The sequence below is a fragment of the Muntiacus reevesi genome, chromosome 10 (genome assembly GCF_963930625.1).
Source record: "Muntiacus reevesi chromosome 10, mMunRee1.1, whole genome shotgun sequence".
Classification (NCBI taxonomy): domain Eukaryota; kingdom Metazoa; phylum Chordata; class Mammalia; order Artiodactyla; family Cervidae; genus Muntiacus; species Muntiacus reevesi.
This window is the reverse complement of record NC_089258.1, coordinates 17372018-17660375: the sequence shown is the minus strand read 5'-3', so window position 1 is coordinate 17660375 and position 288358 is coordinate 17372018. Positions and strand designations below refer to the sequence as shown.

Genomic DNA, 288358 nt, shown 5'->3' with positions numbered 1-288358 from the left:
TATCTGGGAATATCCTTATTTCTAGAGATGGAATCCTTGGTTGACATTTTTTTCCTTTCATCTCTTTGAATATGTCATCCCACAGCTTCCCTCTGCTGTTTCTGATTGGAAGTCAGTGATTATATTGTGGTCCCCTCATACATGTAGAACAGCATTTTTCTTACTAATTTCAAGATTTTTGCTTGGTCACACTTTGACCAAGATGTATCTTAGAGTGGATCTATTTGATTTCATTTTATGAGAGATAAACAAAGAAATAGAGGAAAATAATAAAATGGGAAAGACTAGAGATCTCTTCAAGAAAATTAGAGATACCAAGGGAACACTTCATGCAAAGATGAGCTTAATAAAGGACAGAAATGGTATGGACCTAACAGAAGCAGAAGATATTAAGAAGAGGCAGCAAGAATACACAGAACTATACAAAAAAGATCTTCATGACCCAGATAATCACAATGTTATGATCACTCACCAAGCCAGGCATCCTGGAATGTGAAGTCAAATGGGCCTTGCTGTTGCTGCTACTGCTGCTGCTGCTAAGCGCTTCAGTTGTGTCCAACTCTGTGCGACCCCATAGATGACAGCCCACCAGGCTCCCCCGTCCCTGGGATTCTCCAGGCAAGAACACTGGAGTGGGTTGCCATTTCCTTCTCCAATGCATGAAAGTGAAAAGTGAAAGTGAAGTCTCTCAGTTGTGTCCAACTCTTCTCAACCCTATGGACTGCAGCGTACCAGGCTCCTCCATCCATGGGATTTTCCAGGCAAGAGTACTGGAGTGGATTGCCATTGCCTTCTCCATACTGGTGTGTGAGATGAATGAAATTGTGTGGTAGTTTGAACATTCTTTGGTATTGCCTTTCTTAGGGATTGGAATGAAAACTGACCTTTTCCAGTCCTGTGGTCACTGCTGAGTTTTCCAAATTTGCTGGCATATCGAGTGCAGCATTTTCAAAGCATCTTTTTTTAGGATTTGAAATAACTGGAAATCCATCACCTCCACTAGCTTTGTTTGTAATGATGCTTTCTAAGGCCCACTTCGGAGAAGGTCTTGTAGGTCTTCATAGAACCATTCAACTTCAGCTTCTTCAGCATTACTGGTCGGGGCATAGACTTGTGTTACTCTGATGGTTTGCCTTGGAAATGAACAGAGATCATTCTATCATTTTTGAGATTGCATCCAAGTACTGCATTTCAGACTCTTTTATTTACTATGATGGCTACTCCATTTCTTCTAAAGGATTCTTGTGCACAAAAGTATATATAATGGTCATCTGAGTTAAATTCACCCATTCCAGTCCATTTTAGTTTGCTGATTCCTAAAATGTCAACGTTCACTCTTGCCATCTCTTGTTTGACCACTTCCAATTTGCCTTGATTCATGGACCTAACATTCCAGGTTCCTATGCAATATTGCTATTTACAGCACTGGACTTTGCTTCTATCACCAGTCATATCCACAGCCGGGTGTTGTTTTTGCTTTAGCTCTGTCCCTTCATTCTTTCTGGAGTTATTTCTCCACTGATCTCCAGTAGCATATTGGGTACCTACCCACATGGGGAGTTCATCTTTCAGTGTCCTATATTTTTGCCTTTTCATACTGTTTCACAGTATGAAAAGGTAGTATGGAGTCCCAAAGAGTCAGACAAATGACTGATTGACTAACACATTCACTTCATTTTTTCACCTGAGCACCTTAGAAAAGATGTGCCCTATAGAAACAAATTACACAATTTTTAATATTTCTATTGTTATTGAAAACTGAAAATATATTATGTCCTTACTGTAAGGGTTAATAACACAGATTCTGAACTTAATGTACTGGAATAATGCATGCATGTGTGCCAAGTTGCCTCAGTTGTGTCAAACTCTTTGTGACCCTATGGACTGAAGCCAGCCAGGCTCTTCTGTCCACAGTATCCTCCAGGCAAAAATATACTGTAGTGGGTTACCATTCCCTTCTTCAGGAGATCTTCCCGACCCAGGGATCAAACCCACATCTCCTGTGTCTCCTGCATTGCAATCAGATTCTTTACCCCTGAGACACTGGGGAAGCCCCACTTAAAACATTTCTTCAAATCTGATCTCCAAAACTTTGTTAGGCTCAATTATGATGCTTTTAAAAAAATTAATATTTATTCATTTTTAATTGATTGATGATTGGTTTACAATATTGGTTTGATTTGTCATACAACAGCATGAATTAGCAATAGGTGTACATATGTCCCCTACTTCTTGAATCTCCCTCCCACCTCCCGCCCATTCCCACCCCTCTAGGTTATTATAGAGCCCCAGTTTGAATTCCTTGAGTCATATAGCAAATTCCCACTGGCTATCTATTTACCTGCTCTTTTGTTGAGTGTAATTTAGGTGGAATTTTTTGAAATGAGGCTGCATCTCACATATACTTACATGTGACACCTGATATGAAGTGCTTTTACGTGAAAAAAATATGTTCTAGAGCAGGCTTTCCTGCATGTTAATATTCAAAGAAGCAAACTTTGTTCAACATTTTAACAAATTCTTATGGAATTTAAAAGGAAATAATTGCTTTTGAACAAAACACACATAAAAGAGTTTTGAGAAGACACAAGACAAACACAAAATATGTCCTGAGAAGAAATAACAGTGAGACTAGTGTTGGCACTGGGCCACATTCCTGGAAAGCAATTTGGTTCCAGCTCCTAGAATTGATGTGAACCTAAGTATATTAAAAGCATCTCTCAATTAGGACACAAAATGCAATATTAGTATATATTTACCTGGCAGACTAGTTAGAAGCATCCGACATATATATTCAGAAAACTGTGTTTGTGTGTATGTGTGTATACAAACACGTTGTTGTTGTTGTTGAAGTCACCAAATCATGTATCATTCCTTTGCAACCTCATGGACAGTAGCCCACCAGGCTCCTCTGTCCTAGAGATTCTGCAGGCAAGGATTCTGGAGTAGCTTACAATTTCCTTCCACAGGGGATCTTCCTGATCCAGGGATCAAATCCAGGTCTCATGCATTGACAGACAGGTTTCTTTACCCCTAAGTCACCTGGAAAGCCCCTATACAAATATGAGGATATTTCCCCATCTATTCCCCACTTTTGTATCTGTATGTTGTGGGCACACTTTGTTATTATTGTTAAATATACAGCAAAAAAAAAAAGGTAGCTTGCAGAAACTGTCATTATTTTAAACCTCAGTCAAAACTTTACACTTGACAAATCAGGAGAATGAGCTGAAGAATATTTAAGAGTAATAAACAGTTAATTTCCTAATTCATTAATTTCATCATGTATTTAAACATAGCACAAGTTGTGTTTCAAAATACCATTTCCTGTTATAATTTGTAAGAAAAGAAAATATAAATTCAGCTAAAGAATATTCTTTTGAAAGCAGAATCTCTGAAATCCAGCTGTAAGTATATCTCTAAGTCGATATATTTTTTTAAAGGTGTAATTGAGTTATTACTGGTAAATTAATAAGAAAAGAACTACAGATGATGTGGGCCTTACATACCTTCTTGAAATGTTTTGTAGAGGCTTATAATCATTCACCCTACAGAATGAGGTAGTTCTATCTTTGCTCATAGTGACATGATCAGTCTCAGGGTTTACCCTCCTGGAGATCTTGGTGGACCAGAGAGGCCTGAAAGTCTAACTCCAAGCCCTCCAACTGTCCAAAGAAACTGCCGGTATGAGGCCAACTGCTGCTCCTTGGGCATGGAAGGGTCCTGCCCCAGGATTCCAAGGATGGTACTGGCCTCAGTGGCAGTTAAGTGAGAAGACTTTACTGTGCAGGCTTGGTGGGCATCCATGTGTAATGGCCCAGCCTGTGGGAAAGGAGAAAATCCTATGGGAGACACCCAGAAGGGCATTCTGCTGAGGACATTGTGGGTGGATCATTCAACATAGCCTTTAAGATATTTGTTTTTAATGAGGGGATAATGGCTTTACCATGCTATGGGCGTTTCTGCTGTATAGCCATGAGAGTCACTCATCATAACTATAATATTTCTGCTATACAATTATGTATATATATGTATAATGTATATATATGATATAAAGCATATACGTTATGTATTCCCACCCTCTTGAGCCTCCCTCCTACCTCCTACACTCCATCCCTCCAGCTCCTCACCAAGCACCAGGCCAGGCTTCCTGTGATATATAGCAGCTTCCCATTAGCTATCTATTCTACACATGGGAGTATATATATGTCAATACTACTTTCTAAATTCAGCCCAACCTCTCCTTCCCCTGCGGTGTCCACAAGCCTGTTCTCTACGTCCACATCTCTGTTCCTTACCTGCAAAAAGATTAATCAGTACCATTTTTCTATATTCCATATGTATGCATTGTCCATATATAGGCATTAATATAGAAACGTGTTTTTCTCTTTTCTGACTTACTTCAGTCTACATTCATTCACCTCACTACAATGGACTCAATATCATTCCTTTTTATAGATGAATAATGTTCCACTGTATATATGTACCCCAACATCTTTATCCATTCATCTGTCAATGGATGTCTAAGTTACTTCCACATCTTGGCTACTGTAAATAGTGCTGCAGTGAGCATCGGGGCACATGCATCTTTTTGAATTGTGGTTTTCTCAAGGTATATGCCCAGTAATGGGATTACTGGGTCATACGGTAGTTTTTTCCTAGTTTTTTAAGGCATCTCCATACTGCTGTGCTTAGGGGCTGTATCAATTTACATTCCCACCAACAGTGCAGTGCAAGCGGGTTCCCTTGCCTCCACATTTTCTGTAACCATTCTGACTGGTGTGAGGTGATACCTCATTGTAGTTTTGATTTGTATTTCTCTAATAGTGAGTGATGCTGAGTATTTTTTCATGAGTTTATTGGCCATCTGTTTGTCTTCTTTGGAGAAATGTCTGTTTAGGTCTTCTCCCTGTTGGCAGATTGGGTTGTTAGTTCTTTCTGATATTGAGCTGCATGAGTTGTTTATATATTTTGGAGATTAATCCTTTGTCAATTGTTTTCTTTGCAATTATTTTCTCCCATTCTGACAGGTGTCTTTTAATCTTGTTTATAGTTTCCTTTGTTGTGCAAGTGCTTTTAAATTTAATTAGGTCCTATTTGTTTATTTTTGTTTTTATTTCCAATACTCTATGAGGTAGGTCAGAGAGGATCTTGCTATTATGTAGTCAAAGACTGTTCTGCATATGTTTTCCTCTAAGAGTTTTACAATTTCTGGCCTTACATTTAAGTCTTTAAGCCATTTTGAGTTTGTTTTTGTGTATGGTGCTAGAAATTGTTCTAATTTCAAAGAGTCCTTCATCCATAGTTCTCCAGGCATTCTATCTACTAGATCAAGTCCCTTGAATCTACTTCTCACTTCCTCTATATAACCATAAGGGATTTGATTTAGGTCATGTCTGAGTGACCTAGTGCTTTTCTCTATTTTGTTCATTTGAATTTTAAATTTTGCAATAAGGAGCTCATGATTGGAGTCACAGTCAGGTTCTGGTCTTGTTTTTGCTGACTGTATGAGCTTCTCCATCTTTGACTGCAAAGAATATCATCTATCTGATTTTGGTATCGACCATCTGGTGACGTCCATGTGTAGAGTCTTCTCTTGTGTTGTGGGAAGAGGGGTCTCTTGGCAAGACCCAGTGCATTCTCTTGGCAAAACTCTATTAGCTTTTGCCCTGCTTCATTTTGTTATCCAAGCCCAAACTTGCCTTTTACTCCAGGTATCTCTTGACTTCCTACTTTTGCATTCCAGCCCCCTATGATGAAAAGAACATCTCTTTTTGGTATTAGTTCTAGAAGGTCTTGTAGGTCTTCATAGAATGGTTCAACTTTAGCTTCTTTGGCATCAGTGGTTGAGGCATAGATTTGGATTACTGTGATGGTGACTGGTTTGTTCTGGAAAGGAACCAATATCATTCTGTCATTTTTGAGATTGTACCCAAGTACCACATTTTGGACTCTTGTTGGCTGTGAGGGCTACTTCATTTCTTTTAAGGGATTCTTGCCCATGGTAGCAGGTACATCTGAATTAAACTCACCCATTCTCGTCCATTTTAGTTCACTGATTCCTAAGATATCGATATTCACTCTTGCCATCTCCTGTTTGGCCACTTCCAATTTACCTTGACTCAAGGACCTAACATTCCAGGTTCCTGTGCAGTGTTTCTTTACAGCCTCGGACTTTACTCTCACCACCAGACACATCCACAACTGGGTGTTGTTTCCACTTTGGCTCAGGCTTTTCATTCCTTCTGGAGCTATTTTCCTGCTTTTCTCCAGTAGCATATTGAACACTACCGACCTAGGGGGTTCATCTTTCACTGTAATATCATTTTGTCTTTTCATACTGTTCATGGGATTCTCAGGGCAAGAATGCTAAAGTGGTTTGCCATTCCCTTCTCCAGTGGACCACATTTTGTCAGAACTCTCCACCATGACCCGTCTGTCTTGGGTGGCCCTACAGGGCATGGCTCAACATTTCATTGAGTTATACAAGGCCGAGATCCATATGATATTGGTATGTATAGCAAAAAATATTTTCTTTCTTAATGTCTTTGAAATTTTGCCGAATTTCCTGAAACTCCTGCATTTACTGCTAATTTCTTGCTATATTTTTTCTCCATGATATTTGCCATTATTCAAGTCTATATACTTATAAGCTCTGCTCAACTGTGGTGCATCTTCACTTACAATCAAGCGTTATTCCTCAGTAACATCTATAAGCTTCCGATTGCTTCCATTTCAAAATGTGTTTTCTACTATTTTCTAGGGAAGAAAAATTTTATATCCTACACTGCTAAATTTTACATGCTTTTGAAGTCTAATTTAAGAAATGTAATTTAAATTACCTGAGCTTATTTTTAGATTATTACTCATAAAATTTTCCTGAATCCTCTATAACTGATTTAACATATTTCTACATAGTCATATATACCTTCTACAACATTTATAAGACAAGCAGTTCAAAGAATTTTTGACAATTCTGATCATATATCTACTTATTGAACATACCTTTCAAATCTGTTTATGACTAATAGTCTCCTTTTCATGTGGTCTACATGGTATAACTCAGAGCTTAAAATAGCCAAATTGAAATGAAGTATATGAAATACACACATATTATTTTGTTTGTAGAAACTGAAAGCATAGATTTAATTAATTTTATTAATTACATAATTAATAATTAAATAATTTGTTATTAACTATTTAAAATAATAATTTTCAGCTGTGAGAATTTTAGTTTTACTGTGTCTTTTCTAACAAGTATAATTCCTTTGCCTTACCCAAGAAATAATTTAATTCTTATAATTTTAATGATAGGGCTAACTTGCCTATATATTTTTATCTCTTTGATTCTGATCCCAGATTCTGTTTACCTTCAGGTTCACACACCAACAATAAGGAGAAAGGAATATCATGGTAGAATCCTCTTTCCAAACTAAGATACTTGAGATGGTGCAAATTTAGCAAGTCCTTGAAAAATTACAGTAAGGTGCTTTTGGTCTCTAATTCACCCCTTCCTTCCTCCCTCCCTCCATCCTTTCCTTCCTCCCTGCCTTCCCTCCTTGCCTTGCTTGCGCTTTCCTACCTTCCTTCCACCCCCACTTCTTCTGTCTCTCCCTCCTCCCCTCCCTTTCCATCCCTCCTTCTTTCTTTCATTGTCTCCTAGAGACTTCTGGCTAAAGAAAGCAGATTCAAAAGTGCATACATTTTTTTCTTTCTAATGAAATTCATTAAACCAACTAAAGAGGGAAAAAGAGTGCACAAATAAGTCAACATAATTTTGCAAGAGAGAAGAGCCTGAGTGTAGGGTTAAGAGGGCTGAAAAATCTATCAGTTATTTAGAAAGGATTTGCCAAAAAGTCACAAGATAATTAATATTTTGGGAACCTAGGATGATTCAGGGATTAGGGACACCAGATTATGAAACTGACCAACTTCCAAGAGCCAGAGACAGTTTTGAAGCTTCTGGATCACCTAGATCTTGATGCTCCCTGCTGTGAGTATGGCAGAAATTGTATATATGTGTGAACCCTACCAAAACACTTCCTGTGGGAGTTTGTTACAAAGTAAAAGTATATGAGACTGAACACAGCATTGTAACCTATCAAGGGGAGTTGCAGAATTAAGCGTAGACTGACTACTTTTTCTTTTTTCTTTCTTGCCCATTTGGTAAAAAAAAAAAAAAAAAAAAAATTTACCTTTTGGAGTATTAAGAAGTCATCAGTTCAGTTGGTAAAGAATACGCTTGCAATGCAGGAGACCCTGGTTTGATTCCTAGGTCAGGAAGATCCGCTGGAGAAAGGACAGGTTACCTATTGATGTACTCTTGGGCTTCCCTGGTGGCTCAACTGGTAAAGAATCTGCCGCAATGCAGGAGACCTGGGTTCGATCCTTGGGTTAGAAATATCCTCTGGAGCAGGGAAAGGCTACCCACTCCAGTATTCTGGCCTGGAGAATTCCCTAGACTCTATAGTCCGTGGGGCCACAAAGAGTCAGACACAACTGAGTCACTTTCATTTCCACGTTTTTCTTGCCTGGTTCATTATAATCAGTGTGAGAATCATTTTAGACATAATCAACTTCAAAACCAAACTTTCTGAATATTATGGAGACAGCCATTTATCTGTAGATTAAAATCACATGTTTTTCTGAAAAATGTCAAAAGCAAAGAAATTATTATTTTCTCCATTATCTTACTTTTTGGTATTCCTTCTGTTGAGATACACACACACACACACACACACACACATATATCTCCTTCATATGGTAAGACGTTTATAAGATCTTCTGTAAGTGAATATTTTAAGAAAAAAAAACTACAGGTGACCATAAAGTGTGGCAATAGTGACAATGTTTTTAAAATAGAATCCTCTTAATTGCTTCATCTAGGATAAAGGGCAAGTTTATGCTATGGAAACTGGATCCACAAGTCACTTGAAGCAACATATGACAGATGCAGGTGCAATGACTGATGAGGATGCTGCCTTATTGCACACTGTTCATTACAACTGTGCAATTTATTGAACTATGCATTGCTAGTGAGGGACAATGCATTCATACCCCAAAGCAATAAACTATTTATTATGGATGTTTGTTTATGTTTTGTTTTCAGTTTGTTCAACTTAAATTCAAAGAACTGAATAATAATCAAATTGAAAAGGAAATAGCGCACTTTGCAAACCATTTCCTGTATGGAATTTTTCCTAATTTGTCCCATTTTGTTAACATCATGAAACTCACCTGCATAACTTTCACTGCAAAAAAATACCACCCTGTAGAATACTACAGGACATCCATGACCACATTCCATCACACTGTGATTCAATGAAATTATAAGGAAGTAAAGTTGAAAATTAATTATAAATTTGTAAATCATGGAAAATACAAGAAGGGATTTTTGTTGTTGCTGAAATAGTTAGGCCCAAAAGGGGCCTAAATGATGGGATGATACTGTCATCCTGATAGATGATCTAACTCAACAATGATAAATGTGCAACAGCTATGATCAATGTAAATTTTAGCAAGGCAAGGAATACTAGTTGTTTATGAGCAGTGAGAAACATGTATTATCAGTAAAGGGTTCCCTTTGGAAAGGGCTGGATATACAATGTGAGGATTTTGATGACTTGGATATTTTGTGTACATTAATGCACACTTTGATTATTATGTACATTTACTTCCAATCTGATATGAAGAAGTTCCTTCAGGTAATTTTATTAGGTCATGTGTATATATCAAGCATAGGTGAAAAGATATCTTCTATAAAATTCCACACTATTTGAAGCAAAGTGCTATTTTTTAGCCCTGTAATGAACATAAAGTAGAGCCTGCCTGCATCTTGGAAACTGTACGTTTTAAAAGAATTATTTTAAAAATGAAAATTCCTATATAGTTCATTCATTTAAACTATGCTATCTGAACATTTGGACCTTATTATATCTTGGAAATATGCATAATACTATTTGAGGGCATTACTACAATTTAAGGGAAAAAAGTGTATTTTTGCCAGAGGACAAAAAAGGAGTTTTGCTAGATATCTGATTCATTTGAAAAATCTTCGTGATATTTTTAGCCTGTTTCACTTGAAAATAAAATAGAACCCACAAAGTTGACACAAACTGTGTCCAAAATAATGTGTTAGTTGCACAGTCCCCTGGCAAATGAGTGAGACACCACACGCCTTATTATTGCTGCTTTATTTTATTCCTAGAACCCATTTACTGCTGTTTTTCACTTTGTTTCCAAAGTAAAGAAATTTGCATCTTGAAATCAGATCTTATCCCCAAAGAAATTTTTAAAAATATGATATGGCACCATCTGAGTGGAATATGAATAAAATAAGCCAATAAGATATTTGCCTCTCATTGCAGGTTTGGCAGCATTTTACTCGTGTTTAAAATTTGTGATTCCCTAATCCCTGGGGCAGAGCTCAAGCTACTGAAGATCTGTGGAGGAAAGACTTTTGCAGGCCTGCAGGTGGTGAACGCTGTGATTCTCCTGTTCAGGTACGATGGTTACAAAGAGACAAGAGCGTGATCCTTTCTCCAAGCAGAGAACCCCATCTGGGGCAATGCTGACAATGGCTGGATGTCTTAGAGCTCTGGGGGGTGGGTCAGGGCAGCGTCACTGGTCCTTGCCCCGTGCTGCTGGTTTGTTAAGCGACATCAGACCCTCCTTGAAGGACCTGTCGGTGGGGGGATACTCAGATCCTGAGTACACTTGTGAGGTGCATGTTCGGGAGGGCTCAGAGAGAGGTTTCTGTGGGATGCTCTGAGAGGTCTCTGGGTGGGATTTCTCAGAGTGGGTGTGTGGGAGGTCCCCATGTGGGGTCAGTGTGGGTCTCTGCGTGGGGACACAGTGGGGGACACCCCACTGCTGACCTTTCTCCCCATGAAGGCAGGCGAAGGGCTCGGGGACTTGCTCCTTCTTGTTTCTTGTTGTTCTCTCGGTGTTTGTGGGGAGAGAGCAAATTGGCCAAGATTGCATGTTCAGGCTCTCTCGCCCCACATTTTGTAAATAATGACTATATAACAGCTGAGATCATTTATAGCACTGCGCATGCCCATCACCAGACACTCGCTTGGTCATGGACTGCTTTATGCAGTACGTCTGTAGAAGCTTCACCTGGAAAAGCCTGGAAGGGTTGTTGTGTTAAGTTATGCTACGGCTGCTGCATCAGCCAGGAGAGAATAAATGTGTCTGCAGTTCCTACAGTTCCTCGAGTCTTCTTCCGGCATCTCAGCTCACGCCTTGCCTACCCGGGGTTCAATGAACAGTACAGACAGTGTGAACAGCAAGACAATTGGCGTCCGGAACAGGACCAGCAGTGCAGTGTCCTTCTGTTTCACTGCTCTGGGCAGGTGCCTAGCGGGCCCAGAACCCCCACCCCAGCACTCACCTCTCGATGCCCCTCAGAGGACCTGGCAGCATCCAGGCTCAAGGTTGCTGCTCTGGGCCCCCCTCTCCTGAGCTCTGGCGGCCACTCTGTAACCTAGGTCCCAGCCATTCCCTCTGGCCCCAGCTGAGCTCCCACTGCTGCTCCCACCCTGGAGGATGAGACCCAGAGTCAGGACCTGGATCAAGGCAGAAGCCACAGTATAAGCAGGCCTGTGTCCACTCTCACACCCCACCCAGGTCCTCGTCCCACCTGTGGGGGTTCTGACAGGCACGGGGCAGGACAATTCCTGCTGCCTCCTGGATCAGGGGAGCCCCCTGGAGCAGGACTCTCCACCGTGGGAGTGACTGACATGGAGCCCTGAATTGCTCTAGGCAATTGCTCCTGTCTCCCGGGCTTTCTCCTGCGAAAAGGCCTGGGGAGGAAAGCTGACGGCACCCTTGTTCCTCACAGGTCACTTCCCACCCGCTGGGGGACACATCCAGTCTGCGAGTCCCTTCTCCATCTGGGCTCTGCGGTGAGCAAGGCTGAGGGCAGGCGAGACTTGCTACAACTCTAGCACAGTCCCTGGGCCTGTTGAGGCCCACCTGTTCCCTGGGAGCCGCCTTGGGCCACATGCGTAGGGTAGAGGTCACGGACCGCGAGTCTGTCCTGAGCTCCCAGTCCTGTGAAAGCTGATTATTTGCACTGTGGATAAGTGAAGCTTCCCTGCTCAGAGGCTTCACTGCCTCTGGGAGCCTGGCCCTCTGCGGAGGAGCTCCAGGTGGCCTCACACAGTCTGGGCTCTGGGAGCTGGAGTAGAGGGGAGACTCTGGGGCGGGGCTGCCAGGAGCCACCGGGCCCCTAATTTCTTTCCTCTGGGCCTGTAGTTGGTGGTGGGATGCCAGGGGCTCCTTGGTCACTGCACCATCTATGGACACCTCTGCCACCTGCCTCCTTCCCCTGCATCCCACCCTAGGGGCACTGCATCCCACCCTCAGACAGTGAGGTGACTGCACACAATCCTGCCCCTGCTCTTACCCCAGGGGAGGTGGGCGCTATGAGCAGGGCTATCCTCTCCTCTGGGGCAGAGGTGGACCGGCCCTCGGGGGCCTCCATGCTCCACACTGCACACCCTCAGAGCTGGGAGTGTGTGGTCCTCATCCTCACCTCTGCTCCAGAGCACGAGAAAGACAAAGGGAAGATGATGCTTCTGGCCGATCTCAATCCCAGCTCCTTCTAGGAGGGAAGGGGCTTCTAGGGCAGTGTCATGTAATCCCACCTTGACATGGGAAAGAGGTTTCTCCCTCCTCTGGACTCAGGCCAGCACTACCCCCAAGCTCCCCTCCTTATTCCAACATGTGAACCTGTCTCTTGATACTTTCTGAGCCTGAGGGGAATTTCAGCCTCTGCAGAGCCCTCCCCACAGCCGTACAAGTTCAAGGTAGACAGAGAGATGGAGAGGACTGAGCCGGATCCTTAGAAGGAGGAGGTCTTTAGGTTTAGTTCACCTTGGCATGTCCCGAATGCTGTTGCTTGTTTCTGTAATGCTGGTTTTATGGAAACTGCAGGTGCAGTGAGGGAATGGGGTGAGGATGAGTATCCTACTGAGGTCCACCTCCCTCCATGGCCCTGTTCCATCTGAAAGTCAAAGCAGGCACTTGGGAAGAGTGGACCCTGATCCCTTCCCTTCCCCCTAGCAGGGCACAGAGAGGCCATCACCTTTCATGAGAAAAAAGTTTCACTTTGGGAAACAATAAAATCTGTGGTACGAAGAAGTCATTATCACAGAGAGGATGTGCTAAACTTGAGAAAAAATTTTTTCTCTCTGCTAGACATGCATTTTTTCTTATAGAAAAGTTTTCCCACCAGGAAAGCTGTGACAATTGTGTTTTGACTAACCAGAAGAGGTTTATTTCTGAAAGAGACAGTGCCTTGGACAGTGGAGGGAATAGCCTGGAACACCTGTCACTCTCGATCCATGCTGCTAGCCTCTGCCTGGGTTGGGGGAGGGGTGTCTGGCTCCCTGGGACTGGTCCACTGACTCTTTGTGGGACAGCTGTGGCCCATGGGGGTAGTTTGGTGATGGTGGGCTGTATCTACCATCACTCTCCTTTGCTCTTAGTTGGAGAGAAACCTATGGGAGCCGTAATGTGGACCTAATGGGTCCTAGAGTTCTCCTTTGTACCAGCTTAACTCTGAGGTATGAGGTCCACAGTGAAGCACCACCTTCTCCTCTAGGCTCCATCCAACAGCTGTCACGAAAGCCTGAGCCTCAGAAGTTCTGGTATCATAAGTAATCTGCTTTTGACTTGTCCCTGGCTTTGGGCAGTGGCTGTTGCAGACTTGCCTTTTTGCAGTGTCTCTTCCAATCCCTTGCCTTTATGGAGAAAAATCTACTGCAGATGTTGTTTAATCTTTTTTCTCATCCAATACCCCAGTAGACTTCACTCTGCCAAACATTTTTCATGCTGTCCTAGTTTGAAACTCCTGTGATTCTCTCTCCCACCAGTGGGGACAACTTCTTGCTCTGGCTCTGATGTTGGGGCTGCTGCTTCAGGGCCTCCAGCTGCCCCTTCTTTTTCCCTCCACTGGAACAACTGGTCATACGGTATCTGGGAATTGGACATGTCTCCCCTGGACAGGACAGAGATTCCTGCAAATACCAAGTGTTTGTAGCAACTGACATATCTGAGTGATAGTCTTTGAGGAGTATGTTAGTGGCCCAGTCTTGAAGGAGCACTCCCCTGGTCCAGCCTTTTCTTCTGGTCTTTGAACCCTTGAAACTCAAGCTTACAAAACACTTGAAACTCAAGCTTACAAAACTCAGCCTGTAGATTGTCTGTATTTGAGGAAACAGACTTTTAAAAAAATTTATTTATTTTAATTGGAGGCTAATTACAATATTGTAGTGGGTTTTGCCAAACATCGACCTGGGCGCACGTGTGTTCCTCATCCAGAACCCCCCTCCCACCTCCCTCCCCATCCCATCCCCCAGGGCCATCCCAGTGCACCAGCCCTGAACACCCTGTTTCATGCATTGAACCTGGACCAGTGATTCGCTTCACATATGATAATATACTCGTTTCAAGGCTACCCTCTCAAATCATCCCAGCCTTGCTGTCTCCCACAGAATCCAAAAGACTGTTCTTTACATCTGTGTCTCTTTTGCTGTCTCGCATGTAGGGTCATCATTACCATCTTTCTAAATTCCATATATATGCATTAGTATACTGTATTGGTGTTTTTCTTTCTGACTTACTTCACTCTGTATAATAGGCTCCAGTTTCATCCACCTCATTAGAACTGATTCAAATGCATTCTTTTTAATGGCTGAGTAATGTTCCATGGTGTATATGTACCACAGCTTCCTTATCCATTCATCTGCTGATGGGCATCTCGGTTGCTTCCGTGTCCTGGCTATTGTAAACAGTGTTGTGATGAACATTGGGGTGCACATGTCTCTTTCAATTCTGAGGAACAGACTTTGTATTGGAGGAGAGGCTTTTATTGCAGCTTAGAGACTGTGATCTCCTCAAATCCATATTAATACTTTAGGATTTTATTAGCACACTAGGTTCAAAAGTACCTTTCCAACCAGGGTCCTCCTCCATGGCCTCTTGTTCCCTGGAAGATTGGGACCATGTGTCAAAAGTCCACTACTATCGCACTAGAGCAAGAGTCTAGAGAGGCCCACCCTGGCCTCCTCCTGTGGCTCAATGATGGGCTTGGACTGGCTGCCTCTGTTAGCTCCCATGACAGACTGTGCCAGATTCTGCCCGTGAAGTTATGTTTGTGGGCCTGAGGTGGCTTTCTTCTTGACCAGTCAGAGGGACCTCTGAAGGCCTGTGGAGCTCGCCAGGTGAGGGCCCTCCCACAGCCCACAGTGGCCAGGGAGGGGACTCTCCATTGGGGAGACTGCCTCTGTTGTTATCACTTTCTATCCTGGGTGGGGCCGAGGAGGTTCTCCTAAGACCTTGGTTCACTAGGCTTTTGAGTGGAACCCAGATTCATAGGTTGCTTTCAAGTTAGATCAAGCTAAGTATGAACTTGAGGATATTGAGGGGTAAGCCACATACCTGTGCCTCACCCAAAACATTATTATATGTGCCTCCAGATCCTGCTGAATATAAGGACTGAGGACCAGAGACTCATGGGAGGTATTCATGGAGGCCTCACTCTCCTGAGAAGAATCTGGATTTTCTGGATTTTCTGTTCACTGAGGAGACTTTGTCCAGGAAAGTCTGAGACAAGGTTGTCATCTAGTCTCAAACAATGTACAGCCACAGGGTCTGGACACTCAGGGATCTGCTCTGCCTTCCTTTCCATAAGGACTCCCAAATCTTATTCTGGATGCTTCCTGCCTGGGCCCAACTCTCTTTTTGACTCGAGTCTCACTCTTGGAACCTTCGCTGTGGTGCTGGCTGAGGTCATGTGCAGATCTTTTAGGATCCTCCCCAAATTCTGAGTATATCCTGGTGAAGGTCCTTCCTTGGTGGGATCTTTGCTGGGCACTTGGACTGTGCATCCTGGCTGCTTTTGCCTGGACCCGGAGAGGTCCTTGAGGACCACTTCTTGCCCTATACCTGACAAGGTCTTGGGAATTGATCCTGAGGCTGTATCCAACCCAGTGCTTGCATTCTGCAGGGAACACCACTCTGTTGCTGCATGAACCTTTTGGAAAGGTGGTGCTCCAGTTTCTCCCAAACCTCAAGGTTGATCAAATCCCCAAGAAAGATGGAGACAGAATTGTGGGCCTGGGAAGACCTGTTCTCCTGGGGAAGGTTGGGAGTGACCTGGCTAAACACCTGCTGAGATCTTTTAACCAAAGAGGGTAAAGTTCTTCCACACTCTAGCTGCTTTTACAAAAAGTGACATTTCAGGATTTGAATTGCATTTGGATGAATGATTGTGCCTTAGTTTGGACTCTAGGGCAAGATACTTCACAATACCTAATCTGGCTGAGAAGAGATGGTCAGATTGGAAAATAGGGTTAGACATGGTCAGAGGTCTCTAACTGAACCCAAAGTGGTGGTTGACATTGGGGCATGGTTTCAGTCAAGAATTGAAGTTGAGCATGGGTCACAGGGTGGGTCAAGAGCTGGGGAAATGACAGCTGTGAAGTTACTTTAGCTTGAATTTGGAATGGTTCAGCATCAGAGAGTTCATTGAATAAGATAGGGTGTAGCTCTAGAGGAGACCCAAGTACTGTGACAGTCGCCACCAGAGACCCACTATACAGAAAGAGATCCCAGAAGAGCTGGCTGCCTGTCTTCTGTAGATGATCCCCCAAAATGTCAGGATACAGGGGCTTCTCAGGACCAAGCAGTTGTTCTGGTTTGCCTTTTATGCTCCAGAAGTGTTGGAGACCTAACGTGTCCTGCTTGTCACCAAGTGACTTGATCCTTTTCCCTAATGAAGTCAGATGAAGCCTGCCTCCACCTTCTTTTCTTTCTTCTTCCAAATCTTCAGTTCGACTCTCTTGGTGATCAGTGCCTCCAACAGCTTCTGGACATCCAGGTTGAGAAAAGAGAGGTTCCCAGCCTCTACCTGTCTGTCTGTGGGATCTCCCCAAAATGAGACCTCTGATGGGTGGCGGGGAAGGTGTCCTTGCAGGGACTCAAGTGTATCAAGGTAGAGAAACTTCAGGCTTTGGCAGTCCCCTGCCACCAAGTCAGGGCTGAAACGGTACAGCTTTAAGAACAAAGCCTGAAAAGACTGGTCTCCAAGGGGAGAGGGGTACGAGCTGCGTGAGATGGTGCTCAGTGGGGGTGTTAGGGAGTCATCCCTAGTGAGACACATCATAGAGCCTGGTGGGGATGGGGGCAGAAGAGTCTGCTATAGCTACAGGGCAGCCCCTGGGTCAGGAGGGCATGGCAGGGGAGGGGAAAGAGCAGGTGGCCGGAGTAAAAGTCTGTCCAGGGGAAGGAAAAGCCCAGGTGCTGAGAGTGAGTCAGGGAGGAATCTAAGTGAACGGAAACTGAGGTTGCTGATCTTGGAGAAACTGTGGAGGCCTGAGACGGAGGCTGCTCAGTCAGCAGAGGGGGGGACACGGTGGGAGCAGCCTCTTGCCTGCATGGCTAGTGGGCTCCAGCGGGGGCTTCCTTGCACGCCTCGCCAGGGGGTTCTTGAGAGGAGAGCTGATGAATGGTGTCCTTGTCAGTAATCTTCCCCAGGTGTCTGCAGGAGACAAGAGGCACAAGCTGCAGCCAGCAGTCCCTGGGGCCAGGAGGGCTGGGCAGGCCAAGCCAGGGTGGGCACCTGCAGCCCACAGCACTCCCTGGCCCCCATGCAACTTCACAATGCTCCTTCTGTCCTCACCCCAGGGCTTTAGACATTCCCCACTCCCCAGGACTCCCCCTCCCAACTCAGCCCCAGGCTGCCTGCATCCCTGGGATAACACCAGAGGTTCTGGGAGGAAGAGAAACCCAGGAGAGGTGGGGAAGGTTCTTTACCTTTGCAGATGGGAAGCCAAGTCCCGGACCTCTTCCAGTTCTTTCAGGCAATCTCTGCAAGCTGGAAATTAGCAGACTGGGTCATGGTGGTGAAGATAGGGGCCTAGGGGTCTTATAGGAGGTTGAGTACACTGTCTCTTTAAGGGGACGCCCCTGGGAGATTGGAGCCCAAGCACCAGCACCCAAGGCCACATAATGCCTGATAATGATGGTGAAGCTCAGGAAAGGGTTTATCATTTACAAAGTGCTTCCACATCCTTTAATCCCTTTCTGCCTTTACAGTGCCTGTGGGGAAGAATGCGAAGGAGTCACTTCACAGAGGAATCTGAATGAAGTTAAACCTTGCATTCAGGCTCAGAACTAGAGGTCCCATCTCCCAACCCAGGGGCTACTGATTCAGAGCAGCCCACACACCCCTGCTGGGCCACACCCTTTTCCAAGCCCCTCAGGACTTCATTCTGCCTGGGAATCTGGGAAGTATTTGCATTCTGCTCTCTTCGCAGGAGCTTCCCTGGGGCTTCTGTTTACTGAGGGACGGGTAGTACCGCTGACCTCCTTGGAAACCACGGAGCTGGGTCCTCGGGGCCCTGAGAGACACAGGGCTAAACGTCAGAACCTACCTTTCAAAGCTCTGTCTGTCTTCCTACCCCTGCATCTCTCGCTCAGCTGCATTTGATGCTGGGGGACAGAAAAAACAAGGACCTTGAACCCAATTCTCATTCTCCCCTCTCTAGACAAGCATCAGCTACTCAGGGTCCATACATCATACTTTCTACATTTAACTAACAGAGCCCTGTGGTTTTTCTTTCTTTTTACTCATTTTTTTTAAGGGGACACAAATATTTTGTTTTCCTTCTTGTAGAACGTAAAGTAGGATTTTCAATGTGAGGTTCACCCTGGATTTCTTTTCTCACTGTTCCACTGCTCACGAAACACATACATTCTCAGACCCGTGGGTGAATCCGATCTCCCTTCCCAAGCAGATCTCTGCTTCCCAATCCAGAGCCCCACCCCAGACCCTGCCCTGAGGCTCTCAGCGCTTCAGCACTGCCCTCATTCAGCCCCCGTCCAAGACCCCTGTGACTGGCGACCCGGTGCTCAGAGTCCTGTACTGTAGTTGAGATGAGCTAAGTATCCAGTCCTCACCCCCTGGTCACTGTATTTGGGACTTTTCCTGAAAGCCTCTTCCACACTTGGACACCTGGTCTGAAATATTTGGACAGAAATCCTAGTGCTCACTGTGTCTCCTGCCCAATCTAATTTGTCCCTAGAGGGGTGAGGTTTTATTCTTCCTTGAGAATAGATGTTCTATTCTTTCCCATCTCAAGAGTCTCCCCAGCTGATTCAGGAAACTGGAAATAATAGAAAAAGAGAGAGAAGCATGTGTTTGTTGATCATGGCCAAGGGTTCCTTACCTTCTTGGTGTTTCTGTGTTTCCTAAGAGGTGGTAAAGCTGGTTTGTTCTGGAGATAGGGATGGAACAGGAAAAAGAGCCCCAGTCCAAGCAGAATAACAAAGATGGTTTCAGTCACCCCGGCAGTGGAACTGGAGTCCAGCCAAGTGCCAAAAGTGCTTTTAAGAGAGCAGAGAAGATTCTCCATCATCTGAATCACACTGCTGTTCTCAGGCAACTAAGCACGGGGTGTATCCTGGGGGACTGAAGTCCTAGGTCCCCATCATAGAGTGGTTCTCTGGTCACAAAGGGCTCCTGAGCGTGGGGAGGGGCTACAGGGGAGAGGGCAGTAAACAGCCCCTCCAGCCATCCGACTCTGTAGCCCTACTCACCTAACTTCTCATCCTGTTACAGACAGACGTTAGTCAGGTTTCCATTCTTTATACTTGGAACTCAGACAACACTTCTCAGTTCTTCTGAGATCTCTGCTTGAGCCCCATCAATACCTTTTCAAAATCTGGAGTTATCCTGGTAGTTTCGGTTAATTCCAGGAAGTTTTACTCTCAGGATGTCCTTGTGTGTAACTCCAAATTTTCCACATAGGATTTTGTGCCTTCCATCAACCTAGGCATAGAACTCAAATTTCTTTTATACTTCTTCAGCTATGAGAATTTTGAAAATATTTTAAAATTTTTAAACTTTCAGTTAATATTCTGATATAGGGACTAGTCAATAATGGGACTGGGACAACTAATTATCATAGTATCATGGTGGCAAAGGTAGATTCCTACATTATGGCAAGCAAAGATATAATTTCCTGTTGATTTAAGAATCTAAATACAAAAAGCAAAACTTTAATTTTTTTTTTTTTTTTGGCATTTGGAAACAGAAGGCTATATAGAAATGAACTTTTAAAAAAACAATGAGAAAGCTTAAGCAATAAAAATAGAGAAAAAATTACCAAAGCTTGATTTGTGATGTGAGATGTGATCTATCCTAGAAAATATTTCATGTGCACTTGAGAAAAATGTGTATTCTGATGATTTTAGATGGTGTGTCCTATAGATAGCAATTACAGCCATCTGGTCATTTAAGGCTTGTGATTTTTATTAATTTTCTGTCCGAATGAACTGTCCATTCGTGTGAGTGGGGTGTTAAAGTCCGCCACTATTCTTGTGTTCCTGTTGATTTCCCTTTTTACAGCTATTAGCATTTGCCTCATGTGTTGAGGTGTTCCTATGTTTCATGCATATATATTTATAATTTTCATATCTTCTTCTTGGATTGAACACTTGATCATGATGCAGTGTCCTTCCTTGTCTCTTATAAAAGTTTTTATGCTAAAATCTATTTTATCTAATATGAGTATTACTCCTCCCACTTTCTTTGGGTTTCCATTTGCATGAAATATCTTTTTCCAGCCCCTCACTTTCAGTCTGTATGTGTCCCTAGGCCCAAAATGGGTCTTTTCTAGACAGTATATGTAGGGGTCTTGTTTTTTGATTCATTCAGCATTCTGTGTCTTTTCATACATTTACATTTAAAGTAATTGTTGATACGTATGATTCAATTACCATTTAGTTTATTGTTTTGAGTTTGTTTCTGTAGATCTTCCCTTGAGTTTCCTGCCTAAAGAAGTTTCTTTAACATTTTCATTACAAAGTTGACGTAGTGGTGCTGAATTTTCTTCACATTTGCTTATCTCTTCACATTTGTAATGCTTTTGATTTCTCCATTGAATTTGAATGTGATTTTTGCTGGGTAGAGTTATCTTGTTTGTAGGTTTTTTTCCTTTCATCACTTCAAGTATATCCTGATACTCCCTTCTGACTACAGAGTTTCTGCTGAAAGATCAGCTGTTAATCTTATGGAGACCCCCTTGAACATCATGTGTGGCTTGTCCCTTGCTTCTTTTAATATTTTTTTCTTTGTGTTTAAGTTATTAGTTTGATTAATATGTGTCTTGGCATATATCTCCTTGGGTTTATCCAGGGAGATGTGCCTGTACCTCTCTAGGCTTCATGGACTTTGGTTACTATTTTCTTTTTGAGTTACGGAAGTTTTAACTGTAATTTTCTCAAATATTTGATCATATCCTTTCTTTTTTTCTTCTTCTTCTGGGACCACTATAATTCAAGAAGAGTTCCTCTTGATAGGTTACAATGCTGTGTTCAGTCTCAAACACTTTTACTTCATAACAAACTCCCACAGGAAGTGTTTCGGCAGTGATCCCACATATATAGAGGTACACTTTCTGCCATACTCACAGCAGGAAAACAGTAGGGAACATCAAGATCTGAATGATCCAGAATCTTCGTAACTGTTTCTGCCTCTTTGAAGTCAGTCAGATTCATGATCTGATGTCCCTCATCACCAAATCCTTCTAGGTTTCCAAAATATTAATTACAGTGTGACTTTTTGGCAAGTCTTTTCTAAGCACATGACATTTAGATTTCTCAGCCCTCCTGACCTCTTGCTCAGGCTTTTCCATCTTCAAAATTATGTTGACTTATTTGTCTACTCTCTTCTCTCTCTAATTGATTTAGTGAGTTTCATTAGGAAGCAAAAATGTATGATATGTTTAATCAGAAGTTTCCAAGGAAAAAAGAAGGAAGGCAGGAGAAGAAGGTGGGAGAGAGCAAGGGAGAGAGAGAGGGAGGAAAGAAGAGATGGGTTAGAGACCAAAACTAACTTATTGTCATTTACCAAGGAACTGCTAAGTTTATAACTAAACCAAGTACCTTAATTGGAAAGAAGATTCTACCATACTATTCCTTTCTCTTTATTTTTGGTGTGTGAACCTGAAAATGAGCAGAATCTTTGTGATTTGAATTGAAGAGATAAAAATAAATATAAGCCAGTTACCCATATCACTAAAATTATTAGAATTGTATTATTTCTTGAGTAAGGCAAAAGAATTATATTTGTTAAGCCAAAACATAATAAAACAGAATCCTCACAGTGCTGAAAATATATCTTCAGTAATTTAAATCTATACTTTCAGTTTCTACAAACAAACTATATATATATATATACACCTCATACACTTTATTTCAATTTGGCTATTTTAAGATCTGAGTCATAGCATGTAGATCACATTAAAAGGAGAATATTAATCATAAACATATTTGAAGCATATTTTCAATAAATAGATATATGATCAGAACCTTCAAAAGATTCTTTGAACTACTTGTCTCATAAATATTGTTGAAGGTATGTAAGCCTTTAAATATGTATAAATATAATTAAATCAATTCTAGAGAGTTCAACAAGATTTTGTTAATACTAATAATCTAAAAATAGGCTTAGACAACCTAGAGGAGGGTTGGTATGGGGTGTGGGGAGGGAGGGAAGTTCAAAAAGGAGGGGATATATATATATATATATATATACACATATACATATATATATATATGTATATATATGGCATAAACCAACACAATATTGTAAAGCAATTATCCTCAAATTAAAATGAATTAAAAACTAAAATTAAAAATAGGCTCAGGTAATTTAGATCACATTTCTTAAATTACACTTCAAAACCATATAAAATTTCACAGTCTTTATGATAAAAAAAAATTTCTTTCCTAGGAAATAGTAGAAAATATATTTTGAAATTGAAAGAACTGGATGCTTACAGAAATTACTGGGAAATAAAACTAGATTGTAAGTGAAGATGCTACACAGTTGAGCAGAACTTACAAATATATAGACTTGAAGGATGGCAAACACTGTGGAGAAAAAATGCAACTAGAAATTGATAGTAAATGCAAGAGATTCGGGACATTTGTCAAATTTCCAAAGACATTAAGAAAAAGTTACATCTTTACTATGCATTCCAATTAACAGACTTTTTCATGTAGATTTATAAAATCACCAAAGTGATTCATTTCTACATATGCATGTAACCATTCTTTTTCAGATTCTTTTCCCATATAGGTTATTTCAGAGTATTGAGAAGAGCTCTCTGTGCTATGTAGTAGGTCCTTGTTGATTATTTATTTTATATATGCTGCTGCTGCTGCTAAGTCGCTTCAGTCGTGTCTGACCCTGTGCGACCCCATAGACGGCAGCCCACCAGGCTCCCCTGTCCCTGGGATCCTCCAGGCAAGAACACTGGAGTGGGTTGCCGTCGCCTTCTCCAATGCATGAAAGTGAAAAGTGAAAGTGAAGTCACTAGTCGTGTCCGACTCTTCTCGACCCCATGGATTGTAGCCCACCAGGCCCCTCCGTCCATGGGATTTCCCAGGCGCCGTTGCTGTCTCCGGTTTTATATATAGTGCGTGTGTTTGTTAATCCCAAGCTCCTGGTTTATCCCACCTCACCATGTTTCCCCTTTGGTAACGCGCTAAGCTTGTTTCTAAAGTCCGTGAGTCTGTTTGACAAATGTATTTTAATGCCTTACTTAATACCAGACTTGATATTATGTTATGATTTATGTAAAACTCTCCTGTTACAGCATGACTCCTTAACGTTAATTAAAGCAATGAAAATAATGAAAGAACTGTCCCTGCCATATCATGTCTTCTCACGGTTTGTACCACAAGTTTTACTGACCATTTCGTCATTCACCTAACTGTGCTTTCTGCTCCTTCAAATCCTCGCTTCAGAATGGACCCCATCATTAAGCTCTTTGTTCAAGTGCAGGTCGACTTGTCCTCTTTCACTGATTTTCAGGAGCAGTTTTCTCATTTGAGTTTCAAATCTTTCTGTGTTATCAGTTTCACTCCCAAAGAAAGAGATCCCTTTACATACTCTAGATACACAATTACACATTTTATGATTTTTATAGTTATTTATATTACAAGGAGATCAAACCAGTCAATCCTAGAGGAAATCAACTGTAAATATTCATTGGAAGGACTGATGCTAAAGTTGAAGCTCCAATACTTTGGCCACCTGATGCAGAGTCAACTCATTGGAAAAGAGTCTGATGCTGGGAAAGATTGAAGGCAGGAGGAGAAGGGGACGACACAAGACGAGATGGGTGGATGGCATCACTGACTCAGTGGACACAAGTTTGAGCAAACTCTGAGAGAGAGTGAAGGACAGGGAAGCCTGGCGTGCTGCAGTCCATGGAGTCGCAAAGAGTTGGACACGACTGAGTGACTGACAACAACAAAGCGCTCAGAGTAGGAACCACACTTACCAAATGGAGAAACTCACAGCCAACAAAAGTCTCCTTGTACTGAGCTGGAGACTCAGGAGTTAATAAGGACCTGTTTTATGGGACCTTGGTCCAAAGGCCTATGCAAGCATCTTTTTCTTCATTAGTCACAATTTTCCACCACTGCCATCAACAACCAATGCATTTAAAGTGTCATATCTCACAAGAGCTAAAGGGCACTAGGAAAGCACATCATCCTTTTGCAGATTTATCCTCTCAATTCAGTTGCAAGGAATACCGAACACTTTTTCTCTGTATTATAGAAAGCTATGAACTTAATACGCATAGAACTTAAAGTGCATAGGGTTAATGCACACTGTGGAACGTGTAACATTGACAATGAGAAGCCTTTTCTCACAAAATTTGGAAATAATAGTCTTTTAAAATTTGAGTTTGCTGTTTTTCTTAGCATTGGATTTCTTTAGAGTTTAAAATTAAACTTAATTTTAATTAAACTTTAATTTGTAGGCTCATTTGAGCAGAGGGATCTTCGGCCTGTGAGCTCTGTGTGTGGTGAGTGATATGGTTTATGAAGTGTGTGTGTAGAGTCTATGAGGTGTGTGTCTGTACGTGTGCATGAGTGTGTACACAATGAGTCTGTATCTGTATGTGTGTGAGTGTGTATGGTGTGAGAGATTGTGTGTGTGTGTGTGTGTGTCTGTATGTATGTGTGTGCAGTGTACAGGTGTATTTATGGTTTTGTCCTTGTTTCCACCAGGCTCCTAGGCTTCTCAGCCCAGGATCAGGTTCTAGTGTGACTCAGAGCTCCTGCCCCCTGGGGATGCTGGGGACACCACAGCCCAGCATTGGCTTGGTTCAGATCCTGGTAAGGGGTCTGGTCTTTGAATCTCTGCCTCTCTTCGGTTGTTCCGTGGACGCTGCAGGCTCAGATGGCATCAGTAACCTTTCTTCTTATTCCAGGAGTGAAAAGGCCCACTTCAGGTTCTGGTTTCAAGAGCTGAACATTGTTTTATAAAACACATCCCCCTGTTCCCTGCAAGTATTGACCTCATTCCCAGAACCTGGCAGGCATTAGCTTCATGACTTCAGGCTCACTCACTGCTTTTCACCCCGTTCTTGTCCATGGTATTGTGGATTTTGCTTAAGAGCTTATGTATTTCTCTTTGCTTTTCTCTTATGCATTTTATCCATAAAATATTGGCATATTGGGAACAGAAGATTTGCATCTATGTGGTAATCTATTGAGGCACTTTTACTGGAATTTCCTCTAACCTCTCTAAAAATATATGATTACAGTTATAACCTTGCTTAAAAGATCTCAGACTCTGTTGCTTTGAATAGAAAGACTACACTTCATATAATGATATAAAAGGGCTGCTATAATTTTACATTTCAAGAAGCTCCTCTAAACTTTTTGTGTCTCTCATGTTTTGGGAAACTATTTAAGACAAATCTCCTGAGGATATATAACACATGGATAGACAGGAAAATATATAGAATAATTTCTGGTACCTAATGATCAGTCAATATGTTTGTGGCTATTGCTCTTTTCACAGCTAGCCAATGTCATATTCCATCATTTAATCCTTAAGACCTATTAGCAGTAAAACATTCTTTTCATTTTGTACTTGATGAAATTGAAATACTATTTGAAGAGTTCTTTGTGAAAATGAAAAATGTCTTTTATTTTTATTTTAAAAACCAAAGGAATTTTTGTTGTTGTTCGGTCACTAAGTTATGTCTGACTCTGCGATGCCATGGACTACAGCACACCAGGCTCCCCTTTGCGCCTCTATCTCTTGGCGTCTGCTCAATTCGTGTCCACTCAGTGACGCTAATTTTTTAACTTTATTATTTGCATTATTTCATTATTATTAATAGAGTATATTATAAGAAACAATATATAGCAATAGAGAGGAGAAAATAAAAAGAAAATAAAAAGTAATAACAATGCTTGTGGTAAATTTATTAAGTGAAACCATAAATGTTTTGTCCATAAATTGCATTGTAAACCTAATTTAAACTATTGCATAAAATAATATTTATACTCCTTAATGTACTTAACCATTTCTTATCTGGGTTATTAAGATTTTTATTAGTATGAGCAACACCCTAGTAAATTGTTTGTACATAACTCTTAAATCATAATTTTCATTGTGTCTTTGGGGATAAATTTCTGAAAGCAAAACTATTGATTGAAAAGTTATAACCACTTTAGGACTTAATTTAGTAAATCATCTACCAGTAGTGTACAAGAACACACGCTTACTGACTCTGTAACAATAACTATTTTACTGCTGCTGCTAAATCAGTTCAGTCGTGTCCGACTCTGTGCGACCCCATTAGACGGCAGCCCACCAGGCTCCTCTGTCCCTGGGATTCTCCAGGCAAGAACACTGGAGAGGGTTGCCATTTCCTTCTCCGAACAATTTTATAGATCCATATAAATTGGATATGTAAATATATTTGTAATGTGTACTTCTTTGGTTACAGTGACATTGGGCATTAAACATTGCTTCTGGGCTCCAAGGTCACTCTTCCACACCTGGCTTGGAAACACTGATTGAGGCTGTGACTCTGCAAACTCTTTCCCTTTGGCCACTTCTTTCCTTGTTAAGTCCTGTGACTAGTGGGCTTCAGAGTGAGGCTGTCAAGCAAGAGGAAATGGCATAAGACCCTCCTTGTTCATCTGTTTCCGTCTTTCCAGCTTCAGCTCTGCTCCCTGGTAGCAATAGTGGATTCTAACAGCAGCTAATGCTATCTTCTTTCCATTCACTCCCAGAATGATGCATTCCATTCAGTGGTATTGACACCAAGGAAGCAACGCCCTTTTCTCAGAGGTGTGATTCTCAATTCTTTAGGGTCCTCTTATAAGCTTTCGATTGTGAGAACACCAACCTCTTCCTTTGTTCCTCCTGCTCTCAGGGGAGTCGGTGATGCTATTTAACCATTCTCTCCTCTGCTGCTTCCTTCTCCTCCTGCCTTCAATTTTTCCCAGCATCAGGGTCTTTTCCAATGAGTCGGCACTTCACATCAGGTGGCCAAAGTATTGGAGCTTCGGCTTCAGCATCAGTCCTTCCAATGAATATTCAGGACTGACTTCCTTTAGAATTGACTAGCTTGATCTCCTTGTTGTCCAAGGGACTCTCAGGAGTCTTCTCCAGCATCACAAATCAAAAGAGAGGTATCAAGGGTGAAACAGATCACCAACCCAGGTTGGATGCATGAGATGGGTGCTCAGGGCTGGTGGGTGCACTGGGAAGACCCAAAGGGATGGGATGGAGAGGGAGGCGGGAGGGGGGATCGGGGTGGGGAACACATGTAAATCCATGGCTGATTCATGTCAATGTATGGCAAAAACCACTACAAAAAGAAAAAAAGCATCAATCCTTCGGTGCTCAGTATTCTTTATAGTCCAACTCTTATATCCATACACAACTACTGCAAAAACCATAGCTTTGATTATACAGACATTTGGTGGCAAAGTAATGTCTCTGCTTTTGAATACACAGTTTAGGTTTGTCATAGCTTTCATTTCAAGGACTAAGTGTCTTTTAATTTCATAACTGCAGTCACCATTCCACAGTGATTTTGGAGCCTAAGAAAATAAAACCTGATTCCACTTTTTCCCCCTCTATTTGCCTTTAAGTGATGGGACTGGATGCCATGATCTTTGTTTTTTGCATGTTGAGTTTTAAGCCAGCTTTTTCACTCTCCTCTTTCACCTTCATCAAGAGGCTGTTTAGTTCCTCTTCACTTTCTGCCATAAGGGTGGTGTCATCTGCATATCTGAGGTTATTGATATTTCTCCTGGCAATCTTGATTCCAGCTTGTGCTTCATCCAGCCTGGCCTTTCACATAATGTACTCTGCATACACGTTAAATAAGCAGAGTGACAACATACAGCCTTGACGTACTACTTTCCCTATTTTGAACCAGTCTGTTGTTCCATGTACGGTTCTAACTTGCTTCTTGACCTCACAGGTTTCTCAGGAGACAGGTAAGGTGGTCTGGTATTCCCATCTCTTTAGGAATTTTCCATGGTTTGTTGTGATCCACATAGTCAAAGGCTTTTGCATAGTCAATAAAGCAGAAATAGATGTTTTTCTAGAATTCCCTTGCTTTTTTGATGATCCAGTGGATGTTGGCAGTTTGATCTCTGGTTCGTCTGCCTTTTCTAAACCCAGCTTGAACACCTGGAAGCTTTCAGTTCATATACTGCTGTAGCCTAGTTTGAAAGATTTTGAGCTTACCCTTACTAGCTCTGAAATGAATGCAATTGAAATGTAGTTAAGACATTCTTTGGCATTGCCTCTCTTTGGGATTGGAATGAAAACTGACCTTTTCCAGTCCTGTGGCCATTGCTGAGTTTTCCAAATTTACTGACATATTGAGTGCAGCACTTTAAGAGCATCATCTTTTAGGATTTAAAATAGCTCAGCTAGAATTCCTTCACCTCTACTAGCTTTGTTTGTAGCAATGCTTCCTAAGGCCCACTTGACTTCACACTCCAGGATGTCTGACTCTAGATGAGTGATCACTCCATCATGGTTATCTGGGTCATGAAGAGCTTTCTTGTATAGATCTTTTGTGTATTCTTGCCACCTTTTCTTACTATCTTCTGCTTAGGTCCTTACCACTTCTGTTGTTTTTCACATCCATTCTTGTGTGATGTGTTCCCTTGATAACTCCAGTTTTCTTGAAGAGATTTCTGGTCTTTTCCATTCTATTTATTTCCTCTATTTCTTTGCATTGTTCACTTAAGAAGGCTTTCTTTTTTCTCCTGATATCTTCTTGAACTCCACATTCAGTTGGGTATATCTTTCACTTTTTCTCTTGCCTTTCACTTCTCTTCTTTCCTCAGCTACTTGTAAAGCCTCCTCAGACAACCACTCTGACTTCTTGTATTTCTTTTTCTTGGTAATGGTCTTGGTCACTGCGTCCTGTACAATGTCATGAACCTCTGTCCATAGTTCATCAGGCACTCTGTCTACCATGTCTAAACCCTGGAATCTATTTGTCACTTACACTGTATAATCATAAGGGATTCGATTTAGGTCATACCTGAATGGCCTAGGGGTTTTCCCTACTTTCTTCAGTTTAAGTCTGGATTTTGCAATAAGAAGTTGATGATCTCAACCACAGACAGCTCCAGGTTTTTTTTTTTCTGAGTGTATAGAGCTTCACCATCTTCAGCTGGCAAAGAATACAATCGACCTGATTTCGGTATTGGCCATCTGGTGATGTCCTTTTTTGCCAACCCAGTAAAACAGGAAATAATGAAGTCAGTTTTCATGCCAATCCCAAAGAGAGGCAATGCCAAAAAATGCTCAAACTACCACACAATTGCACTCATCTCACACACTAGTAAAGTAATGCTAAAAATTCTCCAAGCCAGGCTTCAACAATATGTGAACCATGAACTTCCAGATGTTCAAGCTGGTTTCAGAAAAGGCAGAGGGACCAGAGATCAAATTGCCAACATCTGTTGGATCATTGAAAAAGCAAGAGAGTTCCAATAAAACATCTACTTCTGCTTTATTGACTATGCCAAAGCCTTTGACTGTGTGGATCACAATATACTGGAAAATTCTTCAAGAGATGGGAATACCAGACCACCTGACCTGCCTCTTGAAAAATATGTATGCAGGTCAGGAAGTAACAGTTAGAACTGGACATGGAAAAAGATGCTGGTTCCAAATAGGAAAAGGAGTACGTCAAGGCTGTATATTGTCACCCTGTTTATTTAACTTATATTCAGAGTACGTCATGAGAATTGCTGGGCTGGGTGAAGCACAAGCTGAAATCAAGATTGCCAGGAGAAATATCAATAACCTCAGATATACAGATGACACCACCCTTATGGCAGAAAGCGAAGAACTAAAGAGCCTCTTGATGAAAGTGAGAGGAGAGTGAAAAAGTTGACTTAAAGCTCAACATTCAGAAAACTAAGATCATGACATCTGGTCCCTCACTTCATGGCAAATAGATGGGGAAACAGTGGAAACAGTGACAGACTTTTTTTGGAGGGGGACCTCCAAAATCACTGCAGATGGTGATTGCAGCTGTGAAATTAAAAGATGTTTGCTCCTTGGTAGAAAAGTTATGACCGACCTAGACAGCATATTAAAAAGCAGAGACATTTCTTTGCCAAAAAAGGTCCATCTAGTCAAGGTTATGGTTTTTCCAGTAGTCGTGTATGGATGTGAGAGTTGGACTACAAAGAAAGCTGAGCACCGAAGAATTGATGTTTTTGAATTGTGGTATTGGAGAAGACTCTTGAAAGTCCCTTGGACTGCAAGGAGATCCAACCAGTCCATGCTAAAGGAGATCAGTCCTAAATATTCTTTGAAAGAACTGATGTTGAAACTGAAACTCCAGTACTTTGGCCACCTGATGCAAAGAACCAACTCATTTGAAAAGCCCTGATGCTGGGAAAAATTGAAGGCGGGAGAAGGGACGACAGAGGATGAGGTGGTTTGATGGCATCACCGACTCAATGGACATGAGTCTGAGTAAACTCTGGGAATTGATGATGGACAGGGAGGCGTGGGTGCTGCAGTCCAGGCAGTCACAAAGAGTGGGACACGACTGAGTGACTGAATTGAACTGAATGAATGAAATAAGCACACACAGATAACCTAGTAACAGATTCATAGTGGACTAATTTATTTGGAGAAAATTATGAAAATCTGCAGGTCATCATTGTTATTAGTAGTTTATTCAATGGATTATAAAGCAATTGTCTTTTTCTATCTTAAACATTATGTTTGGTCCTGTCATAATTTTTTCATTCTGTTCAGTTCCCTTATTTCTTTATGTTATGAATAAATTTCTGAAAAAAGCAATACTAGAGGAGTTCAACATTTCTTTTCTTGAAACTGATGTATTAAAAGTCCAGGCAACCATAGAAATGTTCCTGAATTTTCAAATAGACACATCGGTGAACACAGACTACTTTGAATATAGAGGACATATGCAATTCAAACCTGCTCTAGCAGGAGGGACAGTCTCAACTTATGTAACGAATATAATCAATATCAAGCATCAAGCACAGCTACCAAGGGAACAAACATTATTTTAGATCAGGTTTCACCCTCTCTATTCCTGTCTTCCTTGGGTTGGTTTCATTTTTCTTCTGGGTTTCTTTTCTTTTTTTTTTTTTTTACAATGACTCTTTTAGGCTTCCCTGGTAGCTTAGAGGGTAAAGCATCTGCCTGCAATGTGAGAGACCTGGGTTCAATCCCTGGGTTGGGAAGATCTCCTGGAGAAGGAAATGGCAACCCACTCCAGTACTCTTGCCTGGAAAATCCCATGGACGGAGGAGCCTGGTAGGCTACAGTCCATGGGGTTGAAAAGAGTCGGACATGACTGAGTGACTTCACTTTCTTTTCACTTTAATGACTCTTTACTTATTTTCTTTGCATTAGTATTTCATAGTTCATATTCATTTTGTAGACAAGAACATGGGGAGCGCCATGACTGGGAACTAGCATCTCTTTCCTGAGTCCAGGTGAAAATTCCTGGAAGTGAATGTGGATTTGGACAACAGGATCCTAGCTCTGGGTGTTATGTGGAGTTTTCCATTAGAGTGAGGGAAGATGGCCTTCTTTTTTTCAGAGTGTATAAGCTTTCTGACTCTGCAGATGTCATAAGGTACCTGCAGCTACTTTCCTTTTCCAACCCGAGTCAGCTTCTTGCAGCAGCACCCATCTCTCTCCCACTATTCACAGTCAGAAAGTCTTGGAGGATCCTTATTTCCCCATCTTCCACTCACCACTCCACCCACTCACAGTGCATATACACCCCCTCCACCGAACAGCCCTCATGACGGTGCCCTAGCCTTGTATGCCATTCCAGGCACCTTGTGCTTGACGTCTCAGCGTCAGGGACATTCGTGATGGCTCACTCATTTTTAAAGCAGGAATATTTCAACTCCCACAGACCACGGAACCTAAATTCCCTGCAGAGCTCAGTCCTGCGCTCACCCTCCATCCACACCCTTGCCTGGTCCCCTGCTCTGTAAGCAGAAGGCACAACACACACGGGCCCTCCATAAATGTGAGTCAGAGGGACAGCTGGATGGGTGGGTGAGGAAGGGATGACCAAGGTTCTAGGCACTCCGGGACTCTGGGCAGCTCTTCCAAGCCTGATGGGCATTGACCTCTGCAGGACCACTCAGGAGACACCACCCCAGGGAGCTTCCCTGGGCTTGGCATCGTCCTTCTGGGCCTGGGGAACCAGTTTCCAAAGCTTTTCCAAATCTGCACGTCACCACAGAGTGGGTCGGTGAAGAAAAGCTCATTCTCGGGTCCTGTGTTTCCTGGGTACTTGCAGAGAACCTTTCTTCCTACAGCAACCCACTGGCAGAGCGAGAACAACCTTGTTTTAGGAGCCTTCCCACATAAGTATCCATGCTGGCCCCAGATGGTATCAGAGCAATGTTATCAATTGTCTCCACAGCCAGAGAAGGACAGCACCCATCATTCATTCCCTAGTCAGAGAAATGGCACCTAAGAACCTGATTTTCACTGACTACTTTAGTAACTGTTCTGAATTCCCACAGACATATCATAGATAGCACTTTTCTTAAAAATAAACACCACAAAACATGTGCATGATTTTGGGGGGTTATTTCTAATTTAAATGAACAAGAAAATAAATACTAACACAATGTACTCAGAGCAAGGATTTTTAAGTTTTGCATTACAACAGAACTGTAATTAACATGACAGAACTTTCAAAAGACATTTTGACGTGTAATTTTACCTTTCCTGACGGTCCAAGTTATCAATTTTGCAATTAGCAACTGTATAGACAAAATAAATAAGTAAATAAACTTCATTGCTACTCTTTTGATAGCTGAGAAAAAAATAATGTGGAAAAATTAAATGCCATCTTATGGCAAAAGAGGTCATTGTTTCCTGCTGTAACTACAACAGTAAGATTTATATATTTGTGTGTGTATACCTATATGTGTATTCTTTGATTTTGGATAGTACTTAAATCTTTTAATATAATTTTTATATACTGTACATATACTTTACTTGGAGCTTGAAACTAAAAATATTAGACATTAACAAAGAATGAATACTCCTATTTGGAAAATTTATTTTTATTTTATTTTGTGTCTTGAGTGTTTTGGTCATATTTACTGCTGTTGAGCTTTAACGTGAACATATTTCAAGGTGTTCCGTTCCACGGAATCCCAGTTTGATTTTCGGTTTTTAGTCTCATCAAAACCTAGACCAGGTCTGCATTGTGTAACACCGCCACCTGGTGGCTAAATACTTCATTACACAGTAATCCCAAATTAAATTCCTGTTAAAGATAATATCTTTCAAAAAATCATTGGGTCAGTTCCAATGAGGTGGATGAACCTAGAGCCTATTTTACAGAGTGAAGTAAGTCAGAAAGGGAAAGACAAATACCATATATTAACGCATATGTATGGAATATAGAAAAATGGTACCCATGATATTACTTGTAGGGCGGCAAAGAAGATACAGACGTAAAGAATAGATTTTTGGACTCAGTGGGAGAAGGAGGGGTGGGATGATTTGAAAGAATAGCATTGAAACAGTACCTTAGGATATGTAAAATAGATGGCCAGTGCGAGTTTGATGTATGATGCAGAGCGCCCAAAATCGATGCTCTGTGATAACCTTGAGGGATGCGGTGGGGAGGGGAGCGAGAAGCGGGTCCAGGATGGAAGGGACGCATGTACACCTGTGGCCGATTCATACTGATGTATGGGAAAAACCATCACAATATTGTAAGGTAACTATCCTCCAATTAAAGTAAATTAACACAATATTTTCAAAAATCATTAACAACCATTGAAACAATCAGATACATACAACCCGTAACCAAAGACTCAAGGACTGAGATATTTATATGTTCATCACACATCAAATACATTTTAATATTATACGATGTGTGAATCTTTACATTCCCAAACAATCTAAAACATTCCATTTCCTGAAGGTAAATTCTGACAGGCTTTTAAAGAACATTAAGTCACAAAGAAAAAAAAAAATCAAATACCTCTTAACCTTCCTGCCAGCTCTGCTGTCTGAAGACTCACGGGACGCTGTGTGTGTGGTGTGTTTTAACCTTTTTTTTTTTGTTTGTTTATAAAGTTATGCATGTTGATTTCAGAAAACTTAAAAATTGCAGAATTTTATTCTTCTGGTTCCAAATCCACCAGGAGCATTTCCTGTATTGACAGAGACAGGAAGTGATGATTTCAGGACACCCTGGACACTGGCGTTCCTCACTGTGGGTATCAAGGCCCTGGCTGGGCAGAGGAGACTGGAGATACTCCCTGCCTCAGTTCCACAACACCCTCCACACTACCCTCCACCTCCAGTCCTGCATCTGAGCCTGGCCTGTTCTCTTAAAAAATGAGGAGTGACAGTGACTTCCAAAGCACAAGGGAGAGGCTGCTCCAAGCTTAGCCTGTTGGCCCCAGACCAGGACACTGATCTACTTAGTGAGGAAAGGCACAGACCACTAGACCAGAGCTGGCAAGAAGCTGAAGTGGGATTCATTCACTCATTCAACAAATATTTGGTGAGTTCCTAGCAAACTGTGTCTAAGATACAGATGGATAAGACGGTTTGGGGTCTAGAGTTGTAATCGCTAAGGTGGCTCGATGATCATTAACCACAAGTATCAGAGGCAAAGTGAACACTAACATATAACAAACAAAAAGGAGAAGAAATATAAACTTCTGGTTTATCTTGCAAACTGATACTACTCAGTGATTTGCTTGCCAGGAAGCATAACAATTACCACACACACGTATACTTCCACCCATTCCAAATTTAATTTTGCTAAAAGCACTACCTAATGAGTATTTCATTCATGCCTGCTCAGGCTTTCTTTTGGGTGGGTTTCCCTCGCAGCTCAGTTGGTAAAGAATCCGCCTGCAATGCAGGAGACCCTGGCTCAATTCCTGGATCAGGAAGATCCGCCGGAGAAGGGACAGGTTACCCACTCCAATATTCTTGGGTTTCCCTTGTGGCTCAGCTGGTAAAGAATTTGTTTGCAATCCTGGAGACTTGGGTTCGATCCCTGGATTGGGAAGAGCCCCTGGAGAAGGGAAAGGCTACCCACTCCAGTATTCTGGCCTGGAGAATTCCATGGACTGGAATTCACATGGGGTGGCAAAGAGTCAGGCACTTTTTACTTTCACTGCTCAGGATTTACTGGGTCATATTCATGATGTAGTGTTGTCTTCTCCAAATTAAAAGAGAGCTACAGCTGCCACCCATGCTTTTCCTTAGAGTCCAGGAAATAAAACATTTGAGTAGCAGTCAAGAACATAATACCTAACTGTAGATTTTTTTAAATTTTTTTTAATTGAAGGATAATTACTTGACAGAATTTTATTGTTTCCTGTCAAACATCAACATGAATCAGCCATAGGTATACATACATATACATAGGTATACATAGGTATGCATACATATACATAGGTATACATACAACTGTAGCTCTTAGGAGTGAAAATATTGTTAATTTCCAAGATGATGTTACTAGACCCACAATGGTCACAGCCCCATGTACCTTAGCAAATGGCTGTCAGCACTCTTCGTACAGCTTACAATCTCAAAAAGCCATGTTGACAATTATTGCCTAGGCACCCTAACCTCTCCCTGAGACTAGCTCTTGGAGATGATGTCGCGAAGTCCCCAGCAAGTTCTCACTGACAATAGGAATGACTCCCACGTTTGGGGATTTCTGGGTCCAGCCACAGGGGGACTATGCAAACACATTCCCACCCTGACTAGCACCCGGATAACCACCTTTTAAACATGCAACCGAGCTAGAAAGTGAGCAAAGAGAGCCACCCAGGCCAGGTGGCAAAGACAAGTTAAAACATGACCACATACTCTGCTGACCATGCAAAGCTTCACTAAGCACAAAATTCCTTCCCACGGGGAGGCAGAAAAGCAAACAAGTGAGTAAAGCACACAGATGCTGTTGGTGAGTTCTACAAAGAAAAGAAGACAGGCAGGGGTGGATATGCAGTGAGGCCTAGAAGTCTAAGTAGACTGCTTGGCATAAGTGGCTGAAAACTGACATTTGAGCCAAAACACACGGAATAAGGAAAGTGTGCAGCGGGAATCTGTAGAGTGTGCTGGGAAGGTCACAGCAGGGATAAATGCTGGGGCGGGCTGGGGGTGGGGAGGGGGGTGGCGGGAGGGGGCTCCCAGAAGCAGGAAGTGGCTGCTGACAGCTGGCTAGGGAGAGAAGACTCTGGAGAGCTCTCAGCAGAACACATGACTTAGGTTTATCAGGCTCCTGGTGGCTGCCAATATTGGCAACCCCAATATAATATTGAATCTAATAATATTCAATATTGAATCCCCTGAGAAGGGATTCAGTTGCCTCTGATCACCCCATTGATAGGGAGGGATGCCTACCCTGAGTAAATGACAATACCGGACAGATGGAGTGGCCAAGCACAGCCCTATGGGGTCATCCCAGATACAAAAGCATTTCTGTGCTCTTGTTTTTTATTTGAGGGAAAAAAGTTTTTCTAGACCTTCTCTGAGTTCCAAAGGGCAGATGAGGGAATGCAGGAATAAAAAAGAAGTCGATGTACTGGTGTGAGAGTTGGATAACAAAGAAGGCTGATGAAAGAATTGATGCTTTCGAATTATAGTGCTGGAGAAGACTCTTGAGAAATTGATGCTAAAGCTGAAGCTCCAATACTTTGTCCACCTGATGCAAAGAGCTGACTCATCGGAAAAGACCCTGATGCTGGGAAAGACTGAAGGCAGGAGGAGAAGAGAGCCACAGGGGACGACAATTTCTTTTTGTAATTTTTTCTCCATGGTGTTAGCCATTCTTCAAGTCTATATACTTACATGCTTGCTCAACTGTGTAGCACCTTCATTTACAATCAAACTTTACTCCTCAGTAACATCTGTAAGCACCTAATTCTTTCCATTTCAAAATGTGTTTTCCACTATTTCTTAGGAAATATAGATTTTATATCATATAGAGTGCTAAATTTTATATGCTTGTGAAGTCTAATTTAAGAAATGTAATCTAAATTACCTGAGCCTATTTTTAGATTATTAGTATTCACAAAATCTTGCTGAACCGTCTAAAATTAATATATTTCTACATAATTATAGTCATACATCCCTTCTACTACATTTCTAGCACAAGTCAGAAAGAATCTTTTGAAGTTTCTGTTCATATATCTATTTACTGAAAATATCTTTCAAATTCATGTTTCATGTTCATGATTAATATTCTCCTTTTATGCAGTCTATATGCTATAGCTCAGATTTTAAAATAATCAAATTGAAGTAAAGTATATGAATTATACCTATATTTTGTTTGTAGAAACTGAAAGCATAGATTTAAATTCCCAAAAATACTTTTTCACCACTGTGAGAATTTAAGTTTTACTATGTTTTTATCTAACAAGTATAATTTTTTGGCCTTACTTAAGAAATAATTTGATTCTTGCAATTTTAGTAATATTGGTAACTTTATTTTTATCTTTTTGATTCAGATCACAGATTCTGCTCTCTTCAGTTTCACACACCAATAATAAGAAGAAAGGAATATCATTGCAGAATCCTCTTTCCAACTAAGGTACTTGATCTAGTTATAAACTTAGCAGACCCTTGAAAAATGACAATAGTTGGTTTTGGTCCCTCACCCACCCCTGCTTTCCTCCCTCCCTCACCTCTCTTCTCTCCTTCTTTCCCTGCTTCCTCAGTCCCTCCCTCTTTCCTTTCCTTCCTTCTCTCCTTCCTCCCTTCCTTCCTTTTTTCCTAGAGACTTCCGGTTTACATTGCAGTATCAAGAATGTGTAAACTTTGCATTTTAATGAAACTTGCTAAGCCAACTAAAAAGAGAAAGAGTAGACAGATAAGCCAACAACTTTTGGAAGATGCGAGAGCACGAGTTAGGAGGCCTGAAAAACTTGAATGTCGGGTGTTTAGAAAGGACTTACTAAAAAGTCACAACATGATTAATATTTTGGAAACCCAGAAGGATTCGGGGATTAAGGCTACTAGATTATGAATCTGACTGACCTCAAAGAGGCAGTGCTTTTGCTTCTGGATCATCCAGACTTTGATATTCTCTATTGTATCCATGGTGTGAGTATAGCAGAAAATGTACTTGTATGTATTTGGAAACACTGCCAAAACTACTTCCTGTGGGAGTTCATTATAAAATAAAAGTATGAAACTGAAAATAGCATTGCAGTCAATCAAGGGGAGCTCTTCAGGGTTAATATGATAGACTGGCTACTTTTATTTGTTTTGTTTCCTGCCAATTTGGGGAAACAAATTTACCCCTTGGAGTATTAAGAAGTCATCACATAATTGCCACCCTCCATGTTTTTTTTCCCCCTAGAATTCCTGGTTCATTATAATCAGTGTGAGAATTGTTTGAAACATCAACCAATGTAAATCCAGGGCTAATTCATGTCATTGTATGGCAAAAACCACTACAATACTGTAAAGTAATTAGCCTCCAACTAATAAAAATAAAGAAAAAAAATAAATAAAACCCAAACTTTTAAGAGTTTCTGAATATCATGGAGACAGCCTTTAATCTGTAGATTAGAAATCATGTTTTCATGTAAAGAATGTCAAAAACAAAAGACTTGCTATCTTCTCCATTATCTTATTTTTGGGCATCCCTTTCAGTTTGGTATATATAAATGGTAAAACATTTATAATATTTGCTGTAGGTGAATCTTGTTAAAAATAAAATATGGGTGACCATAAAGTCTGGCAATACTGACAATTTTTTTTAATTGATAGAATCCCCTTGAAGGTTTCATCCAGGATAAAGGTGCAAGTTTATGCCATGGAAGTCAGACACACAAATCATCTGAGGCAACATATGACAGATGTACATGCAATTATTGGTGGGAATGTTTCTTTACTGCACAACTGTTCATTGCAGTTTTGCACAGTTTATTGAACTGTGAATTACCAAGGGGGGAAAATCACATTCACCCATCATTGCAGTAAACTATTTAATGTGAACATTTGTCTGTTTTCAGTTTTAAGTTTATTCAACTGAAGTTTATTCAACTTCGGTTTTAAGTTTATTCAAATTCAAAGGACTGAATAATAGTCAGTCTAATAATGTTAAGACAGTCAACTTGAAAAGGAAATAATATACTTTGTAAGCATTTCCTGTATGGAATTTTTTCTAATCGGTCCCATTTTATTATGATCATGAAACTTAACTGTATAATTTTCACTACAAAAAAAATACCACCCAGTAGAATACTAAAGGACATCAACAACCACATTCCATCATGCTGTGATTCAATGAGATAGCAAGGAAGTAAAATAGAAAATTAGTTATAAATTTGTAAATCATAGAAAATACAAGGAGGGAATTTTTGTTGAAATAAATAGGCCAAAAGAGCCCCCATGTCAGCTCTGCTTCTCTTAGAGGAAGGACTGTGATATTGTGATATTGTCATCCTGATGGATAATCTGCCTGAACCAACAACTAATGCTCTTCAGCTATCGTTAAAGTAGATTTTAACGAGGCAAAGAAACCTAGTTGCTTATGGGCAATAAGAAATACTTATGTATTATCACTAACGTGCTCTCTTTGGAAAGGGCTGAATATACAAAGTAAGAATTTTGATGATTTATGTACACTTTGTTTACTATAATGCACACTTTGATTATTTATGTACATTTTCTTCAATTCAGAAGTGACGAAGTCCCTTCTGGCAATTTTATCAGGTCATGTGTATATATCAAGCATATGATTCCCAGATGGAGCACCGGTAAAGAATCTACTTGCCAATGCAGGAGATGCAGATTCAATCCCTGTGGAAGATCCCCTGGAGAAGGAAATGGCAACCCATTCCAGTATTCTTGCCTGGAAAATTCCATGGACAGAGGAGCCTGACAGTCTACAGAACATGTGGTTGCAAAGAGTCAGACATGACTGGGCACATACACACATACATCAAGCATAGACTAAATGATGCCTTTTATAAGATTCCACACAATTTAAAGGAAAACGTCCATTTTTAACCCTGTAGTGAATGTAAAATGGAGCCTGCTTCACTTTTGGAAACTGTACATTTTAAAAGAATTATTTTTAAAACTGAATCTTTCTAAATAGCTCATCAATTTAATCTATGTTACCTGGACATGAGGACCTTACCATATCTTGGAAATATGCCTAATTCCATTTGAGGGCATTACCACATTTTAAGAAAAAAAAAAAAAAGTATATTCTTGTCAGAGGGGAAAAAAAGAATATAGCTAGATACATGATTCATTTGAAAAATCTTCACATAATCTTTAGCCTGTTTAATTTAAAAATAAAACAAAACCCAAGCCTGACACAAGCTGTTATATATAAAATATTGAGTTAGTCACACGGCCCCCTTGGAGGTGAGTGAAACTCCACATGCTTTGTTGGTTTATGTTATTCCTAGAGCCCATTTGCTGCAAGTCTTTACCTTGTTTCCAAGTAAGGAAATCTGCCAAATTCAGTTCAGATATCCCAAGAAATAATATATATATACATACATATATATTGACCCTGTCTCCCTGGAAGTGACTAAGATACTTTCTCTCATTGGAGTTTGACAGCATTTTATTCACATTTAAAATCTGTGATTCACTAAGCAGTGGGACAGGCTTCTGTGGTGGCTCAGCGACTGCCAGTGCAGGAGACTTGGTTTCGTTCCCTGGATCAGGAATTTGGTTTCGTTCCCTGGATCAGGAAGATGCCCTGGAGAGGGAAGTGGAAACCCACTCCAGTATTCTTGCCTGGGAAATCCCATGGACAGAGGAGCCTGGCAGGTTATAGTACATGGGGTTGCAAAGAGTTGGGCATGACTTAGTGACTAGACAACAACAACAACAAGTCTTGGGGTAGACCTCTAGCTAATGAAGATCTGTGGCAAGACTTGCAGGTCTGTTGTAATTCTTCTATTCAGAGGCAATGGTTACAAAAGATCAAAAATGATGAGCGTTTCTCCAGGCAGAGAAGCCCATTTAGGGAAATGCTTACAATGCTCGGATGTCTTAGAGTTCGGGGAGCGGGTGTCAGGGAACAGTTGATGGTCCTTCTTCTCTGTGCTGTCAGCTTAAGTGACATCAGACCTATGAAGGACCTGTCAGGGGTGGATACTCAGGGCCTGAAGAACACTTGTGAGGTGTGTGTGGGAGGTCTCAGAGAGGTCTCTGTGGGATGATCGGAGAAGTCTCTGCGTGAGATTTCTCAGGGTGGGTGTGTGGGAGGTCCCCGTGTGGGGTCAGTGTGGGTACTCTTAGTGGGGGGGCCTCCGTGGGTTGCCTTTTTTCCCCTACAACAGCAGAAGGGTGAAGGGACATGCCCCTGCTTGGTTTTGCTCTTCTGTGATCCTTCTGGACAAGTGCCTTGGGGGTCCAGCTCCCCCAACCCCCCGCCCTCATGTCTTGGTGCCCATGAGAGGACCCAGCAGCAGCCAGATTAGGGTCCATGCTGGGGAAATCTGGACTGTCTCCTGAGCTCCAGAGTTGGGGGGAGCATTCTGTGGCCTGGGTCCCAGCCCCTCTTTCAGGCATTGGCTAAGTCCCCACTGCTGTGCTCTCCCTAAAGGATTGGATCCAGAGGCAGGACCTGGCTTTTGGGAGAAACCACAGCACAAGCAGGCCTGTTGCCAATGATCCCCACACCTTAGGTCCAGGTCCCACATGGTGGGGTCCTGACAGGCATAAGGGCAGGGCCATTCCTGCTGTCTCAAGGATCAGGGGCCTCTCCTGGAGCAGGTCTCTCCATCACAGGAATGACCGTGACACAGTCATGAATTGCTCTAAGGAATGGCTCCTGTCTCCCCACTTTCCAGTGTGGACAGGCCCAAGGAAGTAAGCTGATGGCATCCTTCTACCTACAGGTCACCTTCCAACCGATGGGTGACATATCCTGTCTGCTGACCTCTTCTTCCCCTTCTGAGCTCTGGGGTGAGCAAGGCTGATAGCAGGTGAGACTTCCTATGACCCTTGAATGGTCCCTGGGCCTGTTGAGTCCCATCTCTCCCCGGAAGCCTCCTTGGGCCACACGTGTAGGTAGAGGTCACAGACCAGAAGTCTGTCCCAAGCTTCTGGTCCTGTGAAAGCTGATTATTTATACTTGTGGAGAAGTGAAACTTCCCTTCTCGGAGGCTCTACTGTCTCTGGGAGCCTGGCCCTCTGTGGAGGAGCTCCAGATGTTCTCTGTCTGGGCTCTGGGAGCTAGAGTAGGGGGAGACTCAGGTGGGGACACCAGGAGCCACCAGGCTCCTAACTTCTTTCCTCTGGGCCTGTAGGCAGTGGTGGAATGCCAGGCCTCTTTGATCACTGCATGTGGGGAAATTAACAAGATGGCACCAATCAGATTCTCTCATCCCATGCTCTCATGCCCTCTTACCCCATGTTCTATAAACAATGACTGCGTGGTTATATAATGGCTGAGATCACTTACAGCACTGCGTATGCACATCATGAGGGACTTGCTTAGTCACGGGCTGCTTTGTGCAGTACACTTGTGTGAGCTTTACATGAGAGCGCTGGCTGCTACTCCACAGGGGCTAGACTGGAGTGACACCATGGTTATGTTATATGAGGGTTGTGTGCGGTGCACCCGGATGAGCTTCACCACGAGCCCTGGCTGCGGCTGTTTCGGCGCTCCATTGGAGTGGTATCATGGTTATGTTATATGCAGTTATGTTGTGGCAATGTTATGGTTATGTTATGGCTGCCACTACAGAGGCCAGGAGAGAGGCTGCGTTATGGCTGCCGTGTCAGCCAGGAGAGAACAAACGTGTCTGCAGCTCCTATGGCTCCTTGAGTCTTCTTCCAAACTCTTAGCTCAAGCTTTGCCTACCCTGGGTTCGGTGAACAGTGTGAACAGCAAAACAATCGGCACTGTGGGCAGGATCAGTGATACACTCCACATCTACGGGCATCTCTGCCACCAGCCTCCTTCCTCTCTATCCCACCCTAGGGGCGCAGTGTCCCACCCCCAGACGGTGAGGTGACTGCACACACAGTGACACTCCTTCCCTCCCCCCATGCGAGGTGGGTCCTGTGAGCAGGGCTGTCCTCTCCTCCAGGGCAGGGGTGGATAAAGCCTCAGGAGCGTGCATGCTCCCCACCACACACCCTTAGAGCTGGGAACGTATGATCTTTGTCCTCACCACTGCTACAGAGTAAAAGAAGGGCAGAAGTAGGGTGACACTCCTGGCCAATCTCAATCCCAGTTCCTTCCAGGAAAGAAGGGGGTTTCAGGGCAGTGTCATCTATCCCCCCCCCCATGACATGAGGAAGAGGTTTCTCATACCCCCAAACTCCTCTCTTATTCTGACATGTGAACTTATTTCTGACACTTTCTGGAGCTGAGGGGAATTTCGGCCTCTGCCAAGTCCTCCCCTACAGCTGCACAAGTTCAAGGTAGAGAACAAGAGGGAGAGAGGGCTGAGCTGGATCCTGAGAAGGGGGAGGTCTTTAAGTCTAGTTCCTACCAGGAAAGCTGTGACAAGTGTGTTCTGATTGATCAGAGGTTTATTTTTGAAAAAGACAGTGCCTTGGACAGTGGAGGCTATGGCTGGAAACACTTGTCATTTTTGATCTATGCTGGCAAGCTCTGCCTAGAGGGGGACCTGGCTCCCTGGGTAGGGCAGCCCATTTGGTGCCCCTGGCACTGGTCCACTCACTGTTTTTAGAACAGCTGTGGCCCATTGGGGTAGCTTGGTGATGGCAGGATGTATCTCCCACCACTCTCCTTTGCTCTTGGTAGGAGGAAAACCTATGATAGCAGTAACGTGGGCCTAATGGGGCCCAGAGTTCTCCTTGGCACCAATTTAACTCCGAGGCATGAGGCCTATAGTGAAATACCATTTTCTCCTTCAGGATCTTTCCAACAGCCGTCAAGAGAACCTGAGCCTCCGCAGTCCTGCTGTCCGTAATCAGTCTACTTTTGACTGGTTCCTGGGTCTGGCAGCTGCTGTAGTGGCTACTGTAGCCAGTAGTGGCTGCTACAGGCTGGCCTTGTTGCAGGTGCTCTTCTGATCTTTTGCTTTTATTGGGGAAAATCCACTGTAGCAGCTGCTTAATCCATTTTCTGAAGTGGCTTTCTATAGGAACCTGTCCCTTCTTCAAGGTAAACTGGTAGGACTTGCTTCTTAGTGATTCTACTGATTCCTTTTCCTGGCCAGAGTGGTTCATCCTGCGGGCCTGGTAGGCCCTCCGTTCTGCCAATCCTTTTTTACGCTGTCCTAGTTTGGACCTCCTGTAATTCCCTCTCCCATCAGTGGGGACGAACTTCTTGCTCTGGCACGTACGTTGGGGCTGCCACCTTAGGGCCTCCTGCTGCCCCTGGCTGCTCCCTCCGGTTGATGAAACATCATAGAGCATCTGGGAATTGGTCGTGCCTCCACTGGACAAGGTCTGGGAACAGGACAGGGATTCCTGAGAAGGCAAGTTGTTTGCGGCAATGAACGTATCTGAGCGACGGTTTTTGAGAAGCGTGCTAGTGGCCCCAGTTTCACAGTCTTGAAGGAGCACATCAGTGGCCTGGCCTTGAGCCTGTTTCTGCTTATCTGTGAAACCTTGGCACTCAAGCTTATGAAGCTGTGCCTCAAAGTGTAGATCTTCTAAACTTGAGGCAACAGACTTTGTATTCAATGAGAAGCATTTATTGGATTTTGGAGACTGTGATCTCCTCAAATCCATATTATTACTTTGCGATTTGATCAGCAAGCAAGATTCAAAAGTACTTTTCCAACCAGAGTCCTCTTCCATGGCCTCTTGTTCCATGGAAGATTGGGACCTTTCATCAAGTTCGACTACTGTCACACTAGAGTAGGAGTCTGGGAAAGCCCATCCCCCGGCTTTCTCCTGTGGCTCATTGCTGGCCATTGCTGGACTTGGACTGCTCCAAGGCTCTGGGTTGCCTTTGTCAGCCCCCATGATATGCTCATTGTGCCAGATTCTGCCCACAAAGTTGTACGTAGGGGTCTGAGAAGGAGGCTTGTCTCCCTGACTAGTCAGAGGGACCTCTGAGGGCTTAAGGGTGCCACCAGGTAGGGGTCCTCCCATGACTCCCTGGGTTTCCTCGCTGGCCCATGAGGGAGTGGGGAAGGCAGTCTCCATGGGGAAAGCTGCCTCGGTTGTTACCATTCTCTCTCCAGCTTGGGGCTGAGGAGGTTTTCCAAAGACCTCTGTAGACTGGGCTTTTGAGCGGTCCCCAGATTCACAAGTAGCTTTCAAGGTGGATCTTGGAAGGGGTATGCAGTGGGCCTTTCTCAACTTCAAGCAAAGTATGAACTTGAGGACCTTGAGGAGTAAGCCCCACATATGCTTCACCCGAAATTTTAGTATATATGTTTCCAAATCCTGTCTGACATAAGGACTGAGGACAAGAGACTCATGGAAGGTGTTCATGGAGGCTTCCCCTCCCTGAGAGGAATCTAGATTTTCTGTTTCTTGATAAGCATTTGACTCTCCGGAAAGATCTACAACACGGTTGGCAGTAAGTCTCAAACAATGGACACCCACAGAGATTGGACTCTCTTGAATCTGCTTAGTGTTCACGCCCATAAAGACTCCCAAACCTGGATGCTTCCTGTCTGGACTCAACTCTCTTTGTGACTCAGCCTTCACTCCTGGAACCTTCACTGTGGTGTTGGCTGAGATCATATATAGATCTTTCAGGATCTTCCCCACACTTTGTTCTATATCCTGGCAAAGGTCCTTTTCTGGTGGGATCCTTGCCGAGGATCTGGACCCCATCTTCTGTGTGTCCTGGCGGCTTTTGCCTAGAACTGCAGAGGGTATTGAGGGCCCCTTCTTAGCCTGTACCTGACAAAGCTTTGAGAATTCACCCTGAGGCCGCATCACTTTCTGAGAAGCTTGGATTCTGCAGGGCAGGTCACTCTGTTGCTGCACGAACCTTTTGGTAAGGTGGTGCTCCAGGTTCTCCCGAACCTCAGGGCTGATCAAATCCCCAAAAGGGGTGGCGACAGAGATGTGGGCCTCGGAAGGCCTGCTCTCCTGGGAACGGTTGGGGGTGACTTGACTAAAAACATGCTGATATCTTTTAACCAACGAGGGTAAAATTTTCCCACTTTTTAATTGCTTCATCAAAAAGTGATGTTCCAGGTTTTGAATTGCTTTTGGGACAGAAATTTGTCCCTTACTTTGGACTGTTGCATAAGATACTTCACCATACCTCTTCTGTGGTTTAGAAGAAGATGGTTGGATTGGAAGAGATGGTGAGATATGAGCAGACCTAGGTGATGGTTGACACTGGGGCATGATTGATGTCAAAGGCAGGCGTCGGGTCTGGGTCTCTATGCGAGCCCGAGGTGATGGCTGACATTGGGGTATGGTTGTAGACAAGGGTTGGGGCTGGGCCCGGGTCTGAACGTGAGCCCGAGTTCGTGCTTGACAATGGGGCATAGTTGGAGTCAAGGGCAGGGGTTGGGTCTGAGTCTCCAAGTAAACCCGAGGTTGTGGCTGATATTGGGGCAGGACTGAAATCAAGGGTAAGGGTTGCGCCTGGGTCTCCATGTGACCCTGAGGTGGTGGTTGAAACTGGGCCATGGTTGGAATCAAGAGTTTGGGTTGTGCCTGGGCCACAGTGGAGGTCAAGGGCTGGGCCACAGTGGAGGTCAAGGGCTGGGACAATGACAGCTGTGATGTTACTTTAGCCGGAATTTGGAGTGGTTTGGTCTTAGAGCATTCATTGAATAAGATAGGGTGTAACTCTAAAGGGGACCCAGGTACTGTGACAGTAGCCACCAGAGACTCACTGTGCAGAAAAGGGAGACCCCAGAAGAGATGGCTGCATGTCTTCTCTAGAGGGTCCCCCAAAGCGCCAGGATATGGGGCCTTCTCGGGACCAAGCAGTTGCTCTGGCTTGCCTTTTATGATCCAAAAGCCTGCCTCCACCTCCTTTCCTTTCTTCTTCCAGATCTTTAATTCTACTCTTTTTGTGATTAGTATCTCCAGCAGCTTCTGGGCATCCGGGTTCACAAAAGAGATGCTACCCGCCTCCACCTGTCTGTTTGTGAGGTCTCCCCAGAACGAGGCCTCTGCCGGATAACTGGAAAGGTGTTCTTGCTGGGACTCAAAGTGCGTCACAGTGGAGGAGCTCCAGGTGTTTTCAGCCCCCTGCCACCAAGACAGGCCTGAAAGGGGGCAGCTTGAATGGACTAGGTTTGAGATGGCTGGTCTCCAAGGGGAGGGTGGAGATGACCGGTGTGAGATGGTGCCCAATGGGAGTGCCATGGATTCACCCTGACTGAGATTCAGCATGGCCCCTGGTGGCTGTGGGACGGAGGAGGCTGTCGGAGGTGCAGGGCGGGCCACTGCATCAGGGGAGCCAGGCGGGGTAGGAGAAACAGCCAGTGGCTGGGGTGAAAGTCTGTCCAGGGGAAGGAAAGGCTCTGGTATTTGAGAGGCACTCAAGGAGGAATCCGAGTGAACAGAAAATAAGGCGGGAATTGAGTCTGAAGAACGGGTGGAGGCCTGAGGTAGAGGCTGCTCAGTCAGAGGAGCCGGGGACACGGTGGGAGCAGTCTCTTCCCTGTATGGCTGGTGGGCTCCAGCAGCTGCTGCTTTGCACACCTTCCCAAGGGGATCTTGAGAGGCGAGCTGATGAGAGTTGCCCTTTTCAGGGAACCTCCCCACGTGGCTGCAGGAGACAGGAGGCACAAGCTGCAGCCAGGAGCCCCTGGGGCCAGGAGGGCTGGGCAGGCCAGGCAAGTGTGGCACTTGCAGCCCACAGCCCTCCCTGGCCCCCTGCTGACTTCATAATGCTCCTGCTGACCCTCACACCAGGGTTTTTGCCATACCCCCACCCTAGGACTCCCCCTCCCAGCTCAGCCCCAGGCTGCCTGAGGCCCTGGGATCACACTATAGGATCTGAGAGGAATAAGAACCCAGGAGAGAAGGGGAAGAGTCTTTACGGTTGCAGAAGTGAAGTCAGGTCCCGGATCTCTTCCAATTCTTTCAGGCAATCTCTGCAAGCTGAAAATCAGAAGAGTGGGTCATGGTGGTGAAGGCAGTGGCCTAGGGGTCTTAAAGGAGGCTGAGTGCACTGTCCTTTAAAAGGACACTAGTGGGAGATTGGAGTCCAGGCAGCAGGGTCCAAGGCTGTCTAAGGGCCCCTGACAGTGGCGGTGAACCTCAGGAAAGGTTTTGTCGTTTACAAAGTGCTTCCATATCCATTGCCTCCTGCTGCCCTCACAACTCCTCCATGGGGGTCTCCCATGGCAGGGGTCACCTCAAAGATGAATCTAAGCAAAGTTAACATGTCCACACTTGGACCTGGAGGTCCCACCTCCCAATCCAGGTGCTATTGGTCGAACGCAGCCCACACCCCCCTGCTGGGCCACACCCATTTCCAGGACCCTCACAGCTTCATTCCACACATGGAATCTGGGAAGTATCTGTGTTCTGCTCTGCTCCTCAGGAGCCTCCGTGGGCATTCAGTTTCCTGAGGGGCGGGCCCAGCCACTGGACTCCTCAGAACCCATTGAGTTGGGCCCTCAGGGCCAGATAGGGTGGGGGCTAACACCCGGGGCACACAGGACTGAATGGCATAACCTACCTTTCAGAGTTTCATTTTTCTTGCGACTCTTCCTTCTTCTCCTCGGCTCAATTTGAGGCTGAGAGACAGAGAAAGCAAGGACCTGGGACCCCAATCTCATTCTCCCCTTTCTAGACAAGCATCGGACACTCAGTGTCCATACATAATATGACTTTATACATTTAACTAGCAGAGTTTGTGGGGGTTTTTTCTGTTTTTTCTTCCCTTTTACTCATTTTTAAAGGGAATAAAAATAATTTTTTTGAAGAACATAAAGAAGGATTTTCAATGTGAAATTCATCATGGTTCCTTTGTCACTGTTCCTCTACTCAAGTAACACACATTCTCAGACCCATTGGTGAATTTGAGCTCCATCAGGTAGCTCTCTGCTTCCCAAGTCCAGGAACCTACTCCAGCCCCCTCGCTGAGGCTCTCAGGGCCTCGGCACTGCCTTCAGCTCAGCCGTCGTCCGAGATAGCTGTTCACGGCTGATGAACTGATGCTCAGGAGTCTGAGGATTTCCACTTTTCTGAATCAGAGAGACCCCTGAGACCTTTTGGCTAGAAATCCTAGTGTTCACTGTATCCCCTTCCCAGCCTGGTTTGTCCCTGGAGGGATGATGTTGTATACTTTCTTGAGAATAGACATCATATTCTTCCCATCTCAGGGGTCTCTCTAATTGATTCAGAAAAGTGGAAATAATAACAGAAGAGAGAACCATGTGCTTGTGAAGCTGTGCCAAGGGTTCCTTACCTTTATGTCTCCATGTTTCCTGGGAGGTGGAAAGGATGGATTATTCTCGAGAAAGGGAAGGAACAGGAAAAAGAGCCCCAGTCCAAACAGAAAGGCAAGGATGGTATCAGTCAGCCAGTAAGTGGAACTGGAGTTCAGCCAAATATCAAAGGTGCTTTTCAGAGAGAAGCGAGAATTCTCCATCATCTGTATCACACTGCTGCCCTCAGGCAACTGAGCACAGGCTGTGCGCCTGAGGACTTAAATACTAGGCCCACATCACAGAGCTGTGGTCTGGTCACAAAGGGCTCCTGAAGGTGAGGAGGGAGTGACAGAGGAGGAGGCTGGACCCTGGTCTCTCCCCAAACATTGAGCCCTTCAGCTTTATTCATCTACCTTCTCTGAGCCTTCCCATCCTACCTTCTCATCCTGTTAGGCAGAGATTTTAGTTGAGTGTCAGGGCATCCCATCTGGAACTCAGGTAGTGTTCCCAGATATGTTTACTCTCAGGATACCCTTGCTTGTAACTCCAAATTTTCCACATGGTAATATTAGTGCTTTGCATCAACCCAGGCATAGAACTTAAATTTCTATCATACTTCTTTCAGTTCAGTTCAGTTCAGTTCAGTCGCTCCATCATGTCCAACTTTTTGCAGTCCCATGGACTGTAGCATGCCAGGCTTCCCTTTCCATCACCAACTTCCAGAGCTGGCTCAAACTCATGTCCATCGAGTTGGTTATGCCATCCAACCATCTCATCATCTGTCATCCCCTTCTCCTCCCGCCCTCAATCTTTCCCAGCATCAGGGTCTTTTCAAATGAGTCACTTCTTTGCATCAGGTGGCCAAAGTATTGGAGCTTCAGCTTCAGCATCAGTCCTTCCAATGAATATCCAGGACTGATTTCCTTTAGGATTGACTGGTTTGATCTCCCTGCAGTCCAAGGGACTCTCAAGAGTCTTCTCCAACACCACAGTTCAAAAGCATCAATTTTTCAGCACTTAGCTTTCTTTATATTTATAGTCCAACTCTCACATCCATACATGACTACTGGAAAAATCATAGCTTTGACTAGACAGACCTTTGTCAGTACTTTTTAATATGCTGTCTAGTTTGGTCATAGTTTTTCTTCCAAGGAGCAAGAGTTTTTTAATTTCATGGCTGCAGTCACATAAGGGTGGTATCATCTGCATATCTGAGGTTACTGATATTTCTCCCTGCAATCTTGATTCCAGCTTGTGCTTCATCCAGCTCAGCATTTCACATGATGTACTCTGTATATAAGTTAAATAAGCAGGGTGAAAATATACAGCCTTGACATACTCCTTTCCCAATTTGGAACCAGTCTGTTGTTCCATGTCTGGTTCTAACTAATGCTTCTTGACCTGCATACAGATTTCTTAGGAGGCAGGTCAGGTGGTCTGGTATTCCTATCTCTTGAAGAATTTTCCACAGTTTGTTGTGATACACACAGTCAAAGGTTTTAGAGTAGTCAATGAAGTCAATGTTCTTCTGAAATTCTCTTGTTTTTTCTAAGATCCAACAGATGTTGGTGATTTGATCTCTGGTTCCTTTACCTTTTCTAAACCCAGCTTGAACATCTGGAAGTTCACAGTTCACATATTGTTGAAGCCTGGTTTGGAGAATTTTGAGCATTACTTTGCTAGCAAGTGAGATGAGTGCAATTGTGCAGTAGTTTGAACATTCTTTGGCATTGCTTTTCCTTGGGATTGGAATGAAAACTGACCTTTTCCAGTCCTGTGGCCACTGCTGAGTTTTCCAAATTTGCTGGCATATTGAGTGCAGCACTTTCACAGCATCATCTTCTAGGATTTGAAATAGCTAAACTGGAATTCCATCATCTCCACTAACTTTGTTCATAGAGATGCTTCCTAAGGCCCACTTGACTTCGCATTCCAGGATGTCTGGCTCTAGGTGAGTGATCACACCATTGTGGTTATCTGGGTCATGAAGATCGTTTTTGTATAGTTCTTCTGTGTATTCGTGCCACCTCCTCTTAATGTCTTCTACTTCTGGTATCCATTTCTGGTATGCATCTAATCATACTTCTTCAACCATGTGAATTTTGAAAACATTAAAATTTTTTTTAAATTTCAGTTAATCTTCACTATATTCAGCCACAGGAACTTAAAAATTAAACAGAAAAAAATTACTTGAAATTTACAAAGCTATGAAGTATAAAACAAATTAAAATAGTTAAGGCTTTCAAAATTTTTTTTCATACACTTCCAACATCCTTACTTCTAAAATCAGTAAAGTCCACAAAAACTTTTGGGACATTCTCTACTGATATGCACATATCCTTTAACAAATCAAGCGATCATTTTCTTGTTTCTAATAATTTTCTTTACTTATTTATTCATTTTTGTCTGTGCTGAGTCTTTGTTCCTGCATGGGCTTGTCTCTAGTTGCAGCATACAGGGGCCACTCTAGTTGCATTGCACAGGCTTCTCATGGAGGTGGCTTCTCTTGTGGTAGAGCACAGACTCCAGGGCACTCAGGTTTCAGTTTGTGTGTGGGCTCACTAGTTGTAGATCCTGGAGTCTGGAGAACAGGGTTAATAGGTTGTGGCACATGGGCTTAGTTGATCCACGGTATGTGGAATCTTCCTGGAGCAGGGATTGAATCTGTATCCCATGCACTGGTAGGCAGGCTCTATACCAGAGCTATCAGAGAAGCCCAATCCAGCATTTTCAAATCTAGAATCAACCTTCTTTTTATTTCAGTTCAAAAAGTTTTCTTCACTAGTATTTATAAGTAGGACTGCTAGCTTCAAATTCTCCAGCTCTTTTTTTTTTTTAATCTGGGAATATCTTTATTTTTCTTTCTTTTTTTGAAGGGTAGATTTTCTAGACATGCAATCCCAGGTTGACAATATTTTTCTTTCAGCTCTTTGAATATGTCCTCACACAGCCTTGCCTCTACTCTTTCTGATTGTCAGTGTTTTACTGTGTTTCTCTTGTATATGGAGAACAGTTTTTCCCTTGCTCCAAGAGTTTACCTTGGTTTTTCCATACTTTGACCAGAATGTGTCTCAGATGTATCTTTTTGCTTTCCTCTTACTAGAGGTAAACATTGAGTCTGTAGATTAATGTTTTCCATCAGATTTGGTAAGACTTCAGTCAAGTCTACAAGTATGTTTTCTTCTTCCTCTTTCTCTCCCTGCTTTTTGAGATTGTTTCCATGTTTGCTAGTGTGCTCAGTGGGCCCCATAGCTCATTTTTCCTCAATCTTTTCTCTTTGTTTTTTACATTGATTTCTATTAATCCATCTTCAAATTTATGGATTCTTTATGCAACCATCTCAAATGCACTGTTGAACCCCTAGTCAATTTTCCATTTCAATTATTGTAGTTTTGAATTCCAGAATTTATATTTGTTTCCTTTTTTTATAATTTGTAGTTCCTCATTGAGTTTCTCTATTGGTTGACTTTATCATGTGCTCAGTCATGGCAACACCATGGATTGTAGCCCACTAGGTTCTTCTGTCCATGAGATTTCCCCAGCAAGAATACTGAAGTGGGATGCCATTTCCTACTACAAGGAATCTTTTTGACCCAGAGATCAAACCCACGTCTACTACATTGGTAGGTGGATTCTTTACCACTGAGCCACCAGGGAAGCCATAGTGGTGGCTACACATGTTATTAAATACACATGTAATAAAACACACACATATATTGTCCCAATATCAGTTTCCTAGCTTTGACTGTGTCTTATTGTTACATAAAATGCAACCAATTAGGAAAACTAGATGAAGATTACTTGGGGCCTTTCTGTTCTAATTTTGCAACTTACTGTCTATCTATAATTATTCCAAAACAAATCATTAAAAAATAATGTGCTTGAAAAAGAAAAAAAAATCTATATAGAAGTGTGGTTTTTTGTTTTTTTTTTTTTTTTGAGAGTGCGCAACCATTCAAGACAACTTCAACTTTGAGGCAGTCATTTTATCATTGGTAACATAATGTAACTGAAAGTGGGGCCCAGCTGCTTGCCATTCAAAAACCAATAAAGATGTAACATGAGTGTAAAGGAAAGTGTGCTCTATTTTGGATGCCAGCAACCAGGGCGGGGGTAGGGGGAGAGGGGTAGGAAAAGGTGGACTCCTGTCTGAAGGCTGGCACCCCCTCCCACAGACAACCTGTAGACAACAGCTTTCATAGACAGAGGCAGGGGGCTACAAGCAGAAACAGCACAGTCAGCTCTGACAGTCATCTTCAAATTTGCCAGGTGGTTGTCTGACCAGAGTCATCTTGATTGTTTTAAGTGCAGTTAGTCTTCAGTTACAGCATCAGTTTGTTCCCATCTCCTTCAGGCAAATTCTCGGAAATGTGACAACTTATGTAATGGCTACAGTCTGGTCATCATGTAGCTGACTTCTTCTACCTGGTAGTGGTTTCATTATTTAGAAGACAGCTCACAGGATATGGCTCAGAATACTATCTATGGCCCTTGAGAAGAAACTAAAGGTCCTTGACTCTGCTTACTGACTAAACTATAGTTATTTTGTCCTTTTTTTGTTTGTTTGGATTACTTTTCTTTGTTTCTGCATTTTCTCACTTCTCTGATTAAACTTATTATTTAAGCTCAAGTTTTGTTTTGTTTTGTTTTGTTTTACAGAAAAAAAATTGTAGGTGGAGGACATGAGGCCCTGCTCCAGTTCAATAATAACAGAAACAAAAAATTATATCAGGGGACTTCCACGGTGGTCCAGTGGTTAAGAATTTGCCTTGCAATGCAGGGACTTGGGATCAACCCCTGGTTGGGTATCTAAGATCCCAATGCGAGGAGCAATTAAACCTGTGCGCCACAACTATTGAGACCTCATACCACAGCTAGAGAGTCTGTGTACCACAGTGAAAGATCCTGCATGATGTAACAGGGATCTCGTGTGCCACAACTAAGACCCAATGAAGCCAAATAGATAAATAAATATTTTTAAATAATTATACCAGGAGACTACACCTTAATTTAATTTAAAGTATAAATTATACCTTAAGGTATAAATTTAAGGTATAAGGCAGAAATTCAATGTAATTTTTGAAGCACTGTATTAGAAATATTACTTTCTGCTAAATAATATTTGCTAACCATTGACAAGGTTAACCACAGGTAGATAAATTTAGTGATCAATGAATAATATTAAGATAGAAAGGCAGTCTCTTAAGATACCTGCTATCATTTTACATGGACTTTTTCATTAATTAGACAACTTTGTAGAGCTCTGATGTCAAGGTAAGTGAAAAGTTCAAAGCTGCTGAAACCTAATGAGGATTGCAAAAGGTCACACAATAAATTGTAGCAAACTGATTAAACAGTGTAAATAATTACAGAGCTGGTATAGAATTTAAAGACTTCACAGAGCACCAGGTTGAGCTCCCTCTGCCTACAGAGCAACTCCCATATTTACACATGGTAGTGTAAATATGTCAATGTTTCTCTCCCAGGATGTCCCACACTCTCCTCAGCCCACAGTGTCCAGAGTCTGTCCTCTGTGTCTCATCTCTATTCCAGCCCCTCAAATAGGTTCATCAGTACAATTTTTCTATGTTATATATTCCATATATATGTGCTAATATATGAAATTTGTTTTGCTCTTTTTGACTTACTTCACTCTGTATAACAGAAGCCAACATAATATTGTAAAGCAATCATCCTCCAATTAAAAATAAACATAAAATAAGAATTTAAAGACTTCTTAACAACATATTCTTTGAGAGACTCTGTGATGTTTCCAAACTTGCTCAGGACTGGGGACCAGGCCAAATCCAGACTATTTGGCCCCTGAAATGTGATCGTCCCTAGGAGCCATGCTTTCTTGCACACACTCCTCATAAGTTGTCTTCATAGCACTGTGCAGCTTTAGCCATATTTCAGGGCACAGAGAGCCTGGCTTGAACTGAGAGCATCTCTCCTACACATGCATTTGAGGGCAGGCAGGGCCCTGCTCATTTCTGAATAATCTGCCTTCAATGAGCCCTATTATAGTTAACAAGCTTCTCTGTAGCTTAAAATACTTCAGAAAGAAGAAAGAAAAATATTTTAGAAAGTACCTAACTAGAGCTATCCCAATCACATGTTTTTTACCATCAGTCTTTATGATTCCAGGCTTTTATAACCCAAATTATTCTGACACATTTTTAGGGAGAAAGGAAAAATTTTTTCCTACTTTAATCATACTACTTAAGTCATTGTAGTTTCATATTATTGAATGTATAAGACCAAAAACATTCACATTTTCATAATCACATTTGGGAAGATTTACTTTAAAAATGCCCTTTAAATGCAAGCTCACTATCAAAGTCTGAAGAATACCTTCTGCAGTAGGGATGTTAATGTGACTATTATTTCTGTGTAAAATCAAATATGATATTGAGCAAGTGGTAGGTATTCAATATGACCCCTCCAAGACCATGCATGGTGGTGATAAAGCCCCTGGGATAGGAGTGCTGGCCAGGTCCTTGGTCTCTGAGTGAGTTTTCTCACTCAGCGCCAGAAGAGGCCCTGACAGGGGTGAGGCTCAGGCCCAGGACCCTAGCAGTCTCACTGGGGCCTGAGCAGTCAGGGGGAAGCCACTTTCCAAGTTCCAATCTGATCCCCACAACTCCACCAGAGTCCTTCTCCCTCCCTGCTGACCCCCTTGCTGTGAGAAGGCCCCTCTGGGTGTGGGAGCCTCTCTTCCTCCCTGGCACCACTCAGGGCACTGATCCCATCTTGCCTCCACTTTTCTTCCCCCTCTTCCCAGCCCCACGTCCTACCTGGCTGTGCATTCCCTTAGGTGTTTGAGGTCCCCCACTCTAGTGCCTAATAGGTGCTCTGTGAGAATTGCTCCGATGCATTCATGTTGTTGTTGTGAGGAGACACAAACTCCACATCATCCTACTCTGCCATCTTCTATTTGGGGTGAAATGAGGCTGTTTTTTTCTTTAAAGATATAATTCATATTAAAACTTGCACTGACACAGTAAACTAAAAATAACTTGACTGAGATAAATCAACCATTTTACCTTGTTAAATGGCTTCAAGTACATTCACAGTGTTGTGCAATCCTTTTTTCTAGTTCAAAACCATTTTTATTACCTTAGAGGAAACCTGCTCATGGAGCCGTTACACTCTGTTCCTTCTTTCACCTAACATCTAGGTAATCACCAATCTGTTTTCTGTCTGTGCAGATACATCTATTTGGATATTTCATTTCTTGATAAATGTAATTACATGTATGTGACCATTTATGTCTGACTTCTTTCACAGTATAATTTTCAGTGTTCATGCATATTACAGTATAAATCAGTACCTCATTTCTTTTTTCTTCCTATCTTTAGTGAGGTATAAGACAAATAAAAATATATATTTAAGACACACAATATTGATGGTTTTTTTTCTTTCTTATTTACATATGTTCCCCATCCCGATCCCCCCACAACTTGATGTTTTGATGTACACATACATTTTAAAAATAATTGCCACAATCAAGCCAATTAATCTCATACAATCACCACTTCTTTATTTTTGGTGCAAACACTTAAGATCTACTGTCTTAGAAAGTTATAAGTATACAATACAGTATTATTTACTATATCATTGTACAATAGATTTTCAGAACCTATTCTTTTTTCCTGAAACTTTGTACTCCTTGATTAATACCTGCCCACATTGCCATCCACTATCTCCTGTCAACTATCATCCTGCACCCCACTTCTATGACTGTTTTGTATTCCATATTAAAGTGATATCATGCAGCATTTGTATTTGTCTTTCTGTATCTGGCTTATTTCACTTAATATAATCTCTGTCAGTTTCATCCATGCTGTCACAAATAGCAGGATTTTCTTCTTTTTAAAGCAGGGGTTCCCACCTCCAGGCCACAAACCAGACAGTCTGTGGCCTGTTAGGAACCAAGTTGCATAGCGGGAGGTGAGCAGCAGGTGAGTGAGAGAAACTTTATCAGTATTTATAGCTGCTCCTCACTGTTCACATTACTGCCTGAGCTCTGCCTCCTGTCAGACCAGTGGCGGCATTAGATTCCCATAGGAAAAAGAACCCTACTGTGAACTGTACATGTGAGGGATCTATGTTGCATGCTCCTTGTGAGAAGCCAATACCTGATGATCAGAGGCGGTGATGCTAGTGCTGGGGAGCAACTACAAACACAGACTATCATTAGCAGAGAGGTTTGACTGCACGAAGGCCATAATTAATTGCTTGCAGGCTCATGCCAAAACCCTATCAGGGAGCAGCAAGCGACAATTAAGCTGTGGCAAATAAGTTGATGTACTTCAGTTATACAGCTGCATCTGGTGGCAGGTTTAAGTCAGAATCTGACACATTTTAATTCATGTGGATCCCAGCCATTATTTTATTTACCACTTCTGTCCGTGCCTCTTTCTCACACTGCACACTTGTCTCAGTCCCAGTTTTTTTAAGCTCTGAAGCTAACCCTAGTCAAAATGAGAAAAAGACAAATTTTCTGAGGAGTTTCTTTGAAGGGGGAAGATTCAATGATGAGATGGCAGAAGAGAATAGAACTGCCAACAAAAAGAAAGCTACATTGAAAAGAAAATACCAAGAGTCCTACTTAAATTACAGGTTCATTGCAACAGGCAGTCCACATTCTTCAAGCCTGCTTTGTATAATATGTAGTGGCCGGCTATCCAAAGAAGTTATGAAATCCTCAAAATTGCTTTGCCACATGGAGACTGAGTACTCTGCATTAAAAGACAAGCCTTTGGAGGTTTTTCAAAGGAAAAAAAAATGTGAGCGTGAAGAACAGAAGCAATTATTGAAGGCCACCACTTCATCAAATGTGTCTGCATTGAGAGCAGCATTCTTAGTGGGTAAAGCTATGAGGCCCTTTACTATTGGTGAAGAGTTGATCATGCCTGCTGATAAGGACATTTGTCATAAACTTTGAGGAGAGGATGCAGTTCAAAACGTGGCACATATTCCTCTTCATCTAGCACCATGACTAGATGAATTGATGAAATAGCAGAGGATATTGAGGTACAGTTGTTAGAGAGGGTTAATGAGTCACTGTGGTATGCAACCCAGGTTAACAAGTCTACCGATGTTGACAGCTAGGCAAGAACACTTGTTCTTGTGCCATTTCTCAGGAGGATGTGCAGGAGGATATGTTATGTGCCCTTTAGTTGCAAATGAACACCACAGCTGCAGAACTATTCAAGTGTTTGATCGATTATGTATTAGGAAAACTGAATTGGTCATTTTGTGTCTGTATTTGCACAGACAGATGGAGTAGAAAATAGCAACCCACTCCAGTATTCTTGCCTGGGAATCCCATGGATAGAGAAGCCTGGCCAGCTATGGCCCATGGGATTGCAAAGATCTGGACACGACTGAGTGACTAAGCACTCATGCATGCAGGCACAGACAGAGTGGCTGCCATGACTGGATCACTTTCTGGTTTCACTACTCCAGTCAAAAATGTCACTTCTTAATGTGAGCCTACGCATTGTGTCATGCATAAAGAAATACTGTCTAGCTGAAAAATGTCACCTGAACTTAACAATGTTTTTCAGGATGTGATTAAAACTATCAACCATATTAAAATACATGCTCTTAACTCACATCACACACCTCTGTGAGGAGACGGACACAGAGCACACATGTCTTCTCTTAAACACAAATGTGAGATGGTTTTCTAAAGGTAAATCACTGACTAGAGTTTTTGAGTTATGAGAGCTTCTCCAAATAACTCTTTTAGAAAAATGGTCATCACTGGCAGCATATTTCACTGACACAGAATGGACCACAAAACTTGCTCACTTGTGTGACATATTCAACCTGCTCAATGAACTCAATTTGTCCCTTCAGGGGAGCATGACAACTTGTTCAAGTCAACAGATAAAGTGGCTGCATTCAAAGTTAAACAGCAGTTATGGGGGTGAAAAGTTTGGCTTTTGTTTTTGGGGTTTTTTTTAAACATGTTTCAAACACTAGCAGAGATTTTGAAAGATATTGAGCCAGGGGCTTCTTTCTCCCAAATGGTGCATGATCACCTATCTCAGCTTTCAAAAGGGTTTGAGCATTATTTCCCAACCACAAACGATCCCCAAACTGGGAAGGAATGGATCTGCAGCCCATTTGTGAATAAACTAGGTGAATTGACTTTGGCCAAGCTAGAAGAGGATTAGTTGCTTGAGATCACAAATGACAGTGGCCCTAAAAGTATGTCTAGGGCAGTTAAGGGCTCTGGCCAGCATGTGGGGATGAGAGGATCCCTGAGCCAGGCAGGTCTCTGCTTCTCTGGGGGCACAGCGTGGATGATGGCCTGTAGGGCCCCAGGTGTGCAGGTGGTGAGCTTAGGTGGCAGCAGCTTGTCGGAGCACCTGGACGCATTGGTGAAGGACGAGGTGGTGGTCTTCCTCAAGGGGATGCCAGAGCAGCCCCAGTGCCACTTCAGCAATGCCATGGTGCAGATCCCACAACCTACAATGTGCTAGATGACCCCCAGCTCCCACTAGGCATTAAACACTATTCCAAACGCCCCACCAGCCCACAAGTGTACCTCAACTCCAAGTTCATGGGGGTGGGGGTGACATTCTTCTGCAGATGCACCAGAACAGGGGACCTGGTGGAAGAACTGAAAAAGCTGAGGATCTGCTCTGCCCTCTTAGATGGAACAGAAGACCAGGACTCAAAGTGAGGGTGACTGAACCAGGAGCCACTGGTGTCAGAATCACACTGCCAGAGAAGCCTTACCAATTCTGGTTTTCACTCTTCAGATGACTCCTTGCACTGATACCTCCAGTGTATAAGCAACTGGGTGATTTTAGTGATTTACCATGAATGTAATTGTAACCACTGGACTGTCATAATCAATGTTGTATTATAAGATTGCTGTTAACAAAATTTCTTCTTATGTTGTTCTTTGCTCTTTGCCTGATTCAGGAATAAACCTATGAGCTTTTGAATCATCATCATTATTCAGGAGTCCTCTGCAAGTATATCAGTCTGCAGAGATAATTTATATCCCCTCCCCAATTTTTTGTAACTTGTTCTGTTAAGAAAAATAATGGACAAGGAAGACAATGAGATAACTGGGGTATTTTTTTAATAAACTGCCAACCCTGAGGGGGGGAAATTATGTTTGAGACAACTTCAAATCTCTATACATTTTGGATTAAAGTCAAGGCAGAATATACTGAGATTGCCACAAAAGCACTGAAAAGTCTGCTTCCATCTCCAACATCCTATCTTTGTGAAGCAGGACTTTCTGCAGTGACAGCGACCAAAACAAGATCATGGAGTAGACTGGACATAAGCAACACACTTTCAGGTGTCTCTGTCTCCCATCACCCCCAGACAGGACCATCTAGTTGCTGGAAAACAAGCTCAGGGTTCCCACTGATTCTACATTATGGTGGATTATATAATTATTTCATTATATATCATAATATAATAATAGAAATAAAGTACATAGTAAATGTAATGTGTTTAAATCATCCTGAAACCATCCCCCACTCAGCCTGTGAAAAAATTGTCTTCCACAAAATTGGTGCCAAAAAGATTGGGCACTGCTGTTTTAAGGTTGAATAATATTCCATCGTGTACAGGCATACCTTGGAGATATTGCAGGTGTGGTTCCAGACCACAAAAATAAAGTGAATATTGCAACAAAACACTCCACATGAATTTTTGGGTTTCCCAGTGCATATTAAAGATATGTTTATACAATATTGTAGTCTGTTAATATGCAATAGAATTAAGTCTGAAAAACCAATGCACATACAATAATTTTAAAGAAACAGCTCTTAGTTTCAGTAGTCTTTCCCTTTGTATTTTTAGATCTTTTTTTTTTTTTTTCATTTATAGCTGCCCTAATTTTTATTCCCTTCTTTCTGATAACATTCAACTTAATTCATTGTTTAGTTCCTTGGTGTTCTTAGTCGTTGTTGTTAGGTTGCTTACTTGAGAGCTTTCTTTTTTGTTAATGTATACTATTGTCATTATACACTTGCTTTCTAGAACTTCTCATAAGTTTTGGTATGTTGCATTTCATTTTTATTTGTCTCAAAATATCTTTCCAATTTCCTTTTGATTTTTCTTTTAACACTTTAGTCATTCAGGAACATGTTTTCTTAATCTCTATTTATTTGTGATGGGCTTCTCTAGTGGTTCAGCAGTAAAGAATCCACCTGTAATGTAGGAGGCATGGATTTGATTCCTGGGTCAGGAATATCCCCTGGAGAAGGAAATGGAAACCCACTCCAGTTATTATTGCCTGAGAAATCTCATGAACAGAGGACTCTGCCAGGCTACGGTTCACGGGATCACAAGAGTTGGATATGACTTAGCAACAAAACAACAAAAACATTTGTGATATGTCTGGTTTTCCTACTGTTATGGATTGTCATATCATTGTAGGTGGAAAAAGAAAGAGTAATTTCAATTGTATTAAATTTGTTAAGACTTGTTTTGTGACCTAACACATTGTCTATCATGGTTAGCATTCCATGTATGCTTGAGAAGAATGTGTATTCCAGGGGTATTGGATGAAATGTTCTGCATATGTCTGTTAGGTTCATCTGATCTGATGTGTAGTTTAAGTCCAATATTTCTTTATTGATTTTCTTTGGGGATGTTCTGTCCATTGTTGAAAGTTGGGTATTGAAGTCCCATGGTATTATATCGCTGCCTATTTCCTGCTTCAAGTCAGGAAATAATATTTGCTTTCTATATTTAGGGTACTCTGATGTTGGATGAATAAAAATTTATAATTCTATTAATATGTCCTCTTTGTAAATTTATTCTTTATCATTATGTAATGACCTTCTTTGTCTCTTGTTACAGTGTTTGACTTGAAGTCTATATAATTATAGCTATCGCTGCTTTCTTTTACTTTTCATTATAATATTGTATCTTTTTCCATTCCTTTACAGTGGTCATGTGTTGATGTGAGAGTTGGACTGTGAAGAAAGCTGAGCGCCAAAAAATTGATGCTTTTGAACTGTGGTGTTAGAGAAGACCCTTGAGAGTCCATTTGACTGCAGGGAGATCCAAACAGTCCGTCCTAAAGGAGATCAGTCCTGGGTGTTCATTGGAAGGACTGATGCTGAAGCTGAAACTCCAATACTTTGGCCACCTCATGCAAAGAGTTGACTCATTGGAAAAGACCCTGATTCTGGGAGGGATTGGGGGCAGGAGGAGAAGGGGACGACAGAGGATGAGATGGCTGGATGGCATCTCCAAATCGATGGACATGAGTTTGAGTAAACTCCCGGAGTTGGTGATGGACAGGGAGGCCTGGCGTGCTGCGATTCATGGGGTCGCAGAGTCGGACATGACTGAATGACTGAACTGACTGACTGACTGTCATTAAAGTTGAAGTGAGTCTCTTGTTATCATGGTACAGTTGGGTCTTGTTTTTTAATTCATAAAACAACTCTAAATTTTTAATGGAAGAATTTAATCCATTTGCATACAGAGGAATTACTGATAGGTAAGGGCTTATGCCATTATTTTAATTACTTATGGGTTTTTGTAGTTCTTTTACTCTTCTATTACTGTCTTCTTTTGTGACTTGATGATTTTGTTGTGGTATGCCTTGATTCTTGTCCCTGTCTTTTGGGTATCTACTAAAGGTTTTTGATTCTTTGCTATCATGAAGCTTACATACAACATCTTTTATTTATGACAGGCTAAGATGATAAGCTTAATTTTGAAAATTAATACATAAAAAAGATCTAAATTTTTACACTCTCTTCATTTTATGCTTTTGATGTCACAATTTACATCTTTTTATATTGTGTATTTATTAACAAAGTATTGCAGTTATAGTTGCTCTTGTATTTTAACCTTTCAAGTTATAAGAAATTTAACCTTCACCATCACAATGTCATTCTGAATTTAACTATTTATTTGCCCATGAGCTTTATACTTTCATATGCTTTCATATTCCTAACTTACAAGCTTTCATTTTGGAATAGAGAATTCCCTTTAACAACTTTCATATAAGCTCCTTCAGCTTTTGTTTATTTATGAAAATACTATGTCTCTCCAATTCTGAAGCACAAGTTTACTGGGTAGAGTATTCTTCAGAGTTTTTCTTTGTTTGTTTGTTTGTTTTTTAATCATCCCATTCCCAATGGCCTGCAACATTCCTGCTGAAAAATCTGCTAATAGGCTTAATGAGGATTCCCTTATATAAAGTCACTTTTCTCTTGTTGCTTTTAAGATTCTATCTTTAACTTTTGATAATTTCATTATAGTGTGTCTCTGGGTAGATCTCTTTGAATTAATCTTGTTTGAAGCTTTTTGGACTTCTTAATCTGGATATCTCTTTCTTTTTCCATATTAAGGAAGTTTTCAGGCACTATTTCTTTGAATATGCTTTCTGCCCTTTCTCTCTTTTTCTTTCTTGAAGACCTAGAATACCTACATTGGTTCACTAAGCGGTGACCCTTAAGTTATCTTTGCTTTCTTCCATTCTTTCTTTTCGCTCTTTTGATTGGATGATTTCCACTGCCTTGTCTGATTCTTTCTTCCACTTGACCTAGTCTACTTATGAACATCTCTGTTGAATTCTTCATTTATTGTGTTTTTCATGTCTATGATTTATGTTTGGTACTTTTAAAAAAACATTTTCTTTTTGTTGAAATTTGTACCTTATTCATGCATTATACTCCTGACCTCAATAAGCATCTTTATCACCATTATTTTGAACTCTCTTTTGGGTAAAACACTTACGCCTACTTCACTAAGGTGAGTTCCTAGAGATTTGTTATTTTGTTTGAAACATCCTCATTTCTTTACTTTTCTTGATTTTCTGTGTTGGTTTCTGTATAAAACAGCCACTTTTCCCAGTATTGACACATTGGCCTTGTATAGGAGATGAACCTCAGCCTGGCCTGAGCTCCTGATTGTCTCTCAAAGTTTTGTGATCAAATCCTGTCTTTTTCCTTAGTGGCTTCCCATAGTTGAGGGTGTGCCAATACTCATCTGTGTCCCCAAAGATGTGGGAAACATTCTCATGCCTGTTTAGGCTCCTGGATCCTTTAACTCCCCGATGCAGCTTAATTGGAAGCCCAATTATCAGGCAGGAACTGGGAAAATCAGGACATTATATATGCAGTCTATCCTCTATCAAGAAGAATCTAGGAATTAGGCATTTTTGCTTACTTACTTTTTGCTGAACCAGGGGAAATGGTTGCTGCAAGTACTTTTGTGTCCAAATAAAATAGCCTTTGTTTTTAAGAAGGAAATGGCAACCCACTCCAGTACTCTTGCCTGGAAAATTCCATGGACTGAGGAGCCTGGTAGGCTACAGTCCATGGGGTTGCAAAGAGTCGACACACGGCTGAGCAACTTCACTTTCACTTTCACTTTAGTTTTTGTTGAACCAGGGGAAATGGCTGCTGCAAGTGCTTTTGTGTCCAAATAAAATAGCCTTTGTTTTTAGTTGTCCCAGGGACTCATGAATGATGAGCCCTGTCAGCTCCCAGAGCTACATGATTTGGCATTTAGTCCCTTGGGTGGTAGTTGAAAACTGGGGTGTGAGATGTGTGGACCAGCTTTCAGGAGTGAAAATGAACACTTGGTCTTATTGTTGGAGCTGGGGGAGATAGCCCACCAGCTTTACCAGGCTTACGGGAGGATCCCAGTCAGCTCCTACATCCAGACTGAATAGAAGCCAGAACCACAGGCACCAGCTAGAAAAATATACAAATTCCTTCCAGGGACTGAGAGATGGGCAATTTTGTTTTCTCCCTCCATGCTGGGCCTGGGGGTATAAACTACAGGGAGTCTTCAAGCATCCTTTCAAAAACTATTTCTTTGCTACAGTACTGTAGGATTCATGAGTGTAGGCTCCACTGGCTTTCAGAGGTAGGTTATTTTGGAGTCTATCCCTCAGGTTGCAGTTTTAAAAGTCAGGATTGTAAACATGTAGAAAGTTCCTTCTAGGGACATGCAGGAGATTTGGTTTCATTGTTGGAGCAAGATGGAGGGAGAAGGCAGGGTAAGTACCCACTGGCTCTTTGGGGCTCTGGGGAGGATTCAGCTCAAATGCAATCTGCTCCCTCTGCCTTAAGCTTGAGGAAATAGCCACAGGGAGTGCTCAATCACCTAATAACAATTGTTTCTTTGCTATAACACTGTGGGACTTGTGAATGGAAGCCCTTTGGTTCTCAGAGCTAGATGATTTGAGGGCCCATCCCTCAGGTGACAGGCTTAAAATCTGGGGCATTAGAAATGTGCCCAAATACTTTACTGATCAGGAAGGGGCTGGGAGTTGATGGTTTCAGAAAGAGTATAAGGCATTATTCTGGGGTGGGGTTTATAGTAAGTGTCTCGCCCTTCACTGTACATTTTCATGTGGGTATTTTCTCAGTTGCCCAATGTGTAGGAGTCACTCAAGCAATTTCTAAACTTCTCTCAGAGGGAACTGATCTGTGTGTAGCTGTAAATTCAGTGCGTCCATGGAAGGAGGGAAATTCAGGAGTCTCTAGTGTCACAATCTTGAGGTACCTGTTGATATTTTCTCAGAACCAACTTTTGGTTTCATTGACTTTTATTATCGTTTTTCTGTTTTGTTTACATATGCTGTATTATTTATTATGTATTATTTATTATTTTTTCCCATCTGCTGGCCTTGGATTAAGTATTTTCTACTTTGTTAAGGCATACTGTTTTCCACAGTGGCTGCACTAACTTACATTCCCACCTACACTATAGGAGGGTTCCCTTTTCTCCACACCACCTCCAGAAGTTGCTATTTGTAGACATTTTAATAATGGTTATTCTGGGTGATGTGAGGTGGTATGTCATTGTAGTTTTAGTTAGAATTTCTCTAATAATTTGTAATGTTGAGCATCTTTTTATGTGTTTTTAGACCATCTGTATATCTTTGGAGAAATATCTCTTTAGATCTTTTGCCCATTTTGACAATACTGATTCTCTAACCCAAGAACATGGTATATCTCTCCGCCTATTTGTCATCTTTGATTTCTTTCATCAATATCTTATAGTTTTCTGAACACAGGTCTTTTGCCTCCTTAGGTAGGTTTATTCTGAGGCATTTTATTCTTTTTGATGCAATGGTAAATTAAATTGTTTCCTTAATTTCTTTTTCTGATTTTTCATTGTTAGTATATAGGATTGCAAGGGATATCTGTGTATAAATTTGTATCCTGCAACTTTACTAAATCCATTAATTAGCTCTAGTAATTTTCTGGTGGCATCTTTAGTGTTTTCTACATATAGTTCTGCATATATGTTCTGCAAACAGTGAGAGATTTACTTCTATTCTGGATGGCTTTTCCTTCTTTTCCATTTCTGATTGCTGTGGCTAGGACTTCCAAAATTAGATTGAATAATAGTCTTGTACTTTTTCTGCATCTATAGAGATGATCATATATTATTGTTTTTTTTCTGGTTTGTTAATATGGTGTATCACATTGGTTGATTCACATATATTAAAGTATCCTTACATCCTGGGATAAACCCCATTTGATCATGTTTTTTGTCTTTCACTTTGTTAATATGGTGTGCTGTAATGATTGATTTGCATATATTGAAGAATCCTTGCATCCCTGGGATAAAGCCCACTTGATCATGGTGTGTGATCCTTTTAATGTGTTGTTGGCTTCTGTTCACTAGTATTTTGCTGAGGATTTTTGCATCTATGATCATCATGGATGAAATTGATCTGTAATTTTGTGTGTGTGTGTGTGTGTGTGTGTGATATCTTTATCTGGTTTTGGAATCAGGGTGATATGGGCCTCGCAGACTGAGTTTTGGAGTGTTTGTCCCTCTGCAATTGTTTGGAATAGTGTGAGCAGGATAGGTGTTATCTCTTCTCTAAATGTTTGATAGAATTTGCCTGTGAAGCCATGTGGCCCTGGACTTTTGTTTGCTGGAAGAGTTTTGATCAGAGTTTCAATCTCAGTGCTTGTGATTGGTCTGTTCATGTTTTCCATTTCTTCCTGGTTCACTCTTGGAAGGTTGTACTTTCTGGGAATTTGTCCATTTCTTCCAGGTTGTCTATTTTATTGGCATATAGTTGCTTGTAGTAGTCTCTTATTATCCTTTGTATTTCTGCCTTTTCTGTTGTAATTTCTTTTTCATTTCTAATTTTATTGTCTTCTCCCTTTCAGCCTCGATGAGTCTGGCTAATGGTTTGTCAATATTGTTTATCATCTCAAAGAACTGTCTTTAGATTTATTGATCTTTGTTAATGTTTCCTTCGTTTCTTCATTTATTTCTGCTCTGATATTTATGATTTCTTTCCTGATACTAACTTTGGGGTTTTTTTCTCTTCTTTTTCTAGCTGCTTTAGGGTTTTGTTGTTGTTGTTGTTTTTCTAGTTGCTTTAGATATAAAGTTAGGTTGTCTATTTGACATTTTTCTCATTTCCTGAGGTAGGCTTTTATTGCTTAAACATCCCTCTTAGCACTGCTTTTACTGATCTCTCAGGTTTTGAGTTGTAATGTTTTCATTATCATTTGTTTCTCAGTATTTTTTTAATTTCCTCTTTGAATTCTTCAGTGACCACTTGATTATTTAGAAGTGTATTGTCTAGCCTCCATATGTTTGTGTTTTTTACAGTCTTCCCCCCCTCAATTATTGCTATCTAATCTTACATTGTTGTGATCAGAAAAAAATGCTTGATACAATTTCAATTTTCTTAAATTTACCAAGGCTTATTTTGTGACCCAAGATGTAATCTATCTTGCAGAATGTTCAATGTGTACTTGAGAAAAAAATGTATTCTGCAGTTTTTGGATGGAATATACTGAAAACACCAATTAGGTTCCCTGGATTGATGTGTCATTTAAGGCTTGTGTTTCCTTATTAATTTTCTGTCTGGATGATCTGTCCATTAGTGTGAGTAGGGTGGTAAAGTCCCCCACTATGATTATGTCACTGTCAGTTTCCCCTTTTAGCATTCCCCTGCTAGCACCTGAGGTGCTCCTGTGCATATATAACTGTTATATCTTCTTCTTGTACTGATCCCTTGATCACTATGTAGTGGCCTTCATTATCTTTTGTAATGACCTTTATTTTAAAGTCAGTTTTATCTGAGTATCGCTACCCTCTTTTTTGACTTACATTTGCATGGAATATCTTTTTCCAGTCCCTCACTTTCAGCCTGCATGGGTCCCTAGCTCTGAAATGGGTCTCTTGTAGACAGCATATATAGGAGTCTTGTTTTTCTATTCATTCATCCAGTCTGTGTCTTTTGGTTGGAACATTTAATCCATTTATGTTTAAGGTAATTCTCGATATGCATGATCCTATTAGCATTTATTTTATTGTTTTGTGTTTGTTTTTGTAGGTCTTTTCTATTATGTGTCCTGTCTAGAGAAGTTCCTCTAGCATTTGTTGTAAAGCTGGTTTTGTGGTGCTGAATTCTCTTTATTTTTGATTGTCTATAAAGCTTTTGCTTTCTACATCAAATCCAAACGAAATCCTTGCTGGGTAGTCTTGGCTGTAGGTATTTTCGTTTCTTCACTCTAAGTACATGCCTTTTGCCTTGAATAGTTTCTGCTGAAATATCAGCTATTAGCCTTATGGGCATTCCCTAATATGCTATTTGTTCTTTCCCTTGCTGATTTTTAACAATTTTGCATTTAATTTTTGTTAGTTTGATTAATATGTGTCTTGGCATGTGTCTCCTTGGGCAAACCCTTTATAGGACTCTCTGGGTTTCCTGAGCTTAAGCTGGCTGTTTCCTTTCTTATGTTAGACAAATTTTCAACTCTAATCTCCTAAAATATTTTCTCATACCCTTTTTCTCTCCTTCTGAGACCCCTATAATTTGAATATTGGTGTACTTAATGTTGTCCCAGAGGTCTCTGACACTGTCCTCATTTTTTTTTTTTTCATTCTTTTTTCTTTATTCTATTCTGTTTCAGTTATTTCCATCATTCTATCTTCCAGGTCACTTAACCATTCTTCTGGCACATTCTGCTATTGGTTCCCTCTAATGTATTTTTTTATTTCAGTCATTTTGTTGTTCATTGTTGATTGTCTGTTATTTCTTCTAGGTCCTTGCTAAACATATCTTGTACCTCTTCAACTCATAACTGTGTCTCCATTTTAATACCAAGACTTTGGATCATCTTTATTATCATTACTCTGAATTCTTTCTCAGGTAGACTGCCTATTTCCTCTTCATCTGTTTGGTCTGGTGGGCTTATACCTTGCTCCTTCATCTGTTGCATGTTTCTCCAGTACTTTGGCCACCTGATGTGAACAGCTGACTCATTAGAATAGACCCTGATGCTGGGAAAGATTGAAAGCAGGAGGAGAAGGGGACGACAGAAGATGAGATGGTTGGATGGCATCACCAACACAATGGATATGAGTTTGAGCAAGCTCCGGGAGTTGGTGATGGACAGGGAAGCCTGGTGTGCTACAGTCCACGGAGTCACAAAGAGTCAGAAACGACGGAGTGACTGAACTAAACTGAACAACAATGATCTCTTGCCTCTCTGGAAGGCCAAGCTTTTTCCTAGACTTCCTCAAATGTCCTATACTAGCCCCCTCAGACTGTCTTCAAGGTAGTCAACCCCAGCCTTCTCCCTGGAGTCTGACTGATGAAGCCTAAGCCTCAATGCCCAGCCCTCACTGGCCATGGTCAGTGTGCATAAAGCATCTCAGGATGGGAAGTGCCAGTGTAAGCATCTCAGGCTGGGAACCCCTAACTCTCCAGTATTTGGACATAGGGCTTATAAGGAGGTAATTAAGATTAAACAATGGCGAAGGATGAGGTGTTTATCCAACTGGGCTGGTGTCCTTATAAGAGTAAGAGATACCAGAGCTCACTTTCTCTCTCCAGCACATGTACAGAAGAAAGCCTGCATGATAACACAGCAAGAAGGCAGCCATCTGCAAGCCAAGGAGAGAGACTTAAATAGAAAACAACCCTGTCAACACTTTAATGAACTTGCAGCCTCCATAACTGAGAAAATAAATTTCTGTCACTTAGTCATTCCAGCCTTTGGTATTGTAATGTCAGTCTTAGCAAACAAATACAATTTTGATACTGAGGGTAATATCTGAAAATATGGAATAGCTTTGGAACTGGGTGATGGGAGGAAGATGGAAGAGGTTTGAGGCACTTGTTATAAAAAGTCTTTTGTCTAAAAGAGACAGTTGGTATGAATATGGACATTAAAAGTGGTTCTGGTGTAGTCTCAGAAATAAGGAACATATTACTGGAAATTGGAGGAAAGACAATCCTTGTTATAAAGTGGCAAAGAACCTGGCCTGTGTTTCAGTGTTTTGTGGAAAGTAGAAATTATGACATAAGCAACAAATTTTGAGCTAAGGAGATTTCTAAGCAAAGTGTTACACGTGCAACCTGGTTTCTCCCTCCTTACAGTAAAATGTGAGAGTAGAAAGATAAATTGAAGGAACTATTAAACAAAATTCTGAGAACTAGAATTTGGAGATTTGGAAAATTCTCAGCCTGTGGATATCTATGTTGCAGAAAATGAGAAGCATGTTCTGGAAATAATACTATGGTGTAGTTAGACATGGTTTAATAAAGAGTTAAGCTTGGAAGCAATCAACCTTCTCAGATGTAGAACTAAAGGTGGCATAGATGGGACAAAATGAAGGCAGGCTGTTAGACTTCTGGGATTCTACAAGACAGGAGAATAGAGCTAACTATCTGACTACATCATCCATCAAGAAGAGGAAAGAATGACCCCAAAGGTGAAACAGAGACGAGCAGGTCTGCCACTTCCAAAACAGGCCCAGAGAGTAAAAGCCTGGGGAGCCAGCATGGTTCTTCCATGGTTTCAGGGGGCCACATACACCTCTGCCACACCCGCCAGACCAGAGGGCTTCTAGTCCCCAGAACTATGATACAACCAGAGACCATTCTCATGCCTTAGAGACTAATAGAATTTGCCTTGTAACGTTTTAAACTTGCTTGGGACCAATCAATCCTTTCCACTTTCAGAATGGGAATGTGAACTCTCTGCCTGTCCCATCATTGTATTTTGAAAGCAAATAACTTGTCTGGTTCACAGGTTCACAGCTGGAAAGGATGAAATGCACTTCTAGTCTCATCCACACTCAACTTAGATGAAATCTGGGTGAGATTTTTAATATAGAGATGAACTTGAAATGGGCTAAGACTTTTGCTGCTGTTAATTTGGGGTGAATGTATTTTGTACTTGAAGAATGTGAATATAGGGAGTCCTGAGGACTGAGCTGTTAAGACTGAATTGTTCCCCCAAATTAACATATTGAAGTCATAACATAACACATAGTCATGACTTTATTTGATGACAGGGCCTTTAGAAGGTCATACGGTAAAGCCCTAACCCAGTATGGCTGGTGTCCTCAGAAAGAAGAGAGAGAGTTACCAGGAAAGTGCACACACAGGGGGAAAAAAATGACCATTTTAGGGCTCAGCAAGAATGCAATCATCTGCAAGCCAAGGGGAAAAACTTCAATAACAACCAAACTGCCTACACATTGATCTCAGACTTCTAGTCTCCAGGACTATGAGAAAATAAACTTCTGTTCTTTGAGCTACCAAGTCTGTGGTATTTTGTTATGGCAGCCCTGGCAAATTAAAACACATTGCCAGTGCAGGAAGTAAACCATAAATCAACTATCTTATGATCACTGAAAAAATGCAATTGCATTTTTTTTTCTCAACTGCATTTTAAGGGAAGTGGAATATTTCCTAGTGATTTCTGCCTCCTAGACACTCATGGGGAAGGAAAGGAAATATCAACAGAACAGCTCCTGTGGCAGGAGGTGATGGCCAGACTTGGTTTTACTATGCCTGTGGAGGTGAGACTTCTGGCTAAAGCCACGACCACACTCCCTACACACATACGGCTTCTCTCCTGAATGTGTCCGCTGATGTCTGATGAGGGCTGACTTGAAGCCAAAGCCACGTCCACACTCATCACACACACATGGCTTTTCTCCTGAGTGTGTCCTCTGGTCAGAGGTGAGTTGGATCTTCAGACCAAGTCTTTGCTCACATACTCCGTACACATCAGCTTCCTCCCCTGAATGTATCCTCTGGTGTCTGGTGAGAAGTGACTTGAAGCCAAAGGTACGTCCACACACTGGACACAGAAAAGGCTTCTCCCCTGTGTGCGTCCTCTGGTGTCTGATGAGGGTAACCTTCTGACCAAAGCCACGCCCACACTCAGAGCACACATAAGGCTTCTCACCTGTGTGCGTCCTCTGGTGGCCCATAAGGGAGACTTTCTGGCTAAAGCCACGCCCACACTCGGAGCACAGGTAAGGCTTCTCCCCTGTGTGTGTCCTCTGGTGTCTGATGAGGGTGACTTTCTGGCGAAAGCTGTGCCCACACTCAGCACAGACATAAGGCTTCTCGCCTGAGTGTGTGACCTGGTGACTGAGGAGCAGTGACTGCTGCCTGAAGCCACGCCCACACTCCAGGCACAAGAAGGGCCTCTCACCTGAATGCGAGCTACGGTGTTGAAGGAGTGATGCCTTCTGGCAAAAGCCTCTTCCGCACTCTGGACACACAAAGGGCTTCTCTTCCAAGTGTGTCCTCTGGTGCAGGATGAGGGCGATCTTCTGGCGGAAGCCTCTCCCACACTGCTGACATACAAAGGGTCTCTCCCCGGAGTGTATCCTCTTGTGGTTAGTTAAGGAGGATGTATACCTGAAGTGTCGCCCACACTCCCTGCACATGTAGGGCTTTTCCCCTGAGTGCTTCCTCTGGTGTATGGTGAGGGAGGACTTCCGGCCAAAGCCTCGCCCACACTCTCTGCAACTATACGGCTTCTCTCCCGTGTGAGTCCTCTGGTGTTTGACGACGTCTGACTTCTGGCAGAAGTTTCTGCCACATTCAGGGCACACATGATGCTTCTGGAGGCTAAAGAGGCTTGATTTTGTGCTAAATCCTAGTCTATAGTTTTCACATATGACTGCTCCAGATTCTGAGATGTTTGTCTCTGTCAATACTGCATCTGCCTCATCAGAGATCATCCCCTGATCTATTCTTCCACTGCTATTGCCTCCCTGGTCTACTGGCTGACCTTGAGATGAGCTGAAACATGCCCCTGAAGTCCCACTCAGCTGCAGCCTCCCAAACACAATGCCAGAGCCTTCTCTCTCTCCATCTTCTACTTTTTCTTTCAAGCAGCTTGGAGCTCCTAGTAGGAAGCGGCTTTCTGCAGATGAACCTGGGAAGATCTGAAGGGAGTGACCACAGAACACATATTGATGGAGGATCTGTGGACCGGAAAAAGTCACCGGGCAGGAGAGACAGGGCTGGAATTCTGTTCTTTGTTCTGCTGGAGAGAAAGTGTCAGTAAAAATCACCAAAGGTATCTTGTGGATGGTAACACTTGTCTAGCTCTCATTCCTCAGATGCTCCCACACAAAGACTTCCTTCAAAGACCTTCCTTCCAACCCATGGTGACATATTAATGCATACCTTTTACAACACATAAAATCCACATAATGAGCCAGCTTTAAGTATCAGCCCAGCTTAAGGAGTTTTAAGAAAGCATCACAGGCAGCTCTAGCCCTATAAATCACTGCCATCAGAGTTATACATGTGCCCCCAATACAATTATCCTACAAGCCACAGTCATTAATACCAGTGTAAACAATATCTACAAACATATGCTTTTACTGAGAGTTAAAATACATAACTTATTACAAATTTCTTTAGGGATTTTTCCTATAAGAAAAGATGGAGTCCAAAAAGGGAATCACTCTACAGTTAGACTATAAAGAAAGCTGAGCAGCAAAGAATTGATGTTCTTGAACTGTGGTGTTGGAGAAGACTCTTAAGAGTCTCTTGGACAGCAAGGAGATCCAACCAGTCCATCCTAAAGGAAATCAGTCCTGAATATTCACTGGAAGGACTGATGTTGAAGTTGAAACTCCAATACTTCGGCCACCTGATGCAAAGAACTGACTCATTTGAAAAGACCCTGATGCTGGGAAAGATTAAAGGTGGGAGGAGAAGGGAAATGACAGAGGATAAAATGATTGGATGGCATCACTGACTCAATGGACATGAGTTTGAGTAAACTTCGGGAGTTGGTGATGGACAGGGAGGCCTGGCGTGCTGCAGTCCATTGGGTCACAAAGAGTTGGACACGACTGAGCGACTGAACTGAACTACTTCATGGAGGCAGTATAGAGGACAGGTCAGAGATCCATGTGGGAAGTGAACCAGAAGGTGTTTCCTATCCTAAACAAGTATTTCCTAGAGGATTATGTGCTGGGACCTCTAATATGGTGTGTGGATTTGGCAGTGAAACACAGAGACATAGTCTAGGCCTACAACCCCTTAAAAGATTTTGGCTCCCAGTGACCCCAGTCAATATAAGACCTGCTCTTCTCAGTGCTTTGCTTGTTTTTAATGCAAATTATTGTAAATGGAAACTTTACACCTAAAATAACTTTTGCAGATATCAAATTTGGGTGCCTTGTTCTATCATCCTGCTTCTATCCACCTGAAGCTGATGAAAAATACCATGAACCTTAAATACACTTAGTACACCAGGCCTTTCCAGACATATATGTTTCTTTCTTCACCAATCAAAACTGAGATGTATTTTACGAACAATCAACAACATTGGTCAGCAAACTACAGCCAACCACGTGTTTTGTAAAGAAGTCTATTGGACACAGCCACATTCAATCTTTATGTTTTGTCTATAGCAGCTTTCACATACAAAAGCAAGGGTGAGTAGTTGCAACAAAAAACATAAAAACTCAAAGCCTAAAATATTTACTATCCGACCCTTTGACAGAAAGTTACTCATTCCGTCTTGTCTAAGATACCAGCTTTTTAATACTAACAACAATAGCTACCATGAAAGCCCTTCCTAACACTTAAAAGGTCCTACACTTCCTCCTCAGCAAACTATTCAGTAAACTTCATTGTGTGTGTGTGTGATGCTAAATCTAGAGGATCCTGTGAAATAGCCCTGACTAACCTGGAGAATCCCAGGGATGGCGGAGCCTGGTGGGCTGCCGTCTGTGGGGTTGCACAGAGTCAGACACAGCTGAAGAGACTTAGCAGCAGCAGCGATCACTCATAAGTGCTGACCCTACTGGACTGCCAGTGAGAGTGAATATCCTTTCAGTCTTTCTATACAGTTCTGGCCATCAGGGGTCCCACCACGGTTGGTCTTTAGCTCAGCCCACTGAACTGTGAGTGAGTTTATTTTGTTAAGCTAGGCTGTCCACATTTTCAAAACTCATGGCAGGCATGTACATTTCTGGCTAGCAGTTTCCAAGAAATAATTTCGTTGTAATTCTAAAGCTCTGACAGCTGAGCTTTCAGTATTGCATTATTGTCTCCTTGTCTATGATCTGTCCGCGATGGGAAGAGAAAAGCAGCCACTGCCTTCCCCTTGAGCTGTTTTGCTCCCAGCTGGGCATAAAGTCTAAGGCCAGTGGTAAACTACTCCATTACAGGTATGCTGTCCAGTGTCTTTTGTATTAAATACAGTTAACGCTGTCCTTATGGGAGCCTTAGTCTCTACTAAGGCTGTTCATTCATCAAAATTTTTGTGCCTATCTAGTAATGTGACAAATTTTAACTAAATGTGACAAATTTTAACTAAAAATGATTAAGAGTTACAATGTGGCTTTAAGCATCCAAGTTCCTCAATAAAAGAAGAAATAAAATTTTGCCAAGGTAATTCTTTTTAGATAATCATAAAAGTTTCCAAGATATAAAAGAAAAGATCAGTTTATAAACTCTTTTATAACCTACAGCTACTCTCACGCCAATTGATTTTTCAGACCAATAAGTATTTCAACAACTGTCCATGTTGGGATGTTCAACAAACATCCCAAAGGAAACAGAAAAAAAATCTATGCCTAGTGGCTTCTTAAAGAAATTTTTCCTTCTGCAGCTGTAACTGTAAGGAATAAAATTATACCAGTGAGTTAAACAGATGCCACAGGTACTGGATTACAATAGAAGAAAGAATGCTGTGCATTCACTGCTTTTTAACAATTAAAAGAATTTTAAGACTTGGTCCACATTTGAAAAAAGGGAATACTTTTGATAAGAATCTGAATTAATCCCTGGAAACTAGACAACTTTCATAATATGTCATCTCCATGATTTTAAGACAATATAAAAGAAATATTAAAATATGTCACAGTTAATTTTATGCATTAACTGCTCTGGTCACAGGTTGCCCAAACATTTAAACACTATTCTGGGCTTCTATGGGGTTGCACAGAGTCGGACACAATTGAAGCAACTTAGCAGCAGCAGCAGCAGCTGAGTGTTTCTGTAAGACTTTAACACTTAAATAGGAAGACTGAGTAAAGCAGTTGAAAGGCCTGAGTAGAACAAAAGACCGACCCTCTCACAAGAAAATGCTCAAAATCCTTCAAGTTAGGCTTCAGCAGTACATGAACCAAGAACTTCCAGATGTACAAGCTGGACTTAGAAAAGGCAGAGGAATCAGAGATCAAATTGCCAACATCTGTTGGATCATAGAAAGAGCAAGGGAATTCCAAAAAAATATCTACTCTGCTTCATTGACTACATTAAAGCCTCTGACTGTGTGGATCACAACGACCTGTGGAAATTCTTAAAAAGATGGGAATACCAGACCACCTTACCTGTCTCCTAAGAAACCTGTATGTAGGTCAAGAAGCAACAGTCAGAACCAGACATGGAACAACAGACTGGTTCAAAATTGAGAAAGCAGTGCGTCAAGACTATATATTGTCACCCTGCTTATTTAACTTACATGCAGAGGACATCATGCAAAATGCTGGACTGGATGACTCAACAAGATGTAATCAAGATTGCCAAAAGAAATATCAACAACCTCAGAAACGCAGATGATACCACTCTAATGGCAGAAAGTGAAGAGGCACTAAAGAGCCTCTTGATCAGGGTGAAAGAGGAGTAAAAAAGCTGGCTTAAAACTCAGCATTCAAAAAACTAAGATCATGGCACCTGGTCTCATTACTTCATGGAAAATAGGGCAAATGTGGAAACAGTAACATATTTTATTTTGGGGGCTCCAAAATCACTGCAGACAGTGACAAAATTAAATGACACTTGGAAATTGCTCCTTGGAAAAAAGCAATGACAAAGCTAGACAGCATATTAAAAACCAGAGACATCACTTTGCTGACATCAAAGCTATGGTTTTTCTAGTAGTGAGAGCTGGACCATAAAGAAGGCTGAGCACTGAAGAACTGATGCTTTTGAACTGTGGTGTTGGAGAAGACTCTTGAGAGTCCCTTGGACAGCAAGGAGATCAAACCAGTCAATCCTAAAGGAAATCAATCCTGAATATTCACTAGAAAGACTGATGCTGAAGCTGAAGCTCCAATACTTTGGCCACCTGATGCGAAGAGCCAATTCACTGGAAAAGACTCTGATGCTAGGAAAGACTGAAGGCAGGAGAAAGTGGTGACAGAGAATGAGATGGTTGGATGGCATCACTGACTCAATGGACATGAGTTTGAACAAACTCTGGGAGATAGTGAAGGACAGGGAAGCTTGGTGTGCTGCAGTCCATGGGGTCTCAAAGAGTAGGACATGACTGTGACTGAACAACAACTCCCAAATAAGAGGGAATTCTTCCAGGCTAACTGCCTTCCGGCTGGTACATGGGAAGGTGAGTGGTGGAGAGGAGACAGATGGAGTTGTTTTTGTTTTTCCTGCTATCACACTTGATCTGAAAGAGTAGTTCTTCCTAGGTGTTGAGACTGAGAGCCTGAGAGAACCATGGGCTCTCATATGTCTTCATTTTGCTAACTGCAGATCCTGGAACTTCTCAGCCTCCATAGTCACATGAGTCAATTCTTTATAATACATCATGTGTGTGTGTGTGTGTGTGCATGTGTTTGTATGTGTGTATACATACATCCAAATGGTTCTGTTACTCAATAACCCTAATACTGATTTTGATACCAAAAAGTGGGATGCTGCTATAACCAATACCTAGAATTTGTGGAAATGGCTTTGGAACTAGGTGACAGTTAGAGGCTGAAAGAGTTGAGGTACATACTAGAAAAAGCAAGAAGACACTGCTGGTAGAAATATGGATGACAAATGTGACTTTGCTGAGGACTTAAAAAGAAAGGAAGAGAGCTGGAAAGAAAGCTTCTATCAGAGGATATATAAACTGACTAATCTATAGTACAGAGTTTCTAATGCTGAGCTTTGCATATGTAGAATAAATTCCATTTGGGCATGGTGTGTAATTCTTTTAAAATATGGAATGTTTTTATCACTTGTGCAGGTTCGGGGATCCACCACCAACTTAATTACTTTAAAAATGTACTATATTCAGATTTTGTTCCATCCTGTATCCGTAGTATTTTTCAAAAATTCATTCATTTCATATAAAGTGTTAAACTTGTTAGTATAAACTTGTTCATAATATCCCCTTAGTATCCTTTTAAAGTATCAAGAATATGTAGTAACTTCCCCTTCACTCTTGAATTATTTATGTCTTTTTCTCTTGATTAGTCTATGCAGCAATATATAATTTAGTAGCAATATATTATTTTCTTTTTTTAAATTTACTTATTTTAACATTTATTTTTAAACTTCATTTTTTTGCAATATATCATTTTCTTTTCAGACATTCAACATTTTCTTGGCAAATTTTTCTGCTAATAAAGTGTTATATTTCACAGATTTTTGCTCTTATTTTCTTTATTCCATTTCTTGCACTCACTTTGCATTTACTTTGTTCCTTTTCTAGCTTCTTAAGTCACTGATCATAGACCTTTCCTAAAATAAGCACTTAAGGCTATAAATTTCCTTCTAAACTCTGTTTTAGCTGCATCTCACAAATGTTTATTTTGCTGAGATGAATTTGAAAAGATTTAGGTAGTGGCTTGTAAGAGTTGATATTGGTAAGATGTAATTTCTACCTCAAGTTATCTATAGATACAGTAAAATCTCAAAATAAACACTACCCAGGTTTTCTTTTTTTTTCTTTCTTTTGGCAAATGAAAAACTGATCCTAAAATTTAAGCGGAAATGCAGAGGACTATCCAAACCAACCCTGGAAAAAAAAATACAAAAGGAGAAGACTTACACTACCTGACTTCAAGATTTTCAGTGATCCTACAGTAGCACAGACAGTATGGTTTGGTTTAAGGATAGACATACTAATCAAAGGAACAGAACAGACAGAGTATAAAATAAACCTAATCTTAGCCAGTGATTAGATATTCAACAAAGCAATCCAATGAGAGAAATACAAGACTTTTCAACAAATGGGGCTAGAGCCACTGTGTATCCACATGGGAAAAAAAAAACAACAAGACCTTGATTCCTGCCTCACACCATATACAAAAGTTAATTCAAGATGAACTGTAGATCTAAGTATAAAAGCAGCTAAAACTAAACAGCATTTAAAAGAAAATATAGATGACAAAAAAATTTAAGAAGAGAAAAAGACTTCCTCGGTATTAAAATATGAAAGGTTATTGTTAAGAAAATGAACACAAAAGCTTCAGACTGAGAGGATATTTGCAAAATGTACAAATGACAATGGACTGGTATCGAGGGTTAATAAAGAATTCATAAAACTCAATAATGAAAAATAATGCGGGTGGTGGGAAGCGGTAAGGAGAGGTGGAATGTATGGAGAGAGTAACATGGAAACAAATACATTACCATATGTAAAATAGATAGCCAATGGGAATTTGTTGTGTGATTCAGGGAACTCAAAATGGAGCACTGTAACAACCTAGAGGGGTGAGATGGGGAGGGAGGGGAGAGGGAGGTTCAAGAGAGGGGACACAGGTGTATCAATGGCTGATTCATGTTGATGTTTGGCAGAAACCAACACAATATTGTACAACAATTATCCTTCAGTTAAAAATAAATAAATTTAATTATAAAAATCAATGCAGAAAAACTGGGAGAAATATTTGAATGTATACTTCACAAAGTATATGATATATATAAAAGATCAAAAAGCACACAGAAGGACTCAACATTATTAACCATAAGCAAAATGGAAACCCCCTATGAGATAACTCTACACATCCATCACCAAAGATAAAAGGAAAACTGTTGGAGAGGATGTGAAGTGACAAGAACTCTCACATGCTTATTGATCATAGAAATGAGATATTGTACAACCACTTTAGAAAAGGTCTGGTCATTTCTTATAGAGCTACATGTACAGTTACCCTATGACTCAGTGTACTAGACTAAATAGTATCCTACCAAAATGAATGTCAACTTGGAACATATGAATGTGGTCTTATTTTGAAAGAGTCTTCGCAGATGTTATCAAGTTAAGATGAGGTTATACTCCAATTAGACTGAGTTTTGATCCAATGACTGGTATCCTTACAAGGAGAGGGAGATCTGGATACACAGACACTTAGAAAGAAGAAGGCTGTATAACCACAGAGGCAGAGATTAGAGTGATGCAGCTATAAGACAAGGAACACTAAGGCTTGCCAGCAACCACCAGAAGTGAAGAGAGAGGCACAGAACAGACTCCCTTTCAGAACCTCCAGAAAGAACCAACCCCACCAACAGGTTGATTTTGAACTGTGAAAGAATAAGTTTCTTTTTTTAAGCTTCTCAGTTTGTGGTAATTTATTAAATCAACCCTAGGAAACTAATACATCTTAGGTATGTATCCAAAGAAAATGGAAAACAAAGGCTTGTTGAAACCAAGCAAAAAATTACCATAAGAATATTAACAGCAGCTTTTTCAAAACAGCTTAAAACTGGAAGCCATCAAGGTGACTCTCAAGGAAAATGAATAAACAGTCATATGTATATATTCATATGATGGTACATTATTTGATGTTAAAGAAAGAACAGACTACTGATGTATGCTACAGCATGGATGATGCTTAAAAAATATACTGAGTCAAAGAAGCCTTACACAAAAAAGAAAGTATTATATAATTCCCTTTATGCAAAATTGTACAGCAGGCAAAACCAATCTATGGTGAAATAGAATCAGAAAAACAGTGGTACCTCTGAGGGGTGAGAGCAGGGGTTTACTGGGATGGGCCACAAGGGAACTATCTGGATAACAGTAATCTGCATTTTGATAAAGTTTGTGTTATAGAGATATATGCATTGTTTGAGTTCACAGACTAGTATACTTAAAATGTTGCATTTCCAGTAAATAAATTCTACTTTAAAAGAAACAAACTCTAGTTAATGATATTCATGCTACCCATTATTCCTGGGGCCAATCAACTTTCATGGCGACCACCAAACTGAAATGAACTATCAGAAGTAGGCCCTTTTAAAACTGCAGTGTCCAAAGATGCTCAAGTGGGCATCCTGGGCTTGAGTCTGTAGGTCCCTGCCTGCCTACCACCAGTATGAACTAACCTAGGAAGAAACTATGTCTTTTCTCTCACCACTTGTTAGATTGTCTTTGCCAGAACCACTTGGTGATCAGATTAGATTAGATCTCAAGACACACTCACACCTGCCAACCAGTCAGAGAAAATAATTGTCTGAGGAGAATAAGTAGATGTTAAAAATATCTATTTCTGCTTTATTGACTATGTCAAAGCCTTTGACTGTGTGGTTCACAATAAACTGTGGAAAATTCTGAAAGAGATGGGAATACCAGACCACCTGACCTGCCTCTTGAGAAACCTATATGCAGGTCAGGAAGCAACCAACAGTTAGAACTGGACATGGATCAACAGACTGGTTCCAAATAGGAAAAGGAGTACATCATGGCTGTATATTGTCACCCTGCTTATTTAACTTATATGCAGAGTACATCATGAGAAACGCTGGGCTGGAGGAAGCACAAGTTGGAATCAAGATTGCCGGGAGAAATATCAATAACCTCAGATATGCAGATGACACCACCCTTATGGCAGAAAGTGAAGAACTAAGCCTCTTGATGAAAGTGAAAGAGGATAGTGAAAAAGTTGGCTTAAATCTCAATATTCAGAAAACTAAGATCATGGCATCTGGTCCCATCACTTCATGGCAAATAGATGGAGAAACAGTGGAAACAGTGTCAGACTTAATTTTGGGGGGTTCCATAATCACTGCAGATGGTGACTGTAGCCATGAAATTAAAAGATGATTACTCTTTGGAAGGAAAGTTATGACCAACCTAGATAGCATATTAAAAAGCAGAGACATTACTTTGCCAACAAATGTCTGTCTAGTCAAGGCTATGGTTTTTCCAATGGTCATGTATGGATGTGAGAGTTGGACTGATGAAGAAAGCTGAGCACCGAAGAATTGATGCTTTTGAACTGTGGTGTCGGAGAAGACTCTTGAGGGTCCCTTGGACTGCAAGGAGATCCAACCAGTCCATCCAAAAGGAGATCAGTCCTGGGTGTTCATTGGTAGGACTGATTTCGAAGCTGAAACTCCAATACTTTGGCCACTTCATGCAAAGAGTTGACTCACTGGAAAAGACCCTGATGCTGGGATGGATTGGGGGCAGGAGAAGGGGACGACAGAGGATGAGATGGTTGGATGGCACCACCAACTCAATGGACATGAGTTTGAGTAAATTCCGGGAGTTGGTGATGGACAGTGAGGCCTGGCATGCTGCGATTCATGGGGTCACAAAGAGTCGGACACGACTGAGCTACTGAACTGAACTGAAGGACATGCCAGGAAGACCTCACAAAATGACAGCCACCTATGAACAGGTCCTCATAAGCTCTTAATCTACCCATGGGGAGAATGCAAGTCTCTTTGCAAGAAGAGTAAAGCCTTGCTACAGTGAACTTACTCAGATACGCTGAGCTACTCAGCTCTCCTCAGAGAAGAACTGCTTGTACTAAACTTCTTACTCCCACAAACTAAGGAGATACTGCTAGATATCTGATAGAATGGCTAAAATAAAAAAAAAATATATATATATAGTGTTAACACCAAATCCTGACACAAATGCAGAAAAACTGGATCACTCAAAACACTGCTGATGGGAATATAAAATGGTATAGCCATTCTGGAAATTGAGTATGGCATTTTATTATAAAACTAAACCTATATTGACCATATAGGCTAGCAACTTGCACTCTGGGGCAATTATGCCAGAAACAAAAACCATACATTCACACAAAAACCTACACACAAATGTCCACAGCAACTTTATTCTTAATAGCCAAAAATATAAAGAACTCAAATGTTCTTGAATGGTTTAACAAACTATAGTATTGATACATTCCTACCATGGACTACTACTCAGCAATAAAAGGAATAAAATATTAGTACATACAACAATTTGTACGGATAGCAAAAGAAAAAAAAAAAAGCAACCTCCAAGGTAACACATGATTTGACTTCTTTATATAACATTCTTATAATGACAAAACTATAGAGACAGAGAACAGATCAGTGGTTGCCGGATGAAGAGAGGGAACACGTGAGGGTGTGGGATGAGACTATAAAAGAGTAGCAGAAGGGGGATTCTTGTGATAGAAGTGTCCTGTATCTTGGAATACAGTGGTAGTTACATGAATGTACATATATAAAATTTCAAAGAACTAAATAAATATACACATACACACAAAATGAAGGTACAACTGATGAAATTTGAATGTGAGTGTATTGTATTAACATAAATAAAAGGCTGATTTAACAACAAAAATGTATAATTTACTAAATTATAATAAAAGACTGAAAAAGAAAAACACAAATGATCATCTCTAAAGATGCCACAAAAAAATGACAAAATCTAACATCCATTCCCAGTAAAAATTCATCAACAAGGAATAGAAAGGAAGCTTGTCAAGCTGATGAAGAGTAACTATAAAACTTACACTTAGGAGGAAAGCATTCCCCATAAGATCAGGAGCAAGGAAAGAATGTCTACTTTCACCACCATTTAAATTCATTATTGCACTGATGTTCCTGCCTGTGTAATGAGGCAAGAAGAAGAAATTAAAGATACAAAGAATGGAAAGAAGTGAAGTATACTTACTTAAAAATAATTAGTCATTTATGTAGAAAATCATATAGAATCTACAAAACTACTAGGATGACAAGTTTTGCAAGTTTACCAGATACAAGATCAGTATAGATAAATTAATTTTATTTCTACATGCTATCAACAAACTGAAATTTTAAAGTACTTTAAAAAGCATGAAAAATATGAAACAGAGAGGGATAAATCTGATAAGATGCATAAGACCTTTGTATGAAAAACTATAAAACAATGCTGACAAATATTAAGTCCCATAAAAATAGAGGGACTGTGTTCATGTACTGGATGACAGAGTATACAATTTACATGTAAATTCTCCTCAAATTGATGTAGATTCAACTCAATCCTAATCAATATTCCAACAGGCATTTTGTTGAAAATTGTCAAGCTGATTCTAAAATCCATGTGGAAATGCAAAGAATCTAGCACAAGTAAAACAACTTCAAAAAAGAAAAAATGTTCGAGGATTTATACTAAGTTCCAGACTTCTTACAAAGCTGCAGTAATCAAGACTGTGGTACTGACATCAAGATGGATAAATAGAAGAGTGGAAAAAATGGAGTATATATTAGATATAGACCCATATACAATTAATTTACACAAAGGTGCACAGGAAATTCAAAGAAAAGGTTGTCTTTTCAATAAATAGTGCTAGAAAAATTGGATATTTGTATACAAAAGAAAAAAAAAAAAAAGAAAAGAAAAATTGTACTTAAATCCAGACCTGGTATCAAAGTAAAAAAATTTACTCAAAATAAGACTTAGATCTAAATGAAAAGTAAAAATTAGAAAACTTTTAAAAGGAAAAACATGAAACTCTTTTTGGCCTTCATTTTGGAAAGATTTCCTAAATAAATCACCAAAAGTGAAATTCATGAGAGAAAAATTGAAACTTGGACTTCACCAAAATTAAGAAATTCTCATTGAAAAACACTACTAAGAAGATAAAGAGCAAGCCACAAAGAAAATACTTATAAATCAAACAATGGACTTCTAGACAGACTATATGAAGAATTTGCAAAACTGAGTAAAAACATAAGAAACCAATTTTTCAAATTGGCCAAAGATTTGAGATGACATTTCACCAAAGAAGATATACAGACAGCAAATAAGCACTTGAAAAGACTATCAACATCACAAGTCATTAAGAAAATGTCAGGTAAAACCACATAAGATGCTACTATACCATTATAAAAATGTCTAAAATTAAAATCATAATACCAAGTGCTGACAAAATGTGAAGCATACGGAACTCACACACTGCTGGTGGGAATGTGAAATAGTCCAGCTACTTGGTGAGTTCCATTAAAAATTAAATATACCCTGTATCGTCCATCCCAGCCATTCCACTCTCAGGTGCTTATCCAAAAGAAATGAAAGCATATGCTTACACAAATACTTTTCATGAAAGTTCATATAGTCTTTATTTGTATTCATCAAAATTAGAGACTACTGAAATTTCATTAGCCCATGAATGGCTAAATAATTGTGATATCTATATTACTACTCAGAAATCAAAAGAAATGAACTGTTGACACACCCAACATTATGGATAAAATTCAAAATAATTATATTGGGTGAAAGAATTAACATGATTAATTTATATGAATTTTAAAAATGCAAACAAACCTATGACAGAAAGCAGTCAGTGGTTGTCTGGGTAAGGGAGGGAGTGGAGGACAGAGAGAGGAGGAGACAGAAATTATAGTGAAGCACAAGGAAACTCTGCAGTGATAGGTATGCTCAGAATTTGGATTATCGTGATGGTTTTATGACTGTGCAGATATCAAAACTTAATAAATTTTACCTTATACTTCCTAGCATAAGGTGTCAACTCTTATACCTCCTAGCATAAGGTATCATACCTTATACTATAATAATGTTTTTCTATTATACAATAATTATAGTTTAATAATAGTTCTTTTTTAAAAGAAAAAAGCATTGAGTTTGCTATAAAGTACAAGTACAGATATATGGTTGTATTTAGAAGCAAAAATAAATAACAAAAAATAAAATGCCAAGAATGTTGAAAATAAAAGAATGAAAAAAAAAGGCAGAAATTTATCCTTACCTCCCAACATTCACATAAAATTAATTCCACCTGGATTAAAGATCTAAATGTTTCCAGAATGTATACGGAATTTCTACAGTTCAATAACAGAAATAACCCAAATCAAAAGTAGGAACATACCCTGAACAAACAAGTCACAGAAAAGGAAACACCAGTGACCAAGTCAACACAGGAAAAGATGCTCACGCTCTCTGGAAAGCTAAATCCCTATGACATTTCACCACAAACCAAACAGATGGGTGAAAAATGTGAGGATATGGAACAAGAACTCATCACTGCTGTTGGGAGTGTAATATGGCATTGAACAGCTTCAGAACACATGTGGTATAACCTAATCAGGTTGAAGCTACCCACACCCATGAACCAGTTTCTGTGCTCCTAGGTATGCATCTTAAGAGAAACACTTGCATGTGTTTCCAAGGAAGAAATAAGAATATACAGCAACATTATTTCATAGACAGAAACTGAAAATAACTCAAATGTCCACAAGAAGAGAAATGGTAATTCAACTGCATTAAAATATTTATATAATGAAATCAATATATAACAAATGCTAAAAGTATAAACTAAACTTGCACATTTTAATATGAATCTCATATATAGCTAGTGAAGGAGGTATACAATATGGTACTGTGTGCAGAGATGTTTACAAACACGCAAAAGAACTCTCTATATGGTTAAAAGATCCACTGAAGAGATAAAAAGCCAAGGGCAGTCACAGGCATGCTAATGCTGAAGTCAGATTCTCAGAGGCGGGGCGAAGGAGCGGGACACAACCAGGAAAGGTATCACCAGGTATCACCTGGTCTTATATAATGGTATATTTCTTAGTCTGTAAGCTTCCCTGGTAGCTCAATCAGTAAAGAATCTGTCTGCAGTGCAGGAGACCCACGTTCAATCCCTGGGTCAGGAAGATTCTCTAGAGAAGGAAATGGCAACCCACTTTTTAGAGAAATAAAATAGAAGTAGTCTTGTCCAGGCTTCAGAGGCAAAAGAGCAGAGCGGGCCTCTGACCTTGCTTCTGACCTACCTGGACACTGCTCTGACTACTGCTGTGGATGTCAGCTACACCTGCTGTGAGTGTCAGTCACACCTGCTGTGAGTGTCAGAAGAGAAACACAATAGATATCGATAGGGAGCAGATCTTGGAGTTTATTAAGCTCCTGGAGGGGGCCTGGCCAAGTAAGCCCTGACCTTAACAACATTCCAAGTTTTACATGACAAAAGAAACAGCATAACATGAAACCAGAATTGCAATTTGCTCACAGATTGATGATGAGCATCCTGTTTGCAATCTGGGATTATAAGCGGGAACCCCAAACTGCAATCTTTGAAGTCTCGCCCACGGAGCAGACACGCTGCTGCCTGGGGCCTTTCCCCAACTGGAACTCCAGATGTGCTATGACATGGGACTTACCAGCACTGTTTAAGTCTGAATGTTGGTGAAAACCCAAATTGGTGATATATCCTCTGCTCTCTTTCACTTTTCTTTCAATGTTAGTATATTGAAAGTAAGCCAGATAATTCTCTAATAAATATTTTTATTATTTATTTGTATATAAGGAGTGGATTATTTTGTTGACAAATCCTTTAAACCTGAGACAAAAGTGAAAACTTTCAGCAAAACACCACTACAGTATTCTTGACTGGAAAATCCCATGGACAGAGGAGCCTGGTGGGCTACAGTCCATGGGGTCACAAGAGTTGGACATGACTTAGTGACTAAATCACCACCACCACTTGGGCTGCAGGGAAGGCAAACTGGCACTCACTGTGTAATTCTTCACATTCTGTTATAATCTTAAATAACACATCATAAAAGAAACAAAGTTATGGGAACTTATGCGGTAGAACTGTTACATGAAAACATTACCTGTTTAAAAAATAAAAACTGGACAGAATCTAGCAGGGATAGATGACTTAGTCTCAGAGGACAAGTGTTATGTGCAGGATCAGGTCAACTAACAAAAGTTCAAGATTAGGAAGATCCTAGAAGTGCTGGACAAGGGACACCAAGCGAGTGGATGTTGCTCTGTTGGGGAGGAAAGAGAGGGTGGCCAGGGAAGCCCTCTCTGGGCTGAGTAGGGTGGCATGGAAGGCAGGCCTGAGGAAGAGCTTCCTCCTCAGAAGCTTACAGATGCTCCTCTTTGCTTACCTGCTGAGCACCTCACTGCCCTGATCCTTGTCTGCCTGCTGTTTTCCACTTACCTGCACAAAGGTCCAGAAGACATTCACTCTCCTCTCTCCAGGGCTCGTCTCCTTGTTCCAGTTGTATGATGAGTTTTGGTTTAGGAAAGGCAATTCCTACTCACAGGGGAAAAAAATCAAAGTGACCTTTGGTTAGTGACTTAAGAGGCTATCACAGAACTCAGAGTCAGCCAGGGAATGCAATGACTCAGAAGCAGGTAGGAAAGTCAGGCAGGGGGCATGGATGGGGACAAAGATTCTCTGAATGCTGAGAAAAGATGACTAAGGGGAGGGAGGAATCCTGGATCTAAAGGCAGTATATGATTCTCCCCTGTGCTTGAATGAATACAAATACTCTGTCGTCTGAAGTAAGATCACTTTAGAGGAGGGCCTGGTCTTGGAAGGGGCCTCGAAATGCAGTGTCATATCACACAAATACACACACATGCACAACTTCACCATTTCCAACTCTACAGAATTCAGACACTCTCTGAGGTACAGAGAAAATACATGCTTCTTTCTGAGCCAAAAGCATGGTGGCTACTCCATTAAACATTAAGAGGCCTACAGGCAGAGTCTGAGACATGGGACAAGTCATCCTTACCCAGTGACACCATATGGCTGTAGTTCTCCAGCATTACATCCCGATACAGGGTCCTCTGAGCAGGACTCAGTAGCTTCCACTCCTTCTGGGTGAAGGCCACAGCCACATCCCTGAAGGCCATTAATGCCTAAAACACAAGCACATCCTTGCTCACCCAGAGACCACACAGGCCCGCTAGTCAACTTAACCTAAGTTACCAGCCAGGGCTGAGGCAGCAATAAGGCTGGCATGGGACATCAGGTGAGACCCATAGACCCTGCTTTCAACCAGAATCCTTTGCCATGTATTCAAGACTACTACACCTCTTCCCACATTGCTGGGGGTCTATTCAGGGGTTCTCTATTCTGTTCTATCAATCTCTACATCTATGATGCTGTGGAAACACTGTTTTGATTAATGCAGCTATACCACAGGTCTTGAAATCAGATAGATGGATTCTTCCTCCTTTAGTCTTCATTTTAAAAGATTATTTTAGCTATTCTAAGGCATATGCCTTTCCATAAAAAATTTTAGAATAATCTCACCTGTATCTACTAAAAAATGTTTCTGGAATTTGGACAAGATTTGCATTAAACCTGTATATCAATTTAGGAAGAACCAATATCTTTATCATGTCGATTCTTCAAACCTATGAACATGAGATGTCTCTCCATTTACCAAGATGTTCTTTGATTTCTTTCAACAGCTATTGTGGTTTTCTGTATACAAATCCATATGCTTTGTTAAAAAACTGATACCTAAAAATTCCTTTGTTTTTCTTTTTTAGTGATTTTAATGGTACTGTATTTTTAATTCAGTGACCAATGGTTCATGATACAAAACAATTGCCATGAAACAGTAATAAACTGCATGCTTATCCTGAATCTGGCAACCTGGTGGAACTCACTAGCTCTACTTTTTTTTCCTCCTGGATTCCTTAAGATTTCCTATGTAGACAATCAGAGGATTTGCACACAGGGGCAGATTTCTTTCCTTATAATCTATGTATTTTATTTCCTGTTCTTGCCTTACTGTAGAACTTCTAGCGTGATAATAAACAAGAGTGGTAAGAACAGACATCCTTGCCTTGTACTTGATATTAGGAGGAAACATAATGTCTCAAAGCATTAAAAATACTGTTCCACAAAGATACCACATCACACTCATTAGGATAGCTATTACCAAAAAAACAGGAAAAAACATTTTGGGAGGATGTGGAGAAACTGGAGTAGAAATTGGAGTAGGAAATGGCAACCCACTCCAGTAATTCTGCCTGGGAAATTACTTGGGCAGAGGAGCCTAGCAGGCTACAGTCCATGGGGTCACAAAGAGTCAGACATGACTGAGCACACACTCATGGAGAAACTGGAACCTCTATTTATTGTTGCGGGAAAAGTAAAAAGATGTGGTTTCTGTGGGAAAGAGTTTAGCAGTTCCTCAAAAAGTTAAATACACAAATTAAAAAAAAAGTTCAATTTATCATATGATCTAGCAATTTGAATCGTGTGTGTATACCCCCAAAGAATCAAAAGCAAGAATTCAACATACTCATACACCAATGTCCATAACAGCATTATTCAAAATAGCCCAAAGGCGGAAACAACCCTAACGTCCACCAACAGACAAACAGATAAGAAAATGTAGTACGTACATACACATAACTGTACGTAATTCAGCCTTAAACAGGAAAGAAACTCTGATACATGCTAAATCAAGAGATTAGCCTTGAAAACATTATGCTAAGTGAAATAAGCCAGTCACAAATGACAAACATTGTTTGATTCCACTTACAGCAGGTACCTGAAATAGGCAAATTCATGGAGACAAAGTAAAACAGAGGTTACCAGGAGCTGGGAGGGGGAGTGGGTTAGGAACGGATAGTTATTATATAATAGACAGTTTCAGTCTGGGAAGATGAAGAAGTGCTGGAAATGAATGGTGATGACTGCATAATGGTGTGAATAAACAATGCCACTAAACTGGACATTTTAAAATGGTGAAAATTTTATATTAAGTATATGATTATATTTAAAAAAAATAAGAATAATCCTACTTACAGATTTTTTGTAGATGTCCCTAATCAAGTAAAGGAGTTCCTGTTTCTATCATATGGTGGTTTTTACATTTCCCACAAATGTTTGTTGTATTCTGCCAAATGACTATAATGCATCAACTGATATAATCACACGCTTTTTCTTCTTTAGCCTGTTAATATGGGGGACTATACTGATTAAGTTACAGAGTCAGTCTTGTGTCCCTGGAATAAACCATGCTTGATAATGGTGTACAATTATTTTTACATATTGTTGGATTTAATCTGCATAATAATTTAAGGATTTTCATGTCTATATTCATGAGAGATGTTGACCTGTAGTTTTCATTTTTTCTATTATTCTTGTCCGATTTTATTACCAGCATAATATCTGCTCCACAAAATGAATGAGGAAGTGCCCTTCCTATTTTCTGAAAAAAAATCATGTAGCATTGGTGTTTAAGACTCCTTTAAAAATTTGGCAGATTCTGCAGTAAAATCACCTGAGCCTATACATTTCTTTTGTAAGAGTTTTTAAAATTATAAATTGGACTATCTTTGGATTTTTTTTTACTTCCATCATATTTTTTAATTGAGGTATAACTGATATATCACATTATATTAGTTTTAGGTGTACGACATGACTTGATATTTGTAGATATTGCAGAATGATCACCACAATAAGTCTAGTTAACATGCATCACCATACATAGTTACAAAACTCTATTTCTTGTGATGAGACCTTTTAAGATCTATTCTCTTAGCAACTTTCATATACACAATACAACATAACTAACTGTAGTCACCATGATGTACAGTACATTCCCATGACATTCCATATAACTGGAAGTTTATATCTTTTGACCCCCCTTACTCATTTCACCCACCCCCCACCTCCTGCTACCACCAACACCAGTCTGTTCTCTATATGTAACCTTTTCTTCTTTTCTAAAGATATATAAGTAACAGCATACAGTATTTGTCTTTCTCTGACTTATTTTCTTTTAGCACGATGCCTGCAAGATCCATCCATGTTGTTCCAAGTGACAAGATTTCTTATGGCCAAAAATAATATTTCATTGTATGTATGTACACATATACATATATTCATCAATGGATGAATGGATGTCTATTCATCCATTGATGGACATTTAGATTGCCAACAATTTAGGTTGTTTCTATGGTTTGGCTAATAATTATAACCCTGTTCAAATTATCTATTCCATATTGGTCAAGTTAAAGTACAATAGTTTAAGTTTTTCAAGGAAACCAGTCCCTTTTTATCTAAGTTGCCAAATGTATGGGTGGATATTCTGTTGATGGCTACAGAGTATGTAGTAATAACTCCTGTTTCACTCCTGATACTGGCAATTTGTGTCTACTCCTTTAGTTTTCTTTAAAAGTTTTGTCAATTTTATTATCTTCAAAGAATCAGCTCTTTATTTCACTGATTTTTCTCTATTTCCAATTTAATTGATTTCTGCCTTTATCACTATTATTTCCTTCCATTTGCTCCTCTGAGTTTATTTTGTTCTCATTTTTCTAGGTTCTTGAGGCAGAAGCCTAGATTCAGTTCAGTTCAGTTCAGTCACTCAGTCGTGTTCGACTCTTTGCGACCCCATGGACTGCAGCATGCCAGGCCTCCCTGTCCATCACCAACTGCTGTAGTTTACCCAAACCCATGTCCATTGAGTCGGTGATGCCATCCAACCATCTCATCCTGTGTCGTCCCCTTCTCCTCCTGCCCTCAATCTTTCCCAACATCAGGGTCTTTTCAAATGAGTCAGCTCTTCTCATCAGGTGACCAAAGTAATGGAGTTTCAGCTTCAGCATCAGTCCCTCCAGTGAACACCCAGGACTGATCTCCTTTTGGATGGACTGGTTGGATCTCCTTGCAGTCCAAGGAACTCTCAAGAGTCTTCTCCAACACCACAGTTGAAAAGCATCAATTCTTCTGTGCTCAGCCTTCTTTATAGTCCAACTCTCATATCCATACATGACAACTGGAAAAACTATAGCCTTGACTAGACAAAGGCTTGGCAAAGTAATGTCTCTGCTTTTTAATATGCTATCTAGGTTGGTCACAACTTTCCTCCCAAGGAGTAAGCGTCTTTTAATTTATGGCTGCAATCACCACCTGCAGTGATTTTGGAGCCAAAAAAAATAAAGTCAGCCACTGTTTCCCCATCTATTTGCCATGAAGTGATGGGACTGGATGCCATGATCTTAGTTTTCTGAATGTTGAGCTTTAAGCCAACTTTTTCACTCTCCTCTTTCACTTTCATCAACAGGCTCTTTAGTTCCTCTTCACTTTCTGCCATAAGGGTGGTGTCATCTGCATGTCTGAGGTTATTGATATTTCTCCCAGCAATCTTGATTCCAGCTTGTGCTTCCTCCAGCCCAGCATTTCTCATGATGTACTCTGCATATAAGTTAAATAAGCAGGGTGACAATCTACATCCTTGAGATACTCCTTTTCCTATTTGGAACCAGTCTGTTGTTCCATGTCCAGTTCTAACTGTTGCTTCCTGACCTGCATACAGGTTTCTCAAGAGGCAGGTCAGGTGGTCTGGTATTCCCATCTCTTTCAGAATTTTCCACTGTGATCCACACAGTCAAAGGCTTTGGCATAGTCAAAGGCTTTGGCATAGTCAATAAAGCAGAAATAGATGTTTTTCTGGAACTATCTTGCTTTTCTGATGATTCAGCAGATGTTGGCAATTTGATCTCTGGTTCCTCTGCCTTTTCTAAAATCAGCTTGAACATCTGGAAGTTTACAGTTCACGTATTGCTGAAGCCTGGCTTGGAGAATTTTGAGCATTACTTTACTAGCATGTGAGATGAGTGCAATTGTGTGGTAGTTTGAGCATTCTTTGGCATTGCCTTTCTTTGGGATTGGAATGAAAACTGACCTTTTCCAGTCCTGTAGCCACTGCCTAGTTTTCCAAATTTGCTGGCATATTGAGTGCAGCACTTTCACAGCATCCTCTTTCAGGATTTAAAATAGCTCAATTGGAATTCCATCACCTCTACTAGCTTTGTTCTTAGGGATACTTCCTAAGGCTCACTTGACTTCACATTCCAGGATGTCTGGCTCTAGGTGAGTGATCACACCATCATGATTATCTGGGTCATGAACATTTTTTTTTTTTTTTTGTATAGTTCTTCTGTGTATTCTGGCCACCTCTTCTTAATATCTTCTGCTTCTGTTAGGTCCATACCATTTCTGTCCTTTATTGAGCCCATCTTTGCATGAAATGTTCCACTGGTATCTCTAATTTTCTTGAAGAGATCTCTAGTCTTTCCCATTCTATTGTTTTCCTCTACTTCTTTGCATTGATCACTGAGGAAGGATTTCTTTTATCTCCTTGCTCTTCTTTGGAACTCTGCATTCAAATGGGTATATCTTTCCTTTTCTCCTTTGCTTTTTGCTTCTCTTCTTTTCACAGCTATTTGTAAGGCCTCCTCAGACAGCCATTTGGAAGCCTAGATTACTGACTTGAGATTTCCTGTTTTCTCACATATACATTTAATGCTACAAGTTTTTCTCTCATGACTGCTTTAGTTGCATCCCACATACTTTGATATCTCATATTTTCCTTTTCATTCACTTTTATGCATGTTTTGATTTCTCCTGAGACATCATTTTTGGTGAATAGATTATTTAGAAGTCTGTTATTTTCTAAGTGTTTATAGAGATTTTTCTGTTAACTTGCTCTTACTGATGTCAAATTTAATTCTACTGTGGTCAAACAACATATTTCCTTCAATTTAAATTTTTTAAAATTTCTTAAGGTAAACAAATTATTGTGTCTTATGTGTTGTTTTGAACCCAGGAAATGTCTGTGTTGGTACAGTCATCCCTCAGCACCCACAGAGAAGTGGTTCCAGAACCCCCCTCAAAATCTACAGATGTCCAAATCCCCTATATAAAACAGCATGGTATTTGCATGTAACCTACACACATCCTCCTATATACTTTAAGTCATCTCTAGATTACTTATAATGCTTAACACAATGTCAATGCTATGTAAGCAGTTGCTAGTCACAGAAAATTCCAATTTTGCTTTTTGGAACTTTCCAAATTTTTTTTTTTTTTTTTTACTTTTTGATCAACAATTGGTTGAATCTGCAGATATGGAACCCTTGGAAAAGCCAGGTTAACTGTAAGAATATGCATTTTGCTATTAGGTGAAATGTTCTATAAATGTTGATTCGATTCTATTGGTAGACAGTGTTGAGCTCTTACTGATTTGGGCCTAATTATTCTCTATAACATTGACAGAAAAGTGTTGAAATCTCTTATTGTTGATTTGTTTATTTCTCCTTTGAGTTTTCTCTTCACATCTTTTGAAGCTCAGTTATTTGATGCATATATACTGGTGCTTAGTCACTCAGTTGTGTCCAACTCTTTCCAACCCCTTGAACTGTAGCCCACCAGGCTCCTCTGCCCATGGGGTGTTTCAGGCAAGAATACTGGAGTGGGATGCCATTTCCTCCTCCAGGGGATCTTCCCAACCCAGGGATCAAACCAGTATCTCCCCTGCATTGCAGGTGGATTCTCTACCACTGAGCCATGGGGGAAGCCGATGCATACACATTAAGGACCCCAATGTCTTCCTGGTGAAGTGACCCACTTATCGTTCTCTGTGTCTGATAATTTCCTTTCAAGTCTATCTTACTTGATATTAATATAGGCACCGTTGCTTTCCTTTGACTTAATGTCTGCATCTCTATTTAATCTTTTTAAATCTTTTTTATTTTTATTAAAATTAAAATCTTCATTATCTTTATTAAAATCTTTTAAATCTTTTTTATCTTCTTTTTAATCCTTCTTTTTCTAACCTGCCTATGCTGTTACATTTGATGCTTCATTTAGATAGCATATACAGTCTTTTTTTAATGTCAGTCTCTCTTAGTTGGTGTATTTAGACCATTTTAATTTTGTTCCCTCTGCTTATGTTTTCTTATTACTGACTTATTGTCGGTTACTTGAATTTTTTTAAACGTTCTCTTTTATCTATATTGTTTTTTAGTGTACCTCTTTGTATAGATTTTTTAATAGTTGCTCTAGGTGCTACATTTTATATATATATACATAACTTATTGGTCTTTTGTCATTTTACCAGTTTGAACTATGGAAACTTAACCTCCCATTACATCCTCTTGTCCTTTCTGTTTAAATTGTCATTTTCTTGAGTGTTTACTTCTATATACATTTAGAATCACCTCAGGCTGTGTAATAATTTTTACTTTAACCATCAAAATAGGTTTAGAAAAATTCATACATAACCAAAGTGCTTATTTTTCATTATGGTATTTACTCTCTTCCTTATTGTGCAAAGGGTCATCAAGACCACCCCCAAGTTTGATATTTACTAGTAGGATACACAAAACCTATCACACGTGGCTATAATTACAACAAAAGGATACAAAGCAAAATTAGCAAAGGGAAATGATACGAGAGATTAAGTCCAAAGGAAACCAGGAATAAACATCCAAAATCTTCTTTCTCCCAGTGGAGTCCCCACATGACCCCACTTAATTCCTCCAGAAAGAATTTATAACAACATGTGCTAAATGTTTTCACAAAGAAGCTCATTAGCGGCTCAGTGCCCAGCTTTTTTAATGGCGGGCTGGTCATACAGGCACCTTCTGCCTAGCACATACCAAAATTCAAAATACTAGAAGAAAATCATAAACCCATTGTTTGCATAGTTTTAGGCACAAAGAGCCATTCCTATTAGCTCTGGGAAAGGTGCCAACCCACCTAAAATACAAGATTCCCATTCTAGCCAAAGAAGTCTTACCAGCAGGACTTTCTAAGGACCGACTGCTATGTTAACTTTTTACTGCACATGGATGTTCCAAGGTTCCCTCTTTTATTGTTTCCTTTTTGTTTATAAAATTGCCTTTCCTCATCTGCTGGAGACAAATTCTGAGTTTTCTTTTATGTAAGAATGTCCTGATTTCCCTTTATTTCTGAAAAATATTTTTATTTCATATAGGATTCGGGGTTTATAATTCTTTTCTTTCAGCACATGGAAAATTGCATCACTTTCCATCTAGCCTCTGTCATTTCTGATGAGAAATTCGCTACCATTCTAACGGTTTTCTTCCCCTGTAAGAAATGTGCTATTTTTCTCCAGCTGATTTCAAGATGCTTTCTTCATTTTTAGTCTTCAACAGTTTCATTATAATGTGTCTTGGCATGGATTTGAGTGGGCTTATCATGTTTGGGATATACTCAGCTTTTTGAATCTGTAGGTCTCTTGTCAAATTTAGGAACTTTCCAGCCATTAATTATTCTAATGCTTCTTCAACCCTGCAATTCTTTGCTTCTTCTTCTAGAACTGTGGTAACACAAATGTTAAGATATTTTGTTATACTCTCACAGTTCTTGAGACTGTTCATCTTTTTCCCACTATATTTTCTCCCTGTTGCATAGACTGGGTAATTTCTATTATTCTGTCTTCTAATTCAACAATTTCTCTGTTACCTCTAACCTGCTGTTAAGCCGATCTATTGAGTTTTTTCTTTTAGGTACATATTTCTCATTTCTGAAATTTCTACATGCTGATTCATTGTATCTTCTATTTCTTTGCAGAGGCATTTTAATTTTTCATTTATCTCAAGTGTGTTTTTAGTTGTGGATATCAAGTTGTCCAAGCACCACTTGTATAGACTGTTCTTTTTCAGCTGAATAGTCTTGGCATCCTTGTCAAAAATCAATCGACCATATATAAGAGATATTTTGCTAAGCTCTCAGTTCTATTCCATTAATCTGTATGTTTATACTTACGGCAGTATGACACTTTTGTCACTGTTTGTAGCTTGGTACTAAGTACTGAAATCAAGCAGAGTGAGTCTTCCAACTTTCTTTTCCTTTTTCAAGATTCTTTTGACTTCAGGGTCCTATGAGATTCCAAATGAATTTTAGGATTTTTTTTTTATTTATATAAAACATGAACAATATTTTGAGAGGGACTGTATTGAATCCATAGATCACTTTGGATATTACTGTCTTTGCAGGAATATTGTCTTCCAATCCATAAGCATGGGAAGTCTTTCCATTTACTTAGGTCTTCTTTAGTGTTAGCAATGTTTTGCACTTCCCAGTGAACACTTATTTTGATTCCTTGGTTAAATTTATAGCAGAACATTTTATTATTTTTGATGCTATTATAAATGGAATTTAAAAAAATATTTCCTGTTTGAATAGGTCTTTGGAAACAAATAGATACAACTGACTTTTGTGTGTTGATTTTGTGTCCTGAAACTTTGCTGAATTAATTTATTAACTCTAACAACTTTTTGTGGATTGTTGTATAGATTTGAGATAATGTCTTCAGTGAAGATATAATTTTACTTCTTTTCCAATTTGGATCTTTTCTTTTTCTGCCTAATTATGGCTAGAACTGTCAGTACTATGTTGAACAGAAGTGGCAAAAGCTGACATCCTTATCTTGTACTGTTCTTCAGGGAAAAGTTTTCAATCTTTCACCAGTATGAATACTATTAGTGTAGATTTTTCATATAAGGCCTTTATCATGTTGAGGGAGTTTTCATCTATTCCTACTTTACTGAATGTTTTTATCATGAAAAGAGTGCTGAATTTTGTCAAATGCTTTTTTGTCATCAACTGAAATTTTCATGTAGTTTTTATACTTTATTCTCTGAATACAGTGTATTACTGGATATTAATATTTTGAAACAGATTGTAAACCTCTATTGGTCTAATATGCTGCTGGATTCACTTTAAGAACATCTTGGTGAGGATTTTTGTCCCTATATTAATAAAGAATATTAGCTTGTAGTTTTCTTTTCTTGTAGACTGTTTGTCTGAGACCTCTGAAGTCAGAGCAATTTGTCACAGAATTAGATAGGAAGTGTCCTCTCCAATATTTTGGAATAGTTTGAGAAAGATTTGTGTTAACTCTTCTTTATATATTTAGTAGAATTCATAACTGAAGCCATCTCATTGGGAGCTTTTCTCTGTTGGGAGTTTTTTTTTTTTTTAATTACTGATCCAATATTTTCATTAGTTATACATCTATTTATAATTTCTATTCTTTCCTGAGGCAGTTTAGATAGAAATGTGTATGTCTCAAAATGTGTTCATTTCACCTTGGGCAGCAAATCTGTTAATAGTATTCCCTTATAATCCTTTATATCTTTAAAAAATTGATAATAAAGTTTCCAATTTCTGATTTCTGATTAGAGTAACTTGAGTTTTCTTTTTTTTTTTTTTTTTTTTTGAGTTTTCTTTTTTTTGTTAGTCAATATAGTTGATCATTTTACTGAACCAACTTTAGGTTTTCTTGATTTCTCTGTCATTTTTCTCTTCTCTATTTCTCTTTGCTCTAACTTTTGTTATCTCTCTTCCTTCTGTTAGCCTGGGTTCACTTGGTGCTTCTTTCTCTAGTTACACAGGTTATACAGTTAGGTTATTAATTAAAGTTCTCCTTTAATATATGCATTTACAGTTATAAATTCCCCTCTAAGCACTGCTTTCACCATATTCCATAAGTTTTGGTATGTCATGTTCTAATTTCCATTTTTCTCCCACAGTATTTTCTTTATGTGACTTTTCTTCTTTGATACATTAGTTGTTTAAGAGTGTCCTACTAAGTTCCCACATATATGTGAATTTTCCAAAATTCTGTTATTCATTTCTAGTTTCATTCCACTGTGAACAGAAAAGTTACTTTGTAAGATTTTAATCATTTCAAACTTAAGACTTACCAACTTACCTGTGGCCTAAGATATGATCTGTCCTGGAAAATGTTCCATGTGCACTTGAGTGGAATATATATTTTATTGTTGTTGGGTGGTGTATTCTGTACATGTTAGGTGCAATTGATTTATAGTGTGATTCAAGTTCTATTTTTCCTTGTTGATCTCCTATCTGGCTGCCCTATGCAGTATACAAAGCTGAGTATTAAACTCATCAACCATTATTGTATAACTATTTTCTCTCTCAATTCTGTCCATTGTCATTTCATATATTTTGTATGTATTGATATATATTATAATAATTATATCTTCTTTCTGTAGTAAACCTTTTATCAATATATGATATCTTTCTTCATCTTGTTATCTTTTCCTAATTTAAAATCTACTTTGTCTGAATACAGCTATCTCAACTCTTTTTTGGTTACTATTAGTATGAAACATCTTTTCCATTCTTTTACTTTCAACCTCTTTATATCTATATATCTAAATTAAGTCTCTTGTAGACAGCCACACATAGATCTTGCTTTTCTTTTTTAAATCCAAACTACTAACCTAGGCCTTTTGACTGGGGAGTTTATACTACTTACATTGAATGTGTTTATTGAAAAGGAAGAATTTACCTTTGCCATTTAGCCACTCATTTTCTGTGTATGTCTTTTGTTCAATCCCTCCATTGCTGCCTTTTAAATTTTTTTTTCTTGTGTTTTTTTTACCTTTATCCCTTCTTTTATTTTCTGTATATTTTTAAGTAGTTTCTTAGTGGTTAATATGTTAACATTTTTAACTTGTAAAAGTCTACTAACTTAGTTTCAATAGCATACCAGCACTCTTGCTCCTATGTTTTTCCACCCCTCTCCCCTTATTTTGTAATTGTCCAAGATTACATCTTTATACCATGTATGCTCACTAATATAGATGTATACTTTCTGTGTTTGCCTGAAACCATACAGAAAAAGCAGAGGTCATAAACTACACAAAAAAAGCACAATAATGCTGGCTCTTACACTAACTTACACACTAGTATTCACTTCTCTTTCTAATGGTTTAGAGTAACTACCTGGTGTATTTTCACTTCAGCCTGAAGTTTTGTTTTTTTTTGGGTCAGGGTTTTTATAGAGCAGGTCTATCATTAATGAGCTCTCTCAGGTTTTGTTTAAACTAACATCTTGATTTAACCTTCATTCTTCAAGAATAACTTGCCAGATAGAGAATTCTTAGTTGACAGTGTTTCTTCCAAGATTTAAAATATGTGATCCCCCTGACTGGTGGCCTCCATGGGCTCTGATGAAAAACTGTCTATTAATCTATTTTAGGGTCTTTTGCAGGTAACAGACAACTTCTTACTTGCTGTTTTCAAAATTCTGTCTTTGGGTTTTGACAATTTGACTAATATGTCCTAGTGTGGATTTTTTTTTTTTTTTTTTTTAGTTTATCTTACTTGGAGTTTGTTGAGTGTCTTGGATGTATAGATTTATGTCTTTCATCAAACATGGGAAGTTTCTGGATATTATTTCTTGAAATTTTCTCTCTTCTTTCCTTCTGCAATTTCCATTATGTGTATGTAAAGTAAACCTGATGGTGTTACACAGGTCTTTCAAGAACTGTTCATATTTTACTAATCTTTTCTTTCTGTTCCTCAGAATGGGTAACTTCAATTGAAGTATTTCCAAGTGGCACAGACTTAATTTTCCTTGTTTAAATATGTTGTTGAACCCCTATAATCAATTTTTCAGTTCAGTTATTGAACTTGCAGCTCTAAGACTTCTATATGGTTCTCTTTTATAAATTCTCTCTATTGATATTCTCTATTTGTTCAAATATTGTTGACTTAGTTCTTTTCATTCCACATCCTCGGCTTCCTTTAGTTCTTCATGCATATTTAAAATAGTCGATTTAAAGTTTTTGTGCCAGGGCTTCCTCATGGATAGTCGGTAGGCAGGCAGTTTAAAATGGGATGGGATAGAAGAATGTGAATATGCATTATCCTTCAAGGAAAGAAAGGCTATTCGTAAGCTGTCAAGGCTGCTAATCCCACCACAGGTCAAGGGACACGGCTGCCACTCTTTGCTTACATCAGAGCCTCTCAAAGAGCCACAGAGGCAGGGTCACCCCTCTGAGCTCAAGGGGCCCTGCCAACCCAGTGCTGAAAGAGATCTGAGATGGATTTTGAATCCTTTCTTTTCCTATACTGTGACATCCATAAGGTTTCTCTCTGGTGTGAAATTGCTAACGTGGAAGATCAGAATTTTGACTCACACTTTTAAAATATTCAGTACACTTGTAAAGTTTCTCTCTTTACAAGTGAGAATGAATCCTCTGATATTGAGTAGGTTTTGCACTTTCAATGAAGCATCTACTTCCATATCACACATACAAGGTTCTCATCAGAATGAATTTTCTGATGTTGCCTGAGCTCATAACTGAAAATGAAGCCTCTGCCATAAATGACACATTTCCACAAATGTGGGTTCTTCTTCCTGAAGTATCACTCTTCTTGTAGGAAAGTCTGAGTTTAGACTGATCTTACACTCATCAAATCCCTTGGTTCTTGTTACTGAAGAATTTTGGGAGACATGGTCACTTGCCAGAAATAAAAGAGTTTCTCAGGGAAGGTCTTGGAGAAACCTAACCTAAGCCAGTGTTACAAGCTTTCCCCAAAATGGGCTCCCAAGGACAATGCCTCAAGACCATTCCCAGTACCAAGAAGAAACCCATTATCTGAGATTTCTTCTTTCACAAAATAAGATGGTTTGTCTTCATCTTTATTGCAGAATTTGCTTTATGTTGTATACATGAATTTTCTATTCAACATTAGTCCATTAAAGGCAGAGCCTATGATGTTTCTGTCCTGAAATTCTCTCATCATTAAGCAAAGGAGACCTTGGGTTTTGGCCCAATGTGCCTGATAACAAGAAACATAGATAAAGTCCAAAGTGACTTATCAGCCAACTGGCAAGGTAGCACTGTGGCTACAAGAAGCTGCCTCTATCCAAGTCTAAGAAAGCAAGCAGGTGATGGCTCTGGGGTATTTGTTCCAATAAATTCCCAACTACTAAGCCTACTTGTATGTCCTCAGTGCTTATTACAGATCCTGAGTTTCCACAATAAGGAACAGAAAGTGAAATGGCAGAGAAAATATGGGAGCCAAATCAGCAATACTGTCTTCCTCTCAGTCCCTCTAGGGACACTTCATGGGTCTTCAAGTTGGACACTAGGGGTGGGGCTAGCCCCAAGACTGATGGATGACACTGCTGGAAGGCTGGCAAGGCAGAACTACTCAGTTAGCCACAAGTTTTGATAAGTTGTATTTCCATCATCAGTCTGTTTGAAATATTCTCTAATTTTTCTTAAAATTTCTTCTTTGATGTAAGGATAGCAAGGAATGTGTTGTTAATTTCCAGTATTTGAAATTTACTTAGATACCTTATTGTTGACTCCTAACACAATTCTCTTAGTCACAGAATATATACTTTGTATTCTTTGCATCTTTTTAAATTTGTTAAGATTTCCTTTATAGAACCCCATGTAGTCTATTTTGGTGAGCATACCAAATGTACTCGAAAAGAATGTGTATTCTGCAGTTGTAGAGTGGTACACCACCTCTATAACTATCAACCAGGATAACACAGTTGCTAGTTTTCTTTAGATTATCTACGACTTTACTAAATTTTATCTCGCTGTCCTATCAATTACTCAGAGGAGTGTCTTTTCCTCCCTTTAATTCTGGCAATTATTTTGAAGTTTGCTATTTTGAGTAATTATGTACACACATAATTGTTATGTCCTCCTGATGACGTGACCTCTTACCTCTTTATCATTCCAAAATGTTCTTCTTTCCCTTTGTCTAGCAGTTCATTTTATCTGATAGCTAATAATGGTATTTTCCTTTCCTCACTGAGCATAGTTAATATACAGACTTTAAAGTTCTTGTCTGGAAATTAAATCCCCAGGGTGAATTATGGTATGTAATATTAAAAAAAACAATTAAACTTTAGGGACTTCCCTGGTAGTCTAGTAGAACTCTAGAGATTTCCCTGGTTATAAATCTGCCTTCCAATGCAGGGGACACAGGTTTGATCCCTGGTCAGGGAACTAAGCACCCACAAGCCTCAGGGAAACTAAGCCCATGTTCTGCAACTAGAGAAAGCCAATGCACCAAACAGCCTGTGCGCCACAATAAAGTCCAAGTAGAGCCAAAATAAAAATTTTTTAAATAAAAGAAAATTTAAATCTAAAACATGAGTAAGATTCAGAATAGACATGGAAAAAGCAGAGGGCTAAAAATCAAGATGAGGCATGTAGAGAGGAAGGGAACACAGATACCCTAAGATGGAAAGGGAGAAAGCCTATGATATAGGAAGGGAAAAACATCTCACAGGAGGGAAAGGAAAGCTAGTGGTAGTAGAATAGAGAGCAGAAGTGTTAGAGCATCTTGTCGATGGTTTAAAAAGCAGACAAAAAAAACAGATACTCTACTATAGAATTGTAACTCATGATTTAAAACATTCATCACTCTTCACCTGACCATATTTTTGGGATCTTTCTTCACTTGGCCATATTTTGTGGTAAGTCCAAAATTCACTTCATGAATAAAATTTCCCACAGAAACAATTCTCAAACATTGAGAACAGGTTAAATTTCTAATAACTGAGAAACAGCGGGATGGAATAGTGAAAATCTATTAATGCTTTAACCTATAGAGTTATTGATTTGAACATGAACGTTTGTGATTTCTTCACTTTAAAGGTATTGATAGTGGTGTAGCCACTAGTTTTAAAATACTATAATTTTATCATTAAGACTTGTCAGATGCACACAGACCAAAAATATTAATTAAATTCTAGTGATAGGAATAATTGAAATATCCATCAATTGATAAATGAGTAAACAAAATGGCTTATATCCACACAATGGAATATTATTCAACCTTAAAGAAGAATGAAGTATTACTGGTTTGGGCTACAATGTGGATGAATCTTGAAATTATGCTAAGTGAAAGAAAACAGCCACAAAACATCATATATTATATGATTCCATTTACATACAACATCCAGAACAACCAAATGTATACAAATAGATTAGTGGTTGTCAAGAGCTAGGGGATGGGAGAATGGGGAGTGCAGGATTCCTCTGAGTGCAGGATTCCTAATGAGTGCAGGATTTCTCTGGGGTGCTGCTGCTAAGTCGCTTCAGTTGTGTCCGACTCTGTGCAACCCCATAGAAAGCAGCCCATCAGGCTCCTCTGTCCTTGGGATTCTCCAGGCAAGAATACTGGAGTGGTTGCCATTTCCTTCTCCAATGCAGGCATGCATGCTAAGTCGCTTCAGTTGTGTCTGACTCTGTGTGACCCTATGGACAACAACCCACCAGGCTGCTCCATCCACAGGATTCTCTAGGCAAGAATACTGGAGTGAGTTGCCATTTCCTTCTCCACCTCTGGGCTGGGAGGGGTCTGAAAACATTATGGAATTAGACAGTGGTGAATGTTCCACAACTTTGTGAATATACTAAACTCTATTGAATTGCACCCTTTAAAAAGGCAAATTTTATTGCCATTTATATCTCAGTGAAAACTTTTCAAAATGTTTCATTCCCATGTGATAGGTAAACCCCTAAATAAGCTGGGAGTCTTGCAAGAATGGAAGCTGTGTTGTAGGTCACACTGTCTGTAGACTATCAAAGGCTCCTGCACACAGGAGATAACCAAAACAATTCTTTTAAGACTAAATAAAAGATTGCTAACTTCTTACTAGTTAGTAGCCTATAGGTACAACCCCCTTCTATGTCACAATTTTAATGCATATTCCAATTTCTCCTCTCAGGCAAAAACCCATAGGAAAAATGTCTAAATGTCATTATATACAGATCAGAAAATGCTATGTAATTCAGAACTGACATAAAACAAAGTAACTGAAAATGCAATTTAGAGAACCTAAAATATGTAATCAAATCTCTTACGATAATACAGTAGAAGTGATAAGCAGATTCAAGGGATTAGATCTGATAGAGTGCCTGAAGAAGTATGGACGGAAGTTTGTGACATTGTACAGAAGGCAGTGATCTAGACCATCCCCAAGAAAAAGAAATGCAAAAGGCAAAATGGTTGCCTGAGGAGGCATTATAGACAGCTGAGAAAAGAAGAGAAGCTAAAGGACAAGGAGAAAAACAAAGATATACCCATTTGAATGCAGAGTTCCAAAAAATAGCAAGGAGAGATAAGAAAGCCTTCCTCAGTGATCAATGCAAAACAATAGAGGAAAGCAACAGAATGGGAGAGACTAGAGATTTCTTCAAGAAAATTAGAGATACCAAAGGAACATTTCATGTAAAGATGGGCACAGTAAAGGACAGAAATGGTATGAACCTAACAGAAGCAGGAGATATTAAGCAGAGGTGGAAAGAATACACAGAAGAAATATACAAAAAAGATCTTTATGACCCAGATAACCATGATGGTGTGATCACTCATCTAGAGCCACACATCCTGGAATGTGAAGTTAAGTGGACCTTAGGAAGCATCTCTACGAACAAAGCTAGTGGAGGTGAATATATGTAAATTTCTATGTCTCAAATAACAAACAGCTAAACAAACTAGCAAAACAAATCCATTGTTCTTTTTTCTTTCAGAGTAAGTTAAGATCAGGTCCCATTATAAAACAAGTATGTTATGAGTGCCCTATATCTGCAAGTATGGAAACTTCTTAAAAGCAAAGCTACTCAGTCCTGCCAAAGCACCAAAATCACAATTAGCTGTTGAACAATCATCAACAGGAGGATGCTGGAACTCACCAAAAAAAGATATCCCATGTCCAGAGACAAAGAAGAAACTGCAACTATATGGTAGGAAGGGCACAAACACAAAATCAAATCCCATACCCATTCGGTGGGTGACCAACAATCTGGAGAATGATATTACCAAAGTTTTCCCACTGTTTTGACAGTTCTGAGCCCCACATCCAGCTTCCCAGCCTGGAGATCCAGCAAAGGAACTGGGAATCCCCAGCGAATCTGATTTTGAAGGTCAGTGGGATTCAATTACAGGATTTCCACAGGACTGAAGGATACAAAGACTCCACTCTGGGAGGACACAAATAAAATCTTGGACATGCCAAAACCCAGGGAAAAGGAGCAGTGACTTGCTTGTGTTGAAGGGTCTGCTGTGGAGGTGTGGGTCAGCAGTGGCTCACCATAAGGATGGGGGCAAAGGCAGCAGCAGTCCTGGAAAAGGTCCTTTCGCCTAAGTCCTCTTGGTTCAGTTCAGTCGCTCAGTCATGTCCAACTTTTTGCGACCCCATGAATCACATCATGCCAGGCCTCCCTGTCTATCACCAACTCCCGGAGTTTACCCAAACTCATGTCCATTGAGTCAGTGATGACATCCAGCCATCTCATCCTCTGTCGTCCCCTTCTCCTCCTGCCCCCAATCCCTCCCAGCATCAGGGTCTTCCAATGAGTCAACTCTTCGCATGAGGTGGCCAAAGTATTGGAGTTTCACCTTCAACATCAATCCTTCCAGTGAACACCCAGGACTGATCTTTAGAATGGACTGGTTGGATCTCCTTGCAGTCCAAGAGACTCTCAAGAGTCTTCTCCAACACCACAGTTCAAAAGCATCAATTCTTCAGTGCTCAGCTTCTTTATGGCCCAACTCTCACATCCATACATGACTACTGGAAAAACCATAGCCTTGACTAGACGGACCTTTGTTGACAAAGTAATGTCTCTGCTTTTTAATATGCTATCTAGGTTGGTCATAACTTTCCTCCCAAGGAGTAAGCATCTTTTAATTTCATGGCTGCAATCACCATCTGCAGTGATTTTGGAGCCCCCAAAAATAAAGTCTGACCATGTTTCCACACCTATTTGCCATGAAGTGATGAGACCCGATGCCAAGATGTCCTTTTCATTACAGGGGACTGGAATGCAAAAGTAGGAAGTCAGGAAACACCTGGAGTAAAAGGCAAATTTGGCCTTGGAGTACAGAATGAAGCAGGGCAAAGGCTAATAGAGTTCTGCCAAAAGAACACACTGGTCATAGCAAACACCCTCTTCCAACAACACGAGAAGACTCTACACATGGACATCACCAGATGGTCAACACCAAATTCAGACTGATTATATTCTTTGCAGCCAAAAATGGAGAAGTTCTATACAGTCAGCAAAAACAAGACCGGGAGCTGACTGTGGCTCAGATCATGAAATCCTTATTGCCAAATTCAGACTTAAATTGAAGAAAGTAGGGAAAACCACTAGATCATTCAGGTATGACCTAAATCAAATCCCTTATGATTATACAGTAGAAGTGAGAAATAGATTTAAGGGACTAGATCTGATAGACAGAGTGCCTGATGAACTATGGATGGAGGTTCCTGACATTGTATAGGTGACAGGGATTAAGACCATCCCCATAGAAAAGAAATGCAAAAAATGAAAATGGCTGTCTGAGGAGGCCTTACAAAAAGCTGTGAAAAGAAGAGAAGTGAAAAGCAAAGGAGAAAAGGAAAGATATACCCATTTGAATGCAGAGTTCCAAAGAATAGCAAGGAGAGATAAGAAAGCCTTCCTCAGTGATCAATGCAAAGAAATAGCGGAAAACAACAGAATGGGAAAGACTAGAAATTAGAGATACGAAGGGAATATTTCATGCAAAGATGGGCTCAATAAAGGACAGAAATGGTATGGACCTAACAGAAGCAGAAGATATTAAGAAGAGGTGGCCAGAATACACAGAAGAACTATACAAAAAAGATCTTCACAACCCAGATAATCACGATGGTGTGATCATTCACCTAGAGCCAGATATCCTGGAATGTGAAGTCAAGTGGGCTTTAGGAAGCATCACTACAAATAAAGCTAGTGGAGGTGATGGAATTCCAGTTGAGCTATTTCAAATCCTGAAAGATGATGCTATAAAAGTGCTGCACTCAGTATGCCAGTAAATTTGGAAAACTCAGCAGTGGCCACAGGACTGGAAAAGGTCAGTTTTCATTCCAATCCCAAAGAAAGGCAATGCCAAAGAATGCTCAAACTACCACACAATTGCACTCATCTCACACACTAGTAAAGTAATGCTCAAAATTCTCCAAGCCAAACTTCAGCAATATGTGACCTGTGAACTTCCAGATGTTCAAGCTGGTTTTAGAAAAGGCAGAGGAACCAGAGATCAAATTGCCAACATCCGCTAGATTACTGAAAAAGCAAGATAGTTTTAGAAAAACATCTATTTCTGCTTTATTGACTATGCCAAAGCCTTTGACTGTGTGAATCACAGTAAACTGTGGAAAATTCTGAAAGAGATAGGAATACCAGACCACCTGACCTGCCTCTTGAGAAACCTGTATGCAGGTCAGGAAGCAACAGTTAGAACTGGACATGGAACAACAGACTGGTTCCAAATAGGAAAAGGAGTACGTTAAGGCTATATATTGTCACCCTGCTTATTTAACTTATATGCAGAGTACATCATGAGAAACGCTGGTCTGAAAGAAGCACAAGCTGAAATCAAGATTGCCAAGAGAAATACCAATAACCTCAGATATGCAGACAACACCACCCTTATGGCAGAAAGTGAAGAGGAACTAAAAAGCCTCTTGATGAAAGTGAAAGAGGAGAGTGAAAAAGTTGGCTTAAAAGCTCAACATTCAGAAGTCCTCTTGAAGGTGGCCATCAACCCTGCAATAGAGTCCACAGATCCCAGGGCTGAGCTGCCTCAGGTCAAACCCCACCCATCAGCAGATAATTGGATTAAAGTTTTACTAAGCATGCCTCTGCCCACCAGAGTAAAACCCAATTTTTCTCATCACCAGCCTCTCCCATGAGGAAGCTTATACAAGCTTCTCAGCCTCCTCCATCAGAGGGCAGACAAAAGAAGCAAGAACTACAATCCCACAATAGCTAGAAAACCACTAGTAGCTAGAAAGTTAACCAGGATGAAAAAGCAGAGGGTTTTGTCCCAGATGAAGGGACAAGTAAAGTTCCAGAAAAACAACCAAATGAAAAAAAAAAATCAGAATATTGATAGTGAAGATGATCTAGGATCTCAGAAAAAGAACAGAAACAAAGATTGAGAAGATGCAAGAAATATTTATCAAAGACCTAGAAGAACTAAAGAACAAACACAGAGGAACAATACACTAGAAGAACTCAAGAGCAGAATAACTGAGGCAGAAGAACAGATAAGTGACCTAGAGGACAGAATGGTAGAAATCACTACCACAAAACAGAATATAGAAAAAAGAATAAAAAGAAATGAAGACAGCCTACCTCACCTCTGAGACAACATTAAATACACCAACATTCACATTATTGGGGTCAGAAGGAGAAGAGGGAAAGGACCTGAAAAACTACTTGAAGCGATAACAGCTGAAGATTTGCCTGGCATGGGAAAGAGAACAGTAAACCAAGTCCAGGAAGCACAGAGCATCTCCGGCAGGATAAACCCAAGGAGGAGCACACTAAGACAACACAGTAATCAAATTGACAACAATTAAAGACAAATATAAAATATTAAAAGCAACAAGGAAAAAACAACAAATAACATACAAGGGAACTCCCATAAGGTTATCAGATGATATCTCAACAAAAACTCTACAAGCCAGAAGGGAATGACATGATATATTTAAAGTGATAAAAGGGAAGAACCTACAACCAAGAATACTCTACCAGCAAGACTCTCCTTCAGATTTGATGGAGAAATCAGAATCTTTCCAGACAAGCGAAAGTTAAGAGAATTCAGCACCGCCAAATCAGCTTTACTACAACAAATACAAAAGGAACTTCTCCAGCCAGAAAACATGAGAAGGAATAGGCCTACAGAAAATGAGCCCAAAATAATTAACAAAGTGGTAAAAGGATCACACATATCAATAATTTCCTTAAATGTAAATGGATTAATTGCACCAACCAAAAGACATTTACGGTCAGGGCAGAGGAGAACATGTGCATGTATGTACTTCCACTTATCACATCACTCCTCTTAACCCACAAAATTATATGTAATTATTTTCTATTGCTAGGTTAATCATGTTTTCATTGTGGCCTGTAACTGTAAATTATCTTTTATTTTTTGTCTGGCTATTGACTGTGAAAACTGATAAACATTTTTTTACTATTGTGATTATGTAGCATATGTGATATGATATTATGTAGAATATGTGATACAGTATTATTAACTAAAGTACAGATTTTGTTCAAATTTCACAAAATTTTATGCTAGTATCCATTATTTGTTTTCATACCTTATTCCAGACTTCACATTGTATTTAATTGCATTGAGCAGCTTCAGCTGCATGCAAAAAATTCTGGTAAATTTCCTTTTCATTTTTATTCTATTACAAGTATTTTCTAATTTTCCTGGTTATGGCTTCTTAGATATACCCATCATTTTTTTTTTTTTTGACATTTTAACAACATTTTTGTATACCCATCATTTAAAAGTGGACATTTAATTTCAAAATACATGGGATTTTGTTTAAAGTACCTTCAATATTAATTTCTCATTTTGATACTAATTTCTCATGTAAATACTTTCTTCTTTGCAATCATCCTCTGTGTTTTTTTTCAGTGTAACTTTGTTGAGGCTTTTGACGGCTAAGTCGAAGATCTCTCCTAATAAATGTCACATGACACCTGAAAATATGTTATCTTCAAATATCATTTGATATCAATTTCTAACATAATTCCACAGTGATAAAAGAATAGACTCTGCATGATTTCAAAATTTTTAGACCATGAAATTTTGGCACCTTGTTTTATGTCCCTGGATATGTTCCAGTGTCTCCTTGTTTACAGTCTATAGGAACTTGAATAGAATTTGTATCCTACTATTGTGTGAAAATTGTATAAATTTTAATTATGCTGAATCGGTTCACAGTGCTTTTCAGATCTACTATACCCTTCTACTGCTCTATATTCTATTAATTTATGAGAGTTTGAAACTCCAACTAAAAATCTTAACTTCTCTACTTAAAACAATAACTATAATATATAGTGGAACTATATGTAACATTGTTCTGTATTTTCCAAGTCTCCTGTGAATGTGTTATCATACTTCCACAATTAAAAAAAATTAAAAAATAAAAACAAAGCTACTCAGATGCTCATGCCCTGGGATCAATTTTTAATGAATGAATAAAAGGAAAAAAATGTACATTGAGAGATGATGGTCACAGACAGGATATGGTTCAGGGTGTGCTAAGGAACCCACAGGAAGGGGCAGGAAAGTAATATTCCATTTTGGCCAAGAATGTTTCTCTATTAACATCAGTAATGGTAAAGAGAAACCTATAAAAGAAATGCCCCCCACAAACACCTTAGGAAACATGCTGAATTGCATGTCCTGCATAAACATTTTCTCTCAAATAAAAGATTTGACAATTGAGGGACATACAGCCCTCAATGGTATCTGATAACATCAAAATCAATTATTTTTAACTGATAGAGTAACAGGCAAATACCTACCATATGAGCTCAGCATTAAGAGCAAGTTCAGATCTAACAAAAAAATTTTACACTTGTCATATTTTTTATGACAGGCAACACAAAATTTAATTAGAACAACTGATACTATTTTTTGTAACTGATAATAATCAACAGAAGTATCCTACCTGGCATCTGTAAATGCAGTCAGTAAATGTTAACTCCATTTGATTATGTCAAGGTCACAAACTGCCTAGTCTTAGGGATTAGAAAATCTTTCCTTTACGACATATATATTCATTCAGTGACTATTTATGGCAAACGTCTCAAAATCCTTCAAACCTAGCTTGTTCCAAGTACAAGCCCAAACTCCTCAGCCTGGATTTCAGGATTCTGGTTGAACTACGTCCATTCCAACTCAGAGTGGGTAAAAGCAAAACCTTCAGAGCCAAGGCAAGTAACGAATGAATGAAGCAGGCACTTCAGCCATGGGGTCAAGGGGCACAAGAGGCTGTGACTACACCATGGGGATGCTGTTTGGTTCCAGCTACTTGTCATATGCACCAAGAATGTGGACTCGGGACTTAGGTGTATTCTTCCAAATTTTAAGTGTGGAAAACTCATTTAAATATAAAGCATGGGGCCAGCCAAATTATAGCTACCCATGAATCACCAGCAGACAGCAGGTCAGCATCCTCACCTCTACACAGAGAAAACTGATGTAACAAAAGGCCACGGACTGCTCCAAGCTTTCCATATGATGAGCGACAACCTGCAGATCCCCTGGTCTCAGAGACGGGTTAGGCTTCTAGTCACATTCTCACAGAAATACATTCCTTCAGCTCTTCAACTTGCCAAATCTTCAGGGGCAGCTCAGGCAGCTCCTCCTTTGAAAGCCTTCCTTCACTCTTTTAGGCCCTGGAATCACTGGGCACATAACCATGACTGTGTTTTAACTGTGCTGATGACAATTTACTACTTGATGAATGTATAGCTCATGAATGGACCAGAGGAGTCTGAGAAAAGGCTCCAGGTAAGACAAGTCACACCTCCAAGATCAGGGCTAGGTAGAGCCTAACACCATCAAGGCAGATCCAGTAAAAGATAAAAGAAATGGGTCCATCCTAACGAGCTAGGAAGAAATTTTAGGACTCACCTCATCCCTAGTAGTCAGGAGCCCTGGGACCATGTTCTTAGTCTGGTGAGGGCTCTTCTTAGAGACTTGTTGCATAGGCAGAGCTGGAGAAAGAGAAGAGAAGTAAAGGGATGTGTGGGAGGAATACCCATCTATCCAGCCTCCCAGTTTAGCAGAGGCAAGAAGGAGGTAAGGAAAGCAGGCTGAAGATGGCATTAGAGGCACCCCTTCTTTTTTTAATTTAAAAAACTATGTCTTATTGGCATATATTTGACACACAATTATACACATATTTAAAGTATACAGCTTAGTAAGTTTGAAATACTTATACACCTGTGAAAACATCACAACACTGAGGAGAGTAAATTTATCAGTCATTTCCAAAAATGACCAATGTGCTCATTTGTAATCTTTCACTCCCCTCCCCAATAGCATTGATCTGCATTTTGTCATCAAAGATTTCTTACATTTGCATTTTCCAGAGTTTTTTCCTTAATTTATTTAAATTGCAGGATAATTGCTTTACAATATTGTGTTGATTTCATCCATACATCAACATGAATCAGCCATAGGTATATATTTGTTCCCTCTCTTTGAACCTCCTCCCACATCCCACCCCATCCCATCCTTTTAGGTTGTCACAGATTATGTTTGAGCTTGATGAGTCACACAGCCAACTCCCACTGGGTATCTATTTTATATACGGTAATGTGCATGTTTCAGTGCTACTCTCTCAATTTGTCCCACCCTCTCCTTCCCCCACTGTCCACAAGTCTGTTCTCTATGTCTGTGTCTCCATTGCTGCCCTGCAAACAGGTACATCAGTGCCATCTTTCTAGATTTCATATATACACATTAATATATGATATTTGTTTTTCTCTTTCTGACTTGCTTCACTCTGCATAATAGGCTCAAGGTTCAACCACCTCATTAGAACTGACTCAAATATGTTCCTTTGTATGGTTGAGTAATATTGCATTGTATATATGTACCACAACTTCATTATCCATTCATCTGTTGATGGACATCTACTTTGCTTCCATGTCCAAGCTACTGTAAATAGTGCTGCAATGAACACTGGGGTACATGTGTCTTTTTCAACCATGGTTTTCTCACACTGTATGTCCAATAGTGGGATTGTTGGGTCATATGGTAATTTTATTCCTAGTTTATAAGGAATTTCCATATTGTTCTCCATAGTGGCTATATCAATTTATATTCCTACCAACAGTACAAGAGAGCTCCTTTTTCTCCACATCCTCTCCAGCATTTATTGACTGCAGATTTTTTTGATGACCAGTGTAAGATGATACCTCATCATAGTTTTGATTTACATTTCTCTAATAATGAGGGATGTTGAGCATCTTTCCACATGTTTATTAGCCACCTGTTTGTCTTCTTTGGAGAAATGTCTGTTTAGGTCTTCTGCCCACTTTTTGATTGGGCTGCTTGCTTTTCTAATATTGAGTTGTTTGAGCTGCTTATACATTTTGGAAATTAATCCTTTGTCAATTATTTCATTTGCAGCTATTTTCTCCCATTCTGAGGGTTGTCTTCTCATCTTATTTACTGTTTCCTTTGCTGTGAGAAGCTTTTAAGTTTAATTAGGCCCCACTTGTTTATTTTTTCTTTCAATTTCCATTACTCTAGAAGGTGGGTCATAGAGGATCTTGCTATGATATATGTCACAGAGTGTTGTGCCTATGTTTTCCTTTTAGAGTTTTACAGTTTTTGGTCTTACCTTTCGATCTTTGATCCATTTCAAGTTTATCTTTGTGTATGGTGTTAGGAAGTGTTCTAATGTCATTCTTTTACACATAGCTGTCCAGTCTTCCCAGATCCACTTATTGAAGAAACTGTCTCTTCTCCGCTGTATATTCTTGCTTCCTTTATCAAAATTAAGGTGTCCATAGGCACATGGATTTATTTCTGGGCTTTCTATCTTGTACCATTGGTCTGTGTTTCTGTTTTTGTGCCAGCACGATACTGTCTTGATGACTGTAGCTTTGTAGTATAGTCTGAAGTCAGGAAGGTTGATTCCTCCAGCTCCATTATTCCTTCTCAATATTGCTTTGGCTATTCAGGGTCTTCTGTGTTTGCATATGAATTGTGAGACATTTTGTTCTACTTCTATGAAAAATGCCATTGGCAGTTTGATCAGAATTGCACTGAATCTGTAGATTGCTTTGGGTAGTATAGTCATTATCACAATATTGATTCTTCCAATCCAGGAGCAAGGCATATCTCTCCATCTATTTAGGTCATCTTTGATTTCTTTCATCAGTGTTCTACAGTTTTCTGTATACAGCTCTTTTGTCTTCCTAGGTATGTTTATTCCTAGGTATTTTGTTATTTTTGTTGCAATGATAAATGGGATTGATTCCTTAATTTCTTTCTGACTTTTCATTGTTAGTGTATAGGAATACAACTGACTTCTGTGTCTTAATTTTATATCCTGCAAATTTACTAATTTCACTGATAAGGTCTAGCAATTTTCTGACAGTATCTTTAGGCTTTTCCATGTATAGTATCATGTCGTCTTCAAACAGTAAGAGTTCTACCTCTTTTCCAATTCTAGATTCCTTTTATTTCTTTTTCTTCTCTGTTTGCCATGGCTAGGACTTCCAAAACTATGTTGAATATTAGTGGCAAGAGTAGGCTCCCTTGTCTTGTTCCTAGTCTTAGAGGAAATGCTTTCAGATTTTCACCATTGAGGATAATGTTTGCTGTGAGTTTATCATATGTGGATGTTATTCTGTTGAGGATTTTTGCATCTATGTTCATCAGTGATATTGGCCTGTAATTTTCTTTCTGTGTGATGTCATTATCTGGTTTTGGTATCAAGGTATTGGCAGTCTCGTAGAATGAGTTTGTACCTGTTTCTTCCTCTGCAATTTTTTGGAAGAGTTTAAGGACAGGCATTAGCTCTTCTCTAAATAGTTGACAGAATTCACTTGTGAAGCCATCTGGCCTTAGGCTTTTGTGTTTTGGGAGATTTCTTCTCACAGTTTCAATTTCAGTGCTTATGGTAGGTTGTCCACAATTTTCTATTTCTTCCTGGTTCAGTCTTGGAAAGTTAAACTTTTCTAAGAATCCGTCCATTTCTTCAGGTTGTCCATTTTACTGGCATATAGTTGTTTGTAATAGTCTCTTATGATTCTTTGTATTTCTGCATTGTCTGCTGTGACCTCTCCTTTTTCATTTCTAATTTTGTTTATTTGAGGCTTCTCCTTTTTTTTCTTGATGAGTCTGGCTCATGGCTTGTCAATTTTGTTTATCTTCTCGAAGAATCAGTTTTTAGTTTTATTAATCTTTACTATCGTTTCCTTCATTTCTTTTCATTAATTTCTGCTCTGATCTTCATGACTTCTTTCCTTCTATTAACTTGGGGATTTTTTGGTTCTTCTTTTTCCAGTTGTTTTATGTGTAAATTAGGTTGTCTATTTGATATTTTTCTTATTTCTTGAGGTAAGATTGTATTGCTATAAACTTCCTTCTTAGAATTGCTTTTGTTGCATACCATAGGTTTTGAGTCATGTCTTTGTTGTTATTTGTTTCTAGGAATTGTTTCATTTCCCCTTTTATTTCTTCAGTAATCTGTTGGTTATTTAGAAATATATTGTTTAATCTGAATATATTTGTGCTTTTTACAGTTTTTCTCCTGTAATTAGTATCTAGTCTCATAGCAGTGTGATTAGAAAAGATGCTTGATACTATATCAATTTTCTTAAATTTACCAAGGCTTGATTGGTGACCCAAGATGTGGTCTATCCTGGAAAATGTTCCATGTGCACTTGAGAAGAAAGTGTATTCTTCTGCATTTAGATACAATGTCCTAAAATTTTCAATTAGGTCCATCTGGTCTAATATGTCATTTAAGGCTTATATTTCCTTATTAATTTTCTGTTTTGATGATCTGTCCATTGGCATAAGTGGGGTGTTAAAGTTCCCTACAATTACTGTATTACTGTCAATTTCCCCTTTTACGTCTGTTAGTGTTCGCCTTGTATATTGATATGCTCCTATGTTGGGTGCATAAATACTTACAATTGTTATTATGTCTTCTTGGATTGATCCCTGGATCATCATATAGTGTCCTTCCTTATCTCTTCTATTAATAATATTCTTTATTTCATGGTTTATCTGATTTGAGAATTACTACTCTAATTTTCTTTTGATTTCCATTGGCATGGAATATCTTTTTCTATCCTCTCATTTTCAGTCTGTATGTGTTTTCAGGTCTGAAGTCAGTCTCTTATAGACAGCATACATATGAGTCTTGTTTTTGTGTCCATTTAGCCAGTCTGTGTCTTTTGGTTGGAGCATTTAATCCATTTACACTTAAAAGTAATTATTTATTTATACACACACACACACACACACATATGTTCCCATTGGCATTTTCTTAATTGTTTCGGGTTTGTTTTTGTAGGTTTCCTTCCCTTATGTTTCCTGCCTATAGAAGTCTTTAACATTTGTTGTAAAGCTAGTTTGGTGGTGCTAAATTCTGTTAACTTTTGCTTGTCTTTAGCTTTTGATTTCTCCATCAATATTCAATGAGATCCTTGCTGGGTAAAGTAATCTTGGTTGTATATTCTTCCCTTTCAGCACTTTAAATGTATCCTGCCATTCCTTTCTGGCCTGCAGCTTCTGCTGAAAGATCAGCTGTTAATCATATGGAGTTTCCTTTGTATGTTACTTGCGGCTTTTCCCTTGTTGCTTTTAATATTGTGTTTAATCTTTGTTAGCTTGATTAGTATATGTCTTGGTATGTTTCTCCTTGGGTTTAGCCTCAATGGGACTCTCTGGGCTTCTTAACACTTGATGGACTATTTGCTTTCCCATGTTAGGAAAATTTTCAACTATAAAAAATTTTCTCAGACTCTTTCTTCTTTTATTATTCTGGGACCCCTATAATTTGAATGTTGATGAATTTAATATTTGACCAGATGTCTCTGAGACTATCCTCTATTCATTTCATTCTTTTTCCTTTACTCTGCTCTTCAGCAGTTATTTTCACCATTCTATCTTCCAATTCACTTATCTATTGTTCTGCCTCAGTTATTCTGCTATTGATCCCTTTCTGAGTATCTTTAATTTCAGTAATTGTTTTGTTTGTGTCTGTTTATTCTTTATTTTTTCTAAGTCCTTATTGAATGTGTTAACTGATTCTCGCATTTTCTCCATTCTATTTCCAAGGTTTTGGACCATCTTTATTACCATTATTCTGAATTCTTTTCAGGTAGTTTGCTTATTTCCTCTTTGTTTATTTGAGTTTTGAACTTGCTCCTTCATTTGTGCAATATTTCTCTGTCTTTTCATTTTTTTTTCTAACTTACTGGTTTGAAGTCTCCTTTCCCCAGGTTTTAGGGTCATAGTTCTTCTTTTTGGTCTCTGCCCTTGGTGGTTGAAATTGGTCCAGCAGTTTAGATAAGCTTCTTATTTGGAGGGACTTGTACCTACATTCTGGTGGGAGGAAGTGAGTTTTTTTCCCTCTGATGGGAAGGGCTATGTGAAGTGCCTTTCTGGGGAGTGTCTGTGGGAAGCCTGTCTGCTGGTGACTGGGTTTGTGTTTTCATCATGCTTCTTATTTGGGTGAGGCATCCTGCACTGTGTGTTGCCAGCAGTTAGATGACATCAGGTCTTAGACAGAGGTGGAAGCCTTCGTGGGAGTTCTCAGTAATTAGTACTCCCTGGGATCAGGAGTTCTCTGGCAGTCTAGTGTCCTGGACTCAGTGCTCCTACTCCAGAGAGAGTTGCCCATTCTTAACAGTGTCCTCTACATAGGCCCCCAGAGCTGGACCAGTGGCAGATTCAGCCCCAATCTCCAGTTGGTAAATGAAGCCCACAGCCCCACAAACTGGGTAAGACTCTATTAAGTCATTGTATGGACTCTATTTAAAGAGGAAAGGGTCTCATAGTGCCCACAGGTGAGCATTCACGGTGAGAAATGGTGACTTATCATTGTTAAAACAGAAGTTGTCCATCCCCATCAGCCCTAAGGACAAGGCCTAGGAAATTCAAAACAGAAAGGGCACTACAGTTCAGACAGAATGTAGATTTGGAGAGAAATTTGAAGCAAGATAGAAGCCATAATCTGGCTCTTCCTTCCCCTCCACTTATATACCCAAGATTTGAAATGTGATATTTGAAAGTAAGAATGGACAGTCATAAAATACCTTAGGTCTTCAGCAAGTCAATTTCATGACAAAATTTTTTAGAGGGGAGATTTTCCTTAACACAAATCCACTTAAGAAATAAACATCATTCTTCAGATGTCATCCATTAGCCTTGACTGACTAATCTGCACAAGTGAAAGTGAATGTGTTGGTGGCTCATTGTGTCAACTCTTTGTGACTCCATGGACTGTAGCCTGCCAGGCTCTTCTGTACATGGGATTTCCCAGACAAGAATACTGGAGTGGGTTGCCATTCCCTTCTCCAGGCAATCTTCCCAACCCAGGTATTGAACCCCAGTCTCCTTCACTGCAGTCAGATTCTTTACCATCTGAGCCACTAGGGATCTGCACAAATGAACTGAAACACATTTTGGGAACTATGAAGGCCAATTCAAATGAATTGGGTATTAGGTGATGTTAGAGAATTATTGCGAATATTGTTAGGTAAGATCATGATATTCTGGATACAAAGAAAAACATCATTATTAAGAAATGAAGGTGAAGTGCAGAGAGTAAAATGACATAATTCACAATTTTTTTTAATGTTAAAACTTCAACAAGTTAATAGTATAAAAAGAGAAAGGTCTTGTGGAATAAAAGGAGACTGAAGAGATATTCAAATGTCATGTGAGGACCTTATTTAGACATTTTGGAGGCAATCAAGGAAATATGAACACTGATGAGATATTAGATGACATTAAAGAATCAATTTTAATTTTGTTAGGCTTAGGCTAAAGATAGGCTGTGCTGATACTCTCTGCAAATAATTGTTGCTGTGCTTTAAAAAGTTAAAATCTACAACTAACAACATTTAACAGTGAGAAACTAGATGCTATTCCATTAAGATCAGAAACGAGGCAGGAATGTCACCTTTCACCACTCCTATTCAACATCATGCTGGAATTCCAGGCTAATGTAAGAAGACAAGAAAAAGAAATAACAGGTATACTGACTAGGAAAAAGAAATGAAACTGTCTTTTCTGAAGATGACCTGATTGTCTAAGTGGTGGTGGTGTTCAGTCACTAAGTTGTGTCTGACTCTTTGTGACCCCATGCACTATAGCCCGCAGGTTCCTCTGTCCATGGAATTTTCCAGGCAAGAATATTAGAATGGGTTACAATTGCCTTCTCCAGAGGATCTTCCTGACCCCAGGGATCAAGCCCAGGCTCCTGCATTGCAGGTGGATTCTTTACTGACTGAGTCACCAGGGAAGTCCAACTGTCTATGTAGAAAATCCAAGATTACTTTCTAGAATGTGTCATTATATCAAAGCTTCAGGACACAAGGTTAAAATACAAAAATCAACTGCTTTCCTATATGCCAGCCATGAACAGATGGAATTTGAAATCAAAAACATTACAGTAGCATCCAGAAAAATGAAAATACTTAGATATAAATCTTTTAAAAATCTGTATAAGATATACATGAGGAAAACTACAAAACTCTGCTGAAAAAAATAAAAGATCTAAACCAATGGATAGTCCATATTATGGATAGGTAGACTTGATCTGATATTGTTAAAACGTCAGTTCTTTCCAACTTGATCTATACATTCAATCCATCAAAATTCCAGCAAGTTACTTTGAAGATGTCAACAAACTGGTTCTAAAGTTTATATGGAAAGGCAAGTGACCAAGAGAGACAACACGATACTGAAGAATAACAAAGTCAGAAGACTGACATGACGAGATTCTAAACTTACTATAAAGCTACAGGAATTAAATATGTGGTAGTGCCAAAAAATAAATTAAAAAAAATAGACAAACCCATCAATGGAACAGAATAGAACACACAGAAATAGACACACATAAATAAAGTCAACAGAGCAAGAAAAAATTCAGTGGAGAACAGACTATCTTTTTATTAAACGGCAGGACTGGAACAACTGAACTTCCACATACACAGACCTTACATCTTCCACAAAAATCAACTTAAAATGGATAACAGACTTAAAGGTAAAGCATGAAACTAGAAAACTCCTGGAAAATAACATGGGAAAAAATTTAGATGACCAGGGACTTGGCAATGTCTTTTCACATATGACAGCAAAAACACAATTCATGAAACAAAAATAAAATGGTAAGCTGGAGTCTGTTAAGATTTTAAAAATTCTGTTCTGTAAAAGATACTAGCAAAAAAATAAAAAGCCAAGTCACAGTCTGGAAAAAATACATGAAGTAAAAAAAATGACAGAGTAGAAAAGAGACACAGAAGCACAATCACTAAGTTAAATCATTTTAACTTAATCACAATCATTAAGTTAAAACAAACAAACAAAAAAAAAAACTTGGGCTTCCCTGGTGGCTCAGACGGTAAAGAATCTGCCTGCAATGCAGAAGACCCAGGTTCAATCCCTGGTTTGGGAAGATCGTTTAGAGAAGGGAATTGCTACCCACTCCAATATTCTTGCCTGGAGAATTCCATGGACAGAGGAGCCTGGAGGGCTAAGACCATGGGGTCACAAAGAGTCGGACACAACCGAGCAACTAACAGTTGACTTAGAAAGCACACTGACCGCACAGGACCATTGCTCTCAAAACAGTACTCCTCACCATCACTGTTTTGCCAGCACTCCAAGGCCCTGAGAATACAGCAGTGTGAATGGATGTGGAGAGAAACAATGCAGGAACAACTGTGAAGATGGAAAGACCTGAATGAGAGCAGAGGAATGTGCCCCAGGACAGCTGTGCAGGAATGTACTCCACCAAGAACAAACCTCTCTTCCCGGGGCATCACCTGTAGCTCTATGCCCGAGAGGAGATGACTTTGGCATAAGATATCAAAGATATATATAAGATATTATAAGATATAAGATATCACACCCTCCTTTCGTACCAAAGACACCATAAGAATAAAACAAGGAAGTAATATCATCTGAGGCAGGTCGGCCAGGACCCTAGGAACCCTCTCCTCCCTAACAGGCAGTCCCCTCTGAATGTGAGGGAGCAGACTGCACCAAGGCAAAACCTGGTACAAGAGAAGTAGTTCCAGCCTCAGTATTCTCTCCCAGTTCAGACAGTGGACTGGACACCCCCAAGCCTGCAGTTGAGGAGCACTTCACTAAAGTAAGGTATCAGATACAGGCATGAAAGAGAAACACAATACAAGGGACAGAATTGGGAAGTGGGTTTTAGAACAAGCCTTCTCTAATGTTATGCTGATAATCCAGCATGACGTTAATCTTCTACGTGCCTATAAAGGTTAGTAAAAACAGAAATGAACATTATATTAACACGTACCAGACCCCTGTTTTACCTCTTTCCACACTCCCAACAGCTCCAGGAGGTTCAGCAGTTTGCCCAAGGGCACTCACATATAGGCAGACCTGTATGTGAAATCTCCCTATGGAGGCCAGGGCTCCCACAACAGGCCTGACATAGGCCCTCAGGGACAGGAAATGCCCAAAGACATATATACTTGAGGTTGCAGATTTGGGGGAGAAAGAACAGGGCTCTCGTTGAGAAGTGGTGAATCTGTGTGAAGAATCCAGGAGACCTCACAGCTACTTCTGTGCATGTTTATAACGTTTTCATAAAGCAAAATTTAAAATAAAACTTAAGCCTGGACGTCTTACCACCCTCTTCTCGTTCTCTCACCCCCAGTAATTCAGGGAGTCAGCCCACCAGTCCCCTATGGCCTGAACGAAGTTTCCTGCCCTGTGGGCTCCACTCCAAGCTGCTGGAAGAGCCCCAGCACCAGAGGAGGAGTCAGACAACTTCGGGAGGAGTCTCAGATGTGAGACAAGGGTGCCCCACGCAAACGCGAGGTGTCTGACTCCCACCCGGCCCTTCCAACTCCCCCAGGAGCCTGTGGGGCCCGAGGCCGCTGACCCAAGTTCCCCCCACCACCATCGTCAATCAAGGTAAGTCTGAGTGTCTGCCTCATGCGAGTCCTCCCCTGAAAACCTAGGTCCTTAGGGCCAAACGGCACCTCCATCACCAGGTAGGAATCATCCAGCCGCGCTCCCCAGTTAACACCAAGGAAGAAAGTCCAAGGCACGCGTTCAGCAATGGGGACGTTTGCTCTGGACAAAGGGTTCTTGTGTCCCCCAAGCCACCCGCACCAGTCTCGACCCCTCAGGAAGGGCGCTGAGTACCGAGCACCGCTGGACACTGAGCCACCCGGGACCTCTGCCAACAGCTCCTCTGAGGTGGACTGCGCCTGATCCCGGGCGGGGGGGGGAGGGGGGGGGGGAAATCAAACCTCAAAGAACCCGCGGACAGGGCATACCAAACCTGCCCGCCCTCTCCTGGAGTCTCTATCCCTCGGACTCAGCAGCCAGAGGCGGGATAGCTCACCACAAGCGCTGACAGACTGTCATCACGTCCAAAAATACGACAGCGCGGCTCGGAAGTACGCTACCCACAAAACCTCGGGGCGGGGACTACAATACCCAAAGTTCCCCGGGGTGCGAGAGCGCACAACCCTAAACGCTCCAGAGCTCAAGACCGCGCTCAGTGAGCTAGAGGCGCGGGACTACACTACCCACAATGCCCCCCCCGGGGGGGGGGCATGCCTCCCAACTGGACCTGGTTCTTCATTTGTAGCACTCACTCAAGTTTCAGAATTACAGTCACTTGGGCCCTGGGAGAAATTGTGAAAAACTAGACAAGAGCTTCCTGGTGGCTCAGGCGGTAAAGAATCCGCCTGCAATGCGGGAGACCTGAGTTCGATTCCAGGGTTGGGAAGATCCCCTGGAAAATGGCATGGCATCCCACTCCAGTATTCTGGTCTGGAGAATCTACAAGGATTGAGGAGCCTGGCACGCTACAGTCCATGAGGTCGCATAGAGTCAGACACAACTGAACGCTTAGCACAGCACACACATTTACAGAGTAGACAAGATGTGGGGGTGGTGGCTGGTGCCTTTGTGGTGGAGTGTGTGTTTCGCATTTATGAGATCCGTGTTTTAATCCCTGGCACCTCCATCTTCATGGGGTTTCCCAGGTGGCGCTAGTGGTAAAGAACCCTCTGTCAGTGCAGGTTAGATGTAAGAGGCGTGCGTTTCATCCCTAGGTTGGGAAGATTCCCTGGAGAAGGGCACGGGGCAACCTACTCCAGTATTCTTGCCTGGAGAATTCCATGGACAGAGGAGCCTGGCGGGCTGCAGTCCCTAGGGTCGCACAGAGTTCGTCTGACTTAAGTGGTTTAGCACAATTAAAGTCAAAGTGACTTTCAGGTAGATGAGAAGGGCTGTTCACTAAAATCTTCCTTTTTTAACTTTGTTTTTTTAAACTAAGGGTCCTGTCAGGTTTTAGTCACCTGGATGTGTACCTGTCCTTCATACTACAGATTCGCCAGAATGTTTTTATATTTTAATAACAGCATGTAATGAATGTACTTCTAAAATATGCCAAAAGTCTTGGCATTTTTCCTTTTTTAAACAGGAAAATTCTAAAGTTTATTAATAAAATAATGATTAGAAGAAAACGAAGAAAAACTAAGCCTGCACAGACATTTAAAGCTATAAAAACTAAAATTAAAATTATTTTACTAATACAAAAAAATCTCTTGATTAGATGTAACAGAGTAGGAAGCTTAAAAACATTTTGAAGTATTTATAAACAGACATACTCTTTTTCTAGAAATTTGACAAAAATGTTTTCAAATTACTTCCTATTTACTCAATACTCAAAATGAAGTAATGGGAACCAGATTTAACCTCTTGCCTAAAACAACTTTAAAAAGAATGAAATATGTGAAATGACACTTCTGAAGACATTGGACAAAAGACAATGAAGAGCAATGGACCCTGAGAAATGGGTAAGGAGCCAGATGAGCTTTAAGAAATTTCAGGTCACAGGACAGAAAAAGGAAGTCAGAGTGGAGGAACTTTTTTCTCAAGTATCAGTTGAGTGCCTACCAACATGCAGGAGTGAAACTCCCAGGAAAGAAACTGAAAAAGATAAGTGGAAAATGCCTGAGCACACATAAGACCAGGAATAGTGAATGCCCGTACCTGCCAGACAGAGTGGAAATCTTCATATTCACATGGCGAGGAATCAAAGTACTCACAAGGATTTTTGCCTCAATACAGGGGCAAAATTAGGCCAAAATACTTGATTGAGAAAATCTTTATGTTAAATTTAGGGGAGAAGTATGTAAAATATGTTTCAGAAATCTTAATAGCCACTTTCATTTTTATATGAATCCTATAGGCAGAAATATACATATTCTTAAATAAAATCTCAAAGAAGGCTAAATTCAAGGCTTTCCATAAAATGAGCAGTAACTTTAAAATAATTCAATTAAAAGAGCATTTACATATATTTCAACACCTCAAGTAATTTGATATTTATTTGGATGACTATATTGATGATATTTATTAAAAAGTGGTGGTAAATACCAGTCAGAATGGGCATCATCAGAAAGTCTACAAACAATAAATGCTGGAGAGGGTGTGGAGAAAAGGGAATGCTCTTGCACTGTTGGTAGGAATGTAAATTGATACAGTCACTATGGAAGATGTTATGGAGATTCCTTAAAAAACTAGGAATTAAACCACCATGTGACCCAGCAATCCCACTCCTAGGCATATACCCTGAGGAAACCAAAACTGAAAAAGACACATGTATCCCACTGTTCACTGCAGCACTATTTATAATAGCTAGAACATGGAAGCAACCTAGATGTCCATCAAAAGATGAATGAATAAAGAAGTTGTAATACAGATATACAATGGAATATTACTCAGCATAAAAAGGAACACATTTGAGTCAGTTCTGATGAGGTGGATGAACACAGAACCTATTATACAGAGTGAAGTGAGTCAGAAAGAAAAAAATAAATATGTATTTATAATAATATTACATTATTTTATAATATTAATATTATATTATAGAATGATATATTATTTATAATATTATAAATATTATTATCTAGAATATGAGTATTCTAATGCATATATACAGAATCTAGAAAAATGATACTGAAGAATTTATTTACAGGGCAGCAATGGAGAAACAGACATAGAGAATAGACTTATGGACATGGGGAGAGGGGAGGAGAGGGTGAGATATATGGAAAGAGTAACATGGAAACTTACATTACCAACTGTAAAATAGAAGGCCAACGGGAATTTACTGTATGGCTCAGGAAACTCAAACAGGGGCTCTGTATCAATCTAAAGGGGTGGGATGGGGCGGGAGATGGGAGAGAGGTTCAAAAGGGAGGGGATAAATGTATACTTACTGCTGATTCATGTTGAGGTTTGACAGAAAACAACAAAATTCTGTAAAGCAATTATCCTTCAATAACAAAACGAATTTTAAAAAAAGAACAAAAATGGTGGTAAATAATAAAACCCAATTTCCTCTATTATTAGCATTTTTATATAAAACTGTAATGTGACAGTAATGCAAGTCACCTAAATGGTACTAAAGGGAAAGTCAATAAAGTAACCAGAGGGGAGAGAGGGAGGAAAATTTTTCAGGTGATTTCAAATCAGTTTGGTAAGCTTGAGAAAAATAGCTATTTGGGGAAGAGGAGAGTGAAAAAGTTGGCTTAACGCTCAACATTCAGAAAACTAAGATCATGGCATCTGGTCCCATCATGTCATGGGAAATAGATGGGGAGACAGTGGAAAGTGTCAGACTTTACTTTTCTGGGCTCCAAAATCACTGCAGATAGTGATTGCAGCCATGAAATTAAAAGACGCTTACTCCTTGGAAGAAAAGTTATGACCAACCTAGATAGCATACTAAAAAGCAGAGACATTACTTTGTCAACAAAGGTCCGTCTAGTCAAGGCTATGTTTTTTCCAGTAGTCATGTATGGATGTGAGAGTTGGACTGTGAAGAAAGTTGAGCGCTGAAAAATTGATGCTTTTGAACTTCAACACTGTGGTGTTGGAGAAGACTCTTGAGGGTCCCTTGTACTGCAAGGAGATCCAACCAGTCCATTCTAAAGGAGATCAGTCCTGGGTGTTCATTGGAAGGACTGATGCTGAAGCTGAAACTCCAGTACTTTGGCCACTTCATGTGAAGAGTTGACTCATTGGAAAAGACCCTGATGCTGGGAGGGATTGGGGGCAGGAGGAGAAGGGGACGACAGAGGATGAGATGGCTGGATGTCATCACCGACTCAATGGACATGAGTTTGAGTGAACTCCGGGAGTTTGTGATGGACAGGGAGGCCTGGCGTGCTGCGATTCATGGGGTCCCAAAGAGTTGGACATGACTGAGCAATTGAACTGAACTGAACTGAAGCTAGCTCACAAAACAAATATAAAGCTTTAACACCTGAGAATTAGTGTTACAAATTTGTTAAACAGAACTTTACTATCTACCCACAGTAATGTGTTTTTGACCCGTTGACTGATAAAGTAAGGCATATTTGAATTATTTTCCTGTGATTAATAATAGCAACTAATGATCTTTTTTTCTCACTAGTAGGGTCTTCTCACAAGTCACAATGCAAGGTTAGGTTAAGTAGAAATGCCGAAATTAAATTACCTTTGCCAAGATGACTTCTTGGAGAAAGTTTTTAATTGGATACTATCTTGATTAATAAATCCACTGAGAACACACTGCCATGTACCAGCATGTTGGAAAAGAAACAATCTTTGTAAATTGAAAAAAATAAGAGAGATATCAGAGATCTAATGTGAAATGTAAATTATTTTGAAAACCATTGTGTGGTATGGAAGGTCTTCACATGCATTACACTAAAGCAGTGACCATCAAAAAACGAACGCCTCAAGGCAACAGTGCCAGGACAAGTATGTTCATACTCCTTGGTGGATATCTCTCATCTGTCTGGACTGAAATCCAGCTGAAGTGACTGAGTCTCCTGTTTAGAGAGAAAAGGACATTTCTGCAAACATTATTGGTGGCTTAAGCTTTGAAGGGGCTTCCCTCATAGATCAGTTGGTAAAAATCTGCCTGCAATGAAGGATGCCAGGGTTCGATTCCTGGGTCGGGAAGATCCTCTAGAGAAGGAAATGGCAACCCACTCCAGTATCCTCACCTGGAGAATCCCATGGACAGAGCCTGGCAGGCTACAGTCCATGGGTTCGCAAGAGTCGGACACAACTTAGTGATTAAACCACCACCAAGCTTTGAAACCACAGAAGAAAATTTACAAGCTACTCTAAGCCACGGGGAAAACTTACAGACTGTGTGGTATGAGGGATCCTGTCAGCAAAGGATCAAGAGTATCTGGTTTTGTAACTTTTTCATCCATAACTGAGGTTGATCCTGCTGTGGCTGCAAAATCTCATTCAACTGATGAACAAGTGAGTTAGCCATAATGAGCCATAGCCAAAGAGGAATCTGGAAAATTTGGCACTGTGAAGAAGCTGTTTCTTGGTGGAATTAAAGAAGATACTAAGGAACATCAGCTTAGACATTATGGCAAGGAGTATGGAAAAGCTGATGTCATTTGAGATAATTACTGTTAGGTAGTTTGGAAAGAAAGGAGGCATTGTGTTTATTATTTTCTTTTTTCTTTTTTGACTGCACAACTATCATTCTGCTCAATACCAGAAAAATAAATAACCCAATCAAAAAGTGGGCAGAACAAAGCAATCTTGAGAAATAAGAACTGAGCTAGAGACATCGACCTTCCTGACTTCAGACTATACTACAAAGCTATAGTCATCAAGACAGTATGGTACTGGCACAAAAACAGAAATATAGACCAATGGAACAAGACAGACAGTCCAGAGATAAACCCACGTACTTAGAACTTTGGCCACCTGACACAAAGAACTGGCTCACTGGAAAAGATCCGGATGCTGGGAAAGACTGAAGGCCAGAAGAGAAGGGGACAACAGAGGATGAGATGGCTGGATGGCCAACTCATTGAGTTGGATCACCAACTCAATGGACATGAGTTTGAGCAAGTTCTGGGAGTTGGTGATGGACAGGGAGGCCTGGCGTGCTGCAGTCCATGGGGTCGCAAGGAGTTGGACAGGACTGAGCGACTGAACTGAACTGATCATCCCTGGTGTTTCCAAATCCTAGAGCACTGTAAGAGCCTTCTCTTCTGGAACTTTGGACTCTTGGAAGGTTGGTGCCTTTTCTCTCACTAGGATGATGAAGGCACTCCAGGACCAGAAGCATTTAACTTCTGTGCCTTTGGTGCCAGCACAAGGCCTGGCCTGTGGGTGCTCAGGATGCTATTTGATAGCATAACCACGAGATGGCAGCATGGCTCTATTTCCTCGAGGTCACATCCCACTAGATCTGTCCTATCTAATATTAGGGTCCTTGAACTGTGGTTAGTCCTAATTAAGATTATTGTACATGTAAAATATACATGGGAGTTTGAAGACTTAGTATGAAAAAAGAACAACTTATCTCATTAATAAATGTTTTTATATTGGTTACATGTTGAAACAATATTTTAGGTCCATGCTAAGTTGCTTCAGTCATGTCCAACTGACTCTGCAACTCCATGGACCATAGCCCACCAAGCTCCTCTGACCATGGGATTCTTCAGGCAAGAATAGCAGAGTGGGTTGCCATTTCCTCCTCCAGGGCATCTTCCCAACCCAGGGATTGAATCTGTGTCTCTTAAGTCTCCTGTATACTAATTTAAATAAATACATTAAAATTTTCCTATTTTTCATTCTTTTTAATGTGACTACTAGAAAATTTAAACTTACACGTGATTTATATTTCTACTGGACAGTGCTGTGCTAAACCCTCTGTAAAACCTCCCAACAGAACTGGCACAGAGTCAAGATCCTGGTGCCTCTGCCTATGCCCTAAGATGGAGAGACACATGGCACATGGATATCACATTACCATCACAGAAGACTCGGTCCCAAAGATCCAGGCCACAGTAAGGCCTTGAGAGCAACAAAGAGCTTCTATGACCATCCTGACTGTTCTCCCCTCCACTGGATCTTATAAGGAATCCATGTGGGAGAAGGCAGACCTCATCCAGCATTAGCAGTACTAGACAATATACAGCCCTTCACCTGTATTCTCTCACTGACCCCTCATGTTAAACCAATTTCAATGAAGAAACAGGATCAGAGAAGTGGAGGGACCTGCTTGAATCCTGCAGCCGTGACTCTTCAGAGTTGTAATCAGACGCAAAGAGATGCAGACTCCTCTGAAGAAGAAAATGTCAACCCACTCCAGTATTCTTGCCTGGGAAATCTCATGAACAGAGGAGCCTGGCCTGCTACAGTTCATGGTGTCACAAAGAGTTGGAAACGACTGAGCAACTAACACTACACCACTACTATTAGATGCAGACTCTGTCTTCCTCTGTGTCACACTGCTATCCTCATGAGCACATTGAGGCCTCAAAGAAAAAGGAACTATATGCACACTAGTGTACTGGAAATCTGGACTGCCAGTCATCTCTGTTCTGTTCATGGATTGCCTGTGTGTCCTTGAAGGCAAACACTGAGTGCCCTACCCCTCAGGTGATGCCCACACACTGGGCAAGTGGAAGACAGCTGGCTTGTGTCCTCAGACATACTATCTGTGAATGGTTAGTGCTGGTGAGAAGACTGTCCCAAGGGAAGACCAGGAAATAAGACTGTTGGGGGCTGCCTTCATGCCAGACCTTGTGCTATGACTATCTCACTTATTCCACATACTCCCCCTCCGATGTATGCCTGCCTGCTAAGTTGCTTCAGTCACGCCCAACTCTCTGTGACCCCACCAACTGCAGCCCATCAGTCTCCTCTGTCCATGGGATTCTCCAGGCAAGAATACTGGAGTGGGTTGCCATGCCCTCCTCCAGGGGTTTTTCCCGACCCAGGGATCGAACCCAAGTGTCTTATGTCTCCTGCATTGGCAGGCAGATTCTTTACCACTAGCACCACCTGGGAAGTCCAAGAGAGCTCTGGGACATTAAATGCACCATCACTTGCATTATGGGGGTTCCAGAATGAGGAGAGAAAGGACCAGAGAAAAAATATTTGAAGAGATAATAGCTGAAAACTTTCCTAACATGGGAAAAGAAATAGTCGACCAACTCCAAGAGGCAGAGTGTCCCAGGCAGAATAAGCCCAAGGAGAAACACACCAAGACACGTAATAATCAAACTGACAACAATTAAAGACAAATATAAAATATTAAAAGCAACAAGGGAAAAATGACAACATAAAAGGGAACCCCCAGAAGGTTATCAGCTGATTTCTCAACAGAAACTCTATAAACCAAAAGGGAATGTGGCATGATATATTTAAAGTGATGAAAGGGAAGTGCGTACAACCAAGAATACTCTTTGCAGCAAGACTCTCGTTCACATCTGACAGAGAAATCAAAAGCTTTCCAGACAAGCAAAAGTTAAGAGAATTCAGCACCACCAAACCAGCTTTACAAGAACTACTAAAGGAACTGCTCTACAAAGGAAACACAACAGAAGGAGAAGACCTACACAAAATAAACCCAAAACAATTAAGAAAATGGTAAGAAGATCATACATACTGATAATTACTTCAAATGTAAATGGATTAAACGCACCAACCAAAAGACATAGACTGGCTGGGTGGATGAAGAAAATATGTGCATGTATGCACTTCCACTTACCATATCACTCTACTTAACCCCCAAACTGTATATAGTTAATTTATATTGTTAGGTTAACCATGTTGCCATAGTGGCTTGCAACTGTAATTATCTTTTATTCTCTGGCTATTGATTGTGAAAACTTATAAACATCTTTTACTACTGTGATTATGTAACTATTATTCACTTAATATTACTGTATCATGATTGGTCAACAGAAAATAACACAATTCTATTTCACTAAAGCTACCATTTAATAGAAAAACATGTAATCAGTCTTTAAAATCAAGAGGCATATCAGAATTATCTTGGAAATTTTTGAAGAATACAAATGCCCAAATATTGCTTTTTTCCTCCAAAGCTCCAGATGTGTTTCTAATGAGCAGCCATGTTTAGAAACAACTGGACTATATGATGATCTTTTACTTTTATCTAGTTTTTTTCACTTTTTCTATTTCATATTCAGTCCTCCCATTTGTTTCTAATTTCTCTTTTTTGTTGTTGTTCTTTCTCAATACTTTATCAAGCAGAGTAGAAAATCTTTTGTATACATACACGTAAATAGTATGTGTAATACGTGCATTTCAGAAAACTTATGAATTTTTGCCTGGTGGCTCAGATGATGAAATATCTGCCTGCAATGCAGAACTGGGTTCAATCCCTGGGTCAGGAAGATCCCCTGGAGAAGGAAATGGCAACCCATTCCAATATTCTTGCCTGGAGAATTCCATGGACAGAGGAGCCTGGCAGGCTATACAGCCCATGGGGTCACAAAGACTGAGACATGACTGAGCGACCAACACTTCCCCTTTTTACTTTTTTCCCATGAAATTTTGCCTAGCTAAAAAAAATTATGACATTTTGATTCCACTTGTTTGACTTGGCATGAATAGAATGCTAGATTTCTAATTCATATTCACTCAAAACTTTCATATAGTTCCATGTATTTCAGCATCTAGTACTACTGCTAAAAGTCAAGAAAATTTCTAGTGATTTTTAAAACACTGAAGAAGGTTCGAAACTTCTAATCCCAATTCTGAGACTATAAAGTAATACTATGTTGTAAAAAAAAAAAACAGGAAATTAACATGTGATACAGTATTATTAACTAAACTACAGATTCTGTTCAAATTTCACAAAACTTTGTGCTAGTGTCTACTATTTGTTCTTATACCTTAAGGTTCCACATTGTATTTAGTTGCACTGAGAAGCTTCAGCTGCATGTGACAAATTCTGGTGAATTCTTTTTTCATTTTTATTCTGTTACAAATGTTTTCTAATTTTCCACATTATGGCTTCTTAGACCCATCATTTAAAAGTGAGCATTTAATTTAAAATACATGAGGTTTATTTTTAATATCTCTGATATTAATTTCTCATTTTGATATTAATTTCTTATCTAAATGCTTTCTTTTCTGCAATCAACCTCTGCATTTTTTCAGTCTTCTAACTTTACTGAGGTTTTCAGTGGCTAAGACAAAGATCTCTCTTGGTAAATGTCACATTGCACTTGAAAATATATGGATTATTTTCAAGTATCTTTTGATATTGATTTCTAACATAATTCCACAGTGATAACAAGACTTTGTATGATAAGAGAACAGATTTTGTATGATTTCAATACCTTTAGACCATGAAAATTTTTCACCTTGTTTTACATCCTTGGATATGTTCCAGTGTCTCCAAGTTCAGAGGAACTTGAATAGAATCTGTATCTTACTGTCATGTAAAAGTTGTATAAATCTTAATTATGTTGAATTCATTCATGGGGCTTTTTAGATATATTCAACTTTTCTATCTATTCAATTAATTTTTGAGAGTTTGATATTAGAACCCTAATTAAAAATCTTAATTTAGCGACCTAAAAAATAATTGCAATATAGTGAAACTATATGTAACGTTGTTCTGTATTTTCCAAGTCTCCTATAAATGTGTTATTGATCTTTTTTAATTTAAAACATAAAAAAGAATGAGCAAAAACAGCAGCAACAACTAAAAAACTCCTGAAAGCAGTCTGAATAAAACAATGAATGTTGGAAATAGTGAAAAGAAAAATGACTGATGTAATCAGAAGATAACAGAATTACATCATTAAAGTGATGAAAGACAAAAATTGCCAAGTTAAAATTCTGTATCCAGCGAAAACAGCATTCAAAAATGAAGGAAAAATAAAGAAGAGAAATGGTAACAGGAAGAAATTCAATTCTGCAGGAAGAAAATCTAAAAACAGTGGAGTAAAATCTTTTTGAAAGAGTGCTATGTCAGTTGGCTCTTTCAAGGAAGCAAATGACAAGATAGAGTTAAGAATGTGAGAGGTTTATCAAGGGTGTTGTCTATGGAAGATAAGACAAGGGGTCTGAATATTGCAGAGGAATCCTTCAGAGTACAGTGTAAATTGAACATCTGAGAAAGGAATGCAGAAGGAAGCAGGATTTGGCAGGGAGGTATACTAAAACTTCAATCCAACACAGAGCTCCATGGCAAAGCAAGCCTATTAAAAGAGCACTGTTCGTGGTGAAATGGCCACACTCTGGCAAACCTGCCATTCGTATCACTTGCTGGGGACTGCCTGAGGACTCACTGGCCTCAGTTCTCAAACTGAGGGAGATTCTGAAGGCGCTGTAACTGGAGGCTCTCAGGAAACTGTGCGCCTCCCAACTAGTGAGTTTTTTTCTTAAAGGGAGCTCTGAGCAGTACACTGCCATGGGTGCCTCAAATGTTTAAAGTAAAAATTAAAATACAATGTGGGGGGTTTAGCATACAGAAAAGTAAGATACACTTCAACAGAGCACAGAGTACAGATAGCAATTGGAAGTACACTGTTGTAAAGTTCTTACGTTACTCGTGAACTATCTTAAAGGTAGACAATGATGAGTTACAGATATGTATCTCCAGAGCTACTGCTGTTGCTGCTTAGTCGCTTCAATCCTGTCTGACTCTATGCAACCCTATGGAATGCATGCAGCCTGCCAGGCTCCTCTGTGCATGGGATTCTCTAGGCAAGAGTACTGGAGTGGGTTGCTATAGCCTCCTCCAGGGGATCTTCCCAACCCAGGGATCAAACCCATCACAGGCAGATTCTTTACCTCGGAGTCACCAGGGAAACCCCTATCTCCAGAGCAGTGATTTCTAAATGTTTAGATTTCAGGACTTCTTTAAACACTTAAAAAATATTGAAGACACCAACAAATTTCTATTTAGTGGGTTGAATGTATGAAAATTTATATTAGAAATTAAAACAGAAAAAAGATTTATTTTAAAATAATAATCTTATGTTATGATAAATAGCATTTTATAAAAACATAACTGTTTTTCAAAACAAGAGAAATGGGGGAAAGAGTGCTATTGTTTATATGTTTTTTGCAAATCTCTTTAATGTCTGACTTTTTAGAAGACAAATAGATTCTCCTATCTGGTCTACGGCCATACCACCCTGAACGCGCCCGATCTCATCTATCTGTGTACTCATTCAGTTTATGGTGATACACTTTTCCAGTCGAGGTGTATGAAGAAAATCCAGCCTCATATCAATACACAGGATCTACTTTGACACCACACCAAAATTCAACAACTGGTCGCTTCCTAAAGGTTATTTGCAATGTGGAATCTAAATACCTATCAATTTCTCATACCATTACATTAAAATCCTTACATACTGAATAAATCTTTTATCCATAGATTATGCATGTTACATCATGCATTTTGTCACTAGGAAAATACTGGTTCACTGAGATATGCAGGTCTTGCAAATAGTAACACTTTCCACTACATAGTATCAAAAATATCATTAATATCACCACTGATCCCATTAAGAAAAATTTTAAATATTGGGAAACTCTCACTAGAATTTACAATTATAAATCCACTTAGAATTTTAAATTTTATCATTGGTCACAAACACTGTCATAACTAGCTGGATCATTTGGTTTCTGAGAGAATGTGTACCAATACCCAGGTCTGAATAGTTATAGTTTATCTATCAGTAGTGTTTAAAAGGAAAAGTGGTTTCCCATGAAAAAAATCAGCTACTTCAGGTCATAAATTCAAACAATTACTCAAATGCATTTGTATACTTCCTATTTCATCACACAGAATATTAAAGTCATTACTAAAAAGTCAAGATTTACATAAAATTAATAAATTTTACTTCATCAAAGAGAATCTTAAGTGACACTGACTTTTTAAAAAACCTTTGAGTGTGTCACAGTAAAGAAACACTACCAGGACATTGGTGCCACTGCCTTAATTCATGCTAAATGGACAAACAGTTTTACTTACTGCTTGTGCACCAAGAGGCTAATGGTCTCCTGTTCAATAGTCATACTTTCACCTAAGTTGACTGTTCTTATTCCAGCATATCATTCCCAGCTGCCACTTGTAAGCCATATCCCCTCTGCTTCAATTTCTCCGTAGAAGACACATTCCAGAAAATTTTACCTGCCTGCATGGGTGGAATAAAGGAACTCTAGGTTGGGCCATGCTGTGTTCGTATCTTTAAAATCTGTCCTCATTTCTCCCTCATATTTCATGGTGCTGGTATTTCCAACTCATCTCCTTTTCTAGCCAACTCATATAATGAAAGGTCAGGGTACACTGGGGTCAAGGTCAGAACTGATACTCCATGTCTGACAACCTGTTGGTCAGCTTAAGAGCCACTGAAGGGCCATTATGTGCATATGGCCTGTACTCACACATAACCCTCCTCTGCTTTTTGTGACTTCGGGCCTGAGGTGGATGCTGTGGCACATCACCGAGATCCCTCATTAGGAAGGAAGAATCGTTACCCCAGCTGCTGGGAGTGCAGCTGGCAGGGAACACTCAGCTGTCAGCCCTGTCTGGTGACTGCCTCAGCTGTAGAGAGCCAGTTCACACAAGATACACTGCCTTCAGACAGTGAAAGCAACCAACAAATGCCCAATCAAGAAAAAGCAACACTCAAATAGCAGGAGAATTTGTAGCCTTCTTACCCACACTCATCCCACTTTCTCCCAGGTGTGGCATGGCTGAGAGGAAGTAACCCAATTCCCAGTCTCTCCCTCAGGCTAGAAGAACTAGTCTGTGGGATGCCCAAGGAACTAATTTCTGTCTCAGCCGACTCAGCTCCAGTGGGGAACAACAGCACAGCTCAGATATGATTGGCAGAAGTCACTGAAAGAAGTGGAAGGCACAACAGTACATGAAACCTGCAGGGGAAATCACTGACCCATGGAGACCTGAGGCAAGAATTACAGGCGAAGGAATATAATAGAACATGAAAGGCCCTGAGAAGCAGGTGTTCAGAGAAGTTAGCACATTTAACAGCAGCCATAAATTCTGGGGAAACTGAGGCAGGGGAAATGCACACATATGGCCCAAGTAAGATGATATCCAGGAAAAACCTAAGATGTTAGCTTCCTCCCAAATAGATCCCAAGGCTGAGGACATACCTGGTCAATTACTGAAGGTAATACACGCTTGTTTGCAAAGACAGGGGAGGTAGCTGTTTTCTCATGTTCCCAATTTTCAACAAAAGAGCATAAAGCAGACACAGAAACAAGAAAAAGGGTCTATTTGAAGGAACAAAATAAATTTCCAAAAACCATCCTTGAATAAATACAAGCAGCAGACTTGCCATACAACATCTTTTTTTTAACATGTACTTCTTCTTTATTGACTATGCTAAAGCCTTTGACTTTGACTACACATCTTTAAAACAATTTAAATATGCAAGAAAGCTAAAAGAAAACTTGGACAAAGAACTAAAGGAAATCAGGAAAATAATGTATGAGCAATCAAGAATATCGACAAAGAGAGATGGTGTAGAAAGGAGCAAAAAAAATTCTGGAGGTGACAATAAAATATCTGAATTGGAAAATTCACTGAAGGGATTCAATAGCAACCAAAGAAGCAGCATCAGTAAACTTGAAGACAGGTCATTTCAAATTACTGAGTCTGAGGATCAAGAAGAAAAAAATGAAGGAAAGTGAATAGAATCCAAGGGATTTATAGATTATGCCATCTATAAATATATGAATATACCATCTAGAAATGCCATCAAAAGGAAAAATATGTATAATTATGAGTCCCCGAAGATGAGAGAGAAAAAAGGAAAGAAAGATTATTTGAAGAAACGATGCCTGATACTTCTCAAATTTGAGGAAAGACAAAGATCTCTGAATTCAAGTTCAGCCAATTCCAAGCAGGATAAATCTAAAGTGACCCAAATCAAGATGTATAGTGAAAAAACCAAACATAAAAAGAGAATCTTGAAGTCAGCAAAAGACAAGCTACTCCTCATATGTAAGGGATCCCAGGAGGCAATGAAATTATACATTTAAAGAGCTGGAAAAAAAAAAGCCTGTCAACTGAGAATTTAATATCTGGCAAAACTGTTCTTCAAGAATAAAGGAGAAATTAAGACATTCCCAGATAAAAAGCTGAGGGAGTTCATTACAACTAGATCTGCCCCGTAAGAAATATTCAAAGAAGTGCTTCAAGTTGAAATGGAGACTTAAAATTGTCAAATTCCTAGAATTAAACACAGGGGAAAATATCTCTGACATCAGTCTTTGCAATGATTTTCTTTTTGATATGATACCAAAAGCACAAGTAATGAAAGCAAAACTCAACAAGTGGGACTACATACATCAAACTAGAAAGCTTGTGCAAAAGAGACAATAACAAAATGAAAAGGTAACCTTCAGATGGGGAAAAAAAAAAACAATTTTGCCAACCATCTATCTCATCTATCTCATACCAGGTTATTGTTCAGTTGCTAAGTCATGTCTGACACTTTTTGAACCCATGAAATGCCGCATGTCAGACTTCTCTGTCCTTCTCCGAGTTTGCTCAAACTCATGTCCATTGTCCTGATGATGCCATACGACCATCTCATTCTCTGTCACCCCCTTCTCCTCCTGCCCTCAATCTTTCCCAGCATCAGGGTCTTTTCCAATGAGTTGGCTCTTAACGCCAGGTGGCCAAAGTATTGAAGCTTCACCTTCAGTCTTTCCAATGGAAGATTCAGGATTGATTTCCTTTAGGACTGGTTTGATCTCCTTGCAGTCAAAGGGACTCTCAAGAGTTGTCTCCAGTATCACAGTTCAAAAGCATCAATTCTTTGACGTTCAGCCTTTTTTATGGTCCAACTCTCACATCCATAAGACTCCTGGAAAAATCATAGCTTTGACTATAAACACCTTTGTTGGCAAAGTAATGTCCCTGCTTTTTAATATGCTGTCTAGGTTTGTCATAGCTTTCCTGCCAAGGAGCAAGTGTGTTTTAATTTTGTGGCTGCAGTCACCATCCGCAGTGATTTTGGAGCCCAAGAAAATAAAATCTGTCACTGTTTCCACTATTTCCCCATCTATTTGCCAAGAAGGGATGGGAATAGATACCATGATCTTTGTTTTTTCAATGTTGAGTTTTAAGCCAGCTTTTTCACTCTCCTCTTTCACTTTCATCAAGAGGCTCTTTAGTTTTTCGGTTTCTGTCATTAGAGTGGTATCATCTGCATATGTGAGATTGTTGATATTTCTGCTGGCACTCTTTGATTCCAGCTTGTGGTTCATCCAGCTTGGCATTTAGCATGATTTACTCTGCATATAAGTTAAAGACGTGTGACAATATACAGCCTTGACATACTCCCTTCCCAATTTTGAACCAGTCTGTCAAACTAAACCAGCAACAGTTCTAACTGTTGCTTCTTGTCCTGCATACAGGTTTCTCAGGAGACAGAAAAACCTGTCATTCTGGTATTTCCATCTGTTTAAGAATTTTTCAGTTTGTTATAACCCATTAAGGGGTTAATATTCAAACTATATACAGAACTCCTTCAACTCAACAGCAAAAAGCAAATAATTCTACTTAAAAATGGACAGAGGACTCCAACAGACATTCTTCTAAAGAAGACATACAAATTGCCAACAAGCACACCAACAGATGCTCCACATCCCCAATCATCAGGAAAATTTAGATTAAAACCACAATGAGATATCTCACACCTGTTAGGATGGTTACTATCAAAGTTAAAAATTAAAATATCAAGATAACAAAATGCTGATGAGAATGTGTTAGGTTGAAATTTTAGCTACTAATTATGTACCCATGGTATCTTAGAAAATATGCTCTGTAATTATTTCATTCATCAAATGATCTCGATGAGGTAGACTATTATTATTCCTATCAAATAGGTTAGAGAGATGACAGACCATGCTAAGACTTAGCTTCAGTGACTACTTTTCTGAACCAAGAGTCTCTTCTGGAAGATCATGATGACTGTATGTGATGTGCCCTAAAGCTGTGTGTGTGTGTGTATGTGTGTGCCCCCTCAGCTGTGTGACCCCAGGGACTGTGGCCTGCCAGTCTCCTGTCCATGGGATTTTTCAGGCAAGAATACAGGATTGGGTTGCCATGACCTCCTCCCTCCTCGCATCGCCAGCATTGACAGTCAGATTCTTTACCACTGAGACACCTGGGAAGCCCCCCAAAGGTATATGTGCATTTAATTTAGGTGTGAGTTTGTGCGCTTTTACTTGAACTACTGACGAGTTATTCAGGATAGCTTTGGAGATATATATATATATAACACACATAAGAAATTTTCTTCTTCTCTAGTTGCTGTGGCTAAGGCTTCCAATACTATGTTGGGAGAGAACTGCTGTGACCATTCAAAACCATAAAATGTTAACATTTTTTTTTTCAATTTCTGAATGTCAAAATGCTCCCATTTCTCACAGAAAACTTTAATTATTTTTATTTAAAGCAGTTTTAATAGTCTATCAAACTCAGGATTCTTCCCATTTTCACTGAGGGTGATCTGTTTCCAAGGTGCTGACATCTCAGCACCAGCAAGTGGTTTCTGGTCCACATGTTGTCTTAACTTGGTCCTTGCACACTGCCACTTCTAAAACCTAGGTTTCTGAAACGTGGTCTTTGATATTATAGACTTTGCCCATAGCATGTCCGGAGAAGGCAATAGCACCCCACTCCAGTACTCTTGCCTGGAAAATCCCATGGATGTGGAGGAGCCTAGTAGGCTGCAGTCCATGGGGTCGCTAAGAGTCGGACACAACTGAACAACTTCACTTTCACTTTCATGCACTGGAGAAGGCAATGGCAACCCACTCCAGTGTTTTTGCTTGGAGAATCTCAGGGACGGGGGAACCTGGTGGGCTGCCGTCTATGGGGTCGTACAGAGTAGGATACGACTGAAGCGACTTAGCAGCAGCAGCAGCAGCAGCAGCATAGCATGTCATGCTCCTGTTCAGGGTCCTACCATGGTCTCCAGATACCAGAGATCCAGTCTCTGCCATCCTTACCCAGCCACAAAGCTCCTTCCCAGTTGATGGTCTGGTTGAAAGAGTGAACACCTTCACTCCTCTTTCAGACTGACACATACTTATGGGCTTTCCTTTGACTTCTCTGTAACAGCATATTCACTCACTCACCGTGGGATAGTTCATTCTCACAGAACTAGAGGCATGGAGATGGGCAAATGGACACTGGCTCAACAGGCTCAAGGATGTCAGAATTTTGGGTTGGCAATGACCTCCCTCCTTCCCTGTCATCTCAAGGTGTCTAGAGTAGCTCTGGTCATCACACAATCACATTCAAACTTGAGCAGCAGGGTCCAATACAAGGCAGTTTCTCCTCCAGAAAAGTTCCTCTTATGAAACCCTCTCCCCCTCCACCACCACTCCTTACATCTGATTGGTCAGCTCTGGTCAAAGTCTACCCATACACCAAGAGGTAGGGAACCTTTCCTGAGAAAGAATCCATACTTCAGTAACTTCTGAGGTTCTCCTGCAAGTCATTTGGGTAAGTCTTCCACAGCACCCCTCCAACCCTCACTGATGAGTTTATCAGGCTGTACAGTCTTCCTTACAGGTCTCCTAGCTACGCTGTGGGGAAAGGGAAATTTGCAACCTCCTGATCCTGGATCCCCACTCCAATCCATTTATGGAATTCCACCATACCCATCCCAGAGCACTAACCACAGGGACCATTTCTCCAGCACTCGCCGAAGTCTGACTGCAGCCCATTCCCTCCTTATTGTCTAGTTGCTAAGTCATGTCCGACTCTTTGCAAACCCGTGGACTGCAGCACACCAGGCTTTCCTTGGTTCACCATAACCTGGAGTCTGTTCAAACGCATATTCATTGAGTCGGTGATGCTATCCATCCATCTCATCCTATCACCATTCCCTCCTTACCTGCTGGTAAACCTCTTTGGGTGCAAAGTTTATTATCTATTTTCTTCTGCTGTTGCCATTATGCAACTCATTATTAGTCCTCCAGGTTTAGCTTTGGACAAGTTTATGCAAAATTACAAAGTCATTTTAAATACTTGCTTCCGGCATTAAATTTCCCACAGGCAATTTTGGCACTCAAAGCCAAATTTGTCCCGTGGTCATTGCCGAGTTATGTACGTACCATGGTGCACTAACCTAAGCCTTTTAACCTAATTATAATGGTGGAAGAACTTCAAAGGCAACACAAAAACATGCGTTATTAAATGTACTGCTGGAGTTAGGATGTCAATAGTGGGCAAGTGGGGTGGCAACAAGGTGACATAGGGCATTATGTGAACTTTACTTCCTGCTCAATTTTGCTGTGAATGTAAAGCTACTTTAAATAAGCTTAAGGAAGGAAAAAAAAAAACCTTTTTATTAGTTCTAGTTTTGTACCAGGCCCAGTGGTACGAGTATATATATTGTAGGGTCCTTGCTGGTCCCTAACCAGCTCTCACCTGAAAGTCCCTTCTGACTGAACCTTTCCATTTCTACTGAAACTTCTCTTCAAACCTGTAAGTCAGAGGTGCAACAGAACCCATTAGTCTGTCAAGTTTTTTTCCTAATTCCCTCTGCTGTACCTGCTCAGTCTGAAAATTGGCCTGTTAAGTAACTTTCCAGCCTTCCTTGCAACCAGAGTAGCGTATTGCAGCACCAACTGATGACTCACAAAGGAGTCACTACTTGGTGTCACTGGAACACTCTTCAAATGGGTCTGGTGGTTGAAATGTTCTTGCCTTTCCTCTTACATCTTCCTGCCTGGAAGAGGGGTGATGGTGTTAATAAAAGTCATTGTGACAAAGAGACCTTAAGAATGGAAACCATGTGTTAGAGTTCAAACACATCTTTCTAGAAAAGCTAGAAAGAATCTAGGCAGCAATCACGAAGCTTCCATAATAGCACTGGGTAACCATCACACTTACTTGAAATGCAAATTTATCTAAGCTACTGATGGTAACAGCAGTTCAATTACTCCACCCATAGATTTTCTTACAGAAAAAATATCCTTACACCAAAATAAAATTTTAAGTTATGAATCCCAAGAAATACAGCAAAATTTTATATGAATCCCAAGAAGTTAATACACCTGCTTCCCTCAGGTAGGTCAATAGCCAAACTTTTTTAGTTGATTTTCAATATTGTGTAAGCTTCAGGTATACACCAGTGATTTATGTATTTTTTCATAGGTTGTAAGATAGCGAATATACTTCCCTGCATTATACAGTAAACCTTTATTGGATTATGTATTTTATGTATAGTTTGTATATTAATCCCATACTCCCTAACGTATCTCTAGTCACCATCCCCCAACTTCCTCTCTGGAATAATCTATAATTAAAATTTGAGTGTTATGTTGATTCATTTGTATTATGTTTTAGTTTTCACATGTATCAGTGGTATCCTATCTGACTTCACCTTAGCTTTCTATTCATGTTGCTGCACATGGCAATCTCAATTTCTAATGCTGAGTAATATTCCATTCTGTCTGCATACACACACCTTAAATCATGTCCTTGCTATTGTAAACAGTGCTGCTTTGAACACTACAGGGCTTGTACCTTTTTCTATTAGTTTTTCCTCCCCCAGATATATGTCCAGGAGTGGGACTGCTGGATCCACAATGTAGCAGTTTTTAGTTTAAGAACCTCCATACTGTTCTCCACAGAGGATGAAGCAATTAACATCATCACCACCAATGTAGGCTTCCTTTTCTCCATAACTTCTCTACCATCTATTATTTGTAGACTTTTTGCTTATAGCCATTTTGACTTATGTGAGGGGATACCCAATTTTGGTTTTTAATTTCTCCATGTTGAACACTTTCCATGTGCCTTTTCAATCATCAAGCTTTTCTGAAGGCACTACGTCCACTCCCCAGGAGCCCCCCTCCCACCCCCAGCTCACCTCCCACCAAGATCCCAACCACAGAATGCAAAATAGGAAGCACAAAAAAGAACAATCTGGAAAATCAAGTTTGATGGGATGGGGGAAAAACATAGGTTGGCTGGTGTGGCCCAAACATTTTAATAATAAGATGGTTAAAGACCATTTAGAATACCTTTATAAGCAAAACTAGGGAAATTGTGAAATATTAAAATCAATTTACAGAGGAAATTAAAGCCCCAATTGGTCAGAGGTGTGGAACATGCTTACTCCTCCTGACCTTGCTACCAATCTATCATTCTCTTAAGAGTTGGAAAATAGGATGGGAAACTTCACTGACCCTATAGTCTTTTAAACACTTCAAGTGTTCAAATCTCTTGAAAAAGTTTTAAGTTGCTCCCCAGTATGGTAAGTGTTTGAACTAGGCTGGAGACATAAGGAGGGATAATGAGCAAGGTAGTGTCTACTTTAGAAGACTCACTAGAATGAGAATTATTTCAAGAAAGCAGAATGTCCTAAGCAGATGTAATTACTACAAAGACAAAAGTATTTCCAAAAATGAAAGAGTAGGGTATAGCACATGACACCACCCTTACGGCACAAAGTGAAGAGGAACTAAAAAGCCTCTTGACGAAAGTGAAAGAGGATAGTGAAAAAGTTGGCTTAAAGCTTAACATTCAGAAAACTAAGATCATGGCATCTGTTCCCATCACCTCAAGGGAAATAAACAGGGAAACAGTATCAAGACTTTTATTTTGGGGGGCTCCAAAATCACTACAGATGGTGACTGCAGCCATGAAATTAAAAGACGATTACTCTTTGGAAGGAAAGTTATGACCAACCTGGATAGCATATTAAAAAGCAGAGACATCACTTTGCCAACAAAGGTCCATCTGGTCAAGGCTATGGCTTTTCCAGTGGTCATGTATGGATGTGAGAGTTGGACTGTGAAGAAAGCTAAGCACCAAAAAATTGATGCTTTTGAATTGTGGTGTTGAAGACTCTTTAGAGTGCCTTGGACTGCAAGGAGATCCAACCAGTACTTCCTAAAGGAAATCAGTCCTGGGTGTTCATTGGAAGGACTGATGCTGAAGCTGAAACTCCAGTACTTTGGCCACCTCATGTGAAGAGTTGATTCATTGGAAAAGACCCTGATGCTGGGAGGGATTGGGGGCAGGAGAAGGGGACGACAGAGGATGAGATGGCTGGATGTCATCACCGACTCAATGGACATGAGTTTGAGTGAACTCCAGGAGTTGGTGATGGACAGGGAGGCCTGGTGTGCTGCGATTCATGGGGTTGCAAAGAGTCAGACACGACTGAGCGACTGAACTGAACTGAGGGTGCACCTGGAGTTAACTTCACTAATACACACATATGAATAGCAGACTCAGCAAATTACTGCAAAGAAAAAAATTAAGTACTTTAACAGACTTTAAATCTAAATACAAATAAAAAATTGCATCTAATTCTGAAAGGATGATGATGGTTAAGAATGATTTAAAAGCACAAGTTTTAGAAGTATTATTTTTATTAGAAAGATATTTAATAAAATATGTATATAGCTTATAACCTTTCATTTTTGTTGACCTTCCAATCCTTGCACATATTAAATAGATTCAATCACAGGATTATATACCAGAATGGGTGCTCAAAGCAATGATGGATTCCCACACTATGCAATACCATCCCTAAGAAGTGCTTCAAATTTGAAGTCCAGAAAACAAAAAAAAAAAACTAGCAATGCATAAATACAGTGTAGACTATTTCAAAAGTTTCATTAAATGCCTTCTGGATAGAGTTACAGAGGGGGCTACGGCTGGCAGTGTCTTGAGCAGAAAAGGGAACATGACCAAAAACAAAACTATGTTTTCCCAAACTTTTCAGCAACCCCAAAGTGAGATTACATGAGCAACTATACTTCAGATCCTCAGTAGTTGGAAGTTGGTGTAATGCTGCTGTTTATAAATCACTAAAGAAAGCACTGCTTCTTTGGTATGCCAGCAATGTGTTCATTCGTGAGAAACTCCAGAAAGAACTGTTTACACCAAAGCAAGGTACCAAGGAAACCGGTTACCGTGGTATAATAAGGCCCTAAGAAAGGCAGCAGGTCGTATAGTTACCTCCTTGTGGGCAAAATCCCTGCCCTAAAACTATGCAACCTACTACCTCTTCCTAGGAACCCATTTTTTTTCTTGCTGGTCTTCTACTTAGTAGATGGACTTCAAATTAACCTGTTAAATTAGGCCATATTTTGGGGGGTTTATTTCAAATTAAAACCAATTAGACTTCATTCACTGATAGCTTTTAAAGTTACTGGCCAGAATTCCCTGGCAGTCCAGTAGTTAGGACTCCATGCTTTCACTGTCGAAAGCCCAGGTTCAATCACTGGTGGGGAAACTAAAATCCCTCAGGCTATACAGTCAAAAAAAAAAAAAAGTTGGCACCACAGACTTTTCAAAACATTTAACAGAGTACTAAAATTTAAATATAATTTCATAAACTCTCCACCTCTTTTGATAAACTAGAAAATTAGATGATAGTATGTATAAATCCTCCTCACCACTGTCAAGTGAAGCAAATTTACAGTCTGTCCCCTTTAGATGCTGTCTCCTAGTTACAACTGGTCACTTCTAGACCCAGGTTATTTGGGGTTTTGACCCTTGAGTAAACAGAAGCAAATTCTGATCATCAGGTTTTTGTCACCATCAAAAACAAGCTTTCAGAGACTGTCGCACTGCCATAAGGTACTTTTAAATGTTTTAAAAAACGTAGTACTCAACCATTTGATTCAATTGCTAGGCTTGACTAAAAAGGGTATGAAATGTGTCCCTGAGTAATTAATAAAAGATATAAATTCATTTTTTACCAGACCTTAGGTATTACTTAAATTTCCAATCGCAAACTTGTGATGATATCCATTCTGGAGGCATATGTACTGGTAACCCACAAAAACAACTTGCCAAAAATTTCTCGAACATTCCCACTTTTCTATGGCACACTAAAAGGCAATGACTATAAAAGGCCCCCTACCCAACATGTCTATGTCTAATTCATAATGAAGATCAATTCCAGAACCATGCAGGTTTACATCTATATGTATGCCAGGGATGAACTAAAAAAACATAAATCTGACCCAGGATAAATCACCTGGTTTGGACCCATCCAGGAGAGAATTTGATCTTTTCTCTCATGCAAAGTTCCTGCAGCCTAGAGCACTGTACAATGATTACCTAAGATACTAAGATTCATGATAGATGGAAATTCGGGAAGAGGTTGACCTCTCTCTCACCTACACTTTGCCCCTTTATCTTCTCCCAAAATAAAACAAATGGCAAGCACTTAAAACAGGAAGCATTAGCTGATTATAAGGGACCAAGGTAGCATTTCCTTGGAAAAGGAAATGGCAACCCACTCCAGTACTCTTGCCTGGAAAATTCCATGGACAGAGGAGCCTGGTAGGCTACAGTCCATGGGATCATAAAGAGTTGGAGACAACTGAGCAACTTCACTCACTTTCAAGGTAGCATATGACTTGGCCATTGGAAAAAAGCTGAAACATGGACTTTTAAAGAAAAGTCCTAAAGTTCCAAGATTAGAAAAAAAGTTAATCAAGGGTTTTAAAATTCAAACATCCCTTTCTAGCATTACCCTCACATTTTCTTTAGAATAACTACAGATTTCCTAAGCAGAGACACTTCAGAGGACCTCCCTTTGTGAATGAAGGCCCATTTTAGGTTTTGGGGACCAGAGCAAAATTGACATCTTAAGGACTTAACAAGGGAACAAGAGCTGAACCCAAGAAACCATTTCTTCTTTTCCAGGCTAGAGAGTGAAAATGTCCAAATCAACATATCACTGCAACAGTAGTTACAACAATGCCTACGGTCACATAAACACCAAATTGGGGATTAAATCATAATCAACCTGATTTCAATTTAGCTCAGACAGTACTTTTCCAGTTTGCATTTACCTTTCCCACCTAGGATCTCACCTTGGACATCTGCACCAGGGGCAGTTAACCTATTCACAATTATAAAAATGCATGGTCCCCTATTAAGATTTCTTGAAAGTCTTACACTTTCTCCACTCTTTGAGATTTTTGCTCAATTTCAAATTTCTGAAATATACCATATGTGAAAAATATAAATGCTAGATCACTGTGTCTACTGTAGGTACACCATACTTGAAGAGAGAATGTTATTAACAAGAACTTAAGTAAACTGTTAAGTACAAAGCAATGTCAAAATTAATTCTTCTGAGTTTTAATATCATCTAGACAAAAACAAAATGCAGCAAGTCTACTCCTCAGGGAAGGCAATAGATTGTATAGTTATCTCCTGAACAGGGTAAAATCACTACCCCACAACTATACAATCTACTACCTCACTCTGATAGAGCAATCTTTTCTTCTGAAATGAAGACTGCAATCTCTTTATGGTGCATTATCAACATCAATCAAAATAAAATATATATACACTTATTCCAACATGCAGAAATGAGAATCAAAAAGTATCCCAATCCCCAGTCAGTCTAGTCTCTAAAATAAGCAGCAACTTGCACACTATTAAGAAATGCTGCACTACAGCATTTTTACACAAGTTAATCTTAAATGCTGTACAATTAGTTATCAACTTTGTGTGAGGCTGTCCGGATGCAGATTTTTCTATCACCTTAGGAAAGACAGTAGATTGTATAGTTATCTCCCAGTGGTGGGTGTGACCCTAAAACTATACAACCTACTACCTCATCCCACAGTGAAGAGAACGTCCAGGGAGAATGCTGAAACTGGACCAGAGTTGAGCACCACAGGAAAGCTCTCTCTCTCCTAGGTAATCCTGGTTCTCCTGTGTGATTAAAGGAGAAAAAAAGAAGCATTAGACTACTTTCATTCACTGAATGTGAACTAAGTTGAACTGAAACAAACCTTCCAAAAATCAGCAATTTAAACTGTAGCAATATTCATGATCTAAACAGTGCTTTTATTCTGTATATTTAATTAGCACTATTCTAAATTCTTAGGTATCTGAATCCATATATTTTTAAGATTCAGAAATCATGATTTTATTGCATCTTACTTATCAACTTTTGATATTTCTTAAGTTACCAGAACACTTATCCTTCCTTGAGGAACCCAAAAACTCCATTACAAAGGAGGAACAGAAGACCCTCTAAAACACAACAGTTCTGTACAATATGCATAATCCATGATTAAAGGAACAGCAAAAAACATACAGAGATTCTAATTTTTAAATTAACCTACCCACGTATTCCATGTCAGCAAAGAAAGGCACTGTGAAGATCAAAGTGAGGAATCAAGCTATTTAACATTTTGAGACAATACTCTCTGAACTAAGCAATATGATCAGCTTAGTTTTATAATCAAAATCTTACAAAGCTAAATCATATTAAACATTAGTCTTCAATTTACTGACTTCATACTTAACAGACAGCTACCACAAAGATTTCTTGATTTGTTAAGGAATACACACTTTAGAGAAGGAAATGGCAACCCACTCCAGTGTTCTTGCCTGGAGAATCCCAGGGACCGGGGAGCCTCATGGGCTGACGTTTATGCAGTCACACAGAGTCGGACACGACTGAAGTGACTTAGCAGCAGCAGCAGCACCAAATTTAATGTCAAGGAAAATTACTAAGTGGTGACTTAGTAACAATCAAAACCTATAATCAAAACCATTTTTATGACATACAGCTCCATGTTAATAGAATTGAAAGTTCAGAAGCAACCCCTATACATTGGGTTCAACCAATTTTCAACAAGAGTGCCACAACAATTCAACGGAGAAAGAATAATTTTCAGCAAACACTGCTGGGACAACTGAATACCCACACGCAAGAGAATAAATCTGGGTACCTACTTTACTTTAGTAACTTAAAATGAATAACTTATTTTAAAGAAGGGTAAAGAATAGCCATTTCTCCAAAGATATGATTAATAAGCAAAGAATGGCCAAAAAGTACATAGAGAGAAACTCAACATCATTATTACTCACTAGAGAAACCTGAATCATAATGGGACAGCACTTTCAGATCCATTAGACCATAATCAAAAAGAGAACAAAAAGCAAGGAAGTGTTGTGGAGGATATAGAGAAATTATATTCTCAACTACAGTTGGAATGTAAAATGGGCCAGGTGCTTTGGAAAGTTTAGCAGTTCATCAAAAAGTTAATTCCACTCATATTCCTAAGAAAATTAGACACAAAACTTGTATATGAAAAATTCCCAGCATTTGGAGTCAACAAAAGTAAAGGTTCAAACCCTGGCCCGGCCTACTCACTGCCACTGAAACCATGTGCAAGTAACTTAAGCTTTGCTAAGGTCTCTGTAACATCAATTAACTGGACTAAATCATCGGCAATGGTAAGGGAGAAAGATTTAACCACATCCTCGACATACATATGGCCCAACAGTAAGCCCCTTCATTTGTGCCACCTTATTTAACAGTCATATCATCTGTTTTACACAGGTGGAAATTGGTGCCAAGAAGTTTAACAACCTGTTCCAAATTATTGACATCTCCAAACTTACGATATCTGAGCCTATTTCAGTTCTATAAGGCCAGATGATGATTCAGGTATGAACATGCAAAAACCTGTCCCTAAAAAGCCAAGGCTTTACAAGCCACTATTTTTCTCCAGAACCAGAATGTGTTGCATTCAGTCGTTCAGTCCTGTCTCACTCTTTGCAACCCCATCGACTGTAGCCCGCCAGGCTCCTCTGTCCATGGGATTCTCCAGGCAAAAATACTGCAGTCAGTGGGTTGCCATTTTCTCCTCCAAGGGATCTTCCCAACCCAGGGAATGAACCCAAATACTGGTCCATGGGCTAACTTTGTTAACAGAACAGACAGAACAGTTTACATCTCCCACTCCATTCCATTTTTGGCAGAATGTAACAAGTAATGGGCTTGAAAATGTGAGTACATATGAACTGTTTTCTTTTAATAAAGTTTTCAAAATCCAATACATGAATTTTGAGTACATATTTTTAAAATTAAAAATTATTAACTTCAGAGGGGGTTAAAAAAAACAACACCTTGCATCAAGTTCTTCTACTCTTCAACAGATCTCAGGTGCCAATTTCCCATTTTCAGATGGCAGGTCTATTCTGAAAGAGCCAGTTTATACCTTAAAATCTATGTCCAAGTACATGTACACTCACATACACGGACTTACATAAAGATAACTTTCTGAAGCAAATTCATCTTCTCATTTTAAGTCTACTATGAAGGGTAATAATGCAATATACAATGCCGTATCTTAAATATAAGTATCAGTAAGTGAGGATACTGAACCAGCTAGTCCGTACTTTTAAAATGACAGCCAAGAGTAAAACCAGCTGATACCTCTACCACAACCCTCAAGCCCAGCCCAGTTTTCTCATCTAAAATGTTTGAATCTTCATCAAACATAGGAATCTAAAATTAAATAAACACTGAATGTAAAAATGTATCCATTTTTCAACCTTGGCAACCATGGCCTGCTTATTTCATACTATTTAAGTTGGGAGTTTATGGGTGAGCAGCACAGGGAACAGATTACTATGTAGCAACACGATTCATAATTCACAAGAAAAATATTTTGTATTTTTAAATAGTATTCACACACACGTCTATACATATGTAACACTAAATACTAGTATTACAGTTGCTTTAGTCACCAAGTAATGTCTGACTCTTTGTGCTGTGCTCAGTTGTGTCCAACTCTCTGCAACACTTTGGACTCTGCTGTCCATGGGATTTTTCAGGCAAGAATACTGGAATGGGTTGCCATTTCTTCCTTCCCAATCCAGGGACTGAACCCATGTCTGCTGCACTGCCAGGTGGATTCTTTTACCACTGAGCCACCAGGGAAGCCAAAACTAAACTCATATAGTAAGACACTAATATTCAATACTGTTCACAAATGAACCCTAACTACTTTTTATACATTATTATACACATTATATTGACTTTATGATCCACTGATGGTTTTCAATCTTCAGTTTTTCAGATTAACTCTGATTACAGCAAATTTTGGAAACTAGAATCTAATAGCAAAGAGGAGGTAATGTTTAGGTAAACAAAAGTTTTCAAAATAGAATCCATAAACTAGAATTTATGGATTGTAAGAACCCATGGAAATGTTCACTAAGAAATAAGGTTAAGTAAAACTCTTAACATACACACTGATCACAACTATACAATCTTTCGCTGGAGAAAGAAGTTATGTGACTGACTAGCGTGTTTTCATCCCTTGAGATTTTCCCTCTAAAGCTTATTTCAGAATCAGAGATCCAGTTTGAATCCCGGTTTCTCATTTATCTTGTCTTCAGACACATCAAGTAATAATCTCTTGGCTTTTATTATTTCAACTCATAAAAATCAGACAAATGTTACAGGGATGTTAAGAGGGATTAGAAATAAAATACAAAAACCACACAGTATACCAAGTGCAGAGTGGATGCTCAATAACTTTCAGCTACAACCATCAGTATCAGACAATTCTAAAAACATTCTTAGACAAGACTATCAGCTAAAACTACCTGCATGTGACCTTTTACATATTCCCTTTTCTAACAATAACACAACGTCACATGCATTTTCTAGCCTGTTCACTTACTACCTCAATCTGCAGCTTGAACTTCTCCCCTCCCCATTAAATACCCTAGTGACCGAAAGTCTCAGCTCAACTTGCACAAAATGTTTCTGTGCAACATGGCAGTATAGGAAAGGAGTTTACAGGTCAAGCAACTACTTGGCAGCTATGTTCTTCTTCAAGTTAAAATAACTTCCTTGAGGTTTAAGTTCTCATCTCCAGGTGGAATCTAACATCCACACCTCACAGAATTGTTCTGAGGATTAGGAACATATACAAATCATCTTAGTGATCCATCTTAATGACATCTTAGTTGACATACTCAACAAATGGTAACCATTTTTCTTAATAAATTAAACCTATCTGAGAAACTAAAAGAACTAAGACTCCACCTGCAACACAGGAGACGCAAGTACAATCCCCGGGTTGGGAGGATCTCCTGGTGGAGAAAATGGCAACCCATGCCAATATTCTTGCCTGAAAAATACCATGGACAGAGGAGCCTGGTGGGCTACAGTCCAAAGGGTTGCAAAGAGTTGGACACAACTGAACACAGCACACAGCAAGACAGTTATTTTACCTTCCTAGGTATACTTGTGACAGTCAAAAATACTTATCTTCAATTAAATCAGGCTGCATCAATTTAAAATGTGCTGTGAAAAGGCAATCTACTTATGTATAAGTTTGTTTATCTATAAGCTTGTTTATATTTATATCAAAGTTTCTAACACTTTTAATATCCACTTATATCTTAGTAAAAGATAGTGTACGACATCATATAGTTTAATATACTTGTATAGTCAACTTTAGCCTGAGTTCTTAACCTGCATCCATAACCAGCTTCAGTAACCATCAGAAATTGTATATACAATTTCTCTGCAAGATTCCACAGCTTTTGCCACAGCTGCAAGAAAGTCTATAACCAAAATAATGTTAACTGCCATGGCATTAAAAACACATTTGAATATACACTCAAAGGCTATATATTAATTAAAATATATCAATACCACCTTTGCATTTATCAATTTTCCTTAGTTCAAACACAGGCATACCCTATCTTTTCTACATACTTAATATCTGTTAACAGTTTGATATTCAGAGCTAAAATGTTGTTTTTTCCAGCAATCTAATATCCCACCTTTTATTATTTACATACTCCTATGAACAAAGTAACTCATAAAGTTCTACTTTTTACATATCTCCATCTCCATTTACAAGCCATCTTACAGGTGAATAAACTTCATTTTTTTTTTTTTGGATCAAACTTTTACACAAATACAATGTAGTATTTCCTTTACTCTCATCACCAAGTTTCACTTGATAAACACAAATCAAAATTAGAACACTGGCTACTTAACACAATTTCCTTCAAACAGTTGAATATTAATAAAATTATCTGATGATGATGGCTGAATATTTAAACATTATACAAATACAAAAAAATACTTAAATACATATACAAATTCTCCAATTGTATTTTGACCCCCGTGACAATATAGGCATTATTTTTAGCCATGAATTGCTCCATCAAGGTTAAGTTGACATGTGAAATTGACAAGATTAAGTTTTTGGCTATAACTAAGTTTTGCTAACAAAATTAACCTACTTTTAATCTAAGATCTTAATTTCTTTTTTGGGAGGGGTTGAATTTTTTTTAATGGAGGTATAATTGACATATACTATTGTATTAGTTCCAGGTGTACAATGTAATTCGTTATTGTATACACTGTGAAATGATCACCACAGTAAATCTAGCTACATCCACTAAATTTATTATCCTACCAAATACTGCACTAAGCCTGAGACTCATGTTAAGTTTTAAAACCTAAGTACTAGGTCATCTTTTCCAAAAGGACCATTTCCTTTCATTCACTTAAGACACACAACATAAGGCATTCTAGATTAGATGAAATTATCTAAACTCTGAAATTTTAAAAAATGTCAATTCAACTTCAATATTCCCTTGAAGATTCTGCAATGCAAATTGTTACTCTGGAGCCAACATCCCTGCTGTTAAGTGCATTCTAAGCTACCTCCCTATATTCTGCTATATACCCTATAATGCACACAAATATTTAGGGTAAAGCAGAGAACTCCACTTGGGTGACTCGTTTTGCTTAGTGGTCCTTATATATACACCATTATTTCTCAATCCTATCATATGCGACCTTCCTATCCTTCATTATACTGATGATATGTACCCAGGTTGAAAAGTCACTGTAATTTACACAATCCCCAAAGTCAAGAAAAGGTGGGTGCTTGTCCTTAAATCCAAATTCCCCAGTTTACTATAATCAACTGTATCCTTAGTCTACAATGTGCAATAAAAATATTCTATAACTGACTAAAAAACTGGGGAGAAGGAAAGAGACTGCCAAGTGAACAAATAGTATAACTTCATGATAATGAATACTGGCACAAAGCAGAAAAGGAAGATTAAAAGATCATCATTAATATCTGTTATTTTAAAACAAATCATCCAAAATCTCTTAAAACATTCCTAGAGAAGCAAAAGTAATACTTGATGAAAGCATAGTTGTCAGCTGCCCAAGTCCTTAAATCTTATACCTAGAAAGAGCCTAAGAAATGAACTGATGCAACTGCCTCTCATTTGAGATGAGGCCATAGACAGAGGGGACATTTTCAGCTGATAATCTGAAACACAAACACTTAGCCAGAGAAAGCTAATTTTTGAAGAGCAGCTAAGCAATCCACTATCCATTTGGTAGTCATTAGCCACATGTCACTCTTGAGCACTAGAAATGTGACTAGCTCCAAATGAGATGTGCTGCTACCATAAAAGACACTCTGGATTTCAAAGACTTAATATAAAGCAAAAAAAAAAAAGCAGTGGCTCTCTTTCTATCCTAAGTGACTGTGCAATGTTTAGAACACCCAGTCAAAGATCATGCAGTGACCGAGCCTTCTTTATGCCACCCGAGGTCACATGAGGGCGATGCTGACAAATCGTCGGGGATCCAGATTCTTCTACCCTCATCCTGTGCTGTGCCAAGTCGCTTCAAGTCATGTCTGCTTCTCTGCGACCCAATGAGCCCACCAGCCTCCTCAGTCTGTGGGTTCTCCAGGCAAGAACACTGGAGTGGGTTGCCATGCCCTCCTCCAGGGGATCTTTCAGACCCAGGCATCGAACCCTCATCTCTTACTGTCTCCTGCATTGGCAGGCAGATTCTTTACCACTAGCGCCACCTGGGCATGTACACGGAAAAATCATTCATCAGTTAATATTCTGGGATAAGAACCTTTACTATCTAAACAAAAGCTCCTCCAGACTTAAAAACATTAAGTGATTAAAATGCAAGCTGGCCACTGATTGTTAGCTCCTGAAAACAAAAGTGAAAGGAATATGTTCCACCAAGTATAAATAATCAGGGCCACTTTTAGTACTCCTTGTGATATAAATGAAAAAAAACACCCATTAGAAGAAATGTTCTCCAAATTTTTTTGATACTCATCCTCAGAGAAGTATTTTTGAAGGAATAAACATTACACAAAAGAATCATCAGTTTCATATAACAAACTATTGATACTATTTTCTGTTTTTAAAAAAATTCTGACCACCACCCACTGATGTGATTTTATAACCCAGTAAGTCAGGACCTACAGTCTCAAGAACCTGGTTTAAGATTCTTCATTCTGATCAATTTCCACTACAAACAAACCTATTATTATATTAGCTGTTGAAAGAAAAAGCACACAAATATCTATAGTGTGTTGTACTCTAAACCAAGAAATTCTAGTTAATGCTAATCGCTCCACTCTTAAAGTTCACAAGTTTCACAATACAACGTTAACTGGGTATAGAAAATCAAACACCCTCAAAAAACAGCCGAAATAACTTACAAAACATTACTTAACTACATGTATATTCTGAATATACTATAAACGAACCAGACTGCCATACAGCAGAAAAACTTGGACAAAGGACAATTATTACATTTTCTGTACAACGATTCAATTTAAAATTTAACGTTATTTTAAACTACTGCATGATTTTCCGGCCATCAGAAATGAATGAGGACTGTTAAATGAGGTTTTTACTCTAGCAACTGAGTGCCAAGAAAACAATCATCAGTAAAGTTACAAAAAAAAAAAAAAAAAACTCATCCAGTCTTCTGATTTAAAGAATTCAACACTCACTATCCCGAATGCCTCTTCCCATTTGCCAGCCCTCTCAAAATCGAGTCGTCTATTTTAGAAAGCTTTAGAGTTGACCTCTGACACAGACGCAGAGGGGCCAGGCCGTACTGTAAAAGTTGGAAAGACTGAAGGCCATTGCTAGCCAAGGACATAAAGGTTACGCATTCCTCACACCGGAATCCTCCCGGAACGTGTATCAGCTAACCTGCTTCCTGGGTGTGCAGCCCCCAAGTCAGGGCTGGGGCCGCTGGCCGGGGCCCAGGTCGCCATGCACGAGCCCGTCCCCCCGGGATCCCACTTCCTCCCGCCCGCCCTCTCCACTGCCAAGGACGGCCGCCGGGGTGGACCGGCTACATAGCTGCTCCAGGACCGGAGGCTGAGTTCGGCCAGCGGATTAGCAGCAGAGAGGTAGCCCAGGGCCTGCCCGCCCGCTTGTCCGGCCCTCCCCCGCACTTCCTACCTTCCCTCTAGCATCCCAGCCCCCAAGGCCAAGGTCTCCCCTGCCCACAAACCTGATAGCGGAAGTGACGTCAGGGGACCTGGCGGTGTCCACAGCCAATCACGCCACAGCGGGAGGGAACGCTGGCCAATGGGCAAGGCGCGGGGGCGGGACTTCCCCCGCCCAAGTTTGATTGAAGTTGGGGGAAGGGCGGGGTGAAGAATGTGAAGAATGACCCCTCCCCCCCGGCTGTGAGGCGCTGGGCGGGAAGCGGAGGGGGTTGGGACCGACCACGCCACGCGGCGCCCATCCCCCACCCGCACCACCACCTATTGCGGCCTCTGCTCTCAACCCGCCCGCCCAGCTCGCCCCGGCCCTTCAGGCCTCCACCAACCGGCTCGCAACATTCCCGTTTTCCCACCGCCGCCGGGGGGGGCCGAGAGAAGGAAAATGGCGGCCCCGCGCTCGCCGTCCCGCCTCTGTACCCACCTCAGGCTTGCGGAGGAGGCCGCCGCCTGCCGCTGCCCTCCGCGGGGACAGCCCAGCCCTCGCGCCCGCCGCCCGCCGCCACCCGAGAGCTGCACATGAGGACCCGGATGGAGGAGGCGCGGGCGGGCGGGCCGCAGCGGCCAGAGGGAAGGCAGCGCGGGCGCCGGGAGGCCGAGGCATGGGCGGGCTCGAGAGCAGCGCACGAACTCATTGGCGGGACCGTTTGACTGACGTGTGTGTCGCCCTTTTGCCTCAGCCGAGTTGGGCTGGCCGGACCCCACTGGAGGCGGCATCTGGGCCCGCCCCGCACTGGGCGGCCTTTGGAGGAGGGGCGGGTGGGACACGCCCACTTTGCCGCTCCCCGTTTCTTATTGGACGGCTGGGAGAGTGGTGGCGCAGAATCCTGCCCTCCGCTCGGGAAGGACCGGCGCCGTCACGTGGCCTTCGAAATCGCGCCGGCCTGCGGTGTGCCTCGCTCAGGCTTTAGGACAGTGTACCGCAAGCCTCACAAAGGACCGTCCTGCTAGTCGTCACCCACTCCGCGCCTCCCCCCGAGGGCTTAGACCGGCCCGGTTTGCCTTAGTTTACCCGCTAACAGGTGAAGCAGTCGTATCAGCCAGTTGCCCCAGGTGTTGAAGATTCTTGTTTCAAAGTAATCCATAATTATTCTAACTTAATAATAGCTTAAAACATGGTTCCTCCATGCCGATTATAACTTTCCAAACTCCGGAAAGCACTGGTTGAGTACCCTTTCAGATCTCTTTATGGCTGGGAGTCCACCACCTGGACCTCACTGTTTCTCTTAACTCACTGTTAGTTTGTGCACAAGATACTAAAAAAAGAGAAAACGCATTCTCTTGGATAACAGAACTATTTTTAACAGCACTAAAAATGTACCTGGTGCGTCTGTATTTATGATCTCAGATGGCACTATGCTAGCATTCGTCTTAGTACATGCAAAAAATGCCAAAAGGGTTACTTAGTTAATTTTGTGGGCTGAAATGAACAAGAAATGAGGAGGGAAAACTTGAACTTTGACCTGAAAAATGAGTATGATTTAGGACTTACAGAAAGAAAATGTATTCAGAAAGAAGAGCATAGGCCCATTGAGCTGGCTGGAGTTACGCGGTGGAGAGATGGAGTCCTCATCCGTGTTTGTCCCCAGTACCTAGCACAGTAGGAGTGTGGCAGTCTGGGAGTGTAAAAAATTAATGTCGAATGGAACCAGTATGAATGATGTAGGCTGAGATGGGAGGAAAATGCAGAAAGAAAACAGGTCAGGATGTTGTTCAGTTTTGAGATGAGAGGTGATGGGGTCTTCAACTACACAACAGCGACTCCACAGCACTACGAACTTTTCTGACGTTTTCTTCACATGTTCACCTACAAGTGGTTAGTAAGTTTGAAAAAGTGTATATGAATTATATTACCCTCTTCTTTCCAATCCGTGCTTCATTTTCTACCCTTGAAGGCCCACCACACAATACTGAACTCTATAAAGAAAAAAATTAATAGATTTGTCCATATGAGTAAAAACCCAATTAAAAAAAAAACCTTTAAAGTTAAAAGACAAGTGACAAATTGGAAAAACAATTTTGTATAATCCGTAGTAAACAAACATTAACTAGAGTGTCTAGTGTTCAGGAGCAGGGACCTGAAACCAGGCTGCTAACTTTGAACCCTGATTCTACCTCTTCCCAACTAGACAGCTATGGATTTACCATATCACTTATTCTGTCTCAGGTTCTCATCTGTAAAATGGGGATGACAACGTCAGTTACCTTATAGTATTCTAAGGATTAAATGAGTAAACTTTACACGTTTTTAGAACAATGCTAGATAATAAAAGCATTATATAAGTTTGTTAATGTTAATCTTTAAAATATAAAGTGGATTTTTTAAAAATCAGTAGTTAAAAGTGAATGACCCATTAAAATATAAACAAAGGATATAAACTCAATTCAACTGTCAATCTTATTAGCTATCAAGTAAATACAAATCAAGTTGTCTCCCAGGTCATCATAGGTCATCTCTTAAACATGCCATGAATATATATGATGGTGGTGTAAACCTAAATTTATCAACATAGGAAGACTATGAGAGTTACATTGTTATGAGAGAAATAAGGTGTATGACATGACCCCATGAATTTTAAACAACAGTTACCTCTGGGATTACTTGCAACCTTTATTGTCTTTACACCCTTCTTGGCAGTAAGTATGAATTGCTCTCATAATCAGTAAAAAAGTATAAAAGTTATCCAGAGACATTTAGTTGTTCCCCTATAACCCTTGTCTCCTTTGTCTGTATTAAACAGAAACTAGGTTCTTAGGTGACAACAGAACTAGAGTGCCCTAAGATGTAACCATCTGACTAAGTGCTGGCTTGAGATGTGAACGAAATTTCTGGCTTCTGCCCTCTAAAGGAGGGACTTGCTCTTTCTCTCCCCTTTTCTGATTTCCAGCTGCCTGAGTAGAGTGGAGTATAGTGGAGAACCTCATGAAGCAAATCCCAGCCCCCTGCTGATGTTATAGGGTGCTCTCCACTTAAGATTGAATTTGAAAGAGATGTGACATATTTAAGCCCCTAAAGTTTGGAGAAACTTTCATAGGAAGCTAGCCTAACCAGCTGAGCAAGCTCATGCAGTGTGCTCTCATGGTGTGTATGGATTCTTAGGAGATGGAGAGGGCATATTGTGGGAAGAACATGAAGTTTTTGGAATAGAGCAAACTTGGATAAAAGGCCCAGCTCCTGTGTCCCAGGGGCACCCTTGGACAGAGACTGTGTGTTCAGTTAAATCATAGTAGGGTATGATTTGGAACTGCTGAATGATGAACAGAAGCTGGTTGTCTTCATAATTACTGTGAGAAAGGGTGGCACGAGTTGCATTTGAATCCTTGCTTGGGACCACTCCAGTATTCTTGGGCTTCCTCTACAGCTCAGCTGGTAAAGAATCTGCCTGCAATTCGGGAGACCTGGGTTCGATTCCTGGGTTGGGAACGTCCCCTAGAGAAGGGAAAGGTTACCCACTCCAGTATTTTGGCTTGGAGAATTTCATGGACAGTCCATGGAGTCACAAAGAGTCGGACATTACTGAGTGACTTTCACTTTCACACCAAGGGGAGGACCTTGTTGGCAATGCAGATCAGCCTGTCATAAGTCTTAGGTTCAAATTAAAGCTTGTCCCCATACTTCACCCTACCCTCAGCCTGGCCTCAACCTCCCTTTCAACTCCCAATGCTTGTGGGAGTCAAGCACCTACCACTGCTCAGGCCTCCTGGAATGCTCATCCTTATCCTCACCTCGCCAGTTGTGGTCATCCAGATGGCACTCAAACGTGGCCTGCTCAAAGAGATCTTTCCTGACCACCCAGGCTAACTCCTACGATCACTCTTTCATAACTCTGTTTTATAACACATTCGGCATTTTAGCCCACTTTGAGCCCATCTTGCTTGTTTTCTTGTTCTCCCCACAAGAGAGCAAGAACCTTGTCTGAATATTCACAGCTGTGTCCCCATGTTCTAGAACAGGGCCCTGTACACACAGTAGATGCTCTATTATCTCCTAAAGTGTAGAATTACAAGCAAAGACCAGGGCAGTTCACAGTAGGGGCTGAGCTCAAAGGGTAGAAACTTTACCAGCAGGAGTCCAGGAAGTGAGAGCCTTAACCAGTAGAGCATATGAAAAGAAGAGGGAGCAGCAGCCAGATGGGCCAGGAAAAGGAGGAGGTTTGGAGTCCTGAGAAGACCCACAGACTTCCATGGCTGGAGTTCCTGGAGTAGCCAACCCTAAACGACCAGAGGCCTTGCCATCTCAGATCCCACTTCTTGTCCACAGAGTTACTGTGGAGGCAACCTCAGGACAGAGTCCTCCCTCCGTGTGTGTGTGTGTGTGTGTGTGTGTGTGTGTGTGTGTGTGTGTGTGTGTGTGTGTGTGTGTGTGTGTGTGTGTGTGTGTTAGTGGCTCAGTCATATCCGACTCTTTACGACCCCATGGAGCCCACCAGGCTCCTCTGTCCATGGAATTCTCCAGGCAAGAATACTACAGCGGATAGCCATTCCATTCTCCAGGGGATCTTCCTGACCCAGAGATGGAAGCTGGATCTCCCACATTGCAGGCAGATTCTTTACCATCTGAGCCACCAGGGAAGCCCCCACCTTTGTTTACCTGCGACTAAAACTACTGAAGTAAAGCAAACACATTCCAGGCAACACTCTCTGACCCTGCCCGCCATCACCACCCTTCCCCAGGTGAGACTGGCGCTGTGTGTGCGGCTGCTTCCTTTGACCCCTCACTCGGCATGCTGGGTCCAGATGCTCAACTTGCCTTTTGGTCTCCCTGCTTTTTACAGCAGATTTCCTTATCTTTAATTTTGCTCTTAATCTCAGTGGGCCCAGGTGTTAGCTTGGAGCCTGGGAGACATGACCTTTCGAACTGTGGTGTTGGAGAAGACTCTTGAGAGTCCCTTGGACCGCACGGAGAATAAACCAACCAATCCTAAAGGAAATCAGTCCTGAATGTTCATTGGAAGGACTGATGCTGAAGCTGAAGCTCCAGTATTTTGGCCACCTGATGTGAAGAACTGACTCATTGGGAAAGACCTGATACTGGGAAAGATTGAAGGCAGGAGGAGAAGGGGGTGACAGAGAATGAGATGGTTGGATGGCATCCTCAACTCAATGGACATGGGTTTGAGTATGCGCCAGGTGTTGGTGATGGACAGGGAAGCCTGGCATGCTGCAGTCCATGGGGTCGCAAAGAGTCAGACACGACTGAGCCACTGAACTGAATGGGGGACATGTTGATTTGGAGATTGATGTCTGGTCAGTGCCTCTGGAGATCTCATCCACTCTAACTGCCGATGGCTCCAAAGGCCTCCTATTTTCCTATGTAAGTGCCAGAATTGATGCCTAAGGGTCACAGTGGAAGGAGGGAGACCCCAGATTTGGCCTACACCCCCAGCATCCCTAGGGTAAAGTGGGCCATTATTATATTGTTGTTTTAGTGTTCCCTTTAGCCAGAGGTTGCAAACTGTTGATGGCCTGGAAGTCACATCTAGTTCACAGAAGTGCTTTGTGATGCCCCTGCAATGTTTTAAATCTATTTTTAATTAGCTGACAGCTTTCAAAATAAGATATTTAATGCTAAAAAGTCTAGATTTCTTGCTCTTCTCAAAAAAACTGGAATCTCTGGCTACACTCAGCCTGCATTTTAACAGTACAATGTTTTCTTTATGCGCAAAGTGGGCTCTGCTATTTGTCACAGGCCCCACCCTTCCCCCCACCTTCAGCCTGCTTTGTTTTGTTACAAGCCTGGCTCCTGTGGTCATCTGAATTTGCGTCCTTGCTGCCTCAACCCAGGAATCGAATCCATGTCTCCCACATTGCAGGCGAATTCTTTACCAACTGAGCCACCAGGGAAGCCCAAGAATACTGGAGAGGGTAGCCTATCCCTTTTTTAGGGCATCTTCCTGAACCAGGAATCAAACCAGAGTCTCCTGAATTGCAGACCTATTCTTTACCAGTTGAGCTACCCAGGAAACCCATCTTTTTCAGTTATTTTGAGAATGAAATTAGCTCATTAACGTAAGAATGGCTAGTAGTGTTTGTGTCCTGAGCATTCAACAAATTGTATTTATTGTGATGGAAAAAGAACAAAAGCCACAGTCCAGAGCTAGCCAAAGGTTTCATTTCTGGGGGAGTCATTGCTATTGTGCTTTCTACTATCTGAGGCTCAATTGAGCTAAAAGTGCGCACTAAGTCATCAGAACACAAAGCTGTTCTGTTCAGTTGTGCCAAGAACTCACCTCCTGCACCACCCACCCCGACTGCCAAGCCAGCAGCCCTCACGATTCAAACCCTCCTATGTAAGCTTCAAGCAAGTCATTTTTAAAGCAGATTTCCATTAAAAAAGAAAAAAAGGCTTTGGATGATCAACACAAGACCAAAATCAAAAGAGAAACCACAATGTAGAATTTTTTAATTTTCTTTTTAAGAAGCAAAGTCTAGCAACTTTCAAGTTACAGACAAAATGATAAAAGGTGTTGACATTTTGAGACCAAAATAATACCTTACACGGTTGATTCTCTAGACCCAATCTCACTTCCTTGTACTGAGGACATGCTAGTGGAGAAAGGAGAGTAAGCATGAGATGGGTTCCTAGGAAGCTCTGCCTCTTGATTTGGTTTTGGCACTGAGCCCGACACTGCCTTGCACAAAGTATCCTCAAGCACTTGTTGCGACAGACGGCCCTGCATGGCACAGCCTGCCTGCCAGGCCTCTTGGAGCCCAGCCATGCTGGCCGGCACTTGGTCAGTTTCAGGCGGGGCAAAGGCAGTGATGTCTATTCCTCTAATGAGCTGTTGAAAATAGCGCCTGATGGAAATAGTGTCCTTGGTGGGGACTGGGGGGCACACGCTGCCCTCCAAGAGTCTCTCCATCTCCCCCTTGAGCCTTTTATACTCGCGGAGAAATTGCACTGTGTTAGCATGATGCTGCAGGAGCATCTTCATCTGCTGGTAAAGCTTTAGAGGGGCTTCAAGTTCCCGGGCAACCAGCTGTAACTTCTCCAACTTGGAGCAGTGCTCACTCTCCAGTTGCTTTTTCAAGGTGGCAATCCGACGTTTGATGCCACTGAGCAGGCTCTCTCCAATGGCATCGATCATGGCCAGCGTGTCAGCGGCGCTGGTAGAGAGTTCCCTGATGAGCTTCTTCATGTCCTGTGGAGGCAGCATGAACATTTCTTAGGAAAGACCTTTAGCATTCAGGCTTGGGCACCTGGTTGATGGCATTGCCTCTTCTCCTCCACTGAACCAAGAACTCCTTAGGCGTGGTGCCCACTGCTAGCTGCTAGCCTACTACCCTTTTTTCAGCTCTTCCCTACCAAAGAACCCTGATTCTTCCAGCCAGTGATGTGTGGGCAGCTAAAAATACTTACATTCATTTCCTGCTTTCCTTGTAGTTCGGGGTGACCCGGCGTGCAACAGAAGCAGAAGTCTGAGTTATTGGGTGCGGCTTCTGGGAAAGCTGTCTAAAAGTAGACAGATGATTTTGGGACAAGTCTTGATCCTTCCCCTTTCCCCTGCCAGTACCTGGGGTCAATGCCCCATGGAGCAGTCTCCTGGTAACCTCGTGCTGACAGGACCACACACGGCAAAGCTGAGAGAAGAGGGCGGAGCATCATGGGGCCACTAAGTTGGCATTCTTGACTTCCTACCTATGGGCATTTCATTAAATTAAAAAAATACAGTATCTCTAATTTTTAAAAAAAGCTACAGCTTGTGAATTTCTATTACAGTCAAATGTACACCCTTACTAAAAGAATACCCAAATGGAAGGAGTTACCTGAATATTTGGAAGGGAATGAAATCACAAAGCATCCATTGTGATTTTGCTAGAAAAAGTCAAGGTCTCTTACTCTGGACTCTCCATGACCTACAGGGCCCTTTCCCTGTCTGGTCGGCCTGTCCTGCAGCTCATCCTGTCAACCTCAGCTCTGCATCACCTCTGCGATCAGGTCTTCCCTCAGGGGAGAAAGCATGTAGGGGAAACACTGTAGAGGCACTCGGATGGTGAAGTCAGGCCGACCCTAGGTGTACCTGTGGCTCTTACATCTGAATAGTCCTGCATCTTGGATTCCTGCCTTGAGAAAAGGAGATCATGGGTGCTGAAGAGAACTAAATGAGATGATGGATATATAGTGCCTAACACCAGACCAGCATGTAGTAGGCACTTAACCAATTCATCTTCCATAGGATGAAGAGATTCTTCCATTCTATTGATATATGTTTCTATAGGTCTCATATATGTCACCGTGGCTCACAACAGTACAATATAAAACAATATGCTAACATTACGCACAAGGTTTGAAATAATGTGACTCTCCACCAGCTGAAGATTCATCAAGAATCACCGTTTCCAAAATCATATTTTTTGTGTGAATTGAATTTTTTATTAGAAAAAATGCCATATTTTATAGATCACCATTTATGAGAATCCTACCAAAACACTACAACAAACTGGCCTTGAAGAGAAACAGCTCAGTGACAGAAAACTCAAAATACTATACCTTTGAGGAGCCTGCACCCAGGCTAATTGAAAATCAACACACAACTCCCACCATACCACACACAAATACGAACAGGTTATATAAGTAAGCCATGATTTAGAAAACACAGTGGAAGAGGAGGAACACACCCACACATGTATCTGTGTGCATGTTTTCCTTAAAAACATGTAACAGGGTTTCCTTCATTTTACTCAACTCAAAGAAATTCTTTGATCTAAAATTATTCCATGTCTAACATTATACAAAAGAAATACCATAAAGCAAAAGTTTGCATTTTCCTGGGAGCTGTCCGTTCCAAGTAAGAAAATGTTACTTGACCAAAATCATACTTTTTAAATTACCAATTTAGCTGGTAAATCCCATGGACAGAGGAGCCTGGCAGGCTACAGACCATGGGGTCACAAAGAGTTGAACACAACTGAGGGACTTCACTTAGTTTAGGTTAGCTTAGCTTAGCTTAATTTAACTGGTAAGTAGATTTGCCTACAATCCTTTTTCATCATGAATTGCTTGCCTAGTGTGTGTTTAGATGTGTTGTTTGGCCCATCAGACTAGTCTTGGGGGCAGCAAAAACAGGCATAATAAGTATACAATATAATCTCATGGTACTAGCAAGTGCTCTGGGAAAGAAGACAAGGAAGATAGGGCAGGAGCAGGGGCAGTGGCAGAGGGTTGAGGGAGAAGGTGGCTCTCGATTCGGGGTGGTTTGCAAATACATCTTGGAGAAACTGACTTCTGAGGAGAGGACTGAATGATGGTCAAGCAATGGGCACTTCCGAGGGAAAGATTTTCCAGGCAGAAAGGCTGGAGATGGCGCCACGGATGTGTGAGGAGTAGCTGGGAGACTAGCTAGGCTGAGAAACGGAGCCCTACTCTGAGTGGAGGTGGAGAGGCCAGTGGGGGCAGGCAATGGATTTATTCATAGTTTGATGGACCCATCGCTAGTTGGGGATTTTGAATGGCATAATCTAAAACACTGAAGGATCATTTTAGCTACTAGTGGAAACAGAGTGAGCACGAGGAGACCATGTGGGAACCACTGGAGTGTCCAGACCAGTAGTGATGAGAGAGGGCATGAGACATGGGAGAGGTAGGCGATTTGGGGAAGTGGCATGGATTGTGGGTATGGGAGTAGACCTTGGGACAGATATCTGGGTTGGTGATAAAGCTGTGTGGTCATCAGCAATAGGGATTTTGAAAGCTGAATGACTAGTGATGGGGAGAGATTATTTACAGAGGGCCAAGCTGAGCTGTAGGGCACCCCCGGATTTCTAGATCTGACAGGGTGGAGGAACATTGAGCAGGAGTGGCTGGATTAGTGTCACAAATTGGGGAAACCAGGAAAGGCTGGGGTCGCAGAGGTCAATTTACTCCAATCCAAAAAGTGTTACTGGCCATGGGAATGAGTGCTTTCTGAGATGCTGACTCAGGCAAGAGAGGAAGAAGTGAATAAAGAGCAGGTCAGTGATTTCATTTGTATCCTTCACCCACTTGGGTCTTTTAAAATTTTAAATATTTCTTTGTATTTTCTTTGAGTTTTTTATTATTAATTTGGTTGTTCTTTAGCTCCCCAAAAATCTTAGAGTTCTGTAACATACAGGGAATATTAAAATGCTACAAATTGTGGATTGTTTTACACCTATCAAGGGATCTATTTTCTGATAGATATATGTAAAATGATGTGCTTTCTGATAACTATTTTACCCTTTATATAGAGAACAGAGTCACAAATGCCAAATAAATAAATAACAGATTTCTACACCTTATTCATTAGCTGAATGAATCATTTGAATTTCTGTCTTTATAAAAAGGAAAAGGTGATGAGTAAAAAAAATTTTTTTTAATTTATTTGTTTATTTGGCTGCTCTGTGTTTTAGTTGCTGCGTGCAGTATCTTCAGTTGCAGTATGCAGGATCTAGTTCCTTGACCAACGATAAAACCCTGGACCACCTGCATTGGGAGTTTGGAGTCTTAGCCACTGGACCATCAGAGAAGTTCTGAGTAAAATTATTTTTTAAAGGGACAGCAAGTCCCACAAAGTTCACAAAAGAACAAGCTTGCTTATTTCTCCCAACCCTGAATCTCATTTAAAATACAATTAGCTTCTCCAATCCATGGAGAGGTGGTTTTCTCAAGTGAGCACAGAAGTGAGATCAGGAAGGCAGCAGAGCCTTCCCACTCAGCTTCTATGATGGGGTCATCTCTCAAAACTATTTGAGTTCGTTCTTCACCATTGAACTTCAGCATAACATGATCCTATTCCTTTAACAGAACCTGGATACTAGTGACTGACGTATCTGTTAGTCAAACCAAAGCATTTGTGAGCAAAAGGAGCATAAATTCATTTTGAAGAGCCTTTGACCTGTTCACCATTGGACACCTGGTGTCTAGCACCCAAATGGCACCCAAGAGATATGAAGCCACAATGAATGAATGAGGAGACTGTATACTTTCTCTACCAATAATGTTATATGCTTACTAGCATCCAATAAACCCAAATTTTCAAAATATCCTTTAAGTTCTTAAAACACCTTTATTGGGTATAATTGACATGGCAAAATTATACAATTCAATAACTTTTGAAACATATTTAATGTTTTGAAGTCATCACTACAGTCGAGATAGCGAATTTGTCCATCACCCCCAAAAGCTTCCTTGTGTCCCTTTATAATTTTCTCTTTCCCACCCCTCCTCAACCTCCCCTACTCAAATAATTATTGATTTTTCTTCTATAAATGTATGCTAGTTTGCATTTTCTAGAATTTTATATAAATGGAATCATACCTTTTTGGGTCTGGTTTCTTTCAGACATGAATTTTCAGGTTCATTCATGGGTTATTGTAGGTATCAATTTTTCATCCTTTCACCTGTTTGGATCGTTTTCAGTTTTTGTCTATTACAACTATAGGTGCTGTGAACACTTGAGTACAAGTCTTTGTATGCATATATTAGGTTGATGAAAAACTAATTACAGTTTCATGTGAAATGCTGGGCTGGATGAAGCACAAGCTGGAGTCAAGATTGTTGGGAGAAATATCAATAACCTCAGATATGCAGATGACACCACCTTAATGGCAGAAAGAGAAGAGGAATTAAAGAGCCTCTGGATGAAGGCTCTTTAAGCATGATAAAATAAACAATAAGTAATGTTATTAGCAAAAAAACATAAAGTGAGAGATCTGCATTCAGTTCAGTTCATTTCAGTTGCTCAGTTGTGTCTGACTCTTTGCAACCCCATGGACTGCAGCATGCCAAGCTTCCTTGTCCATCACCAACACCCGGTGCTTACTCAAACTCATGTCCATTGAGTTGGGGATGCCATCCAACCATCTCATCCTCTGTCATCCCCTTCTCCTCCTGCGCTCAATCTTTCCCAGCATCAGGGTCTTTTTCCAATGAGTCAGCTCTTCAAATCCAATGGCCAAAGTATTGGAGATTCAGCTTCAGCATCAGTCCTTCCAGTGAACATTCAGGACTGATTTCCTTCAGGACTGGTTGGTTTGATCTCCTTGCAGTCCAAGGGACTCTCAAGAGGCTTCTCCAACACAATTCAAAAGCATCAATTCTTCGGCGCTCAGCTTTCTTTATACTCCAACTCTTACATCCATACATGACTGCTGGAAAAACTATAACTTTGACAAGATGGACCTTTGTTGGCAAAATAATGTCTCTGCTTTTTATTTTTATTTATTTATTTATTTATTTATTTTTGTCTCTGCTTTTTAATATGCTGTCTAGGTTGGTCATAGCTTTTCTTCCAAGGAACAAGCGTCTTTTAATTTCATGGCTGCAGTCACCATCTGCAGTGATTTTGGAGCCCCCCAAAATACAGTCAGTCACTGTTCCCATTGTTTCCCCATCTGTTTGCCACTAACTGATGAGACCAGATGCTATGATCTTAGTTTTCTGAATGTTGAGCTTTAAGCCAACTTTTTCACTCTCCTCTTTCACTTTCATCAAGAGGCTCTTTAGTTCTTCTTCACTTTCTGCCATAAGGGTGGTGTCATCTGCATGTCTGAGGTTATTGATATTTCTCCTGTCAATCTTGATTGCAGCTTGTGCGCCATTCACCCCAGCATTTCTCATGATGTGCTCTGCATATAAGTTAAATAAGCACAATGACGATATACAGCCTTGATGTACTCTTTTCCTGATTTTGAACCAGTCTGTTGGTCCATGTCCAGTTCTAGCTGTTGCTTCTTGACCTGCATACAGATTTCTCAGGAGGCAGGTCAGGTGGTCATCTGGTATTCCCATTGCTTTAAGACTTTTCCAGTTTGTTGTGATCCACACAGTCAAAGGCTTTGGCATAGTCAATAAAGCAGAAATAGATGTTTTTCTGATATTCTCTTGCTTTTTCAGTGATCCAGCAGATGTTGGCAATTTGATCTCTGGTTCTTCTGCCTTTTCTAAATCCAGCTTGAACATCTGGAAGTTCACAGTTCACATACTGTTGAAACCTGGCTTGGAGAATTTTGAGCATTACTTTGCTAGCGTGTGAGATGAGTGCAATTGTGTGGTAGTTTGAGCACTCTTTGGCATTGCCTTTCTTTGGGATTGGAATGAAAACTGACCTTTTCTAGTCCTGTGGCCACTGCTGAGTTTTTCAAATGTGCTGGCATATTGAGTGCAGCACTTTCACAGCATCATCTTTTAGAATTTGAAATAGCTCAACTCGAATTCCAACACCTCCACTAGCTTTGTGTGTAGTGATGTTTCCTAAAGCCCACTTGACTTCACACTCCAAGGTGTCTGGCTCTAGGTGAGTGATCACACCACTGTGGTTATCTGGGTCATGAAGATCTTTTTTGTATAGTTATTCTGTGTATTCTTGTCACCTCTTCTTAATATCTTCTGCTTCTGTTAGGTCCATACCATTTCTGTGCTTTATTGTGTCCATCTTTGCATGAAATGTTCCCTTGGTATCTCTAATTTTCTTGAAGAGATCCCTAGTCTTTCCCATTCTATTGTTTTCTTCTATTTCTTTCCATTGATCACTGAAGAATCAAATGGGTATATCTTTCATTTTCTCCTTTGCCTTTACCCTCTCTTGTTTTCTCAGCTATTTGTAAGGGCTCCTCAAACAACCATTTTGCCTTTTTGCATTTCTTTTTCTTGGGGATGGCCTTGATCACTGCCTCCTGTACAATATCACGAACCTCCATCCATACTTCTTCAAGCACTGTGTCTATCAGATCTAATCCCTTGAATCTATTTGTCACTTCCACTGTATAATTGTAAGGGATTTGATTTAGGTCTGCATTAAAATGATGTATAAAATAACCACATTTATTTAAGAATGTATTCCAATATCAAATAGCAAATTTCAACAATGCAAAACTGAAATTACTTTAATGTATTTTCTTTTCTCTTGGGTTTTGAAACCTAGAAGTGGAAGAGCTGAACCAGTTTTTTAACTTTTTAAAAAATTACTGAATTGATTTCCAAAATGTTTGTACTATTTTGCATTCCCAGCAGCAGTGTATAAGAGGTCCTTACCAAGAGTTCCCCTACATCCACACAAACACTTGGTTTGGTCTATCATTTCTCATAGGTGTGTAGCTGTATCTCATTGTGGTTTTCATTTGCATTTCCCTAATAGCTGAGAATCTTTTCATATACTGTTTGCCATCTGCATAGCTCATTTGGTGAAAAGTCTATGCAAATATTTTGGCTATTTTAAATGAGTTGTTTGCTTTCTTTTCTTTTCTTTTTTTGGCCACACTCTGAGGCATGCAGGATCTTAGTTCCCTGACCAGGGATCAAACCTGTGCTCCCTGTATTGGGAACGTGGAGTCTTAACCCCTGGACTGCCAGGGAAGTCCCCAAGCTGTTTGTTTTCTTATTGTTGAGTTTTGAGAGCTCTTTATATATTCTTTATCTTTTATCAGATATATTTTTACAAAGGTATTTTTCTCCTATGTTTTCTTCTACACATTGTGTGGTTTTAGTTGTTATATATAGGTCTACTGTCTATTAATTTTTGCATATAGTGTGAAGGATGGATGAAGTTTTGTTTTTCTTTTCCTTCCTTTTCTTTCTTTGTTGCTATTGCTGTATACAAATTTTCAATTGTTCCAGTACCATTTGTTGAAGAGGCTAGTCTTTCTCCACTGCATTGCTTTTGCAACTTTGTCAAAACTCAGGTTCAATATATGTACACATTTGTTTCTGGATACTTTATTTTGTTCCATTGTTTTATTTGTCTGTCTTTATGCCAATACCATGCTCTTTTGATTACCAGAGTTTTAGATTAATTGTTGAATTCAGGTAGAGTTAACCCTGCAACTTTATTTCAAATTGTTTTGGTTACTCTATAACCTTTGCTTTTCCACATGAACTTTAGAATCACCCAGTCATTTTAAAAAAAAGTATGCTGGGATGTTTATTGTGATTGCATGAAATCTGGTGAAGTATTTGGGTAGAATTGACATCTCAATAACATTGAGTTTTGCTATGCATGAAGAGTATATATTCCTCCATTTGTTTACTAATCCTCTTAATTTCTCTCAGTAATAGTTACATCATGTTGCTTCTTCCTTTCCTATCTGAATACTTTTATTTTTCTTGCCTAGTTGTACTGGTTAGAACTCCAGTACAATGTTAAATTGCAGTGATGAGAATAACATCATTGTCTTATTTCTGATCTTGTTGGGGGTGAATATTCAGTGTTTCAAGATTAAGCATGATGTTAGTTGCAGGTTTTTACAGATGCCTTTTATTATTTTCTATGTTGTGGTATAATGGGAAATATGTGGCCTTTGTCCCTGGTTCCTGATACAGAGCTCCTAAAATTCTTGGAATTTCCTGAGTGATAAGTATGGATTTTGTTATTCATAATAAGCCCTTTTCAAAAATATATGAGATTACTAATCAGGTGACTCTTGGTGGGTCCCTAGATAGCTTCAGGATGGATCCCTGGTTGCCAGAAAGACCAAATATGACTAGAGAGTTGGAACTTTCAGCCCTACCCTCAGTCTCTGGGTTTTAGCCCTACCCTCAAACTCTGGGTTTCAGCCCTGCTCTCAACTCCGGGTATAAAACTCTGAGGAGAGTAGAGGAATTAGAGATTGAGTTCAATCACCAATGGCCAATGATTTGATCAGTCATGCCCTACATAGTTGGGGAAGGAAATGGCAACCCACTCCAGTATCCTTGCCTGGAGAACTCCATGGACAGAGGAGCCTGGTGGGCTGCTATCCATGGGGTCACACAGAGTCGGACACAACTGAAGCGACTTAGCATGCAATGTGTGCATTGGAGAAGGAAATGGCAACCCACTCCACTATTCTTGCCTGGAGAATTCTGTGGACAGAGGAGCCTGGTGGGCTGCCATCTATGGGGTCGCACAGAGTCAGACACGACTGAAGCGTCTTAGCAGCAGCTGCAGCCTTACATAATGGAGTCTCCACAAAAAGCCCTTTTAGAAGGGGTTCAGGGAGCTTCCAGTGAACACACTGATATGCTGGGAGGACAGGACACATGAAGTCATGCAAGCTACCCCTCTAACTACCCCACAGCGCTTACCTTGCCCTGTGTATCTTTTCTGTTTAGCTATTGCTGAGTTATATCCTTATAATAAAGAGGTAGAAGCAGTAAAGTGCTTTCCTGAGGTCTGTGAATCATTTCATGAATCATCAACCTGAAGAGGGTGTTGTAGGAAACCCAAGTTTATAGCCAGTTAGTCAGAAGTACAGGTGGCAACTTCAGACTGTGACTGGAGTCTGAAGTGAGGGTGGTCTTATAGGATAGCCTTTAACTTGTGAGGTCTGTATTAACTACAGATGGTTAGTGTCAGAACTGTTTTTGGACAATCAGTTTGGCCTCTGAGAACCAGAGAATCTGAGATATTACTAGATTGCTTAGTTTTATCAAATTAATATTGAATTCTTTCAAAGAAGTTTTCTGTCTACTGAAATCATATGATTTTTCTTTTGTTATTATAGTGAATTATGTTGATTGTGTTTTGAATGTTAGTACTGTATTCTGGAGATAAAGCTCCTTTTGCTTGTAATGTTAGACCTCTCATATATTTTTGGATATGATCTACAAAATTTTTAAATGAGTTATTACATCAGTGTTCATAAAAGATATTGGTTGTAATTTTCTTTGCCTGGTTCTGACTTTAGAAATATAGGTCCTATAGAAAGAGTTGGGACAAATTCCCATTTCTTTAATTTTCTGGAAATTTGTGTATATTTGTTATTGCTTCTTCCTTAAATGTTTGGTTGGAATCATCAACAAACCTATATGGGCTTGGAGTTTTTACTGCAAGAAAGTTTTTAACTACAAATTTAACTTCTTATAGACAAATGGCTATTCTTATAACATTTCTTCTGGAAGAATTTTGATCATTTGTGTCTTTCATGGAATTTAATCTAAATTGTCAAATTTATTACCATAAAATTGTTTGCAGTTGTCCCTTATTATCTGTTGGAGCCACTCCTCAGAAACCTGAAGAGTGATGATGTCACCACACAAAGATGTGATGAAAAGGGCTATTACATAATGAAGCTTTCTGAAGGAGAGCAGGGCAGCTTCCAACCAGGTCTGAAAATAGCCTTGGAGAGCAGAGAAAGCAGATTGGTTTGGAATTTTTATGGTGGTTAAGAGCTGTGGAAGGTTCCCACAGCTAAGCTGGGCTTTATGTGGTTTGAAATCCTGCAGGTGTCAAAGAAGGAAGCACTTAGGTTTGCTTATCAGCATTTCCAGATGTCAATAAGAAGGGGAAGAGGGAAAAGGAAGGCTTTAAAAGCTGTGGGCAGTTTAACATTAAACACAGAGTTTGACTATTGTTATTTTAAATACCTATAGAATTTGTAGTGATGTTACCTCTCTCATTCCTGGTTTTGGCATACCGTGTTCTCTCTCCTCTCACCATCTCTATTTCCTTGAGTAGTCTGGCTAGAAGTTTAATTTTGTTGATCTTCTTGAAGAATTAGTTTTTGGTTTTATTTATTTATTTATTTATTTTCTCATTGTTTTTGGTTTTCTAGCTCATTTTTTTTCTGCTCTGTCTTTATTATTTCTTTTATGCTGCTTATTTGGATTACTTCACTCTTTCTTTTTGCACTTTCCTAAGGTGGGAGCTGAGATCAGTAATACCAAGTCTTATTATTTTCTAATTTAAACTTCCCACTAAGTGCTGCTTTAGTGGCACCCCATAATACTGATATGTTTTGCTTTCATTATTATCCAGTGCAAAATACCTTAATCTCCATTTTGGTTTTTCTTGGACCTATGAGTTAATCAATACATGTTATTTAATTTCCAAATAATAGATTTTCCAAAAATCTTTATGTTATTCCTTTCTAATTTAATTCTGTTGTGGTCAGAGAAACTCAACATTTGAAAAGCTAAGATCATGGCATCCAGTTCCATCATTTCACAGCAAATAGAAGGGGGGAAAGTGGAAACAGTAACAGATTTTATTTTCTTGGGCTCCAAAATCACTGCAGATGGTGACCGCAGCCATGAAATTAAGACATTTGCTTCTTGGAAGGAAAGCTATGACAAACTTAGACAGCATACTAAAAAGCAGAGACAACTTTGCCAATGAAGGTCCATGTAGTCAAAGCTATGGTTTTTCCAGTAGTCATGTACAGATGTGAGAATTGAACCATAAAAAAGGCTAAATGCCAAAAAACTGATGCTTTTGAATTCCCCAGTGGTGCTGGAGAAGACTCTTGAGAGTCCCTTTGTTAGCAAGGAGATCAAACCAATCAATCCTAAAGGAGATCCACCCTGAATAGTCATTGGAAGGACTAATGCTGAAGCTGAAGCTCCAGTACTTTAGTCACCTGATGAGAAGAGCCAATTCATTAGAAAAGACCCTGATCTGGTAAAGATAGAAGGCAGAAGGAGAAGAGGGTGACAGAGGATGAGATGGTTGGATAGCATCACTGACTCAAAAGACATGAGTTTGAGCAGACTCTAGGAGATGGTGAAGAACTGGGAAGTCTGGTGCACTGCAGTCTGTGAGGTTGCAAAGAGTTGGGCATGACTTAGCAACTGAACAGAGAACATACTTCGTATAATTTGAATATTTAAAAACATTAAAAAATTTTTATTTAGTTATTTATTGGTTGTGCAGACTTTTCTCTAGTTGCAGTGAGTGATGGCTACTATTGGTTGCAGTGCCCGGGTTTCTTATTGCAGTGGCTTCTCTTGTTGCAGAGTACAGGCTCTAGGGCATGCGGGCTTCAATAATTTCAGCTTGAGGGCTCAGGGGTTGTGGTTTCCAGACTCTAGAACACAGGTTCAATAGCTGTGGCACACGGGCATGGCATGTGGGATCCTCCTGGATCAGAGATTGAACCCATGTCTCCTGTACTGGCAGGACTATCCTTTACCATTGAGCCAACAGGAAAGCCCTAAATCCTTTTAAATTTGTTGATTCTTGTTTCATGGTCTATCTTGGCGAGCTGTGTGAACTTGAGAATGTGTCCTGCTGTTGTTGGGGGGAATGTTCCATAAATGTTAGGCCTGATTAAAAACGTTGTTCAAGCTATATATTTGCAGAATTCCTGCATACCTGTTCTATCAGTTATCAAGAAAATGATATTGAAAATTATGGATTTGTCTATTTCTCCTGGTAGTTTTATCAGTTTTTCCTTTATAAATTTTGAAGATTCCTTATTAGATGCATAAACATTTCAGACTGTTTTTATTCTCTTGATTAATTGATCCAGTTACCAAAATGAAATTACCTTCTTTCTCCTTGGTATTAATAATATTATTTGGCCTGAAATCTTCTTTGCCTGATATTAATAGAGCCACTCTGGCTTCTTTTGACTCATGTTAGCATGACATGTCTCTTTCCACTCTTTCACTATGAACCTATTTGTGTCTTCATATAAAGCACATTTATCCGCGTTGGATCTTGATTTTTTTTTTTCACTCTGATGAAAGCCTTTTTAATTGGAGTGTTTAGACCATTTTCAGTTGATGTGATTATTGATATGGCTAGATTTGAGTTTTATCATCTTGCTATTTGCTTCTATTTGCCCAATCTGGTTTATGTTCCCTTCCTCCTCTCTTTCTACCTTCTTTAGGATTAATTGTGTATCTTTTATAATCCTATTTTATCTCCATTGCTGGCTTATTAGCAATAACTCTATTATTTTAGTGGTTGCTTGAGGGCTTATGGACTTCCCTGGTGTCTCAAATGGTGAAGAATCTGCCTGCAATGCAGGAGACCTAGGTTTGATTCCTGGGTTGGAAAGATCCCCTGGAGAAGAGAATGGCTATCCACTCCAGTATTCTTGCCTGGGAAGTCCCATAGATAGAGGAGCCTGGCACACTTAGTCCATGGGGTTGCCAAGAATCAAATACAACTGAGGGACTTCCGCTTTCTTGAGGGCTTATAGCACACGTCTTTAACTTATCACAGTCTACCTTCATCTGACTTCACATATAGTATAAAACCCTTATCGTGCTGTACTTCCATGATGTCTCTCCTAGGCCCATGCTATTACTGTCATGTACTTTCCTGTTACATGTAATGAACGTCACATTACGTTGTTATTTTTAAAACAGTGAGGTATGTTTTGAAAGACTTAAATAATATGAAAACAATCTTACATAGTTATGGTTTTCGTTGCCATTTCTGGTGTCCTTTATTCCTTTTAGATTCAGATTTTCCTTCTGCCTGAAGGACTTTCTATAACATTTCTTATAGTGTGAATCTGCTGGTTATGAATTTTTTCAGCTTTTGCATGTCAGAAAGTGTTTTTATTTTGTTTTCATATTTGAAAGATATTTTAGCTAGATACAGAATTCTAGGTTGACATTTTAAAACTCATATTTTAAAGATTTTTCTCCACTTTCTTCATGCTTGGATTGTTTCCAACAAGAAAGCAGATGTCATCCTTATTTTTATTCTTCTGTGTGAAATGTGTGTGTGTATTTTCCCCTTTGGCTGCTGTTAGTATTTTCTCTTTATCACTGGCTTCAGCAGTTTGACTATGATGTACTTTGGTATAGTTTTAGCCATATTTATTTTTCTAGGTGTTTGTCAAATTTCTTGGATGTGGGGTTTTTTTTAATAGTTTTCATCAAGTTTGGTAAATATTTGACCATTATTTTTTAAAATATTTTTCCTGTCCTTCCCCCACCCTGTCATTTCCTTCAGGGACTTCAATTACTCAAATATTGGGACACGAAGCTGTTCCACCTCTAAGTAATTTTGTTTTTTAAAAAAATTCTCACCTCTCTCTGGGTTTCATTTTGAGTAATTTCTATTGCTATGTCTTCAATTTCATAAGGCTTTTCTTCTCAGTGACTAATCTGCTATTAATCCCACTTAGTGTATTTTTCATGACATTGTGGTTCTCATCTCCAGAAATTTTATTTGAATCTTTTTTATATCTTCTTTGTCTCTAACTTTTTGAAATATGGACTACAATTACAATAATTATAATTATAAATATAATTTAGCAACTGAAAAACAACAACAAATTATTATTTTCATTATGGGTCATATTTTCCTGCTTCTTTGCTTGCCTGGTAATCTTTGATGTCATACATTGTGATTTTTTTACCTTGTTTGATGTTGTATATTTTTACATCCCTATAAATCTTAATATTTTGAGAGGATACAGTTAAGTTACTTGGAAAAAATGATCTTTTAGTGCTTGCTTCCCTGGTGGCTCAGATAGTAAAGAATCTGCCTGCCAATGCAGGAGACCCGGGTTTGATCCCTGGGTTGGGAAGATCACCTGGAGAAGGGAATAACTACCCACTCCAGTGGTCTTGCCTGGATAATCCCATGGACAGAGGAGCCTACAGTCCCCGGGCGTTGTGAAGAATCGGACATGACTGAGTGACTCTTTCACTTTCACTTCATTATTTGTTAGATGAGTCTGGAGCCATGCTCATTCTGGGACTAAGACTTCCTGAGGACTCACTTCAATGTCTCATGATTTACAAGGTTTTCCAGTCTTGTTAGTGGGAACAGGCTTTGTTCTGATTCTGTTTGAGCTCCAAGCACTGCCCTCAATCTTTTCCTGTGGAGCCTTCCGCGGCATGAGGGAATTTTCTCACAGACAAGAGCTGAGCTCTGTTGAACCCTCCCAGAAGGCTCCCTGCAGATCTCTGGTTTGTCTCTCTGTGCCACACTCTCTTCTCTGGACTCTGTCCTATGCACTTGAAATGTCTTGACCGCCCCCCCCCCCCCCCCAAGAGGCTCAGTTCCATTTCCTAAACTCAAAGAATCTGCCAGGCTTTGCTTGGGTTCCCTCTTTCTGCCCTTTCAAGCTCTCTCAAGGCGGTAAATTGTGGCAACCGTAGAGCTAATCTTGTGTATATCCTGTCTCTCAGAGATTAGTATCTTTTATTGCCTGAGGTCCAGTGTCTTGAAAACTGTTGTTCCATATATTTTTGTTTATTTTATTTTTCCATAAGGGAGAATAAATTCAGACTTTGTTACTCTATGTGGGTCAGATGAGGAAATAATAAAATCCAATTTTAACCAATATTTGGTATTTAGAAGAAGATCTATAAAAGTCAGCCATGATAGACAGAGATATTCTGGCCCAATCCCCCTTTCCAGAGAGGACTTGCTGCCTGTTGAGGTATGACCAGCCTCCAGGTGTCAGATCCTTTGGGATTTCTGTGCCCTTCCCACATCAGCCTACATTTGGAGGCTGAGCAAAAAGGCCTACAGTCGCCTGCCCATTGCAGCTCAACATAGGGCGCTCTGATGGGCAAAGCTGGATCAGGCATTGCTTGTCAGTCCTGTGGTGTAGTTTACCTTCTCCTCTGTTTCATCTACCTCCTCCTACTGTTACAGAGGGCAGTCTTGGATATCTTGTACCCCAAACTCTGTCTCAGCTTATGCTTCCAGAGATGCAACCTGTGATACCAAACGTTAGGTGGCTAGTGTGGCCCAGTCCCCAGCAGCCTCTGCCTTGGCCATTCTACAGATGTCCCTTCTAAAAGCTAAAGTTTAAAATTTGTTTCTCAAAGACTATCTAGTCTTCAGTCTGTGTGTGTATGTGTGTGTGTGTGACTTAGAAAAGTTTGTTCTCTTGACAAATGTATCCAGAGATTAATTCCTAATATCTAAGTTTCGGTGGGGTGGGGGGAGTCATAAAATAAGGAAAATAAACCATAGAAGCTAGGATGCATCTTACTTAGTCATCTTAAAAGAGTAAAGTGAAGTGGAAAGTCACTCAGTCATGTCTGACTCTTTGCGACCCCATGGACTCTACTGTTCATGGACTTCTCCAGGCCCAAATACTGGTATGGGTAGCCATTCCCTTCTCCTGGGAATCTTCCCAACCCAGAGACGGAACCCAGCTCTCTCACACTGTAGGTGGATTCTTTACCAGCTGAGCCACCAGGGAAGCCCAAAAGAGTAAAATGGCCATTAAATGATCATTTTGGAATCCCTTTAAGCAAACAGAATTCAACCATTTCTCAACATGCACATTTCAAAACTTGACGTATTTCAGAACACACTTAAGGAGACTCACTCTCTAGAGAATTTCTCCCTCTTATTTAAATACTGCTTTTGTCAATGTAGTGTCCTCAAGAGAACAGCAATCGTTTGAGTGGAAGCCAAACATTGCCCTGCTGTTGGAGAAAAGACCTGAGCCATATGAGCCATACCTGCACTGCCTGTGCCGTGCTCTCAGATTTCTTCAGCACCAGCTGAATATCCATAGCAAAGTTCACTTTCCTCTCTGCATAGGCATCAGAAATCTTGGCTACTGGGTGAGACTTGTGGTCCCCAAAGAGCTTGCATATTCCACATATTGGTTCTTCATCACTTAGGCACATCTGATTGACAAAAGAAAAGTCAATGACCCTTATTGCCCTTCTTGTTCCAGTCCTACACACTCAGAACCTTTAGTAACCTCAGGCTACTGACATTCTGAATGTGTTCTTAAGCAGATATCAAAAATCAATTGCACAGGAGGCTTGATGTATGGAAGACAGAGGTGGGGGTAGTACTAGGATGCTTGAATGGTAATTTAGTCAGCACATACCACACTTGGTATTTCTTGGACTCCTTATAATGACCCTTTGATTTGGATAGTATTGTGTCCATTTTACAGGCGAGAAAGCTGGTAAGTCTCCAAGTTGCTAAATGATTTGCCCAAGGACACACTGCCTTGAAGGGATAGAACTGGGCTTAGAAGCAAAGTCATTTCCGCTTGGCCAAGCCAAGGGCTGTTATAAAGACTAAATATGATGCATAGAACATGCTTGGTATGCAATCTGGCACTCAGCAGACATTATACACATGGTAGCTACTGATAATATCATAAGGACCTCAATAAAGGTGACCTTGCTTCAGGCTCAAGATAAACTGGCCTATTTTAGACGAAATGGATTGAGTAGGACCCTCACTGTCCTGCTGGCCCCTTCACTTGACTAATGAGAGCCTTGGAATGAAACCTTATGAATGAAATGAAAACTTACTAGTGAAAAATTGGAATCTCAGAAAGAGAGGTTACTGCTGAGGGTGAGACAGAACCATTGAGAATTTGTCATAAATGAAACTGATTTTTAAAGGCAGAATTCAACAAGAATGCCAAATCACATTGTATTCTCTTGAGTCCTCTTAGTGGCCTGAGCTAGCCTGCCCCAAACATGCCATTTATGACCTTGTACGAGGAGGGGTGGCTGGAAGAAGCAGAGCAGAAGCTGATGGATCTCAGAACAGCCCAGGAAACTGGCTGAGGGTGGCAACTCCCAAAGAAACCCTGCCTTCTGAGGACAGACCCTTGATATTCTGCCCTAAAGTTCTGGGGGCCCTGGAGCTATGAAGCCTTCTCTCAGAGCTACATCTATGCGTTAGGAGTTGTCTGCAGAGCTTCAAACTAGAGCCAATTTATAAAGACTCAGGAAAACTTTTGACCTTCTCCAAGGAAATCACTAACTTAGTTCATCCCTGACCATTATTAAAGCAACCTAAACCTGGTGGTTGGTGCTGCATAGTCTGTGAAGCATGGAAACGGCCTCATTCTGTCCCTCCAGGGTTGGTGGGCAAATCAAGCAGGCTCAAGGTTGTGTATGGGCTTTGTCAACTATGAAGAATGAAAGCTAAAGTGGTGTTATGTCTGATTCATATCTGAGTTGTATCTGACATGGGGTTCATCCTAAAGTTATTACCAAAGGGGTAAATTACATGTGTCAAATTACCTGTGAAGATCTCTTAGCTGGGAAACATGGAATTAGAGTGGGGTACACATGGTTTTATTTAAATCACACTGTAGACATGTGTGTATAAACGTATAACATGTACAGCATCATAGAGAGTAAAGAGTTCATATGGCATTTTGTATAAAAAACTCATGCTTAAAATTAAACATCAGAGTCATACACAGCTCTTCAAATGGCATGTGGCCAAAAGGAGGAACGGCAGATTCCTGGTCCCATCTTACCCTACCCTCTCTCTCTGCATGATCATGGGTAGCTAAATTCTTACAGATCTGACTGTCATGCAACTTCTTTGTAACTATGTGAGCCTGTCTATCTGTGGTCCCTTAAATCTTGCTGCAGTTTACCTGACTGAATACCACACACACACACCAAACCCTGGGCTCCATCACTAAGAATGAAGGTAGATTTGGTATGTGCATTTGTCTGGAAAGTAATCCTCTACTACACTCCTGAGCAAATATCTGATTTCAACAATAGACTGCTGAGTAATTTGACAGATTGGGTAGCTAAGCAAGAATAAGATAAAATTAAAAGTGTGATTGAATACCAGATTCACACTTTCTCCATGCTTTTCACATGTCTGAGCAAGTTGATTTTGCTCCTTGGTGCGAAGCGTCTCAAGTTCTTCCTTAAACTTCTCCAGTATGTTTTCAGCCAGGATGTTCCTCTGCAATCCGTCTGTTCCCCTTCCCCTCAAATAAATGACCTAAAACACAGAGCCGGCATGAGCTTGTGGCAAATTCCCATCATCAACTGTGACATTGTCATGGGGAAGGATGAGACACCGCCCTTCCTGCACATAAACACCAGTGAGTGGGAAGTTAGCCCAGGCCACCCCTCCAGGCTTTCAAAAGGAAATAACTGTGAAGACTCCTCATCCCTGTAGAATATCTCCTCCTGCTCCAAAGCACTCTCACCGGAGCAAGTATGTGCACTGTCTACAGAGACAATCACAGACTCCATCAGATGGAGCAGCAACCTGCCTTCTTTGAATCTGTGAATCTTGGTTAGCACCTGCTCTGTCTCCTGGGGATGCTTAGGCCAGTGGGAAGACAGACCTTCATGAAGGACTGTATGGTTGGATGCATAGGGGAGCACAGAGAAGGAAGGACTAAATCTCCTTGGGGTGACAGAGGAGAGCATGACTGGAGTCTCAAGAAAATGCCTAAATTAAGCATTGAAGACCAAAGCCGATTAGCCACATCTTGTATTAACTGTGTTCTGATGTTCTGGCATCTGGGACTTGGGATGACATTTCCCATTGGCTAGCCAGTTCCCAGAGACAGTAAAGGATTCGCCTGGGGAGATGCATTTTACATGTAAACTGACAAATCTGTGGTCCACACCCCAATCACCTCCTTTATATTTGCTGTTCCCCTACCTGCTCCCCTAGCCATCCGGGGCCAGATACTAGACATCTAGAGGCAACCGCATGTCCCAGAGGCCGCTGAAATTGTTCAAGCTGGCCAATCCTAAACCTTCTCACCATACCTTACCTGTTTTCTTCCTGCAGAAACCCAAACAAAGGGCTTTCTTGTCCACATTTCCTCCATCCCCCTGTTTCCTGACCCACTCTGATTTCCACATGTGGCCCACTGTGATGTGGTATGGCCCCTCCTCTTGGGGTCTATGAGTTACAAGGTATTTTTCAATGGCAATCATCTCCTGATCTGTTCGTCTTGTCATACCCAAATAAGAACAAGGAAAAAAAGCCAACGCTACATGCCACCCTGAGGTACCATCACAGTCCACTCATCTGTCAATAACCTTAAATTCCACTGTTTAATAAACTTTCATTAAGCACCTACCATGCTGGGAATGTGATAGCGAACAGGACAATGCACCTGGCCCTACCCTCAGGGGTTTATATACTAGAGAGGGGGATAAATGCCAAACAACCAATGTGCTAGCTATATCCACTGATTTCCAACTAGACAATCTAAACCCTTCTTGGACCCAGTTGTCTCTCCTGCAAAACTAACCCACGGTAAAAGAAGTCTTAACAGTCTCTTGTGCCTGTGTGTGTGTGGGAAGCACATGGGGTGAAGGAAATGTTCTAGATGTTGGTCTAGGTGGGGCTTATATGGAAATATACATATGTGCTTTATTGGGATAAAGTGTAGCTCAGATGTCCTCAATTTAGCAACTAAACAACAACAACAAATACCTCAGATGTGAGCATCACACACTTTACTGTGTGTATTTTATATCTCAAGGGAAAAAAGAGGTGGGTGAACGCAAACATCGTGACTTGAATTTTCAGCCTCGGTTTCATTATCTGCAAACAGAAATCCCAGCCCATTCTCTTTATAAATGCTTAGATTCCTATTTGGGAATATGCATTAAAGGAATTACTGTCATTATTATTACAGTGAATTTTCAGTTACTTCTTTGAAAAGAAGTGCCTACTTAAGCTTGGGGAGGGGGTTCCATAAAGTGAGCACTCTTAAATTTAGAGATTATCTTGCCCGTAATCCTGATATGGTAAATGTTAATATATTTTTTTTCCAGATTGTCCCTCTCTCTAGACCCAGAAGCTGGGCTGCTCAGCCCTCCTCAGCCAGCATACCATTTCCAAAGGGATTACACCCTGCTCAGAATTTCCCTGGTCCCTCTGGGAAGAGAAAAAAAAAATCTTTAAAGGGGCCAGTCCTGGGTTTAAACCCCAGGCTAGCCATCACTGCAAAACGAAAAGCATAAGTAAATCTAAGCATCTGGTGTTTTTGAACTGCTGCCCCCACAGCTCAATACACACACTCTCACACACAACCTCCTCACTGGCACCCTAGCCCCCATATTCAGTTGATTACCATTAGAGAGCCAGCACCTGTCTCTCTAATCGGCCCACCCTCTGTCCCTACTGACATCGAATCCTACATAACTTCCCTCTTCCTGAAATCCATTCATTTTATATTTTCTTCCTTCCTTCCATACATACCCAAGGGACCTGGAGAAACACCAATCACAGTACTTACATGCCACCTGGGGAGAGAAACACCACACAAGTCATTGTCCAACAAGTTTCCATGAGAATACATACTGCAGTAACAGTACAGTTTCAACACCAGTGCTGTATGACCTTTTCCAGGTTAAACATTTCTCCTGGTCCCATTGCTTAGAGGACAGCAGACAAAGAAAGCCTTTTGCATGACATGTAAGACCTCCTTCAACATGCCCTGACCTGCCCTCCTAATGGATGCCCTAAGTGCCCTGGCAGCTCCCACAACCCCACACCAAAGCCTTCTCATTTACTAACCAACTCTAAGCAACCTGGCTGCAGGCCCCCCTTTGGGCCCTCGGTATCTGCCATCCTCTCTTCATCTGCCCTGTTGTCTCTCCCCAGCTGTCAGCTCCTCTGCGATCTTCTGTGTCTCCACTGCAGGGCCTCTCACTGTACAGAGAGCCACTGGCTCCTCCAAGGACATGTCTTGTCATCTCTGTATCCCTGGGATCCTGGCACAGTGACAAGGCCCCTGGTAGGTGCTTGAAAATGTCCCCCTACCCCAACACATACTGAATAAGTGAAAGCTGGTGTATTGTATCTCTTGGTGGTTCTGTTAGAACCTTCTAACATTAAACCACAGTGCATATCTTCCTGTAGTTCCTATCCTGGGTCCCACCATGTCTTCTAAGCCTGCTCTCCCCAAATCCACTGATGTGCTTAGTCACTCAGTCATGTCCAACTCTTTGTGACCCCATGAACAGTAGCCCACCAGGCTCCTCTGTCCATGGGATTCTCCAGGCAAGAATACTGGAGTGGATTGCCATTTCCTTCTCCAGAAATCTACTGATAACCCTTCACAGATGTGAGTTCTGGCCAGACAGTCTTCATGTTGCAGGCCAAATAACCTTAGCTCTTTTATCGCATAGATTCAAAGATGCGTCGACCAGAAAGAAATCTGCTATGTCAGCAGCAGAAGGGCCCCAAGCCTCTCTTACTTTTCTGCACACTGGGCAGCAGAACTGTCCATTGACGTGGGTGCAGTTCTGGTTCACCAAGATCAGCTCCAGGCACTGTTTGCAGAAGTTGTGGGAGCAGGAGAGGAGCAGCACCGGGGGTGTAAACAGCTCCATGCACACGGGGCAGGACAGGACGGCACCCAGGGCCTCCATGGCGTCCACAGCTGTCTGCCTCTCCCCGGCGGCCAGCCCCTGCCAGGCTTCTAGAACAGGCATGGAATGTGGTCACAATAGACACAGCCGGGCTTTCCTCAGGGGATGGAAGGAGCAAGGGAAGCTCCTCCAGACACTCGGGGCCCCAGACGTATTAGCGGGGAGGTGGCAGACCATGCCCTGCCAGGGAAATCCAGCCCACAGCTTATTTTTGGAACAACTCATGAGCCACAAATATTTTTTACATTTTAAGGCATTGTAAACAACAAAAAAGTCAAAAAAGCAAGAATATGTAATGTGCTTAGTCACTCAGTTGTGTCCGACTCTGTGCAACCCCATGTACTGTAGCCTGCCAGGCTCCTCTGTCCATGGGGATTCTCCAGGTAAGAATACTGGCCCTTCCTCCAGGGAATTTTCCTAACCCAGGGATCAAACCCAGGTCTCCTGCATTGCAGGCAGATTTTTTAACCTTCTGAGTCAAGAGAGAAGCCCAAGAATATGTAATAGAAGCCATGCTTGACCTACAAATTCTTAAATATTTACTTTCCAGCTCTTTACTGAAAGAGTTTTCTGACTCTGCCTAATTTAGAAGATAAACATAACTGGAATCCAGTCCACCTCATATGCATACTTTCAGCTTTAGGATTTGGTAGGATTGAGTGAGGAACAGGAAGCCTGCCTCTATCTAGCTCACAGTCTATGAGCTGGGTGATTATGAGCAGTGACTACTAGCTTGTCTCCTGTTTCTTCACCCACAATATGTGGAACTGGGTCCTCGCTAATCCCTACCAGCCCTGTAAATCTGTGCATATGGTCTCTGGCTTTCCTAACCTCCACTCCTGTCACAAAGGGGGCAACTTTAGAGGTCTTACCTGGCCTGTGGGTTCTTTAGAAGATACAATAGTCTTAAAAAGAAGCATTGATTGGGCTCCCAGGCTGGGCCAGGCAGTTGTCACATTGCATGAGTGCTCAGTAGCTCAGTCGTGTCTGACTCTGGACGACCTAATGAACTGTAGCCCATCGGGCTGCTATGCTCATGGGATTCTCCAGGCAATAATACTGGAGTGGGTTGCCATGCCCTTCTCCTGGGGAATCTTCTTGACCCAGGGCTTGAACTGTTATCTGTCATTTAATCTTCACAACTGAAAGAGGCTCAAGTCATTAGCTTTCATCTGCATCATTGAAACTGAAGCCTGGAGAGGTTGAATAACCTGCCCCGGGGCTTCAGTTCATGAAGGTGGCAGAGCTGGTGATATACACTTCCTTTGCTTCTGATGGGCTTTTGTTGCAGAGATGAGGTCCTCCTATAGATGTTCCCAGTGAGATATACAGTTTCCCTACACTTCTAGATGTGTTCATGAGACCATGGAGAACAGGGAGAAAGGAGTGAAAACCCACCACATGTGCTCTCAGCATCCATTTGACAAACACAGATTGAGGACTGAACAAGTTTGAGACACATGATGGGTCATCTACACGACCCATGGGCTTAACATGCTCATTATTCATGACAGTGACAGCCACTCTCCAGGCTCATTAGGACTGTGCTCTGCACATACCACCCTGTTTACTTACCACATGGCTCCTGTGTAACTGAGTCTAATTCATGAACACAGACAAGGCAAATCCTTGCTCGTGGAGAGCTCGCAGTCCAAAGGAGATGACAGGTACAGGAGGAGAGGTGTGGATGTCCCAGGCGGCCCACTGGCCATTTCTCCTCTGACTGTCTTCCAGGACAGTGGCCAGAAATATCAACTCTGTCCCATCAAGCTATCTGACATTGGGGGATGGTCATGTCAGAAGCTTTTGGCCAGTGAGACTTGCATTGAAGTCTGCTGAAAGGATTTGGGGGAAACTTTCTTGCTTTCCTGATGAAAGAGATTGATGCAAATTTAAGCACAGTTTCTTTCATCTGTCTGCCTTGTATGAAAATGTAGAACTTGGAGTTGCAGCAGCCACTTTGCAACCGTGAGGATCACAGATATGAAGCCCAACATCTGTGATTAGCAGCACTGATGCTGGTACTCACCTCCCTCCAGCTCACTGTACATGAGTAAGCAAAACCACCATGAAGTTGGTTTGCAATCCTAACTGATAAAGCAAAGCAGCAAGTGTTACAAGCCATGGTGATAAGTTAGAAGCATTTTGAGAATACCATCTTACAACAGAAAGGACTGTGGACAGTGCAGCAGAGCTTGTTGCTTACTCTGCAGAGGCGTTGTCTTCTGTCTTGCTAAAAGGTTCCCAGCTACACTCAAGACTCCAGAGTGTTTGTAAGGAAAGAGCAAATTAGCCAAGATGGCATATTCAGGCTCTCTCACCCCACGTTTTGTAAATAATGACTGTGTAACTGCTGAGATCACTTATAGCACTGCGCATGCCCTTCATGAAGGACTCACTGGGTCACAGGTTGTGTGTGGCACTCAGATATGTGAGCTCCACCTAGAAAGCATTTATTGCAGCCTCATGGCTGTGTCCGTTGGGTTAGCCACCAGAGGAGAAAATATAGAGTGTCTACTGCTATGGCTGCTGCGTCAGTCAGTTGAGAATAAACGTGACTGCAGTTCCTACAGCTTCTCGAGTTTTCTTCCAACTTTCCCACTTGCACCTTATCTACCATGAGTTCAGCAAACAGTGTGAATAGTGAGACAATTAGCATCACAAACAGGATGAAGAACAATATGGTGCTCCATCCTGAGGTTTCTCTGACTGAGATGAGACCCCAAAAGCAATGTCATCTCCCTTCCTAGTCACTCAGATCTTTAGGCTAGCTTCATTACATGGCCCACTTCATTACATGACCCACTTCTCTCCAATGAGACATTAGGGGGATTTTGCCAGAAAGTTACTGGGAAATCTTTCCACCATAATAAAAGGGGAAATATCCCACTCTTTTTTTTTCTGGCCTTGAGTACAGTTGTGTGAAGACACAATCTTGGAGCTACAGCAGCCATCTATGATAGAGAGGTAAATCCCTAAAGATCAGCAGAGACACTGACCCAGACTATTGATACTGACATCAGTGAGCTGGCTCTAGACTTCTTGTAGGTAAAGTGTAGACATCCTCAATGATTAAATCCTATTGGCTGGGCAGGCTCACAAGCTCATTCTTGGCTTGTGCACAGACTTCCTGGAGCACTAGATATTTGGCTTTTCATGTCCAAGCCTCTCAAAGGCTGCATGGTCAGTCAGGACTGGGAGCAGCAGGCTGGGCAGGTAAGCATTCGGTCTACTCCCCCAGCCTTGGGGGACTGTCTTGGGAACTGTTCCAGTCTTGGGAACTGCCAGCAGGAAGTAAGCTTTTGTTCATTAAGCCATTGCTTTTTTGTTCATTTTTTATTGTGCTAAAATATACAAAACATAAAATTTACCTTTTTAAACACTCCCCCCCCTTTTCTTTTTTCACACCGCACAGCATATGCGATCTTAGTTCCCTGATCAGAGATGGAACCCTTGCTCCTTACAGTGAAAGCTCAGAGCCCTAACCACTGGACAGCTAGGGAATCTCCTTAACCATGCTTAAGTGCACAATTAAGCAGCCTTAAGTGCATTCAAACTGTTGAGTGACCATCACTACCCTCCATTTCCAGAATTCTTCATCTTGCAAAACCAAAACTGACCCATTAAACAGTTTCCCCTCCCCCCCTCCCCAAGCTCTTGGCACCCCTTCCCCTACTCCTGGAACCACCTCTTACAGATGGAAAGTGACAGAGAGGAGGTGGAGGCCACAGGTGGTTGGCCGGACCCAGGCAGGACAGCCTCCAGGGTCAAGCTCTGGTGCCACAGGAGCTGGAGAGGGTAGGCACTGTACGGTGATCCTCCTCCCTCCCAGGCAGGAGTGGGGTGGGAAGAATCCAGAAAGGGCTTGGAGAGGCCAGAAGGTTCAGGGGAGACCAAGGAAAGACGGTGTCCAAGCTGCCTCTGAAGTTGGTGAGGGAGACTCAAAACCTCAGTCATTACCTGTGGCTTCAGGAGAGCAGGGAGTGGATGCCAGATGGTTGGCTTCAGGAACCAGGAACGCAGGAGGGAGGAGTGTGCGCTGCAAATCCACCCACACTTTGCGCATCTGCCAGGCACCCTGAGCTCTTCCCGCAAACGCTGGACTGAACAAAGGCGGACACCTTCTTCCCACCTTGTCCTCCCTCCCTGTCCCCATTGTGTTTCCACTTGAGAGTGGGGTTTTTCTGATTTTCCATTTTTTCCACTTACCCTCTTTCCTGTGGCAGAGTCTTCCCTGCCTGTGTCCACCTTGGACACCACCTCTGTGCCAGGCACCTGCTGGGATGGGGGATCAGACTTTAATGAGAAGCCACCCCTGCCTCCGAGGATCTGGCAGTCAACAGCAGGTGGGTCAGGGAGGCAGCAGTCTGCATCTAGACTCTTGCTGTCACTTGGCCTGGGCCCCAGGAAGCCACGCAGAGAAAGATTCCCCTTGGGTGGACCCAGGAGAACGGATGTCACTGAGGGAAGGGTGAAAACAGGGCAGGAGGGCTCAGGGTGTGGGGGTCCTGGGACCCCTGAGCCCTGAGTGGTGCAGGTGGAAGTTTGATGTCCAAAAGGCCAGGTCCCAGTGAGGCTGAGGGGGACAGGTGTGATGAGATACATCTTTAGAAAGCAAGGAAATTATAGAGGGAAACCCAGTGACTGAAGGGGGGTTGGAGACCAAGGGATGGAGCTGAAAGACAGTTACCCACGAATCTGTGGAAAAAGTGAAGGCTGGGCAGGAGAAGGGAGGAAGTTTAGGCAGAGGTGAGAGAACGAAGCCTCTGGAGGAAACAATTAAAACGAGAAGCGTCTTATAAAGTTGCTTACCACCTGGCCCAGCCATCCCTCTCCTAGGCTGTTTACCAAGAGAAACCAAAACCAAGTTTTGAAGGGAGAACCTACCCAAGCTCGTGAATCATCACGTCCTTTATTCACAATTGGCAAGAACTAGCACCAGCCCAAGTGTCCTCGGGGGAATGGATAAACACTCCACGGTTGTCCACAAAACAGAAACTCCCTCAGCTCAAAAATGAGCAAACGACAGATGGAAGCAGCATTGGGGAATGGCAAATGGATTTTGTGAAACTGAGAAAAGCCAGTCCTGCAAAGGCTGCATATTGTCTGACATTCTGGAACTGCAAAACCATAGGGACAGAAAGTAGATGACTGGGTGCAGGGCCGGGAGTGAGGGCTGCCAAGGGATATGAAGGGGCTTTCTGTATGCATGAGCAGTCCTGTATCATGACCGTGGTGGTGATTACGAGACAGTGTGTGTTTGTTAAAACTTAGAACATGAAGACGGAGAAGGCAATGGCAACCCACTCCAGGATTCTTGCCTGGAGAGTCCCATCGATGGAGAAGCCTGGTGGGCTGCAGTCCATTGGGTCTCTGGGTGTCGGACATGACCGAGCGACTTCACCTTCAATTTTCACTTTCATGCATTGGAGAAGGAAATGGCAACCCACTCCAGTGTTCTTGCCTGGAGAACCCCAGGGATGGGGGAGCCTTCTGGGCTGCCATCTATGGGGTCACACAGAGTCGGACACGACTGAAGCGACTTAGCAGCAGCAGCAGCAGCAGAACATGAAGAAGCAATAGAATTTCAGAAAAACATCTATTTCTGCTTTATTGACTATGCCAAAGCCTTTGATTGTGTGGATCACAACAAACCATGGAAAGTTCTTCAAGAGATGGGAATACCAGACCACCTTACCTGCCTCCTGAGAAACCTGTGTGCAGGGCAAGAAGCATCAATTAGAACTGGACATGAAACAACGGACTGGTTCAAAATTGGCAAAGGAGTATGTCAGTATTGTCACCCTGATTATTATTCAACTTATATGCCAAGTACATCAGGCAAAATGCTGGACTGGATGAAGCACAAGCTGGAATCAAGATTGCCGGGAGAAATATCAATAACCTCAGTTATGCAGATGACACCATCTTTATGGCAGAAAGCAAAGAGGAACTAAAGAGCCTCTTGAAGGTGAAAGAGGAGAGTGAAAAAGCTGGCTTAAAACTCAACATTCAAAAAATGAAGATCATGGCATCCAGTTCCATCACTTCATGACAAATAGATGGAGAAACAATGGAAACGGTTAACAGACTTTATTTTCTTGAGCTCCAAAATCACTGCGGATAGTGACTGCAGCCATGAAATTTAAAGACACTTTCTCCCTGGAAGAAAAGCTGTGGAAAACCTAGACAATGTATTAAAAAGCAGAGACATCACTTTGCTGACAAAGGTCCATATGGTCAAAACTATGGTTTTTCCAGTGGTCGAGTGTGAAGCTGAGAGTTGGACCATAAGGAAGGCAGAGTGCTGAAGAATTGATGCTTTTGAACTGTATTGTTAGATAAGACACTTGAGAGTCCCTTGGACTGCAAGGAGATGAAACCAGTCAATCCTAAAGGAAATCTACCCTGAATATTCATTGGAAGGAATGATGCTGAAGTTGAAGCTCCAATACACTGGCCATCTATGCAAAGAGCCCAGTCATTGGAAAAGACCCTGATGCTGGGGAAGATTGAGGACAGGAGAAGAGGGTGATAGAGAGTGAGATGGTTCAGTGGCATCACCAACTCAACAGACACGAGTTTGAACAAGCTCTGGGAGATGTTGAAGGGCAGGGAAGCCTGGCGTGCTGCAGTCCATGGGGTCACAAAGAGTTGAACACAACTTAGCGATTGAACAATAGCAAGAACATGAAAAGCAGAGACTTTGACTGTATATTAGTTATATCTAATATTTGTTGTTGCTGTTCAGTCACTAAACTGTGTCCAATTCTTTTGTGACCCGATGGACTGTATAGCCCGACAGGCTCCTCTGTCCATGGGATTCTCCAGGCAAGAATACTGGAGTACGTTGCCATTTCCTTCTCCAGGGGATCTTCCCAACCCAGGGATTGAACCCACGTCTCCTGCAATGCAGGTGCATTCTTTACCACTGAACCACTAGGGAAGTTCCATATATATTAATAACAAACCTGAATTTAAAATAAGCAACTACTGGAGTGACAGTCTTCTTGAGGGAGGTGGCTGAGCCAGGGTGGCTGGTCCTGCTGTGAAAGGCTGAGAAGGAATGAAATGTGAGGTCAGGCTCTGGGGGAGAGTTCAGGAAGGGGCTTCTCCAGACAAGCGTGGTTTCTGGAGCTGGGGGAGGAACAGATCCTGGAGGTCCCCGTTTCTTCCTGCTCATCCCATCAGTGTTCTGTGCCAGAGTCAGCTTCAGGAGATGATTGATACCCTTCCCCATCAGACCTGCCCCATGGCTGTGCTGTGGAGGGTCACAGCTCTTTTTTCACCTTCTCCTGAGTGTTACAAGAGCTCCTGCACAAGCTGTCTCCTTAGCCAGTGTCAGACAAAGGGTCAAAGAAAAGTGATTTCCTCAGGGTCGAGAGCGGATTCCAAATCAGAAGACGGGTTTCTGAACTCCTGGAGGCTTGTTTGTCAGGATTTCTAGGGGAGCAGACAGCATGCACAGCCACCTACACACTCATCTTGGAAGGTGGCTCAATCTCTGGCTGCTTGGGAGGTGCCAGCCTCCAGGACACAATTCTGTATTTAAAGGAGAAAATATGTATGTGTTCCAGCCTTGCTGAAAGCACCTAGGCCACAAGCCCAGTGGGCCAGGGAGAGAAGAGGTCCCAGGCCTGGGGGATATTCAACATCTCAGCTCCAAATGATCCGTGAACCTCGGCAAAATCTTGGGGCCCAGAACAACCTCAATCAGATATTTCATCAGCTCTGGGGGGAAATGGGGACTTGGAGTCAACACCAAATTGATCTAAAGAAAGTAAAGGAATACGGATTTAAAAGAGTGGAAAAGGAGGGAGCCCCTTGAAAATTGGCACCAAAACCATCTCTAGCTTTCTCTCTCCTCCAGCCTCTCCTACAATCCAGGCACAGAGTGATTTGGTCTCAGAACAAAAGGCCAGAAGCCCTTCCATGATTGTGTCTTTGTCCAGAATTCTCCTCCCCTTACTTTCTATGGGCCACATTCAAGTATCCTCCCCGGCCTGGGAGCCTCTCCTTCTTGCCAAGGGAATTTGGGTCCAGGGCTCCATGTGCTCCCAGGGCCCCCTGGCTCCCTAGAGGGGAGCCAGCTGTGCATCTCCAGTTCCTAAGAAGGGGATGGGAGACCTAAAGGTACTTAAGTGAGGATTGAATGGATGATGCCAGAGAGAAAGAATTTAGATGGTCCCATATTTAATTCAACTTTCTGCTCTGTGGCTCAGACACAGTACATAAAAGACCATTTCTCATTTGCCTGAAGGTTTATTTTATACAAAGTTTCTTCATGACTCACAGCTCCTGGGCAGCAGCCAGGAGTCTCTGCCTATCAGAATTCCTGGGGTGATGACTCCTGGACCCACCATCAGTGCCATGGCAGGAGGCAACAGGCTGAACCTTTTCTGGAGCTCTTTAATTAAATTGAGGTTTCTGTGCCTCAATTTAATTAGTCTGTGGATACTGTGGTTGTCAAAATTTTTAATTGTTGAAAAAAATCATTACGCGGCTGTAATGGCTAAGTCTTCTCGGAATCCTTTAAATATGGAGAGCAGGAAGACAAACATCTGGTAACAGAGGTTGTGTTCTGAGGGTGGTGGCCAAAAAATTTCATGCATTAGTCAGAGTCTAGAAAAATACTGAGGAGAGAACGTAAGACATCTGTTAAAAAGCAGATTTTTCCAAACTCAGTCCTTCAGAAATTCTCAGGAAAAATAACATTTAAAATAAGAAATACATTTCATTTAAATACATAATTTAAATTAAACATCAAACACATAATTTAAATACATAATTAATTATTCAATTAAATACATTAAAATACATTCATTTAAAGGTATTTTAGATTGTAAAAACAAAATTCCCACTGTAAAAATATTAAAGGTCATAAAGGTTCTCTGAAGATTGAGTCAACAAACATCAGAGCCCACTTGTGTATCAGCCATTTTTTTTTAACTTTAAAAAATAACATAGTTAATATGTGGGCCTATTTGTGCTAAAAAAAATTTCAAATAATGCACTTAAAGCCCCAGTCCCCTTTGACAGTAATGACCCATTCCAATCCCCTCCCGGAGAAAACCAGTGTGAACATTTAATGTTCTCCTTTCCAAAATGTTTTCTTTCGTCATCTATACATTTTTATTTTATCTTAACAACTTCATTGAGGTGTTTAAAGTGTATAGTTTGATAGGTTCTAACATGAAACCAATAAGACAACCAATGTGTTGACCATACCCGTCTCCTCCAAAGTTGCCTTGTGCTCCTTTGTGGCTCCTCCCCTCTTGCCATCCCCTCCCCCAGACAACCACACACACATTTGTTTCCAGGCTCTACAGATTACTTTTCCATTTTCTAGAGTTACATACAAGTGAAATCATCAATATGTACTTTTGTGGGGGGAAGGTTGATGTCCACTCAGCACAATTAGGCTGAGGTTCATTCCTGTTTCTTTCTTTTTCTTTCATTCCTGTTGCTGTTTCAATGGTTCATTCCTTTTTATTGCTGCATGGCATTCCATGTGCAGATAAACCAAAATTTAGTTATCCACATACCCACTCATGGACATTTGTGATGTTTCCAGCTTGGGGATTATTCCAAGTACAACTGATATGAGTACGGATGTACAAGTCTTAGGAGGGACATACACATTTTTCTCCTCTTGGGTAAATGCCTAGGAATGTAATGGTTTCCTGAGGTCCAGTTTCCTAATATTGTCATTGTTGCTGTTGTTGGTAGTGGTGATGGGGCATGTATGTGGGTGTATATTTGTTTCAGGAGTGAGATATATATGGCCCCTGTTGTTTTTCATCTTGGCTAGAAGGGGAGGTCATATACAGAAATTTATGTAAGTTAAAAAATGTGTTGTACATATTGCTTTTCTTTTTTAAACTTTGTGGAAAATTTCAAAAGTATACAAAAATAGACAAAATGAATCCCCATATACCCAACAACTATCTTTAACAATTATTAACTTATGACCAATCTTGCTTCATCTATAACTCTGCCCAGATCCTAGGAGACTCTCTCCCCCATTAGATAATTTTGAAATGAATTGCAAATGTTGCATCATTTTATTTATAAGTACTTTGGTTTATATTTCTAAAATATGACTTTTAAAAAATATAAATAACAACTGCATTATATCATCAAATATCTGTATGTTGTCATCACTGTTCTATAACAGTTTGTTAATATCAGGATCCTACCTAGGTCTATATGTTGCATTTGGCAGATAGGTATTTTAAAGTCTATGGATTCTTTCCCTAATTTTTCCTTTGTGATTTCTTTATTCAAGAAACCAGGTCATTTGTCCTGTATAGTTTCTCAGAGAATGGAGATTCCGATTGCATTCTCATGTTGTCTTTCACATAATTCTCTGATAAACTTAGATGTGATTCAGTTTCTAGTTTTTGGCAAATATTTCACAGGTTACCCTGTTTAGTAGCATCAAGAATTTATAATCGTATTGTCCCTCTCTGGAGCGTTCTACTGCCTCCTGTGCATACAACTACTACGTATAATCATACACCTTGTATTAGTCTGCTGAGGCTGCTGTAACAAAGCACCATAGACCGGGTGAGTTAAACAACAGACATTTATTTTCTCACGGTTCTAGAGGTTGTAAGTCTGAGGTTAAGGTCTGGCAGGTTTGGTTCCCGGTGGGGACTCTTCCTGACTTGTGGACAGCCGCCTTCTCCCTGTGTCCCGACAAGGGAGAGAGCGAGCTCTGGTGTCTCTTCTTCTTCTTATAAGGGCACCAACCCCCTCAGATTAGGGCCCCTCCCCTATGGCCTGTTGACCTTTATCATCTCCTCACGGCCTGATGTCCAAATAGACACTTTGCGGGTTACAGTTTCTGTAGATGACTTCTTTGGAGAAATACCAAGATTTAATCCATGATACACCTTAAAATTGGCTTTTTAAAACAATAAGCTTTTAAAGAATAGCTTTAGCATAGAAAGAGAATTGCAGATGTAGAAACAAATTTAATGGTTAGCAAGGAGTAAGGTGGGGGAGGGATAAATTGGGAGACTGGGGTTGATATATATGCACTAGTATGTAAAATAGATAACTAATAAGGACATACTGTATATCATAGGAAACTCTATTCAATACTCTGCAATGGCCTATCTGGGAAAGGAATCTTAAAAAAGAGCAAATATATGTATAAGTGATTCATTTTGCTATACACCTGAAACTAATAGAAACTTGTAAATCAACCATATTCCAATAAAATTTTTTTTAATTTTTAAATTTTAATTAAAAAATTTTTAATTGCCATACTATCAAAAAAATTAAGAATAGTTTTAGCCTAACACAAATGTTTAAAAAATAGTAGAATTCTTGTATGTTCTTGACTCAATTTCCCTATTGTTAACAATTTATATCACCATGATACATTTGTCACAACTAAGAAATCAACATTGGTACATTGCTCTTAACTAAACTCGACACTTTACTTGGATTTCACCAATTTAACCCCAATGTCCTTTTTCTGTTCCAGTATTCAAACCTGGATATCACAGTTAGTTATTATGTCTCCTTAGCCTCCCCTGGGTTGTGATAGTTTCTTAGATTTTCAGGTCCTTGATTAACTTGATAGGTTTAAGAAGGACTTCCCAGGTTTTTTGATGAATGTCCAGCAGTTTGGGGTTGCCTGATGCTTTCCTCATGGTTAGAGTAGAATTATGGGTTTTGGGGAGGATGACCACAGAGGGATATCAAACTAGTCAATCCTAAAGGAATTTAACCCTGAATATTCATTGGAAGGGCTGACGCTGAAGCTGAAGCTTCAATACTTTAACCACCTGATTCGAAGAGCTGACACTTTGGAAAAGACTCTGATGCTGGGAAAGATTGAGGGCAGGAAGAGAAGGGGGCAACAGAGGATGAGATGGTTGGATAGCATCACCGTCTCAATGGACATGAATTTGAGGGACCTCCAGGAGACAGTGAAGGACAGGGAAGCGTGGCATGCTGCAGTCCATGGGGTCACAAAAAGTCAGACACGGCTTAGTGACTGAAACAAACAACTACCACCACAGAGGTAAAATGCCTTTCTCCTCACATCACATCAGGGGAAAATGCTATCAACATGACTTAACACTGAAGATGCTGACTCTGATTCTCTGGCCGGGAGCCGTTTGCAGCTTTTGCCACTGTAAACTGATTCCCTTCCTCATCCCCTTCCACCTTACACTTTCTGGAAGCAACTTACTAAGTGCATTTTAGTGGGAGAAGAGAAGAGAAGAGAAGAATATCTACCTAAATTAGTCTGGAATTCTTCATAGGAGGTTTGTCTCATCTTCCCGGTTACTTATTGCTCACTTATTTATATAAATTTGGGCTCATGGATATTTTATACTTTTTCTATGGCTCATGCATTGTACACAAACAAGCACTGGGCTAGATTTAGAATGACCTTGAGTCATAGAAGACTCCTCGGGAAGAACTCATGTGAATAATATTCTCTGAGTTATTTTATGTTGATACACATGTGTGGCCTTTATATATAAAAGCTGCATCATTTGGAAATAAAATCATTTTCTCCATCTCTTTAAAAAAAGGCTGTTGGAATTGTATCGAATCTGTAAATAGCTTAGATAATATTGATGTCTTAGCAAGCTACTTTTGTGAGTATCATTAGCTTCTGGCATGGTGTTGCTTTTGAAAAGTCAGAAGTCAGTCTAATTTTACTTCCCTTTTAAATGGCTTGGTCTTTTAAAAAAATTTTTCATCTCATAATATATATATTTTATTGAAATATAGTTGATTTACAATGTTTCAGGTGCAAAGCAAGGTGACTCAGTTATACATATACATACATATTATTTTTCAGATTATTTTCCATTATAGGTTATTACAAAATATTGGCTATGGTTCCCTGTGATATACAGTAAATCTTTGTTGCTTGTTGCATATCTATTTTTTTTAAGTAGAAATCTAGCAGTTTATTCATACTAAGTCAAACAAGTAGAGTCATAAAATTTTAGAATGTCATAAAATGTCATTTAAAAATGTCATAAAATTTTAGTTAGGCAAAAATTCATACATTTTCTAAGATATATATATTATATATACTATTTATATATGTGTGTACAAGAACTTATCTACTACACATGATAAAGGTTTGAGAAAGAACATCAAGAAAAGAGATGGAGAAATTGAAAACATAAACTACATGAAATGGGAGCACTGAATATGAAATAGGAAAAGTAAAACAAACTAGATAAAAGTAAAATATCATCATATAGTCCAGTAGTTTTTAAACACGGCTGCTCATTAGAAGCATATCTGGAGTTCTAGAGGAAAAAAGAAATATCTAGACATTTGTATTTTTCAAAAAATTCCAAGATAATTCTGATATGCATCTGGATTTTAAAAAGTGATTACAGGTTTTTCTATTAAATGGTAGTTTTAGTGATATAGAATTTTGTTATCTTTCTGTTGGCCGATCATGATACAATGGTGTTAAGTGAGTAATAGTTACATAATAACAATAGTAAAAGTGGTTTATCAGTTTTCACGATCAGTTCAGTTCAGTTCAGTTGCTCAGTCGTGTCCAACTCTTTGCGAACCCATGGACTGCAGCACGCCAGGCTTCCCTGTCTATCACCAGCTCCCTGAGCTTCCTCAAACTCATGTCCATAGAGTCAGTGATGCCATCCAACCATCTCATCCTCTGTCATTCTCTTCTCCTGTCTTCAATCTTTCACAGCATTAGGGTCTTTTCAAATGAGTCAATCTTCACACATCAGGTCTCCAAAATATTGGAGTTTCAGCTTTAGCATCAGTCCTTCCAATGAATATTCAGGACTGATTTCCTTTAGGATGGACTGGTTGGATCTCCTTGCAGTCCAAAGCACTCTCTAGAGTCTTCTCCAACACTACAGTTCGAAAACATCAATTCTTTGATGCTCAGATTTCTTTATAGTCCAACTCTCACATCCATACATGACTACTGGAAAAACCATAGCTTTGACTAGATGGACCTTTGTTGGCAGAGTAATGTCTCTGCTTTTAAATAAGCTGTCTAGGATGGTCATAACTTTTCTTCCAAGGAGCAAGTGTCTTTTAATTTCATGGCTGCAGTCACTATCTGCAGTGATTTTGGAGCCCAAGAAAAGAGTCTGTCACTGTTTCCACATCTATTTGCCATGAAGTGATGGGACCAGGTGCCATGATCTTAGTTTTCTGAATGTTGAGTTTTTTTTTTTTTTTTTTTTTGAATGTTGAGTCCTTCCTTAACAAAATTCTAGCAAACAGAATCCAACAACATATTAAAAAGATCATGCATCATGACCAAGTGGGCTTTATCCCAGGAATGCAAGGATTCTTTAATATCTGCAAATCAATCAATGTAATACACCACATTAACAAATTGAAAGATAAAAACCATATGATTATCTCAATAGCTGCAGAAAAAGCCTTTGACAAAGTTCAACATCCATTTATGATAAAAAAAAAAAAAAACTCTCCAGAAAGCAGGAATAGAAGGAACATACCTCAACATAATAAAAGCTATATATGACAAACCCACAGCAAATATTATCCTCAATGGAGAAAAATTGAAAGCATTTCCCCTAAAATCAGGAATAAGACAAGGGTGCCCACTCTCACCACTACTATTCAACATAGTTTTGGAAGTTTTGGCCACAGCAATCAGAGCAGAAAAAGAAATAAAAGGAATCCAGATAGGAAAAGAAGTGAAACTCTCACTGTTTGCAGATGACATGATCCTCTACACAGAAAACCCTAAAGACCAGAAAATTACTAGGGCTAATCAATGAATATAGTAAAGTTGCAGGATATAAAATTAACACAGAGAAATCCCTTGCATTCCTATACACTAACAATGAGAAAACAGAAAGAAAAATTAAGGAAACAATACCATTCACCATTACAACAAAAAGAACAAAATACTTAGGAGTATATCTACCTAAAGAAACAAAAGACCTATACATAGAAAACTATAAAACACTGATGAAAGAAATCACAGAGGACACAAATAGATGGAGAAATATACCGTGTTCATGGATTGGAAGAATCAATATTGTGGAAATGAGTATACTACCCAAAGTAATCTATAGATTCAATGCAATCCCTATCAAGCTACCAACGGTATTCTTCACAGAACTAGAACAAATAATTTCACAATTTGTATGGAAATACAGAAAACCTCGAATAGCAAAGCAATCTCGAGAAAGAAGAATGAAACTGGAGGAATCAACCTGCCTGACTTCAGACTATACTACAAAGTCACAGTCATCAAGACAGTATGATACTGGCACAAAGACAGAAATATAGATCAATGGAACAGAATAGAAAGCCCAGAGATAAATCCACGTACCTATGGGCATTTTATCTTCGACAAAGGAGGCAAGGATATACAATGGAAAAAAGACAACCTCTTTAACAAGTGGTGCTGGGAAAACTGGTCAACCACTTGTAAAAGAATGAAACTAGAACACTTTCTAACACCATACACAAAAATAAACTCAAAATGGATTAAAGATCTAAATGCAAGACCAGAAACTATAAAACTCCTAGAGGAGAACATAGGCAAAACACTCTCTGACATAAATCACAGCAAGATCCGCTATGACCCACCTCCCAGAATATTGGAAATAAAAGCAAAAATAAACAAATAGGACCTAATGAAACTTAAAGCTTTTGCACAACAAAGGAAACTATAAGCAAGGTGAAAATACTGCCTTCAGAATGGGAGAAAATGATAGCAAATGAAGCAACAGACAAAGGATTAATCTCAAAAATATACAAGCAACTCCTGCAGCTCAATTCCAGAAAAATAAATGACCCAATCAAAAAATGGGTCAAAGAACTAAACAGAAATTTCTCCAAAGAAGACATACAGATGACTAACAAACACATGAAAAGATGCTCAACATCACTCATTATCAGAGAAATGCAAATCAAAACCACAATGAGGTACCATTACACACCAGTCAGAATGGCTGCTATCCAAAAGTCTACAAGCAATAAATGCTGGAGAGGGTGTGGAGAAAAGAGAACCCTCTTACACTGTTGGTGGGAATGCAAACTAGTACAGCCACTATGGAAAACAGTGTGGAGATTTCTTAAAAAACTGGAAATAGAACTGCCATATGACCCAGCAATACCACTCCTGGGCATACACACCAAAGAAACCCCATCTGAAAGAGACACATGTACCCCAATGTTCATCGCAGCACTGTTTATAATAGCCAGGACATGGAAGCAACCTAAATGCCCATCAGCAGACGAATGGATAAGAAAGCTGTGGTACATATACACAATGGAATATTACTCAGCCATTAAAAAGAATACATTTGAATCAGTTCTAATGAGGTGGATGAAACTGGAGCCCATTATACAGAGTGAAGTAAGCCAGAAAGATAAACACCAATACAGTGTACTAATGCATATATATGGAATTTAGAGAGATGGTAACAATAACCCTATATGCAAGACAGAAAAAGAGACACAGATGTATAGAACAGACTTTTGGACTCTATGGGAGAAGGCAAGGGTGGGATGATCTGAGAGAACAGCATCGAAACATGTATATTATCACTTTAAATATATTATCATGCCATTCCCTTCTGGCTTATAGAGTTTTTGTTGAGAAATCAGCTGATAACCTGATGGGAGTTCCCTTGTATGTTATTTGTTGCTTCTTCCTTGTTGCTTTTAATATTTTATCTTTGTCTTTAATTTTTGTGAGTTTGATTACTATGAGTCTCGGTGTGTCCCTTCCTGAGTTTATCCTTCTCAGGACTCTCTGTGTTTACTAATTTGACTGACTGTTTCCTTTCCCATGTTATGGAAGTTTTCAGCATTATCTCTTCAAATATTTTCTCAGGCAGGTCATTTCTCTCTTTCTTCTCCTTCTGGGACTCCTATAATGCAAATGCTGGTACATTTACTGTTGTCCCAGGGGTCACTTAGGCTGTCTTCTTTTCATTCTTTTTTCTATATTCTTTGTTCTGTGGCAGTGATTTCCACCATTCTGTCCTCCATATAATTTATCTGTTTTTCTGTCTCACTTATTCTGCTATTGATTTCTTATAATGTGTTATTCATCTGTTTGTTCTTTAGTTCTTGCAGATCTTTGTAAACAGTTTTTGCATTTTCTCCATCGTTTTCACAAGATCTTGGATCATCTTCACTATCATTATTCTGAATTCTTTTTCTGGAATGTCTCCACCTCATTCAGTTGCTTTTCTGGGGTTTTATCTTGTCCCTTCAACTGGGACATAACTTTATGCTTTTTCATCCTGATTAACCTTTTGTAATGTAGTTTTCAACACAAGAGAAGACTCTACACATGGACATCACCAGATGGTCAACACCGAAATCAGATTGATTATATTCTTTGCAGTCAAAGATGGAGAAGCACTATACAGTCAGCAAAAACAAGACCAGGGGCTGACTGTGGTTCAGATCATGAGCTCCTTATTACCAAATTCAGACTTAAGTTGAAGAAAGTAGGGAAAACCGCTAGACCATTCAGGTATGACCTAAATCAAACCTCTAATGATTATATAGTGGAAGTGAGAAATAGATTAAGGGACTAGATCTGATAGACAGAGTGCCTGATGAACTGTGGACAGAGGTTTCTGACATTCTACAGGGGACAGGGAGCAAGACCATGCCCAAGAAAAAGAAATGCAAAAAAGCAAAGTGGCTGCCTGAGGAGGCCTTACAATAGCTGTGAAAAGCCGACAAGCGAAAAGCAAAGGAGAAAAGGAATGATATACCCATTTGAATGCAGAGTTCCAGAGAATAGCAAGGAGAGATAAGAAAGCCTTCTTTAGTGATCAATGCAAATAAATAGAGGAAAACAATAGAATGTGAAAGACTACAGGTTTCTTCAAGAAAATTAGAGATACCAAGGGAATATTTCATGCAACGATGGGCACAATAAAGGACAGAAATGGTATGGGCCTAACAGAAGCAGAAGATAATAAGAAGCAGTGGCAAGAATACACAGAAGAACTGTACAAAAAAGATCTTTGTGACCCAGATAGTCACGATGGTGTGATCACTCACCTAGAGCCAGATATCCTGGTATGTGAAGGCAAGTGGGCCTTAGGAAACATCACTACGAACAAAGCTAGTAGAGGTGATGGAATTCCAGTTGAGCTATTTCACATCCTAAAAGGTGATGTTGTGAAAGTGCTGCACTCAAAATGTCAACAAATTTGGAAAACTCAGCAGTGGCCACAGGACTGGAAAAGTCAGTTTTCATTCCAGTTCCAAAGAAACACAATGCCAAAGAATGCTCAAACTATCGCGCAATTGTACTCATCTCACACGCTAGCAAAGTAATGCTCAAAATTCTTCAAGCCAGGCTTCAACAGTATGTGAACTGTGAACTTTCAGATGCTAAAGCTGGTTTTAGAAAAGGCAGAGAAACCAGAAATCAAATTGCCAACATCCGCTGGATCATCAAAAAAGCAAGAGAGTTCCAGAAAAACATATTTCTGCTTTATTGACTATGCCAAAGTCTTTGACTTTGTGTGTCACAACAAACTGTGGAAATTTTTGAAAGAGATGGGAATACCAGACCACCTGACCTGCCTCTTGAGAAATCTGTATGCAGGTCAAGAAGCAACAATTAGAACTGGACATGGAACAACAGAATGTTTCCAAATAGGAAAAGGAGTATGTCAAGGCTGTATATTGTTACCCTGCTTATTTAACGTATATGCAGAGTACATCATGAGAAATGCTGGGCTGGATGAAGCACAAACTGGAATCAAGGTTGCTGGGAGAAATATCAATAACCTCAGATGTGCAGATGACACCACCCTTACGGCAGAAAGTGAAGAACTAAAAAGCCTCTTGATGAAAGAGAAAGAGGAGAGTGAAAAGGTTGACTTAAAGCTCAACACTCAGAAAACAAAGATCATGGCATCCGGTCCCATCACTTCATGGCAAATAGATGGAGAAACAGTGGAAACAGTGACAGACTTTATTTTTGGGGGGCTCCCAAGTCACTGCAAATGGTGACTGCAGCCATGAAATTAAAAGACGCTTACTCCTTGGAAGGAAAGTTATGACCAACCTAGACAGCATGTTAAAAAGCAGAGACATTACTTTACTAACAAAGATCCGTCTAGTCAAGACTATGATTTTTCCAGTGGTCATGTATGGATGTGAGAGTTGGACTATAAAGAAAGCTGAGCAGCGAGGAATTGATGTTTTTGAACTGTGGTGTTGGAGAAGACTCTAGAGAGTGCTTTGGACTGCAAGGAGATCCAACCAGTCCATCCTAAAGGAGGTCAGTCCTGAATATTCATTGGAAGGACTGATGTTGAAGTTGAAATTCCAGTACTTTGGCCGCCTGATACGAAGAGCTTACTCATTTAAAAAGACCCTGATGCTGGGAAAGATTGAAAGCTAGAGGAGAAGAGGACAACAGAGAATAAGATGGTTGGATGGCATCACTGTTTTGATGGACATGAGTTTGAGTAAACTCCGGGAGTTGGTGATAGACAGAGAGGCCTGGCATGCTGCAGTCCATGGGGTCACAAAGAGTCAGACATGACTGAGTGACTGAACTGACAGACTAAATGTAGTTTTTATTCTAGCTGTGGGATTGTGGTTCTTCTTGCTTCTTCTATTTGCCCTCTGATGGAGGAGGCTAAGGGACATGTGTAAGCTTCTTGATGGGAGGGCCTGGCAGTGGGAAAAACTGGGTCTTGCTTTGGTGGGCAGGGCCTTGCTCAGTAAAACTTTAATCCAATTATCTGCTGATGGGTGGGGTTGTACCCTCACTGTTAGTTGTTTGGCCTGAGGCAACACATCCCTGGGGTCTAGGGCTCTATGGTAGGGTTAATGGTGATCTCCCAGAGGGCGTATGCCAAAGGGGGCCTTCCAGGACTGCTGCTGCCAGTGGTCCTTTCCCTGTGGTAAGCCCCTGTTGATCCACGCCTCCACAGGAGACCCTCCAACACTAGCAGGTGGTTTTGGTTGAGTCTCCTATGAGGTCACTTCTCCTTTTCTCATGGTCTTGGTGCACATAAGATTTTGTTTGTACTCTCCAAGACTGGAGACTCTGTTTCCCTCAGTCCTGTGGAAGTCCTATAATCAAATCCCACTGGCCTTCAAGGTCAGATTCCCTGGGAATTCCCAGTCTCTTTGTTGGATCCCCAGGCTGGGAAGCTTGACATAGGGTTCAGAACCTTCACAACAGTGGGAAAACTCCTTCTGTATTATTGTTCTCCAGTTTGTGGGTCACCAACCCGGCAGGTATAGGATTTGATTTTATTGTGGTTGTGCTCCTCCTACTGTTTCACTGTGTCTTCTTTGTCTTTGGACATGGGATATATTTTTGTGGTGGGTTCCAGCATCCTCCTGTCAGTGGTTGTTCAACAGCTAGTTGCGATTTTGGTGCTCTTGCAGAAGGAGATGAGTGCATGTTCTACTCTGCCATCTTGAACTGGAAGCTTAAATATCTTGGTCTTTTGTCTGATTGTCCAATGAGGCTTTTCTTCTTCCTTTAAAAACCAATAATTTTACTAGAGTATGTGTCACTGTTGACCAGTCTGGGTTGATTTTCCCATGTAAATGGAGTAAATTTTTAGTATATACTTGTAAGTACATTGCTTTTTCACTGAGCAATTTTTTTAATAGTCTAGTTTTTTAAATTATTATTTTTTCCCATTATTTCAGCTTTCTTTTTTGGATATACCTGTTATACCTATGTTAAATCTTCTTGGTCCTCTGCAGCTATCACTTTTCTTAAATCTTCTTAACCTTTACTTTGTACATTTATTTTCCTCCTTCCCTCCTTTGTTTCTCTTGGACTTATTTGCTTTTTTGCTTCCCAGGTGGCACTAGTGGTAAAGAACCCACCTGCCAACATAGGAGACATAAGAGAAACAGGTTCAATCCCTGGGTCAGGAAGATCTGCTGGAGGAGGGCGTGGCAACCCATTCCAGGAGAATCCCATGGAGAGAAGCCTAATGGGTTACAGTGCAGAAGGTCACAAAGATTTGTATACAACTGAAGCAACATAGGACATAGCACATCCATCTAGTTTAATATTCAGTTTCTCAGAATTTTCCTCTTTATTTCTAATTCTTTCTTGAGTTCATCTGCATTTTTTTTCAGACCTTGTTTTTAACTAATCATCTCATTTCTGAATTTTTCATATTCTACTTTTTTGCTATTCTATCATAGCTTCTATAATCTTAATTTTTAAAGCTCATTTAAATATTAGACATGTCTTTATTTTGCAAGCATATATCTCTGCATTCTTTTGTTATTTATAGGGATGTTATTCCAAATTTAACCCACTAATTTTTTTTCTTTTAATAATTTTACATGGGATTGTTGTTCATGTTATATGAAATGGGGCAGAACTGCTTCTCTAGCTTCATAGTTTCAGGATGTCTTTCTCTGTGGTTTTTGAAAAGTGATGAAAAAAATAGCCCAAACAAAAAACCTCATACTTTCCGTTCCTCTCCCAACTTTCCTTTCCCTCTTCCTTTGCACTCTGTTTCTCTCTCCTTGTCAAATTGAATCCACTTCCAGCAGCATCACCTTTGTGGGAGGTTTTTTGGAAAGGAGCTTTGGGCTGTTAGTTTTGACTTGATAGAGGCCATACGCTGTCAGGGATACCTGTAGGGGACCTGAGACTAAGGTGTCTGCAACTTTTACTTTTTCATTAGAGTATTTTTTTTTTTTTAATCTTTTATTTTTCAGTGGGTTTTGTCATACATTGATATGAATCAACCATAGAGTTACACGTATTCCCCATCCCGGTCCCCCATCCCACCTCCCTCTCCACCCGATTCTTCTGGGTCTTCCCAGCCCACCAGGCCTGAGCACTTGACTCATGCATCCCACCTGGGCTGGTGGTCTGTCACCACAGATAATATACATGCTGTTCTTTCGAAACATCCCACCCTCACCTTCTCCCACAGGGTTCAAAAGTCTGTTCTGTACTTCTGCGCCTCTTCTTCTGCCCTGCATATAGGGCCATCGTTACCATCTTTCTAAATTCCATATATATGTGTTAGTATACTGTAATGTTCTTTATCTTTCTGGCTTACTTCACTCTGTATAATCGGCTCCAGTTTCATCCATCTCATTAGAACTGATTCAAATGAATTTTTTTAATGGCTGAGTAATATTCCATGGTGTATATGTACCACAGCTTCCTCATCCATTCATCTGCTGATGGGCATCTAGGTTGCTTCCATGTCCTGACTATTATAAACAGTGCTGCGATGAACATTGGGGTGCACGTGTCTCTTTCAGATCTGGATTCCTCAGTGTGTATGCCCAAAAGTGGTATTGCTGGGTCATATGGTAGTTCTATTTCCAGTTTTTTAAGAAATCTCCACACTGTTTTCCATAGTGGCTCTACTAGTTTGCATTCCCACCAGCAGTGTAAGAGGGTTCCCTTTTCTCCACACCCTCTCCAGCATTTATTGCTTGTAGACTTTTGGATAGCAGCCATCCTGACTGGCATGTAATGGTACCTCATTGTGGTTTTGATTTGCATTTCTCTAATAATGAGTGATGTTGAGCATCTTTTCATGTGTTTGTTAGCCATCTGTATGTCTTCTTTGGAGAAAGACAGAAATATAGATCAATGGAACAGAATAGAAAGCCCAGAGATAAATCCACGAACCTATGGACACCTTATCTTTGACAAAGGAGGCAAGGATATACAATGGAAAAAAGACAATCTCTTTAACAAGTGGTGCTGGGAAAACTGGTCAACCACTTGTAAAAGAATGAAACTAGAACACTTTCTAACACCATACACAAAAATAAACTCAAAATGGATTAAAGATCTAAATGTAAGACCAGAAACTATAAAACTCTTAGAGGAGAACATAGGCAAAACACTCTCTGACATAAATCACAGCAGGATCCTCTATGACCCACCTCCCAGAATATTGGAAATAAAAGTAAAAATAAACAAATGGGACCTAATGAAAATTAAAAGCTTTTGCACAACAAAGGAAACTATAAGTAAGGTGAAAAGACAGCCCTCAGATTGGGAGAAAATAATAGCAAATGAGCAAACAGACAAAGGATTAATCTCAAAAATATACAAGCAACTCCTGCAGCTCAATTCCAGAAAAATAAATGACCCAATCAAAAAATGGGCCAAAGAACTAAACAGACATTTCTCCAAAGAAGTCATTAGAGTATTAAGATGTTATGTGCATTTCTCATGCTCATGAATGTATGGTGGAGTTTTCCAGTGATTACAAGATGTGTGATAGTATAACAAAATGAATGCAAGGCAGATATGAGAATCCAGTTGTTTTCTCTTGCCAGAACTTAAAGAGATTTGCAAAAATTAAAAACAATGCCACTAACTGAAAAAAATATGTAGCTATTTTTCACAAAGATTTATATTAAGAAGTACTGAATGGGTTTATGTTCTTTAAGTGAATTATTTTAGAAAGGTGTCAATTACTAATATATATGTGTATGTATGTGTGTTTGGGCATGTTAAATCACTTCAGTTGTGTCCGACCCTTTGTGATCCTATGGACTATAGGCCACCAGGCTCTTCTGCCTATGAGATTCTCCAGGCAAGAATACTAGAGTGGGTTGCCATATCCCTCTCCAGGGATCTTCCTGACCCACGGATCAAACCCTTACTGTCTCCTGCATTGGCAGGCAGGTTCTTTACCACTAGCTCCACTGGAGAAGCCCAGTATATATATATATATTAAAATATAAATATATAATATATATAAAACATATATAGTTATATATAACTATATATAATAATTTGTTATAATTATATGCATAATTATATATTGTATCTATTATATTATACTATATAATTATACATATTATATAATTATTATATAATTGTTACATAATTATATATAAATATATACTAAGTATATAATATATGGTTGTATATTATATGATTATATAATTACATATAATCATATATATTATTTATATATAACATACACACATATATATAAATCAATAAATATATAATAGAAATAAGAGCTCTTTGAGGAACTGACTGATTCCTAGGCGAGCAGAGTGGCCCTGAGACAAGCTGGCCTGAATTGCTGCATAGGAGCCAGTGTTTGTCGTGTGCTTCTGTGTATGTGGAAGCCACTGTTGTATGCGTGTGCAGGCTTCAGTGACTCTACAGCCTTGCTTTCTGTTGCACAGAATCTCAGTTGCTGAGAGTGGGATGGTGAAGTTATAAGCCTAACTGTGGCTTTGTCTATTTCTCCTTTCAGCTCTACCAGATTTTGCTTCATGTGTTTGGAAGCTCTGATGGTTGGTGTGGACTTGCTCAGAATTATGTATTGCTGGTGGGCTGATCCTTTCATCACTGTGCAATATTTCTGTGGGGAAGGAAATGGCAACCCACTTCAGTATTCTTGCTTGGAAAACCCCATGGACAGAGGAGCCTGGCAGGCTATGGCCCATGGGGTTGCAAAAGAGTCAGACACAATTTAGTGACTAAACAACAGAAACAAATGTTTCTGTAATTTTCTTTGTTCTAAAGTCTACTTTATCTAATAAACCATTCTGCTTTTAGAAAATAATGTATGATATAACCTATCTATAACATTGTATTTTAATCTTTCTGGAAGGCAGGATTTATTAATCATTTTTATCTACTAAGTCAAATCTGTCTTTGATGCATTTAGACCATCTGAATTTAGGTAATTGTTAATTTGTCAGCCATTTGATTATTTGTGTGTGTTTGTTTTCTGTATTCCTCATTCTTCTTCTCTTTCCTGTTGTAGTTATTTAAACATAAAAAAAATCTCATCTTGATTATAGTGAGTATATCACTACAGTTTTCCTAGTGCTTACTCTATTAGATATATGTAACTTGGTCGTCTACTGGTATGGGATGTTTTATTCTCCAGGCCAGAATACTGGAATGGGTAGCCTTTCCCTTCTCCAGGAGATCTTCCCAATCCAGGGATCAAACCCAGGTCTCCTGCAATGCAGGAAGAATCTTTACCAGCTGAGCCACAAGGGAAACCCAAATACTGGACTGTGTAGCCTATCCCTTCTCCAGTGGATCTTCCCGACCCAGGGATTAAACTGGGGTCTCCTGCATTGCAGGTGGATTCTTTATCAACTGAGCTATCAGGGAAGCCCGTTGAATGGAGTGGAGAACCATTACTTCCATTATGGCCCTGTACACTCTACTTCCTTGTTTTTATTCATTTAAATTAATATTTACTAGTGTATAGTTGCTTTACAATGTTAAGTTTCTATTGTATAGCAAAGCAAAGCTATACATATACATATGTCCCCTCTTTTTTGGGTTTTCCTTCCTTTTAGGTCACCACAGAGCACTGCATAGTTTCCCGAGCTATACAGTGGGTTTTCATTAGCTATCTAATTCATACATAGTATCAATAGTGTACATATGTTAATTCCAATCTCCCAATTCATCCCACCTCCCCCTCCTAGTGTCGAAACATTTGTTCTCTGCATCTGTGTCTCTATCTCTGCTTTACAAATAACCCAATTTTTAAATATAGCTGACCTAGGTATACACTGACACCAGGGCTTTACCTTCGTTTCCTCCACCCTCCTCCCTTTGACCCACATTACATTTGTTGAGACCTCTCTATGCACCAGTGTTACACCAGGAGTAGCAGGTTCATGGATGAAAATACCAACAAATCCAGCATCTTACGTTTAAGTCACGTGAGACACACATATGGACTTTGTTTTTAAACTTTATCACCTCTTAAAAGGCCTGTCTCCAAACACAGTCACATTCTGAGGTACTAGAGGTTAGGATTTCAACATATGAATTTTAGGACTTAATTCAGCTCACGACACCTCCCTACCTCTGTGGTCATCAGGTAGTTGAATTTAATTACATTTAACAAAGTGTTAATTAATACATAGTTTGAAGGGATCAGAGCTGAGTTTTGAAGGACATTCAGAATTAACAATAATAAAGTATCAAGAATTATTCTTCCACCATTGTATATAAAGAATGGAGGTGTGGACTGAAGTGGGCAGCTAAGTGGCAGACAATGCAGAACTCATTCTGGGTGCTGATGGCACGAGATGGCATGAGCAAGTGACATACAGACATGCACTAGACTTGGCTCCTGATGGAGGGATGAATGACAATGATTCCTGGGTGTCCCCAGCATCAGCAGAGTGGGAGCTCAGAGGAGCACAAATCAGTTGCTGAAAGAATAGTTCTATATTAATCACTTTCATTTGTTTTGGAACTCTGAGTATAAAGGATATTCTTAGAAAGTAATTGATCATCTAAACTTTGCTAAAATAATTTAGAAAATGTCACCTGCTGGCCCCAGGAAAATTAAATTTAGTATTCGGTTGAACTGTATAAAATGGCCCATATTTGATAATTTTGACCTGCAGAAATGGCCAATCAATATGGTTCAACATAATTCAATGTCTGAGTAGTCTGTTTTATTTTTAAGAGGAGAAAGAAATGAAAAGGCAATTCACTAAATCAAAATCAAGTAGTATTTGCAGACTGTAATCAAACGGTTAGGTAAGTAGGAATGTATTCTAAAAATATAACTTTTCTCCCAAAGAGGCATTCTGAAGAGTAAAACATTATTTAATTTTAATCAAGAAAGCCAGGAGGCAAGGGCATAATAGCCTTCTATTGTGATGTAAATTGCAGCGGATGTATGAAACTTTTATTTTTCAGGGTAAAAGATTTTATGATATTAAAATCTTATTGGGACATTATTTTTAGTGACTAGCTATTTTAATCGACTATTTAGAATGAAGGTTCACTACAGCTCTACTGTTGAATGGCTCCATTGTGATTACTTGTAAATCAGTTTTATTGTCAGGCAGCGTTGGGCTAATCAGAGATCAGCTCATGCTTAAAAGCATAACTAAAAAATAATCCACTGATGTGTAACAGGATTTGTTGAATCTTTCTCCTGCCATTTTATCTGTAAATAATTTTCAATCACCTAACACTGAAAAGTGAAAGTCGCTCAGTCGTGTCTAACTTTGTGACCCATGGACTACACAGTCCATGGATTTCTCTAGGCCAGAATACTGGAGTGGGTAGCCTTTCCCTTCTCCAGGGGAACTTCCCGACCCAGGGATCGACCCAGGTCTCCTACATTGCAGGCGGATTCTTTACCAGCTGAGCCCCAAGTAAGCCCAGATATTAGGGCTTCCCTGATAGCTCAGATGGTAAAGAATTCACCTGCAATGCAGAAGACCCTGATTCAATTCCTGGGTTGGGAAGATCTGCTGGAGAATGGATAGGCTACCCCCTCCAGTATTCTGGCCTGGAGAATTCCATGGACTGTATAGTCCATGGGGTCACAAAGAGTCGGACACGACTGAGCAACTTTCACTTCAACACTGGAAAGGGCTCCTTGGGTAAGGTGTTACTCTTGGGTCACATTCAAGCACCAAAGGAAATGTGGTTCTTAATTTACTGAAAATGTATCAATGTTTAATAATTTTGAACAACAAAGATCCTATGAGTAAGCTGTCACTTTTAAACAATTCCTCAGTGCTCACTTCGGCAGCACATATACTAAACAGTTCCTCAAATTATCCTCAAATTATTGGGGGCCTTCAGATATCAAGAACTTGGGGCACACACTCTGTCTACAACATACTATCTCTGGAAACTTTTTCAGACCTCTAGAGAACAGCCAGAAATAGTGCCCAAGCATATAAGCAAGTGTCCTCCATTTAAGAGAAAAAGATAGAACTTCCTCTCTATTAAAGTATGATATATGTTTATTTTCATGGAATCCAGAGTGATGAAAGCATATACTCTTTCTCAGATAGAACTGGGAAGTTGGTTGAAGCTATGAGAAAGTAGATCAGCATAGTGTTTCTGAGTTATGCAAACAGATGAAGCAACTTTAAAATAGCAGCACTTCATCTCAAAGAGTATCAGCAAGTTCTCTGAAACAGGAAAAAAACAGAAGTGGCAAGAAATCATGCACTTTATATATATATATATATATATATGTTTGTGTGTATCACACACATATATATAATAGCAATAGAGTGAGTTCAGTCTTTTTCAGAGGACAAAAATTGCAGGATATTTCCACTGAAGTTATGGATAATGCAATGCTCTGTTATGCCATCATGGAGTCTAGTGCTGAAAGGGCCTCAAGAGGGAGAACATACCTTAGAGTCAGTAAGAGGGGAATTCCTTCATCAGCTAAGTATGAAAAGTACTTCACTCCTGGTCTGGTAAGAGAAGTAATCAAGACAATGCATGTGCTCAGCCATGGTTGTTAAGTTTTGAATGTGTGCAATTTTGGCCCTTTCCACCCTGCTGAGCTGAATTTTTGCAGGCCTGTATCTTCTAGTAGGTAGACTTCTATCCTCTGGGCTACAGAGAACTCTTCACCAGTTCAAATACTGGAAGGCAGGAATCCTGCTGACTTTGAGATTTTCCTCCCATATTCCTCTTAGAATCCTCCTATCTGCCTGCCTCCATCCCTTGGTCATTCTGAACCAACAGTGTCGGGGCTGACTAGAGCCTGGCCAGCTGACTACTCAGCCTGCAACTCAGACTGCTCATTAGCAAATCCTAATCACAAAGCCAAATCTTTATCATCAGGATCTCAAGAGCACTAAGCTAAAGAAGTACAAGACAAAGATCATGTGCTTTTTTTCCCCACTTTTATTCAAATAAATACAAAACCTGTATACAGCTTGATTAATCACACCGTCTCTCTTTCTCAGACTGGTGCACTTAGATTTTAGACACGTACTGCTGTGGTCACAGCATGGCCGTGCAGGATCTACCCTCTAATCCGAAATGATGATTTCAGATGCACAGGCCAAGAGCCACTTGTCAGATGAGCCATGGTGGCACCTGTCCATTTAGACTGACAAAGATGAGGATAAATGTCTTTTTAGGTATAAAATACATATCTTTATAATGTACCTTTGGATAAATGTAATTGTTTTCTCCCTGTCTTTCCCAGATCAGGCACTTGAAAAGAAGAAATGTCAGGAATGGGCAAACCAGTTCACTAAAATTCACTGGATTTGATTTCCTAAAAATTAAAACAGTATGGCATTTGCCACTAGTTAGTAAGACCAATAATGACAGACATTTTTGATGTGCTAGAGTTGATTCAGAAATGTACAAGTTGGAGAAATTTCATTTCTTGTAAATCAGTTACTCTCTCTGAAATTCTGTCTTTAAGTAGTAGCTTTAGTTTGAAACTGGTTTAATATCATTTTTATTGGGAAAAAAAGAGAGGCTTGGCCTCTTGTGCCCCACATATTCACTTAAATAATATTTAATGGCTTTGATTACTGATAGTTTGGTCTATAAGGAACTAAATAATTTAGGCAATTACTTCCTCTTATCTAAAACCAGTAGGGTGAATGCAACCCACAATGAGTCAAATTCAATTTAAACATCTAAATTATCACAGAAAAGCAACCAAAGATAAAGCCCTGAGGCAACTGGGTCTATGCAACAGCAGATTTAGGCCGCAGCCCAGGAGAGTGGGAATAAGGCTTGATGTATTTAGAGTTGTTCCTTCTGCCTGTGACAGCAGAAGTCAGTGACGCTGTCAGGAAGCCTGACAAAGAGGAAGCCTATTTCCTACAATAAAAAGTCCCAAACACTGTACTGTCAATCCTTTAACATAAAACTAAAACACTCACAAAAATAATACATTTGAGACTCTTTGCCACATTTATAAAAAGAAAAAACAAAAATTCAAACAAATGTAAAAAAAATCCTTTAAAATGCTGTAACAATAGCCTTCTTTTTTTTTTTTTTTTTTTAACAATAGCCTTCTTATAACAAATATCATACGTTTAAGACACTTGGTGACTTCCTTAAGGTCATATATCAGGGCATACACAATAAAGTTTTATTATTAAAATTATCTATTTTGTAAACAGATAATTCCATCAATAAAGAGAAGAGTTCCATCAATAAAATAATTGTTTTGGAAAGAAGAGTTATAACTTTTTCCAAAATGTCAAAAAAGAACAAGGATGTAAACACCACATTTTAAAAATATTAATACAACAATATTAATTCAGTTAAATAAATACATAAATAAAAGAAGTGGCACCAACTTTATGGCAATTTTTTAACATAAAAATGTAACTGAAGGATATTTTAAAATAAATAATTGCTCCAAACAGGAACAAGCATTTCTGAGCACAAACCGAGAGCATCTGAAATAAAGTGCTATGAAATGAGGCAGTTCCACACTTCAATTTGTTCAGCTATGAGCAGAAATGCCACTCAGATCTTCAAGTCTGAAATAGTCATGAAGGGAAAGTCAGCGTCACTAAATGCCAGGTTCAGGGCTATCTTTTGTCATTTTTCTTTTTTCTTCCAGTGTGTGCTTAAATATTTTCTTCAGGGTGTTGTAGACTATTGGTCCATTTTCAGAATCAAAATTAACCTAGTGATAAAGAAAATTTATATTCAGTATACTATAACAGAAATTCAGGATACTATAACCAGTCTTTATTCTGGGAGGAAAGAAAGGGGATGGAGAAAAAGACTTACAAACAAAATTACATATAATTAAGAAGGACACACAATAAGGTTCACATATTAGTTTAAATTAAATACTACATTAGAACTGCCAGTTATGTCAATACTAAACTTATGAATAAAAGCTAAAACAATTAAATCTAGTGCCTGGATAGGTACTGTACTCATGAGGCAACCCAACAGTGGGTGTGATGGGGGTTTTGAATCCAGAGACTAATCATGGCTGGCCTAAGGGAAAAGTCTCATTAAAACAGTGCACACCAGCTTAAGTGTTGCACCGAGGTGACCTGAATAGGAAGCCTAGTTCTCTGTAAGCAACTGTAGCCTCGTGTCATATCTAACCTTTCTGTAAAATGGAGATCACAACATCCATCTCCTTAGGATTTCTGTGAGTACAAAATATGAAGATCTAACACGGGCATGACACATGTAAAAACCTCTCTGTAAAAGTTAATTTCCTTTCCCACTGGTGGGAAGGCACCATGTACACATATTTGGATTTTTTATCCAAGTTCACTGTTTTGCAGGGTTGCAATGACAGGACAGAGAACCAGAGCAATCACCACACCTCCACCCTACTCCCACTGCCAAATGTGCAACTCCTTAGGAAAAGATCAGGACTCCTTGACCAGTGATCCCTTCCCTTCTGGAGGGAGACAGGAAGGCCGTGCCTTCCAGGGGGGCTGGGAAGGGTCTCACACAACTTGAGGACACTGGCAGAAGACATGACAGTGTTGGGTCAAACAACTTTATGACTGAAGGCAGCACACGCTCCATAATCACCTGGTTCCCTTGCCTTCCAAGCCCCCTGGGGGTGATGCAGAGATCCAAGCCCCCTGGGGGTGATGCAGAGCAGCACAAGTGGAGGCCACACAAGCAAGGAGTCTGCCTCCCCGCTGAGGAACTCCCCAGTGTCTGATGAGGGAGCTGTGCCAAGGCTGCCAAGCTGTGGCCTGAAGGAAATCTTATCTATTACACTGGAAGCAGATGCTACACAGATTTCCTTGACGAGCGCTAGTCTGGAATAAAAGCTATCAGGGCCTCTATTCCTAAGACTGTACACAAGGGGAGAGACCTAAGAACAGTCTTCTAACATTTTTATAGACAGATTTGGAACAACCAGTATATTTAACTTTTCATTAGTATCGCTGTGAAAGGTCAATAGAAATTGTAAAGAATTCCTACTGCTTTCAGGGAGATCAGTATTAAGGACTTATTTTTAATTAAATTCAGAAATTTAACTTTATCTTAATCTTGTTTTGTCTATCCTATCTGAAAAACTTAATAATACTAGTAAGGCCTGAACTGCATACTTTGTTACACACTAAATCACAGCCCTCTCCACAGAGCAGGTAATCTCTGGGTCTATGAAAACATAAACACAGTTGTAAAAGATCACATAGTTTGGTTTTGATGTGCTAACTCAGAAACAGTCACAAAGAGACTGACTGAGAGGATGCAAAGTGGTTAATGCTGTAAAGCTCCAGATGAAGAAAAAAGCTCCTGATGAGGAACAAAGAAATCTGTAAGAAGGACATCACTTTGGAAAGAGTGGATGGGGAAAGAGACTGGTGAATGAGTACAAATAACAGTTGCTATTAATATAAATGTTTGCCAAAGACGCTGTCATAAAAAAACAGGGTTCTTTGTTTAATGATATTTTGGTATCACATACAAGAGACGCAAAACAAATTAGCTGAGGGAAACCTTTTCTCTTGGCATGAAATCTGGCATCTTTCTTCAGTCAGGAAAGACTGCTGCAGGACAAAAGGATGTGCATGGTAAGGAAACTTTACTTAGGATTTGCCAACCAGACACGGTACTGAACTGCCAAAGCTGGATGTTAAACTCTCAATAGGTGGTTTTTTGTTCAGACCCAAGGTAGAACTGGCTCAAGAAGAAAAGATTCTCTACTAGGGTTAGAATTCTACTAGGCACATGATTTGCAAATATTTCCTCAACACTCAATTGTTTCTCTCTACATAAAAGTTCTTTGTTTCAAAGTTTTCCTTCAAAAAGCCCACGGTTCAGCCTTTTCTTATATCATTGTTAGGAAACTGGTATTTTTTAGCCAAAAGTCTGTAACTTTCATGAAATGTCAAACATATTTCCATTAAAGGGAAACATGGCCAAAAGTTTTATTTTAGAGAAGGCTGATGACCTCTGGATTCTAATTTACTAAGATTATGCTGAGTGTGGTCTGAAGTAGAAAGGAGGAGTGCAACCCACCTTAGTGAAAGCTTTAATGGCGCGGGCAAGAACAGCTTCCTCCACATCTGCAGGAATCGTCTGCAGGCTCACTATGCAATGCAACACGCAAAGAATAGTTTGTTGCTGGCCCTGTTTTGCAGAAATCAAAATCAAACAAGTTGTCTGAAAAATGCCTCAAGAAATAAACCCAAAACAACTGCTGGGCCAAGAACTGATTTGCAATCAAGTATTCACTACCTCAAATACTAAACTATCTACCAAGGGCTCTACCAATGTTTACTGTTATATGTTAATCTGAACAGCTGTCAGGAGATAATATCAAAGCTGGTTATTTATTACACAAAATATAGTTGAATCTGAAGATAAGTGGAACTTTTAATCAAACACCTTCCATGCAGTGTACTGAAGACGATTCATTCTTGCTGTTTCTAGACACAGTCACTTCAGTACACCTAGTAGATGCTGGCTCCTCACACAATATGTGTACAGACAGCTGAGCACTTAGCACTCAGTACCTTCATCATGTCCTGCCAGTTGCAGACAATACTGAAATGGGGAAGGACAGAAGAAGAAAGACCACCACAGTCATCCAGGAACATGCTAAAGCATAAGGGGAAAGGTCCCTGAAGAATGTGTCCCCAGCTTAACTCCTAACAGTTGTTTCCTTTGGAGAAGCAAAGGAGAAACCCCATTACTGGAGCAATTTGCATCCAACACATCCTGTCCACTGAGTCACTAATTTTACTTCTGAACATCTACTCCAAGGACATAATCTGAAATGCACAAAAACATGCAATCACAAATTATCATTACAGTGATCTGTATCAAAATTCTAAATAATGTAAACACCCTGAATGTGAGGACTGGAGTGAATAATGTGGGAATAGCACAATGAGACAGAAAAGTACAGGACTTCGGTGCCAGAGTTTGTATCCTGCTCTGACACATGCTACATGCTGTGGGCAGACTGCTTCACATTCCCTCTTCTGAAAAGTGGGGCCTCTACCTCTCTGAGCAATGGAGATGAACAAAGGTGAAAATAGAAATTATGACCTAGCAAGGGCCTGGCCCACTGCCACTCAATCAGTCAAAGTTAACTACCTTCCTTATCCCTGCTCCGGATTCATCTCTGTCATTCAAATGCTCATGGGCATCACACAACTGTGCACAAATGCCTGTGTGTATCTCTGTGTGTCTATATTAAGCAATAGTTAGTAGCAGAAGATTTGGAAGCAATGAAATGTTTATACCACAGCATAGCAGATTACGCAAGGCTGATTATGAGGTAACATTGTTTCCTAAAACAAAACAAATCCTATTTACAGATGAAAATTTAATATCTCCACATGGTTAAAAATATTAAATTGTATAAAAGAATCTACAATGAAAAGTCTCTCTTGCTTTCTAGATCCACTGTCTCCAATTACTATTCTCTAAAGGTAACCATCATTATCAGTTCCTTATTTTTCCTTCTATATTGTATACTTTCACAAATTACACACATAAATGTATATGTGACACACACCCTTTTTAAAGAAATACAAATGAATGCATATTCCAACCCACTTCAGTTAGTCACATTATATGCTCACAGTAAATAAGTAGAAACAAATACCTGAAAATGAGAAAGTGATTAGTTGTAACATATCTCATGTTAGAGCATTATCTACCCATTTAAGTTTACATTTATGAAAAACACATGGAAAAACATCTATGTTATAATTCTGAGCAAAAATGAAGTATAACATTTTATGTGAAATAATTTTTACCAAGTTAACATATGTATTGATAAGACTGAAAGAAAAAACTTGAAAATGTTTCAATGAAAATGTTTAAAGTAGCTCTCCTGACTCATTTGATGTTGGGAAAGATTGAGGGCAGGAGGAGAAGGGGACAACAGAGGATGAGATGGTTGGATGGCATCACCGACTCAAGGGACATGAGTTTAGGGAAACTCCGGGAGTTGGTGGTGGACAGTGAGGCCTGACGTGCTGCAGTTCATGGGTCGCAAAGAGTCAGACATGACTGAGAGACTGAACTGAACTGAACTGAACCTGGGGTTATGGGTATTTTCCAGTTTTATTTTTGTATCTTCTGAATGTTTATATTGGGGGTGCATTTCTTCCCTTACTTTGGAAAATTTTAAATTAGACCTCAATATGGAATTCTGTGAGAGTCCTCCTTTTTTAAAAAAATGGTTATTTTTAGTGTGTAAAACTTGTACTGAGGGCCTCAGTTAACTTCATTAACTGTTCAACAGCTATTTTACCTTTTCTAATAAGAACAGTGCTTCCGAGGCATCTGCACATCTGTCAACCAACATGTCCATGTCCTCTTTGGTTATCACAGGCTCCTTTAGCTGCTCCACCCAAGACCACATCAAACTGCACAGGATGAAAGGATCCTTTTCGCCACATATTCTTTCCCAAGCTCCGTCTCGGGAATTTAGTTCTTTCTAAAAAGGAAAGAAGAAAGAAAAAGAAAGAGAAAGGAGAGAGGACAGGACAGAAGAGGAGGGAAAGGAACAGAGAGAGAGAGGGACAAAGTGAGGGAGAGAGGAGGGCAGGGAGCCATGGTTTGACATCTGATGAGCCTTAGGCTCTCCAGGAGAGTAAAGTTTCAGGCTCTGAGGTGGGGACTGGAACCCCTCCAGTGGTCCCCCTTTCACTCAGTACCCTGGGCTAAGACATTTAATTTCTCTAAGCCTCAGTTTCCCTTTGTGAAGTTCATTCCCACCCCACTGGTGGGATGACTAAACTGAGAGGGCTGTTAAAGCTCCTGATACTGAGAAGGCTTAGTTAACCCGAGTTCTCCATTTCGTTCAGAAAACACAGAAACAATTCAAGAAGGAAGCTGTCTTTTCAGGCTCCTTAGAACAAAACAAATATTTACTGCAAGGAAGTTGAATGGTAAATGAAAAAGTATAAAAGTGCCAAAAAGTTAATAAATGTGGTATATATAACCTATTTCTTTCAAATTCCTTTTTAGAATCCCATGTAAAATTTACCAAGTCTTGTATTCTGAATTTGATAGGGTAAAACAACTAGGAAGTTTTGCCAATAATCCAAATGCCTGGAGATAATTTAAGGAGATTTTAAAACTTTACCTCACAGAGAGTAAGGGGGAAAGTAAGGTAACTATTTTTAATTCTGAGAGGGTTCAGATTTATGTTTTAATAAATAAAATACATGTTTGCAATAGTAATAAGCAGAATAATTACCATCATTCATTCATTCACCCCACCTAATATTCATAGAATACTTATAGTATGACAGGAATGATGACACAAGACTTTTCTCTGCTTCTTGTAGCAACCCAGCATGGAGGTCTCCTTTACTGATGAATGTACTGGGAAGTTCATGAAAGAAGAAGTAACTTGCCGGAGCCCAAACAAAGAGAGCACATTCCCAACCCAGATCTGCTCTACCCCAGTCTGTGATATTTTTCTCATGCTATCAGGGTCCTCCAGCATTGGTTTCTCTTTATTGTCTCATAAATAAGTCCAAACTTTTAGTTATGCATAGTCCATCATATCTCATTGATCATGTACATAGCAGAGTAGCTTTTATTCAATTTTATGTTATGCAGAAATGACATGACTCAAAGATCCCCTTAGTAAAATGATCATTACATCATTGCTGTTTTCTGAAAATTTCCAATGGGGCTAGGAAAAACATCAGGGATGATGGAAAGTATTAAACACATGAACTGTATCCTGGCTCTGCTACATTTAGACCACGTGACCTCAAGCACATCACTTGACCTCTGTGAGTTTCCCCACCTGTGATACTTAGTTCATAAGTACTGAAAGATTAACAAAGAATTTGTAAATAGTATCATCTATCTCACAGGATTAATGTGAAAATCACATGAAACAATGTGAAAGGGCCTAAGGGGTGCACAGAATTCAACTGATTTTCTTTATTACTGAAAGACCCACAATAAAATCCAGAAAGGAAAAAAGGCAAACCTATCCAAAGGATAGAGTTGTATCTACATCTAGAAAATGCTTTTGTATATATTATGTGTTCAAACAGTTCAGTCATGTTGGGCAGACCCATGATGGGGTGGTGAGCTATAAAGCCTGAAACCGGAGGTCCTGCCGCTAGCTACTGTGGCTCAGTTATGCGGAGGAGACCCGTCCACTGAGTGGAATGTTGTTCAGCTTGGAGTATGAAATAAAATATTTCATGTTGGAAGACAGCAATACGTTTAACTATTGATTAAGCAAAACACCACAATTCTGATGAAAAACTCATGCGGAGAAGTGCTCTCCTCCTGTCATACAGTTAGGCTCCATGCCTCCTCTTCTTGCCTCTGCATCTGGAAGGCCTGATCTCCTGGAAAGTGTACACACCTTGCTTGATTAGTGGTAGGAGATAGAAAAGCAGCTACAAATAATTCATGGTACATTATGGGCTAACAAGCCAAAATATCACTGAGCTAGGCCTCCCCAGGTCAGCCCCACATTTGGGCAGTTTACCATAACTAGGTTCATAAGGCCTGTCTTCTTTCTAATCAGCTGCTCATTCTAGGCAGACAGCATGATTTAAGACTGCTCCCTCATGAAAGTACAACACAAAACGATGTTACAGTTTAAAATGTCACATTCTAATTTAACTTAAAGCCAAGAAATAGAACTCAGGGACTCAATCTCAGATAAAACTCGTGGACAAAGGGGCTCTGTGGCCACACACATTTGCTTTCTGGAATCCAACACCTGCCTTGTTTGGGTGGGCTGGGGAGGGACTGCTGAGCAGTCAGCATTCATCATTATCCTTCTGTCCTTACTTGATACTTGGGTTAATGAGCTTTGGGAAAGAATTGTCTCTATTTTATCTCTCAGCTCAGGGTTCTCAAAGTGTGGTTCCCTGCTAGGGCTCAGGTTAGAGATGCTTCAGGTCAGTTCCTACAGTTTTCTATCCATCTGGCCATCAGTCCCACAGGCCCAGCAAGGAAGAAGGAAACTATTGCCATCAATCACTTTCATTGCCATGTTCAGTCAAGCACCCTGAGTGCTAAGCACTAAGTGCTTTCTTTCACAGAGACTGAAATGAACCTATACAAGAGACCTGTGTCTATTGTTTCAATGACAGCAATGTGGTATTACAGTTGAGTAACTTGACATTCAAAAGTTATGTATTATACCAACATGTCTTCAAATTCCTGAAAACAAATGAACTTGGGAAAATGTACTACTTTTGCTCTGACAAAAATATTTCCTACTCATAAATAATTAAATGAAATACAAATACCTGCCACATCTCTACCTTCTTTTTCACTTCCTCCTTTTCTGCAATATCATTTAAATTTGCCAGGGCTTTGGCTGCCAGTATTCTCCTTGCTTCAACACTCAACTCAGACTGTAAAGCCACATGTGCAGCAACTTCAGACAGGTATTTGCTGTTCTGAGTTTCATTCCCCAAGAACTGTGCTTTGGGACTGGATCCACAGTCCACAGGGCGGCGGCAAGTCTCACCATCCTCTGCAACAGAGCTTGGGCCACAACCACCATGACTTTCACACTCACAGTGGTACACATTCTGTTGAGAACAGTTTGATTCCTTAGGAATATTTGCAAAGTTTGGTGCAACTGGCTCCCCAGGGTTGCATGAACCTGAAATTCCTGAAGAGAAAGTTCTGCTTCGCTGTACTTCCTTTGGAACGCTCGTCCTATGGAACATTGATGACCCATCATCTTTGAGTCCCTCTGGGATTCCAAATTTAGTGTGATTCCAGAAAGAAAATGTATTGCGGACCAGCGTTTCCTTATTTAAATCTAGCTGTGGAGACTGTGGGGAGTAACAATGGCTTATGTGCTTCTGCTGCCTGGGATTACGGCAAAACAGGGCCTGGGCAGGCACTGTCCACGGAGTCCTCCCTTGCTCCAGAAGTGACTCCGCCCTTTTTAAATCTGAGTCACTGTAGCTGAGCTGCCTTTTCAGATGAGCCAGGGGCTGAAGACACTCGACATTCCGCCTCTTCCAAAGAGGGTCCAACTCTTGCTCACTGGAAAGAACCACATCCTGATTCTCAAAATCCATCACCACTGCATTGGGGGTGAAAGAGTCTGATGCATCACTATCATGTCTCAGTAACTCCTTATCAAGCTGCCTTGTGATCATCTCAGAAACAGTCTTTTCAATTTCAGCTGAGAGGCCAGGTATGTCTGCCACTTTTTCTGTCACCACTGGCCTGTTCTCAGCTAAGTCCAGCAGCAATTTGCAAACGAGGTGGATAATTTTTGGTATGTGTTTCAGAAGTCGTGCCTCATATCCGTGAAGCATATGTCGCTGACGAATGAGATACTGTGCTAAGGTGACAGCATGTGCCTTGGGGTCACAGCAAGAGAATATATTGCGAAGAGGAATCAGAAACTGAGTAAATTCCCTTACACAGAGTAGCTGTCCTCGAGTTTGTATGGAATTAGGTCGCTTTGCCCGAACAAATATAATTGCTTGGTCAGCAGTCATTCTTGTTGCAAAAACTAAGTAACATGCTATTAAAACACCTAAACAATGAAGAAATGAAGATTGGCATGAGAAAATTTTATATTTTTATTTATTCTCTTTGATGATTTTAAAATTTGAATATGTATTAGGAAACCATATGAATACAGGAACATTTTAAGAACAAGGATAACTTTTAAACTTTTGGTACAGGGGTTCACCTATTTACTTGTCCCTATGGTAACCCTCCCCCTGACTGAGAACCCTTGGTCACCTCTGTAGCCCAGGGCAAGCACAAGCACTGTCACAGTGAACCTGAGTAGGTGTGGAGTAAGGGGGGATGGCTGAGTGTGGAGGGCAATGCCTGAATGAACTGATGACCTGGTTCATTTACCCTCATTACGCCCAACTCCAACATGGAAGAAAGACAATACGGCTTTCCACTTTGAACAGTTCTTAAAAATTTCTATTCAATCACTCCATACATTCTGCTTGGAACTTCCCACCCCTTTCATCTTTGACATCAATTGGTGGCACATTCCAGACCTGCATTTTCCCCACTTGGGTATTTTTATCTTTGGCAACTATTCATTTTCACAATCTATTTTCTCTCTTGAAGTTTCTTCTTTAAGACTAAACTAATATAGTTTAGACTAAACTAATATATATTTTCCTCTAGATCATAGATACTTTTCTCTAAGTCCTTAATATTAAGGAAGACTACATTAATAGTGTAAAAATTATGTAGTATCATTAATACTAAACTGAAATGAATAATAAAAATGTGATAAATTAATTTAAATAAAATAATTAACATCAAGTAAAAGGCAAATCAAAAGACATCTGTGTGATTCATGAAGGTTCTGAATCTCATTACATGTGAAAATCTGAACCTCTGAAAAATGCCTGTTTTCCTAGTATGAGGTAAGGTCCAACATATCTTTTTCACTAGGATAAGGCAGTTCTTTAGGATAAGTATGATATATCTGCAGAACTATCGCATGGAATCCCTAGAACAGTGAGATCTTGGCTCAACCATGACAGCTGACAATCTGGAGCAGAACTATGTCCCCATCTGAAGATGCACCCCAGTTAAGTGGGAAGGCCAGTGGTTAAGTACATGGGTACATTGTAAACAGAGTAAAACTCTGGGGTCTGGCTGGATTAGATGTCCAATGAAGAGTCCATCCTTTTTGTGCCCTAGTATCAGCATTGCACTGATATTCTGCTGCATTTTAAAGTAAAATCATTGATTTTTACACAGAATTGCAGGCACAGTTAAGACTCTACAAACAAAATCCTTATAGCCGTGGCTTTAAATCAAGGTCCTGCCACTTACTAGATACAGCAAATTAACCTCCTTCAAAACTTAGTGTTGCTAACAACTTAAAAAGATTATTGGATGAAACAATGCTTGCTATTTCCATTATTATTTTGGTTAAGGAAGATAAAATTTTAAAGAGACATGTATTAAAAACAAAAGTATTGACTTTTTTCCTTGAAAGAAGAAAATCAGAAAGGTCATTCAGCTAGCTATGGAAACCCACCTATTTCTCAATATGATGCAGTTTTAACTCTAAACCATTCAAAAAATACTCTCATGGATATATGGTCACTGAAACTATCTATTTAAGATATTTCAAGTATCTTTTATTGACTTGCCATTTGACTCCAAACCTTCGATAGGAATTTGAAAACTATCCTTAAGAACTAGGAAATATTTTTCCTTATATGTTTAAATACACAGAAAGGCAATAAAACCACCCCCTAGAATTTACCTGTTCGACCAAGCCCTGCATGACAATGGATAGCTACTTTTCCTTCTTGTAAGGCAAATGTCATCACCTTCACCATATCTAAGATGGTGGTAAGGGACGCTACACCGTAATCCTTCCATCCAAAGTTGTAGAAATAAACTGGACAATGAGAAAGAACAAGAAGAAATCAACATATAGGAGAAATACTTGCAAATACATTTGAAAAAACTGAGTGAAGTCATGACAGTATACAGCTGTAAAACACGCAGATCTCACTAGATGTGTAGACCTAAAATAACAGGCTTTTCTCATTTCCAGTAAAGTTACTGTTAGCATTTCTTAAAAAGCATATTCTGTATTATTTAACACATTTCCTGCTGAAACTCAGAAATAATTAATGAAAAGCAGGATTATACATTAAAGTTGATGACCTATGCCAAAATTACTCTACCATGGAGGAAAAGCATGCAACTTTGCTTAAGCAATAAATCAAGTCTAACTGACTGATAAATGACATGGGGTGGTACATACAGATTTTTCTAACTAGTGGGATAAAAAAGCGAACATGAACTTCAGGTTGTAGAAGTGGCACAGTCTGGTCCTTTCCAGCTTGGTGTGAATGATACATGTTCAGTGGATTCTACGCTACAGCTCCTGTGACAGAGCTTCTGGACTTGTCACAGACAGAATCCCCGCATCCTGCCCACAGGGTAGAGCTATGCGGTAGGTAAAGCACAAATAAGTCATGGGTTCTAATCCTGTTGCTATGTTTAAGTTGTGTCATCTTGGGCAAGTCAGAACTTCCTCAGTCTGAAGCAGAACAACCACACACACACACACACGCACACACACACACACAGAGTTAAATGTTCATTTATTTATTTGGCTGTGCTGGGTCTTGGATGCAGCATGTGGGATCTACTTCCCTGACCAGGGATGGAACACACACACACACACACACACACACACACACACACACACACACACAGAGACAGTTAAATGTCCAGGGATGGAACACACACACACACACACACACACAGAGTTAAATGTTCATTTATTTATTTGGCTGTGCTGGGTCTTGGATGCAACATGTGGGATCTACTTCCCTGACCAGTGGAGCATGTGGGATCTACTTCCCTGACCAGGGATGGAACACACACACACACACACACACACACACAGAATTAAATGTTCATTTATTTATTTGGCTGTGCTGGGTCTTGGATGCAGCATGTGGGATCTACTTCCCTGACCAGTGGAACCCGGGCCCCCTGCATTGGAAGCACAGTCTTAGCCACTGGACCATCAGGGAAGTCTCAGAACAACCGTATTACATGAATGCTTTAAGGATTAAATGAGATGACAGGTCTGACATACTGTTTATATTAATTATGCAGGTATTATTTCTACAAGGTCTTCTCTCAAGATCTCTCTCACAGGAAAAAAGAAATTCTGTACTTTCAACACCAATACTAAATAAGGTATTTAAAGACAAAGTTATCTCATCTTCACTTTTCAGAAGCCCTACTACTATGCACGAACTTTGTTTCCATCTCCTTTTTAATCTAAGAAATGAGCAGACAAAAGTCTCTGAGTTCTGTCCTTGGTAACATATGGAGAAGAGGTTGGAAGGACTTACTGCCAGCCTCCATGAAAGCTTCAGGAAGGTATGTGAAGCCACTTTCTTGTTCCAGAGGGTTCCCACAGCTGGCATGCTCACCAGGACGCTGAAGGTTAATGATACTTTTTATGCCATGGCTTAAAGGAAAAAGAAAAAAAGTAGTCATATTGGGGAGGTAGTGTTAACAAAGAAATAACCATTTTTGGTATTAATAAACATTAACTACTCTTAAAACTTTATCTTACTTGAAATAAGTTCTTCACATTTCTGTTGGTAAAATGAAAGCACTTTTCTATTTGAAGTCAAAAGCAGTGGAAAAGAAGACATAAGCTGGCTTATTACAGTGTGTAAACATGCAACATTTACCTTCGGAACTGCTCAATGATACAGAACTTCTCCAGGACCTCAGTGGATGGGCGTGCCATGGCCAGGATATTATCAGTGACCCTACAGATGGGAGGAGGGACTGATGAAATGCACAGAACTGAGAAAGCAAGATTTCAAGTCCTTACTTTTTCTATGATTTCAATAATACTGTAAGGTACGAATCTCCTTATACAAATCTGGCTTCAATTCTGTATTATGATTATGGCTCTAAGAAACCCTCACTTCTTAAATCCTGGAAACAATTCCAGAACATAATGTATTTATGGACTCCAGCAAAGTATCCTCAAGGACTTTCATGAGATTCTAGCGGACAAGGCAGAATAATGGAGAAACCTCAACTGGCAGCAAAAGTAACATCCTGGATTAGTTATCCAGAGGTTACTGACTAAATGAGGAGGGTCAGCTGGAAGGCATTTTTAGTTACTTATTTATCTGTACCTCAGTTATCTAATGTGTTGAGTGAGGTAATAATACCTGTCTCATAGGGTTGGTGTGAGAATTCAATATGATGTGACTGTAAAGTCTTTTAGCATAAATTCTGGCATGTGGTTATGCATAAATGTTGAGTTATTGTAATTTAGGAAAAAATATCACTTTGGAGTCAGTCAGGCCTGGTTTCAAATTCTGGCTCTTCTATTTTCCAGCTGTGTAGCAAATTACTTAGTCTCTCTGGACTTCAATTCCTTATCAATAACATGACACTAACAATGCCTACTTAAAGGGTTTTATGACCATAATAAGTTGAAAATGTCTATCACTGTGACTGGCTTGTAACCAAATGGATGTTTACTGAGTGTACAAATGGGTAGAGGCCCAGTAAATGGCTGTCACTCTCACTAGGGCTCTAACTTCCCTCTGTTCTGATCAGATTTCTCACCAGTGGTCTGGTGAAAGATACCTAAGATAGACTGTCACAAGCTGTGGGTTACAAGAACCTGAGAGGAATAACAGAGACATCAGATGAGCAGGTCAGGATTCAGAAAGACACCATCTCTCGTGCCTGGGGCAATATCTAAAAACAGGGAACCACGAAGGTTTGGGATCTCGCAAATTTAACAGCATGTAGTGTAAGATTAGGAGAGATGTAATGTGAAAGCAGCAGAGGTGAAAATAAGATAGTTTAGTCAACAATAAACCAGAAATATTAATGTGACCTTAAGCTGCATTATTATAAATTTATGTATCTGACCACATCTCAGGAGTAGTGTTTGCTTTTAAATGACACTCTTTAAGAAAGGGAGTGATGAAGGTAGTGACAGTGGATCCCAGACTATAACACTATACCTGTACCCAACATATCCAATATGAAAAAGTACAGGGTTGGAGGCTAGTAAACTGGCTGACAAATATCTAACTTGTAAATGGAGTCTTACTCTATAAAACGATTCACCAGCAGAGTTCTTTAAATAGTGAATTCCTCTGAGTGCATTCCAAATATGGTTTTAAATATCAGAATTTTTCAGAGATATCACTATATCAAAAAAGGGTATACTTGACAATTTGCTAATAATAAAAAACAAAAAAACAAAACAAAAAAAAAAAACAGCACGATTCAATAATGAATGAATTATACTTACATACCATAAACAATGAGAGCATTTTACATCATCTACTGAACCGAAAACTTATATCACCCTCTACTGAGGCAGACTGGAAGTGTATGTTATTTGTATGAAAACGCATCCTTTTATACAGAATACAGGAACAAAATAAAAATAAGGCTAAAGTTCACCTGCATGAAAGTGAAAAACTACCTAATTACCTCAAAATTTCTCAAATTTATAGCTGAATATTTTAATTGTTTCTAGCAATCTCTGAAATTTAAAATCTATCTAGTTACCAATTCTTTAAGATACTTTACCTACAACATTCTACTTTATTAAAAAAATAATCCTATAGGGTTGGTTTTATTATTTCCATTTTACAGATGAGGAAACTGTGGTTCAGAGTGCCTGTGAGTAGGCCAGATTGTCAAGAGGGGAAGCCAGGGATGGATGATGAGGTCCTCTGACTTCAAAACCCCACATTCCTTCTTCTACAGGCTACTGCCTCTGGCCATCACCTATACCTCCACTTCCTTTTCCTACTTAGCAGTAGGTGGGAGCTATCAAAGACTGACAGAATCACTTACCAGGATGAGTAGACCCCTTTAATAGCTTGTTCCTGTTCACCCCAGCGGGCTGCATTTTCATACTTGCAAGCTTTGCCACCACATGCCATAGAACAGGCCACGTGTCCAGGAATGACATGCCGCAAACGCTCTCCAACTTTTGTATATTTTGGCGTAGGACGTCCTGAATTTCCTATAACATAAGAAGAAGGGAAGATTTAAAATCCTACTCTCCAAATGGAACAGTAACAAGGGAAAGAGCTTCCAATTTCTCTCAGGATTGTATATGACAAGCTGGTGCTAAATCCCCTTCATTTTGTCAGGAATAAAACTGTTTCCCTTTCATATAAGTGCACTAGCCTTCACTTCAGAAAAGGCCTTTGCACACAAGAATCTTCATATGGGCTACTGGTAATGAAAAGGAAGAAAATGTTATAGATCTTTTACAAAGAAATGAGTTTTACACAAGAACTACATTTTTAATGAAAAAAAAAACATTCAAGCATTTTCATCTCCTATTACATGTCTACTGAATCTCATAGCATAACAGACAATAAAAAGTATAATGCAGAATTCTCAAAATTTTAAAAGGTATAAACACAGCATAGCTTCTTCACAATCGTTATATTTAAACTCAAAAGTGTGTCAATCTTTAAGAAGAAAAGGAACTTTACTTTTTCTCTCGGGGCAAGTTGGGTTTCTCTCAGCACAGCTGACAGAGGACATGGCCACCATCACCTGGAGAGAAGACGAGGAGAGCACCTTGGCAGCAGAGCCGCGCCGCGCCTGCTGCAGCCGCAGGATAGGGTCGGAGGCAGAGTGGCGACGGCCCTCGAAAAAGGAGCTGAGGAATGGCACAGCGGAGAGCCTCCGGAGTGGATCCTGCATGGTGCTGGGCTTCCAGGAGGGAAGAGCTGGAGGCGAGATGTCAGCGCCAGCCTGCTCCATGATGAAGTTACACTGAGAACGTGAGCATCACTCTGCGTGATCTAACCGCCGTTCAGGATAGGCTGACTTGTTTCCATAGTGACAAACAAAGAAAGTACTGATTCCCACTCAAATCTGTACAAGCAAAATCCCTTATGAATGGATTGTGTTTAGAACAGATTGTTCTAATAAAGGGAAGAATAACATGTATTTTAAATAGATTATACCTTAAATGTGACTTTTCTACTGTTTCTCAAATACCTTCAAAAAGATCTGACTGCTCAGAGAATTATATCTAAAATATTGTAATGAATTTAGAAAAATATCTTTATGATGCAAACACATTATTAAAATACCTAAATTTTGTTCTTCCTTTCATATCTATTCTCTGAACATTTTGAAAAATACTCTTTCTACTCCTCTCTGAAACAGGGCAAATAAAAAGTTAGTTGTAATAAAGTGGGATATATTAGATACCTATAACATTATTAAAACATTATTTTTCAAAAACAAAAATCCCTCTATTTTTTGTTTAGTTGCTAAGTCATATCTGACTCTTTCTCAATCTCATGGGCTACAGCCTGCCAGGCTCCTCTGTCCATGGGATTTCCCAGGCAAGAATACTGGAGTGCATTGCCATTTCCTTCTCCAGAGAATCTTCCTGACCCAGGGACTGAACTCTCATCTCCTGCACTGAAGGTAGACTCTTTATCAGTGGGCCACTTTGGAAGCCCCAAACCCTATATTATTTTATAGAACAATTTAAGAAATGCTTGGATAGAAGAAATAAAGACATCTTTAGGGCTGGTATACTAACCAAAAGACATTTATTTTCATATTTCTATTTTCAGAATGTGAAAATCCAATTCTTGGTTATTGGATAGTTACAGCAGTCATAACTACAGCCCTCAAAAACTCAAAAGACATGCTTCTGTGTCTTTTCTTGCTGACTAAGGGGAAAAGAGAAGCTTCAGTAAGTCTTGGCAGAGACATAGGAAGAAAATCCACTAAGTATCACATTTTTTAAAGGAACTGGATGAGGGGGAGATTGCAACTTGAGGATAAAGGATATAAAGAACACAGAAACTGTAACAACCACCAATTGTCCGCCTCCTCTCTTGTTAATGTCAAACTGCAACAACCTCACCCCACGCGGTGCCTTTTTCTCTTTCTGTTTCTCCAAATGGTATTCTGGCCATGCGTAGATGGAAACAACCTATTGTCACAGATAGGGCTCTTTGCTTTGTTCTGTTCTATTTTAATAATTAATAATGCTTTAAAACTTGCTCCTTTTAAAACACACCTTCATTTCTTCAAATGGGTATGTTTTGTCAAATAAGATACAGTAGCTCAATTTGGTGTCTAAATTTGAGTGCAGCACCCTGTCATTTTGTAAACAGCAATGAAAAAGAATTTCTTTTAATGTAGTTTATTCAGAAGTCTGTGTGGAAGTACAGCTTCCACACAGTTTTAAAGGAAAGAAAAGTACAGAAGATGTGGTGCGGAAGGCAAGTTGGAACCTGATGTCAAGAGGCCCTAAATGCTCAAAATAAGAAGTCTGAGTCTGCTGGTGGGGAACAGAAGTCTGACTCAAGTTTCTCACGGTTAACACTCCCTGCAAAGACAGGGATTAGAGTCAAGGACTGAGGGCCTGCTGGGACAGTGACAGTAAGTGTGGGAGCAAGACAGTACAAGGGCGGACACTGCACTGCATGCCAAGACTTCAAGTCTAAGCGAGCAGCTACAAGACCCTTAAGTCAGTAAATATAGAGTCCGTAAGAAGGTGCCAGAGAAAACCCAGCAGGCAATCTCCATATGAGATGAAAATGCACGTGAGGCAGCAATTAGGAGGCCTCAGCCAGTGAGCAGGAAATGCCTGATCTGTGCAGCTCTAAGGACATGAGAGTCCAAGTGACTGTGCTCTCAACAGTTCTGAAAATGAGAATGAAATTGATGAGGACAGGACTTGTCTGGACCAAGCGAAGGAAGGAAGATTTTTGTATCATCTCAGGAATAATTTCTGCTGGGAAATCTTAAGGACTGGGCTGGCCTTAAATAAACATGCAACCACTTGGTGGCCTCGGTTACCAGCCAGGGACACTGAATTTGGGCTTTCAGAAAAGTGGAGGTGAAGGCAAACAGGAATCCAGAAGGTGACTGCAGCCCTCCCTCTCAGCATATTCTTGCCTTGCCCACTCACCTGGGGCACCCAGGGGTGCCGGGATACACTGGCACTCTCCGGTGCTGAAGTGGAGTGCTGCCCACCTATGGGCACCACAGACAGGGCAGAAGCCTCCACTTCCCCAAGACATGTCAGAACTGTCAACCTCACTGTTGCAAGCTCCAAATTATTCCTTGAAAAAATGCCCAATTCATAGCCAAATCCACCTTTAAAAATCAGTTTTTATTTATGCCAAATGACGTTACAACAGGGAAGAGTACCTTTCATTCCACCCCTAAACTCATCTTCCTTTCGGTATTTGTCCACAGACATGTGGATTTTCTACATATTTGTAGTCATAATTGCAAATAATTTCCCCTTTAGTCTTCTCATTTTCATTTAGTGGATGCACAAGAATTTGATGCATTATAATTTACCTAGTCATTCTTGAGCTGTTGAATATTTAGGCTATTATCAATTATATTGTTTAGAAATAAGGTATTATATATTTTCAGGATTAAAAATTTTTATTTCTATTTTTTCCTTCATTAAACTAGAGATGATATGACTGGTGTGCAAAGCTCATGTTTTTATTTACTTGAGTCTTTACATGTTTGAACAACTAACTTTATAGAAGTGGAAAGGAGTAATATTTTTAGCAAACCACAGGTTTTTCCTGAGGTCAGAGAGGAACACAGCATTAAAATAAAGATCAAGAGATGCTGTCTCTGATAAGCTATTTTGCCAACCTCTGTGATCTCAGAAATCCATATCTCCACATGACCATGTTTTCATTCACAGAATGTTGCCAAAAAACAATCATGCCATGACTTTAAAGGGATTATCTTCTAATTCATGGAATAAAAGATATTAGAACTTGTACTGAATTAGTACAAATTGGTCTCTCTTTTCTGTATTATTTTTTAAATAGTTATTTTATTCATTTTGTGGATCAATTTAGTTACTAATACTCACACTTTTTGTTTCACACCTCTGTAAGACTTTGTATTACATCTTAAAAATCAATTAAAATTTTTAAATTGGGATGCATCATATAGATTGCTAATGATGAATTGTTCAGACTAACATTTTAATATTTATTTAAATTACCAATAGGAAAAAATGAAGTCTTTTCTTTAAATAAAAGGAGCAACAAGACTACTTAATTTCTAATATATTTCATGTTTTATATAAAACGGAAGTGTTTTAAGCAAGAGTAATTTTATGAAGGACCATATTTTCAATAGACACCTAAAAGCTGAAGAAACTTTTTTCTGACAGCCACAGAGAAAGGCTGTTGTTGTTCTTCAGCTGCTCAGTCCTGTCCGACTCTCTGCGACCCCACAGACTGCAGCACGCCAAGCTTCCCTGTCCTTCACCATCTCCTGGAGCTTGCTCAAACACATGTCCAGAGTCTCATGTCCGTTTAGTCACATGTCTATGTAGTCTCAGTTCTAAGTCAATAAAGGAGTCATTTCCAGGAACTAGACTAGAACACTGATTTTTCAGCTTCTTTTTTTCCCACTTTTTATGACAGGAGGCTCACTTCTCACAAGGCAATTAACTATTCAACTGTGTGACAGCTCAGGATGTTTCCTACTGTTGAGTCAAAATCCATTTCTCTGTAAACACTGGTCCTGGCCCCTCCCTTTAAAAATGAAAAATACAGCGTCTCTATGACTTGCAAGGTTTTCAAATATCTGAAGACAGAACTCCTCCAAGACTCCCCCAATTGTGGTCAAATCTTAATTTTTACAAATGTTAATAGTTATTATTTCCAGATCCTTCATTATAATTCCCTTTCTTCAGAGAGCCCCTCCACCCCCTGCCTCCCCTTTACAGACAAAATTCTAAAAAGAAAATTTGACTCCATTTGCTATTTTCATTTGTGACCTGTTTCATTCTCACTAAAGTCTCTGATGATCCTTTTTATAGTTTTTGTCTTAATTTTACTGCTTAGCACACATTCAACAGAATTGAACAATTTAGTTTTAATTTTAAAAATATTTGGAGAGGATTTTATTTTTTGATGCAATCTCAAACTTATAGAAAAGTTTTAAGTATAATACAAAGAATTTTTTTCCTTGAACCATTTGAGAATAAGCTGCAGATATGCTGCTCCATTACTCTAAGTTAGTGTATATTTCCCATAAAAAATTCTCCAAAATTCCCCCAAATTAGAAAATTATAATTGATATATTATTAGTTGCCCACTATTCCTCAGACCTCACACAAGTTCCACTGATTATCTCAATGTTCCTTACGGTAAAATCATACTACACAACGTTCAGAATCACACACTTAGTTTTAGTTGTCTTCTCATTTATTTCACTTTAGAACAAGTTCCTCAGTCCTTCCTTGATATCAATGCCTTTGGCTTTTGAAGAGTATAGACCAGCTATTTTGTAGAACATTTCCTCAATTTGGGTGTGTGTGCGCTTCCTCATAATTAGATCTAATAAATTCTGGTGTTTATGGTGAAAAATGATATTTAGAAACCAAGTCCAGATGCTAGGTGTGGTCACTACTCTTAAAGAGTTGTTGCCTGCAGGCATTCTCAGTGGATAGAACTTAAGAATGCATACAATACATACATGCATACATACACATACACCACACATTTACATCCATATTTATATATGCATGCATTTATGTCGAAAACTGAGAGTTCACGCTGATGTTAGCAATTCTAATCCAACAACACAGGGCTCTTCCTAACAGCCGCTTTCCATAAATACACAGGGGCTTCCCAGGTGGCGCTAGTGGTGTAGAACCTGCCTGCCAATGCGGGAGATGTAAGAGACGTGGGTTCGATCTCTGAGCCAGGAAGATCTCCTGTTCTGTAAATAAGTTCATTTGTACCATTTAAAAAGAGTCCACATATAAGCAATGATATCTGTCTTTTTCTATCTGACTTCATGTAATACCTGTCTTTCTTTATCTGACTTATTTCATTCAGTATGGCAATCTCTAAGTCCCTCCATATTGCTGCAAACAGCATTATTTCATTCTTTTTTATAGCTGAGTAATATTCCATTTGTACACATGTACCACATCTTCTGTATAGTTGTGTTTACATTGCCATTTATTTTGAGGTAATTTTTTAAAAAATCTCTTCACTTCATCATGAACCCATTGGTTTTTTAGTACCATGTTGTTTAGTTTCCATGAAACCTTGTTTTCACTTCTCTTTCTGAGGTTAATTTCTAGTTTCATGCTCCTGCAGTCAGAAAAGATGCTTGAAATTATTTACGCTCTTTAAAATTTGCTAGGGCTTGTTCTGTGTCCTAAAGAATGTTTCATGTGCTCCTGAAAAGAATGTATTTTCAGTTTTGTTTTTTTTTTTGGGGGGGGGGTGGAATGTAATGTCCTGAGTACATCAGTTAAGTATAATGGTTGTATTGTGTCATTTAGAATCTCTGATACCTTATTGACTTTTCTGTCTGGAAGATCTGTCCATTGCTGTCAGTGGGATGTTAAAGTCTCTTACTATTAATATATTCCCATCAATTTTTCTTTTTTCTTGCTAGCATTTGTTTTAGGTACTCCTATATTGGGTGCATATATGTTAGTGAGCATAGAATCTTCTTGTATTGACCCTTTTATCAATATACAGTGTCCTTCTTTATCTTTCTGTATGGGTTTTGTTTTAAAGTCTATTTTGCTTAATATAAGTATTGTCACCCCTGCTTTCTTGTCATTTCTATTTGCATGAAATACCTTTTTCCATTCCCTCACTTTCAATCTATGTATGTCTTTCACCCTAAAGTTGGTCTCCTGTAGGCAACATCTTGTTTTATTATCTAGTCTGCCATTTTGTGTCATTTGATTGGGGCAACTAGTCCACTAACATTGAAAGCAATTTGGGGGGGGGCCCACACTGCATGGCTTGTGGGATCTTAGTCCCCTGATCAAGGAATGAACTTGAGCCCTGGCAGTGAAAGAACAGAGTCCTAACCACTGGAATGCCAGGGAATTCCTTGTTTTTTCTTTTGTGGTTCCCTACTATATTAGGGTTGAGATTTCTTTTTCATTTTTGTGAATCTATGCTTTTGACCTGTGGTTACCCTAGTTTTCAAGTATGTTAAGTCATTATTATATCTACTTGTTTTACACTGGTAGTCATATTGGCTCAAACACATTCTAAAAGATCTACATTTTCTTACTCCTCTCCATTTTATGATTTTTATATCCTATGTTTACACTTTCTGTTTATCCTTTTGTTGTTTATTATAATCATTTTCACAAAAAAATTTTATTGCTTTTCAAAACATATGTACTAGCTTAAGTGATCTTCAATCCTTTTATATATTTGCCTTTCCTACTGTGATCTTTTTTCCTTCCCTATAGATACTTGCTTTTCTCTCTTCAGAGAAGACCTTCCAGTATTTCCTTTAGAATAGGTTTAGTATTGCTTAATTGCTTGATTCTTCTAGTTTTTTGCTTATCTGAGAAATTTTTTATCTCTCCTTCTAAATGATAATCTTGCTAGGTTGAGTATCCCAGGTTGCAGGCTTTTTATTTTCAGGACTGAATGTATTGTGCTATTTCCTTCTGACGTGCAAAGCTTCTGTAAAGAAATCAGCTAATAGTCTTACTGGGATTGCCCTCATAACTGACTGTTTTTCTCTTACTGTCTTTAGAATCCTCTCTTTAACTTTCGTCATTTTAATTATGATGTGTCTTGATATAGGTCTATTTGGGTTCATCTTGTTTGGGATACTCTGTACTTCCTGTACCTAGATATTTTCCCCCTTTCAATTTAGCAAGTTCTCAGCAATAATTTTTTCAAATGAATTTTCAATCCCCTTATCTCTTTCTTCTCCCTCAGGAATCTCTATTATGTGTAAATTGGCATCCCATAGGTCAAATATGTTGCTTTCATTTTTTTTCATTTGTCCTTTTGTCTGTTAATTGTGATTGCGTGATTTCCATTATTCTATCTTCCAGCTCATTAATTCATTCTTCAGAATTAATTTGCTGTTTTAAAAAAATTTTATTTATTTTCATTGGAGACTAATTACTTTACAATATTGTGGTGTGGTGGGTTTTGCCATACATCAACATGAATCAGCCACAGGTGTCAATAGAACTAGGCTGTCTCCCCATCCTGAACCCCCTACCCACGTCCCTCCCCACCCCATCCCTCTGGGTTGTCCCAAAGCACCAGCTTTGAGTGCCCTCCTTCATGCATTGCACTTGCACTGGTCACCTGTTTTACATATAGTAATATACATGTTTCAATATACATATTGTCTCAAATTGCCTCACCCCTGCCTTCTCCCACATGTCCAAAAGTCTGTTCCTTACATCTGTCTCTTTTGCTGTCTTGCATATAGTCGTCATTACTGTCTTTCTAAATTCCATATATATGTGTTAATATACTGTGTTGGTGTTTCTCTTCCTGTTTCTCCTTCTTACTTCACTTTGTATAATAGGCTCCAGTTTCATCCACTTCATTAGAACTGACTCAAATGTGTTTCTTTTTATAGTTGAGTAATATTTCATTGTGTATATGTACCACATATCCTTACTCATTCGTCTGCCGATGTATATCTAGGTTGCTTCCATGTCCCAGCTATTGTAAACAGTGCTGCAGTGAACACTGAGGTATATGCGTCTCTTTCAATTCTTGTTTCCTTGGTGTGTATGCCCAGCAGTGGGATTGCTGGGTCACATGGCAGTTCTATTTCTAGTTTTTTAAGAAATCTCCACACTGTTCTCCATGGTGGCTGTACTAGTTTGTATTCTCACCAACAGTATAAGAGGGTTCCCTTTTCTCCACACCCTATCCAGCACTTTTGTAGACTTTTTGATGGTTGCCATTCTGTTTGGCGTGAGATTGTACCTCATTGTGGTGTTGATTTGCATTTCTCTGACAATGAGTGATGTGTTTGTTAGCCATTTGTATGTCTTCTTTAGAGAAATGTCTGTTTAGTTCTTTGGCCCATTTTTTAATTGGGTTGCATTGAGCTGCATGAGCTGCTTGTATACTTTGGAGATTAATTCTTTGTCAGCTGTTTCATTTGCTACTATTTCTCCCATTCTGAAGGCTGCCTCTTCACCTTGCTTATAGTTTCCTTCATTGTGCAAAAGCTTTTAATTAGGTCCCATTTATTTATTTTTGTTTTTATTTCCATTACTCTGGGAGGTGGGTCATAGAGGATCTTGCTGTGATTTATGTCAGAGTGTTCTGCATGTTTTCCCTCTAAGAGTTTTATATTTTCTGATCTTATATGTAGATCTTTAATCCATTTTGAGTTTATTTTGGGGTATGGTGTTAGAAAGTGTTATAACTTCATTCTTTTACAGGTAGTGGACTAGTTTTGCCAGCACTTGTTAAAGAGGTTTTCTTTTCTCCATTGTATATTTTTGCCTTCTTTGTCAAAGATAAGATGTCCATCACTTCTGTTTAATCGCTCAGTCATGTCTGACTCTTTGCAACCCCATGGACTGCAGCACACCTGGCCTCCCTGTCCATCATCAACTCCCAGTGTTTCCTCAAACTCATGTACACTGAGTTGGTGAAGCCATCCAACCACCTCATCCTCTGTTGTCCCCTTCATCTCCTGCTTTCAATCTTTCCCAGCATCAGGGTCTTTTCAAATGAGACAGCTCTTCACATCAGGTGGCCAAAATATTGGAGTTTCAGCTTTGGCATCAGTCCTTCCAATGAACATTCAGGACTGATCTCCTTTAAGATGGACTGGTTGGATCTCCTTGCAGTCCAAGGGACTCTCAAGAGTATTCTCCAACACAATAGCTCAAAAGCATCAATTCTTTGGTGCCCAGCTTTCTTTATAGTCCAACTCTCACATCCATACATGACTACTGGAAAAACCACAGCCCTGAGTAGATGGATCTTTGTGGCAAAGGAACGTCTCTGCTTTTTAATATGCTGTCTAGGTTGGTCATTACTTTCCTGCCAAGGATTAAGTGCATTTTAATTTCATGACTGCAGTCACCATCTGCAGTGATTTTGGAGTCCCTCAAAAAATAAAGTCTGCCACTGTTTCCCTATCTATTTGCCATAAAATGATGGGACTCGTTGCCAGTATCTTCGTTTTCTGAATGTTGAGTTAAGCCAACTTTTTTACTCTCCTCTTTCATTTTCATCAACAGGCTCTTTAGTTCCTCTGCACTTTCTGCCACAAGGGGGGTGTCATTTGCATATCTGAGATTATTGATATTTCTCCCAGCAATCTTGATTGCAGCTTGTACTTCCTCCAGCCCAGCGTTTCACATGATGTACTCTGCATATAAGTTAAATAAGCAGGGTGACAATATACAGCCTTGACATACTCTTTTCCTGATTTGGAACCAGTCTGTTGTTCCATGTCCAGTTTTATCTGTTGCTTCCTGACCAGCATATAGATTTCTCAGGAAGCAGATCAGGTGGTCTGGTATTCACATCTCTTTCAGAATTTTCTAGAGTTTGTTGTGATCCACACAGTCAAAGGCTTTGGTATAGTCAATAAAGCAGAAATAGATGTTCTTCTGGAACTCTCTTGCTTTTCTGATGATCCAGCGAATGTTGGCAATTTGATCTCTGGTTCCTCTGCCTTTTCTAAATCCAGCTTGAACATCTGGAAGTTCACAGTTCATGTATTGTTGAAGCCTGGCTTGGAGAATTTTGAGCATTACTTTACTAGCATGTGAGATGAGTGCAATTGTGTGGTAGTTTGAGCATTCTTTGGTATTGTCCTTCCTAGGGGTTGGAATGAATACTGACTTCCAGTCCTGTGGCCACTGCTGAGTTTTCCAAATTTGCTGGCATATTGAGTGTAGCATTTTCACAGCATCACCTTTTAGGATTTGAAATAGTTCAACTGGAATTCCATCACCTCCACTAGCTTTGTTCATAGTGATGCTTCCTAAGGCCCATTTGACTTCACATTCCAGGATATCTGGCTCTAGGTGAGTGATCACACCATCGTGATTATCTGGGTCGTGAAGATCTTTTTTGTACAGTTCTTCTGTGTATTCTTGCCACTTCTTAATATCTTCTGCTTCTGTTAGGTCCAAACCATATCTGTCTTTTATTGAGCCCATCTTTGCGTGAAATGTTCCCTCGGTATCTCTAATTTTCTGAAGAGATCTCTAGTCTTTCACATTCTACTCTTTCCCTCTATTTCTTTGCACTGATCACTGAAGAAGGCTTTCTTATCTCTCCTTGTTATTCTTTGGAACTCTGCATTCAAATGGGTTTATCTTTCCTTTTCTCCTCTGCTTTTTGCTTCTCTTCTTTTCACAGCTATTTGTAAGGTCTCCCCAGACAGCCATTTCACTTTTTTGCATTTCTTTTTCTTGGGGATGGTCTTGATCCCTGTCTCCTGTACAATGTCATGAACCTCTGTCCACAGTTCATCAGGCATTCTATCAGATCTAGTCCCTTAAATCTATTTCTCACTTGCACTGTATAATCGTAAGGGATTTGATTTAGGTCATTCCTGAAAGGTCTAGTGGTTTTTCCTACTTTCTTCAATTGAAGTCTGAATTTGGCAATAAGGAGTTCATGATCTGAGCCACAGTCAGCTCTGGGTCTTGTTTTTGCTGACTGTATAGAGCTTCCATCTTTGAATGCAAAGAATATAATCAATCTGATTTCAGTGTTGACCATTTGGTGATGTCCATGTGTAGAGTCTTCTCTTGTGTTGTTGGAAGAGGGTGTTTGCTATGACCAGCATGTTCTCTTGGCAAAACTCTATTAACCTTTGCCCTGCTTCATTCTGTACTCCAAGGCCAAATTTGCCTGTTACTCCAGGTGTTTCTTTTTTTTTTTTCCCAATTATTTTTATTAGTTGGAGGCTAATTGCTTTACAATATTGTAGTGGGTTTTGCCATACATTGACATGAATCAGCCATGGATTTACATGTGTTCCCTATCCTGAACCCCCCTCCCACCTCCCTCCCCATCCCATCCCTCTGGGTCATCCCAGTGCACCAGCCCCGAGCACTTGTCTCATGCATCCAACCTGGACTGCCGATCTGTTTCACACTTGATAATATACATGTTTCGAAGCTGTTCTCTCAGATTATCCCACCCTCGCCTTCTCCCATAGAGTCCAAAAGTCTGTTCTATACATCTGTGTCTCTTTTTCTGTCTTGCATATAGGGTTATCATTACCATCTTTCTAAATTCCATATATATGTATTAGCATACTGTATTGGTGTTTATCTTTCTGGCTTATTTCACTCTGTATAATGGGCTCCAGTTTCATCTACCTCATTAGAACTGATTCAAATGTATTCTTTTTAATGGCTGAGTAATATTCCATTGTGTATATGTACCACAGTTTTCTTATCCATTAGTCTGCTGATGGGCATCTAGGTTGCTTCCATGTCCTGGCGATTATAAACAGTGCTGCGACGAACATTGGGGTACACGTGTCTCTTTCAGATCTGGTTTCCTTGGTGTGTATGCCCAGGAGTGGGATTGCTGGGTCATGTGGCAGTTCTATTTCCAGATTTTTAAGGAATCTCCACAATGTTCTCATCTCCATAGTGGCTGTACTAGTTTGCATTCCCACCAACAGTGTAAGAGGGTTCCCTTTTCTCCACACCTTCTCCAGCATTTATTGCTTGTAGACTTTTGGATAGCAGCCATTCTGATTGGCATGTAATGATACCTCATTGTGGTTTTGATTTGCATTTCTCTGATAATGAGTGATGTTGAGCATATTTTCATGTGTTTGTTAGCCATCTGTATGTCTTCTTTGGAGAAATGTCTGTTTAGTTCTTTGGCTCATTTTCTGATTGGATCATTTATTTTTCTGGAATTGAGTTGTAGGAGTTGCTTGTATATTTTTGAGATTAATCCTTTGTCTGTTTCTTCATTTGCTATTATTTTCTCCCATTCTGAAGGCTGTCTTTTCACCTTGCTTATAGTTTCCTTTGTTGTGCAAAAGCTTTTAAGTGTAATTAAGTCCCATTTGTTTCATATAGACTGAAAGTCAAGGGCTGGAAAAAAATATTTCACGCAAACAGAGACCAAAAGAAAGCAGGAGTTGCAATACTCATATCAGATAAAATAGACTTTAAAATAAAGGCTGTAAAAAGAGACAAAGAAGAACACTACATAATGATCAAAGGATCAATCCAAGAAGAAGATATAACAATTATAAATATATATGCATGCAACATAGGAGCACCACAATATGTAAGGCAAATGCTAACAAGTATGAAAGGGGAAATTAACAATAACACAATAATAGTGGGAGACTTTAATACCCCACTCACACCTATGGATAGATCAACTAAACAGAAAATTAACAAGGAAACACAAACTTTAAATGACACAATGGACCAGCTAGACCTAATTGATATCTACAGGACATTTCACCCCAAAACAATCAATTTCACCTTCTTCTCAAGTGCACACAGAACCTTCTCCAGAATAGATCACATCCTGGGCCATAAATCTAGCCTTGGTAAATTAAAAAAAATTGAAATCATTCCAGTCATCTTTTCTGACCACAATGCAGTAAGATTAAATCTCAATTACCGGAAAAAAAACTATTACAAATTCAAACATATGGAGGCTAAATAACATGCTTCTGAATAACCAACAAATCATAGAAGAAATCAAAAAAGAAATCAAAATATGCATAGAAATGAATGAAAATGAAAACACAACAACCCAAAACCTATGGGACACTGTAAAAGCAGTGCTAAGGGGAAGATTCATAGCATTACAGGCTTACCTCAAAAAACAAGAAGAAAGTCAAATAAATAACCTAACTCTACACCTAAAGCAATTAGAGAAGGAAGAAATGAAGAACCCCAGGGTTAGTAGAAGGAAAGAAATCTTAAAAATTAGGGCAGAAATAAATGCAAAAGAAACAAAAGAGACCATAGCAAAAATCAACAAAGCTAAAAGCTGGTTTTTTGAAAAGATAAACAAAATTGACAAACTGTTAGCAAGACTCATTAGGAAACAAAGGGAGAAGAACCAAATCAACAAAATTAGAAATGAAAATGGAGAGATCACAACAGACAACACTGAAATACAAAGGATCATAAGAGACTACTACCAGCAGCTCTATGCCAGGTGTTTCTTGACTTCCTACTTTTGCATTCCAGTCCCCTATAATGAAAAGGAAATCTTTTTCAGCTGTTAGTTCTAGAAGGTCTTTTAGGTCTTCGCAGAACCGTTCAACTTCAGCTTCTTCAGCATTACTGGTCAGGGCATAGACTTGGATTACCGTGATATTGAATGGTTTGTATTAGAAACGAACAGAGATCATTCTATTGTTTTTGAGATTGCATCCAAGTACTGCGTATCAGAATCTTTTGTTGACTATGAAGGCTACTCCATGTCTTCTAAGGGATTCTTGCCCACAGTGGTAGATATAATGGTCATCTGAGTTAAATTCACCCATTCCAGTCCATTTTAGCTCACTGATTCCTAAAATGTTGATGTTCACTCTTGCCATCTCCTGTCTGACCACTTCCAATTTGCCTTGATTCATGGACCTAACATTCCAGGTTCCTATGCAATATTGCTCTTTACAGCATTGGACCTTGCTTCCATCACCAGTCACATCCACAACTGGGTGTTGTTTTTGCTTTGGCTCTATCTCTTCATTCTTTCTGGAGTTATTTCTTCACTGATCTCCAGTAGCATATTGGGCACCTACCCACCTGGGGAGTTCGTCTTTCAGTGTCCTATCTTTTTGCCTTTTCATACTGTTCATGGGGTTCTCAAGGCAAAAATACTGAAGTGGTTTGTCATTCCCTTCTCCAGTGGACCACATTTTGTCAGAACTCTCCACCATGACCTATCCATTTTGGGTGGCCCTACACGGCATGGCTCATAATTTCATTGAGTTAGATGAGGCTGTGGTCCATGTGATTAGATTGGTTAGTTTTCTGTGATTGTGGTTTTCAGGCTGTCTGCCCTCTGATGGAGAAGAATAAGCGGCTTATGGAAGCTTCCAGATGGGAGAGACTGACTGAGGGGGAAACTGGGTTTTGTTCTGATGGGCGGGGCCATGCTCAGTAAATCGTTAATCTAATTTTCTGTTGATGAGTGGAGCTGTGTTCCCTCCCTGCTATTTATCTGAGGCCAAACTATGGTGGAGGTAATGAAGATAATGGTAACTTCCTTCAAAAGATCCCATGCAGGTACTGTTAAACTCAGTGCCCCCAACCCTGCAGCAGGCCACCACCAACCCACAACTCCGCTGGAGACTCCTGGAAACTCACAGGCAAGTCTGAGTCAGACTCTTGTGGGATCACTGCTCCTTTCTCCTGGGTCCTGGTGCACAAGGTTCTGTTTGTGCCCTCCAAATATCTAGTTCCCAGTCCTGTTTAAGTTCTGGCAGCTCTATGGTGGGGTTAATGGCGACCTCCTCCAAGAGGGCTTATTCCATACCCAAGTCTGCTGCACCCAGAGCCCCTGTCCCTGTGCCAGTCCACTGCTGATCCTTACCTCCACAGGAGATGCTCAAACACAGTTCTGTCTCAGTCTCTGTGGGGTCCGTGGGTCCTGGTGCGCACAAGGTTTGTTTGAGCCCTTTTAGCGTCTCTGGCGGGAATGGCGTTTGATTCTAAACACGAACTTGCCCCTTCTACCATCTTGCTGGGGCTTCTTCTTTGCCCTTGGACATGGGGTATCTCCTCACAGCTGCTCCAGTGCCTATCGTCTTACTGAGGTATCTCTGACTTGGACGTGGGGTATCTCCTCACAGCCGCCACTCCAGATCTTGGACGTGGGGTATCTCCTCTCAGCTGCTCCAGTACCACTCAGCTGCTGCTCGCTGCTCCAGCACCTAAGGTGTCCATAAGTGTGTGGATTTATCTCTGGGCTTTCTATTTTGTTCCACTGATTTATATTTGTCTTTGTGCCAGTACTATACTGTCTTGATGACTGTAGCTTTGTAGTATAGTCTGAAGTCAGGCAGGTTGATTCCTCCAGTTCTATTCTTCTTTCTCAAGATTGCTCTGGCTGTTCAAAGTTTTTTGTGTTTCCATACAAATTGTGAAATTATTTGTCCTAGTTTTGGGACAAATACTGTTGGTAGCTTGATACGGATTGCACTGAATCTGTAGATGGCTTTGGGTAGTATACTCATTTTCACTATATTGATTCTTCCAATTTATAAACATGGTATATTTCTCCATATATTTGTGTCATTTTTTATTTCTTTTATAGAAGGGGATTGTTTCCTTAATTTCTCTATTTTCTTATTGTTAGTGTATAGGAATGCAAGAGATTTCTGTGTATTAATTTTATATCCTGCAACTTTACTATATTCATTGATTAGCTCTAGTAATTTTCTGGTGGTGTCTTTAGGGTTTTCTAAGTAGAGGATCATGTCATCTGCAAACAGTGAGAGTTTTACTTCTTTTCCAACCTTTATTTCCTTTTATTTCCTTTTCTTCTCTGATTGCTGTAGCTAGGACTTCCAAAACTATGTTGAATTGTAGTGGTGAGAGTGAGCACCCTAGTCTTGTTCCCGATTTTAGAAGAAATTCTTTCAATTTTTCACCATTGAGGAAAATGTTTGCTATAGATTTGTTGTTTATGGCTTTTATTCTGTTGAGGCATGTTCCCTCTATTCTGGCTTTCTGGGAAGTTTTTATCATAAATGTGTGTTGAATTTTGTCAAAGGCTTTCTCTGCATCTATTGAGATAATCATTAGTTTTTATCTGTTAATATGGTGTATCACACTGACTAATTTGCAAATACTGAAGAATCCTTGCATCCTTGGAATAAAGCCCACTTCGTCATGATGTATGATCTTTTTAATATGCTGTTGCATTCTGTTTGCTAAAATTTTGTTGAGGATTTTTGCATCTATGTTCATCAGTGATATTGGGCCTTTATCTGTTTTTATTTGGGAGTGTTCTTGTTCAGCATGCATGTGTTCAGTAATTTTGGTGCATAGGCTATATTTGGTATGGATGCCTGCCATGTCTTTCCTCAGGGTGTCCTGGCCATTATCCTCTTGGGAGAGAAGGGTGTGTGTGTGTGTGTGTGTGTGTGTGTGTTTGGTATTTGGGAGAGAAGGGTGTGTGTGTGTGTGTGTGTGTGTGCGTGTTTGGTATTTGGGAGAGAAGGGTGTGTGTGTTTGGTATTTGGGAGAGAAGGGTGTGTGTGTGTGTGGTATTTGGGAGAGAAGGGTGTGTGTGTGTGTGTGTGTGTGTGTGTTATTTGGGAGAGAAGGGTGTGTGTGTGCGTGTGTGTGTCTGGTATTTGGGAGAGAAGGGTGTGTGTGTGTGTGTGTGTGTTTGGTATTTGGGAGAGAAGGGTGTGTATGTGTGTGTGTGTTTGGTATTTGGGAGAGAAGGGTGTGTGTGTTTGGTATTATGGTGACCAGAGCATGCAGTCAATGTTGGGTAGAGCCTTCTCCTTGTTCTTTGATAGTCGCAGCCCTGCTAGGGGCAGGATTTGATCCTCAGCTGTAGGAATAGAAGCCCCCAGCTCTAGTACTAGGCTGCAGTGTGAGGTACTTGGGCTTGGACTACTCCTTGTGGGAAAGAAGCTGCTGCATATTCCTCTCCAGCACTTGTCCACTGTGCTCAGTGATGTCAACTGCCACCCACTGTGTGCACCCACAAATTACACTATTGGAGGCACTGTCTTTGGCCCCACTTCCACGGTGGGAAAGCTGGTAATTGGCTCAGATTTTGGTGCCACTTCCACGTGTGTGCAGCCACAAAGTCTGCTGCTGCTCATATTTGACACACCTCAGCAGTGGGACTGCCAGTAGTCAGCGTGGATGTCCCTCAGTCATTGCCCCCACAAGGTTGCAGGGGCAAACTATGCCTTGAATCCACTTTGAGAGTGCTGGTAATTGGCTCAGATTTCAGCCGCTACCACATGTGGGCAACCTGCTAGCACCTGCATGCTCCTAAATCTTGTAGCAGCAAAATCACTTGTGCTGTTAGCACACTGAGAACAAAGCTACTATTGGAGGGCCATGCCTCTCCCTTGCAAGCTCACTGACAATGGTGCTCCTATGGCAGACGTGGGTTCCATCTTGAACACACATCCCCAGATCATATTTCAGGCCTTTTGGGCTGTCTCCACATAGCCAAACCAAGTCCTGTCCCTGGGTCTGTCTGCTGAAGCTCAAGTTGCAGCACTCACCACTGCGCACATCAGCAGGGGTATGACTTGGGCTCGAAAGTGTCATAAGTTGGCAAGGACCATCTGGGCTGGTCTTTCTCTGCACTGTCTACCTCAAGCCTGCTGGTGCACTCTCCTCTGAGCCTCTGTCCCAGCTAACTTTCCAGATGATGAAGGAGGCTTACAGGATGAGGGAACCGTTCCTTTTCCCCAGTTCCCTCCAAAGGGCACAGGTCTCATCTCAATTACCATTTTTTTCTCTCATTTTATATGTTGATCTTTCTTGCAGTTGGGGTTGTAGGAGATCTTCTGCCTGCATTCAGTAGGTATTCAGTGAGAATTACTCCAAATATAGATGAATTTTTGATGTATTTGAGGGAAGAGGTATGCTCCATGTCCTTCTACTCTGCCATCTTGTTCTCTCTCAGGTTTTTTGAGTTAATTTTCATATATAGCAGAAGGTAAGAGTCCAACACCATTTTTTTTGCATGTGCACACAGTTTTCTCACTACTAACTGATAAAAAGATCATTTTTTCCCACTGAATAGCCTTGGTACCCTTGTCAAAAATCACTGACCACATGTGCAAGGTTTTTTGCTCCTGGGATCTCTTTTCCATTCCATTTGTTTATATGTCTTTGTGTATGCCAATACCACACCGCTTTAACTACTGTATCTTTGTAGAAAGTTTTGAAATCAAGATGCAAGTCCATAAACTTTGTTCTTGTTTTTCAAGATTATTTTGGCAATTTGGGGGGTCTTTCAATAGTCCCTGCAAATTTTGGGGTGAATTTTTCTATTTCTGCAAAGAAATCATTGGGATTTCTGATAGTGATTGCATTGAATCTATAGATTCTGTTGGGTTGTACTGACATCTTAGCAATTCTTCCAAATCATGAACACAGGATGTCTTTTCATTTATTTAAATCTTTAATTTTTTTCAGCAATATTCTATCGTTTTCAACAAGGCACACTGAAAGTACTGGAGCCCTGACTGCCCTAAGCCCATCTCCTTTGTTCCAGAGGTTCCATTCTGAGAAAGGTAAGCCCTCAAAAAGGGATAAGAACAGACCTCAAAGATTGGCCTTGGTCAAATGAAGCTTAAAGAGGACACACCCAAAGAAACCTATGCCAAAAGTTATGGGTGGAAGTGAGTTTGGCTATAAATGGGCAACAGAAGGAATCCTTGTTTTGATGCAACTGTCCTGTATCTTGACTATAATAATGTCAGTATACTGGCTGTGAAATAGTACTATATTTTGTAAGATGGTTACTGTTAGTGGAAACTGAGTAAAGGGTAAATGAGATATTTTTGTACTATTTCTTACAACTGCATGCTAGTACTTAATTATCTCAATATTTTAATTAAAAATGTACATAAAATCAGAGAAAAAAGTCACAAGGCAGGCTAAGTGAGGGTGATTTAGCACAGATCAGAGCTAACACAGGAAGATATCTAATAGCATATGATACATGATCTGGCAGAATGTAGGCCCCATGTGAAAAAAAGAGCTAAGCTAGATGATGGCTGAGCAGGGCTGGGAGACTGGTTTTGAAAACGAGGGCTGAATAAATAAGCAGACATATTGGGGATAAGAGCCAGGTTTCTCACTCTTTGAGAAGGGAACTGTAAACATAAAAACAGGCAAAGCTAGAATGATAGTATAGTGTTGGATTAGAATATGAAGTACCAATACTCATTCAAGGTTTTCAATATGCATAGACAAAAACAAAAATAACTAAGGTGTATATACATACATTTATACATACACTAATATAAATTGCCAAAGATTATAGTATCATGTTTGAGCACCAAACAAATGATAGTAAAGGATGACATTCCACTGAACAAAGTAGTAACCTACACTGGAATAACTGAACAAATAAAAGCTAAAGTAAAGTTCTTCCTCACAGCAGAATGCTAACTAAGAAATGCCAAAGGAAAGAAGGAATTAGAAAACCTCCATTCAGTTATCTGTCATAGTAGTAATTAGAAGTTGAAACTACTGAGTAAAAGCTGGATGAGGACCAGGATATATACAAGGTCTCAGTGGATCTCTCCATAAAATGTTAATTATGAAGGGAAAAAAAATAATGTATAATAGGTAAATCTTTGGCAGATATACCTTTACTGATGTGATCAAACTTAACATTTCCAGTTTTATAGCAAAATGGTATCTTGAATTGCTTGACAGGATGGAGAATACAAAAAGCACAGAATCACTTCTGTGATATTTCTGTCAAAAATTTCAATCTTATGATGAAACAGTAGACAAACTCAAACTGAGAAACACTGCAAAATAACTAGCCTGTAATCTTCATAAAGGTCAAGAAAGGACAAATTATGGTCACTAAAAGAAGTTGAAAAAACATGACAAGTAAACTTTCGGTACTAAAAGATATTACAGAGACAGTTGATAAAATTTGAATGAGGGTCTATGGTTGAAAAATACACAAAAAATTTTTTGTGCCTTTCTGTATGTTGGAAATTATTTCAAAATAAAAGAAATAACATTATAAGAAGAGGGACAATCTGATAACATGAGAATCCTGATGGAAGAATATAGCACTTTCTATGAAATATCATGCCAATAAAAAAAAAACCTGACTATAGACTCTACATCCTTCTATCAATTCAATTTATAGTAAATAGTATTAGGATATAATCAGCAAAATATAGATTATGGCAAAATCTACAGAGTAAAAAAATCTGATTTACTCAACAAATAAAGTGTAAGGAAAAAGAGATTGTGGGAAACCCAAATTTAAAAGAGATGTAAGATACATCTCAATCATGTATGATGTATGAAATCATATATACTGCTGGATCTCAATTTAAAGATACATCTATGAGACAAGTAGAAATCTTAGCAATGTTTAGATATCTAAGAAGCTACTGTTAACTTTTTTAGTTATTGCAATGATTATATATGGTTAATGAATCAAATGAAGTAATATGGAGGTAGGGGAAATGAGTAGAGGAAGCTAGTGATCTGATACTGTTAAAGTTGGGTGATGGTACCTACTTAGGGGATGGTACCTCCATGGCAGGTGGGTGGTACCCACCTGGAAATCTTTATTGTATTCTGTATACTTCTGGGAATATTTGAAATTTCCTCAAAATAAGTTTTCCCCTCCAAAAGTAGTAGAACCAAGATTTAAATTGAGGTCTGTTTAATTACAAAGCTAATTCAATATTGAATGAAACTCCAATTTTCCTTTAAAAATCATTTAAGTATTTTATTTATATACCCCTTAGTTAGAATTTCTCATCACCTATTAGTCAACATTTAAAAAATATACTAGCCTTATCCCAATGTTAACTTAACAACATATAACTGACTGTCTTCATAAATGAGATGCACTTTAAGAAAGTTAAAGTTTTTAAATTTTTTTTCTAATTTTTCCTAATTAAAAATTAGCTACACTTACACAATAAGGAAAATTTTATTAAAAAAAGATGCTTTGGGGAAGGTAAAAATCAGCTTACTGAGTGGATGACAACAGGGGTTACAACCTTCCTGGGGACATTTGGAAATGTACATGATTTTTTGATAGTCACGTGACCTAGGGACATTACTAGATGAGGAGGGCGAAGATACTAAACGTTCTCAATGCTAAGGGCTCTCCTGTACAATCGAGAGCGGCTTCGCTTCAAAAGCCAAGAGAATCCCGGGTGAGAAACACCAACTAAGGTAACACTCCACCTGAAGAAAGTAAAGGGAAAAGGCTAAGCGAATTCTTACATTCATTAACTGGAAAGTACACAGGGGAAAACCCCTCTACCAGAGAAGCAACAAACTGACACCATTACGAAAGCACTTGTTTTAGATACCTCTTCTTTCTAAAGTCAGGGACAAGAATATGTAGTAAGCCTGGCACATAGAAGTTGTCCACAGATGATAGTTAACAGAAGTATTAGTTCCTTTAGAGTCAGACACAGCACAGATGGAGGATCTACAAAGATCTGGAATTTACTTTTAAAGCTTTTTATTTTATATTGCAGTATAGCCAATTAACAATGTTGTGACAGTTTCAGGTAGACAAAGTCAGAAGTGCAAAACACTGGTTTTCTTGATGAAAGAGAGCTCTCTCTGGTGGAGTGGATAGATTCTAACAAGAAGCATAACCAACTTCACGAACCAATTATTCCTAGCAAGCATTTAACTCCAATACCTCTAGACCTTTATTTCTTAACCTCTCCTTATATTATCAAATCCGTACTCAGAGGGGGACAACCCTTCCAAGTTCCCTACAGAGGAGCACTAAAATGAACTTGAGCAAAATCCAAAGTAGGCAGTAAGAAAATCATGCAAGAGGTACTGCCAAGAAAAATTATTCAACATGTTTCTTGCTAACTGCTACTGGTAGCAGCAAGACTAGAGATGCCAAAGTGTCAGGAAATCGGGTTGTACTTTCAGCTCAGAGCTTTCAACAGTAAGAAAGAGAGAGGGTGAGTGTGGCAGTAAGAATCTGAGTAACAGCACTCTTCCTTTCCTGGGAAACTTTGTAAGAATCAGAACTGTAAGGCCATGACAGAGAGAAAAAGAGAGAGAAAAAGGGCTAGCATGCTTCTGAATGGGCTTTATAAGTGACACTGGTGAGTAACAGAAGAATGAAATGAAAGATTGAATTGCAAGCAGGTGCTTGATGAGAGGAACAGCCAGATAATTTAAGAGGAAAATGAAGGAGATAAACATTGTTTTCAACATTGTTTCTTAAAAGACTAAGGAGAGAGCAGCCAAGATGGCAGAGTAGAAAGACCCTGAGCCCACCTCCTCTCATGAACACACCAAAATCATAACTATATGCAGAAAAAACATGGATGAGAAAGACTGGAACCTACCAGAAATGATCTCCTACAACTAAAGACAGAGACGGAACCAAGAGATGGGTAGGATGGGCAGACTCAAAATATAATCATATTGCATATCCACAGGTGGATGATCCTGGAGGAGGGCATGGCAACCCACTCCAGCATTCTTGCAGGGGAAACCCTGTGGACAGAGGAGCCTGGAAGGCTATGGTCCATGGGGTTTGCAAAGAGTTGGACACAACTGAAGCCAACTGAGCACAGATGGATGACCCACCAACTGGAGAGTAACGATACTGCACAGTAAGTGTTCTAAATCCTACATGGGGCTCCCCAGCCCTGGAAGATAAGCCTCCAGAGCATTTGGTTTTGAACACCAGTGGGGTATTTCAGGAGCCCCAAAGAACTGTGGGAAAAGAGACTTTACTCTTAAAGGAAACACATAAAATCACACACACTAAGATCCAGGGCAAAACCAGTCATTTGACAAGAGCCTGAGCCAGATACACCTGCTGGTCATGGTGAATCTCCTGCAGAGGTCAGGGCAGCTGTGGTTCACCCTGGGGATATAAACACTTTGGCAGTCATACTTGGCAACATTCTGCCAGGTGATACTGCTGTTGGTAGCTGCCATGCTGGCTGACTACTGGTAAGACGGGCTTCATCCAACAGCCTGTAGGGACTAGAGCTGGGCTACCTCAGGCCAAACAACTAACTGTGGGAGGGACACAGCACACTCGTAAGCAGACAGGCTTTCCAAAGACTTCCTGAGCCCACAGCCACCTCTAAGATATACCCCTGACATGGCCTTACCCACCATAGGGCCAGGACCCAGCTTCACCAACCAGTAGGCAGGCACCAGGCCTTCCCCCCAGGAAGCCTGCACTAGTCTCTAGAACAGTTTCACTTACCACAAGGAGCAGACAGCAGATCAAAGGAAACAACAATCCTGCAGCTTGCAGATCCAGGACATCCACAGAAAGCCAGACTGTACCTTGGGAGCAGCCGGGCTCTGGCTGTGTCCACCACCAGGCCAACACAAGCTTCAGGACATCTCAGACTCCATAACCAAGTCTAGGAAGTAACCCGCCTACCCCTATCACCAACTACCTGAAATGAGTTCTGGGATCCCTGGTCCTATAATCGGACTCCAGGAACTGGCTCTGCCTACCAATAGACCAGCACTAACACCAGGATCTGGCTTTAACAACCAGTGGCCAAGCAACAGCCCTGGAGTCTTCGGGACCTGGTTTCTGCCCACCAGTGAGCCAGCACTAGCCTTGAGGCTCCCTAGGGTTCTGAAGCCAGCTGCCTTGTGACCAGACCTTGTGCTGTCTTGCTAAACAGCAACCAGCAGCATCTGCACAATGCAGGGTCTGAAAGCCAAGTGGGCTAGGGGTCAATCAAGCCTACAAGACTGTACATATAGCCCCCATAACAGAAGAACCCACACACCCATCTCAGGGAGAAACCCTAGAGCATCTAGCTTAGACGACAAGAGACAAATGCATTGCTGAGATACATAGGACGTCTCCCACAGGCCACTTTTCACAGGTCAAGAAACATAACTAACCTATCACATACATGAAAATACAAATAACAACTTACACAAAGTGAAATGGCAAAGGAAAATGTTCCAGATGAAGGAACAAGATAAAACTCCAGAATAAAAACAAAGTAAAGTAGAAACAGTCAATCTACTCAAGAAATAGTTCAGAGGAACAATCCTGAAGATGATGGAAGAACTTGGGAGAAGAATGTATGCACAGAGTGAGAAGTCAGAAGTTTTTAAACGAAGTCTTAAAAAATATAAAGAGTGGCTAAACACAGTTAAAGAATGTGGCAGTTGAAATGTATACTAAAAGAACTTAATAGCAGACTAAATGATACAGAGGAAATGGATCTAGAAGACAAATGGTGGAAATCACTAACTCTGAATAGAAAAAAGGATAAAAAGAAAAGAGGGCAGTTAAAGAGATCTCTGGGACAACATCAAGTGCAATAATATTTGCATTATAGAGGTCCCAGAAGAAGACAGAGAGAGAAAAGGCCTGAGACGATACCTGAAGATATAATGCTGAAAACTTTCCTAACCCGGGAAAGGAAATCACTCACTCAAGTCTAGGAAGTGCAGCATCCCACTAGGATTATTCCAGAGGAAAACACCAAGCAAGACATACTGCAATTAAAATGACAAAAGTTAAAGAGAGAATATTAAAAGTAGCAAGGAAAAAGCAACACGTTATATACAAAGGAACTCTCATAAGTTTATCAGCTGATTTTTTAGCTGAAATTCTGCAGGCCAAAAGGGAGTGGCAGGAAATACTTAATGGGATGAAAGGCAAAAACCTACAACCAAGAATGCTCAGCAAGGCTCTTGTTTGAATTTGATGGAGAAATCAAGAGCTTTACAGACAAGCAAAAATTAAAAGCTAACTTTTAATTAAAAGTTAAATGTAAACTGACTGAATGCTCCAAGCAAAAGACACAGAGTCCTTGAGTGGAAACAAAAACAAGTTCCATAAATATGATGCCTACAAGAGACCCACTTGAGATCTAGAGACAGATACAGACTGAAAGGGGACAGGAAAAGTTATTTCAGGAAAATGGAAATCAAAAGAAAGCTGGAGTAGCAATACTTATACTGTTACAACAGACAAAGAACACAATATCCAGGGAACAAACCAAGAAGATTTACAAATTGTAAATATATGTACTCAACATAGGAGCACCTAAATACATAAAGCAAATATGAATATACATAAAGGAAGAAATTTACAGTATCACAGAAATACTAAGGGACTTTAAAACCACACATCAATGGTAACAACACTTACATAAGGCTATAAGATTAGATGTCAATTACAAGAAAAAAAAGCTGTAAAAAACACAAACAAATGGAGGCTAAACAAAATACTTCTAAATAGTCAAGTGCTCATGCAACAAGTGAAACTAAATGATGAAAAGACAATATGTAGAATGGGAGAAATAACTGCAAATGAAGCAACTGAAAAAGGATTAATTTCTAAAACATATAAGCAGCTTATGACAGTTCAATACCAGAAAAATAAACAATCCAAACAAAAAATGGGCAGAAGACCTAAACAGGTATTTCTCCAAAGAAGGCATACAGATGGCCAATAGACACATGAAAGATGCTCAAAATGGCTTATTATTAGAGAAATGTAAAGCAAAACTATAATGAGGTATCATCTAACACCAATAAAAATCAGTTCAGTTCAGTTGCTCAGTCACGTCCAACTCTTTGCGACCCCATGGACTGCTGCACACCAGGCCTCCCTGTCCATCACAAACTCCCGGAGCTTACTCATACTCATGTCCATTGAGTCAGTGATGCCATCCAACCATCTCATCCTACATCGTCCCCTTCTCCTGCATTCAGTCTTTCCCAGCATCAGGGTCTTTTCAAATGAGTTAATTCTTCACATTAGGTGGCCAAAGTATTGGAGTTTCAGCTTCAACAGCAGTCCTTCCAATCAATATTTAGGACTAATCTCCTTTAGGATGAACTGGTTGGATCTCCTTGCAGTACCAAGGGACTCTCAAGAGTCTTCTCCAACACCACAGTTCAAAAGCATCAATTCTTCCGCACTCAGCTTTCTTTATAGTCAACTCTCACATCCACACACAACTACTAGAAAAACCATAGCCTTGACTAGACAGAACTTTGTTGGCAAAGTAATGTCTCTGCTTTTTAATATGTTGTCTAGTTTGCTCATAACTTTTCCTCCAAGGAGCAAGCATCTTTTAATTTCATGGCTGCAGTCACCATCTGCAGTGACTTGGGAGCCCAAAAAAATAAAAGTCTCTCACTGTTTCCATTGTTTCCCCATCTATTTGCTATGAACTGATGGGGTTGGATGCCATGATCTTTGTTTTCTGAATGTTGAGCTTTAAGCCAACTTTTTCACTCTCCTCTTTCACTTTCATCAACAGGCTCTTTAGTTCTTCTTCACTTTCTGCCATAAGGGTGGTATTATCTGCATATCTGAGGTTATTGATATTTCTCCCAGCAATCTTGATTCCAGCTTGTGCTTCATCCAGCCCAGCATTTATCATGATGTACTCTGCCTATAAGTTAAATACACACAGTGACAATGTACAGCCTTGACGTACTCCTTTCCCTATTTGGAACCAGGCTGTTGTTCCATGTCCAGTTCTAACTGTTGCTTTTTGACCTGCATACAGATTTCTCAGGAGGCAGGTCAGGTGGTCTGGTATTCCCATCTCTTCCAGAATTTTCCACAGTTTGTTGTGATCCACAAAGGCTTTCGCATAGTTAATAAAGCAGAAGTGCATGTTTTTCTGGAACTCTCTTGCTTTTTCGATGTTCCAATGGATGCTGGTGATTTGATCTCTGGTTCCTCTGCCTTTTCTAAATCCAGTTTGAACATCTGAAAGTTCCCAGTTCACGCATTGCTGAAGCCTGTCTTGAGAATTCTGAACATTACTTTGCTAGCGTGTGAGATGAGTGCAATTGTGTGGTAGTTTGGGCATTCTTTGGCATTGCCTTTCTTAAGGATTGGAAAGAAAACTGACCTTTTGCAGTCCTGTGGCCACTGCTGAGTTTTCCAAATTTGCTGACATTTTGCATGCAGCACTTTCACAGCATCATCTTTCAGGATTTGAAATAGTTCAACTGGAATTCCATCACTTCCCCTACCTTTGTTCACAGTGATGCTTCCTAAAGCCCACTTGACTTCGCATTCCAGCATGTCTGGCTCTAGGTGAGTGATCACACCATTGTGATTATCTGGATCATGATGATCTTTTTTGTACAGTTCTTCTGTGTATTCTTGCCACCTCTTCTTAATATCTTCTGCTTCTGTTAGGTCCATACCATTTTTGTCCTTTATTGTGCCCATCTTTGCATGAAATGTTCCCTTGGTATCTCTAATTTCTTGAAGAGATTTCTAGTCTTTCCCATTCTATTGCTTTCCTCTATTTCTTTGCATTGATCACTGAAGAAGCCTTTCTTATCTTTCCTTGCTATTCTTTGGAATAGCATTCAGTTCAGTTCAGTTCAGTTGCTCAGTCGTGTCCAACTCTTTGCAACCCCATGAACCGCAGCACGCCAGGCCTCCCTGTCCATCATCAACTCCCAGAGGCCACCCAAACCCATGTCCATTGAGTCGGTGATGCCATCCAACCATCTCTTCCTCTGTTGTCACCGACTCCTCCTGCTTTCAATCTTTCCCAGCATCAGGGTCTTTTCAGATAAGTCAGTTCTTTGTATCAGGTAGTCAAAGTATTAGAATTTCAGCTTCAACATCAGTCCTTCCAATGGAGACCCAGGACTGATCTCCTTTAGGATGGACTGGTTGGATCTCCTTGCAGTCCAAAGGACTCTCAAGAGTCTTCTCCAACACCACAGCTCAAAAGCATCAATTCTTCGGCACTCAGCTTTCTTTATAGTCCAACTCTCACATCCATACATGACCACTGGAAAAACCAAAGCCTTGACTAGACAGACCTTTGTTGACAAAGTAATGCAAATGGGTATATCTTTCCTTTTCTCCTTTGCCTTTTGCTTCTCTTCTTTTCTCAGCTATTTATAAGGCCTCCTCAGACAACCATTGTGCATTTCTTTTTCTTGGGGATGGTCTTGATCACTGCCTCCTGTACAGGGTCACGAACCTCTGTCTAGTTCTTCAGGCACTCTAACAGATCTAAACCCTTGAATCTATTTGTCACTTCCACTGTATAATCGTAAGGAATTTGGTTTAGGTCATACGTGAATGGTCTAGTGGTTTTCCCTACTTTCTTCAATTTAGGTCTGAATCTGGCAATAAGGAGTTCATGATCTGAGCCACAGTCAGCTCCAGGTTTTGTTTTTGCTGACTGTATACAGCTTCTCCATCTTTGGCTGCAAATAATATAATCAATCTGATTTCAGTATTGTCCACCTGGTGATGTCCATCTGTAGTCTTCTCTTGTGTTGTTGGAAGAGGGTGTTTGCTATGACCAGTGTATTCTCTTAGCAAAAACCAATCAGAATGGTCATTATGAAAAGTCTACAAACAAAAAATGTTACAGAGGATATGCAGAAAAGGGAACCCTCCTGCACAGCTGGTGGAAAAGTAAACTGATACAGCCATTATGGAGATTTCTTAAGAAGCTAGGAATAAATCTTCCATATGACCCAGCACTCCCACTACTGGGGATATACCCTGATAAAACCACAATTCAAAAAAACACACGTACCCCAGTGTTCATTGCAACACTACTTACAATAGTCAGGACACAGAAGGAACCTAGATGTCCATCAACAGATGAATGGATAAAGAAGATGTACATGTATACAATGGATTATTAAGCCATAAAAATAAAAGGGCTTCCTTGGTGGCTCAGCTGGTAAAGAATCCGCCTGTAATGCATGAGACCTGGGTTCAATCCCTGGGTTGGGAAGATCCCCTGGAGATGGGAATGGCTACCCACTCCAGTATTCTGGCCTGGATAATTCCATGGACGATATAGTCCATGGGGTCACAAATTTGAGTTAGTGGTAGTGAGGTCGATGAACTTAGAGCTTGTTATACAGAGTGAAGTAAGTCAATACATATCATATATTAAATATATATATACAAAATTTAGAAAAATGATACTGATGAACCTATCTGCATGGGAGTAATGGAGACACAGATGTACAGAATGGACTTGTGGAGATAGTGGAGAAGAAAAGGGTGGGACGAATGGAGACAGTAGCATTGACATATATACACTATCATGGGTAAAACAGATAGCTGGTGGAAGTTGCTATAAGAGCCCAACCTGGTGCTCTGTGATGACCTGGTAGAGTGGAAAGGAGGAAGGGAGGGAGGCTCAAGAGGGAGGCAATATAGGTATAATTATGGCTTATTCAAGTTGTTGTACGGCAGAAAGCAACGTAAGATTATAAAGCAATTTTTCTCCAATTAAAAAATAAATTTAAGAAAAAATAAAGTAAAATAAAATAAAGTACAAAATAATAAGAAAAAAAAGAACTATTACCTTTCATGTTTGCAGCATATCCACTGTTATTCACCAGTGTAGAATATGGTTGTTCATTTTGAGGCAAGACTCCTGCAGCCATGGTAGTCTGTTGGGGGGAAAAGATTACTTTTTGAAGTTTTGCCTGTGGAATATTTATTTGCTAATCACCTACAATGCGCTAGTCTTCTACTATCTAATACAGCAATTATTAACTAAGTGGTTACTGAGCATTTAAAATGTGGCTAGTATAGATCTGAGATATGCTATAGATATAAACTACAAGATTTTGGAGAACGGCACAAAAAAGAATGTAAAATATTTATTTTTTTACACTGATTTAATATTTAAATATTTTAAAATATATTAGGTTAAATAAATTATTAAAATTATTTTTCTGATTCTTTTTGTTGTTACTAGAGAATCCAAATTTGAATATGTAGCTCATATAATATTCTACTGGACAGTGCTGTGCTAGACTGTAAGGAAATGATAAAAAAAATAAGACCTACTCTTCCTGTACATTTATACTGTTGGGAAGATAAGATGTAGACACAAATAATGCTAACATGTGCTAAGTATCACAAGGCAGTCTGGGACAAGCAAGAAGGCTGCCCAATTTGAGGGCAGGTGCAATGCTTAAAAAAGGAATTTGTACTTGAACTAGGCTCAAGGGGTAACATTTATTGTGGACACAATGGTACATTAGGGAATTAAACAGAATCCCTCCTTCTTTACTAATTCAATTCAGTAAGGGTTACTGAATTTATGACTTTACAATTAACAGTCTTCATCTATCTCATGGTAAATTATATGGCTAAGTAACCATTGTATTGCTATGGTTTCAACTGAGGAAAGTTAAGTAAATCATTTAATGTGTCAAAAAGCAAAAATCATCACTTTTTTAAAGCCCCTATTATGCGTCAGATTGTGAAATAAACAAAACACATATTGATTTGTGCTCCCTGGTTCCTGACACAGAGCAACTAGACTCCTGTAAATTCCTAAATGATAAGGACCCTAGGAGACTCTTTGTTCTAGTTCTAATGGGGTAACTCTTAACTCTAGGTGGGTTACTGGATGGCTTCTGGACGGGGGCTGGTCAGAAAGCTCCCAGTAATCAGAAAGCCATGATTAGAAGCTTGGAATTCTCTAGAAGGGGAGAGTTAACTGCGATACAACAGAAAGTCACATGTAGTATTAAAGTTTTTTCCTGAATAATGATCTTAATATTTTTCTTTGAAAAGGCATGTTTATTGTTTAAGCATCAATGACTAGGGGGTCAAAGACTAATTTTTATGTGATTATTAATTTTTTAAAAACATTTAAAAAATTTGTTGAAAATTTTGGCACCAATAAACTAAGTGGTAATTAAATAATATTCTCCTTGGAGCACTGATTTTTGTGGGAAAAAAAATCACTTCACAAATTTCAGTGACCCACTGAGAATTTCAAATTCACTAAAATTTTATTTTAAAATCAAGTTTTATATGCTCAATAGGTATAAAATTTTCAAGTCCTACTTGATGAAACTGTCTCCCTTCAAAAGAAATACAGAAATTAAAATCAAAAAAGTATTCTACCATGAAATATAAAAGGAATTCCTGCAATATTCATATCACAAATCTGGTATCATACTAATTAATATAAAACTTTATAATGTACATAATATTTCAAACAAACATTACATAAAGAAAAGAAGTCAATGGACTAATGGAACAAGTTGTTCCAGGACACTCATTAGCAAAAATTTAATTTAAAAGAATACCCACTAAGATCAGATTTACACTAAATATTTTTATCATATTACTTTTCAAAATTCTGTACCTTTAAAACATATTTTGACCCCAAAAAACCAATTACCACAATTTTAGAACCATGGGATTTTTAGAGCAGTCAGAATTGTTGTTCGGTAGATGAGGAGTTATGAAGCCTGTCCCAGGTGATCCAGCATGTGGTGACAAGACAGACCTAGCTGTCACTTTTTCTGTTAAGTCTTTCCTCAAGCCACCCTAAGCTCTTCAGTTGTGATATAGTAAAATGCGACTACTGGACTGGCTTCCCTTCACACCATAGGGTCTCAAGAGGAGAAGCCATGACTTGCTCTTCTCTGTCTCTTGAAAAGGGAAGAGTCTGGTATAAGGGACACATTCACTGCATTCTTATCTCTTGAGGTGAAATGGCATATTAGACTGAATTTCATGGATCTAACACCTAAACCCCATTGAAAACATGGCTTTAGGAACTTCCCTGGTGGTCCAGTGGTTAAGACTCCATACTTTCAGTGTAGGAAAGAGGTTTGATCCCTGGTCTGGGAATTAAGATCCCATATGCTGCACAGAGTGGCCAAAGAAACAACCTCCAAAATGGCTTTAAATAGTGCTGAATTAATCTTATCCCTTTGGGTAGTAAAAAGTACAAATAAGATTGTGGACTACTGTATTAAAACTTTCTTCTCAACTCAGCCCTCAGAAACCCAAATTTGTGAGGAACCTCAGAAGTCCTCTATTAGAATCCTAACCCACATGAGCATTCTTTCCACAATGTCTTTGAAAAGTAACAGTGACATCATCACATAATTCTAGTAAAAAACTCTTTTTATGTGGCTACTCTGTAAATATCTGCTCTGAGACCACACAGAATAATAAACCCTTTGTTCCACATATCTAAAGCTGGCTGGCGATCATGTACTCTCGCATTACATCTTCCCAGACTATCCACCAGCAGATCTCTTCCTCCACATTTTTCATATGTAATGGTTCTAGACCTCATAGACATGGATGCCCTTTCTATTTAAATTCTATAGTTATTCATATCCTAGTACCCAGAGCTGAGATCTAATCCTCACGTGGGCTATGATCATCAAAAATTAAAACAAAAACAATCAGCTCCCTTGCCTGCACAGTGTATGTGGCTTACCATTACATTAGTGTTTTCAGACGTCCCAAGACACATCAAGATACAATAGTTTTTTTTTAAAGGCTAAAAATGATTGGCAATACATTTTGAGGTTAAAAAATGGACATTCAAACACAGATAATTAAGCATATATAAAAGTTTACAATGAAATAAATGGTACAGAATGAAAAGCCTCCATTCCTATCTCCCAGCCCAACTTTTACTCCCCAGAGGTAAAAAATGTAAACACTGGGTTTAGTTCTTCCAGGGGAAATGACTACATGTACCCTTCTGGTTATTATCATCTTTAAATTGATTCACCATATTATTGAATTCCTGGTATAAAAAATGAGGAAACTGGCTCATTTACTCTACTTACCTCCAACCATGCCAAATCTTTCTCCATTAAACACACCAAAATATTTTTAATTCTTCTGATTATCTTTGTAATTTTAAGTAACATCCTTTAATCATATTTTATTCTATCAACTTTACACAGTATCTTGATTCCTTACCTTGTAAAATAAGAAGTGTAGTTTTATCTGTACTATTCCATTTCGCCTTTCCCCTCAACTTCCAAGTTCTGCCACCTATTTCATTTCCTTTTTTTAAAAAAAAATTTTAATTTTAAGCTTTAGCAAATTAAGATCTAGCTAAAGCTTAAAAATTAAAAGAATTGCAAAAATGATATAGGTAGAAGAACTTGGAAGTAGAGGGGACTTATATAATTTTTTAAAAGATTTTTAATTTTTACACTTTAGCTATATCTGCAACTGGGCATTCCTGGGGGCTCAGCAGTAAAGAATTCACCTGCCAATGCAGGAGATACATCTTTGATTCCTGAGTGAGGAAGAACCCCTGGAGAAGGAAATGGCAACTCATTCCAGTATTCTTGCATGGAAAATTCCATGGTCAGAGGAGCCTGGCGGGCTATAGTCCATGGGATTGCAAAAGAGTCAGATATGATTTAGCAACTGAACAACAAAAAATACCTGTAATCAAGTTTTCCATGCCTTGTCTATAGGCTTATTCTAATATGCAAGGCAAAATACAAAATAATTATTTTGTGTTAGATATTATATACATGTATTGTGTATGCATGCATGCATGCATGGTAAGTCACTTTATTGCAAGTCTTTGCAACCCTTATCTCCAGGCAAGAATACTGGAATGGCTTGCCATTTCATTCTCCAGGGGCTTGATCCCACCCAGGGACTGAACCTACATCTCATGTCTCCTGTATGGGCAGGCAGGTTCTTTACCACTAGCGCCACCTAGGAAGCTCATTTGTATCTGTAGGACTATCAAAAAGTATTCAGTGCAAATTCCCTTTCATTCTTCTTACAGTTGTTTATCACGTGCCTTCATCTAAACTCTAGTAGCCTCAGTTCCACTGGTTTACAAATTAAACAGCTTTCCTGTTTGCCTGAACAACCAGTCATATTTTTATCCTGTTTTACTTAATCCTTCTTTCTCCTCAAGGAAATCCTCATTATTTATTCAATAGGTCTCAATCACTGACTTTTTTCCTGACTCATTAGACTAGTTATCTGAAATTAGTATGGCAGCTCCATAGCTGCCTTCACTTTAGGCTAATTTAGCCCATTGCTTAAGGCCACAACTTTGTAAGGCTTCCACCTGCTGCTCTGGGTATCATGAGGCTTTTCTTCTCTGACTGGTGGGAACATGAACTATTTCCAGCCCCCTGAATGCCCTGGAACTGTTCTGTCTACTTCTTCCTGTATCTTTCCCTAGTCTTGGGTAGTCTGTGCAGATCAGTACTCAGCCAAATACTCTAGGCCAGCAAAAACTTGAGGGTCCTCCACATGTTTCTATAGCCTCTCTTCATGCTACTCGCTTCTCTCCATACCACACTGCAAATTCTAGCCATCCTGGCTCTCTACACGTCTCCAAGAAGGCTTCGTTTAGGTACTCCCCACAATGCAGCATGCAAACTGCTTCCAGGGAGGCAGCTGGTGCAACCTGAAGCTCACCACGTTTGCTTGTCCTTTCTCAAAGATCATGATTCCAAGCTGCCTGCTTTTCAAAGTCCAAAACCATTTTATAGTTATTTCAGGCAGGAGGGTGATTCTGGTCTCTGCTATTTCATCTTGTTTAGAAGCAGAAATCCCCCTTGGCCCTCTTCAAATAACTCAAATCCAGGAGAACTCTGCAAAAGTGCTCATTTGTGCACTGACTCTCCATAAAACCATTAATTTACAGCCCAATTATACACAGCTTAACTAAGTTAGTTAAACGACATGGTACAGTCCAATGTTCTGTGTTTAAATCCTAACTCTGTACATTGTCTGCCATATGAACCATTTTGAGCTACAATTTTATCTTCTGTAAAATGAGGGTTATTATACCTACTGTCTTAAGATGTTGTGAAGATGAAGAGAGGTTGTATGTTTGTGTGTGTGGGTGTATTACCAGCACAATGTCTGGTATATAGGTATTCGATAAACATTTGTCTATTTTCATTTGCAAGCCAGTACCTGTAATCTTTTTCTTTACCTTCTAAGTCTGTATTCACTTCATTTTTTTGCTATTATTAGAATTTGTAAAGTATTCCCTTCATTATCTGTAAAACAGTCCTACCAACAGTTAGTAACGGTTGGGTTTCTCAAGATCTATAAAAACATTATCTTCATTCACAACTGAATTTATTTCATATGCTTGGTTGTAGATTCAGTAGAACAGGGGGATAAATAGTAATCCTATCATTTCACTGCAAATCATACCTGAATTTCATTTCTGGTTTCTTATGACACATATTTTGCTTAATCTATCATACAGTTTGCTTTTATCCCAAAATGTCCCTCAAAATGACTTAACTGCTTAGGGCTAATCACATGTTCACTAATTAGTACCTAATACTTGAAAGTCAGAACACCAATGGACTGTGACTCATACTTTTAAGAATCATCATCATAAAGTAAGATGATTTTTGATACAAAAAATGTTCTACTTCATAAAAAAGTCATTTCACACAAGAGACCAGGTTCTGAAGTGAACTAAATAGTTCTTAGGTCACTACTTTCTCTTCCATCTTCCAGATACATAGTGATCTGCCAAAATTTATACATGTATTTTTGGGAGAGAATTTACAGGGATTGTATTAATAAGTGCCCGAGATATCAGAAGTGTAGTATATTCTTCCTAGACTCTCAAAGCACTAGCACTCCAACGAGCATCAGAATCACCTTGAGTGCTTGTGGAAATGCAGATTCTTTGGCCCATCCTCAAAACAATTTGTTAAATTTGGTCTAACAATTTCTATCATCAACTTACACTCCAGCTCATTCTGGTAAGAGGCTTTCTGCCACACTTAAAGAAATACAATCGAAATGATTAGATTCTACACAGCAATCATGATAAAAGCTTCTGTGGCTGAAAATTTTTAAGTTTGTATGGGGAAAAACAGATGCAAGCCTAAGGCTATGAGTGAACCTATGCAACCTATATATTTTTATGTTCATGAATAATATAATAACACATATGCTTACTTAATGCCAAGCCCTGTTCCAAATGCTTTATATCTCAACTCATAATATCCATGACAATATTAGATGAGTATCACCATTATTTCCATTTTAATAACTTAGTTTAATTTTAGAGAAGTTTTAGATCCATAGCAAAACTGAGCAGAAGGTACAGAGATTTTCCTCTAAATCCCCGCCCTATTTCCCACATGCCCAGCCTCTCTCATTATCAACACCCCCCCAACCAAAGTGGTACATTTGTTATAATAGAAGAACTCACACTGATACATCATAATCACCCAGAGTCAATAGTTTACCTTAGGATTCACTCTTGGCATTGGACACTCTATGGAACTGGACAAATGTATGACATGCATAGGTTTCCCAGGGGGTGCTGGTGGTAAAGAACCCCCTGCCAATGCAGGAGACACCAGGAACCTGGGTTCAACCCCTAGGTTGGGAAGAGCCCCTGGAGTAGGAAACGGCAACCCACTCCAGTATTCTTGCCTGGAGAATTCCACAGACAGAGGAGCCTGGTGGGCTTCAGTCTATGGGGTCGCAAAGAATCATGGTATGTATCCACCATTATAGTATCATACACAGTACTGTGTCTGCCCTAAACATCCTCTGTGTTCCACTTAGTTACGCTCTATACCCCATCCCAATAATAATTAATTTGTTCACTGTCTCCAGACTTTGGCTTTTCCGGAATGCAGTATAGTTGAAATCATACATTATGTAGCCTTTTCAGATTGACTTTCACTTACTAATATTCTGTTAACATCTTCCATGTCTTCAGGGCTTGAAAGTGCATTTCTTTTTAGTGCTGAATAATATCCCATTCTCTAAAAGTACCACAGTTTATTCACTCACCTACTGGAGAACAACTTGGTCGTTTCCAAGTTTGGGCATTTATGAATATAGTGGCTATAAACATCTGTGTACAGGTTTTTGTGTGGACAAAGGTTTTTCAGCTCCTTTGGGTAAACATCAAGGAGCATGACTGCTGGATTATATGGCAAGAACATGTTTAGTCTGTGCATTATTTTTACAGATTTTACAGATTAGGAAACTAAGGCAAAGAGAAGTCAAACAATTTGTCTGAAGTCATAGCTATTATCTGAACTTGGATTTGAGCTGGGATTTGAATTTACACAGTTCAGCTCCAGAGTTTGTGCTCTTAACCACTATACACACAGATTTTCAACAATACAGACAGACCTTAGTCTGCTACACTATGCATTGGAACTTAGCTACAGTGGATTCTGCACCATTTATAACTGCTTCCCTTTCAAGAAACTCTTCAGAGCTCCTTTCCACAGCAGTATTTTCAAATTTATCTTGCTCTGTGTAGACAATCTGTCAATTCTTTCTTCCAAATCTTCATTTACTACTATACCAAAGACAAGTACCAACAACACAGCCCTTTTACATACGTTAGGTTCCTCCCTCCCAACAGAAACAGAAATGCAGCTAGTCTAAACATAATGTTACAAAATCTAAACATATTTTCAATAGAGTTGTTGGTACTTACTGGCTTTGTGATCTTAAGCACACTTACTAACAGCTCTGAGCCTCACTATCTGCTCTGTAGAAGTTATAAAGATTACCTGAGAGCCAGTACAGAGATCTAATTCCATACCTGATTGATAATACAGTCTGTTTTCAACACAGAAGCCAGAATGATCTTGTTAACTTCAGATGGATCATGTCACCATTCTCTTCAAAAAACCCTATTCACATTTTAAACCAGCCCACTTTCCCTGTTCCACTTTTCTCCTCAGGACTTGTAAAGAAAATATATCTAAGCACATTACATAATTTACTTATTTATCCCATTTACCGTCTGCCTTTCTCTACCCAATGAAGTCATAGATTTTTGTGTGCTTTGTCAACTACTGTGTCTCAAAAGCCCAGAAAAAGGTCTGTTATGTAGTAGATGCTCAAAAATGTGTTGAATAAATATTGGGTTGGCCAAAGAGTTCAATCATTTGCAGTGTTGTTTGCTATTCAGTTGTTAAGTCATGTCTGACTTTTTGAGACCCCGTGGAATGTAGCACCCCTGTCCTTCACTATCTCCCACAGCTTGCTCAAATTCATGTTCACTGAGTCGGTGATACTATCTAACCATCTCATTCTCTGCTGTTGCCCTCTCCTCTTGCCTTCACTCTTTCCATCAGGGTCTTTTCCAAAGAGTCGGCTCTTCGCAGCAGGTGGTCAAAGTATTGGAGCTTCAGCTTCAACATCAATCCTTCCAATGAATATTCAGGACTGATCTCCTTTAGGATGGACTGGTTGGATCTCCTTGCAGTCCAACAGACTCTCAAGAGTCTTCTCCAACACCACAGTTCAAAAACATCAATTCTTCAACACTCAGTCTTCTTTATGGTCCAACTCTCACATCTGTACATGACGACTAGAAAAACCATAGCTTTGATTATATGGACCTTCTATATCATTCTCTATATATATCTAACTATATTGTTCACAATATCTTACAGAAAAGTCCAAATGAAGTTTATGGTCAACCCAATATATACCACACTACCATCATTTAATCTCTCTGAACCTCAGCTTTTTCATCTGTAAAGGAGGAAGAGTAATCATGCTTTACTTATCTCAAGATTGTTGTTAAGAGCCTATCAAACAATAGCACCACTACACAAATGTAAGAAATGGCATTCTCTCTATCTTAACTTCCCTGATCACAGTGACATATCCAACATCTTTTCAATTTTCAACCTGAAAAATTTGTGTTTCTCCTAATTTCCTAAGGAGTGTAGCTAGTTTTTTTTTTAGCCAAATATGCATGATGACAATAAATTCAACCCTCAACCCAAATTTTCTCTTCTTTAGGATGCTTTCCCTAATGCTAATTACACATTCGATTCACATCCCCTCATCATGAAGGGCTGACAAGATTTATCTAGTGGCTCAGATGCTGTAAAAAATAGATTCTTAATACCGAAGTATGTAGTATTTTGTCCTTAATAGAGTTAATGCACTCCTTATGACTCCTTATGTAGTAAAACAAAATCAAACTGTGAATCCCACCTTTGAGTCTGCATCTTCAACAAAACTACAACAAAAAACCCTAGAACTATATAAAATCCCCTTTCTCCTCAAATCACCTCTGGAGAACAGGCCGGCAACATTTAAAACACACCTTTTCTTTTTTTCAAATCCCTCCAGCCTTTCTAACTAGGTAAGTCCTCAGGGAAATAACTTACGACTGCTTTGAATATACGTTATGTCTGGCAGTTTGCTATGAACCACACTGGCTTCTGTGATCTCACACCTTAAACACACCTTAGGGAAGGTCCCCAGCTCTCAGGAGACTAATCACAGATCAGAGAAAAACAACACTACAGTATCATTCTCAGTATTTCATCATTTGAAGAAATATGCTGTTTGGTTCAGACTGTTAACAAAACATATTATGATAAAACAGGTAAGATGTTAATAATAGGTGAAGCTGGTTTTCATAAGCAAGGTTTTCATACTCTTTTCCCACAAACAACCACATCTGACTGATTATTCCTACAGGTTTCAACCATCTTCACATGAGTGCCACTACCACAGATACTTCTAAATTCATTTTTTAAAAAAGCCAACAAATCCTAATGCAACACTCATTAGAATCAATTGGAGGGCTTTCCTAAAATCCAGACTGGTCAGCCCCACCTCAAGAATTTCCACTCAGTGGGTCTGGGTGGGGCTGAGAATCTACCTTGTTAACTAGTTTTCAATGACCTTGATGCTTTGAGAATCAATGCATTAGGTAGGCAACCTGCATTTACCTAGCAGCACTTATTCTACAGATTATTGCGAAAGTGTCTCTCCTGGGTTCTATTTAGCTGCCAGAAAAATAAAACTTTTTTTCTGACCCAATCTTCACAACCTCCTGAAACATGTTAAGAAGTTCTATATCATCAACCAGAACTAGAAAAAGACTCATGTTCCTGGGTGAGACCTGGGCATTAATATTCCTATCAAAATTCTATTTTAAACCAAACACATTACCTGGAATCAGGGCATTGCTATGCAGGTGGTATCCACAAGAAAGATTCTCCTCATCAGTCGTTTTTAGTAAAAAAACAGCATACCACATCATTTTGCAGACCATAATTTGGATTCCTAACCAAAAGATGTTTATTATCTGAATATCCTTTTTAGTAAGTATATAAACACTGTGGTCATATAATTACATCCACCTTTAAATACACATATTGTGACACTGTTTAGAATTTTAAAATAAATTGCAGCTAGTTCAACATGAAAAACTTAACACAGTAGATGAAGCAGAGTTTATTGTTCACCTTACAATCCCCGTTTATTTACAGACTGGGAAGGATAACAAGATTTTACATCTTTTACATTCCTGAACTACTTCTCAAAGAAAATACTATTCTGTGAAACATATTTGAAACACTTGAGTGACAAGCTTGGATAACTTAAAACGAGGGCAGGTGTGTAGCTCCTGGGAAATCACAGGCTTAGATCAGATCTTCTATAGCAAGATACAGAGAACATCTGGTTTAGGTAGTGGATTGAATTCACACACTAGCTTCCCCTTCCTCCTAAGATCCTGGTGAGAAGAAATTTAAAAAGAATAAGCTCACGGAGCGAGAAGCAAGAGGTTTCAATGGATTTGCGAAGAAAGAAAGCAGATAGAAGTAGAGGCAACTAAAACTGAGTGGAGGAAGTTGTAGCCTAAAATATGACCATGAAGAGAGTTAACAGATAGTTATGTCTTATCAGAAAAGATGAAAGACAGTGAGATGATCATCTTCAAAGTGCTAAAAGAAATACATGGTCAACCAAGAATTATATATCCAGCTAAATTCTCCTTTAAAAATAAAGGCGAAATTAAGGCATCTCCAGATTTAAAAACAAAGACCAAAAAAACAGATATGAGAGAATTTGTTGCTAGCAAATCTGCCCTATGAGAAATACTAAAGGAATCCTTCAGGCTGAAATGACTGACATTATAGGGCATCTATAAAGATTTCAAATCCTAAATGACGATGCTGTTAAAGTGCTGCACTCAATATGCCAGCAAATTTGGAAAACTCAGCAGTGGCCACAGGACTGGAAAAGGTCAGTTTTCATTCCAGTCCCAAATAAGGGCAATGCCAAAGAATGTTCAAACTAGCACACAACTACACTCATTTCACAGGCTAGCAAAGTAATGCTCAAGATATTTCAAGCTACACTTCAACAGTATGTGAATCAAGAACTTCCAGATGTACAAGCTAGATTTAGAAAAGGCAGAGGAATCAGAGATAAAATTGCCAACATCAACATGTCAACAGACAGTAACATGGAAACTTACATCACCATATATAAAATAGATAGCCAATGGCAATTTCCTCTATGAGTCAAGGAACTCAAACTGGGGCTCTATAAAAACCGAGAAAGGTGGGATGGGGAGAGAGATGGAGGGAGATTTAAGAGGGAGCGGACAGATATATATCTACGGCCAATTCATGTTGATGTTTGGCAGAAACCAACACAATTCTGTAAAGCAATTATCCTTCAATTAAAAAATAAATAAATTTAAAAACAAGAATGAACACTAAGGTAAATGATACTTTGGTTGACTATAATATATTTATATAGGTTCATAGATTATAACAAATGTATTATTCTGGTAAGCAATGTTGGTAATGGGTGACGTATCTGTTGAGCAGGGGATATTTGGGAAATCCCTGTAACTTCCTCTCAATTTTGTTGTGAACTTAAAACTGATCTTAAAAAACTAGTCTTAGAAATATGGACCCAAAACCATAAAATAAAAAAGCATAAATTAGATTTCATTCTTCCCCTAAAAAACTAAACTACTAATATATACAATCTACAAAAGACATGTTAGATTCAATGACACAAACAGGCTGAAAAGTAAAGGACAGGGCTTCCCTGATGGCTCAAGTGGTAAAGAATCTACCTGCTTGGATAGGTGACATGGGTTCAATCCCTGGTCTGGGAAGATCCCACATGTCACAGAGCAATTAAGCCCAACCATCTGCAGTGATTTTGGAGCCCAAAAAAATAAAATCTCCCACTGTTTCCATTTTTCCCCATCTGTTTGCCATGAAGTGATGGGACCAGATGCCATAAACTTAGTTTTTTGAATGTTGAGTTTTAAGCCAGTTTTTTCACTCTGCTCTTTCACCTTCATCAAGAGGCTCTTCTTTGGTTCATCTTTGCTTTCTGCCCATCAGGTGGAGGGTGGAAAGTGCTACTTCCTAAATTTAACCAGAGGCGGCGCAGATAAGAGAAAATGTGTGCTATAGCGCCACCTATTGGAAGAGAAAAGAAAATCCTCTTAATTACTTTTGAGTTATCAGAATCAGTTGAAAAGTATTCTCTATTTCAAATACACCACCAGAGGAACAACTCATGAAACATCATGAAGAACCACAGTAACACTATCACAAAAAGAAAATGACAATTTCATCCACAACAAAATTAAAACTACGGAGTATTATGATCTAATAGAGAATTAAAAAGAGCTGTCATGAAGAAACTCAACAAGCTACAAGAAAACTCAGAAAGGCTCAAGTTCAGTTAGCTCAAGATAAAAATTAATGAACCAAAATAATAGTTTACCACAGAGGTTGAAACCCTAAAAAGGAACCAAACAAATTCTGGAGCTGAAGAACTCAATATATGACATAAAGAATGTATTGGAAAGCACTGGAAATAGAGCAGACCAGATACCACAAAAATGCAAAAAATTATAGAAGAATATCATGAACAGCTATGTAACAACTAATTGGAAACACAGAAATAGACAAATTTTTAGAATCATTATAACCTCCCAAAACTGAATCATGAAGACAGTGAAATGGAAACATAAAAACCTCCCCCAAAACAAAAGCCCAGGACCAGAGGCTTCACATGTAAATTCTAGCATTCAAAGATGATTTAATATCTATCCTTATCAAACTCTTCAAAAAAACTGAAAAATAGGGAATGCTAAGTAATTTCATAAAGCCAACATCACTCCGATACCAAAACCAAATGAGGACAACACAAACAAAGAAAATTATAGCCAATATCTCTGATAAGCAAAGATGCAAAAATTCTCAACAAAATATTAGCAAGCTAAATACAATACATTCAAAGATCACACAACCATGATCTACAGAAGCAAGGATGGTTCAACATTCTCAAACCAAACCATGATCTATCAAAGCGAGTTGATTCAACATCCTCAAACCCATCACTGTGATACATCACATAGATAGATAGATATGTATATACAGGAATACAAACTACTCAATCACAAAAATGATAGTATCAGTATCATCTTTCAACATGGATGTACCTTAAAAGTATTATACTAAATGAAATAAGTCAGATGAAGAAAGATAAATACCATGTGATTTCACTCATGTGAAATATAAAAAATAAAAAACTTGAATAAACGAAACCAAATAGATAGATATAGAGAACACAGTGGTCACCAGAGAGGAAGGGGTGAACAGGGGGAGAGTGAAATAGGTAAAGGAGATCAACTATATGGTAACAGATGGAAATTGAATTTTTGGTGGTGAGCTGTAACATACATAGTAAAAATATATTATTGTACACATGAAGTTTATATAATGTTGTAGCCAATGTTACCTCAACAAAAAGGTAATTAAAAAAACAGAAAATCTGAAGAGAGATGATTAAGTATGCGCGCGCATGCACATGCACACACACACACACACACACACACACACACACACACACACACACGAAGCTTAATCCTATTCGTGGATTCAACCAACCACGGATGGAAAATATTTGGGAACAGAACCCCAGAAAGCTCCAAAAAGCAGAACTTAAGAATTTGCTACATACCTGCAACTATTTACATAATCTTTAGCTTGTATTTACAACCATTTACATAGCATTTGGGCTTCCCAGTTGGCGCTAGTGGTAAAGAACCCACCTGCCAATGCATGTAGACATTGAGAGACACAAGTTCAATCCCTGGGTTGAGAAGATTCTCTGGAGGCAACCCACTCCAGTATTCTTGCCTGGAGAATCCCATGGACAGAGGAGTCTGGCAAGCTGCAGTCCACTGGGTCGCACAAAGTCAGAAATGACTGAAGTAACTCAGCACACACACACGTGCGCAGGCACATTGCATTTACATCGTATCTATAAGTAATTTTATAGGGTTTATAAGTAATCCAGAGATGCTTTAAAGTATATGGGAGGATATGCATAAGTTATATGCAGACATTACATCAACTGATATAAGGGACTTAAGCATCCATGGATTTGGGAATCCAAGGTGGGGTGGGGGACCCTGGAACCAATTCACTGTGAATAAGCAGGATGACTGTATCTACAGTTGGAAGTTTCAGCACCTGTTTCCAAGGAATTGACAGATCAGGTAGGCAGAAAATCAGTAACACTATACATGACCTGAACAGTACCATCAGTCAACTTGATCCAACCGATATTTATAGAACATTCCATCCAACAACAGAAGCACACACAGAACATTCACCAACACTCTGGTACATAAAGCACAATTTATCAAATATAAAAGAATACAAACCTTATAAAATATGTTCTCAGAGCATACCAAAATAAAACTAGAAATCAACAGATGATAGCTAGACAATTCAAATTATTTGGAAATTAAACAATGTACTTTAAATTATACATGAGTTAAGAAGTCTCAAGATAAATTTGAAAATGTTTTGAACTAAATAAAAACGAAAAGTACAACTTCATTTACACAACATGAATATACTTAGTGAAACGTACACTTAAAATGCTTGTTGCTGTTGTTTAGTTGCTAAGTCATCTCTGACACTTTTGTGACTCCAAGGACTGTACCCTCGTCTGTCCATGGGACATCATATTAACACACAGAACAAGAAAAATCATGTGATCATATAATACATGAGCAGAAACAGTTCAACATCAATTCATGACAAAAACGCTCAAAAATTAGAAAAGAACTAACCTAATACAGATTATTTTTTAAAGTCACAGCTAACATTATTCTCAACAGCAAGATGCTAAGCCTTCCCCCTAAGATCAGGAACAAGGCAAGGATATCCTCTCTTTGTTGTTTTTGTTCAGTCCCTAAGTTGTGTCCAACTCTTTGTGACTTTAGCATGCCAGGACTTCAGCACACCAGGCTCCACTGTCCTCCACTTATCTCCTGCAGTTTGTTCAAATTCATGTCTACTGAGTCAGTGAAGCTTTATAATCATCTCATCCTCTGCCGCTCCCTTCCCCTTTTGCCTTCAATCATTCCCAGCTTCAGGTTCTTTTCCAATGAGTCCGCTCTTCAAATCAGGTGGCCAAAGTACTGGAGTTTCAGCTTCGGCATCAGTCCTTCCAATGAACACCAGGACTGATCTTTAGGTTGGACTGGCTGGATTTCCTTGCAGTCCAAGGGACTCTCAAGAGTCTTCTCCAACACCACAGTTCAAAAGCATCAATTCAGCTTTGCGCAGTGGCAGTATCGTAGCCAATGAGGTTTATCCGAGGCGCGATTATTGCTAATTGAAAACTTTTCCCAAAAGCATCAATTCTTCAGCACTCAGCAATTTTCATGGTCCAGCTTTCACAACTGTACCTGAGCACTGGAAAAGCCATAGCTTTGACTACACAGACAAGTGTCAGCAAAGTATTCCTCTGTTTTGGAATATGGTGTCTGGGTTTGTCAGAGCTTTTCTTCCAAGGAGCAAGCTTTAATTTTGTGGCTGCAGTCACTGTCCGCAATGATTTTGGAGCCCAAGAAAATAAAATCTGTCAATGTTTCCACTTTTTTCCCTTATATTTGCCATGAAGTGATGGGACTGGATCTTAGTTTTTTGAATATTCAGTTTTAAGCCAGTTTTTTCACTCTCCTCTTTCACCCTCAGCAAGCAGCTCTTTAGTTCCTCTTCATTTTCTGCCATTAGACTGGTATTATCTATATATCTGAGGATGTTGATATTTCTCTCAGCTTGATTCCAGCTTGTGATTCAGCCAGCCCGAATTTTGTATGATGTACTGTGCATGTAAATTAAATAGGCAGAGTGACAATAACAGCCTTGTCGTACTCCTTTGCCAGTTTTGAACCAGTCAGTAGTTTCATGTTCGGTTCTTACTTGCTTCTTTACCTGCATACAAGTTTCTCAGGAGACAGGTAAGGTGGTATGGTATTCCCATCTCTTAAAGAATTTTCCAATTTGTTGTGGTCCACAAAGGCTTTAGCATAATCAATGAAGCATAAGTGGATGTTTTTCTGGAATTCTCTTGCTTTTTCCATGATCCAATGAATGTTGGCAATTTGATCCCTGGTTCCTCTACCTCTTTGAAACCCAGCTTGTACATCTGGAAGTTCTCGGTTCACATACTACTGAAGCCTAGCTTGAATAATTTTGAGCATAAGATGTTAAGTATTTCCCCTAAGATCAGTAACAGGGCAAGGATGTCCTCTCTCATCACTTCTAATTCAACCTCATACTGAAAGTCCTAGCTAGTGTATTTAAATAAAAAAAAGAAATGAAGGGTATTCAGGCTAGAAAGGAAGAAATATGTAAAACTGCTTTAACCACAGACAACATACTGTAGGCAGAAAACCCCAAAGAATCTACCAAATAACTCTTATTCATAATGAGTTTAGCAAAGTCAAAAGGCACACAGCCAACACATAAAAGTCAACTAGTCAGTAAAGATGTCGATTTTCTGTGACCTAATGCAGGGATTGGGGGCAGGAGGAGAAGGGGACGACAGAGGATGAGATGGCTGGATGCCATCACCGACTCGATGGGCATGAGTTTGAGTAAACTCTGGGAGTTTGTGATGGACAGGGAGGCCTGGCGTGCTGCGATTCATGGGGTCGCAAAGAGTCGGACACAACTGAGCGACTGAACTGAACTGAACTGAACTGAATGCAATCTATATTGAAATTTTAGCCAGGTTTTCTTTTTTTTTTTTAAATAGAAATATATAAACTTATTTCAAAAATTTGTGGAAAGGTAGAGGTACTAGAATAACCAATTCAATTCTGGGAAAGAAGAGTAAAAGCTTAAGCATTTATATTATTCAATTTCAAGACTCACCGTTACAATATTGAACATGGGGTGGAGGGGGGAAGAATAGACACATCAGTCAATGAAACAGAATAGAGAGTATGGAAACAGACCTACACAAATATTGTCAATTTTTTACAAACGTGCAAAGGCAATTCAATGGAGAAAGAAGAGTCTTTTCAATAAATCACACTACACATTGGAAGTCCATATACAACAAACTGAACTTCACATCTTACACAAAAATTAACTTGAAGTGGATCATAGACCTAAATGTAAAATGTAGAACCTAAAAAATTTCTGTAAGAAAACTTAGGGAAAAATCAGCATGACTTTGAGTTTGATAATGAGTTTTTAAGTACAATACTAAAAGCAAAATTCATTAAAGGAAAAAATTTTAAGGGAGAAGTCAAGATGGCAGAATAGGAGGACCCAGAACTTGTCTCTCCTCACAATTACATCAAGAATACATCTACAAATGAAACAATTCTCACAGAGCACCTTCTGAGCATTAGTGGAAGACTCTGGACTCCTAAAAGAATAAGAAAAATCCCCTAACAACCGGGTAGGACGAAAGAAAGAAAAAAAGAAAAGGAATCAAAAAAGGGGCCAGCAATCCTGGCGGGAGGCTGAAGGTGAGGACAGGTTCCCACATTCAGAAAATGTGGAGAGATCAGCTGGAGCAGAAAGGGAACTTTGGGGGATCGAAGGAGATGGCGCTTTCTGTGGAAGGCAGAACAAAGTAAGAAACGCATGCATGGTCTGTGCCTCAGCCCTGTGCACTCCAGTATGAGTTGTGTGTCTCCTGGTGTAGAGGGCATTGGGTGCTGGAAAGTGGGGTTCAGAGAGTGGACTCAGGGAGGATTGGCTGTGAAAAGACAGCCTGAAGTAACAGGACTAAGGGCCCCACAACCAGGAAAGTTTACACAAAAAATCTGGGACATCACAGAAGCAAGGCATCATTGTTGAGTGGCACAGAAGGGGCAGGGCCACCGCTGCAACCTCCTTCCTCAACCATCTGCTGCAGCCTCTGCAGGCACTGGGAGGGACTCCCACCAGAGTGATCCTGCCCCAGTATGACTGGTTGTCAGTCTCCTTGAGCATAGCCCAGCTGTGGTCACTGTACCCTCCCTGGCCTGGGTGAGTAAGTGTGCTTCAATGATGAGCAGGTTAGAGCAAGTCCTGGCTTCTAATACCATTTTCCAGCGAAAGGATCCAGGGAAATGGGTGATTTTACATAAAAAAGAATGAAATAATGTCATTTGCAGCAGCACAGATGAACCTAGAGATTGTCATAAGTGAAGTCAGAAAGAAAAACACAGATACCATATGATATATGTGGAATCTAAAATATGACACAAATGAACTTATTTACAAAACAGTCACAGACATAGAGAATAGACTCGTGGTTGCCAAGGGGAAGTGGGATGGGGGAGGAATGGATTGGGAGTTTGGGACTAACAGATGCAAACTATTATATATATTAATAGAATGGATAAACATCAAGGTCCCACTGTATGGCACAGGGAATTATATTCAATATCTTGTAAAAAGCCATATGGAAAATAAAAAAGTAAAAAACAACAAAGAGAAACAAAAAGAGAAATGGCTGATTTTAGAAGCAGAGTAGAGAATATACAAGATGATCCTGGCCCAGAAAGTAGAAAAGTGCTCAAAACACAAACTGCTAGGGCTATGTCAAAGCGATTCAGAAGTCAACTAAAACAGCTCACAATGGCAAACACTGGAACAATCTGAACAAAAAAATAAAAATAGTTATAGTTTTAGTTATAACTGTATGATGATGGAAAACTTTGACATCCTCAATAATAATAAAATTAGATCTGATATTTTTCCAAAATTCAATCATATAAAATTGTGTCTTTGTGCAAATATATATTTTTTTCAAAGTATGAAGACAGAATATACAGGAACATACTGAAAAGAGACAGATTAAACTAGTATATGTTAAGGGGGGAAGAAGCCAGGATAGTTAGGGACTCATGAGTCAATATAATAAATACCTGAGTTGCTACTAGGTGCCAAGAACTACGAGAGGCGTGAGGAATATAAGGATAGACAGTCCCCGACCTTTAAAAACATCATTGTCTGGGAGAAAGAATGAAAACATATACCCAGGAAGTATTTTTATTCAGTTATCTTTCCTTTCCCTATAAGTCTGAGAAAGAATTCCAGCATATGATCTTATTTTCCTGTATTACTCCAAATCCTCCCAACTCCACTCGTGATGTTTGTTTCCAGCAAATAAAATAAAAATATAAAATTTCTGAAGGATTTACTGAAAAAGACTGGAAAAAAAGAGAACTTAAGTGTTAACAATGTATAACTGACTAGATAAAACTTCCTTCAGAGACTCCCCCAAAAGAACCCTCCTGGCGGTGGGGAAATGGGCAGTGGGGAGTAAGAGGTACAGAATTAAGGTCAAAAAGAAGCAGAGAAATAATTCTGTTCCTGGGTTGGTAGACTGGGTTTCTGTAGACTGATTTAATACATAGATTCTTGTGGTCCCTACTTTGGCAACAAAACATCTGTTCACAAAGAACTGAAATCATGTGTGTAAAAAGCATATTTATTTGTCATATGATACTAGATTTAAAAATATAAGGTATAAAATAGAATGTAGAGTATGATCTCATTTTTATTAAGAAATACATAAATAAAACAGGTACATAAACAAAGACCAGAAGAACATATGTCAAAATATTAACAGTATATTTTATTTTCTGATTATCAGTATTTTCTAAATTTGATATTGACTATATATATTACCTACCTTTATTTATTTTTAGAAAACATTATTTTTAAAAGTCAATACATATTATATGTAAACTTCCTAGGAAACAGTATTGTGTCTAGAATAAAATAAAAACATAGAAACAACACTAATTAAACTACTGGGCAATTTAAAGCCTAAATCAGAAGATTTTTTTTAAATGGACAAAATATAAATCCTCTAGAACATTTTCCACCTAGAGCTAAATTAAATTAGTCTTTATAAAGCTATAAAAATAACATATTAGGATTGACTTTGAAAACAGTATGATTCAAAATGAGAAAATGTTTCCAGAATAGCTAAGATCATATGGCCATTCTTAAACATACAGGAATCTATGAATCTATAATAATTGATCCATTTAAACTATTATACTGCCTAGCACAAGTATTCAAACATTTTTTAGGAAATAAAATCCTGAGTTCATTTATGGGACCAGACAACCTTCCTTTTGAAGGGAAGAGTGCCACAAATTATTAGATCAAGGGTGCAGAAGAAATGGTGCTGCTTGAACTGTAGTGAATAAAAACGACTCCAAGATCAAAAAAGACATGCCTTTGTTTCCCTCAAGTACTATTTGTAGGCCTTCTCTAAACCATTCTCCACCTGCAATGGCCAACTCCTTGCACTATAAACACAGGAGCAACCAGACAGGAAAGTATGAGCCAAAGACTAATACCTATTCACATCCAAGAGAAAGAACAAAGAAAGGAAGCATTCTTTCATAAGCTAGAATAAGGCTAGGTAATGGTTTTGCAGTAGAATCTGCCACTCAAAAAGTTATGGATTAAAATCATAAAGGTTTACTACCCAAGAGAACAAATGTTAGGTTCTAAACAAGACAAAAAAAAAAAAAAAGAATAAAACATGATCATTAACAAACTGAGAAGATGTTAAAGCAGAATCCCTATTAATAAAATTATTTTTTTTCATGCAAGTGTCAGTAGATAGAGAGTTTCAAATTTTCATCACTGTAACTAGTTACAATGCAAAATTCAAAGCTTCTTTAAAAATCCAATTTGCTCAATTTACTGTGACCAGATTGATCACTGTTTGAAAGTGTTGGAATTGGGGTTGGAGCACCAGGTCTTCCTTAAACCAAAACTCACTTTATTTCCTCTATCCCACATTGCCTCCATAAGAACTAGAAAAATAAAATCTTTTTAGCAGCAAAGTGCATTAAATGACACTTAAATGACACATTAATAACTGCAAAGAAATGTTTTGATTATTCAACTTACATTTTTTAGAACATGAAATATATAAGCAAATTAAGTATTAATAATTAAATATATCTTTTGGTGAGAATGAAGTGACATGGGAAAGAACAGATAAAGTCACTGGAAAAGAAACATTTCAGTGTATACATATTCATACCAATGATACCATTTATTTTTAGAACTAAAGAAAAATCTTCAGATTTTGAGGCATTCGGAAGAAGAATGAGATATGCTCTTAAGAGAACTGTGATTTAAGGTTTATCTTCAGCATAATTATCTGATTTCCAATTGGAATTGTGAGGTTCAAGCTCATCTCCTAGAAGAATTTTCTAAATTGTGTGAACTTGAACAATCTATGTGATTAACAAGAGGGAGATTATTAATTAATAGCAGAACATGAAAACTTACAGATTGGAAGCATTATGAATGAATTGTGGTTTTAAAACTTTTTTCATGGTGTTTTAAATTTTAATATGGACTTTAAAATATATGCCTTGAGCCATTTTCTCAGGAGTATCAGAGTAGCAACAAAGGAAGCTGCACAAAAAAAGAGGGGAGAGAAAGTGGGGAGGAGAAAGGAAGGAAGGAAGGAAGGAAGGAAGAGGGAGGGAGGGAGGAAGAAAGAAAACCAAAATTGCCAGCACTTTCTCAAACTGAGAGCTGTGCAAGGTGCTAGCTCATAAACCTTGGCTTCTCCCAAAGCTTGGGTGGCCACCTCTTTGGAAGAGAAGATGTAATCTCTGCTCTTTTGAATCCCGAGGGTACACCCCATCAGGACGTGGGGGCTGGGTGGGAAATTTATACAGTAGTTGTTCTCCAAATGGTCCCTGGGTCACCAAAATGGAATCACCTAGTAACAGTTAAAATGCAGATTACCAGGGGAGGTCCCTGATATTGAATTCACATTTTTGGGTGTGGGGGGCTGGGAATGTTCATATTTTAAGTCACAAAGTAAATTCTTGGTTGGGACAAAACTGGAACAGAGGCTGAGAGGCAACATGATGAATGGGTTTGGAGCCACAGAGGCTTGGGTTTAAATTCCAGTTCTTCATTTAATAGCTCTGACTGCAGCATGTCACCCAAACCCTTGGATCCTCAATTTTCTCATTATAGAAGGTGGAATGACAGTCTGTTTTGGAGACCAAGTAAAATTATGTGTGTGTACGTGTGCGGCGTCACAAAACTATTCTAATAGACGACCTTTCAAGTTCTTCCAATTCGTTTGTTTTAATCCTCTAATGTATAAAACTATCACAAGAACGTCTCTTTATCTCTTCCCTTAAAGAAGGGTTTCTCACCTTTTTCTCATTTACCCCCTCTCCTCCCAGGAGCCTTTCTAAGCATTTTCTCTTCTAATCCTCCAGTCCGAGACAGACAGTACTCAAGTTTTGAGGCCCTTTGGAAAGCCACAAGCCATTGTATTGTCTGAGATCTTTTCCCCCTCAAAAATATGAGCACTATTATCCACGTTGAGAATGTCCATCCTCGAGAGGTGACTTGGTCAAGGTCACACCACAAATTAGAAGCAGGATCTGGTCTACATTGGCCAAAAACCGATGGTCTGGAACCGGCCCATCCGCCCTCCCCCTCCGTTTACTCATTTACTTTTAATTAGTTACTGACATTTAAAAATCAGGAGCTCCGACAGAAAGATGTCGGGTCCTGGGCGGGGCTGAGAGAGGCCCCTAGCAACCGGGCCCTGCAGCCCCGAAACCCAGGCCAGTCCCCCTCACTGAGGTGCCCGCCAGCACTCACCACGTGAGGATTCAAACGTTTAACACGCAGCTGGAATCGCCGGCGCAGCTAAGATAGCAGCAGATCGCGCGCCTCTCCCCCGGCTTCTCATCCACAGTCCTCGTAGCGGCGGGCGGGTAGGCTTTACTGCCTTCCCCGCCCCACTTGCCCCCAGTCCGCCAGCTGACCTCCGCCCCCAGCCCCGACTGAACCCCACAGGCCGTGCTTCGCCGACGTGTCCCAGAGGCCCCGCCGCCGCCCAGCAGGGCAGGCAGCACTACCGCCCCTCACAGTCCTGCCTGCCTGACCAGGCCGCCCGCCTAGCGGTCCATTCACCGCCGCTGGGCACTAGGGCTGAGGCAACGCTCCTTCTGCGGTCCCCGGCGCGTCCCCGCGGCCTCGCACTGCACCAATCGCCGACGCGCGCTGCTGCACGTGACGCGCGCTGGCCAATAGCAGCTTGAGACGGCCCGTGACGCGGCTGGCGGCTCTGGGAGCTTTCAAAGTGGGCGGCGGGATGAGGGCGCGGCGGGGCACTAACTGCTCAGCTGACGCCGTTTGGTGGATTCGGGGTCAGTTCTGCGGGACTGCGGGTAGCCGAAGTCCAGCTTTGACTCCCGCTGCTCTCCCCGGACTACACCAGTAGGAGAAAAAAGGGAAAGGAGTACTTGGGACGAGGGCGGACACAGTATGGGGTTTGGCCGGCCTCTCAGCCCTGGACCGAGAGCCTGTTTTCCACCTTTTCTTCCTCTGTTGTCATCCTCGTCCAGCCCCAGTCTTACTGGCTACCTAGCCTCCAGCTAGTCCCAGATGTTCCCAAGGACGAGAATACTGGGATTAGATCAAGGCCCCGCAGTCAGCCTCACACTAGCTCCGTTAACAGATGGACGGATGGGTTCCCCTGCATGCCTAACTTTCAACATCCTAAGCCCTTAGGTTTTTCCCCCTCTCTCAGAAGGTGTTAGGTTGGTACCCCAGGAATGCAAACTCCACTCTATCCTTACTCTTGGCTTCTATCCCCAAGTTTGGGCCAAAATGGTTGTTGTAACTTCAGACATCACCTTAGTTTAGTTTAGTTTGAACTAGTAGTCATTGTCGGAGAAAGCAATGCACCAATCCAGTACTGGCACCCCACTCCAGTACTCTTGCCTGGAAAGATATGATATGGCTTTGCCATTTGTTCTAATCAAATACAGTTTGAGTTGTGAGCCTAACTAGTCACTGTTTTGCAAAATGAAACACCAATTTTACTTGACTAAGAAACTAGTATTCAGACTTGAGTATTTGTCAGGTTTTTAAAAAATCTCTTTTAGAAAGGATCTTGCCAGAAGCCCCACCCTCCAACCACTCTCTACATCTTACAGATTTGAACTTAGTGACATGGCCTTGCCTGGTACTCTAAGCATATTTCTGCCCTCAATAAAATCCTCTTCCAAATAGGGAAGGAAGTATGCCTTTGGATGAACAACTACAACCTGTTTTTATAAACACTTGCAAGTGGTCCTGTACCACACAACTCAGTAGAAATAATTCCTTCCCCTGGGTGTGCTGAACAACTTACTAGGCAAATATAAACTTTGTGGCTGACCCTGTGCTAAATGCTTTACATGTATTTTCCTCTTAAATGCTCAGCAATCCTGCAAAGTGGGCGGGCATTATTAGCCCTCTCATGCACATGAACACTGAAAGATAATAGTGACAAACCGTAGATATACCAAATGATCTAGATATACTACTGAGCTGCTACACAGTATTTTACAAGCATATGGGCCTAAGGAATATAATTTTGTGTACTAAGAAGGACCAGTCTACTCTGTCTAAAGCTGATTAGAATAAAAAACAATGAGAATAAGGCCACTCCTCTATAAGCGCAGGAAGCAGGCCTCGGGTAATATACCAGTGTAAAACTATAGTTATGTCACAACACCAATATTGTAATGTAAAAACAATTGCTTTTGATAAACAGCCAAAGCTAAAAGAGAACTGAAAAAGTTGAACTTGGTATTTCTCGATACTGTCCAGGGGAGAAGAGTGCCCATATTAGAGTTTATTAGTTAGTAATGAGACTGATTTTTTGTATTCAATAAACTTTAACGCTTATTGAATACATGCTGCTCCATTAAGCATAAGTGTTCGTCAGATAATCCCTACCTTTAGGGAGTCCACAGTCAAGGGGGAGAAAGACAAGAGTACAGACAATTTGAACACATCATGATACTATGGGTGGTATGGAACAGGTGAGAAGGCATCCAACCTGGAAGGGAGGGGAGGGAGTTGTCACAGAAGAATTTCTAAAGAACTGATGGCTCTAAATAATATTTTTTTAAAAGAGCTGATGACTAATGGGGTCTTGAAAATTGAACTGGAGACCACCAGCTAAGTGTAAGGAATGGTAGTACAAAAGTATATAGATGGCAAAGAGGGTGAGGCATATTGACTACTGGATATGAAGAGAGAAGGGATAGGCGAGTACATGGAACAGTTAGGCAGTGCCTTATCATGATGGGTCACATATTCATGCTAAGGAGATTGAATGCTATGGCCGGTAGCATCCATTGTCTCCTTGCTTTGGGCAGCGGGTGGGGGTGGATGGAGTTACTTTAACTCGTGGGCAGTTTTCTTGGTGGCATTCTTAATCTAGACATCTTCTGCTTCCCCAGCCAATGGATGGGCACTTGACACAAGCAAAATGAATCAGATGAGAGGAAAAGATGCAGGATAGGGAGTCAAGTGTTTAAACATCTGCACTATAGAGCTGGTGAGGCTCTTGGATCCATGAAAGGATTCCAAGATTGAATGATACTCACAGCTGACAATATTTTCCTTAGCAAACCCAATAACCTAGAGTTTAGTTACTTCATTGTCACATCTCACAACTAGCTATAAATACTGTACTTTAGCTGCTGAAAAGATGTACTCTATAGTTATTGTGATTGTACTTTCTAGCCAAAAATTAAATTGTATTTAATCATCCCTCTTACAGAAAATCTGTACTATGTAGGAATCATTTTTTAGTTAATATGAAAACAGCTTATTCCAGGCACCATCTCCAATTATGATATTCTCATTTATACACCTTAGCCTCTGCTCTGAATCTATCTACTGTTAAGGGAGATAAGTGGACAGTCATTCTTGAATGGTAAGTTGTTGCACTTATTGAAGACTTGCCCTGTTAATTTATCTCAAATATTCCATTATTAAGTTGAATGAATGTTCTGGCTTATCAGTTTTTTAAGTTGTAATTTTGTTTCCTTATGAAGCACAAGCTGGAATCAAGATTGCGGAGAGAAATATCAGTAACCTCAGATATGCGGATGATACCACTCTATGGCAGAAAGTGAAGAAGAGCTAAAGAGCCTCTTGATGAAAGTGAAAGAGGAGAGTGAAAAAGCTGGCTTAAAGCTCAATATTCAGAAAACTAAGATCATGGCATCCGGTCCCATCCCTCAATGGCAAATAGATGGGTAAACAGTGGCTGACTTTATTTTTGGGGGGCCCAAGAAAAAGAAATGCAAAAAAGCAAAATGGCTGTCTAAGGAGGCCTTACAAATAGCTGTGAAAAGAAGGGAAGCCAAAAGTAAAGAAGAAAAGGAAAGATATACCCGTTTGAATGCAG

The 288358-nt window shown here is 40.0% G+C and overlaps 4 protein-coding genes and 1 non-coding gene across 9 annotated transcripts; 1 reads left to right on the top strand and 4 right to left on the bottom strand.

Moving 5' to 3' along the window:
• Positions 1–43471: 43471 nt before the first annotated feature.
• On the bottom strand, positions 43472–48831 carry LOC136176311 (spermatogenesis-associated protein 31E1-like). Its single transcript, XM_065946495.1, has 4 exons — positions 48684–48831; positions 48310–48370; positions 44196–48035; positions 43472–43541 (listed from the first exon to the last, which is right to left on the bottom strand). Exons 1-4 carry the CDS (start codon positions 48829–48831, stop codon positions 43472–43474), a joined length of 4119 nt encoding a protein of 1372 aa, XP_065802567.1.
• A 23129-nt stretch (positions 48832–71960) lies between these two features.
• Positions 71961–158304, bottom strand: ZNF169 (zinc finger protein 169). 3 transcript variants are annotated; one of them, XM_065946881.1, is made up of 5 exons: positions 158222–158304; positions 113749–113831; positions 89429–89555; positions 88846–88941; positions 71961–73949 (listed from the first exon to the last, which is right to left on the bottom strand). In XM_065946881.1, the coding sequence occupies exons 2-5, from the start codon at positions 113821–113823 to the stop codon at positions 72400–72402; spliced, it is 1848 nt and encodes a 615-aa protein (XP_065802953.1). In that variant the 5' UTR covers positions 113824–113831; positions 158222–158304; the 3' UTR covers positions 71961–72399. The 3 variants fall into 3 exon arrangements, 2 of the variants coding, with proteins under 2 accessions (XP_065802953.1, XP_065802954.1); XM_065946882.1 differs by lacking the exons at positions 113749–113831; positions 158222–158304 and adding an exon at positions 124205–124235; XR_010664596.1 differs by lacking the exons at positions 71961–73949; positions 88846–88941; positions 89429–89555; positions 158222–158304 and adding exons at positions 105122–105627; positions 124205–124280.
• A 5987-nt stretch (positions 158305–164291) lies between these two features.
• Positions 164292–185559, bottom strand: LOC136176310 (tripartite motif-containing protein 54-like). Its single transcript, XM_065946494.1, has 4 exons — positions 185437–185559; positions 183009–183167; positions 180902–181072; positions 164292–164939 (listed from the first exon to the last, which is right to left on the bottom strand). The coding sequence occupies exons 1-4, from the start codon at positions 185497–185499 to the stop codon at positions 164292–164294; spliced, it is 1041 nt and encodes a 346-aa protein (XP_065802566.1). The 5' UTR covers positions 185500–185559.
• Positions 185560–216299: 30740 nt separating this feature from the next.
• Positions 216300–285130, bottom strand: PTPDC1 (protein tyrosine phosphatase domain containing 1). Of its 3 annotated transcripts, XM_065946883.1 has the most exons (10): positions 284764–285130; positions 261591–261678; positions 231624–231795; positions 229472–229552; positions 229124–229242; positions 227506–227643; positions 224534–225789; positions 221548–221733; positions 219297–219407; positions 216300–216972 (listed from the first exon to the last, which is right to left on the bottom strand). In XM_065946883.1, the coding sequence occupies exons 2-10, from the start codon at positions 261670–261672 to the stop codon at positions 216856–216858; spliced, it is 2262 nt and encodes a 753-aa protein (XP_065802955.1). In that variant the 5' UTR covers positions 261673–261678; positions 284764–285130; the 3' UTR covers positions 216300–216855. The 3 variants fall into 3 exon arrangements, with proteins under 3 accessions (XP_065802955.1, XP_065802956.1, XP_065802957.1); XM_065946884.1 differs by lacking the exon at positions 221548–221733; XM_065946885.1 differs by lacking the exons at positions 261591–261678; positions 284764–285130 and adding an exon at positions 232277–232550.
• LOC136143953 (U4 spliceosomal RNA) lies at positions 277417–277561 on the top strand. The gene has a single exon (XR_010658445.1). It is a non-coding gene; the product is annotated as a U4 spliceosomal RNA (small nuclear RNA).
• Positions 285131–288358: the final 3228 nt, after the last annotated feature.

What these genes read in the sequence shown, in the direction of transcription:
- LOC136176311 (XM_065946495.1), bottom strand. Translation starts at nt 48,831, where the DNA reads ATGCCCACGGAGGCTCCTGAGGAGCAGAGCAGAACACAGATACTTCCC. An exon ending in CTGACTTCACTTCTGCAACC is followed by an intron (nt 48,036 to 48,309) that starts GTAAAGACTCTT and finishes TGTCTCCTGCAG; the next exon opens with CCACGTGGGGAGGTTCCCTG. An exon ending in CATGCCTCGGAGTTAAATTG is followed by an intron (nt 43,542 to 44,195) that starts GTGCCAAGGAGA and finishes TTTACTCTGTAG; the next exon opens with CAGTGGTGAGGACAAAGATC.
- ZNF169 (XM_065946881.1), bottom strand. Translation starts at nt 113,823, where the DNA reads ATGCAACAAGTCTCTAAGAAGAGCCCTCACCAGACTAAGAACATGGTC. An exon ending in TCCTGACTACTAGGGATGAG is followed by an intron (nt 89,556 to 113,748) that starts GTGAGTCCTAAA and finishes CTTGTGTTTTAG; the next exon opens with GCATTAATGGCCTTCAGGGA. An exon ending in CAGCCATATGGTGTCACTGG is followed by an intron (nt 88,942 to 89,428) that starts GTAAGGATGACT and finishes CCCTGTGAGTAG; the next exon opens with GAATTGCCTTTCCTAAACCA.
- LOC136176310 (XM_065946494.1), bottom strand. Translation starts at nt 185,499, where the DNA reads ATGTATTCTCATGGAAACTTGTTGGACAATGACTTGTGTGGTGTTTCT. An exon ending in TTTCTCTCCCCAGGTGGCAT is followed by an intron (nt 183,168 to 185,436) that starts GTAAGTACTGTG and finishes TCTGTGTTTTAG; the next exon opens with GTCATTTATTTGAGGGGAAG. An exon ending in ATGGAGAAAGTGTGAATCTG is followed by an intron (nt 181,073 to 183,008) that starts GTATTCAATCAC and finishes TTTGTCAATCAG; the next exon opens with ATGTGCCTAAGTGATGAAGA.
- PTPDC1 (XM_065946885.1), bottom strand. Translation starts at nt 232,550, where the DNA reads ATGGAGCAGGCTGGCGCTGACATCTCGCCTCCAGCTCTTCCCTCCTGG. An exon ending in AAAGGGGTCTACTCATCCTG is followed by an intron (nt 229,553 to 231,623) that starts GTAAGTGATTCT and finishes TCCCATCTGTAG; the next exon opens with GGTCACTGATAATATCCTGG. An exon ending in CCATTAAAGCTTTCACTAAG is followed by an intron (nt 216,973 to 219,296) that starts GTGGGTTGCACT and finishes CTTTATCACTAG; the next exon opens with GTTAATTTTGATTCTGAAAA.